This window comes from Pelodiscus sinensis, chromosome 9, assembly GCF_049634645.1.
Source record: "Pelodiscus sinensis isolate JC-2024 chromosome 9, ASM4963464v1, whole genome shotgun sequence".
Classification (NCBI taxonomy): Eukaryota; Metazoa; Chordata; order Testudines; family Trionychidae; genus Pelodiscus; species Pelodiscus sinensis.
The window spans coordinates 45,860,001-46,118,415 of record NC_134719.1 but is presented as its reverse complement, the minus strand read 5'-3'; the positions used below and the strand labels follow the sequence as shown (position 1 = coordinate 46,118,415).

General features: G+C 45.8%; 2 protein-coding genes and 2 long non-coding RNA genes across 15 annotated transcripts in view; 2 read left to right on the top strand and 2 right to left on the bottom strand.

Annotated features, from left to right (window-relative positions):
* Nucleotides 1-26,707: 26,707 nt before the first annotated feature.
* LOC142830602 (uncharacterized) lies at nt 26,708-65,313 on the bottom strand. The gene is made up of 3 exons (XR_012905988.1): nt 63,976-65,313; nt 62,421-62,600; nt 26,708-27,579 (listed from the first exon to the last, which is right to left on the bottom strand). It is a non-coding gene; the product is annotated as an uncharacterized LOC142830602 (long non-coding RNA).
* On the top strand, nt 60,090-80,356 carry LHX9 (LIM homeobox 9). 5 transcript variants are annotated; one of them, XM_006124650.4, is made up of 6 exons: nt 60,090-60,253; nt 65,543-65,826; nt 67,510-67,712; nt 68,621-68,976; nt 74,247-74,449; nt 75,661-78,523. In XM_006124650.4, the coding sequence occupies exons 2-6, from the start codon at nt 65,653-65,655 to the stop codon at nt 75,916-75,918; spliced, it is 1,194 nt and encodes a 397-aa protein (XP_006124712.1). In that variant the 5' UTR covers nt 60,090-60,253; nt 65,543-65,652; the 3' UTR covers nt 75,919-78,523. The 5 variants fall into 5 exon arrangements, with proteins under 5 accessions (XP_006124712.1, XP_006124714.1, XP_006124710.1 ...); XM_006124652.4 differs by lacking the exon at nt 60,090-60,253 and having other exon boundaries at nt 65,307-65,826; nt 68,624-68,976; nt 75,661-78,528; XM_006124648.4 differs by lacking the exon at nt 60,090-60,253 and having other exon boundaries at nt 65,315-65,826.
* On the bottom strand, nt 80,268-187,592 carry LOC112544212 (uncharacterized). 3 transcript variants are annotated; one of them, XR_012905987.1, is made up of 5 exons: nt 177,082-177,268; nt 171,297-171,383; nt 168,211-168,378; nt 101,487-101,603; nt 80,268-80,396 (listed from the first exon to the last, which is right to left on the bottom strand). It is a non-coding gene; the product is annotated as an uncharacterized LOC112544212 (long non-coding RNA). The 3 variants fall into 3 exon arrangements; XR_012905986.1 differs by lacking the exons at nt 80,268-80,396; nt 101,487-101,603; nt 177,082-177,268 and adding exons at nt 144,215-144,719; nt 187,544-187,592; XR_012905985.1 differs by lacking the exons at nt 80,268-80,396; nt 101,487-101,603 and adding an exon at nt 144,215-144,719.
* A 28,372-nt stretch (nt 187,593-215,964) lies between these two features.
* NEK7 (NIMA related kinase 7) overlaps nt 215,965-258,415 on the top strand; it is a 127,284-nt gene continuing 84,833 nt past the window's right edge. The window contains exons 1-3 of one of the 6 annotated variants that reach the window (XM_075936687.1): nt 216,518-216,737; nt 217,126-217,160; nt 257,825-257,906. In XM_075936687.1, the coding sequence (XP_075792802.1) occupies nt 257,850-257,906 (57 nt within the window). In that variant the 5' untranslated portion in view covers nt 216,518-216,737; nt 217,126-217,160; nt 257,825-257,849. Of the gene's footprint in view, nt 216,318-216,517; nt 216,738-217,125; nt 217,161-218,179; nt 219,113-223,319; nt 224,653-257,824; nt 257,907-258,415 lie in introns of those variants that run through there. The other 5 variants (XM_075936690.1, XM_075936685.1, XM_075936686.1 and 2 more) reach the window with 5 other exon arrangements.

Below are 258,415 nucleotides of genomic sequence, written 5' to 3'. Positions count from 1 at the left end.
CCCCTCCCCCTACTGGGCAAGACCATCCTTTCAACAAGCTGAATGACTCTAGCTTATTGTTATACTTAGTATCATTTTGCACGTATTAATGCAACAGGTTGGTCATGGCTTCAGAGTCCTGCACATCTGGGACCATCACTAAGAACATAAGAATGGCCGTACTGGGTCGGACCAAAGGTCCATCTAGCCCAGTATCCTGTCTACCAACAGTGGCCAGCACCAGGTGCCCCAGAGAGGGTGGACCGAAGACAATGATCAAGCGATTTGTCTCCTGCAATCCCTCTCCAGCCTCTGACAAACAGAGGCCAAGGACACCATTTTATCCCCTGGCTAATAGCCTTTTATGGACCTAACCTCCATGAATTTATCCAGCTTCTCTTTAAACTCTATTATAGTCCTAGCCTTCACAGCATCCTCTGGCAAGGAGTTCCACAGGTTGACTACACACTGTGTGAAGAAGAACTTTCTTTTATTAGTTTTAAACCTGCTACCCATTAATTTCATTTGGTGTCCTCTAGTTCTTCTATTATGGGAACTAATAAATAACTTTTCTTTATCAGCCCTCTCCACACCACTCATGATTTTATAGACCTCTATCATATCCCCCCACTAGAGTAAGTTTTTAAAGTTAGCCTATTGAGTGGCCACACACAAGAGTTTGCAGAGCAGTGTAAGCAAGCAGTGTTCTGTGCAATTTTAACTGGTGGGAGTGGCAAGCTATACATTTGATGCTAAAGGTCCCAGGTTCAATCCCCATTGACAACTCAGGGTGGTGGGTCATTACCAGATAGTGGCCACTTTAGGGATGTGAGTTCCTGTGGAGCATCAGAAGCTGGAGGTACCATGATTTTCAAATGAAAGACAACAAAGCTAGAGTAGACATGATAACGAGGGATACGAGGGGTACTGCAGCATCTCCTGGTTTCCGGTCCCATGGCCATGGACCCAGCTGCCACCCTGCACTCTGGGGACTCTTCTGCTGACTCTACATCCAAGATCCTGTCCCCTGTCCCATGTGCTTGGAGCTCTGCTGTCAGCCCTGCATACCGAGCAGGCTCTGCTTTGGCCTCACGCCCTGAGGGCTCAGCTCCTAGCTCCGTGCCGTGGGTCCTGGCTGCTGGGCCCACATGCCAGGGCTTTGCTCCTGGCCTCAGCTGAAGGGAGGAGGGAAAGTACAGGGATATGGGGGTGTCAGTGGCCCCACTTTTAAAAATGTTCCCGCACCACTGAAGAATAGTAAAGAAATACATTTTATTTTTAAACTTTCAAGAAAGAGTTACAAACAAAAAGTACCTTAGAACAAACAGACATCCACTTGAGCAGGGGCATTATGGGTTAAGGGCAGCTGTCCACCTCAACTTGGTTTGCCCCTCCCAACTTTTCATCCATCAATGCTCTTCATCATATTTCACACTTTGTGCCTCCCATACTGACAAGTTTCAGGGATATTATATAATGAAACATAGTCTCATATATATTTTAGAACATGTCAGTCTGCAAGTCCATTTGTTCAAGAACTCCTCCTAAACGGCAAGAGCAAGGGCCACCCTATTTGGTAGGCAGCTTCCTCATCTCCTAACTTAAAGCAAAGTCAGGGTTTGGTTGTGCCAGGACAACTGGAAGCCCTGGGAAAAGGACTGATTTCCATAACTTGCAAAGGGCAGGGGTGTTGTTCAGAAGGATGAGCTATGAGAGTGGCCACTGGGGACAGTGAGCCTGCAGGAGAGTGCTGTATTGCAAGTGCCCACTAGGGGCAGCCAAACCACCAAGGGAAGTGGCCAGCAGGGCAAATGTGGACTGTGTACCTCTGTAGTATAATGATGAGACAAAAGTGTATTTTCCTTGTATGCCATTCTATCTATGCTCCTTGTACTGAACTTTCTGTGGCCTTATATCGATATATATTGATTCATCACCCCTAGAGCCCCACCTCAGGATTACTATCTGCAATGTTTAGATGTGCTAAATTATCAGTACTTTAAAGTCCTTATTACAAACTCTTTATAATAAAACTTTCTCTAAGATCTTTTCCAAGAGGGTGACACAAAGTATTTTTTCTTGAAGCTTTTTGTCTTCTTTGATTTTAATATTATGTTGCGTCAAAAGAATAAAACCAAAAATGTACATGAGTCAGGAACATGAACATGAAATTTTTGTAGTTAACCACTCCACACAAAAACACACTAATACAAAGTGAGTTTGATAAGATAACGAGCCTTGTGGATAAGGGAGAAGCGGTGGATGTCATATACCTAGACTTTAGTAAGGCATTTGATACGGTCTCGCATGATATTCTTATTGATAAACTAGGCAAATATAACTTGGATAGGGCCACGATAAGGTGGGTGCATAATTGGCTGGATAACCGTAGTCAGAGAGTTGTTGTTAACGGTTCTAAATCCTGCTGGAAAGGGATAACAAGTGGAGTTCCTCAAGGGTCTGTTTTGGGACCCGTACTGTTCAATATCTTCATCAATGATGTAGATATTGGGATAGAGAGTACGCTTATTAAGTTTGCAGATGATACCAAACTGGGTGGGGTTGCGACTTCTTTGGAGGAGAGGGACATAATTCAAAATGACCTTAGCAAGTTAGAGAAATGGTCAGAGGTAAACAGGATGAGGTTTAATAAAGAGAAATGCAAAGTGCTCCACTTAGGAAGGAACAATCAGTTCCATACATACAAGATGGGAAGCGACTGTCTAGGAAGGAGCATGGCGGAAAGGGATCTAGGGGTCATAGTGGACCACAAGTTGAATATGAGTCAACAGTGTGATGCTGTTGCAAAAAAAGCAAATATGATTTTAGGTTGTATCAACAGGTGTGTTGTAAGCAAAACTCGTGAAGTCATTCTGCCGCTCTACTCTGCACTAGTTAGGCCTCAGCTGGAGTACTGTGTCCAGTTCTGGGTGCCACATTTCAAGAAAGATGTGGAGAAATTGGAAAGGGTACAGAGAAGAGCGACAAGAATGATTAAAGGTTTAGAGAACATGACCTATGAAGCCAGGCTTCATGAACTGGGCTTGTTTAGTTTGGAAAAAAGAAGATTAAGGGGGGACATGATAGCGGTTTTCAAATATCTAAAAGGGTGTCACAAGGAGGAAGGAGAAAATTTGTTCCTCTTGGTTTCTGAGGACAGGACAAGGAGTAATGGGCTTAAAGTGCAGCAGGGGAGGTTTAGATTGGACATTAGGAAAAAATTCCTAACTGTCAGGGTGGTCAAATATTGGAATAAATTGCCAAGGGAGGTGGTGGAATCTCCCTCTCTGGAGATATTTAAGAACAGGTTAGATAGACATCTGTCAGGGATGGTGTAGGTGGAGCTTGGTCCTGCCTTGAGGGCGGGGGGCTGGACTCGATGACCTCTCGAGGTCCCTTCCAGTCCTATTATTCTATGATTCTATGATTTTATGAGTTAGCTGGACAAAGAATTGTAAAAGGGCCTGCTGACTCACAGGTTACAAGTTTTCAATTACAGGAGAAGTTCATATTTCAAAATATAAAATATTGGTACAACTGAATACTCTGATAGAAAACCAAACTGAAATCAAAATACTGGACTCCTGTATCACCAAGCAGAGATAGATGGGTGCTTGTATTTCATTTATCTAGTACAAATCTCAACTTGCGATTTGGTCATAGGCTAAGGGCCAGATCCTAAAAATACTTTAGCAGGTGCAAAACTGTACTCACTGAGTAAAGTAAGTTACACGTGTGTTCGTAGGACTGGAGCTTAGGTGGGACTGGTCAGCACGTGGCTAGAAAGCCTAAAATCATAGCAAAAGAAAGAAACCTGAAGTGCTTCAGAAAGCAAATCCCAGTCTTCCCAGAGTTTGTCATAGAACTAATGCCTCCAGTGTGCTGGTGGGAAAAGAACAGCTTTTTATCATCTAGGCTCTGAGGCATTTCCAGTCATAGTGGTACTTACAAGATTATGACTTTATCTTGGGCACCTTCACCACACTCCAGTTTGGGTAATTGTGTCTTGTTTCTCAACAGTTCCACTGCCAGTTGCAATAAGGAGAGGACAAATTCTCTCCTGATAGAAGTGCACTGAAGTCAGTGCGTTACACCAACAGAGACTCTGGCCCAATAACCTTCTTGTCATAAACTATTATTTCACTTCAGAAGTGGCTGAAATGATTATGTAAGGAATTAAAAAAGAGGAGTGGGCAAAATCTGGTCAGAATGTCATTAGGATAATTCAGAGAAAGGTTTACTTTCAAATGCAATTATTTCCAAATATGAATGAACTCTCTTTTAGATTTTTTTGGTAAATATATAGCTTTAGAACATAACTGGGACATAAGATTATTTATTGATTGAGTTTCTGTCCTCATATATTTTAATGTTTGATGTTCTGATCTTTACAATTTATTTTTAATTTAGCCTCTAAAAACAGCTCTATATATTTTAATGTTTCTTATGCTAAGAATGATAATTTAGTTTGTGTTTACTGACAATATGTATAATTCATGTTTCTTGATCCAAAGTGTTTTTCTCCTTTGACAACAGCTTTGCATTGACAGTAGTATTTCTCCATGTCCCTTCCCCCCAGTTTTATCATATTATCAGCATCATTATTTCTAAAGCAAATAATAAAACCCTCAAAACTTCAGATACAGCGTACTCAAGATTTTAATTCTAACAGGGAGTCTTACTTGAAGACTTAAATCCATATCTTTTATCCATACATTTTCTAACACATGAAAATCTCCCCTATGTGTATCTCACTCCCCCTCTCCTCCCCCCAATATGTGTGTTCTGTGGTCAGGTAAATTAAATTGGTGGTTGGTTCTGCTAAAAATCCTTCCAATAACCTTTGTTACCAGAGTATCTAGCTATAAAACCAGTTTTAGCTCCCATAATTGCAGTAGGCTCACAGATATTAAGTTTGAAGTATTTGAAGATTCCCTGCAATTATCAGCCTCTTTTTAATCGTGCAATATATAATGGAAATGCTCGTGAATGAGTGTCACGCTGGTGTATTCAGCTTACCTGCAGCTACAGGAATGAGTGCCTTCAAGTGTATAATGAATGCTGAGGCTGTGCTTAGTTTTGCCCAAGGCTTATTTTCCCTTAAAATTCTGGGTTTTTTGGGGGTGGGGAAGGTTGTTTGTTTCAGGGGAAACTGCTATTGTACCTCTAAAGGGTTTAGCAATAGTCCCTGGAGAATTTTGGAGTTAGAGTTCCACATTTCTATATTTTCAATACTGATTGGTGAAAGTAAGCACTATATTTTTTTGTGTAGCTGATCTTTTACATGCTTGTTGAAAGATTGTCCTTGGAGGAAAACCTCTACTGCTATAGCAGTATACCCAAGACTATAAGGCTATGTCTACACTACAGAATTTTTGCGGAAAAACAGACGTTTTTCTGCAAAAACTTATGCAGCATCCACACCTGAAGCGCATGTTTGCACAAAAAAATAAAAAGAAGAGAGCGGTTTTTGCACGATAGTTACTCCTCTTTCTACAAGGAATAACTCCTTTTTGCACAAGAGCTCTTGCACAAAAAGGTATATGTGGACAGGGAACTGCCTCTTTTTGTGCAAAAAAACCCCCATCGAAAAAAGCACAGGTGCCCTGGTGGCCATTCTGGGGATAGCTATCAGCTCTTTCTTTCGAGAGAGCGTCCATACAGTCTGGGCGCTCTCTTGCTCAAAAGCACATCGCTATTCTGATGCGCTTTTGCAGTGTGGATGCTCTCTTGTGCAAGAAGCTTTTGCAGAAGATCTCTTCCGCAAAAAGCTTCTTGTGCAAGAAGCCTGCAATCTAGATGTAGCCTTACTGTGCAGAGAGGCAGTCTACTCTGTGTTCTACCAGGACATTCAAAAGGAGGAGCTGGGAAGTCCACAGCCTACCGCTAATAGAAATGAGACTATTAAAGAGGCCACAGGAAACCAATGAATATTTGGTAAACAAGAACAGTTTACCTGTAGGAGAGTGACTATGTCTGAACAAGTAAATACCTATTTCTGTTTTAATGGTCCAGTCCTGAGATAAGAACCATGCACAGAAAGGGTTTGAAGAGGGCCAGGAGTCACTATGTAGATCCAAGATCTCCACATTCACGACCCTGTCCTCCAGTGGTTCCCCTGAGACACACCGGTTCTGCCAGCCAGCCCCTCTATTATTTCTGCAGGGAAGCAGAGAACAATTCCTAATTCAAACCCAAGAAAAGATTCCAGTAATAGCGAAGTATGAACTCACAGCACTTCCTCTACCAGACTTAGCACTAAATGAGCTTGGTCAGATTAAAGTTGGGTCCATAGTCCTCCTGTTACAACATAGGTTTTGTAAGTTTCAGAGGGGAAGTCGAGTTAAGTCTGTAAAAGGAAAAACTTAAAAAACAACAAATAGTCTGGTAGCACTTTAAAGACTAACAAAACATGTAAATGGTAGTTTGTTGTCTGTTATAGCACTAAGCACCCTTTCAGCATCTTTTATCCAAAAATCTGAAAGCGGTTTACCAGTATTAGTTCACCCTCCCAAAACTCCTATTTCTTTCATGTATTATTTAACAGAGGGACAAACTGAGACAAAGAGAACTGACAATATTGGTCACACACAGGAGCTTTTGGAGTAACCAGGAATGGTATCTAGGAATCTTGGCTCACAGTTTCATGCTCAAACCGCTAAACCACACTGCTACCGTAATTAATGAGCTAAGCAGAGGACTGAACTTTTCACAGTGCCTTGCATGCATTCCCTTCTCTCCTTGTGACAATTTTATGTTGAAGTAAAATGACTGGATCTAAACAGTATTTTTTCTTCTTTTTTTATTTCTATGGTACAAAATCCACTTATAGACCTATTTTTCTTGCGTTGGCAATATAACCTGGTAAAAATATTTTCTACATTTATGTCAAAATCTTAGACAAATTATTCCATTATAAAGTGAAAAATATATATTTTCTGACATGCCTTTTGGCCATTTAAAATGTTCCTATTCTTATGGGATTCAACAACTGTCCCTTAAAGCATGCCAGGGGCGTGCGGATGATAATGCAGTCCTAAGCCACAGTCTGAAAAGACCCACATACAAATATTTTCTTGGATTTCCAGCAACTTTAAAAAACAAGATTTGGCAACTGCAAGCAAAACTCTTGTAGCCTTGTGCTGTTAACCCATTTGACATGAACAGCCAAGCCCTGTAACAGCTCTGCCTTTATGATTGCTCTTGCAACTTTGGGCCATCAGAATTACCTGCAGTTTAAGTATCACTCATAAATTGTGTAATGACATTTTCATCTCCGTTATTTTTTAAAATGGCTCATTCGTATATGCATCCTGGTCCGTGGAGAACGTGGCAAGTTCAGCACACGCAAAGCCAAATCCTACATACTTGGGAGTGAATACTAGGGTTTTTTTGCAGGACTGAGTCCAGACTGTCCTTCCAGATTCAGGAGGTAAAATGGATTACTGATGGTCCCAGTCAGCTCACTTATTTTGCTGGGTCTGCCACTGGCAGCAGTACTGTCACCCAAGAATGACTGAAACATCAAAATGCCTAAAGAGGGAGAAAACATCCTAGCTTGCCAAGAACCATCTTAAAAATAAGAAAGCAGCAGCAAGAGATAAGGCATGGGAATAGGTAAAAGGGTTAGGGGACAAGGTGAATATGACCCAACATTTTTGAAAGATTTCAATATATGAAAGAATTTACCAATTGCTCCCTTCTCAGCAGCCCCTACTGTACTCAGCCAGTTAACTAACTTCATGTGTATTCTACACGAGGAGGGTATGTTTTCTGTTCCACTGTAGTGCCTGGTTCACATATAGGATAAATCCTACTCCTATTATGAGCCAGTAGAGTTACTACTTCAGCTCAAGTGTCCTAGGTGCACACCTCAGTGATGGCCCAAGTGTAGGTATCCCTCCTACCTCCTTCTCTCCTTATATGTGTATATTGTAATAGGCTTTTCCTCTTGCAGGTGTGCGTGCTTTGAGGGAGGGACTCAGATGGCTGGAAGGGGAGTAAGGTGCTGGTGAGGACTTTGGTAACATTTTAATTTTGTTGGATGATTTTAGACAATTTGATCTTGCCTCGTTCTTCTGGACAACCCTAATGCTACAATATCCATTGTACTCGAATATCGTCACCTGTCTGTGGGTGGTGGCTATCACTGGGCCATTTGCTTGCAGCCAAGCCATGCCAAGGGCCACATGTCTGTTGTCATGTTAATGGGAGAAGCTTTGTTGAAGTGAATGACATGCCACCAATTTACATGAAGGGTGAAATTTGCACAGTGTTCACAGAGCTGGGACTTCATGGTCTCCTGGAAATGGATCCCATGAGGGATGGCAACGACTATTAGTCATACTTCTTCCAGAGCAGGCAGAATGATGACAGGGACACACAGCTCACCGAGGTAGGTCCTGACGAGTAGCAAAATTCCCGGTTGAGGAAATCATATGACCAAAACACAGATCCCAAATTCATTCAGCCCTTGCATCAGCCTCTCTTTGAAGTAACTGTGAATGGCAACTGTCGTTAAACCTCTCAAAGCCCTTGCAGGGGTCTTGTGAGAGGATCACATTTGCAGCAAGACAAACAAGCTGCCAAACTAGTTCCCTTCGAGCAGCTTAACACTGCTTTTGGAGTGTTCTCTGTGGCTGAAGACAGATCTCTCCATAGATCCAGAGTCTGACTTCTGCACAAAAGCCACCAAGCAGTTGCTGCTGTTCTAATTTCACATGAATGAATGAAGAACCAAATGGACTAACAGAGTCAGGGGGGATTTGTAAGTGGAACACATATTTACCAGAATCACAGAAAGAGCTGATCATGTCCTGTATTTCTTAAGAATGGCCGTACTGGGTCAGACCAAAGGTCCATCCAGCCCAGTACCCTGTCTCCCAACAGTGGCCAATGCCAGGTGCCCCAGAAGGAGTGAACAGAACAGAGAATCTTCACGTGATCCCTCTCCTGTCATCCATTTCCAGCACCTGACAGAGGTGAGGGACACCATTCTACCCATTCTGGCTAATAAGTATTGATGGGCCTAACCTCCATGAATTTATCTAGTTCTTTTTTGAACCCTGTTAAACTCCTGGTCTTCATTTCTTTGTTACCCTAGTTTTCCGACTCCCCTCTGGACCTCAGTAGCTGCAGACATGCATTTGCTCACCAAATGCAATGGGACAGATTTACATTTTGGCAAAAACTTGAAGGCAGTTGAATTTTCACCTTCATCTGCTGTGACTACAAAAAAAAATAATTGCACATATAATTTGCATATGCAAATTAACGCCTGGATTTAGTTAATCTGTTACTGAAAATGCTGCCAAGGAGGTTGGAGGTCTGTCAAAGGAAAGATACTAAAGGATAAATTAATAATACAATTTTTCTACTTATTAAAATAAAGAGTACGAAGCCAAAGCAACCACTATGCACCATTACCAGATGAAATACAGTCTAATCACATTAGCAGATTATACTATATTTTCATATGAATCAACAAATGTTTAATGGGTTTTATTTCTCTGAGGCAGAAAGAATCATATTACAAGGGATTAAAACTATGTACAAATATCTAGATTAAAATCACATCACTTAGGAATAAAGAACATGATGGGTTATGGGTAGATGACCCAGTTATAAAAATGTGGTGATTTAAATACAAAAATTCAACATGATGTGTTTTTAAATCTCACATCATTTAAAAGGCTTTGACTATACTTCAACAAAGGAGCCCTCTGTTATGCAAAGAAGTTGTACATCTTGGCACAGAAAGAAACATGGATTTGATTTTAATTGAAAGAAACCTTGACATCATCTCACCTAAGAAGAGGGTTTATTTTTATTTCACAATGAAGCTATCATTCAATGTTCCCTCCTAGCTATATGGGTTTATAATCCAGGAGTGAGCAAAGATGCTCTGGGCATGATCAAGAAAGTAAATTGCATTAACACATCTTAGCCAAAGTCCCCTGATCTTTGTCCCACACAGATGAACAACCGGTGCAGTCACTAGCAGGAATAGTTTTGGGAAAGTAAAAGATGAGCCACTGAAAGAGAAAGAGTGTGTAGCAGCCACTCCATATTTAAGATGGAAACTGGCTTCCCATTATAAGCCTGCCAACCTAACTTCCGTCCCACAAACACACAAGAAAACAATCCCCATCACTGAAATTTTTCATGCCGTTTCTCACTCCACAGTAGGAGTTTTGGAAAGTTGGAACAAGCCAGACAAAGAATTTTAAAATTATATTGTCTGAATATTTTTTTCTTCTGAAGTTTCGAAAAGTATCTTGATTTTCTGGCTCATCCTCTCTCCAAAATGGCTCAAACTTATTGGAAGGAATATTCTACCTCTTCATTGCTCCTGTTTAGTCATCACTTACAAGCTTTCCTTAAATGTATAAGCCATCACTTTATTAAAAGACATGGAGTACAAGATCTTACTTTTTATGTTGGGATTCTGCAGTAATTTATTAACCGCTTTGAAATACACTATCTTGAGCTTCATCAGAAGAAGTGGGTTGTGCCCACGAAAGCTCATGATACCTTCTACATGTTTTGTTAGTCTTTAAGGTGCTACTAGACTATTTGTTGTTTTTTACTATCTTGAGGATTTATCCTGCCTTTTGAACCTGATTACTCTACAGTCCTTTGTTCATTAAGGAATACATATGATCTATATATATTAAATAATGAAACAACCCATATCTGAATCATGTATTTGTGACACAAACTGAGGAAGTCTGGAAGTTCAGATTTCCACCATGTAATTTTTTACTAACAATATCAGGCAAATAGGTGCTCAAGGCTGTTTCTCCCATAAATGCTCCCACTTCCATGTGTGGAAATCTATCTCTGCACTACCCGTTAGACCACTACCCTTCTCAAGATCCACTTCCACTATGACATCAACGGAAATCAGCCAGCTGGTGTAACTAGCCTACCTCATCCCAAAGGAATCTTCTTTGCAGAAAATTAGATTCCTTAAAATCTGAATTGTTAGCTTTATCCAAGAGAAAGAAAAGTGCTTTCCTGGAAATACAATTTTGTGTTTTCATCCCCTGGCCCACTTCCTGGTTGTCTCTCGGCAGGAGAACAGTGCTCCAATGACAACGTGGGAGGGGTCAGAAAACACAGCCCCTCACTTTCCTTTTGGCCTTGTTCGTACTAGGAAATGGTATCATGTTGCTTTAAAACATGTTCCCTAACATTTTAAACTAACAAGATTTAAAACAGGGCTTGTATACAAATAAATAATTATCATGTAGACCAGTAGGACACATTTAGAAAAAGGAGGGCTGACCATGTTCAGCCAGCATGTTTTTAGCAAAACATGTCCTGTCCTGTTAGCCGTCACATTTTAAAACACCACCTATATTTCAACCTAGACATGACTGTACAAGAATGAGAAAGCCACAGCCATTATTCATTTCTATAGAGACATCACTCTGAGAGCACTCACTGCACTTGACTATAAAAATAGCTCCGTGTTAGGGGCCCAATCATGGTCCCACTGACGTCAATAGAAGGTTTACCATGAATTCTGATGAATCCAAAACTGGGCCCTAATTTTGTAGTTACCTCATCAGGGGATAGAAATAAAACTTTCTCTCTTAGGCAGTACATTGTGGGCGCTCCCCATGTGCAGTTCTACAGAGGAGCATTTTACAGCCCAAGTCTGATCTCATCCTTCAGAGACCAAAGGGAGGGCCATCTCTTTTCCCAAGCTCCTGATGCTCAGAGTTGAGTGAGAGCTATACATGCCGTTCATGGGGCAAGTCAAGGAAGTTTTTACCAAAACCTTTCACAGGGAGAAAAATTGGTCTCTTTCCTTTTCCCCTCGATTATTTTTTTAAAGCTCATTTTAACCTGTTAAGTTTTAATAATCTAAAGGAAAAAATAAATTGGTTATATTTAAGGTGTGGGGGTTGTTGCATTATGCACTTGCTTAGTTCAAAGTCAGTCATTGGCTGCCGCTAAGCTCTTTGGTCTGAGAGACTCTGTCCCCTGGACAGTTCCTTCCCTGAATATGGATTTTCACAACAAAATGTTTTTGCTAACAACATGATTCCATTCAAATCGCAGAATCAACTGTTAATAATGTAAGCAGGGGCTGAACTGCTGCTTGCTGTCAGCCAGCTAAAAGGAGGGGTGGGTGTGCCCACTACAGTTGTTTAGCTCTGCAAGGTAATTAACTGTTAACTATTGACATGTAAATACTGCTCAGAAGAGAATCCGAGGTGTGGCTATGTAAAAATCCCATTCAGCCAGGGCTGATGAAAGGTCAGTGTTGGAATGGAATGTGGCGAATTGTATATAATTTGAGACTGTTGTGGTGTAACTAATCATGCTACCCCTAAATGTGGGAACTGTAAAACATGCCACCAGTGCTTGCAGGAGAGACACCACCATCATGGTAAGAGGTCTTGGAAGAACAAGCCTCCCTCCTTCCAGAGTTGAGTGAACAGAGTAGGGGGGGGGGAGGGGGAAGGGTTTAAGGATTTGAGTCGGCCTGCTTCACACCTGCCAGGTGTGAGCTATAAGACTGGCCCAGCCTGCACCTTTCCCCCTTTGTTTTAAGGACAGACCTAATGCAGACTCCCTAAGGAGTCTTTTCTTTTGCTAGTCCAGTGAAAGCTGGATTCATTTGGCAGCCCAGCTGGTGGCTAAAGCATTGAAATCACTGGATTGGCTGAGAGCCAGACCTATTGCAGCCAGTGAAGTGGCGGTGACCAGCGGCGTGGCGTGAAGTGGCATCAGGCGAGGAGTGGCCACCAGTGGCGTGGCGTGGAGCGGCGGCAGGCGAGGAGCAGCCACCAGTGGCGTGGCATGGAGCGGCGGCAGGCGAGGAGCGGTGACCAGCAGCATGGTGTGGAGTGGTGGCTGGTGAGAAGCGGCGACCAGTGGCGGCAGCAGACGAGGAACGGCGGCAGGTGCCCAGCAGAGCGTCCAGAGGCGTGGGACAAGACAGCTGGTGGAGCATGGCGGAGTTTCGTATAAGGTGCCCCCTATCTATCCCCCCACCCCCATTTCTACCCAGGTTGGGAGGTGAAACCCTGCGGGTGAACTTTGGGACTCTGGGTGGCATGGACCAGGGACAGAGACTTTTGGGGTGTTGGACTCTTTGGACTTCGGGCAATTCTTGGCTGGAGTGGGGGCTTGGCTCATGTTTGGGTTATGAACTCTGTGTTTTCCCCAAGTTAATGCCGTATGAATTCTCTCTCTGTTTCATTAAATGTTTCTTTCCTACACTCAGACTCAGTGCTTGTGAGTGGGGAAGCATTGCCTCTCAGAGGTGCCCAAGGGTGCGTGAATGTCCCAGATTACTGGGTGGGGGCTCGAGCCAGTTCTTTGTGAGATTGACCCCAAGATATTGAACCCAGCCCTGGTTACTGCCAGGCCTACCCGGCAGAAGGGTTACAATAAAATCAAGAGTAATTGTTCTTTTCTGTTCCCATCCCTATCTCACCAGAAAAACAAAATTTTAGACATTACATATTAACTTGTGTCCACAAATTATAAGATAATTAGCCTTTAACTGCTTAATTAACTCCCTCTGCAAAGCACATATCTAATGCCATTTTTTTTTATAACAAAGTGATGTCCTGGTCAAATTTCATCTAAAATATTATTAATTACAATTTTTCTACTTACAGCTCCTTGGGAACTATAACTTGTATAAGGTAGGATTCCTATTCTGCTCTGAACTATTTTTTGTACCATTTGTCAAAATAATTGTTGCTTCTCTCCAAAGACAGCTGTGATTCAAGGATGGGTGGAATGGTGCCTACATAAAGAGCATTTTAATTTGTCATGTTTTAAGTGTTTTGAAACTCAAGGTACTTTACTAACATAAGAATATTAGGAGGGAACGTCTAAACTCTGTCCAAAGTTGGGTATGAGTCAATCCCTTGTGTAGCGGAGTTACCATGGTAGTTTCTGATGCAGAATTTCTTGTGCCAAAAAATTGGTGTTTAAATCTGGAGGGAAACTTTTGCTCATTGCACGGGGGAAAACATTGTGCTGATGACTTAGGCCATATCTATGCTACAGACTGTACAGCAGCACAGCTATGCTGCTGCAGCTGCACTACTGTACGGTTTTCTGTCTAGCTACTCTGTCGGTGGGAGAGAATTCTTCCACCAGTATAATTTATCCACCCCTAATGAGTAGCGGTAGCTACACTGATGAGAAGAGAATCTCCTGCTACATAGCACTGTCCATGTTGGTGCTTTTGGCAGTGAAACTTACATCACTCAGGGAAAATGAAGGAATGGCCAGGACCTGGAGATGTCATCTAGTCCAGTTGCCTGCACAGAGACAGGAATAAATAGTATTTAGATCATTTCTGATAGGTGTTTGTCAAACCAGTTCTTAAAAACCTCCAAAAATAGGAACTTCACAATCTCCCTTAGTAATTTTTACAGTGTTTAATTACACTGACAGGAAGTTTTTCCTAATGTCTAACCTAAATCTCTTGTCCTGCAATTTAAGCCCATTGTTTCTACTCCTGTCCTCAGTGGATAAAGCAAACCATTTATCACCTCCTCTTTGTAACAACCTTTCATGTACTTGAAGACTGTTATGTCAGTCTTGTCTTCAATCTTCTCTTTGCCTAATTAAACAAACTTTTTTCAATCTTCCCTCCTTGGTCATGTTCTCCACACCAGTATTTCCCAATTTTATTTGGCCATGGAACCTTTTTAAACTTGAAAGAATTTTGCAGAACCCCTAATAACAGTCTTTGGCTATGTCTAGACTACATGGCTCCGTCAACGGGAAGCCTTTGTTGACCGCTCTGGTACGAGGCATACCGGAGTGGTCGACAAAGGCTTCCCTTGTCGACCGCACCATGTCTAGACTGCTGCGCTGTGCCGGATCAGCTGATCTTCAGCACAGCACAGCGGCCATTTTTATTTTATTGAAGCGGGGTTTATTTAAATCCCCACTTCTTTGACTATACCAATAAGCTATTTTACATGGTTCCGTTGACGGAGCCATGTAGTCTAGACATAGCCTTGTATATGGAGCTCAAAAAGTAGACCACAAATAAGTCAAAATAATAATAAACAAATGCTAAACAAGGTCATAAGACCAACACAAATTAAAATTGTTTTCAATAAAATTTATAAATGCTTAAATATTATTATTTTTAAAATCATAAAATGTTATTGCAATGGAATTTTCTTGTGGAACCCTTATTTTCACTTCACAGAACCCCGGGGAACCCATTTGGGAAACACTTTTCTACACTATTAATCATTTTTGTTACTCTCCTCTGGATTTTCTCCAATTTGTCCACATCTTTCCTGAAGTATGGTTCCCAGAACTAGACACAGTACTCCTGCTGAGCCTTAGCAGTGCTGAGTTCAGTCGAAGAATTATTTCTCATGTCTTGGTTACACAATCCTACTAATACATCCTAGAAAAATGATGTTCACTTTATTTGCACCTGTGTTACAGTGTTGCCTCATATTTAGGTTGTGGTTACCTAAAACCTCCAGATCCTTTTCTGCAGTGCTCTTTCCTACGTAGCCATTTTCATTTTGTATTTTTTCAATTTATTATTACCTCTAATTTATGTAGAAATGAGGTAGTTAATTAAAAACCCTGTTTCTCCCAGAACGGTCGCACATTTAAGGACCTTGGAGAATTGGTTATTGAAATGATCAGCCAACTCCCTGCACCAACCTCAGCACATCTGAATTGCCAGAAAACCCCCACCCCCTCTCACATTTCCTGCCATACTTCACTGTGGGAATGCTAGAAATCTCACATGAAAACTTGTTCAATGGGACTGAGTCCAACTTTAAGATGCAAAAGGCTTGGATAGCTGGAATATACATCAGAAGAACATCTAAATTCTTAAGATTCTCCCATGCCTGATCTCATATTCTCTTGACCGTGGAAAAGTCATGTTCACACCAGAAATGTTTCACTGGACAGTATTCTACCCTGGTGGTGTGTCACCAAAGAATAGCAAGAGAGAGAAAGGCAACGGGGAGCAGAAGTGAAGCCAATTAAAAGTTTAAGTATGTAGCAAACATTTCAGTGGGTGTGTGGGCAGCTAACTAAATTCCATCAATTGTCATCTTCTAAGCAGGAAACATTCATGATGGCAAAGAAGACAGTGAGGGTGTTCACAGACTGATCATTTATCTATGATTTTAACAGCTTCTGGAGTGCAGCTCAAACAGACCGTGGGTGTGAAAGCACTGCACTAACACACACATGAGAGAGCGCGAGCGGTTCTCTTCCAGAGAGACAGTTTATAAAGCAGACTTACTATGCATTGTGTGGGTCCTTCAAGGCAAGGGACTGGCAGCTGGGGGGTGTGACAGGATTCATGACAGGGCCATGAGGATGGGGGAGGGAGTGCAGGAGGCTGAGGACTAGGGATACCAACATGCAGATGACTACACGATTAACTGATAAGTCTGTATCAGAGGCAGCTGGGAGGGGAGAGGGCAGGAACTGGTGCTTGTGGGGAGCCAGAGGCAGCAGCATGGAAGGGGCAGGGGAGGCTGCTACAAAGCAGCCTCTGTCTGCAGTAGCTGCCCCTGTCCATAGGGGGTCTGAGCTCCCCCCTGCAGATGGGGGCTGCTGCTGTGGAGCAAACTCTGTCCGCAGGGAGCTTGGACCCTTCATGGACAGGCGCTGCTGCTGTTGCCTTTGATACAGAGGCAGCAGCAGCATGGGACAGCAAGCAGGAGCTGGTCTGCATGGAGACCAGCTCTCCTTGCAGTCTGGTTCCTGCCTGCCGACCCCACCTCCAGGGACTATCAAATAGTCATTGATGCAGTTACATGACTATTCAATTACATGCTATCTAACATCCCTACTAGGGATAGGGTGGTCCAAGTGTGAGGGTTGGGGGGGTGAGGGGCTTAGGGTGGGAGGGACTTTTCTCTCCCCTCCAAACCCCTCCCTGGTCACCAGGGGCCTATTTCTCTCCTCACAACTCCCCCAGCTGCGAGGGGCCCTGTTCTCTCTAGGGATGTCTGAGTGTAAACAACCAACCATTTAGCTAATAAGCAGATTCTTATTGGTTAATGGTGTCAGTTGAACACAGCGAAGCTACCTTCCCAGGAACTGGGTTGTCAGGGACTGGGGAGCCCTGCTCCCGGGGGGCTTCACTGCAGGCTCTTTAGTATAAAGCTTTATACTGCAGAGCCCACATGTGTGACCAAGTAATCGCTGAGATTTTCAACAGTTCTTTATTAAACTGAGTTTAAACTAGTTAAACTAGTTCTCTCTTCCTCCAGGCCTGCAGCCCATCTGGTACCAGCCCCCAGCCCTGCTGGCTACTCCCTTGATGTCCCCAGTGGCCAATCTGTCATATAGTTTTCCCCTGTGGGCTCACTACCCGCAGTGGCCACTCTTATATTTTGTCCCTCTAAACAGCAGCCCCTCCCATTGCACATTATGGAAAACAGCCTTTTTCTGGGGCTTCCAGTTCTCCTGGCACCACCAAACCCCAACCTTGCTTTAAGTTAGGAGAAGAGGAAGCTGCCTACGAAATTTGGTGGCCCTATCTCCTACCATTTAGGAGGAGTTCTTGAACAAACAGACTGGCAGACTGACACACTCTAATATATAGCTGCACATTCACATCAGCCAACAGCTTTATGGGTACAAGCACCACAATGGATTCCCAACAACTAGCGGGCTAGACTCAAGATTATTCCTACCCAATTATGGTGTATTTTCCCTCTTGTATTTCTTTGCAAATATGTGGTAATTTGTTGTCTTTAAAAGCTCAATTCTTCTTCATGAATATTCTATATACACAAAAATAGCCCAGGAACAATTCTGTAATATCAACGGCGTGAACATATCTAACAAGACTTAACAACAAAGACGCAAACTCCATCAATAGATCTGAACAACTTTAACTTATTTTCCCTACGTATCCATGAGGTTGATACAGTAGCACTATTCCTATCATGCAGATAAGGAAGCTGAGTCAAGAACTAAAAACGTGACTCACCCAAAGCCAGAAAAGGCTTCACACAGCACATAGTCAACCTGTAGAACTCTTTGCCAGAGGATGTTGTGGAAGTCAGGACTTTAATAGGGTTCAAAAAAGAACTAGATACATTCATGGAGATGGAGTCCATCAATGGCTATTACCCGAATGGGCAGGAATGGTGTCCCTTGCCTCTGTTTGTCAAGAAGCTTGGAATGGGTGACAGGGTATGGATTAGTTGGCGATTACCTGTTCTGTTCACTCCCTCTGGAGCACCTGGAATTGGCCACTGTCAGAAGACAGGATAGTAGGTTAGATTAACCTTTGGGCCATTCTTATGACTGTGCCCAAGCTGCCCCACTCAGTTGTGGCTACATCGCATCTGTAGCTGTAGCTACAACACAGAAGTCTTCAGCAGAATAGGGACTAGAACCCAGGTGTCCTGACTCAGTTGTGGGTCTTAACTATCAGGCTTTCTTCCTCACAAAATAACTGATCCAAAGTCCACCAAAGTCAATGGGAATCTTGCAACTGACTTTAATGGACTCTAGATTAGGTTTAATAATGGGAAATTAACAAAATGGATGTAAGGGAACAAATGTGAGCATTATACTTCTGACCCAACAGGGGAAAAGACAAGCACACAGTAAGTGACAATTAAAAAACTCCTTGGTAGCATATTTTTATGGCTACAGAATTACAAATGTGACTAATAATTCCAACTAAGTAGTATCTTTTTCTCTAAGTTATGAATGAAGGCAGCACAAAAATCCCAAATTTGTGCCTAGTTATCAAACCCTAAATGAAACACTGTTCCTTGTTCACTATCTGATCCGTACAATGGAATTTAAGTGGTTACCTCATTTTAAAGGGCTTTGTCTAATAGGTACAAAGATGGATCTAACAATGGGCATAAAGAGAAGAGGAGGGGACAAAAAGAAGACATTAAATCTTTTGTGCTTCTTGGGAAAACAGGACATGGATTTTGCATTAAACACAGGCTATTTTCTTCTTAAGCTCAGTGACAAACATTCTGGGCTGCTCTTTATCAGACACAGTTAGGGATCTGATGCTGTGCAGGGATTTAGTCAGGAAAATCCATTAAAATTAATTGGAGATGTGTGACTAAATCCCTGTGCACTACACCAAACTAATCCTCCCAGGAACAAGCAGGAAAAAGATCCTGTATCAGGTGGGCAGTGTTCACTTGAAACGCCTCACGCTACTAGCAAGTGTTGGTCTACTGAGAAAGAGTTAAGTGAATTCCACTGATTGGCTAAAGCAGGTGACTTGTTATCCCACTTGGATATGGAGGAGGTGGAAGTGACTCTCTGAAGACAGAGGATCTAGAATATGAGCTGAGCAATTTAGAAGGATTGTGGAAGCATCCAAGCCAGGAGAAGAATGCTGAGATTGAAACTTGTTATCTTAATTTTAATTTTGAATTAATAAAGCCAAGCCCCAGAAAAGGGGTGAGTTTTTAATTCTACCATCTACTAAATGTGCACAAGAACAGGCTGGAAAAGGCAACCAGCAGCACTACTAAAGAAGCAGGAAGGAGGAATCGAACCAGCATGCTTCTGACTGAGGCTAAGCTACCCTTCACTCTAACACATGACTTCAAGGAAAGGCCCAAATAAACCTTCAGTATTCTCTTCTCAGTCTGAGGTGCTTAAGAGCATATTTGAATCAAACACAACTCTTCCCTTCTTCAGCTTCACCCAGTATCCCTCAGTGCAGGCAATCGGACACTTAATTAGTCAATTTGTCCAATTTGTTGGCATTTTTCATCCTAATTAATCAATTATTTCAGGTCCCATGGATGAGTAATTGTTTACAATACAGTATCACAGACATTGCAAACTAATACAAGAAGGGAACTGTGCACCCCCAATGTGCAATATATACAGGAGCATTTGATTGTCCTCTGATGCGGGTAGAATACCAAAAAAAGCTATGATAGAAATGCTGTCCTTACCTGAGTAACCCAGGGTATGTCTACACTACAAAGTTAGTTCGAACTAACGGATGTTAGTTCGAACTAACTTTCATAGGCGCTACACTAGCGCTCCGTTAGTTCGAATTTAATTCGAACTAACGGAGTGCTTAGTTCGAACTAGGTAATCCTCATTCCACGAGGATTGAGCCTAGTTCAAACTTACTAGTTCGAATTAAGGGCTGTGTAGACCCTTAATTCGAACTAGTGGGAGGCTAAGGCTTCCCAGGTTTCCCTGGTGGCCACTCTGGCCAACACCAGGGAAACTCTACTGCCCCCCTCCCGGCCCCGGAGCCCTTAAAGGGCCACGGGCTGGCTACACAGTTTGTGCCAGTTGCAAGGCTGCCAGCACCCGTGCCAGCACACCCTGCAGCTGACACCCCATGAGCCAGCCACCCGATGCCCCCCAGCCCTCCCCCTCTTCCCGGGACCAGCCTGGCGGCTCCCAGGACCCTGCCCGGGGCCGTAAGAGGCGGGCGCCCGCGTGGTCTAGTGCGGAGATCGTGGACCTCATCGAGGTTTTGGGGGAAGCCTCCAATGTCTACGATCTCCACACTAGCCACAGGAACGCGGCAGTCTACGGCTGCATGGCTGCCAGCCTGGCCGCCAGGGGCCACCAGCGCAGCGGGAGCAGGTGCGCTGGAAAATCAAGGACCTGCGGCAGTCCTACTCCCGGGCCTGCCTGCCAGGGGCCGACCCAGAGGCGTGCCCCCACTTCCAGGCTCTGGACCGCCTCCTGGGGGCTCATGCCGTCCCTGCCCCCCGGGACATGATAGACCCCGGGGCAGAGGGACCGCTCCCAGAGAAGGAGGAGGAGGAGGAGGGCTCTGAGAGCCAGGAGCCTGCCGGCAGCCTGCCCAGGACCCAGGACCCCCGAGGCATCCCACAGAGCCACTCGCCTGTGTCGTCCGAGGCCGGGGAGGCGTCCACATGTGAGTACCATCGTGCTCCCCTTATGTGTACAGGGGGCTGGGGCGAGAGGGAGCCCAGGGACCGTGCGCCTGGGCCTTGCCCACCACGGAGCAGCAGCTGGGGATCCTGCAGGGGCCCTGGCCTTGCAGAGGGTAGCTGGGTTTCACACACCTGGGCCCCTGGGGTAATTGACCGCTGGTCTTGTTTCACCACAGCTGCAGCACCTGGGCCTGCAGGGCGCACCACCCCGCCTGCAGCAGCCGCCCGCGCCCAGGCCAGCAGGAGAGCCAGGAACCAGGAGGAGTACCAGCGGCGGCACCTCCGGTTCCTGGAGCAACAGCTCCGCATCCAGGAAGACTGGGTCCAGAAGGACCTGAGGCTGCGCCGGAGGAGCTTGGAGGCACTGGAGGAGCAGGGCCGTGCCCTGCGAGGCTACCTCCAGAGCCTGCTTGACCGCTTCCCAATTCCTCCTGTTCCCCCTGCTCCTGCTCCCCCTGCTCCCCTCCTGATCCCCCTGCTCCCGCTCCTGCTCCCGCTCCTGCTTCTTCCACACCCCCCTGTCCCTCCTGCCCCACCCTCCACAACCATTCCCCACTGACACCCCCGGACCCGCAGTGTTGCAAGACAGGAGAGGCAGCCGGACTCCCACCCCTGAGCTTTGCTTTCCCTTCCTCCCTTCCCTCCCCTTCCAGCTCCCTCGTCACCCAGGTTTCCCTCTCCCCTCTCCCACCCTCCTTCCTCCCTCCCCCCACCCCACTTATGTTAAATAAAAAGACGTTTTTGTTTGAAAAACAGGTGTCTTTATTTGACAGTAGGTAGGGAGGGGAAAGGGTGGAAGAAGGCCCCAGTGGGGCATGCAAGGGAGAGGTCAGTCCTCCTCCTCCACCAGGAAGCTCTCCCGCAGGGCTTCCCGGATCCGGACAGCCCCCCGCTGGGCTTTCCGGACGGCGGCGGTGCGGGGCTGACCGTAGTGGCCAGCCATGCACTCAGCCTCAGTCATACAGGCTGGCAGGAAAGCCTCCCCCTTTCTCTCACATAAATTGTGGAGCACACAACATGCTGCCACCACGGGAGAGATGTTGTGCTCGGCCAGGTCCAGACGGATGAGGAGGCATCGAAAGCGGGCTTTCAGTCACCCAAAGGCCCCCTCCACCATGATGCAGGCCCTGGTCAGCCTGGCATTGAAGCCCTGGCGGGAGGGATTGAGGTGCCCCGTGCAGGGCTTCATCAGCCGCGGCATCCCCCACCAGGCACACGGTCATGTCCACGTCCCCAATCCTGATGTGGCGGTCAGGGAAGAAGGTCCCGTCCTACAGCCACTGGAACACGGAGGAGTTGCAGTACACCCGGGATTCGTGTGCTTTGCCGGACCAGCCCACATTAATGTCCGTGAACTGGCCCCGGTGGTCACACACGGCCTGCAGGAGGATGGAGAAGTACCCCCTGCGGTTCACGTAACGGGACGCCTGGTGTTCCGGGGCACGGATGGGGATGTGCATCCCGTCGATGGCCCCCCCGCAGGTGGGGAAGCCGAGGGCGCCGAATCCCCGGATGACGGCGTCCGGGTCGGCGAGGCGGACCACCCTGCGGAGCAGCACCCGGTTGATGGCCTTGACCACCTGCGGAGAGAGACACAGCAAAGCGCCAATCAGCGGGGCGCCCGGGTGGCTGGGAGCATTCGTGCCCTGGCAGTGCCCCGCGCCCCACTCCCGGAAGCAACCCCCCTGGTGGCGTGTAGTACGGCCGGGACAGACCGACCCCTCCGGTGCAGAGCGCTTTCGCCTCCTCCCTCCCCCCCTTTGTCCCTGGGGCGGCCCATCCCCTCCTTGCAGCCCCCTTCATCCCCCGGCGCAGTGGCCGGTGAGTGCCATACCTGCATGAGCACCGCTCCGACGGTAGATCTCCCCACGTCGAACTGGTTCCCGATGGATCGGTAGCTGTCCGGCGTGGAGAGCTTCCAGAGGGCGATGGCCACCCGTTTTTGGAGGGGGATGGCGGGCCTCATGCGAGTGTCCCTTCTGCGCAGAGCAGGGGCGAGCCACTCGCAGAGCTCCAGAAAGGTGTCCTTCTTCATCCTCAAGTTCTGGGTCCACTGTCGGTCTTCCCAGCGCTCCAGGACGATGCGGTCCCACCAGTCGCTGCTGGTGTCCAGACGCCAGATGCAGCGGGGCACGCCGATGCCGGGGCACCGCCGCGGCTCCTCCATGGCCCCCAGGGTGGCCAGGTGGAGAGGCAGGGGGCTGACGTACACCAGGAGGTGCCAGGCAGCCTCGAGCCATTGCTGGCAGGCTTGCAGCAGCAAGTCCAGAAAGTGCACCAGAAGGTGCAGGGCGAGCTCTGGCTCCATGTTGCCACTTGCGGCGGCGGCCCCGAAGGGAAGCACCGACACACACGGGCGCAGAGACCGACGCTTTGCTGTCCCTCGGCGAGGTTGGCAAGCAAGCAGGAAAAGCTGAGAACCGGCTGTCCAGGGGGGTCCCTTCAAGCTCGAGCCTCAGATAGCCTCAGACAGCAGCCACACAAAGCAACTACTGACCTGATGCCCTGCCAGAACCGGTTTCAGCCGCCCTTAAATGCGCCCCTGCGTCCAATCAGTGTGGATGCGCTAGTTCGAATTAGCAAAACGCTAATTCGAACTAGTTTTTAGTTCTAGATGCGTTAGTTCGAATTAGCTTAGTTCGAATTAACTAATTCGAACTAAGTTAGTTGAAATTAGCGCTGTAGTGTAGTACCACCAGGGAGCAAAAAGGGTTTACACCTGCATTTCTAAAGCTTTGACGGTAATGTTCTCCTTGACCATTATGCGAATGGATTAGATCACGACACCAAGCCTTCAAACTGGGGCAGGTTGTGCTATATTAGCAACCCAGCACTTTTCTTTAGGATGCCATCCTGTTCTCCAGGAGCTAATTTCCTTTTTAAAAAAGTCTCTAGCCCTTACCTGATGGTGGGAAACTCAGATGTCCAATGGTGATTTAAATGTTAACATTTTAAATTCTCTCCTCGCCATCAAAGCTTGGAATTAAAGAGCAGAAGGACTGCAGGTACGCACAAGGCACAGGCATTGCGGGCAGGGTATTTGTCAGGCCTTCAGATCGATAGTCTTGCCCCACAGCGGCAGAAGGATTAAAGGGGCCTTGGGGAGAGTGCTTATGGTGCTTATGGAAGTGCTTGGAAGACAGCTTATGGAGACAGCCATTAGGAAAAAGAACAGCCAATGTTTATTACAACAGACAATGAGGGCCAGGGTGGCCCATATCAGGACGACTGAGCTGAGCAGAGCAGAGGCAGTCTCTCACTGGAGATCAAGGGAAGAGAACTGGCTATCCTGTAGAGACAGTGCCATGGACAGAGCAGTGCTAAGCAGAGTCAGGGGGGCTGCAGGCTGATGGCTGCCCGACTGAGGCCCTTATACAATGGCTGAGGAGGTACTTGGGCTCTGGGGAAATGTACCCCTTGCGGTTGATATACTGGGAGGCCTGGTGTTCCGGGGCACGGATGGGGATGTGCGTCCTGTCGATGGCCCCCCGGCAGTTGGGGAAGCCGAGGGCGCTGAACCCCCGGATGACCGTGTCCGGGTCGGCAAGGTAGACCACCCTGCGGAGCAGCACCCGGTTGATGGCCTTGACCACCTGCAGAGAGACACAGCAAATTGTGAATCACTGGGGCGCCCGGGTGGCTGGGAGTGTTCGTTCCCTGGCACTGCCCCGCACCCCACTCCCAGAAGCAACCCCCACGGGCGGCATGTAGTACAGCTGCAACAGACTGAACCCTCCGGTGTGGGGCACTTTCACCTCCTCCTCCCCCCCCTTTTTCCCTGGGATGGCCCATCCTCTCCTTGCAGCTTTCCTCCTCCCTGGCCCAGTGGCCGGTGGGTACCGTACCTGCATGAGCACTGCTCCAACGGTGGACCTCCCCATGCCAAACTGGTTTCCGATGGATCGGTAGCTGTGCGACGTGGAGAGCTTCAACAGGGCGATGGCCACACGCTTCTGGAGGGGGATGGCGGGCCTCATGCGAGTGTCCCGTTGCTGCAGAGCAAGAGCGAGCCACTTGCAGAGCTCCAGGAAGGTGTCCTTCTTCATCCTGAAGTTCTGGGTCCACTGTTGGTCTCCCCAGTACTCCAGGATGATGCGGTCCCACCAGTCTCTGCTGGTGTCCAGACGCCAGATGAGGCAGGGCACACTGGCGTCCGGGCACTGCTGCCGCTCCTCCATGACCCCCAGGGAGGCCAGGGGGAGACGCAGAGGGCTGATGGTGCAAGGCAGCCTTCACCCATTGCTGGCAAGCTTGCAGCAGCAAGTCCTGTCAGAGAAAAGAAACTGCCCCCCCCCCCCCAGTAAAAAAGTTTGGCCAGGCCGCTCTTGTTCTGCAGTACTCCTTGAGAGAAACCGGCCGCACCCTTCCTGCATACCATTGCCTTTAGAAAAAGGAAAGGTGTGAAAAGGGGAAAATAGCCTCAGACTCTCCCACCCGTCGCCTTGGCGTGAGAACTGCGGGGCTTACCTGGTCGCATGAAACCTGCACAGTTTCGGCCCAACCTCTGGGACACAGACCCCCCACTTGGTGACCATTGGGCCATATATGGTAATATGCAAGCGCGGGAAAGCGATGTGCAGATTTGGGATAAATACCCATGGCACAGTTTGCTCTAGGAGGTCTTCGCAACACACGTACCACCGCGTGTGTGCCTTCTCGTATACTTCAAAGCGCTGCCGGCCTGATCAACCGACCAGACACCTCCCCCGACTCTCAGGTGTAACCAAGGCCTTTGCAACCGAACCGATAGCTGTGAAATGTTCCGTGTGCTGTGTAAGTTGGTATGTATGATTTGATTTTTTCTTGTTGTATAAGCTTAGTGTTGTAGTTGTTTGTGGGTAGTACATAAGAGTTTGTAGTTATCACTGTTATTTTATTACTGTAGCTGGATATTTTAAGATTAGAGACTATTCCCCTTGCCATTCCCATCCCTATATCTATGACACGTTTTACTAGAAACCATAGAATAAATATAATAAATACTGTAAATTCATTATTAACACGGTCTATTAAAATCTTAGAATAAATACTATAAATTCACCACTGTCATAAATAAATATTTTTTATTTGATAAAACTGTCCACCTGGTTCTGTCCTTCCCCCCTTAGGTATTCATTATCGGACCTGTGATTCTCGCGACAAGTCCAAAAACTAGATCAGCATGCCCAGGGTGATCTCTGGCTCCATGGTGCCAACTGCAGTGGCATCCCCAATGGGAAGCACCGACACAGACAGGCGGAGAGAAAAACGCTTTGCTGTCCCTCAGTGTGGTAGGCAAGCATGCGGAAAAGCTGAGAACCAGCTGTCCAGGTGGGTCCCTTTAAGCACGAGCCTCAGATAGCCTCAGACAGCAGCCACACAAAGCAACTACTGACCTGATGCCCTGCTAGAACTGGTTTCAGCTGTCCTTAAATGCAACCCAGCGTCCAATCAGTGTGGATGCGCTAATTCAAATTAGTTTTTAAGTCTAGATGCACTCATTCGAATTAGCTTAGTTCGAATTAAGTTAGTTCGAATTAGTGCTGTAGTGTAAACATACCCTTATTTCGAAATAACGCGTCTACACACAAAATGCATTTCAAAATACCATTTTGTTATTTCAAAATAGCGTGTCCACACTGAGTGGACTCTGCATCACATTTAAGGCTGGCCAGAACCAGTTCCAGCTGGGCACCAGATCAGGACTTACTGTGTGGGGCTGCTGCCTGAGGCTATCTGAGGTCTGTACATAAAGGGACCCCCCCTGGACATCCAGTTCTCAGGTTTCCCTGCTTGCTTATCTACCTTGATGAGGGACAGCAAAGCATTTTGTCTCTGTATGCTCTGGTTGCCCTCACTCGGGATACCACAGCACTCTGCAACATGGAGCCAGAGCTGCTCCTGGGCACTCTGGTGCTTCTCTTGGACACGTTGCTGTGAGCCTGGCTGCACTTTCTGCAGGCTGCCATCCAGGAGGTCCATCAGGGGGCTGTCAGTATCTAGGAGGCCCTATGGGAGAGCTTCTACCCTGAGGATCACTAAGAGCCTCCCTGGTCTGCCCCACTGGGGGCTTGTGCCTCATTCCTCCCTCACGTCCTTCCACTTACCCTTCCCTAGCCCCCCTTCTTGATGTCAAATAAAATACACGTATTTTCAAAAATATAAACTCTGTTTATTTAACAAAACTGGAGGGGTATGAAACTCTGGGGAGACGGGGGAAAGGAGGCAGGAGAGGGGAGGAGAGAAGAGGTGAGAGCGGAGGGGGAAAACTGGGAAGAGGGAGCTAAAAGGGGGAAGCAAGGGAAAGGGAGAGGGGAAGCTCAGGACTCAGGGTCTCGCCGGGGCAACTGTCTCCCAGCACGGTGTGTGCAGGAGCCTTGGCATCCCCGGGGGGATGGAGAGGAAGGTGTGGAAGTTGAGGAGGGAGAGGTGGGCGGGAGGAGGAGTGGGAGCTGGGGAGGCAGCAGGTGCTAGAACAGCATGAGGCAGCACGCTCTGCACCAAGGTCTGCAGATGGGCACAGATGGCATGACTCTCGGCAAGCAGCTCCCACTGGAACTCCAGTTCATCTTGTACCCACTGCTCCATGGTGCGGTGCAGGGCTCGCAGGGCCCCCATGTGCTGGTCTCAGTACCCCTGCAGCATCGCGGTAGACCTGCTTGGGTGCAGGAGGATGTCTCAGGCGGGGTGGTGCACCCTGCACACGCAGCTGGTGCAGCTGTGGAGAAAGAAGAGAAGTGTTCAGTTCTCTGCGAGGTGAAGATGACCATGCCCTGCACCGTCAGAGCTGCTGTGCTTGCACAGAGGCCATGGTCGGAATGTCCAGCTATCCCCGGGAGTGGGAGCTGTCCCGAAACTGCACCCATGCTCCTCTGCTGTATATAGTGCGGCCGAGGTGGGGGGGAGATGTCCCCTGCCTCTGTGTAGAGGGGGCTTGTGAAGGGAGGGTGTCCTGCTGTGTCCTGCCCCGGGGTCAGGAGCATGTCAGGTCTCTTCACAAAGGCGTATGGCTATAAGGCCACGGCCCCTGTGTGTCACACAGCTGGAGCCACCTGCCCAGGAGTGGCATGGCACGTGCTTGCACATGCACAGGTTGCTGCGTGATCCATGGTAAGCAAGGCCCACGCACGCGGTCCCTGGTCTCCCTCCCCATCATTCCCCCGGGATGGCACTTACACAGTGTGGCCTCCCTGGACAATCCTGGTGACTCTGCTGTTAGGACAGCTCGGGGGTCCGGCCCTCCGTAGCGGCTCCTCCTCTGAGCCCTGTTCAGGGCCCTCTGGTCCCAGATCGCTGCCCCCTGGGATGGCATGAACCGTCCCACCCCCCATGATGCGGTCCAGGGCGTCGAAATAGGGGCAGGTGTCTGCCCCTCCTGAGGAGCTGCCCTGAGTGGCCCTGGCGTACGCCTGCCGCAGCTCCTTGGAATTCATGTGCACCTGTTCTTGTGTGTGCATGTGGCCTTTGGTGGCCATGGTGCCAGCTATGCATCCGTAGATGGTGGCGTTCCTCCATCTAGTGCGGAGATAATGGACATTGGAGGCCTCCTCCCAAACCTCAGTGAGGTCCATGATCTCTGCACTAGTCCAGGAGGGCGCCTGCCGTCTCCGGCACCTGGCTGGCTCCTGGGAGCTGGGGGACTGGGCAGGGGACAGCTGGCTGGCACTGGCTGCCCGGCTCATTCAGGTGTTTAAGTCTTGGCTTGACAAAGCCCTCGCCAGGTTGATTTAGTTGGGATGAGTCCTGCCTAGAGCAGGGGGCTGGACTTGATGACCATCTGAGGTCTCGTCGAGCTCTATGGTTCTATGATTCTATGATTCTCTGGCCACTGGGTGAGGAACAGCGACTGCTGGCAGGCCTGGCTCAGGCATACTGTGTGGCCAGAGTCTACCCCTTTAAGGGCTCTGGGCCTGGGGGAGAGGAGAAGAGTTTTCTTGGTTTGTCCCAGAGTGGCCACCAGGGGAAACAGGGAAGGGCAGGAGGCTCCCTATTTTGGAATAAGCGTCTACACAGTGCTTATTTCGAATTAGCTATTTCAAATTTAGCGTTATTCCTCGTAGAATGAGGTTTACCAAATTTGAAATAAGTGCCCCGCTATTTCGATTTTATTTTGAAATAGCGGTTTGCCTGTGTAGGAAAGTTAATTTGAAATAATGGCTGTTATTTCAAATTAACTTTGATGCGTAGACATACCCTATGACTCTTCCACTTTTGTATTAACATTGCTGCACTGGACCATGTTACCATATTAGCAGAGGGCTTGTGTTCTAAAACAATCAATCATTCTCTTCTGGGGATAGAGAAACCAGTTCTTGTATGTAAATATTTGGAACACGGCACAAAGCTACCCACATTTGTCTGCATCTGTCATGGCTCCTTCCCCACTCTGGCATGATAAATGCAGAAGTGGGGGCCAGCAAGTGTACCCCAAAGCCTTATCTACCAGGCTTTGGCATAAAACTTCCCCCCAAGATCTTAAAACCCTAGATCTTGGGAATAAAACTTCCGCTGCCACCACCCAAATGTTGCTAAAGAAACCAGGGGAAAGATCATTTGGGAAATCTCACCCCTAAAATAAAAATCAGGACACACTATTAACCACTGCCAGGTTAATAAAAGAAAAGAAAGAACTTTTTATTATTACAACAATATTCCTGTTGCAACATAATGACTAGATAGGGAGGTAACAAAATATACTCATGGAGAAACTCCATGGGCCTAGAACTTAGTTGCAAAGAAAAGCCAAAACATCTTGTAAGCAGTGCCAGATCTCAGATCCCATACCCAATCCCTAAAACAATAAAACCTAACGAGACTACCTAAACTTTACCCTACTTACAGAAAATGAAGAATTGTGTCTTGGAGAGAGAGAGACATGCTTGTCCCTCTCTGTAGCTGCAGAGAGCTCTCTCAGAGAGACAAAAGGGAGAAAAGAGAGAAACCCAAATTCCTTTGTCCCAGTTTGAAAAATCCCACCTACATTCCTATTGGTCACTCCACCTGGCTAGGTATAGTTAACCCCTTAATCCCCAGGCTGCTGGCTAACCCTCATAATCATGACAGCATCATTTAGACTTCTAGGCTGTGTCTACATTGGCATCCCTTTCCGGAAAAGGGATGCTAATGAGACACATCACAATTGCAAATCTGCGGGGGATTTAAATATCTCCCGCGGCATTTGCATTTACATGGCTGCCGCTTTTTTCCGGCTTGCAGATAAGCCAGAGAAAAGCACCAGACTAGACATGATTCTCCGGAAAATAAACCCTTTTCCGGAGGATCTCTTATTCCTACTTGAAAGTAGGAATAAGAGATCCTCCGGAAAAGGGTTTATTTTCCGGAGAATCACGTCTAGACTGGCGCTTTTCTCCGGCTTATCCCCAAGCCGGAAAAAAGCAGCAGCCATGTAAATGCAAATGCCGCGGGGGATATGTAAATCCCCCGCAGATTTGCAATTGCAATGTGTCTCATTAGCATCCCTTTTCCGGAAAGGGATGCCAATGTAGACACAGCCCTAATGTATTTGATGTTGCTTTATATGTTCTCAAGTGATAAAAAATAGTTTAGATTTCATTGCCATGCACTAGTGTTTTACTTTACTATCCCTGATGTGACTAATCTCTGTCTATTCCTTAGAGATATGTATTTTAACTGTATATTTGGCTAATAAAATATTTTTAAACTTCTCACAGAAAAGGAAAGATTGCTGTTTCACCTGGGCTGCGCTCTTTCATCTTCTCTGCACTACAGAATTGCACCTTTGCAACTTGCATTTCAAACAAACCCATTTCAAACCCATTACATTTTAAACAATTCTGGTGCATTATAGGTACCTATCTCACAGTTTTCAACTCAAGTTCTTGAAGGCATATTTGTAGAAATGGCAATTCACAGTTGAGAGATGCTGAACCTACATTTCTTTTAAATATGAACTCAATAAATTAAGACCAGGAAACCTAGAATTCCAAAAATAATTACCGTATATTCCGGCGTACAAGACGACCTCTGATGTTAAAAAACATCCCCCAAAAATCGGGGGTCGTCTTGTACGCCGGATGCCCCGCCACCGGAGCCCCTCCGCGGCTTTGAAAGCCTCGGGGGAAGCCGGCGGGGGGGCATCCCAGGCGCGCATGGGCTGCCCCCCCGCCGGAGCCCCTCCGCGGCTTTGAAAGCCTCCGGGGAAGCTGGCGGGGGGGCACCCCAGGCGCGCATGGGCTGCGCCCCCGCCGGAGCCCCTCCGCGGCTTTGAAAGCCTCGGGGGAAGCCGGCGGGGGGGCAGCCCATGCGCGCCTGGGATGCCCCCCCCGCCGGCTTCCCCCGAGGCTTTCAAAGCCGCGGAGGGGCTCCGGCGGGGGGGGGGGGCAGCCCAGGCGCTCCTGGCGGCTTTGCTCCCGGTGCCTCTGGTCTGCTGGGGACCATCTCCAGCAGACCAGGGACACCGGGAGCAAAGGAGGCGGAGGGGCGCTGGGGTATAAGATGAAACCCTATCTTTTAATTAAAAAGATAGGGGGTCGTCTTATACACCCAGTCGCCCTATACGCCGGAAAATACGGTATACAAAATGATTCTTTGAGGGACACGATAGCAAAGATCTTTGCTCTGAGAAAATGTAGTTGCATTATGGGCTAGGAGTCTAAAGCCACAGCCCAAGGCCCCTCTGTGTTAAGTGTTGTTCAGGCAGAACAAACAATTTGCAGTTCAGGAGAAGAGAAAAGAGAGGACTACAGCCACTCTCCGAGTTACGAACAAGTTACGGACCAACACTTGGTCCGTAACTAGGACCCCATTGAGTTACACGCGACCGTGCTGTTCGTAAGCACGGGTCGCGTTCGTAACTCGGGGACCACTTTTACGACTGCTCCATGGGAGCTTTGGTCGTAAGTGCGAACGGTCGTAGCTCAACCGTTCGCAACTCAGGGAGCGGCTGTACTTGCCATCTGGTATACAGGAATCTTCTTATTCTGACCACTCTTTCATGTCACAGATTAGAGCTACATCTATACTGCAGAGTTTTTGCGCAAAAACTCGCGGAGCATCCACACGAAAAGCGCGTTTTTGTGCAAGAAAAAATACAGTAGATCGTCAGAAGACAGGGCTTTTTGTGCAAGAATTATTCATCTTTCTATGAGGAATAAGCTTATTTGCGCAACAGCTATTGTGCAAAAAGGTGTGTGTGGACAGAAAACAGGGATTTCTTGCACAAGAAACCCATATCAGAAAAAGCAGAGGTGCTCTGATGGTCATTCTGTAAATGACCATCAGAGCTTTCTTGCGCAAGAGTGTCCATGGCAGTGTGCACAAGCACTTTTTGCGGAAGATCTGCAATATAGATGTAGCCTAGGAAATTACTCATAGTTCATTTAGAGACTGGGCAGTATTTTTGTAACAATGTAAAGGAAAAAAAAAACTTCCAAGACCATAGTCAGACTCCAATTTGAAGCAAACAGAACAATTATGCAAGCGATCTCTGCTCATCTTAACTCTTAGCAAACATTACTAAATGCATGTAATAATGCTTTTATTTCCCTTATTGAAAATGAAGCATCATGATAACTCTACTAAGTTTACAAATGTTTGCATGCATTGCAGTTAACTTGTAAAGCTCTCCTTACTTTCTGTTTTCTCTCATTGTAATTCTTAAATACTTTTAATATCTTATAACCTGACTTGAATTCAACTGTTCTACCTGGGACACACAATTCATGGTGCTACCCTGCAAAAGGAAGATAATGCATGCCTTTCCATGAAGAAGTTTTCCTAAAGAGCACAAGCAAAAGAAGGCAGAGCACAGGACCAAGCGGAAACAGCTAGGTTTGTATATGCTAGAGATGGAATAATGGATCAGAAAACCAGCCCCATAAAAATGGTCCAGGTATCGGGCGAGAGGGAGCTGAAACAATTTGTAAAGTGCAGGTGCGGAGAGTCATTGAACCAAACTGCACAAACTGCAAACCCTGTATATGACGGAACCCACTTCAAGACTGGGGGGGCAGGAGCACATCCAACATCCCTACTTCCACACCTACATCCACATACAGCCTTGGCAAATGCTGGGCACTCACAGCTACACTGCCATTTTTGTGTGGAAGAGGATATGCAAATCGCGCTCGTATTTGCATATCTTCTTCTGATTCTTTTTGTGGAAAAGGTTTTGCCAATAAAAAGTGCCGTGTAGATAGGGCCATTTGTTGGGGAAAAAAAACCCTCTTTTGCAAGCTCTCCTATAAAACTCAATTTTTGAGGAATAAGGGATCTAGTAAAAAGAATCAGAAGACGATATGCAAATGAAAGCATAATTTGTATATTATCATCTGGAAAAAAATGGCAGTGTAGCAGTAGGGGATGGGGCACTAGCAGGCTACTCCTCCCACACCAAGTACTTACTATAGCACTGCAGTTAGTCCATGTCACTAACTTGACAACAGAATAATACCACAGGTGATCTCACCTGCAGTAACAGCAATCACCACCTATCAAATCGGTGTTCCCTGCTCATTAGTTACCCACTAATCATAATGGGACCTTTCCTATTAACAGGACACGGGCACAAAATTTCATATTAGCGTAAAGCGCAGAGCAGAGGAGCTTACATAAGATGTGCAAGGGAAGGGAAGGGAAAAGGGATAACAGTAAGGAATAACATATTTAGTATTTGTCTCCCTATTCTGCTCATGCCTTCTCCTTGATCTACCTCTGTAACAAGCACACTGGATCGCATCCCTAATGAGATTCTGAGCATTACAGCAATTCTTAGGATCTCCCCAGAGACCATCCTGACTCTGATCAGTTCCTCAAAGAGCCTCCATTTCCTAATCTACTTTAAAAAAAATCCAGTAGATGAAAACATTTCCAGGCTCTCCCCCTGCTTTTTTTAGACACTAGATGTCCCATCTGTTACTTAAAAGAAAGATGTTTAACTCTCTACACTGTTCTCTGGAAGAATGCCAGATACGACATTCAAGGTCTGATTCTCCTGTACACTCAAGGTGTGGCTATGCTGCGAATTGGACAGCATATGTGAGTGTACCCAAGCCAGCACAGTTGGTTAGAAATTGCAGTGTCCCCACAGCAATGGACAGGTGGTGCAATGGACATGGGGCCCAAATATGTACCGTGGCTGGACTGTACTTGGCCCACTAGCCTAGGAGGTGGGCAGGGTAGAAATTTCCTTTGCACGCACAAGCGCACAGCTTAGAGAGAACTATGGCGCCTGGCACATGGCCCCACAGTGTCACTTTCTAGCCTGGGTGCCGGATGTTCCGAGCCCCACTGGAAGGGGAAGCACAAGAGCAGCTTGTTGTTGCGGCTGCCCAAGCTCACCAGGATGGCTGACGGGGCTGGTGCTCTCACCCATCCTCCACTCTTCACCTGTAGGCACCACCCCGCCCCTTTGCCTCACAGCTCCTCGCACAAGCTGCAGGTACGGGCCATAGAGACACCTCAGCGTAGGTGCCTAGAAGGGACCCTAAGAAGCAAAGACTGGCAGACTTCCTGTTCCACACGTGCTCTATGACTGAATAGGGCTGCTGCTCCAGATCTCCTGGAGCCGCCTGTGCTGTGGTTGGGTGGCGCCTTCCCCAGGACTGCAAGGCATGAGATACGCCCCCCACCCCAGCAATTCCCTATGCCCCTTGTTTTTCGCACCTGCATGGGGCCAAGACTGCGGGGCGTGGCCTGGCCTGACAGCATGCTGCGGCCTGGCAAGCAGTAGTTCGCGGCCCACTGACAGTCCATGGACCAGCAATTGAGAACCGCTGCACTAGCCCATGCCTCAGCAGCTACCCATCTCTTTGTTGGCAAGCTAGCCTAATCAAAACTAGCATGGATATGGCTTAAACATGCTGCAGTCGTGTCCCCCAAGTGTAGCGCAGACATGTGCTAAAGTCTGCTTTGCATTCCTCCACCAGAGTGGAATAAAGCAACCATAGTATAAATGAGAATCAGGCACCTGTATTCTGCAAAGTACCTGAATTTCACTTTGGAAATCATAGAATCATAGATCACTAGAACTGGAAGGGACCTCGAGAGGTCATCAAGTCCAGTCTCCTGCCCTCACAGCAGGACCCAGAACTGTCTAGACCATCCCTGATAGATGTCTATCCAACCTGCTCTTAAATATCTCCAGAGATGGTGATTCCACAACCTCCCTAGGCAACTTATTCCAGTGTTTAACCACCCTGACAGTTAGGAAGTTTTTCCTAATGTCCAACCTAAATCTCCCTTGCTGCAGTTTAAGCCCATTGCTTCTTGTCCTATCATCAGAGGCCAAGGAAAACAATATTTTCTCTCCTCCTTGTAAAACCCTTTTAGACACTTGAAAACCACTATCACGTTCTCTCCATCTTTTCCTTTCTAAACTAAACAAGCCCAATTCTTTCAGTCTTCCCTCATAACTCTCTAGACCCTTTAATCATTCGTGTTGTTCTTCTCTGGACCTTTTCCAATTTCTCCACATCTTTCTTGAAATGTGGTGCCCAGAACTGGACACAATACTCCAACTGAGACCTAATCAGTGCAGAGTAGAGCAGAAGAATGACTTCTCGTGACTTGCTCACAACACTCCTGTTAATGCGTCCCAGGATCATGTGTCACACTGTTGACTCACATTTAGCTTGTGGTCCACTATGATCCCTACATCCTTTTTCTACAGTACTCCTTCCTAGACAGTCACTTCCATTCTGTATATGTGAATCAAATTGTTCCCTCCTAAGTAGAGCACTTTGCATTTGTCTTTACTAAACATCATCTTATTTACCTCATTTCTCCAGTTTGTCCAGATCATTTTGAATTATGATCCTATCCTGCAAAGCACTTGCAACCCCTCCCAAACTGGTATCATCTGCAAACTTAATAAGCGTACTTTCTATGCCAATATCTAAATAGTTGATGAAGATATTGAACAGGATCGGTCCCAAAACAGACCCCTGTGGAATCCCACTTGTTATGCCCTTCCAGCAGGATTGTGAACTATTGATAACTACTCTCTGAGAATGGATATACAGCCAGTTATGCACCCACCTTATAGTAGCCCCATCTAAGTTGTATTTGCCTAGTTTATTGATAAGAAGATCATGCAAGACCATATCAAATGCCTTACTAAAGTCTAGGTATACTACGTCCACTGCTTCTCCCTTATCCACAAGACTTATTATACTATCAAAGAAAGCTATCAGATTGGTTTGACATCATGCACAGAGAACTGAAGTTCAAATTATAATAAGGCTTCAGTGTAAAGACGTAAAAACAGTTTGGAGCTTAAGTAATGTTGAGACCCAGCACAACCTGGATGTGTCTACACTGCACACGGAGCTCAAAATAAGCTACACAATTTGAGCTACGCAAATTGCATAGCTTATTTCAAGTCAATTTCGAAATAGCTTATTTCAAAATTTGCTGCTGTCTACACAGCACTTATTTTGAAATAAACCGCTATTCCAAAACTTCCCCTACTCCTCGTGGAATGAAGTTTACAGGGATGTTGGAATAGCGAGCCCATTATATTTCAAAATAACAGGCATGCTCAAAAGACGTGGAACATTCAGTATCCCAAAATAGCACTTCAGCGTAGACGTAGCCCCCATGTTTTATTACACTTAGACCTCATTACTCCAGGTGTCCCTACTCTGGGAACATCCATAGTGTGGAGGAAGAAATGGCTCAGTGCACTGCCACTCCCCTTCTTTGCCAGCTGGGAGAACGGCAACATGCAGAGCTGCTTTACGGTGGTGGGGCGGTGCCTGGGAGCAGCGGGGAGCATGGAGCCATGTGTGCCCCCGGGAGCAGAGTGGCAGGAAACTGCCCTATTCCCAATCCCTCATGCCAAGAGCCTGCAGTGCCCTCCCTGGCACAGAAAAATCTTTAATCCAGCATACTCTGTTTCCCAGAATTGTTGGATTAAAGAGGTTCAAGTGTACTATTGAGAGTAATGCATTTATTTGGGAGCAGTGCTCAATAGTGTTAATCTGCCCATTGTACTACGCAAATGCATCGATACAATAACTAAATCCAAAAAGCTTAAAGTGGGATGAACTGCTGGCAGTAAAATAAATCAATGAAAAGGATCCATGAGTAGAGCACAATTGCAGTTGTTGCAGCAGAACTTGACGTTTAACTAACAGAATCATTAGAGACGGTGGGGGGAGAGGAAATCATTTGCTGACACCAGGAGTATATACAAAAACACTAGAACTAGATATAATCCATTTAGCATCCTTACATGACCTGGCTATATACCAACCAATAGCAACTGAAAAGCTGTCTTCATTTCTGGATTCACAAATGTGTGGTATTTCTACACTCCCATTTGATTGTGCTATGAAGCTTAGAGAGCTGAAAATATAAAAGAGCTCATTGAACAGCAATTTAGATTTTTCATCTTCTTGCTCACAGAAAGGTTCGCTTGTACCAAAACAGGAGAGTCTGCAAAAAGACACACTCACTAGGATACACAGTTTCATTTCCAAATGTCCCACACAGATGGCTCTCTGTCTGGAAGTGTGATTTTGAGGATATTGTTCACTATTCCTCAGAACACTGGAAGAAATACCAAGTAAAATTAGTGCCACCCATTTAAAGAGAACAATCTACTTCTCTGCTAGATGTGTAGTAAATCCACAAGAAGAGCTTCTGTTACTCAGAGCTAAAATGCTCGAACAACCTGGGGAGGAGAGAGCTGATCTGTGTGAAACATGTACACATATATGAACCGCTGTGCTGGTAAGAGATCCTGAACAAAGAACAAGCAATTGTGCCAGCAGTTCTACAAGAAAGTAGAACTTTGTACCACTTATTACAGCTTACAAGTTTCAAGCAAGGCAATGCTATAAACAGTGTGAAATACTTAGTAAAACTACCAAGTTCGGTGACTGTATATGTACTCAGTACCCTACACAATTACAGCAGATCTACAAGTTCAGCAAAGTACTACTGATTTGCCAGACTGCTTCTGCCTTTTGTTCATGTGCAGAGACATCACTTCACAAATCGGAGAGGTGAGTGTCCCTTTTCTTACAACACTGGAAAGTGCATACCTAAGACACTGCGTCCAGCCTGGGTACCTACATCGAAACAGTCCTATGGCATCAGTGACCTCTTCAGTGTCACTGAGCCCTGGTCTACACTAAGGAGTTATTTTGAAATAACCCCCCTTATTTGGAAATAATAAGCAGAGCATCCACACTACTATAATGGGGCTGGCTATTTCAAAATTTATACTCCTGCTTTCCTTGGGGAATAAGCTTATTTCAAAAGTTATTTTGGGAGTTATTATTTCAAATGTAGTTATTTTGAAATAATTTCCTAGTGTAGGCATGCCCTAAGAGCCCACACATTTGAATCAACCAAAACTTAACCACATGTGTCCAAAGACTCCAGAGATCTCTTCCTCCCTCCTCCCCCTCACCCCCAACATACACCTCAGGGATTTCCACAGACTGCAATTTAAAGAAGTCTGTGGCTCAGGTGACCTGCTTCTGGGCATAAAAATGATCAATAGGAGTTCTGTATGTGAGCTGAGGGGCCTGGTTCTCATTGCCCTGAGCCACATGGAGTCATTTACACAGTACGAAGCCAAGTGCAAAACGCTATCCCAAATCAGAACAGTAGCATTTCATATTCACTTTACATTGGCACGGGTTGCACCGCTATAAACCAGAACTTTCTGGTCTGGTGTCTGGAAGGACCAACAATGCTTCAGGACCAGAGAGAGTCAGTGCACCTTCCCACAACTGTTTGTGACTGGACTGTAGGTGTTGTGATGCTCCCCTGGCATGTCTGTGCTCCTGCTGGAAAGTGCCCACTGCCTAGGCAACAGATGGCCTTGCTTTAAGCATATCATCATCATCTGAACTGAGACCTTCAACGTCAGCTCAGTGATTAGAGCTAGGCTTCATACACAGTGTCTCCTGGGATGACTGCCCTTGTCACTTGTCCTCACAGCTGAGCCAGCTACGAGCTTGGTGTGTCCGCCACCTCCCACGCCTTCCACCTGACTCCAAGAGATCTGCAGGTAGAAGAGAACCACCTCATGCATGAGCAGACAGCCTGCCTACAGTCCCTTGTCTGGGAGCTCAAGGAGGAGCACCAGGAGCAGGTTGCTGATCGGGAACAGGCAAAGGCCGCCTGGGACCAGCTGGCATGCCAGCACAAAGCCATGTGCTCCTCCCTCACCTTGGTAATGGAGCGCACGGCTTCATGCATGGAGTGGGCCACCAACAAACTCCTCACCACCACCCATGGCTTCCCCTCCTAGCTCCCCAAGGGCTACTGGAGTCCCAGAACACATGGCAGTGGGACCTTGAGGGCAGCTGAAGCCTCCCAACCAACCAGAGGCAGGCACCACTCCCAGCCCTATCCCTGAGCCCCTTTCCCTTCTCCCCCCCCCCCCCATTTCAGGTTCTTTCCCCAGTCCCTCCCTTGTTGTAGATCCCCCAATAAACAGTCCTGTTATTTCAAAAAAGAAGGCTTTATTATTTGCTTTGCAGTGGAGAGGGAGGGGGGGAGAGAGGGCAGGGGAAGGGAGAGGTGTGGGAGGAAAGGCGCACAGAGGGAATGCAGAGGCCCCTTGTGGAGAGGCACAGTCTCACAGCTGACCGTGGATGAGCACAGCCCCTTGATGTGCTCTCCATATGGTACTTGTGTCCAGCTGCTCATATGCCCTGGCCAGCCATTCAGTCTCTGAAAAGTCTCCCCCTTGCTTTCACACAGCAGGCTGCCACCACAAAGGGGATGTTGTGCTTGCTGAGGTACAGATGGGTGAGGAGACTCCTGAACCTCCCCTTTAAACAGCAAACACACACTCCACCACCATGCGGCACCTGCTCAGCCTGGCATTGAAGTGCTCCTTGCTGGGGTCCAGGCTGCCCGTGTAAGGCTTCATGAGCCAGGGGAGCAAGAGGTAGCTGTGTCGCCCAGGATCAGTATAGGCATGACCACCTAACTGACTGTGATGATACAGTCAGGGGAAAAAAGTGCTGATGTGCATCTTTTGGAACAGGCAGGAGTTCCGGAAGAGGCGGGTGTCATGCACCTTCCCTGACCATCCCACACTGATGTCGTTGAAGCATCCCTTGTGATTCACAAGGGCCTGCAGTGCCATGGAGAAGTACTTCTTCCTGTTGATGTAGTCCAAGGCACAGTGGTCAGGATCCAGGATGGGTGTGTGTGTGCCATTTATGGCTCCTCGCATTGGGGAAGCCCATGGCAGCAAAGCCACTGATGATGGTGTCCACGTTGCCCAGAGTGACGACCCTCCGTAGCAGCATGTGGTTGGTTGGCTACCTGCATGAGCATGGCCCCGACTGTGGGTTTCCCCACACCAAACTGGTTCCCAATGGAGCGGTAGCTGTCCGGCATGGCAAGCTTCCACAGGGCAATGGCCACATGCTTCTGCATGGGGATGGTGGGTCTGAGTCAGGTGTCCTGTCGCCTGAGGGCAGAGGCAAGACACTTGCAGAGATCGAGGAAGGCAGCCTTACACATACAGAAGTTCTGCAGCTGCTGCTGGTCATCCCATAGCTGCAGGACGGTATGATCCCACCAGCCTGAACTGGTCTCCCACCGCTAGAAGCGGCATTCCACTGGGCCCAGGGGATTGAGGGGCATATGCAGCAACAGGAGCCCTGGGTGATCAGGACCTGTAGATCGGGCTGGCCCTCATCTGGATGAGCAGCATGTGGGCAGTTTGGAAGTACTGTGCCATGGGGCACAGCATGAGGCCCGTGACCCTGGCACTGCTCCAGCTCTATGCTGTGAGTTCTGTGGCATCTGCAAGGGCAACCAGAGCACACTTTGTCCATTTGGTGTCCCGTGAGGGGGAGAAGCAGTGGAGGAGTGGTGTGTGAGATGCAGCCATAGAGAGGAGCCCCTGAAAGCATCGCAGCTTTCCCGACCAAGCAGCCACAGGAAGTGTCCGCTCTCCTGGCGCCCTCCCCAGAGTACTTCTGGGGGCTCTAAGTTCAAGGCAGGCTCCAATCAGGGTGGATGTGCTATTTTGAAATAATTCTGACAATTTTGATGCTTCCCCGTAATGGGGACACGCTATTTCAATTTTGTTAACTCGGGAGTTACTATTTTGAATTTTACTAATTTTAATTGTACATTACAGTACAATTGCATGATGGACACATTTCCACCACGTTATACCGGAAATCTACCGACCATTACACTTATCTTCATGCCTCTAGCTTCCATCCAAGACACATTTCTCAATCTATTGCTTACAGCCAAGCCCTAAAATACAACCAGATTTGCTCCAATCCCACAGACAGGGACAAACACCTACAGAATCTATATAAAGCATTCTAAAATCTGAAACACTCACCCGGAGAAGTGCAAAAAGAGATTGACAGTGCAAGAAGAGTACCCAGACATCAGCTACTTCAAGACAGGCCCCCCCAAAAAACAACAGGACACCACTTGTCATCACCTACAGCCCCCAACTTAAACCCCTCCAATGTATTGTCAACAATCTACAACCTATCCTGGAAAATGACCCCTCACTTTCACAGGCCTTGGAGGACAAGCTAATGCTTGCTACAGATAACCCCTAACCTCAAACAAATTCTTTCCACTAACCACGCAGCACACCTCCATCATAATGATACAGGAACCCACCTCTCCAATCAGCCCCGGTGCCAACTCTGTCCACATATCTACACAAGCAATATCATCACAGGATCTAACTACATAAACCACCACAACAGAGACTCATATAACTGCACATCCATTAATGTGGTACAGATATGCCATCAAGTGCCAGCAATGCCTCGCTGCCATGTATATTGGCCAAACTAGACAGTCTCTACGACAAAGGATTAATGGACACAAATCATATATCCAAAAAGGCAACACACAGACCAGTTGGGGAACATTTTAACTTGCCCGGACACTCATTAATGGATCTCACAGTCACCATATTGTTTCAGGCCAATTCCACAAGCCAACTCCACAGGGAAGCCTTAGAACTTAATGTAATTTACAAATTTGATTCCTATAACAGCGGTATGAATAAGCACATTGGCTGGATAGCCCAGTACATTCCACATCCTAATAACATAAAAAACTAAATGATGGGTACTTAAGAACAATTAGTACCTTCTCTGTCAGTTTCATGTAGCATGGACACTAATTGACTATTTCTTTCCCCTTTTTGCTTTTTTTCCTTCTTTTTCCTTCCCTCCCCCCTCCCTATTTATTTAGAAACTGAATTTTAAAAACTCCATTCATCTGTAGAAGTGGGTTGAGCCCACGAAAGCTCATGATACCATCTACATGTTTTGTTAGGCTTTAAGATGCCGCAAGACTATTTGTTGTTTTTTAAGTTTTTCCAGTTACAGACTAACTCAGCTACCCCCTGAATATTTTGAAATTTAGTTATTTTGAAATAATTTCCTAGTGTAGACGTGTCCTATGAGAAAAGGAAAACCCAAGAATATCCTATGGGAAGCGGCAGAACCCCCATTGCTTGAGTAATTTAAAACTGAAAGGAAGGTTGAATATACTAGCTGGGACAACACTCTTGGCAGATGATAGCCTAGATGTCAGAACTGGTTGCTCTATAGGGCCAAATAACAGGCACAGCTATTATTGTATCAGTCAGAACAGATCAGCAACACATATTTTAGGCTTTAACATGCTTGCGTTGACTTCAGTGAGGTCTTGCAGGACCGTATGCTTCTAATATATCTTGACCTTTAATCAACAAAATTCACTCTGGTGTGAAATCACTGAAACCAGCAGTTAGATGGTTATGCTTATATTCCACAACGTGTGCCTGTGACTGGGTTTCTCACTGCACAAACAGGATTTTCAGGAGATAAACTGGAAGGTGTTACACCAAATGATCTGCAAAATCCTCACTAAAAAGGCTAAAGATACACGTGTTGGCTGATTCTGGCTGTGCCCAGGATTTCATACCAGAAGTTCATAAGGAATTTATTCTGTCAAAATTTCAAAGAGAAATGTCCAAACTCCCACTGATATTACATCTAAAGAGAAATGCAGGAGAGGGCCCAACATCTGCAAAAATTAACATACTTGACTGCATTAAATTTACTCGTATTTACAAGAAATGAACTTTTTAAATAGAATATTCAGCTAAGGCCTTAATTTTGGGAAGCTGTAGAATATTTAAGGTGACCAGACTTCCAATTTTTAAGGGGACAGTCCTGTATTTAAGCCCTCCTGAAGGTGTCCTCATTTTTTCTTATAGACAGGCATATTGTCCTATATTTTGGGTCTCCCACCATCAGTACTGCTGAGTCCTGTTGTTGGCTGGATTCCTGCTTGCTGGCCACCTGCCCACCAACAATGAGGAGCAGATGCAGGGGCAAATGATGGGGGTAGCTGTGCAAGGCTGGCGAGGCAAAGCTACAATGTGCAAGATCCACTGTTCCCCCTGCTGGTTGGTTGGTATATGCCCCCCCTGCAGAGGCTAGCTCCCTGATCACAGTTCCAGCTGTCACTGGCTGCCTGCTGCACTGGCTAAGGAATGCAGGCAGGCGCCAGCTGGTTGCAGGTCACCTCTGCTGCTCATCCACCAACCTTTACTGTGCTCCCTCTCTCACTGTCTGTTCCCTGCTTTGCCCCTTCACCCAACCCACCCCAAGCCCTGTTGAACCTACATATCTCCCCACCCCCTAAGAAGGCACATCCTGCTCCTGGCACTGTGCAGAGAACCAGCCCCTGGTTGGAGCGCTCAGCTCACCAACAGCCTGGGAGGCAGGTCCCTTCTGTCCCCCTCTGGCTGGGCTGGCACTTTGGGAAAGCTCAAGATACCCCAGCACTGGAGCCCTGCATATGCCAAAGCCAGTTACAGCGCTGGCAGGGGAAGACTCTCTGCCCCGCAGCTAAACTCTGGAGTGGTGGGGGGTGGGAGAGCGATTTCCAGCCTGTCATGCCCTGACCCTGCAGACTTCATAGCAGACCCACAGCTTAGCACCTTCTTCCCTCCACCCCTCTAGGCCTGCCCTCAGGGAGAACAGGGCTGCTCTGTCCCCGGGCATCCTCCACCGCTGAGCCACCACTCTAGCCAGAGTCACTGATGCCTGGGTAGTCAAATTCCCTGGCCCTAGTGCACAATGCAGCCTTAGGGCTTAACCCCTTCCTGTCCACGCTGTAGCCAGGGACAGGACATGGCTGGGTTACGTCAGTGGCCAGCAGCAGCCTGGAATGGGCAGTTGCCTGTCAATGCTGGGCAGGCAGGCAGGGATACGTTGCTTCTAGCTACTGGGGAAATGAGGGAGGAGACGTGATGAGCTCTGCAACAAGGAGCCAGGTCAACCCTTTCCGCACCGTTCCCTGGGACTGGAAGCAGCTGGGGAGAGAGGCCTGTGACCCTGCCTTCCCCCCCATCCCCCCATGCTGCCTCGGAAAGACATGGCACCAGGTACAGAAGGGGGGGGTCAGTCCCAGGGAACCATCATGACATGGAGGGCAGAGAGCACTGGGCAGGGAAGGGAGGGTCAGTCAGTCACCCCTTCTATGTGAAAGAGACATAGGGGAGAGAGAGAGAGAGAGAGAGAGAGAGAGGGAGCGCGTGCAACTCCTCCGTGTAAATGCTAAAGCCTTAAAGATAAGAAGATAAATTTTCAAAAGACTCCAACTACGCGGCATTTGTCTTTAATGGGGCTCAGTCAAGTTGGTGTTAATTTGAATGTTTGTACCGCATAGTGTCGATTGATTGCTAACCTGCTTGAATACAAGCAATTTTGGTAGTGTCCCATATTCAGCATTGGGAGATAGGATCGCCCTAAGAATATGATTGTATATGCATTGTGGTGGCACGTCGGGGTCCACCCCATCCTGCAGCCCCACAGCAGCAAGAACAGACTCCGCCAACAAGTAGAACAGAGAGGGTTTATTGCTTCTCCAGGATACAGCACAGCACAGACATGATGTGGCTACAGGAGTCAAGGCCAGGATGCCTCAGTCACCTGAGGTTAAGAGGTCCATCGAACCCCCCCCCCCTTAGACATTCAGTCCTCCGGTTAGGTTGTTCCGTTCATGTTTTCATCTGCCCCTTCCCCTGACCACTCACTTCCTTAGTCCCCTCACTGCCCTCAACCGGTCTGACCGATTGGGTCTTAGTCTACGTGATTTAGGCAGCCCACCTGCTGGGCAGTGCTCACAGCAGAGGCCAGTAGGGGTCATCCACAGCCCAAGTACAGCAACCAGCAAGGTAGTGACACTACATCACAACGTATGGATGAGTCAGTGGGACTCACACATCACAGCGCAGGGGGGCATCGGGTTACAGAGCAGACAGCACCCCCACTACGTCACATCTCACATCCCTCCTCCCCGAGAGCGAACTGAGGAAGTTCAGGCCCCCTGCCTGGCAAAGCTGCAGCGGTGCCATTGGCGCTCCCCTTGGCTTGGGCCAGCCATGGCGCTGCCCTGCAGAAGCCGGCTCCCCCCGTCTGGTTGTTGCACAGCTTTGAGGGGGCTGGCACAGGCCAATTCTTTGTGGCCATACCAGCCCTTCCACTGCCCTTGCGCTCTGGCCAGGGTCTCTCTGGCTGGGCCCATGAGCTCAGCGAGCTTTTCCCAGAAAGCCAGGACATCCTCCACCCGACGCTCCATCCAGGGAGGTCTCCCCCTCCCATAACTCTCTCAGCAAGCCCAAGAGGTCCTCCCCACTCTGCACCCTGGCTCTGTTGGGGAGAACCTGGCACACCCTCTGGGTGTCTCCCCAAGTGCAAACACCAGGTGGGGCAGGTACTTGTCCCAGTCCTGCAGATGCCGGTGCATGAAGGCTTCCAGCATCTGCTTTAGGGTCCCCTGGAACCTCCTTATCAGCCCGCTGGACCGGGAGCCATACACTGGGGCCCAGGTGAGCCTGGCCTCATGCTTCTCCCACAAGCACCAGAGTGGAGCCAATATGAAGTTGGATCCCTGGTCCATGAGGAACTCCTGGGGGAACCGCACCCTTCTGAAAAGGGCCAGCAGTGCATCTGCCACCATGTCTGCCTCGATAGAGGGCATAACCATGGCCTCGGGGCAATGGGTAACCAAATCCACTGCTACCAGGATGTATTTGTTCCCCATCCAGGTCACCTGGCCGATAGGCCCACTATCTCTATTGGTGCCTTCCGGAATCATTCCTCTGTACGGGGTAGGGGCCTCTAAACAGTTTTCCTCCCATCTTTGGCCTTCCCCACTCTTTGGCAGGAGTTGCAGGACCAGCGATACTGCTGCATGGCCACAAATATCCCCGGGCAGTAGAAGTTTTGGAGCAGCCTCAGCCGGGTGAGCAGGATACCCCAGTGTCCCGCAAATGGGACGTCATGGGCCAGATACAACAGCCTGCAGCGATACTTTTGGGGTACTACCAGCTGCCGCTGGACCCTCCATACCCCCATCTTCCCCGGGGGAAGCCATTGCCGGTACAGGAATCCCCGCTCCCACAGGAATCTCTCCTGGCCGCCTCTCCTCAGGGGCTGAGCTGTGGTGAGATCAGTCCAGTCCCTCAGCATCTGTAAGGAAGGATCTGCCTGCACCTCAGCCTGGAATTCCACAGCTGGGGTAGGGATCGGGACCTGTTCCCCCACCTTCCCTGGGTCTGGAGCTCTAGCCCTGCTGGGCCCCATGTCTGCTGCGATGGGGCCCTGAGTGCCTTGCAGGGAGTCCTTCCCTGGGTCCGGGTTACCAGCCCCTCGCTGGCTCTGGCTGCAGGTGATGACCAGGGCCCTGTGGGGTCCGTCTGGCCACTCCTCTAGGTCATTCCCCATAGCACCTCGTGGGCAAGTGCTGGTGCACCCCCACTTCCTTGGGGCCCTCCTTGGCCTCCCATTTCAGATGTACCCGGGCTACGGGCACCTTAAACAGGGTCCCATCTATGCCCCTCAGGGTCAGGTACCATGTGGTCTGGGGCTACTACCTCGGGTCGGGCCAGCATCACCTCTGCACTCGTGTCCCAGTAGCCCGTCACCTCCCTGCCATCCACTTTCAGGGGCACGAGGCACTTGCTCCATGGGAGCTGCCCTGCCCCCACCCGGTACACTGAGAAATCTGCCTCCACAGGGTCAGATCTCCCCAGGGAGGTGCACTGAGCGTCCTTTCCCCCCCTCTGAGCTGAGGTTGGTCTGCTGGTCCCTGCCTCTGGGCCGGCCTGCCCTTCCCCCAGCTCCAGCCAGTTCTCCCTGGAAAGTCTCAGGTTGTGGGACCTGTCCTGGTGCCTGGTGCACTGAGCCCTCTTGTGGCTGCTTTGCCCACAGTGATGGCAAGAGAAGACCTGCAAGCCTTTTTGGGCTGGCTCCGCCCGGGCCCTGACTGGTTCTCTGGGGCACAGATGGATGGTCCTTGTCTCGTGGGCTCTCCTCGTAGGTGACTCTCTCTGTTGTTCCACCAAGAACCGGTCTCTGCATGATTCCCTTTCTCTCCGGAACTCCCATTCACACCCGGACCGGCTCTCTGTGAAGTCATCCGCCAGCTTCCTGGCCTTCGGGGGGTCCTCTGGCCTCTAGGCTTGAGCCAGAGCCTCAGGCTGGGCAGGCACGCTTCATAAAACTGTTTCAGAATCATCAGCTTAAGCAGGTCCTCTGCGATCTGGGCTCCAACCCCAAACACCCACTTGTAGCTGTACTGCGCCAGGTGGGAAGCCATATCTACACAGGTCTCTCTTGGCTCCTTCTGTATGCCCCGGAATTTCTTCCTGTACAGTTCCGGGGTTAGCCCAAATTTGTGCAGCAGGGCCTTTTTGACCCGTTCGTAGTCACCCGGCTGCAAATTCTCCAGTTCGTTGAGCACCCCTGTGGCCTCCTGATCCAGCAAGGGGGTGAGCTGTTGCAGCCAATCCGCTGGGGTGATCTGGTGCAGTTCACAGGCCGGCTCAAGGAGCTAAGGAACCCGTCCATGTCCCCCATGTTTTTACATTCGGCCAACAAGAGCTTCTCCAAGCGTTTGGCTGTCCGGGCTTCCTGGGGTCCACCCCACTCATCGCAGCCAGGGCCTCTCGGTTTCTCTGCTCCACCATGGCCAGCTCATGCTGCCACTGCCTCTCTCGATCCTGGCATTCCTTCTCTCAGTCCTGTACTTCCAATTCCTTCATCCACATCTTGATCTCCAGCCGCCGCAGCTCTGCCAGGATGGACCTCGCACTGGATGAACCGCTGCCAGTATAGCGTGGCCTGCTGGGTACCACATCTCTCTGGTTGGCTCGAGCCCTCCGTCCAGTCTGAGAGCCTGAGACGCTCCCAGGGGTGTCTGGCTGCTCCCTGCTGCGACAGGATCCAGGCCCCTGGACAGTTCATTCTCTTCCAGCCAGGCTATCAACTGGGCCTTGGTTGCTATCCCCATGGTCAGGCCTCTCTCTCTGCACAGCCCCACAAGATCTGCCTTCAGGAGTCAGGTGTAGGTCATCTCCCCGCCAATCCCCAGGGTATAGACTCACCGACCGAGTGCTGCCACACTCACGACTCCCAGGAATCGCTTCGCTCTGTCTCCAGCACATCTGGCTCTTGCAAGCCCCTTCCTTCTACTGTTCCTTGTCACTCGCTGCTGGAAGCTCCATCCATGGGGTGCAGTGCATCCCACTTCTGACACCACTGTGGTGGCACGTCAGGGTCCCCCTGATCCTGCAGCCCCATAGCAGCAAGAACAGACTCCGCCAGCCAGTAGAGAGGCTTTATTGCTTCTCCAGGATACAGCACAATATAGACATGATGTGGTTACAGGAGTCAAGGCCAGGATGCCTCCGACCCCTGAGGTTAGGGGGTCCATCATCCCACCTCCTTAGACCTTCAGTCCTCCAGTTAGATTGTTCCGTTCATGTTTTCCAGCCAGTAATAGCCCCTTCCCCTGAACACTCACTTCCTTAGTTCCCTCGCTACCCTCAATCAGTCTGACAGATTGGGTCTTAGTCTACGTGATTTAGGCAGCCCACCTGCTGGGCAGTGCTCCCAGGCAAAGGCCAGTAGGGGTCATCCACAGCCCAAGTACAGCAACCAGCAAGGTAGTGACACTACATCACAACGTATGGATGAGTCAGTGGGAATCACACATCACAGCACAGGGGGGCATCGGGTTACAGAGCAGACAGCACCCCCACTACATCACATGTATAAATCATGAATCCAAACTGTAACAAGCAAGTAAGTAGTTATGTCATTAAATGCTCCTCTTACCAGTTCCCTATCTCAACCACCACTACTTCCTTCCACCATCCACTCTAATCTTAACTCCAGTGTCACACTTTGTCACATACAAATAACATGCTATAGATTTCACCAGGATACATAGGGAATATATCTTAATATAGCTAAAAGGTCAGAGATCAAGCCGTATGTGTGTGTTACAGATTGAGAGGGATCCCTTACTCCCTTTGGGGCTGTATTCCGCAATTGAAAAGGACTTTGTTATGGAACTGTATCTGTAGGGCTGAATCCCCTCTCACTTGTACTGGCATAAATCAGGAGCATATTACTGGAGCCAATGAAGTTACTCATGTGCAAAACTGGTGTTAGTGAGAAGAAATCAAGTCCAGTGGGGTGAATATCATGGGGTGTGCACAGTAAAGCCTATGAATTGAGCTTGTTTATTCTCTAACTGGTGATTTCCTTGATTTTATTGATCACCTTAATAGGAAATGAACTCAACTAGTTATAAGTTAGTTACAGGGTTATTTATGTGAGCTACGACTATTATATAATCAATAAAGACTGCTGTATTCATTTAATTAAAGAATGCTATAGGAAAAAAACAAACTAAATTTTTCAGAGTACAGTAGAGTCTGGATTATCGGACCTTCGCTAATCCAACATTCTGCTTTATCCGACATAGCTGGTTCCTGAAAGCAAAACTAAAACCCCGCACTGCTGCCTGCCATGTGACCTGGCCCGTTTCTCCTTCCCCAGCTGCTGACGTCCCTGCTGCTGCTCCTGCCGGTGCTGCTCAGTCCCCATTCCTGCCTGGCCCCTTCCCTCGCTGCAGCCCCCAGGCGTGGGCAGGGAGAATGGCCCAGCTTGCTGCCCCGTCGCTCCGGGCACTGCTGCTGCTGCTCCTGCCAGCGCCTCTTGGTCCCCATTCCTGCCTGGCCCCTTCCCTCCCTGCAGCGCCCAGAGCGACAGGGCAGCGAGCGGGCCATTCTCCAGGCAGGAATGGGGACCAAACTCACATAAATAACCCTGTAACTAACTTGTAGCTAGTTGAGTTCATTTCCTATTAAGGTGATCAATAAAACCAAGGAAATCACCAGTTAGATAATAAACAAGCTCAATTCACAAGCTTTACTGTGCACGCCCCATGATATTCAAACGCACTGGACTGGATTTCTTCTCACTAACACCAGTTTTGCACATGAGTAACTTCATTGGCTCCAGTAATATGCTCCTGATTTATGCCAGTGCAAGTGAGAGGGGATTCAGCCCTACAGATACAGCTCCATAACGAAGTCCTCTTCAATTGCAGCACACAACCCCAAACAAAGTACCAGATTGAACAAAGTTGTGACCATTTGAAAGTAGTTCATCCTGAACAGAGAACAATGTTATGTTGCTGCCTGAGATTCTTCAGTGAAAAGTAAGATACTTTGTCTGCCTACTTACCGAGTCCTGATCGGGATATTCACTTCCTTGCCCAGACAAGAAATTCAGGTATTAAAAAGTGAGAAAATAGAGAATAAAAACAGACATATTTAGAGTTCTCCTTTTAAAGCCCTTATTCTGCAAACACATATACACTTCAGCAAGATCTGGCTGGGATCTACCGAAAACTACTTTGCAGAAATATGCAGGAATTAAATATTTTCTGTAAACTCCCTTGTCTATGTAGAATGGGTGGGTCACTTCTAATACAATTGCAGTGGCCAGGACATTATCATCTCGCACTAATTCCAAAGGCTTTCCTCGGATGGGGGCTTGGTTGGGCTAGGGGCTGTCCGCCCAAGAGAAAAGGATCAAGGCCTGATCCGAAGCTCTGGGGAGTTCTGCCGTTGCCTTCGGTGGTCTTTGAAGCAAAGGCAGGCGCGTGACAAGCAGGTGGGAAGCGGAGCTGGGAGACAGGTGACAGCACAAGGAGCAAACCTCTGCTCGTTTGTGTTCGTCCCCCAGCCGGGCGAACGCCGCCCAGCAGCGAACCCCCGGGAGACCAGCCTGGGGCTGTTCAGGGCTTGTGGCCCAGGGAAGTGCCAGCAACTGGGCCCTGCGGCAGGCTGGGGCTCTCTGGCGGCTGCAGAGCCGCGACTCCGGGCCGTAGCCCAGGGCAGAGGCGGCGCTGGGCTTGGCCCTGCGCGGGGTGCTTCACGGCGCGGAGAAGCAGGTCCTGGCGCCGTACCTGGAGGCCTGCGCGGTGAGTCCTCCTGGCTTCCGGCTCGGGCCCGCGGTTCGCCGCCGGCGTGTGCAGCGCTCCCGCCTCAGGCAAGCGGCTGCTGCAGCAGGCGGTCCCTGCGGCTACGGGGCAGCAGGGCAGCCCGGGGTGCTCCCTGGCGCGCTCCCGCCGGCCGGCCCCGTGCAGGTGCAGCGAGAGGCCGGCAACAGGTTGGCTTCTTGCTCCCGGGCAGGCTGAGCGGCTCGGCCCCGCAGCGCCTGCCGAGCAGGGCGGGGGCGGGGCAGGCGGAGGAGCGCGGGAAGCAGCCCCCACCCCCGGGGAGGCGAGTGCCCAGCTCAGACGGGGGTCCCGGCGGTCCCCTCGCCACGTGAGCCTTAGTGCCTGGCCTGCCCTTCGGCGGCCCCGGGGCCTGGCCTGCGGGCTTCCCAGCCGAGCTGCGCGGCACAGGGGCTTGGACGTGCCGGTGCGAACGCGGGACTAAGCGCTGGCTGCTCCAGCGGGCGCGGCCGGGAACCGCGTCCCGGAGCCAGAGCAGCCTCGCGCGCGCCAGTCCGGAGCTGGGGCCAGCCACAGAAGGCCTGGGACACAGAACAAGCCAGACACCCGGGCGGCAGGGGCGCGGTGCCGAGCCAGGAAGGTCGCCCCGCGCCGTTCCCGGACACTGGGGAGGCACCGTCAGTGACCCGCGCACAGGAGCGGAGCCACTGGCTCTGTGGGGCTCTCTAACCACCTGGGAATACCGTGCCACTCCGGCGCGCCGCCTACATTGCTGCGAGGTCCGCCTCCGCCTGCACCAGCTCGCCTGTATTGCACGCCCTGCACGAGCGTGTTGCACGAAGGGAACCATACCCCGATAGCCGCCTGCGGGCAGATAGGGGCCGACTCCCCTTCCAGCTCCAGCCACTGCACTGACAGGAGTAATATCCCCTGGGCGCGCGGAGAGGGGCCGAGCTGCTGCCTCCGCTCCCACGCCGGTGGGCGGAGGAGAGCGGGATAGAGCAGCAGGCGGTAGCCAGCAGCCCCGGCCCGAGCACAGCAGCAAACACTGTATTAGTACGTGGCGCCTCCTCTCCCCCTGCGCCACACAACGCCCCCCGCTTGCACCGCCAGGAGCGACGGACCCTGGCCCCTCCTCCCGCGGATGTGCAGCTCCGAGCACGTGGGGCTGGGTTATTCAGAGCCCCTCCGCAGCGACCTCTTCCACCGCCCGGCGAGCCATTGGGCCGATTCTGTGCCGGGGGCGGAGTTCTGCCATTGGCTCCCGCGAGATGGGGCCCACCAGCCCTGGAAGCGGAGAACCCCCCGTGCATGGCTGCAGGAAATGACTTCCACGGGGGCCCCTAGATCTCCACCTGCCTTCTCTCCCGCGGGCTGCAGGCTCGCCGCCTCTGGCCTTAGTGTGGGCTCGGTGTAGCTTAGCAGGTTTTCTGGAACAATTTTAAAATCGCCTTTGGACGCCTTGGTCATAGTCCGCCCGCGGAGTCAGGGGGCGCAGCCGGCAAACGCCAGGGAACCTGTGGCCGAGCGGATGCACGTGCTGAGCAGCACAGGGAAGCGAAGGAGCTGGGTCTCTTTGAAACGTGTAGCTCCGGCTTCGCTCGCGACGCGTCCCCTTTGCTCTCCGAAGCGTAGGAGTGACACGTGGAACCCTTTCAAGCTCTGTCCAGAGCGGCCTAGCTAAGAGCCGCACCTCGGGCCCCCTATCACTTCCACGGGCCCTGGCACTCTTACAAAGTCACAATCCAAAAGTAACCTACATATTACAAAGCTCTGCTTTGCTACCACACCGCCTTGTCCGGCACCAGAGTCGGATGCCAGCCATGTGTTTACCTTCCCTCTTATATAAAACACTTCAACAGTTGCGCCATGTTTGCAAATTGCAGTGATACTTTTTAGCGTCAAAGCTGGCGTGATGAACGTTGCTTTTGATCGAGCAGCACTTGAAAGCAGCAGAAGGCGTCAATATTTTATAAGCATTTTAAAAAGAATTTACAATATAATAAAAAGCTCGAGAATATTTGGAAAGGGAATAGATGGTGTTGTAAAAAAGTCCAAAAGTGTAGAATGTCCAAAGTGAACAGGAAGAGTGTGAATGTCACAGTCTCTCTCCACGAGCAGCTGCTTCTTTGAATAGACCCTTTCCTGAAAGCATCAGTTCAGCATTATATATTTACATTATATATTTAAATTTAGACGTTCTTATAACTCGAAGTGCAACCTGGGAATGCAAGTCCACTTTCTTCTAGAAAGCTTTAAATAGTTTTGATACTACAAGATATATCTAAGGGACAAATGGCGAAGGCTGTATCTATGACTAAATATGCATTGTAGCTGTTCTGTTATTTCCCCTGATCTCCTTATTTGTTAATTCATACAGTATGAAGGTCCGATTATAATAGTGGTATGAATGCATTTAATCATGAATCACCAGCTGATCCGGTTTCAGTTAAGCAGCAGGATTTTAAGAAGATAATGTCAACGAGCTTCCCGTTTGAAATCACCAAGAGATGAAGAATATATGACATTGAAACTGACTCCGGGTACTTGTTTGTGTGTTAGTTTTTCAGGACAGCCTTAAAAAACAAAAAAATGTGGATCCAGCTACTGGCTTTTTAGTGTTCACCAAAGTTGCTCGCTTGCAGAGAGGTAAATGCTGTGGTCTTACATGCAAACACGTGAGTATGAAATCCTTGCTTTGCAGCATTAAAGTAACTTTGACAATAATTTAAATGCTGATATTAAGAAAAGCTAGCAAGCTATCTGGCATGTTCACCGTGAAATTTAGACTAACCAAGGACAATAAGTCGAGGAAAGGTCACCGAGGGATTTTCTTAACGTGAAACTAGAACGTTGCAACATTTCAGGTTAACATTATCTCTTTGAGCTGCTAGGAGAAATTCACAGGAGTTTATAGTCTGTTGTTTTATATAAGTTATGTTCCTGTTGACATGAGCAAACTAAACTGCCTATCAAAAGAACCAACATGTCAGAAAGTCTATTTCGAGTAAACCACCTCCTTTTAAAGAAATGAACTAACATAAGCAAGACATTTTGAAACGTAATTTAGTTTTCTAGAATGATGTTTAAGGATGTAGTCTGACTGAGAAGTATCGAATGTTGTCGGATATAGTGGAATATTGTGTGATTTAAAAAAAATGATAGGAAAATACCAACACTAAGTCCTAATACATTTTAGAAATCGAAGGTATGCAGTGAGAGGCGGAATTTTACATTTTGCACACAGAGCACAATCCCGTTTCCATTGAAGCAAATAGCAAAAGTCCCCTAGCTCTCAATGACTGATAAGATCAGGCCCATCTGTTGATCAAATTCACCTTACTTGGGCGAGTAGTGCTTTACGCCTTAAAGGGACAACATATATTTTCCTTAGTAAATGTAATTGGTAGAACATGCTTTAAGGAACATCTCAGGAAAAGGGAGGAAAAGAGAAAACAACCAGGTAATTTCAGTTCACTTGTAGTTCCCCTTTAACTTTTTAGTTGTTTTAGTTAGAAAAGTTTTCTTATACCACTGTTGCTTTGTGAAATTCGTGCCACAGAGTCACTGTTTGCTAAAAACTCATTGAGTACTTTTATAAAGAGATAGGCACTTGAAAAGACATTTGAAAACAAGTATAAAATTATCAGGAAATGTTTACACTGACTTTTTTAAACAGGGAACATTGAAAGGCTAGAATATTATTATACTGTCTGCTCCCTTTTCATTGCTAGAAGCTCTGTTATGCACCAAATTTTGTAATGATGCACTAAATAAAAGAAGTTTAAGAGGAGGGAAAGATTGCTTTGCTCACTCAAATTCTTCGAGTTGGAAGGACATATTTAGGAAGTGGTTCTTGGGCACTAATTAGGACCATTTGCTTCGGGTTGCCATTTTTTTCCTGTTAGTCTGGAGGACACAATAATCAAATGATTTATATAATATCATTAACAATTCTTCTTTAACCATAGAAGGGTTGAGCTTTTTCTTACTGATTGCTAAGTAGTGCAATAATGACTGTTTTATTTCTTCTGCAGTGTCCGTATGATCAAACAAATGTAAAAGACACGTCCAAAAAGAAACACTTCAATTTATTTTTATATTTAACGATCAGTGCATATTTGCCATCTACGATGGAGACTACAGAAACCTAAGTCGGGCTTGGACTGCAAAAATGTTGGTATTCCTTTTGCTGATGCTGGGTTATTTGAATACCTTTCAATTGTAATAAAAACCAAGCTAAACCGCGTGTGCCTGAGTGTTTCAGATGCCATAACATTAGTGATGTTCCTTCTCTTAGTTATAAATCACACGTTACAAACTGAGACCAGGATTAATTTCGCTGTAAAATCAAGAATAGGGGTGCGGGTAGTACTCAGATTACCTTCGCTTTACTTAACACTGCTACTGCATACACCATAAATCACTTCAAGGGATGTTGTTGATGTTGGTTGTTAATCGGGGACTTCCAATGATTTTTGTATTTACATCAGTGGATGCAATGTGTAACCTACAAGAATGCCCAAGGAGTGTACTCCATTGCAATAGGGCAGGGCTGGGGAGCCTCAGGCCCGGGGGCCGGATGCGGCCCCTAGCTTGCCAGGATCCGGCCCCGAGGCTCAGACTCTTCCCCTCCAGCATCCGGTAGCCCGCGCTGGCGCTCCAGCCCCCCTGCTGCCCCAGCACAAGGCTGGAGCATACAGACTCTACTGGGATGAGCCCCCATAGGCTTTGGTGTGCGAGCGGAATGGGGGGAGTGTCTTTCTCCTCGCTAAGGGGCCACCGTCAGGGAGGGGGGTTGGTTGTTTTTTTGTTTGTTTTCTTCTTACGTGTGTGCGACCAGCGACTGATTTTTCTGTGGGCCAGTGGCCCCCGACACAAAAAAGGTTCCCTGCCCGTGCAATGGGGCTTTATTCTAGCAGTAAGAAATTAAAAGACCATATATTTGTATTGTGTGACTCATAGCCTTCTTTGGAACATGGCCCGTACTGGTTTATCGCATCGTGCTGATGTGCGGATAAGCCATTAAGAAAAATGGCTCTGAACTGAAGAATCACTGATACCCAGAGTTCCATAAAATCTAAATCAAGCCGCAACATCAAGCTTTCACCTCCGCCACGCTGGTCCAAGGAGAAGGAAGGAGACCAGTGTCCATCTGCCGTTCCCTGCAGCATCGCAGTGTCTGGGGAGGCAAGGCACACACAGAACCAACCACCGATCTTTCCAGCCCTATGGAAAGGGGTAGTTGTTGCCATCACCTTGAGGTAAAAATCAAAGTTGGTTTGCTGACTCGCTCATTACTAGGTAAAGTCTGTGAAACTGAAAGGAGGGGCAGTGGGAGTCCCACAGATCCGTCTGAGTTGCTGAATAATTTAACTTTTGTGTATGGGGTTGTACATCGATCTGTTTGGTATCCAGATTAGCAAGTGCTTTTGAAAAAGACGAGATAACTATGTTTGCAAACATATAATGCAATGTAAAATAGCCTGGAAATATTCATGAGCACCCAAGAGTTACTTAACTGTTGTATGATAGAAGACCCCTTACTAAGACGTGCTGCATCTCAGCTTTATTTTTTATTTTTTTTCAAGTCTTGTTCTGTTTTCTGTGAACATTGTTAGTGTTTCGACTATTATATTTTTGTCTCTTTTTTTCATTAAGAATAAATAGCCCCCAAATATGGCTGTTTCGGGTTTTCATTGATCACTGTGTTTCCAACAAACAACTCCCCATCAAGCACCTGACAAGTATGTTTAGGATCGAGATGGCCACCCCCTCCCTCCCTCGCGATGTGCGAGCCGTGTTATTTGCAGGAAGTGATTGGACAAGATGTTACCCGGGAATTCCAGGCTGGACTTTCCATCCTAGGAAAAGGACAGGAGGGGTAGGAGATTGCCTTTCGCTGTTGTAAGAAACAAAAAGATTCTCTCCTGCGCCGCCCCCATTTGTGGATTGTGCAGCCCCCGCCTCTTCCTAACTGGGAACTATTGTCAGTTGCTTTATGTCCCCACTTTGCTCTACTTTCAGCTTTGGTTGACCGAAATGGCTTGAAACCTCTTCCAGAAAGCTGCCTGTGCAGCCTCTTGTGGTGCTACGATCTAGATCGTTTGAACGTCAGCGCTGCCTTCTGGTAACGTTACACATCCAACCGAATTTCGTTTGTGCACTAATGTCACTCCTTATGCATTCGGATGGGCGAGCGCTGGTTCGAAGCTACATTCTCCTTGCCTCATTTTAGTAATTGGATCGAAATGAACATTCACATCTGGCAAGTAAATAGACTGTAGCCATATTAAGCAGAACGTGCACAAACCTCTGAAACTCCTTGGGGTCGCCTTACTAGCGAATAGTGAATGAACGTTTATGGGGTAGTGCGGTGTTTAGATAGCCCTATGTATGCATGCAAATGCATAGAGGGGGATTTTTATTGCAGGGAAACGTCAAAACCCTAAATGAACCGATCTGCTGCAATTAGAAGTATCCAAAGGTGGAATCTCATCGGGTTTGTGGCTCGGGGAATCAAATACCTTTTAATTTAAACACCCACAAGCAACCGGTCCCCCTTGTTGTCAAAATAGGGGTATCCATCGCTCTTGGTTATCTTAACAGCAGGGGAATTTCCAATGGAAGGTCTAGTTATGTCATCTCCACTACAATAACAACAGTGAAATAAAGCATGGCATTCTTAAGGCATGACGCAGCAGGTATCTTGTTAGAAGTCTTACATAGTCTCTGCCTCTCGCTCCCATTAGGGCGTTAGTAATGGGAAGAAGATATTTTATATATAATATGTTTTCTATAGGAAATCATTAGATTAGGAGAAATGCGTCGAAGGATCATTTCGATGCGTTTTGCAAATACAATCCGTCCATAAAAATGCTGGCGCTGATGCTAGCATGGAATCGCTCTCTGCCCCTTTCTGTTTTGTGAGAGGAACAATGCTCCTCCCCAGTAAACAGAAAAGACACGGAAAGTGCTGGCGTCCCAAGCAGATTCAAAATAAAGCAAGCCACTAAGTCTATTGATCTGTCCGTGCACAGGTCAATTGCAAGGCAGATGCAGATGCTGCGATTAAAGCTCTCCAGTCTCAAGGACTGTTCTTGCCATTGACAGGGCTGGCTGTAAACTCCCGGGTTGTAAGTGGATTCGATGACAAACTTTTAAAAAGTCTCACCTCTGAGCATATTATGGAAATAAAATGGACCTCGTGTCATTAACGAAACGTTGTGTAATTATTTTTATCACCCACCCTCAAACACCTATCCTGCAAAAAGACGGTAATGCTTTCAGTATCATAACCCTTTAATTACTTTCCCTCCTTGACACCTGCTTCATCAGTCACTACAGATGAGTTGTTGTAACATGAGACCGCGGTACAGACTGCAGATCCAAGTTAAAATACGGTGGGAACTGCAAGTTAACAAGCCTCCCCGAATGCAGCCTCGGAAACCATAATTTCAGGCGTTTCACGCATTACGGTGCAAGCCATCGAGCTGTTTTAAGGACCGGGGAGAGATCTGTAGCCAATACAACACGAGCCGAGCCTTCGCCAGCCATGATATGACTGACGAGATTCCCATTTGAAAGAACCCGACGGGCACCGTGGCGCGGGGAGGGACACGTCAGACACACCATACTCCTGTTTTGTCTGCAGCGTGAACTCCGTTCGCCCCGGCAGCTGTTTGTTGACAACTACCACAACTGCGCGAGTCTGGGCAAAGTAGGGAGCGCGCGGAACTTGCCAACGCGCGCGTCAGACGCCCGAGCCTGTGCCAGGCGCGACACCTTCCCGCACGAGGGCTGGAGCGATTGCTCTTCGCCCTGGGGAGATGCTGAGACCCCCGCACCCCAAAGGCGCTCTCGGGCTTTGGGACTCATTGGCGTTCTCTGCTGCGCCGAGCAGAGACCCGTGCTGGCTCCAGGCACTGAACGGCCACGTTGCTTAGGAGAGAAGAGCTGATTGTTACATGAGGGGGCGGGGGGAGTCATCTAGTATTCCCGGTCCAGCACCCACTGTCCCCACCGCTGGGATTCTCACAGGAGCCCCAGCCCCCTGGAAACGCACTCTATGAATAACTGGTGAGAAAGAAGCGAGCGCTGCCCTCCCCTACGCGCGTGCTGGGAAACCCGCGGCTCCTGGCGCGTGCTAGGTGTTGGCCTGCCCCCGTAAGGAGAGGGGCTCTCCCTATTGTTCGCCACGGTTCCGAGCCCGGGAAGCAGTTGTCAGCCGTGCCCTCACCTAAGAACCGATCATCCCGATTCTTCTTGGCATCTGCTTTTATTCTAATGGGTTAAATTGGCTTCGGTTTCACAATTACCCGAGGTTTGGCTGCGCTGTAGTGTGTGACAACTCCCAGTTTCATCGGGTTTGGCAACGCGAGGCTATTCCGCACATCCGTACATCAGCTCCCATCAGATCAGGCTGCAGTTTGCTGGTTAGGCGCTGCATCTGAGAGGGGTTCTTTGTATCGGAGAGGGCAGGGCCAGGGCAGTGCGATTTTCAGAAAAAAGTGCAGCCATGGCCGCAGCTGAGTGAAGTTGCTGCTCTGTTGTGGATCGGCGCAAACCGAAATGCTGACGCGATGGGAGAATTATGCTCCGTGCCGTATTTCCACAGCCCTCCCGTCCCCGCTGCTGTTTTAAAAAACCCTAATATGTTATTTGCTTTACTAGTTTTCTTTACAACCAGCTCCCCATTAGCATCTCAGCTGATTAGAAAGGAGGCAGAGCTGTATCAGGAGAGATTACTGAGTTATAGCAGGAAAATCCAGCTAACCGGCTACCTTTGGGAGGTGCGTTTTCTTTTCTGTGCTTTTGGTGTTTATTTGTTTAGAAAAAACATTTTGAAGCGCAAACCCAAAAGTAACGGGCAGGTATAAGTGTCTGTGGCAAGAGGTCAGAGGTTAGAAATTCACGTCAATTCTGTGGTAGAGGCTGTGGCGTGGGACACGGAGAGGAAAAATATCTTTCCAGCAAGCAGCTTGTTGACTTTAATTAACACAGGGATTCTCGGCTAGGAACAAGGAACAACTCTCCATCTACTGGCTAGATGATTACGTCTCGTCTCCTTCCAAAACCCAATCCTCACTTAAGAAGGGCAGAGTTTTGAGGGAAGCTGCTAAGGTCTTAAGGTAAGAACCTGCCGGCGTGTTTGCTAAGAATACAGCTATTTAGACCTCACGAGTGTCATTCGCTTGTTTTTTTTTTGTAGCAGCACAGAATGGCGTTTCCCCAGGTGTATTCGCAGGCGACATTTGGTACATGTGAGTGTGTTTTAATCTGGAAATAGCAGCCTTCGAAGATTGAGCCATTCTTCTAAATAAAAGAGGCGGCGGGGGAGGGAAGATTATTCTGGGGATTTTTTTGAAGCTTCTTTATCAGATACACCAAAATATGACCAATTCCCCGGGAAGCGTCGGGACCTTGTTCTGATTACAACCAGCATGCAAATACAACTGGGTTCACAGAAAACCATTAACAAGCTAACCATGCTGAGCCTCTCCAGTCTGAACACCACAGTTCGGTGCTAGGTTATCATCTTGCTCTGCCTCTTTCTTTCGGACGTGTGATTATGAGCGTAGTGGTTACTCCCCGTTTGGCTCTGTGTTTAGCATTATTGTGCCGCATTACTTGTAATTAAAATAACCTCTCCTCCAGCCAATGGATTCGTACACATTTCCAGGTTACCGGGAGATACAGTCGCTTTGCTCTGCCAGGGCTTCCCCCCTCTAATTGTTCTATAAAGCTACTCGGTGTTGCTCAAAGACCTAGAGCCGGGGGGAGAGGGGCTGGTTTTGTGACTCTCCGAGGTAGCAGGGCACCAGCTTTCTCCGGGTCTGTCCGTTCGGGAATTGCCCGCAGAACACCGATGGGAATTCTTAGCAGACCGCAGCCGCTGGCAAAATGCGGGTACTAGCAGAGGTGATTTCGGACATCGAAGCGGCTCGGTCCCCAGCAATTGCGCGTTCTTAGAGCGCAGTTCATTTACAGCCCGCAAATAGCTATGTCCGAGCCCACTGCGGAAGGGCTGGGGGTGGAGAGACATTCAGATCCCCCCTGTGTGCCTCAGGTGCCTGCATTAGCCGCGGATTTTGTGGGAGGATTAGACTGATCGGTAAACGCCTTTCTCCCATCACTGCCTTCCAGAGCAGAAAACATTCAGGGCTGCAAATGTCACTGGAGCCGCCGCACTCCAAGGCCCGGCTATCAAAGGTGCTGCTGGTTGGGGGTGGGGAGCTGTTTGCTTATTTAATTACCCGGAATCGATTACATGGGAGATCGCTGGAAAAGGGCGGTCAGGTGAAAGAGGCGGTGTGCAGATTTGTCCTGTCTGTGGTCAGGTGGCCACCCCTCGATCCGGCTCGCCAAAGGAACACTAACACCCCCGCTAGCATCGCCATGGTGCGGTTTTCCCAAAATCAGCAAACGCCTGATTTCAGGCAGACTAAGGCAAAACGGCCTCTGCTTACAGCCCTCCTGCTGGAATGCCCCCCCCCCTTCTGATTAGCATTTGTTAGTTAAGAATGTCTAGGTAGAGCTTGTCCTAAATCCTCAGCACTCTGCACCAGATCCGCTCACGCCGTAAGATGCTGTAAGATGCTGTAGCCAGTAGCCAGTGGCAAGAAGAACACGGTCTCGATTACAAGACGGACACAAACGATCGCACGCCTGAAACCTGGTCGGGGCGCATGCTAATTACAAAGCTGGGAATGGCTTCTCCACTCGGAGGAGCAATTCAATGGGAGCGCCGAAGCGGAGGCACGGGCTGGGTTTTGTGATCGCTGCGACGCGTTCAGTGTCGCGACAGAGACAGAGCGACGTTTGGATGGTCTCGGAAACAATAGACTCCGTCTTCCCACTTTGGTCGGAGAGTCCCAGCCACGCCCTGCCTCTGTTTTTGTCACGACACATCGGAAATAGCACGGCACGCTGCGAAAATAGCCCCAGTGTTACCCCGCAATGTTGGACCCTTCCTAAAATGCCTCTGCGAGGGACAAGCGCGGGGGGGAGGGGAGGAGGGAGCCCTGTTAAATGAGAAACCAAATTTAGACTCAATTCGGCGCTCGTATGAATCGATTCCCAGGGGATAATCGTTCCATTGGAAGTGAAAGGTCCTGCCGGCTGGGTTTAAATGATGAATTCTCTCTCCCACCCACCCAACCGAACCCAGCCAGCAACCCCCCCCCCCCCCAGCCTCCTGCTATGATAGCTGTCTGCAGCCCACCAGCCTGCCCGAGAGCAGCAGCGCTTCAAGCTACAAAGAGACACGAAATCTTAAGAAGCCTGAAGCCGATTTACCTTGGTCTTCTACGGGCCTTTTGGGAATGGAGAAGTCACGTTTGATGCTACCCACAAACTTTTCGTGTCGCTCGAGGTCAGGAGCGGTGCCCACGTGAGGGTGTTAAGCAGAAGGCAGCTTTCAGACCCTCCTGGCCTGCTTTGCTGGAGCAGCAGCAGCCAGCGTCTCCTTAACCGTAGCTGATGGAGCAGAAAGGAAGGACTCTAATTAATTAAGTGGGCCCATTTGTAAGGGGGTTAGTCACTTCAGAGTTCGGTTATGGGATCGGCCCAATTACTCACAAGAGCGCAGTTGAGCCAAGCTCGTGATAGAAATGTATCAACCGGGGCGGGGGAGGGGGAGGGGGACGGGGTGTTGGTCTTTCTCAAACGCCCTGCCAGCTCGGAAGCGTCCCCTGGCCTGCACCTGCGGGCTGTTCACTGGGGCCGTTAGCAGACAGAGCGGGGAGGAAAGGGGAGTGCTCCAACTGTCCAAGAGCACTTCGCCTGGGCGCGCCCGGGGGCTGGTGCGGAAAACCCGCGGCCGGCGGGACGGGCAGGCCAGGAGAGGACAGAGGTCAAGAAGGGGCCCGGTGCCGGGAGGCCTGCGACGCAGGACACTCGTTCCCGGGCTCGGCGACCTGCCTTTATTTCCAGTCCGGTTCCAGGGGCGGGTTCACACTAGCCCACTCCTCCCGAAGCGCTGAGCTGCCTCGGGCTCAGCCTCCGGCAGCGCACAGCAGCGCGTATGCCCGGGCTGGAGGGACCCCGGCTGGGTTCTGGAGGAGAGAAAAAGCTCCCCCGCTAGCTGCCCACAGGAATATTTGGGAGGAGATCAAGAAAATGCTCAGGCCAGGCCACACTCGTTAGACGCGCAGCGGTAGCGGGGATGTTTATACACTCGCTCTGTTTGGAGTAATACTTCCCAGAAACGCTCTAGGAGCTACACGCCCCCCAGCGCACACACGCTTGGAGGGGTGTTTCCGGCCACACAGTCTTTCTGCAAACGGCTGGACTCCCCTCCGGCGGAGCGCGCCCTCCTCCCCTAAGCCCTTTGCCCTCTCATTGCAGTCTTCGGGAGGCAGCGAAGTCTTGGCTTGCGAGGCCTTTTGCTGAAGCTTCACCTTGGCACACTTGCTGGCAGTCCCGGCAAGTGTGTTTCCCCTCCGCGCCGTGTCTTCCTTGGTGGGAGGGGGGCAAGGGATCGCAGAGGCAACTTTTCCACCTCCTGACCTGGTCTGGGCATCCCGGCGATCAATAGGTTGAACATTTCGAAATTCCTCCGCAAACCGCGCCCGCGGCCCCGGGCTCCTTCCCCTAGTTTACCCTGTTCGTGTGGCTTGCGGGGCTAATTGACTTGTTTCCCCCAAGGAGAACCTGCTCCTGCGAACACCCCCCTCAGACAACGACTGCTTTTCAGGAGACTGTGGGGTGTGTGGAAGGGACAGTCCCTCACCCCTTTGTGTCTGGCGTATCGTTTTACAGCGATTACTCTCCCATTAGAACAACAACCAGAAAACCTACCACAAAACCAAAAAGTTGATTTCCATCCAAAAGGGCTAATTACATTACTTACAGTAAATAGCAGCCCTGCTGTCCAGGGTCTAGCGTGCCAACCGAGACAAAAATCCCGGCTTATTTCACTTGATTGGCTTCATCTTTGTGTGAAATTGTAGCTTAGGAGCCGCGTTCTGGCCCGGGGAGGAGCGCAGCCGCACAGTCGGCAAGTGCCCTCCATCTCCACCGCGGAGGGGGGAAGAAGGGAGGCTGTGCGGCTGCCTGGGCGGAGGGGACTCCGGGGGCTCCCCCTAGGAGGAGTGCGGAAGGAGAGGCGGGCTGGGGGGTGTTGTCACGAGCCAGGCTGAGGAAGGCCCCCAAGGGAGGCCGGGGAGCAGAGCTGCCGCCAGGAAGATCCTGCGGCAGGGATTGAGGTGTCAGGAAACAGCCTGCAGCTGTTGCGGAGAAGGGTGTGAAAAGTCCGCGGGGAGAGGAGATCGCAGGCCCCGCACCGGCTGCCCGGCCAAAGCCCCTGCAGGCGGCCCGCCGACAGGTCCCAGGGCGCCCTCCTTGCCCTGACACTGCCCCGCCAGCTTAAGCGTCCAGCCCGCGTAGCGCCCAGGCCGGGGGCTGCGCCCGGCAGGACCGAACACGCTGGGGAGTTTCAAGCCGCCCTGAGAGGGGCCAGGGCTGCTCAGGGTGACGGATCCCAGGGGCCGGGCCGGGGCAAGGGGAGCGGAGCCAGCCCGCGCTTGCTGATCTCTGCCCGCAGCCTCCCTCCGCCCGAAGCCAGGGGCCGTTTCGTCTTTCCCGGGCCACTGTAACTGCTGGGGCGCTATCTGAGCGCCTCGCGCTGAATAGCACTGCTGGCAGGTTCCAGCCGCTCCCCGCAATAGCAACTTCCCCCGCGCCCCCGGAGGGTCTCCTCATAGCCCTGCCGCCCCCAAGTGCCCGCGTGGGGGGAGCCTGAGATCTGCAAGCCGGCCGGCCCCACCAGCGGAGGCATAAACACTGCACGATCCTGCACTGCTGGGGGCAAAGGTTGCAGGGCCAAGGGGAGAGAGACACCAAAACAGCCCAGTCGCGCCGCCCGGCTCTCCAGCCCCGCACAGGATGCTCTGAGTTTCCTTGGTCTCTGTAACACCCTTTCCCGGGCAACTCCTGGGAGAGAGAAGGGGGGAGGGCGAGAGTTTGGGCTGGGATGGAGGGTGTAGACCCCCCCAATCGGCATGTTTGTCACTGCTTGCCCATCTCTAGGGGGCTGAGAGGAGTATGACAGGTCTTTGTTGTCTGAATAAAAATCAGTGGCAGCTCTAGGGAGAGAACTCCTCCTACTAAATTATCAAAAATGGGCTGGCTTTAGTCTCTTAACAAATTGGACAGAGCTCCGGAAAGCAGCAGTCCCAAATCCAACCTACAGGCACTGGGAACTTTAAAGCAACCAGGGACTGCTGAAAATAGCACTTCTTTTTGCTTTCTTTGTGTTCAAAACTAGTTCCTTTCCCGACCGGGTTGGCTGTCCCTCGTTCCAAGTCTCCAGGCAGGAGCCCCGCTCTCCAGCGCAGTCACAGAGTCTCCTGCTTGCGTTCGTTACTCTGATTCTATTTTTTTCATCTCCCCCTTGTTTGTTTTCTGCACATCTTCAGGAAGCCTTCGGTGCTCGTGAGAAGAGAAGCCACTATTGCAAACTCCCTCTGCCGTGCCGGGAGCCTTGGCGTGGACATTTTGGATGCCCTAAAAACTCTGGGGTCTGTATATGGAAATAGTGGGGTGCAGAGCAGAAGAAAATACTTGTCCTTTCCGTCCCCCAGCCATGCTTTTCCACGGGATCTCCGGAGGCCACATCCAAGGAATCATGGAGGAGATGGAGAGGAGATCCAAAACCGAGTCCCGCCTGGCCAAAGGCGGGCAGATGAACGGCCGGGAAACGGTAAGAAAGCAGCTAAGGTAGCCCTTTAAAGGGCACAAATGCAAGGCACTAACCTGCACCCTGATAGACAATCTGGGAGAAGAGAGAGACTCTGCTCCCTCCCTCCTCCAGTCCCTCGCGGCGCTTCGGTTCAGAAACATTTCGGCAGCTCCCATTTAAACTCCGGCCGCTCTCTAATGGAGGCTGTTTTGCTGAGAGGCTGAGCCGTGCCTCTGCCTAACATTTGTGTGTGTGTGTGTGTGTGTGCGCGCGCGCTCAGCTGACTCATAAGAGGGAAAATATTTTAAGTTTCATAAGAGGGACACGTTATAACTCATTACAGCGGAGCAGACTTCTGGCTCCTGGGAGCTTCGCTTTTTCGTTGACCCAGGGGTTTGGGCCGGGTTTGGGAAATGTGCCTTTCTCCCTTTGCAGCCCTGGCACTAAACTGGGATGCAGAAAATATTGGCAGCAAATTGGTTTGTTTTCTTCGAGGCAAGGGGCGGCGTGGACAGGGAGCAGCATCGCTGAACGTTGTTTCCTACGATAACTTGTCTGGAAACAATCTCTCTTTTCTTAGCAATGATAATCGGGAGAAACGGTCGCCCGGCTTCATGCAGTATCTTCTGCAAAGAGACTGGATTCCGCCTTACTCCTACTTCCAGGGCTTCCGTTGAGCACTGGGGACACAAAGTAACCGCTTGGGAAACGGCTCTACCGTTTTGGGCTGTGCTGGGATCCCCCTTTCCCCGATTAAATAAACTCCCGAGGATTTGGCAATGTTAATTCAATTCTAACCTCCCCTGTTGCAAAAAGAAAAAAAACCCATCCAACTGCGTTTGTATTTTCAGCTAAAAATAATTCGGTGATAAGAACAGATGGATTTTTTTAAAATAAAAACAAAACAAAAAGCGCCCAACAAACCCAAACGTGTTAAGTTTGTTTGGAGGTTTGTTTGTTATTTACAATACCCCATCCATCTCCGTTTCTTATTACTGGGATTTCTTGTGGAAAACAGGCCAACGGAAACTTGACCAAGTTCATTAACGAAAAGAAAAGGCAATAATGTTCAGGAAGAAAATCCTCCCTGGGCACCTTCTTTTCATGGGGATCCTGCTTTAACATTTCGATCGTTCTCGGGGACTTCTTCATAGACTCTTTTCCCATCATTTCTGCTTCATGTGGCCTATTTGCATTTAGAAGTGGGGTTTAAAATAATTTAAGCGGTGTTGAAATTTAACAGGAATTGTAATTGGGAATCGCTCCACGGTTGCACATTTCCAGTGCAGCAAGGGGATCTTTTCCTACTGGTAGCCTGGACTTCCTAGCACCAAAAGGTGCCATTTTAAAGCTAACGGGGAAACTACAGACAACTCTATATTTTCTCCAGTCAGGACTAGAAAGTAATCCGTTTCCGTTTCCTAGTGAGGCCTAATCACCGGGCTACAGGTACTGACGTGAAGTTGCATCGTCAGATAAGGTTTAATGGGCTAACACCCATTAAATCCTTCCCCAGGGGAGATGGTCTGTTCCCCTCAAAAGCCAGCGCAAATGCAGCCAGTTCGGTTTCCTTTCCAGCAGCTGGGAGGTCTGGTCCGCCTGTGAGCTCAGCCTACAGTTCCTGCGGATCCCAGATTCCAGCCTCCCCGCCCCCCGCTTGTCTGGATGTCCTCTCTCACCCACTTTTGTGCGGTTGTTTTGCAGAACATGCCCCCCATGAGTCCCGAGAAGCCTGCTCTGTGTGCTGGTTGTGGAGGGAAGATCTCAGACAGATATTACCTGCTGGCTGTTGACAAACAATGGCACCTCAGGTGTCTTAAATGCTGTGAATGTAAACTGGCCTTGGAGTCAGAACTCACCTGCTTTGCCAAGGACGGCAGTATTTACTGCAAGGAGGATTACTACAGGTACAGATTCAGGCCTTACCCGTGCAAACGCGCATCTTTGCTCAGAACAGCAGGGGCCGAGCCGCTCCTCTCTGGCGAGGTACAAATAGGCAGAGACGCGTCATTTATAGACCTGTGGCTTTAGGGCCACTGCATCTCACGTGCCCCCCTCTGGAAACGTCGCCCGTGGAACTTATTGACGGGGGATGCCGAGAGAGCCGAAGTGAAAGCACGTTACGGTGTAAACATCCCCGGGGGGCACAGGCGGTTCCCACTGGCGTAAGCGCTGGGAAGTCACTGCCCAAGTGCCACACAAAAGTGTCGCTTGTGTTTCTTTCCCGTTCCCGCAGGGCCGGGGAGGGGTTGGGCCAGGTCTCCCAGCTAACGGGGAACAGCTATTGTCAGATTTGGAGAATGCAGCGGAGAATAGCGGGGGCAGCTGTTAGCGGGGTAACACACCGAGCCCGTCCCTGGCAACTCAGGCCTGGGTTTGAATTCTCATCGGGCAGTGTCTCTGCGCGGGCGGAATTCCCAGCAGAGTGCAGCTTGGGGTGTTTTTGCTTTTCTGCCCCCCCCCATCCCGTGCCCAGTTCCCTCTGCCCCTCACTAGGGCTTAGCGTGGGAGGAGCGCAAGGGGAGTGAGAACAAGCCGGGAGGGGGTATATAAAGATCACTGTCCCGAGGAAATCAAAAGTGGGCGATTTCTGGTCCAGGCTCGTTTTCTCACTCGCAAAATTTCTACCGAGCCCAACGCGTTTGCATTAGCCGGAGAGCCTACGGGGAAGGCTGGGCTCCGCGGGGAACAGTTGCAAGACTTGGCGGGTAAATATTATTAGGCTCAGTTAGGAAGAGAAGGAGGCGTGAGCTAGGCAGTACCTGGCGCTTGCCCTGGCCTTTCTGGTTGATACCCACTTTTCTCTTTTCCTCAGAAGGTTCTCCGTGCAGAGATGTGCCCGCTGCCACCTTGGGATCTCAGCCTCCGAAATGGTCATGAGAGCCAGGGAGTCGGTTTATCACTTGAGCTGCTTCACCTGCACCACCTGCAACAAGACTCTGACCACGGGCGATCACTTTGGCATGAAGGACAACCTGGTTTACTGCAGGGCCCATTTCGAGACCCTTTTGCAAGGCGAATACCCCCCGCAGCTGAGCTACACCGAGCTGGCTGCCAAGAGCGGAGGGCTGGCGCTGCCTTACTTCAATGGCACCGGCACAGTCCAGAAAGGGAGGCCCAGGAAGAGAAAAAGCCCAGCCTTGGGAGTGGACATCGTCAGTTACAACTCAGGTGGGAACGGTGCCCTGAACCTTTTACTCACAGACAGGGGCCTTCTCAGACGTGCCCCGTCCATCCCCAGCCAGGCAGCGCGACTGTAACTCAGCCAGGCCAAATCTTGCTTAGCCATTGGAAAATCAAACAAACCGTCCTCTGAGGGCCGGAGCCCTCGCGGGAAACCGAACAGCAGCCCTTCTAAAAGGGCTGTCCGCCTCTATTAATGTCACTTCCCAGGGCAAACACAGCGCCCCGCGCCCAGCCCTAAGTCTCGGGCGATGCGGTTGTTTTGCCCGTTTGAAGTGAAAATCAAACCCTTAGCCACTCGGACCCCGATTCAGGGTCACCCACACTGAGCCACATACAAGAAACCCGGAGGGAGTAAGTCTGGTGTCCGCAGGCCTACACACAGGCCTTCATGTGACTCCGCAGCTGCTCAGCAGCGGTAACCCCCATTCCTGGGCCCAGTTTTGCTGGCACATTTCCCCCCAGCAGTTCTCTACAGCGGGACGGTCCCCACGAAATTCACAAGGAGCGAGGAAAGGAGGGGGGGGGCAGCACGGCTGTTTGAAAGGCTTCTCGCGCCAGGCGCTTTGCCATCAAGTGTCAGGGGCCCGAATGGAGCCGTCCCGACCAGTCCCCCGACAGGCGGGGCAGGGTTAGCCGAGCGCTCCCCAGCGAGTCTCGCGTGGCCCTGCCACTCGGCCGGCGCGGGGGTTGTGCAGCGAGCAGCTTGGCGCGCCCTCGGGTAGGCAGGCAGGCTTGGACCCCGGTGCGCGGGATGCGGAGTGGTGACCCGCAGCCTGACCGGGAAAGGCTCCTGGCGGCGTGTCCCTCGCCACTTGGCACCGCGCTGCGCTGGCCCCGCGGAGGGCACCCAGACAAGGGGACTGCTGAGCTCTGTGAAGCCGCCCCCGGCCGGCCTGGAGCCTGCTCGCAAGTCCAGCCTGTTGCCGCCGAAACAGAGCGCTCCCTCCCGCTCCCCGCCGCAGGCAGGCGCGCCTTTGGGGCTGTCGGTGGAGAGGGCCTGGCTGCGGAGCTGCTTAGCCGAGCGAGGCTATTTCAGCTCCTCTGATGCGTGGGCAGCGGAGCCAGGGCCAGCAGCGCATTAATTGTTCTGGTTAATTGGAGATGACATTGGAATCCCTGGCTGCTGAGCGGCCCCTCATCAGTTCCCGAAGCTGGACCCGGCAGTCCGGGCTCTAGCTGCCAGGGGCGGACTGCGGGCCAGGAGCGCAGCTCGGGCTCCCCTCCTCGCCCGCGCGCTCCCGGGACACCCCTCGTTTGTAGAGACAACTGGCTGCTGGCGTTGGGGCCGGGCGCTCGGGGAAAGGCGCGAACAGCGGCCACAGCGAACAGCGCTTGGGGCACGAAGCGGGGCGCGATGAGACGCGTTGGTGAAGGCAGCTGTGGGGCCTCCGCTGGGCTCCAGTCTGCTCGCTCTTTCGCCGCCTCCTCCCCACGAAGGGAGTCGAGGTGAGCGGGGCAGCTCCCTGCCAAGGGGAACGCGCCCCCCTGTCCCCCGGAACGCAGAGTTTACCCCGGGCAAAGTGCGAAGTAAACGGCGCGGCTCCTCCCCGGTTCTTTGAACTCGGTCAAGATGCGCCAACTTGTTACTGGGCGCAGGCAAATAGGGTTTGGTTCGGCGGCAGCGGCCCGGGGAGACGTGGAAAGGCCGGCGCGGGCACATGGCCTGGAGAAAGTACATTTTACAGCCAAACGAAAGACGAGTTAGTGGTGATAATTCCAACCCCGTGACCGATTTCCCTTTCGCATGCAGGCAAGCAACAGACGCCGGTGGGTCTAGGATGCCATGAACTAGACAGCATCGCCCCGTACCAGAAAAGAAAAGACACGTGCATTATGCAGCCACTTAAAATACATTTGCCCTCGTCTGCCTTTGGATTCAGGATGGAGAACGATTCTTTTCTGTAACTGTCTCCAAAGGGTAACGAATCTAACTAGAAGTAAATGTACAGGGCTAAAAACATGAACTTAAAGCAACTGGGACACGTACACGGGTCGGGGTTTAAAGATACATCCTTTCCCAGCGCGGAGCAGAGTCGAAAAGGCAGGATGCTAGGGTAACTTTCTTTCAGATATTAGCCAAAACACGTGCTGGCTTTATCTGGAATCCTGAATAGTGATTCTCTAGTGCAACACAACAGGATAGAAAGGACGAGCTGAAAGTCTTGTCAGGCGCGGTGCATTTGATTTTAAAAGGCCTCACTAAATAACCTCAGTCGGTAGCAAGGCAGCAAAAAGGCTTTTCCTCGTGGTGGTATTTCATTAAATTCTTCGAAAGAAAACCAGTAAGTTTTCCCACCTCTAAAATATTCTAATTCCAACAAGTCTATCCTTACTTTTCAAACTCCAACATGTTCGAAGTGCTAGATGAATGTGGCAGTGACCCCTAGTGGCATTTGAAGGCAGAACTCGTTAAAGAACTGCCTTGATCAGATCAGTACTAAAACCGAACATCTATTAGTCTTTAGATGTTTAACTGCAATCTGATACCATGGTGATTTCCTGAACATGGCCACTAGTGCTCAGTGATTGTTTTGTCGCTTAGCTCTAATTCACTGTGAAAAAATCTCTAAATTTAAGAAGTGAACCCTAGAACATAACTCAAACATTTCCATAATGCATTTGGGCTAAAATCTCAAGTCTTGAAGGCTGAACTGGACAGCTAGACAGAAGCGGATACTTGCATTAAAAGTTAGATTGTAACTGAGGATGTAACAGAATCTGAAGAGGGGCCAAAAACTAATCTTTTCAATAAATCAAGAAGCCTTCTGAATCAAAACACATCTTTCATCCTTTTCATATTGCAAGACATAGGTCATTATGGAAGCAACCCCAGTTTTAAAAATAGAATGAAATGTATTGCTAGCCCTGATTCAGCAAACATACAATGGAGAAAAAAAGATTCTCAAACAAGATTGTGTTAGGTTATGTGTGTACTGTTTATGGATGTGTGTGATTATATTTTATACATACACCCACACAAAGAGGAAGGAAAGTGTTGTGGCTAGAGACACTGGAATAGAGATCTAGCAGAACTGGGTTTTGTTCTTGGTTCTGACACAATCTTCTTTTGTGATTTTGGTTGAATCATTTAATCTCTTTGTTTTTCTGTTCCTCAACTTTAAACTGGAGACATAACAATGCTTCAGAGAGTTCTGAAGCTAATTTCATTAATATTTGTGAGGGGCTCAGTTATTACAGCAATAAGTGTCCTATAAATTCATTTATTTGATCCATATTAGCTGCTATATGTGAGAAATAATTTCTATTTTGAGAATAACCGCATTAAACAATTGTCCTAAGGATAGAAAGATAATCAAAACCAAAAAGCATAAATTATCTAAAAATGAAGGCCATTTTTCTTTCACTATGGCAAAGTTTTGCAGAGCTATTGCTCAAGGATTCACACTTTTATGGAGTGTAAATGTAATAGCTATGCAAAGTGTATTTGGTGAGCTCTTGGCAGTGGGAAAAGTATTGTACTGTCCATTTTAAAAAAAGATGGTGCAAAGATGCATGTAGTAATGTATTGTGTGAGTGTTAGCTAAAACTTAGGTTTTCAGGCAATGAGTGCTGTTTCAGCCATGTAGAAAATAGACAGGTGTAATTATTATATAAATTGGGATTTTCAAAGGTAGATATGAGCCTGTCTCCCATTGACTTAGGGATCTTTGAAAAGCCAAGCCATAATAAATAAATAACTGCTCAGAAACCATGGTGATGAATATCCTATAACAGTGTAGACAGATAGATAGAGAAATTGGCATTGTTGCTGCATAACTTGATTGCTTTAGTGAAAAATGGCCTGCAACTGGCTAAAATAACTTCTTGGAGAGCCAGATTCTGATACGCTGGTTCACCCTGAATATGATTTTACTATTCAGTCTCGCTGAAGGCAGTAGCACTGTATGTGGAATAAAGTATTACTGAGAAAGATAAAAAATATTGGAAACCTGGTCCTAACTTACTTCCAAGGTAATTTCTACTTCAAGATGGTTTCAGAGCTGTCACTTTATTTTCTTTGAAAGTACAGATATGACTTTAATTGCAGCTAGAATCTCTTCCATCCTGGGTGAGCTTTCACCTGAACCTTTGTTCATGTGTTTTCCAGCTAGCATATGTAACTGTTGATTTGTCTCTTAATTCAATAGGGAGCAAAGCTCTGAAAAGGCTTGTGTTTTTTATTTTTGGGGGAGTTGAAAGTTGTTTTTAGCACTGCAAGTCTCAGAGGCTCTATTGACTGATGCAATGCAAAGCATTAACTATGGGCTTTTCATATTTTGGGGGGGTGGGTGTGTAGGAGTTGGCTGTCTGGTCAATAAATCCAGCAGTAGGGAAGTAGACCAAAAAAATTCAAATTTATTAATGAAAACAGGGATAATTTACATGATACATTTGTAACTATTTTTATTATTTTTTTAATCCCTATTATTTTTACGTGACAATCAGGCTTGTCCCCTGTGAGATTGAGGTGGTTTTGTACGATATGAGCCTGACATTTATCAGATTGTTTTTCAGGCCAAACAGTAAAACATGGATGATTTTGTTATTTTCCTTGGCATCTGTGTCATTTCTGTCCCAAGAATAGGCAGTGACCCAGCACTATCCCTGGCTCGGTGTGCAACTCAGTAATCTGTAATTTATTTCTCAATCAAAGTCACAGTAGCAACCTTACATATCATTAAATCAAGGCAGAGCTTTAGCTTTGTTAGCTGGTGGTTGGTCATTCTGCAAAATGCTCTCTCTGAATGCATTTATTTTGAGTTTTATCAATTAACAGTTCAGTATTTATATTTATGAAAACAAGCCTTCCCATCCCTGCTGCTGATTTGGGAGGATTCAAAATGTTGGTTTGATATTTGCTCTTCTCTCAAGCTAAGGTGGTTTCAATGAGTGACATTTTAAATGACTCTTTGGCAATACAACAAAACCCTTCCTCACCAGAGGGACCTAAAATTTAATTCCAAAGAAGTGAAATTTAGCAGATTTGCCCTGTCCTCCATATACTGTTTCCTTACCAGGTGTCTACCCAGGAGCTATAATAAATGCTAAAAACAGGAAAGGGCCATCCTCCTGATCTTTATTTGTTGATCTAAATCCCACTTTCTGTCCATCCCAATACAATATTAGCTCAATCCTCTCTTTTCCAAAAAGAGCATGTGATTTTGGAAACTTGCCTTAGATTTATTTACACCAGTAAATAAATAGATTCATTTTCATCACCAACTTCTTGTTGTGTCATGTTGTTTACTGATCAGGTTGTAATGAGAATGAGGCAGATCACCTGGACAGAGACCAGCAGCCTTACCCCCCCTCTCAGAAGACTAAACGCATGCGCACCTCCTTCAAACACCACCAGCTCCGCACCATGAAGTCCTACTTTGCTATCAACCACAATCCAGATGCCAAGGATCTCAAGCAGCTTGCCCAGAAAACGGGCCTGACCAAGAGAGTTCTGCAGGTAAGAAGCCACCATCACCAGCTTTGACAAAACTCCCTTCCCTCTGCCAATACAATAGTATCTCCCTTATTTAGACTGTTATACGTATATCTCTTCTTAGTGGAATATTGCTGTGTCCCTAGGGAGTGTGCATAGAACTTACCGGGTAAAATACTGTATGGCAAAAGTGCCCAGTGTATAGCTCACTACCCAGATTCAGGCCACAGCATTTTACAATGTGGGTTATGATCAGCCTCATCCTTGATATGAAGGAACTCTCCAGAGTCTACAAGCCCCATGTCACTATGTGGTGACCTCTATAGGAAGGAGATAGAAGCAACTGGCTCCATTTTACCCAAATCAAGTGCAGTCTTTGGGTTCCCTTTAAGTTGCCGCTGTGGCCCTTGGTTGGGCAAAGTCTGGTTTTCCCTGGGATACAGCAAACAATCTTTGGCAGATATGATCCTCTGGGTCCAAATTGCTCCCTTTCTCCATGTCTATCACTAAGGACCTTCATAGTAAAATCAACAGTTAATCACTCCCCTGCCAAAGATACTCCTCCCCCTGCCAAAAAATCACAGTAAAACACCTGTAAATCTCTGCTCACTGTGTGCTAGTGAAGTTAAAGGGAGGTATCTAGTGCTGTGTGCAATGCACAGAGGGCAGGGATCAAGGCAGAGGGAGACTCTATTAGCATGATTTGCTTGCCTGTGTTACATGTCACCTAAAATATTTAAAATGAGCCCACGGCTATGTATGGTAGAGAAGAACTAGGAAACCCATATTAATAACTAGTGCTATAAGGGATGGCGTAATTTCCCCTTCTTAAGTGACCAGACTTTAAAAATGGTCACAAAAGTTTACCAGCTCAAGCACAAAATCCTTACCCATCCTTTACCATGATGACCTAGGTAATAGAAAAAACATCTCCTCACCCCCAAGGATATGTTACTTGCCCATTCAAAAAGTTACTCTCCTTGGATGAGTGGGTAAGAAGAATTCTGCAAGGCTGCTCTAAGAGATCATGGGCTTCAATATGCCATTAATCAGCACACACAGTGCAAGGCCTAGAGTACAGATGCCTTTGTATGATGGAAATGATACAAGCTAGCAGTAAACAAAGATGTAGAGTTACGTAGATGACTTGCCAAACAAAAACAAACATACAAATACATAAAAGCAAAAACGAAAAGCAAACATCGGTAAAGAAATCAATTGGGATTGGTTTGCAGGTTTGGTTCCAAAACGCAAGAGCCAAATTCAGAAGGAACCTTTTGCGGCAGGAGAATGGGGGTGTCGATAAAGCTGATGGCACGTCACTTCCGGCACCGCCCTCAGCAGACAGCAGCGCACTCACTCCACCCGGCACTGCGACCACTTTAACAGACCTGACCAATCCCACTATCACTGTAGTGACATCAGTGACCTCTAACTTGGACAGCCACGAATCCGGGAGCCCCTCACAAACTACCTTAACGAACCTTTTCTAACATTTGAGTTTTTTTATTATTATTCTTTATTATTATTTACAAGACTTTATTTTTTTTAAACAAACCCACAAAATATTTGGAAAAAACAAACAGCTTGGTGTGTAGCATCTGCAGCCACTTGGCAAATGAGTTTGCAGTAATATGTCTCCATTATAAATGAACATATTTTGTCTATAAATTGTATTTGGATTTTTTTTAATTCATCAGGAAAATTAAAGGAAGGTTATGAATCATTCTAATAAGTGCCTCTTAAAATTGTATATTACTTATTTCCAGAATCTTGGGGGGAGTCACAAGGGAAAAGAAAATTATGTTCCCATTCTGATAACCTGTTAAAAAGGCCTTTTACACTTCATTTAAAACTAATAGTTTGCTGCTCCAGGATTGTATGTGCATTTATGGAGTTTCAGAGTCCTAATTCTAACTTTATTTCCATAATACATGTTTAAGTTTCAAACTATGTATTTTTGACACCCACAAAACAAATCAAATTAGGAATTAGAATAGAGGCATTCCAAGTATCAATACTTTTTCTTCTTCTTTTTGTATAAATATTAGTTATGAACTTGACCCTGTATTCATTGAGCACCCAAAATTCCCATGCAGGTCAACAAACCCAACCCTGCAAGCCATTCATCCATGTAGAATGTCGATTGACATCAATGAGAGTAGGGCAAGGATGGAGGACTTGCAGAATTAGGCTCAGTGGGAGTGGAGTGTGGGTAAAGATTGCGAGATCAGGCCCTTGGTCTGTGAATTCTGCGTTATGCACACCCAGTACCCTGGATCCTGCAAACACTTATGCTCCAGAGTAACTTTGTGCATGTATGGAGTCTCACTGAAATAAACAACAGAGGAACTACTCAAATGAAAAATCCTACTGATTTTAATGGGTTTTCTTACATGAAAAAAGTTATTCTGGTGCATGACTGTTTGTGGACTTGGGCCTCAAGGCTGAATAATTCAATACAAGTATTAGCGTTGTATAGGCAAAATTTCATTTTTCCCTCTCTGCCGTAAATGCCACTGATTTCAATCTCAAAAATGAAAACAATCCACTCTACATGGCTGTGATCCTGCACCATTAAAGCCAATGGGAGATTTGCCATTAACTTTAGTGATTGTAGGAAGAAATTCTAAAAGTATACACGTGTTTTTTACTACGACAATTCTTGACAAATTAAATTTTTTCAGGGAAGATGGAAATAAGCAAAATATAATTTATTAAGATGTTTAAGGAAACTGATGTTAGTACATTTTACTCATGCTATTTTGAATTTACTTTAGATGTTTCATGAGATTGTATCAGACACTTTGTTTAATACATGAACTTAAATCTTTAGTACATTAATATTTCTAATATATACTTTAGTTTTTTAACTTTTGTATAAAGGAAAAATGCATTAGAAGAATTCTTATGAAATTTGGAATTGGCAGCGGATAGCTTTGAGGCAGATAAACTCAGAAGTCCTTGTGGATGCTGATCTAATTACATTTCCTAGTTTACAATAGCAATTTTTCTTTCTTTTTTTTATTTTAATTAAGCTAAAAGTCTGAATGGTCTGGGCAGTGGTGAATGTTCATTTGTTCCCTTTTATTGTAGTTAAAAACAATTAGACTGTGGAAAGTCTCAGAAACAACCAGTCAGTCAAGATCTACATCTTGCTTTTAGTGGATTGTTAAGAATAACTTTGCACATAGAATCCACTTTTTAGACCACATCAAATTTCTCTGTTGGTGGTGAAAGTGGCTATTTAATATATTTTAAAGGTGTCCTTTTTGGCTGTAGAAATGTGTGGTTATGTATTGACAGTTCACTGCCCACATTAAAGTGCATTATTGTAACTTTTGCTCAGGGTTTTTAGAAAATTAGCACAGAAAAGTAGCTTATTTTTTAAAAAAAGATGGAAGAGATGTTAACACTGTAATAGAAGAAAGGTGTGTTTGCCATTATATATTTAGCAAGTATGGTTATCATCTTCTATGGAGCTTAAATCTTGACTTTTCCAATTTCTATTACCTTATGGGCATTTACCACTAACCAGACCAAACAACCTTGGTAAGGCTGAGATCTTTATTAATACACTTTTACAGGTAAAATATTGATACTTATAAATTTTGTTCTTTGACAGAACAATATATGGTACTATAGATCTACTTTATTAAGTAGACTAATTATAACTCAGTTCTACTATGTGCCTTATGATATAACTTGGGAGTAAGTTTGTGAAAAATCAGGATATATGTGTTGTTTGTTAAATTAACTGTTTTAAGCCCTTTTGACACCTCACTAGTTTTGTACTGTTTTACCTCTTATTTCTGAAACTCTTTTTATGGTGTATCCTGTTAGAGGGGACAAACATGTCATAGAAAGCAGTTGTGCACTCTTTCAGATATAGTTGATAAATTCAATAATCTTATATATTGAGCTTCGTGTTTATAGTACAGTAAGTGGTCTAGCAAAATTGTCCATGTTTCTTTGTTAATTGATAAATGCATTGTATAGAAACTATTTCCCCTAAATATTTATGGACCAAACAATTGTGATATATCCTATTAAATTTGTGTGAATAAATCATTTTGGATCCAAGGAGTTTTATTGCCCATCAGTTTTTTTTAATTTAAAGTCTATCTGTACCAATGTGTCTCTGCATTTTCACTATGAATGAATGAATGAATGAATGAATGAATGAATGAATGAATGGTGTAAAAAATGGGAATGCAAGCTTATAAATGTGATTTCTTTTTAGGTTTTCACTTTCTCCATAGTAAATGTACTTTTTTGCACATGAAAAGTAATGCCCCATTGATTTGATATTGCAACCTTATTTTAGGCTTTTAAAACTCAATAACTAGCAGCTAAAGTAATTGCATGAAAAATATAACAAATAATTATGGTGAAGTGAATCAAGATTTAATGCTAGGTATATTGAACACAAACTAGAATTGCAGACCCCTAAAAGCCAGGTTGCTCTGTAGTTTAATAAATTGTCACTATGATTTCTTTCAGGGAGAACAAATCTTGGGGCATTACAGCCAAACATCCCGACGTTTGAAAATTCCCTAAAGTATTAAAAGAAGGGGAAAAGTTTGATCGGAAATCCACTGCAGTGAAGACAAAGACATTATTAGGTTATGATAATCATACATTTAAAAATATATTGAGCCAAAAATTAAAACATAAAATAAAAGACTCAAATGTCATTTCCTGAATGTTAACAAAACACATGTTATTTTATGGTGTTTAAATATCAGAACAAAAGGATTAAACAATTTGTATGGTATTAAAAACAAATTCAGAGAAACTGTGTATAAAAGCAGAGCAACCTGGCAGCAAATATACCCAGCCCATATTTGAAGACAATTCTTCTTTAAAAAAAATAAAAGTCACATTTGTCAAGCACAAGTACTTGTAAAATAAAATCCCAATGCATTCATTCCACCTGCTTGCTAATGTGTATTAGTCATATCTGTTAAATGGCATATTGTAAATTCAGAGAAAAAACTTTTCATTCATTTAAGATCATAGGGATCAAAACCCAGTAATTTTAGTACGATTGTTTCTGACTTCTTTTTTTAATAAGACAAAGAAATCTGCATGCACTTTTCCATCTGTCACCAATAGTGTACATTTCTGTATGATGAATTTTCTCTTTGATGTTTCTTGTATACTAAATAGCTTTCATTAATAAACATTTTATTTGATGCAAACATAGTTAACTTTATGTAAACACATATCTAACCATTGATATTAATTTTAATTCAGTTTTTGAAAAGAAACAGTATAGTACATTTCTATCATGTTATACATAGGAAACCAAAATAACGAAGTGGCAATATTATTGCAAAGTGTAAAATTATTTCTTTTAGTGTTTACATTTTTAATTTTCTTCTCTTCATTTGTTGTGTACAATTGACATATTTAAAACAAAATTAATAATAATTCCATCAGCCTCAACAACAAAAATAAACAATAAAATCAGCATAGGAAAGCATATGCAGTATAGGATGCAAAACCATCAATGACTTTTTAGAATACAGCGGTATAATTTATGGAATCCTGCAACGTTTACATCTTCACTATGCAACGAACACATTTGTTGAACTGTTAAGAACAGGCTGTCCTAAGAAAGAGCTGATCTTTGTCCATTCCAAATCACAGCTGAGTTTAACAAGACAACAAGCAAGTGTAAAAATAACAAATTCTTTAGTAATGAGGTTTTGTAATTGTTCAAAGTACTATTTGCAGAAAGTTTTTTTAAACTATATTGCTATTTAGCTGTATATCCAAAGCATATGTTAAACAAATTAACATATGCAAGACTTGCCAGAAAACCTTTTCATGAAGATGAAATTTTTATTATATAGAAATGAACCCTATGTAAACAATGTAACTTTTATGAATACTGACAGACATTAAATATTTCACTTACATGTACATCCTCAGCATTTTGAATGTTTTCTTAAACTCTGAGTTTCTGAATAAGAAAAAGAAAATCCAAACAACATCATGCATTATTAACAGCATAATACAAAATTGCACACAGATTACTTCAATAATCTTCTGAAAATCAGTAACTAGAATATGCAAGCTGTAGTTAGCTATAATTTACTAGTGGCAGTTATGTTTATATAACATTTTTACATTACGTGATTACATAATGTTGAAAAAAATTATCACCTAGGCCTTCAGCTTGAGAATTTTAAGTCTCGTTAAACTATGTTGTTGTATAAAACAATTAAATGACAGAAAGCAATAAGTCAAATCACGCCATACTATTCATTCCTTCTGCTGGGCTTAGACAAATAATGTAATTACAAACATTAAGAAATTGATCTAACCAGTAGGAGACATCATAGTGGTGGCTTGGGAGGCAGAAGGGAGGTGGGGCTGGAAAGTATCAATTCCCTGTAAATTCCTGTACTAATATATACGTTAGTGTTTATTATCACTACTAAATGGATTCACAACTCTTGTCCGTTAATTCTTGGAGCATACTTTCATTAAAACCTCTATCCTGTACACTGCCCATTTTCATCTGATTTAAAAGAGGGAGGGGAGATAAAATTGTTTTAGGTAAAAGCTCTAGGTGAAATCTTGACTCCATTAAAGACAGTGGCAAAACTCCCATTGACTTCAGTAAGGCCGACATTTCATCTCTCCCATCTAACTAGTGCTTTTGGGGCAGATTCTGCTAATTAATTCATACTCAGAACTACTATTGACTCCAATCAGAGTAATACACACGGTGCTATGGCTCATCTAGAGATTTAGACTAATTATATTTGTTCCAAGCAGGACCCTACTTGTTTAGCACAGGAAGAGGTGAGCAAGTTAAAATGATAGGGACTGAAACAGAAAATTAGGGTTGACAGGTGTCTGGTATTGGCCCGGACAGTCTGGTATTTGCAGCTTCTGTCCGGTAAAACCCCCCAGAAAATACTGGACATGTAAAATAGGACATTCATCCCGTGCCGCATCTGGTCGGGGCAGAGGGCGTGTGGGGATTTAAAGGCACAGTGACCCTTTTTTTGTGCAGCTGTTTTGTTTTGTTTTGCTCAACCAATTTTTTTCCCGCCATGTTCGGTATTTTTTGTGAAACTATCTGGCAACCTGACAGAAAATGAGGAACTATTTGTAAACAAGAAAAACAGATTAGTATTTGCAAAAGCATGGGATGTAGAAAATGAGAGGTTTTTTTGCGGAGGAAGTATTCATACTCCTGTTTGCAGTGGACAAATATTCACATCACAAGCACAAACATCTCTACGCATTCAGCACTACATGGCACCCTTTTTTCAACAGAGAGGCGAGTGGGACCATGCCTGCAAAATCTTGCTCCAAATTGCGTACTAGAGAAATGGTTTTGCAGGAGTTGGTCAAATGGTTGAGAGTCAGATCCATAACTTATTAAAGTTAAAGAAGACTCCTTCTGACTTGAGTGGGCTTTTGGATCAGGCTCTGAAGGAACATTGGAATCTGAATTACTTTCTTGCTCCTAATAACTTTCCCTTTCAGAACAAATTTGCAACAAATAGTACTGCAGTGGCCACTGAAATGCTGTTCTGGGATGAGGACTTCATTCTTCAGAGCTGCTAATCCAAGCAGCTTTCTTGAGCATTATACTGACTTGAGAAATAAGTTTTCCCTCCCTCCCCCACTCTGCAATATATGGCACAAATTCTATAACTGGAATTTCTAGCAGCTACTGCAATGCTGGAGAGTTATTCAGTTATTCTGCAATGTTGAACAATTCTTCTGGGCTTCTCACATGGCACAAGCCTACTGAGACACGTACTTATCTACATACTGCTAGTCTTGCCTTCAGACATTCAGGCACTTTCATAGGAATGTAAATTATTCAAACATAAAATAATACTCTTTACACATCTACACATTGTAACAATCGAGTTGATTTAATTTTCATGTTACAACTTTCCTTTATACTAATGCCTGTCTTCAGAATAGATTTTGTGTTAAGGATTGTATTGCTGTATGACTTTTCTTTTTATAACCAAAAATTAAAATATGCAATGTCTGAAAAGCATATATATAGACTACTTTGGCAGATGTTCTTTGTAATGTCTAGAACAGTGACTTTTTGTAGTCATTGAAGTGGGAACTTGCTTTTGACTATTCCACTAGTGAATTACCATTAAACAATTGCAAAGTCAGCTCAGTCCTAGCTTGTATTAAGGCAATTAGTATTAGAAATGATGGGCATGTCTTGGTGAATTCAGTTGTGTTTTGGGCCAAGTGTGCTTCTCTTATTTATGGGCTTGAGACTGCTAATAAAGCATCTTTTGTAAGACTTGACCATAACCACAAGACCAGGGTACCAGATTTAATGGATCAATGGGTCTGATTCAGTGTGGTAAATCCTGTGGTAAGTCCCCATGTCTATTTTGTAGTCTTTTTAAACTGCACTGTAATAGGGGAGAAAATATTTTAAATTATTCATTTTTTAAAACATATTGCTAGTAAATAAAGGTTAGCTGGTCTATCTTGCACTTCAGCTACATAGATCAGTAGGGATCTCTGTCTGGAAACATGCACAACATATTGAATCTTCAAGGCTTTTGTGTCTAGCTGTCCCTTGTCTTCAACCAAATAAACAATGGAGAAGGAACAGCATAAGAACAGGACTAGAGAATTCACATATGCCCACTGTTACCCTGGAACTAGTAATGTTTAATACATTTGGAATTTGGACTGCCTTTATGATGTTAAATGTTCCAGAAACCAGAAGTCAGATTCTCCAGCACACTGTATCTATCACCAGTGGCTTAGTCCCCAAATAAACACAGAGTTGGGTATGAATTTAACCAATCTATTAAAGCAATTTAAAGAATGTAACACCATATACAATAACAAAACCCCAAACACCAGAACATAACCAACCCACCCCCTCAAAACTATAAGTAACAACAGATAAGACAGTTCCCCTAGATATAAAGCAAAGGTAAATATATATATTACTGTATGCAATGTAAGAAGTGACTAAAGAGCTGTGACCTAGGACCTGCGACTGTTCAGCAGGGACTCTGCTGTTCAGGAGGAAAACTAGGTGATCCCTTGTTGTTACTCAGGGCTAACCACAGACTCCTTTGGATCACAGAGAGCTTTCACCACAAGGATCTGAATCCGGGATGAGTGGGAGGAACCAATGGACCTTGCTGAGTGTGCCCTAACACAAATCCCCACTCTTTGGTAGGGGATATGAAGGGAAGCATCCACAATGGTCCAGTGATTCCAATCACTCTGGTGACTTCTTTATTGTGGCTGGATCTGAGAACTCCACTCAGGGCCTTCGTCACGAAGAGAGCAGAACCACACACTTGTTGTCCAGGTGTAAGACGAAGAAGCCCCCAACCCACGAGGGGCAGTCCTTTTATCAGTTCACGGGCAGGAAAATGAAGTGGAGTGCTGAGTGCAATTGTCCCTGTGACGTGTACAAAAGTTCAGTGCCGTGTGCAGCGGAGTGCACATCTGAGGTAAATGAGGTTCTTGGCGAAAAGAGCCAGTTGTAGCTACTTCTTGTTTACCTCCACTAAGGTGCACAGTTCAAGATGGAGTCAGGGAAACTCAAAATGGAGTCCAGCACATTAATGATTCCTTCCTTACACCCTCCATGGGGACCCTACCACTCACTGCCTATATCATTAGCCCTATTATCATTACTGTGGGGGCAGCATACCAAATATGGGCAGATTAAGGCTTTGTGGTGCTCAAGGGAGTGGAAAAAGAACAAAGTTTACCACGCCACGTCTCAGCTGATTGTCGGCACAGCGCGGCAGCCATTTTTATTTTAACGAAGCAGGGATTTTTTTAAATCCCCGCTTCTTTGACTATGCCGAATAAACTATTTTACATGGCTCTGTCGACGGAGCCATGTAGTCTAGATGTAGCCTTGAAGTTGGACCTCTGCAGCAGCTGGTCTGCTTAACTCTTCCTGTAGGAATGTGGATTAGCTAAGAGTCTAGGAGTCAGTAGCCTGCTCTGGCTGCCTGACATCTGATCCTGTGGCAAAGAAGCTACATGGAACAATCTCTGGACAGAACTTTCGATGAATATTTATCCTCAAAAGGTAAAAGGAGTCCGGTAAAATATCTGAAACCAATAACAAAGTTACAGTAAAAAGATAAAAATACAACTGTAAATTTTAAAAACACCACATTAAGCGTTGGTGAGCTCTGTCCAGTTCATAGCAGGTAACTAGCCTTACCAGACTCTTACACCCCATAGCAGGCAGGCATCCTTGGGGGCAGTCTCAGCAGAAAGGACAAGAAGAAGTCTGGAGACTGAACTGATTTTGTAGTGAATAGGCAACTCTCTTTTTTCAGGCTGAAACCTGTGCCACCATTGCTTGTATTGTATTCCTTCAGCTGGTATGACAATTGTCCTCATCACCTAAGTCTGTTTGCTGGGCAAACCCCTACCCCCAGCAGTGGGGCTCAGGATCTCATTCCACCATGTTAAGGCTTCAGTCTTCCCCACATCAGGCCTCCACCAGTGTTCCTACTACTCTTCACGCCAGCACAGCTTCACAGGTGATTAATCCACCCGTTTCCTGACTGGAACCCTGAGCCTCTGAGTGGGCGGGGCTGATTAATCACCTGTGAGGCTGGGCTGCTAGAGGGAACGCTGCCCCCACCCATTCTTTTTAGTAAACATCACAGATAGGTTATCGGCTTCTGTGACTTTATTTATTGACTGTGACCTGTCCATGACCTCACTAAAAATCATTGTGACAAAATCTTAATCTGAATATTTTCATGCTCTGCAGTTAAGAATCCAATTATCTTGGGTTAGGGTCTGATGCACCAGGCAAACATAGTTATTCTCTTCTTTCCACATAGCTAGACTTTAGTTGTCTATCTGTATTCAACCAACCATAACTACCTCAGCAGATAAATTGCTCCACTCTTCCTCTGTCCAGTTCCTCAAAGAGTGACATGTTATGTTGTGTTGTAAGCAAAACTCGTGAAGTCATTCTGCCGCTCTACTCTGCACTAGTTAGGCCTCAGCTGGAGTACTGTGTCCAGTTCTGGGCGCCACATTTCAAGAAAGATGTGGAGAAATTGGAAAGGGTACAGAGAAGAGCGACAAGAATGATTAAAGGTTTAGAGAACATGACCTATGAAGCCAGGCTTCATGAACTGGGCTTGTTTAGTTTGGAAAAAAGAAGATTAAGGGGGGACATGATAGCGGCTTTCAAATATCTAAAAGGGTGTCACAAGGAGGAAGGAGAAAATTTGTTCCTCTTGGTTTCTGAGGACAGGACAAGGAGTAATGGGCTTAAAGTGCAGCAGGGGAGGTTTAGATTGGACATTAGGAAAAATTCCTAACTGTCAGGGTGGTCAAATATTGGAATAAATTGCCAAGGGAGGTGGTGGAATCTCCCTCTCTGGAGATATTTAAGAACAGGTTAGATAGACATCTGTCAGGGATGGTGTAGACGGAGCTTGATCCTGCCTTGAGGGCAGGGGGCTGGACTCGATGACCTCTCGAGGTCCCTTCCAGTCCTATGATTCTATGATTCTATGATTCTATGGACTTACAGTGGCTCATGCCCCAGTCTTTATTCAGGCTTTTGGAAGCCCTCCAGTTACTTACCAAGCCCTAAGCTGTTTTTCACAAGGACGAGCTCTAGAGTTGAAGTGCCAAAACGCAGACTGAACCTTCAGATGCCAGTACTCTGTTTCTCTCTGGCTACTGCACAGCAAGTCCCAATATGGGACATGGATCAGTGTTCATGTTGCACTTCTCGTCAGTACGCAGCCCAAGTTGGGGAAGTTAATGATCCCAACCAGTGGATCAGTCTCTCTGAATCTGTGTCCCTGTCTGAGGAGAGCAGCAAACGTTGTTAGAAACGTTGAGAGACTACATGTTCTCCTTCCTTGGTTGTCAGGCACTAAGGTTTCCATTATCTATGCAGGACCCTCCATTCACATGTGTTCATTCCATTTGGTTCTTGATAGGCCCATCTGAGACCGGTGTTTCTGACATCCACTGGGCGGTGAGCTGGTGTGTAAAGCAAATTTTGTATACCTCGCACCCGAATATATCCCATGGGGGAGGAAGCAGGATTTGTAAAAACAAATATAACGCGTGGGTTATATTCTCTAAATTACGGTAGAAGTGGAGTGCTGGTCTGGATATATTCGAAAGAATCAAGAAATGCTGAGTTCTAGTCCTGGCTGTGACTTGTCTGTAGCCTTAAACAAATGATTTATCCCTTCTGTCTCATTTTTCGCCATCTTTAAAATGGAAATAATACTTCCTGCACCTAGCTCAAAGGAGTTCTGTAAGGAATCATTAGATAACAGGTGAAATTCTGCATGCCTTATTCATAAGTAGCATTCAACACATCTTCTAATATGATGTATGTATATTTCATAAATGCTTATCCAGAGCCCCAAGTGCTATAGAAATATGATAACGCAGGCAGGATTCTCCACAATGTTTACAAAATGCTTTGAATGTGATAAGGATTACATAAAGGCTAAACATTTTTACCACCATAAGAAACCCGAGCTAGTTTTTTAAATGACTTTTTTTTGTGTGTTTTGGGAATTTAAAAGAAGCTCATTCATTACTGTGGAATAATTTTCTAGCCATTTGTGTGATGACCTAGCTCACTGAAACAAGGAAGGTGGTGATTTCCTCATACAATCCTGTGAAGGACACTGTCCTCAAGTTCCTCATCTCCCTCTGCAAAAGGCAGAGAAATGCTATATACTCGAGCCAGGAATCTGTGTCATATTCCGCCTCTCCATTCTGAGAATCCATGTGTAACCCTCCTTTTTCCTTCCTGGGTTACTCGGAAGCAAGTCACACTCACATGTATGCCTGGGCACCTGATGGTTTAACATAAAAGGAGTACCCCAGTGGGGATGTTGTTTAGTTGGGGATTCCCTATCCACCCCCTTGCTGCAGTCCCGTGCTCCTTGTGACGGGGCGAGCAGGCCCCGCACTGCAGGGCTGGGAGTAGCCCAGGCCCAGCTGGCTGAAAGGGCCCTGCCCTTCCAGCCCTGCTGGGCATGCTCCCAGCAGAGCCAGTATATAAAGACGGAGGGAGCATGCCAAGAGGGGAGGCAGCTGGAAAGTAGAAGGGCCCAGGCTGCAATCCTGGCGTTCCTGCAGCAGCTGAAGCAAGAGCAAGGGCCCGCATTGGCCCCCAGGAGGGAGGCCAACAACCGACCACACCTGAGGTACCGGAACGCCTGCCCCGCTAGCCCCAGCCCTGGTAAGGACTGCTGCCAAGGCAGACAGACTATAGGGGTGCCAGGGTGGTAGGAAGCAGCCCAGGGCAAGGGATTGCCATCCCAGCTTGGTGTGTATTGGCTGGATTCCCCACCGAGCAGGCAGGAGCAAGATTCCCTGCCTACAGGGCCCTGGGCTGGGACCTGGTGGAGAGGGAGGGCCCGGGTCCCGCTACCACCCGTTACTGCAACCTGGGCAAACACCCCGGCCAGGAGAGGCTTTTTCCGGAGCTAGGCTTCAGAGTACCGTATATGCCCGGATATATGCCTGGACTTTGTGCTAGTACTGGTAGTACCGTATATGCCCGGATAGAGGGGCCTGGACTTGGGAGAAAGACTGCTAATCCTGTATAGACCTTGAAAGGGAGAGGCCAGGATGAGGTCCCGGGACCTTGTAAGGGGGATGCACCCCACGTCAGTGGCGTACCCCTGACACTCCTAAAGAATTTACAATGGTGGTATCTCCATGTGGCTGGCCCTGTAAGCACTTATGGTGTGCCTTGGGAGCCTCCAGGAAATAAAATTATTCCAGTAATAACCTGAAACTAACTCCAAGATAACAATTATAAATAAGATATATCTAACTGATTACATTAGAATTAACACACCTTTACTTAACAACATAATGAAACAGGGTTGAACAGATTGAAAATGAACAAAATCAATTAAAAAGTACACAGAAAGAAAGGAAACTTCTCCATCTGGCATTTGCACTGCCATCATATATCCCACCCCAGAGTGTGCACTCCTCTGGAGTCAGAGTCCCAGAATCTTGCGTGGGAGCCCTTGAAGGTCTGTAGTTGGAGTGGAGACAGCACTGTGCAGGTTGTGTGTGTGTGTGTGTGTGTGTGTGTTAGTCCAAGCTGAGCAGCCAACTGAAAAATCCCTCTGCCATTGGAACAGGCCCCATCAAATGCCAGCAGCTCTGGTTCACTGGGCTGGTCAATCTGCTGCTCTTTGGACCCAAAGTCCATCTATTTTCTGTGTTCTGTCCCAGGCAGCACTTTCCCAAGAGCTGAGTTACTCACAGTTACCCTCTGTGCAGATTTATATAGTCCCCTCTCAGCCACAGCCACAGCCACAGCCACAGCCACAGCCAGAGTCTCCACCCTCTAGGAACAATCAACAGCCCCTGAAGCAGCCTGCTAGATCGAAACCCTGCAGGGTCTCAGTCCCAGGTTCTAGCTGCAACACAACAGCTCCTGGACAGGTCAGAGGCATTTTGGGACTATCTATAACAGTTATGGCATTCATTCAAGCATTTGATCTTACTAACCATAAGTTTTGGCTAGAACTGATCAGGTATCATACGAAGTCAATTCATACAAGTGATGAGTTTTTGTTGTTCATAGTATTATACTAATTATTATGAGTGTACTAAATGCTCACAAATGCAAAAAACCTTCAAATTATATTTTGTTCAACAATTGTGCAGATCATTTTTTGCTGCTTTCAAATTTCTAATTTAAAAACATTTCAGAAATTCAGCCAAGGAGCAGTAACAATACCATAGGTCTCAAACGATCAGTTACAGACTTTGAATAGTTAACGGCATAATTGAAGTAAACACACCAGCAAGAAATGCAGCCAAATAAAATCTGATGAATATTTGAAAACAACAAATAATTTGAAAAATTAAATAATTTGCAAACAGAAAAAGCAGCAATTAAAATTATTTGGAACAAATATTTTAACTGTCTTTTACCCCTGTTTTAGAGTTCTGATCCTCGTCCTCACAGGAAAATATTTTCAACTGACTTAGGAAGGACATTGACATCTTCTGTTGCTCACAGCTTTCTTTGCTGTGCTCACATTTCCTCTGCTGCATGCTGCAAGTATGTTTTCTCTAAAAGACGACTGACATGTTGTTTTCTGAATGTCAGTCAGGCGTAAGAGAGCCCAAGCCCAGAATATGTAACATATATTTAAAAAAAAGTTGAAATGCTATTAAGGTCCTAACCTTAACTGACAAAAGCAAGAAAATTCTGAGGTGAAGCTTTCCTTTTTATCCTTAATTCCTCCTGTTATGACTGAATAATGCAGTAGGGTGAAAAAAGAAGTTAATTCAAATACCAGCTCACTTTCTCTCTCTCACACACATAGGGTTGCCAACCATCCAGGGTTGGACTGGAGTCTCCAGGAATTAAAGGTTAACCTTTAATTAAGAGTATTTCTGGAATACATCCAATCAAAATTGGCAACACGAGGGCTATGTCTATACTACACTTCTTTCCCAGAAAAAGGTACACAAATTGCGCTTTGCGTACCTTTTTCCAATTCTTTTTTCAGAAGAGGCTTTTCTGAAATTTGACCCGTCTACATGGGGCCTAATTTCTAAAAAAACCTCCTCATTTGGAAGAGCCATAATTCCTCATAAAATGAGGAATACAGGGCTTCCGAAAGAGTGTCTGCTCTTCTGAAATTTTTTTGGAAGAGCAGATGTGTTCCCTGGATGCAGCGGAGTTCTGGTATCCCGGAAAAACTCCATAGTGTAAACATAGCCTTAATGGCATATGAAATTACTAAGACCCCGATCCTGCAAATGCTAATGTGCATGCTTAGCTTCACAGATGGTCCTACAGATGGTTTCAGTTAATTTCCTACTGTCAGTTGTGAAGGTAAGCATGTGTGTAAAGTCTTGCAGAATTGGGACCTAATTTGGTAGCTCTTTAATAGCTTTTCCATTCTAAAAAATGCCAAAACATTCCAGACACTATGGCTGCATCTAGACTGGCATGATTTTGTGGAAATACTTTTAATGGAAAAGTTTTTCCGTTAAAAGTATTTCCGCAAAAGCGCGTCTAGATTGGCAAGGATGCTTTTGCGCAAAGCTTTTGCACAAAACCATCCATGGCCAGTCTAGACGCGATTTTGCGCAAGAAAGTCCCGATTGCCATTTTAGCCATCGGGGCTTTTTTGCGCAAAACAGTTCTTCCCTGTCTACACTGGCCCTCTTGCACAAGTATTCTTGTGCAAGAGGGCTTTTTCCTGAGCAGGAGCGTGAAAGTATTTGCGCAAGAAGCACTGATTTTGTACATTACAAAGTCAGTGCTCTTAAGCAAATTCAAGCGGTCAGTGTCGACAGCTGGCAAGTTTTTGTCAGTCTAGATACACCCTATTCCTACTTTCAGGTAGGAATAAGAGATCCTTCGGAAAAGGGCTTTATTCCGGAGGATCGGGCCAGTCTAGATGCTTTTTTCCGGCTTTTCCCCAAGCCAGAAAAAAAGCGGCGGCCATGTTTATTTAAATCCCACGGGGGATATTTAAATCCCTTGCGGATTTCCCTATTCTGACTTTCAAAATTAGCATGCCCCTTCCGAAGAAGGGGCCAGTGTAGATGTAGCCTATTAGTATAGCACTGGTGAAACGTTTCTCTGACAGGTTGCGCTTTGTCGTCTTGTTTATTTCTTAAATGGCAGCTGTTCACTGAAGCTCTAAAGTTTGAAGTATTAGAATAAACCTGAGGGGCAAATGGATTAGTAGGCAAGTAGAATGAAAATGGTCAAGAAATGAAAAGCTAAATGGAATTTATTATATGGCTATCTCCGCCATAGGTGGTAAGCATTCTTTGTATATACACTGTTCTTTGGGAAGCTGGCACAGTACAGAAACATATACATCTGACATTTTAGATTATTACTAACATGGTGATTCCCCTAATCCTCCACATATGAGGGCTATAGATATGTAGCATTACAGTAAGTGAAAGTGAAATTGCTCATCATTAATATCTTTATACACCAAGGGGTTTGGATTTTAAGGTCTGATGTTCAAAGAAGGGTTAACTGTTTCTGAGCTGGTGGGAGAGGCAGCCTAGATGATTTTTAGACTAGGAGAGAGGAAAGTGTGGAAAATCGTATCGAAGTATCTGATTTTTAGACCTAGAGGCATACATTTGTTCGTGGCATAAGGTGAAAGTGGCTTCATGCTCCTTTCATTCACATAGTGATACACAGACAAACAAATGTTTCTAAAGGGAAGCAGAATCCCATAATCCACTCACAAGCGTGACGGTAACATTTAAAATAAACAATTCCACCCTTTTACAGGTCACCTCAGCAGGATAACAGTTTGCCCAGTGCGTAAATCCTCTGTTGTGGTGGTTGTCAATTGATTCCAGATATAAAATGCAGTAAGGATAATCACGCCGCTAGTACACATGCTGGTATCCGCATCACTGCTTTTCTGCTCAACCTTGATGCTGACATGTGTCAAAATGCAGGCTACCATTTCCTCTCTGGCTAATAGGAGTGTGTGTCCTGGGGTGGTTTTTCACCTGTAGTGCTAATGACAGTCCTGTTCAGAGAAAGCTGCTTCTTCAGATCCCCCAAAGGTTCTGTCACTTTGCCCACTTATTACAGAGTAAATCCACCTCTGGATTGCTGACCATTCCCTGATGTCAGAGGGCATCAGAATACCCGTATTGTTACAAATCTTGTGTCTTCATATTACTTTGTGTTTGTGTTCTTTATGGATGATATTCACTTCTGTGGGAAGGAACAGCACAACTTAAATCCCTTTCAGTAAGTGACATGTATGTCACGCATTTCTGCACAAGATAATTTGACCCTTTGTGATTAAATGTCATAGCAGACAAGAGCAACAGGGCTCCTGTCACAGGCCCTTGAAAGGAAGGGAGCAGTGTCCAATGCACTAGGGCTGCTTAGTTGCTGCATAACTGGGCATTAGGAAAGGCATCTAGGCCTTATTTTTTTTGTAAAAAGATGGAAAATGATTGAGAGATGTTTGTAGGGAGTATGGTGGTTCCTGTAGGATTCTGAGGTGAGGCAGGAAGTTAGTTGTTTGAGCAGCCTGAACTCCAGGCAAGAGGTTTTGGGGGAGCAAGAAAAAAAAGCCCTTCTGGGGTATCCAGCTTCTGACAGAAGCAACAGTGTTTGAACTCTGAAGGGAAGACAGATTGACTGGGAGGAGGGGATAGGCCCAGCTAAAATTGAGATGAAGTCTTTGAAGATTTGAGGTATTCTTTTGAAAGACTACTTGTTGGATATAACAACTTGGATTCCAGAAGGGGGAATATTTGCCTCTTTTTTGAGTCCAAGCTAAGGTGACTGAGGCAGGTCCCAGTGGAGCTATGCTTGGCTGGAAGAGGTGCCTTTGACATATGGTGACACTTGCACCATGGACACTCCCCTTTCCCCTCTACCAATCAAAGATGGAAGGGAGAACAGAAAGCTGCTGACATTGACTTTCCTGGGCAAGATAGCCACCCTCCCAAATTTGCAGGCAGAGCAGAACCAATGTCCTGCAAGTGCCAGTTGAGCTTGGTGCCATGGAGCCTGGCCACTCCCAACATTTGAAGGGATCCATTGACCAGAACAGATTAGCTGCCCAGAGGCAGAAAGAGAAAGCGGTGTGGGCCCCACCCAACTGTGTGGATGGATTGTGGGCAACAAGGATAGATAAGGTCTTTTTTCCCTCACTTCCCACATCCAGATTATGAGGTCTTGTCCAAGGCACAGGACCCTATGAAAGCTTGAGGAGGCCAGACAGTTAAAGACACTGTGCTAAAGGGTGATGGGGGGAGGGGGAGGGGCTGATTATTATGGGGTTGATATGAAGAACTGTGGAGACTTAGGGTACGTCTAGACTACCGCGTTTTGTCGACGGAAGTTTTGTCGACAGATACTGTCGACAAAACTTCCGATGACAAAGAGCGTCCAGACACATTGAGTTCTGTCGACAAAGCAAGCTGCTTTGTCGACAGAACTCCATAGCCTGGACGCAACGTTACAGGCAATAACACCTTCTGTCGACAGAATTCTGTCGACAGAAGGTGTTATGCTTCGTAAAATGAGGTATACCAGCGTCGACGAAACTGCTGAGTTCTGTCAACGTTATGTCAACAGAACTCAGCGGTAGCGTAGACGCTGGTATAGTTTTGTCGACAAAAGTCCACTTTTGTTGACAAAACTAGGTAGTCTAGACACACCCTTAGTCTGGATGGAGAAAAAACAAATGCCCTCCCCAGTGTATTTTGGCTATAGAGGAAAGTGTGAAAGTTCACAGTGGCTCTATGGCGTGGGGAGATATTACTCCCGTCACAATGTGGGTAGAAGAAGAACAGAAGTGGGTTCAGTTAAAGGAAATCCTAAAAGTCTCGGATGTAGACTTGTGACCCTGGAAACAGTAAGGGGAAGGTGGATGTTGTGTCTGACATTCTCAGTACTGAAGCAGTTGCACAGAGAAGGCATTTCCTCAGAGCTGTGAAATAGTTTTATACAAAGATAACCGGAGTCACAGCTTGACCTTGTAGGGCATTTTCAGGTAGCCCAAGGACTCTGATACAAATCATGGTATGTCAGGAACTGGGGGGGGGGGGGGGGGGGGTGTTAAATGAGCTACATAAAGTGCCATGGAGCTAATGTTGGCCTGGCTTTTGTCACAGTTTCTGAGTGGCAAAAAATAAGGTTACTGTTTTGACAAAGGTTTGCTGACCCTCTGGTGTCAGAGGAAGCAGCAGTGCTCCAGTCTCTGCAGAACTTGAACTTGATGGGCATCAAGGCTGCATTTGGGCATAGCAAGGCTCAGGGGGATGGGTGGGAAAGGTATGTCACATGATGTGGTGGAACCTGCTCCTTTTCTTTAAAGGACCAGTTACCCTTGAAACAAAATACACAGTTACCCTTGGATAGCCACAAACAAGGAAATAAGCTTCACATGTTCCCAAAAAGGAAATTCCATATGCAGAAGCACTGTAGAGACCCCCATCCCCTAGGGATTGATCCAAGATGATGGGAGCCCATGTGCACAGCTCTTAGAGCAGTGTATAATTCTCCTACTGTGGTGATGATCAACTTATTGCAGCTTGTGATCTCGCTCACACTGATGTTTCATTTGGCTGCAGTCAAGTGCCTCCATTGCACTTAGGTGAGCTTCAAGAAAATCAGGCTCACAGACTCAAAACTGAGATCTTTCTACCTATGGTCCTTACTTTTGTTTGTCCCCTGATGGCATGTTTGTGGGGAGGAAAGAATAGGCTCACAGAAGAGAGAAATCTGTATACTCTGGGAATGAATGGAATTAAATCAATATAGCTTGTTCAGCCCTCATGAGCCACGGCCTGTTAAAAGGGTTACAGCAGGCATTAACAGAACACCAATGTGTGTCCCTATAAAAGCAGGCAATGTCAGTGTGTTGCCAAGAAGCCTTTAAGGACCCTTCCCTACATGTAGCTATTGCTCTACTTTAGTCATAACATGTGTTAAGCACACATATGGCTTCTGTAAGGGTTGGAAGCTAGTATATAGCTACAGGGGCAGTGGGGATATTCATTTTTATTTTAAGAGGAGCAAACTTAATGCCCCCTAAATCCATTAATCAGTAAAAAAGGAAGTAGAATACTCGAGAGCTTATTGTTCCAAATGGTGGCATTTCTATGGATGTACTGTCATCTATTTATCTGACTCAAATATTCACTATGAATGTGCCTTATATGGAAGAAGGGTGGCAGGCTGACACAGAGGAAACTCCAGCCTGCCACAGTATCTGTGAATGCTATCCTTAAATTAGACCAGTTTGTCTGCCAAGGCTATGAAGTTTGCAGCCATCTTTGATACCTCCTCTCACAACTCCCTTGTTTGTTTGTACATCTTATCTATGGATGTGCTGGTAACGGTTAAAGCTTAGTCTTACTCACAAGACTGCTGTGTCTCCGTCCAAAGCTCCTACAAATTGTATGGCTACGTCTACACTGCAGGCTTCTTGCGCAAGAACTGTTTTGTGCAAGAGTTCTTGTGCAAAAGGTCTTCCACAAGAGCGAGTTCACACTGCCATGTGCTTTTGTGCAAGAGATGTGCTTTTGTGCAAGAGCGTCCATGGCAGTGTGGACTCTCTCTTGCGCAAGAAAGCTCTGATGGCCATTTTAGCCATAGGGCTTTTTTTCGCAAGAAATTCATGTTACCTGTCTACATTGCCTTCTTGTGGAAGAGCTCTTGCACAAGAGGGATTATTCCTCATGGGGAAAGGAATAACTCTTCTGGAAGAAGCCCTGATTTCTGATGCTGAACTGTAAATTTACTTGAGCAAGAATGCGCATGCAGTGTAGATGCTCTGAAAGTGTTTGCACAAGAATGGCTGTTTTTGCACAAAGCCTGCAGTGTAGACATGGGCTACGTCTAGACTGGCCCCTTCTCCGGAAGAGGCATGCAAAGCAGGCAAGTCAGAAAAGGGAAATCCGCGGGGGATTTAAATATCCCCCGCGGGATTTAAATAAACATGGCTGCCGCTTTTTTTCCGGCTTGGGGAAAAGCCGGAAAAGAGCGTCTAGACTGGCGCGATCCTCCGGAATAAAGCCCTTTTCCGGAGGATCTCTTATTCCTACTTGCAAGTATTTCCTTGCAAGTAGGAATAAGAGATCCTCCGGAAAAGGGCTTTATTCCGGAGGATCGCGCCAGTCTAGACGCTCTTTTCCGGCTTTTCCCCAAGCCGGAAAAAAAGCGGCGGCCATGTTTATTTAAATCCCACGGGGGATATTTAAATCCCCCGCGGATTTCCCTATTCTGACTTGCCTGCTTTGCATGCTTCTTCCGGAGAAGGGGCCAGTCTAGACGTAGCCATAGAGTATTTATTTATACTGTTTGTAAAGTGGGATTGCTTATAGTTAGGTTATCAAATGCTTGCCACTGTTCCAAGATCTACAGATGAACAAATATGTTAATGCAACATGTTCTTTTTAGGCATCTTTTAAAACCAGAAAGAGCAACTGAGACAGGCTCTATGCGTAGTGGGTTAGGCTCTAACTTGCAAGGTAAAGGAAGTGGGTTCAGTCTTTTAAGTCTGACACTTATTTGCTGTGAGTCTTTGAGAGCTGACATTCTCTGGCTATTGCATCTGTAAAATGGGGGTATGTAGGCTTATCTACCTCATTGGTGGCTAAAAGGATTAATAAGGAATGTTTGCATAGTCAACTGAAATGATTTGCCTCCTGCTTGGAACTGCAGTGAGATTTGGGTGGCAAAGAACACACAAGCCCCCCTGTCTGCTAGATCTTCCCTTCAGAGCCCAGTCAGGGAGTGACTCACAGACTAATTAAGTGGAAAAGGGAGTGGGATGGAGAAAAATTTAACCGAAACATCTTCCATAGACAAAAAAGATGATCTAAAAAAGTAAGAGAGAAGGTCCTCATGGGTGCAATGAAGCTTTTGAGCTCTGCTGGATGAGGTGGTCAGCTCTCTAAAAAGGCAGTTTGAAATGTATTTTTTCTGGAGCCACTGGTTTAAACTCAGATCTGCATTTGCAAGACAGGGACACATTGTTTCATGCCATTTACCATGTGACTTCTTCAGACCAATGTGTAGAACTGAAGCATCAACAGCTTCATTGACATTCAGAGGCTGGGTTGTATCTTGTAAAATGCTACTCTGTGACGGGTCAAAGCAATCCCGCACTGAAGGCACAGGGCCTAGCCAGGGCTGCCTGGCTGCAGAGGCCCCTCCCCCACAACCCTACTGGGCATGCCCAGGCTGCAGCAGCGGTATAAAAGCCTGGGGAAGGGCCCAGTTGGTGTGGATGGCTGGAGGAGAAGGGGCTGATTTGCAGTGACCAGCAGCTCTAGAAGAAGCCTGCAGAGGCCCTGAGATTAGGGGAGGCATGGGGGTGCATGCACATTGCAGAGTCTGCCTGCTGAGGTGATGTTGCCCTGGGAAGGCTGAGAACCTGGCAAGTATGAGGGAAGTGACCTCCCCCTGAACCAGGTAGGAAGTGGCCCAGGGCAGGAGTGGGAGCTGCCTCTCTCACCTTGGGAACCTTGGCATGTTTTGGTAGGACTTCCCTGCTGAGGGAGTGGCATGCTGTCCTGCCACTTAAAGGGTCCTGGGCTGGGCCTGGGTCTCCCCAGCAGGGGTACAGCCCTGCTGTACCTCTGATCTGTTGCTGCAGGCCTTGCCTTAAAGAGCCATCTTTAAACTGTTTAAGACTCTGCTTATGGACTCAGGCTGGGGGGCCTGACCTTAAGTGGCCAGTCTAAAACTGTTTATTTGTATGGGACTTATTCTCCCAGACTGGTGGGCCTCGTTCTGAAGGAATAGTCTGTGTGGGGATTTGTGGACTGGGGGGGGGGGGGGTGTCTTTCCTGGCCCATTGGAGGTGGCCAGAGAGGGACCCACCACATACTCTTACTAGTTTCCCCTCTCCTCACTTCTGCAATATGCTCTGTGAGAGCTGGGAGTGGTCAGTATTTCCCTGGGTTTGGCCTGGAGTCAAATGGACAATCTCAACAAAATTAAATATACAGCAGGTGTAAATGGTACAGAATGTGTAGCCTAATGGGCAATGTCTGGAGATATGAGAGAGAAGTGGAAGCCAGTTGTGCTAGGAGCTATACAAACAAAGGTGGATCAAGTTCCTTGTCTCCTAAGGTCCTTTAGACTTTGTCTCAAGATTGGCTTTTTTTTTTTAGAAGATTCTTAGAGAATTTACATGCAATTGTGTGAAAGAATAAATGTTATTACAGAAGGGAATTCCTACCTCTGTTTGGGCAACTTCAACATGATGATTTTGAGTGCTCAAAAGCCAGACCTTGGTTCTAACACTTTTCTACACAGAATTTTTTAAGTGAGCTAAATGTATTTCCCTAAAGGAGAAAATTAGCACCTAAACAATTCATTAGAATATTTCTACAGGATGATCTGAAAATAGCCATGCTGACTCATAGGGTATGTCTACACAACAACATTAATTTGAAATAACAGCCATTATTTCTAATTAACTTTAATAGCAAATATTTAATTTGAAGTAGTGGACTGCTTAATTTGAATTTGGTAAACCTCATTCTACAAGGAGTAATGCCAAATTCAAAATAGCTAATTTGAAATATGTGCTGTGTAGACACTTAATTGGAATTAGCTGGCCTCCAGCCCTTCCCAGTCTCCCCTTGTGGCTGTTCTGGGCCAAACCAGGAAAACTCCTCTCGGCTCCCCCAGCCCCAGAGCCCCTAAAGGGGTAGACTCGAGCCCGACTGCACATGCCAGATCCAGGCCTGCCAGCAGTCTCTGCCCCTGACCCAGTGGCCCCACCATGAGCTGGGCAGCCAGTGCCTGCCTGCCTGCCAGCCATCCCCCGCCCAGCAGCCAAGAGACAACCAGGGGTTGTAGAGGCCATGTTCCCTCCTGGACTAGTGAGGAGATCATGGACCTCATTGAGGTTTGGGGGCAGGCCCCCAATGTCCATGATCTCTGCACTAGACAGAGGAATGCAGCTGTCTACGGCAGCATAGCTGCCACCATGGCCCAGAGAGCCATGCACCCAGGAGCAGGTGTGCCTGAAAATTAAAGAGCTGTGGCAGGGGTACACCAGGGACACCCAGGGCAGCTCCTCAGCAGGGGAAGACACCTGCCCCTACTTTGAGGCACTGAACTGCATCCTGGGGGTCAGTGCCATCTGTGCCACCCTGGGGGGCAGCGAGCCACGACCAGAGGGCCCTGACAGGACACAGAGGAGGAGCTGCCACAGAGGGTGCCACACCGGCCAGACCCCTGGGCTGTCCCAGCAGTGGAATCACTGGGGTTGTCTGGGGAGGCTGCACCATGTAAGTGCCATCACTGTCTCCTTCCTGCGTGTGTGTGGGGAGACCAGAGACTGTGCGCATGGGCCTTGCTTACCACGGATCATGCAGCAACCTGTGCACGTAAACATGTGCCGTGCCACCCCTGGGCAGGTGGCTCCAGCTGCATGACACAGGGGCCGTGGCTTTCAGGCCATGGCCCATGCATGTATGTGAAGAGACCTGACATGCTCCTGACCCCAGTGTGGGACACAGCAGGAAGCCTTCCCTTCATAAGCTCCCTCTAACATCTCACCCAACCTCAGCCACACTAAACACAGCACAGGGGCATGGGTGCGGTCTCAGGGCAGCTCCCACTCCCGGGGATAGGCGGACATTCTGACCATGGCCTCTGTGCAAGCACAGTGGCTCTGACAGTGCAGGGCAAGATCACCTAGCAGAGGGGGGCTGGGCTTCACCCACTGTGTCCCCAGGGACAACTGACCACTTATCTTCTTTCTCCACAGCCTCACTAGCTGCACATGCAGGGCAGGGCGCACTGCACCACCCCACCCAGGACATGCTCCCTCACCCGAGGGCTCCACAGGACAACTGCAACATGGCAAGGGTACTGAGAGCAGCAGCTGGGGGCCCTACAAGCCCTGACCCACATCATGGAGCAGAGGGCACAAGAAGAATGGGAGTTCCAGAGGGAGCTGCTTGCCCAAGGCCATGCCATCTGTACCCATCTGCAGAGCGTGCTGCCTCGTGCCACTCCAGTGCCTGCTGCTCCCCCAGCTACCATTATTCCTCCCACTTCTTCTCCCTCCTCAATCTCCGCACCCCTCTCCACACCGTCCTCCCATGCTGAGGCCCCCCCCACCTGCCATGCTGAGATGTGGCCTGATGAGACCCCCATCCCTGAGTGCTGAGCTTCCCCTCCCCCTTCCTCCCCTTGCTTCCCCCTTCCAGCTCCCTCCTCTCAGATATCCCCCTCCACTCTCCCACCCTCTCTTCCTGTCCCCAGTCTCACCAGAGGTTCATTCCCTCCCCCCATTTTGTTCAATAAATCCAGTTTCTATTTTTGGAAAGTGTCTTATTTCCCATCAGTAATGGGGGCTAGGGTGGGGTAAGTGGAAGGATGTGAAGGAGGAATGGGGCACGAGCCCCGGGTGGGGAGGACTGGGGAGGCTCTGAGGGCTCCTCAAGGTGGACGCTCTCCCGCAGGGCCTCCTGGATCCTGACAGCCCCCTGATGGAGCCCCCCCGGGATGGCAGCCTGCAGCAAGTGCAGCTGGGCTGGTGGCAATGACCCCACAAGACTCACCAGCATGCTCAGGGCAGTTCTGGCTCCATGTAGCCAAATGCTGTGGTGTCCCGAGTGTGGGCACTCCAAGACAGGACTGCTTTGCTGTCCCTCATGGAGGTAGACAAGCAAGTGGGGAACCCTGAGAACTGTCTGCCCGGGGTGGGGGTAGGGTCCCTTTAAGCAGGGAGCTTAGTTAGTGTGTGGGGCTGCTGCCTGAGGCTAAGTCCTAACCTGATGCCCTGCTCACACTGGTTCCGGCCAGCCTTAACTTTGGTTCAGGGTCCATTTAGTGCGGATGTGCTATTTCAAAATAGTTTTTGTGTATAGATATGTTATTTTGAATTAACTTAATTCAAAATAGTTCACTCGAGTTACCTATATTTACTAGGACAGAAAATGTTCAGCGCACACAGAGTGGACAGTGCTCCAGGAGCAACTATTCAATATTTTGTTTTCTTCTCACTGCTTAAACAGGGGATCTAGTCCTTCTTTATGGCACACTGTTTAAACCTTGCCCTAAAGACAGAAAAGCATGTGACAAGATTAAACTATGGTGCTTGTCACTGTAAAATCTGAGTACTCCATGAAAGATATTATTTTCACAACACCCCAGGGAAAGGGGGGGCTATCCTTTCCATTTCAGAGGTGGAGAACTGAGGCACACAGAGATTAAAATCAAAAGTATCCACTGATTTTTGGATGCCTGTTTTTTTTTTTTGGGGGGGGGGGGGGAGTACTTAGCATTTTATAGCACTTTATATGTTCAAGGCACAACACCTGTTGACTTCATCGGCAAGTCTGTGTTCTTACGCAAATCTGATCACCGGTCTCAAGTTAAATAATCAGATAACAAGAAATGCCCTTCTAGAGATCATCTGTGAAATATTTGTTTTAAATGGCTTAATAGGAACTCTATAGGACAGGGAGGGAATCCCAGGCAGCATTCGACTGCCTTAACCATGCGACCATACTTTCTCTTCCTGCAATTCCCTACCTCATTCATGACACACCTTCCTTGCTTCATTTACTGGGGAAGTCAGGTCCTTCTTCACACAAAAATATCCTTGATTCTTCTCCAGGTCCATGTTGTGCACTGAAGGAAGGATTAATCCTGTGGGAAAAAATAGTATGTGATCATGCAATTAAAGACTGTCATAATACATAGTGGCTCCGTCTACACTGGCATGATTTTCTGGAAATGCTTTTAATGGAAAAGTTTTCCATTAAAAGCATTTTTGGAAAAGCGCATCTAGATTGGCAGGACACTTTTCCACAAGAACACTTTTTGCGGAAAAGCGTCCGTGGCCAATCTAGAGGCGCTTTTCCACAAAAAAGCCCCGATCGCCATTTTCGCGATCGGGGCTTTTTTGTGGAAAACAAATCTCTGCTGTCTACACTGGCCCTTTTATGCAAAAGTTTTTCGGAAAAAGACTTTTGCCCAAACGGGAGCAGCATAGTATTTCCGCAAAAGTGCTGACAATCTTACATGAGCTCGTCAGTGCTTTTGTGGAAATTCAAGCGGCGAGTGTAGACAGCTGGCAAGTTTTTCCGCAAAAGCAGATGATTTTGCGGAAAAACTTGCCAGTCTAGACACAGCCACTGTGACAGGGTGCAAAGACCCTGCCACTGAGGCTCTGCAGCCAGCTGCCCCCACCCCCGCACCACTGTGGCACATGGTCGAGCCATGTGCCAGGTGTTTTAAATACCAGCAGTGTGGAGAGCAGGGAGGAGGAATGAGGAGTTGGGCCGCCGACTGGGAGGACGCCGGCTTGCCCGATGGAGGACAGGAGTGTCCTGCCCTCACTAGCCGTGGCCGAGCAGGTCTGGGAAGACCCACAGATGCAACCAGCTGTGACCGGCTGGGGTGAGAACAGCCCAGAGAAGATGCCACATGCGGTGAGTCTGGTAGTAAGAGGCCCAGGGTGGGCCTGAAGCTGAGTGGTTGGTGGGTTTTGGGGATTGCCCCCGCCAACCAGGTTGTAGAGGCTGCCCCTACCTTTAGGGCCCTGGGCTGGGACCCCCTATCCCCACCCCGCCAGGCAGTGGGACAGAGCCTGTGGAGACAGGTGGATTTGTTAGCCACGGGACTGATTATTGCGCATGTACTGTGTATAGGGCTGAACTGAGGACCCTGAGGGTGGCCAGGGGGGCAAGGACTGTGGATAGTAGTAAATGGTGGACCCTGGAATTGGGCCTGGGGTCCGCCTGGGACCACTGAGCAAACCCTAATAGTGGGAAGTTCGCCCAGGGATGGGGAACGTGGGCAAGGGGGCACTGTCCCCACCGTCCCGACACCATCCCCACCCCAGGGCTAGAGTAAAGTGGGGAACTGACTCACGGCAGAGCCACCCCTTAATGGGGTGAGCCCCTGGGCCGCTTCCCAACAATATGTAAAAGGAGAATGAACTAAGTTACCACAGGTGACTTTAATTCTGGCATTTCCTAACTCTTGGGTGTTTGGCTTTACAAACTTAACATTCAATGTTGTTTGTGCATTTTCCTCATTGTTTAAAAGATCAACTTAACCCCCCCCCCCCCAAAAAAAGTCATCAAGTGATATCATATTGACACATGCATAGTTCATCTGCAGGGCTCTTAGATCCCCCTCAGAGATGACCTCTCACTCTTGAACTAATTGAGTAAACCCTTGATATTGCCTGGCAAATTTCAAGTCTATGAATCAGGACAGCAGATAGGCTATGTGGACCAACACTTGAGGGGGATGCATTATGACAGCTGGCATTACAGATATTTGCTGATAGAGGAAAGGTGAGATTCAGGATTCTAGGGATTTGTTCCATGCTCAGGAGAGGGCTGTGATCCACTGGACACAGATACTTTTGCCTGTTCCTCCCAGGCATGACTCTGTCTCTGGCCTTCAGTCTCTGGCCCAGCCAGTCATAGTTCCTCCCGACTCATCTGGGATCTTTCCCTTGACCCAACCAGTTGACCACCAGTTGCCACAATCACTAATCCATGTTCTCAACCCTCACTGGTTTCCATTCCCAGTCGTCACCCCCCACTCATCTTGTTATCTGTGTTGTCTCATGATCCTCTCTCCCAGTTTCTTCTTCTGGTCTCTTTGCCCACCCAGTCCCATTTTTTTATCTCATACTCCAGCTCCTTATTAGATGTCTCCCCTTCCCTTCCTTCCTCCCTCCAGCCTCATTTCACCCTGATCTGACTGGATCTCAGTCCCAGACTCCCATCAGTTTCTCTTCTGATCTCAGTCCCCATCTTTCCCACACTTATTGACTTCCAGCTCCCCTCATTTCTTTCTTCACCTTGCAATCTCTCTACCCAATCAGCTCTGCTCTCTCTCCCTACTCACAATCCCAGTTTACCTAGCCTATCACTAGTATCCAGTTCCAGTCTCCCCCCGCATTCCTTAGGTTTCTTGTCCAAATCTCTATTCTCCCTGCTCTCCCACCCACTGCAGGTCTAGTTCTTGTTCCAGTAGCATTTGAATCAGCCAGCTTCCTCTGTACCCAGCAAAGGGGGCATTGACAGCACAGAATATGCAGTTTTCTTGCTCTCAGTTCTGATGCCTGGACCTGCACTAAGCCCGGTGCAGATCTGTGGTTTCAGGGAACATTCTCCTTAGTCTGGGCTGGAGCATGCCCACTGCACATTCAAGGAAAGCCTTCAAGGAATTTATCTGCTTAAATCTAAGGTGTCAACTGAGCATATGGAAACTGCATTTCCCTCCTCCAGTCTTACAACTTGTCCACATCAGGATGGATTTTCATAAGAGTGGCAAATTCACTTTTGACAGAAAGGTTCTTGCTCCAAAGTATGGTGTGTGTATGTGTGTGTGCGTGTGTGCGTGTGCATGTGCGCGTGCGCTAGAACTCTTCAAAGTAAAGGCCAGAATTTCTAACAGATTAAAAGGGGGAGAACAGTGTGGGGTTTTTTTTCTTCATTGAAAAAATGGCTAATCACTTTGGTTGGAATTTTCCAGTAACATTCAACCTGAGATACACTTGGGCTGTGTCTAGACAGGCAAGTTTTTCCGCAAAAGCATTTGCTTTTGCGGAAAAACTTGACAGCTGTCTACACTGGCCACTTAAATTTGCGCAAGAACACTGATGATCTAATGTAAGATTGTCAGTATTCTTGCGCATATCCTATGATGCGCCCGCTCAGGGATAAGTCCTCTTGCGCAAATATATTTGCACAAGAGGGCCAGTGTAGACAGGGGAGGACTGTTTTGTGCAAAAAAACCCCGATGGCAAAAATGGCGATCGGGGCTTTCTTGCGCAAAACCGCGTGTAGATTGGCATGGACGCTTTTCCGCAAAAAGTGCTTTTGTGCAAAAGCGTCCATGCCAATCTAGACGCTCTTTTCCGCAAATGCTTTTAATGGAAAAACTTTTCCATTAAAAGCATTTGCAGAAAATCATGCCAGTCTAGACACAGCCTTGGGGTAAAATATTTCTGGCAGAAGTTTGGCAAAGTTATAAGCAACTAAAATAGGTTCTTATAATACAAAATGTGCAACCTTGGTAACAGTAGGTCATGTTACCTATGAAATATTAGCCATTGGTTATACTGCAAGATTTTTATAGCAAGAGATTCTAAAACACACAAATTCACATGACATGACATATTGGAACTCTTTTAAAGAGTTGCTGAACTTAGACACAGCATATGCCCCACTTACTGAATGGGTGATTATATTTATGGATTTTTTATAGTACAGTAACTAAATGTATGAAACCATATGGCTTGTGGGTGAGTTAATTACTGCTCCCCTTTGGATGTAGTACTTTATATATCCTTCTCTTAAGAAATTGTCGAAAGGCTGTGTTCTTTAACAGAAAAATTGTCAGCATTTGGAACTCTAATTTCTGGCTGACTATTCTTTCAGAATTCTGCATTCATTTGCTTACATGCAAAACAGTCTTGCACAGCTGTATATCTTATGTAGTAAGAGGTTAAGTCTTTTCTACTCTCAAAGTCTAACCTTGTTTCCACTAAAAGCAATGGAAAAACATAAATCAGGACTGGCCTTGTTCTGCCTAACGGGCCTAATCTGCAAAGTGCTGGACTCCTTTGGGTGACAGGTAAGGATAGTCAGCATCTTGTAGATTTGGGCCCAAAAGCAGTAGAGGAAATGTATGAAATGTAAGTGTCCTATTTCTATAATATTTGGAGATTTAGTTGATTAAGGCTTTTATTTTAAAGATCAAGGTTAGCAGATTTTGAAGAGGGTGTTCAGCATTGTTCAGTGCTTGGGTATTTGGGCACTACCACAATATTACTGCTACTAAAATCAGATGCCTTGCAGTTGTGGAGGAGGGGAACCTGGATTTTTACAACAGTCGTTGTAGCTATCTGTAGACTTATGACTTATTACCTTAGCACACTATTGCCCTTCATTAGCATCTTAACCACATGACTATTTTATACTATAAGCATTCTCTATTACATTGCTCTATTAAAAGCAATGCACCTGTGTTTAGAATGTGTATTGCTACAAATCAATACACCAAAATTAGTGTCTAGCTGCAAACATGCCAGCACAGCCTATTTGACTATAAAAACCACAAGCCTCTATCATTTCATTATCCATGAGAACTAAGCCTTCTCTGCCACTAGAGGGTGAAATAACTACAAAACAATAAACACTTGAGCACATACAGACTTCTGAGTCAGTCCCATGGAGAACATGTGTTTTGCCTGTACATTACTTGTGAATGAGTCAGCAGATCACCCATGATGCCACTCCCTCTTCCCTAAATACAAAGGGCTAATCAATATTGCAAGCATCTTCCATGTCCATTTGTCTCAAATGTCAGAAGCTGTAAGGAACTAAGGAACTGATATATGATGTTGCACTGCAGACAAACACAGCTCTACTGGAATGTAGACAGCTACTCAGTTTCACTTTCAGATATGAATTTGCCACCCCAGAGCTCTGTGGGAAGTAAAATAAAAATACAGCTCTGATTCCGATCTTGAATTTATATCAATCATCTGCTCTTGAAAACAATGAATTCTTTACCAATCACAGGAACCATCTAGGTTAAAGGGCTTGCCTGTACTACTCAGCACCTGATATGTGGATGATCATTATTCTCAGTGCTAGTGAGTCCACACGACTTTTCCTTAGCAGCTTGTTTAACTGCAAACTGTTCATGCAGCTATAACATTTTCTTAATATCGAACTAAAAATTCCCGGCTGCAGCTCACAATGTCCCTCTTGAAGACAAATGAAAACAGATCCTTCTTCCCTTACAAAGTCTCATTACATATTTGCAGAAGCTTATGTCTTAGGTCTTTCTGTAGAATGAATCAGCTCCATTCTCTTCACCTTTCCTCATTTCCCAGACCTTTTATTACTTCTGCTGAATATATTCAAACAGCTTTAGTGCGTTGTGAGATTTTGAAGCTATAGTGGAAACCCCTTTCATATGTATTAACATGTCATTATCCGTGTGGAATCCAGCTTGTCTTAGCTTTCTTGACTAAACACTTCTCAAATAAGTAATGTTTTGATGTTCAATGAAGGCTCTTAGAATATTTTTTCTCAAAAGATTTCCATAAACCACAAAGAAAATGCTATTCCCATTTTCAGTTGATAAAAGCTATACTTTACAAAACAGGGTTGGCAGAAAACAATTGGTGGTTTTTCCAAGAATTATGTTTTCTTGATTTAAAACAAATTAGATCCCCAAAGGTACTGTAAACATCAAGTAATTTCTTTTTGTTTCTTATTGGTAGGCCCTCTGAAGAATTCTATTCCTAAATAGGTTTTGACAATGATGGGCTGACTGCTATTGCATTGATACTTCAGCCTTCTGAAGGCCCAAGTAAGGCTTTCCCCTTTTATATTAAAACTTATACAGGTACTAATACTACAAGCGATGATTCCAGAGAGTCAACAGTAACTGAGGCAAAAGGATCACTCATAACAGTAATAAAAGTAGGTGCAAAGGAGCAGAAACAAATTATTTTCTTTCTATGGGCATGTCTACACTACAGAGTTATTTAGAAATAACTCACATTATTTTGAAATAAAAAAGGTGAGTGTCCACACAGCAAGTGCGTAATTTCGAAATTATGTGAAAATAACAGACTTCTTATTTTGAAATAATAAACTCTCATTTCATGAGGAATAATGCCTATTTCAAAATGCTGTTTCGAAATAGGGTGTGTGTGGACGGCACAGCTGTTCTTATTTTGAAATAATTGGCCTCCAGAGCTTCTCACAGTTGCCCTGGTGCCCGCTCCATTCACAGGCCTCAAAACTCTACAGCAGTGGTCTCCAACCTTTTTACACCCAAGATCACTTTTTAAATCTCAGAACAGGCAAAGATCTACTGCCCCGCCCATTCCTTGAAGCCCCACCCTCTCTATTCTCCTCCTATTAATCACTTGCTATCCCCAGCCCTTACTTACACACTCTGATATACAGTTTATTTTTAAATTATGCAATATATAAAATTAAAATCACGTGTTTATAGTTATGAAATAAATGGTCTGTTTTTTATTCATGATATTTAAATCTAAAATGAAGCATTTATAATTATTCATTTTGTGGGGACAGAGTTCTGCGGCTGGGGGCAGGGGAGAGGGAACAGGGTGCTGGGAGGGCAGAGGACAGGGTTCTGCAGCTGGGGACAGGGTGCCAGTGGGGACAGAGTTCGGGGAGTGGGGATGGAATAGGGACAGAATTCTGTAGCTGGGGACAGGAATGGGGACAGAGTTCTGTGGCTGGGGAGTGGGGGCTGGGGAGCGGGGTGCCAATGGAGGCAGAGAGTCCCCTGCATCTTCCTCCTCCCAGGATTCCCCCCCCCCGAGGGAAACCAGTGTGTGCCTGCCCCGGGGCCGACCCCCCTCTGGCACAGGGAAGCCCCACGCACGCTTGCCCCAGCGCCAACCCCCAGTGCAGGGAAGCCCCACGCGTGCCGGGAAACCCTGTGCGTGCCTCCCCCGGGGCTGACTCACCCCTCCTATGCAGTGCAGGGAGCCGATGTGGCACTAAGTTGCGGGACTTCTGTCCATTCCCGGGAAGCCGACACTACCTCCATTTTCACTTGAGGTAGGTAATGGGGCTTCTCGGGGGTGGGACGGAAATGGGGTGGGGCGGACAGGACGCCTTGCGATCGACTGGTCGAAGCCTCATGGTTGACCGGTCGATTGCGATCGACCTGTTGGTGACCATGGTGTCATGATTATGAGGGTTAGCCAGCAGCCTGGGGATTAAGGGGTTAACTACACCTAGCCAGGTGGAGTGACCAATAGGAATGTAGGTGGGACTTTTCAAACTGGGACAAAGGAATTTGGGTTTTTTTCCTTTCTCCTTTTGTCTCTCGGAGAGAGTTCTCTGCAGCTACAGAGAGGGACAAGCGTGTCTCTCTCTCTCCAAGACACCATTCTTCATTTTCTGTAAGTAGGGTAAAGTTTAGGTAGTTTCGTTAGGTTTTATTGTTTTATGGATTGGGTATGGGATCTGAGATCTGGCACTGTTTAAAAGATGTTTTGGCTTTTCTTTGTAACTAAGTTCTAGGCCCATGGAGTTTTTCCATTAGTATATTTTGTTACCTCCCTATCTAGTCATTATGTTTGCAACAGGAATATTGTTGTAATAATAAAAGTTCTTTCTTCTCTTTTATTAACCTGGCAGTGGTTAATTGTGTGCCTTGATTTTTATTTTAGGGGGGAGATTTCCCAAATGATCTTTCCCCTGGTTTCTTTAGCAACATTTGGGTGGTGGCAGCGGAAGTTTTATTCCCAAGATCTAGGTTTTTAAGATCTTGGGGGGAGTTTTATACCAAAGCCTGGTAGATAAGGCTTTGGGGTACACTTGCTGGCCCCCACTTCTGCATTTATCATGCCAGAGTGGGATGACACATGTCTCTACAGTTTCCCTTTCCCTGCATTCTTTAAAGCTGCAGGTAGAAGGGGAAGGGCTTGTGGCACGACACAGGCCCTGCTTGCACAGTCCCACATAGCAGGATCCTGAACAGCCTTCCCTGCTGCCATGGCAGATGCCAGTGCTCCCTCCGAGTAACCAATGGCTGCCAGCATCTTGGCAGACACCTTGGAAGTCCATGGCCAGGATGGAAGGGGGCCCCATCATGGACTTGTGTGGAGATCCTGAATGTCATAGAGATCTGGGGTGAACAGTCTAATCTCCAAGATCTCCGCACCAGGTGCAGGAATGCAGGTGTGTACAGCCGGATGGCTGCCAGCCTGGCCCAGAAGGGCCACACACACATGCTGGACCAGGTGCGCATGAAATATGAAGAACTGTGCCAGTCTTATACCAAGGCCAGGGAACAAAGTTCCCAATCTGGAGAGGCACCCCAGACCTGTCACTTCTACTCACATCTGGATGGAATCCTGGGAGAGAGGTCAGTTCCTTCCCCAGCCTTTGTTGTGGACTCTGACCTGGACATGCCTTTCCTCAGCCTCCAAGAGGGCAGGGCTGTGAACCATGATGAGAAGTAGTAGTAGTAGGAGGAGGAGGAGATGATGCCCGCCAGACAGGAGGTGCTCATCATCCTGGAGCTGGTTCTCCCACCCTCCCCCAGGATGCCTCCCAAGGCTCGGGCAAGGCCATGGAAGGAACATCAGGTGAGTTCTCTACCTTTCCCTATCTACATGTGGGGGCAGGTGGCAGACTGCTGTCCTCTCCTCACTTGGCCTTCTCATCCTGGAGATCACACAACAGCCTGTGCATGCGGGTGCACATGGAGTACCAGTCTGGAGCAGACAGCCCCATGAGGCTGCCACACAGGAACCCATCACTCCTTCTCACAAGGTTCATGAACAGGTCTACTTTACTCCAGACACTATGGTGGAACACCTTCCCACCACAAGCCACCACCAAGGAGGCTAGGGTCCTGAAAACACACAACAGTGCCATGGATGACAGACTCATGCCCGCACTCTCAGAGCAGCATCTGCCCTGGTGAAGTGCTTCTCCACCCTCCTGGGACAACAGCAAGAGAGTTAAACCTGCATTAGTATGGCATCGATGGTTGATTTCCCTATGCCAAACTCGTTCCTGACAGAGCAGTAGCTGTCCGGCATGGCGAGCTTCCAAATTGTGATGGTGTCTTGCTTCTGGAGGGAAATAGTGGGTCTCGTGGGTGTCCTATCACTGCAGAGCAGAGGTGAGTCACTCACAGAGCTCCAGGAAGATGTCCTTCCGCATGTACAAGTTCTGGAGCTGCTGCTGGTCATCCCAGCACTCCATGATGATCTGGTTCCACCAGTCAGTACAACTCTCCCGGCGCCAGAAGCTGCAGTGTACAGTATGCAGGGGATGTAGTGTATGAGGAGGAGCACCTGGGCCTGGTTGAGGAGATCCCCTATTCTGGAATGGTCATCATGCTGCTGCATCGTAAGCAGCCTGCATAATCTGCACCAGGAGTTGAAGCAGCAGATCTAAGAGTCAGTGAGTCCCGCTCCGTAGATGTGCTCTGGCATCCACAAGAGCGACCAGAGCACTCAGTGAGAGTTTACTGTCCCTCAAGGAGGTAGGCAATAGAGAAGGGTCTGAGACACGGCTGTAGAGGGGAGCCCCTTTAAGTATGAGCCTCAAGAAGCAGCTACAGGAAGAGACTGCTGTCCCAGTGCTCTGCCTGGAGTGCTTCTGGGGGGCTTTAAATTAATGTGGATATGCTATTCCGATATAGATATGCACTATTTCAATGGGGATGTGTAGTGTGGGTGTGCGATTTCAAAATAGTTATATTGAGAGTTATTTCTAAGTAACTTATTTTGAAATAGCCTGATGGTGTAGAAATAGCCTAAATGTCACAGCAGTCACTCCAGTCCTGGAAGAGTCAGGTAACTTATCAGTCACCTTTTAAAATAATGCATGAATGTGGGAAGAATTAGTGATACTTACTGAGCGCTATTGATAGGCAATGATTCTTCTGCATTTTGATCATTTCCTTTTCACACTGTCCAAGATCATAGTTAATTATATATGCCATTTTTTCGTGCTTTTTTGTAAACCGATGAAGCGAACTTTGGAAAAATGTACTAGTTCTCGACAGGGTACTGGATTTCATAACTCTCCTTCCTTGTAAGTGGGTCAATAAAGTACTTAGTCACAAGCTTAAAATTAAGCATATGAATAGTCTCATTAAGGTCAATAAGACTTAAGAGTATTATCCAGATCTGAGCCTTAATAAAGATCCACCCAGTTCTTATTGGTTTATAAATCCATTTATTTGTACACTTAGTACAGTATGTGTAAAAATTCAGTGAAACAATCTGTGAGCAATGGTTTCTGCATTTTAAAAAATAACTTTAGATTCGTTTCTCTTGTCCCTTACTCATTTGAGGCTTTCCATTTAAAAGAAACAAATGACATTCCCTTGTGCTGACACTAAAAATCGCCGACCCCTTTCTATGAGGTCTTTTCTGTAGTGTCCTAAATACCATAGGAACAATAAAGCATTTAGAGTTTGAGGCAATGCTTACAGCCCCTTTTTCATTAAAAGGCACGAGAGGGCCCTGACAATTATTCCTCATCCTGCCCCCCCCAAATGACCTAGGCCCTTCATTCATAATTTTCTCAATCTTTTTAAAATCACAGCTGCTGTGCACAGACTGAACAATGGTGAAATACTTTCCCATTTTGGATTTCATAAACACTGCTCAAAAAAAAATCCAATGTGCTTTTTTAAAATTTACTTTGGGACATACACAACTTTTTAGGGAGGAGAGGTCTAGGATTAAAAATAAATTAACTGTTAAAATATTTGTTTGAGTACACTAGTACCATGACTTAATTTGTTAATTTTATTAAAAATGAGATGAATGTCCCTTCGGTCCAAACTCAAGGATTTCTCTTATTAATGAAACCTTTAACTTTTTTGGGGGAGATAAGCCCTTTTGGGGAGGGGGATAAGCCCTTCCAAGCCTGCTTCTATCTATGCTCATGTATATCAGTGATGAGACCCACTGAATATCTCATTCTTCTACAATGTGCTCAGCATCTGAATCTCCCACTGACTTCTATGGAAACTAGGACAAGTTTCAGTATCAGGCCTTAAAGTAAAACTTTCCTTTATGGAAACAAAACAGTGCCTATGAAAAGGGAAATAACATCTGGCTTTCAAGTTTTAATTTTAGTTTTTCTCCTTCTAAATATAAATACTACAGATTTTAGCTCCCTATTGGCCCCTAAAGGACCTAATTCAAAACTCATAGAAGTCAATGGAAAGACTCATTGCGGTTGGATGAGGCCTTAAATGCTGCTTCAAAGACGAGCTCCTTGACATCAGTGGCTTGCCATTTCATGCAATCAAAATGATCAGTGATAGAAGTTACTTCCTGTCTTGAGTCCACTTGCTGGAAATGGATGTGGGTAAAGAAAAACATATCATCAATGTTTGTAATGTGTGTTCCTTTCTGGTGTCAGGACATGATCATGCCTGAGGTTTCTTTACCTCAGTTTCTTCCACTTTGTTACTTATTTCCCTCCTTGCTTTTGGGTGGTTGGAGGACTGTGCCCTTCAACTATAAATCGTCTTAGACTAAAATAAAGGGTCCAAATGCATAATATATGTTTAGTATTTCTGGCACCCTGCCTTCATCTTGTTGATGCAGAAGTGAGTAATGCTAATAGTGACTTGCCTCTCCAGGATAAACAGTTCAATAGTCCTTCCTCCCAGGATCTGCCCTGGTCTTCCCCCTGTAGCTGCAGGAGGTTTTCACCCTCCTTTTTCTGATAGCCTCAGGTATAAACGAGGAATGTTAGATACTGTGTCATTAAATACGCATGTAACCACGTGAAATCTTATTGGTTACACAACTATTCAATAGTCCCCGGGGGCGGGGCCAGCAACCAGTGCACAACCAATCCCACTCCCAGGGAGCCCCATGCCACCCTGTGCTACTGCTTCTGTCTCAGAGGCAGCAGAACAGGGTGGCAGATGGGAGCCAGTTTGCAAAGGAAGCCAATTTAAAAAACAGTTCCCCATGCAGACCAGCTGCCTGCTTCCCTGCACTGCTGCCTGATACTGAGGCACTAGCATGGAGTGACAGCAGACCCTGCCTGTGAGGGGGTCCAAGCTCCCTGTGGACAGAAGCTGGTCCACAGGGAGCTCAGACCCTCTGTGACGGGCTGTTGCCATGGATCAGCCTCTGTCTATGGTGAGCCTGGGCCATTGCAGGCAGAAGTTGCTTTGTGGCTGCCCTCTTTGCCCCTACTGCTGATAGAGGCAGCAGCGCGGGGGGAGAGGAGGCAGCACTGCGGAACTGGTGCTGTGGAGAACTAGCTTTTAAGCCAGCTACCCCCAGACTCTGTATGAGGCAGCAAGGAAGGGGGTAGGCGGGTCTGCGGAGCTGGCATTCCTGGGGAGCCTGCTTGAAAGCCAGCTCACCGTATGTATCGGCTACAGCCTGCTCCCCGCACCCTCCACGCTACTGCCTCTTGGATACAGAGGCAGCAAGGGGTGGGGTGGAGTGCATATAGTCAACAAAATTAACCAATAAACCCAGGCTTATCAATTAATCATGTAATCGACTACACCTTGACATCCCTAGTATAAGCCCTGGAACAGAAAGTGAGCAGTATTCTCATCCCAAGCTACTGTACTTCCTCTCTCCACAAATGCTTTCTCTAATTCTTCCCAGGGTCCTGCTGTATCCTGACTACTTATTGGGAAGGTAGATTATGTACAACCCCATTCCATGTCTTCTCTTCATAGAATCAGAGAACTGGAAGAGACCTCAGAAGGTCATCAAGTCCAGCGCCCTGCTCTAGGCAGGACCAATTCCTCTTTCTTCAGGCCTCTCTCCAATATGGAGAAAAGCTGCTCTTTATATTCCCATGTTATATTGCCCAAACCCACAAGCTCACACTCAGCACTGCTGTCTCCTTGTCTCCTGGGGGACAAGGAGTATGTGGCTTCACAGAGAAATGCTGTGCAGTCCAATAATGATTGGTACTTATACAGTAGCATAATTTGTGCAATGGCTAATAGGACCCTACATCTTGGCAGGGATTAGACTAGATGACCTTAGCGGTTCCTTCTAACCGCTGTGGTGCTATGGTTCTATGACCTGAGCCTTCTAACTTGTATATAAATAATGAGTAACTTCATTGAAGACAATGGGCCAGATCCCCAACAGCTGTGGATTGTTATAGCACTATTGGCTTCATAATCTTTAACATACATGTTCTCAGATGCCCCTGTGAAATAGGAAGTGCTATTAGTCCCATTTCACTGGTGGAGAACACTGAGTCCCAGAGTAAGTGATGTATTCAAGGTCACATTAGGAAGTGCAGGGTAGGAGGAAGCCTGAGACAGGAATGGAGCCCAGATCATAGTTCTAGACTTGTACTTTAAACACTAGGCCAGCCATATTCGTGTTGGCAGAGTGACTATTGAGCCATGATGCCTTTACAGCTGCCCTTACACACTACTTTTACAAAACATTATGCACTAGATACTCCCCAAAGGGAGCAGCAGAAGTCAAAGCCACTTCTTTGATTTCTGCTGGAGCTTCTGCAAGGTAGCCAGGGAACACTCCAAAGCACAGCAGCTCCCAGGCTCTGCTCTCCGTCTAGCTCAATGTGCCCCTTCACTGCTCATGAAATCTACTCCCAGCAACGCCAATGTACAAGTATTCCTCAGGCTCTCTGGCGGTGGAAGCAGCTTGGAAACAACAGATAAGCAACTAGTTCTGGACCTCTCTTACCCTTTTTATGTTCCTTTGCATCCTGCTGCTTGGCTTCCAGCTCTAGCTGATCTGACATCCATTTCCACTTAAACTTGAGTGGGATTGGCAGCTAGCAGGGCAGTGGTTAGATCTTTTGCCTAGTTTCAGATGTGGCTGTCAGATAAAAGCTAAAATGGCATTTTTCAAACAGCATCTCCAGACAGGCTATTATAAGACTAAGCAAACAACCAAAAAATACCCACCCTTTTTATCTAAGACTTTCAAAAGAGGTTAACAGTTTTATTCCAGATATAAATGTGCTTGATGATATGATATTTTCAGGTATGAACTACCCGTCATCGAAATAACCTGAGTTTATCCATTTTATGACACACTAGAAAGTACCCAACCTTCAAAATAAATTATTTGTTTTAAAGGTTGAACATGTCATACAGTAATAACATCTAGCCAGCAGCTAAGAAAAGTCTAAGAATCAGAGGCAATCAGAGGAAGCTGGGAAAACAGAAGATAATGATAAAGAACTGAAAGACACAAAGTTTAAATTTTTATCAGATACTAGAAGATTTACCTGGCATTGCTCATGTCTTTAACTCAAATAAGTTTTGTTTTTCTTTATTTAAATCATTGTCCTGAGATGGTGATGGAGATTAGGGGTTCAGTATGCAGGCTGCTCTGGGAAGAGAGGAAAACCGCATCCCTTTCTCACCACAGCATCTTGGGGCCAGATGAGAAGCGCCTCTCCATGACTGCTGCAGGCTCCAGTGAGGACAGCTGGGTAAGAGGTGCATATTCCACCATCTGAAATATATAGTAGATAGCTGTCCCTTTCTCCACGCCTGCTGCCCGAATGGGGTTATAGCTGTCCTGGTCCCCATCTCTTGCTGCTTCTTGTAGTCATTCTACAGCAGTGTTTCTCAAAGTGGGAAAGCTGCTAACAGGCTGCTCTAGTTTGTTTATTTAACTGTTCTGCAGCCACAGAGCCTCATGGCTCCTATTGGCTGAGGTTCGCCATTTGAAGTCCAGGGGAGCGGTGCCACTTCTCACAGTTCCCCTTGGCTGCAAACTGTGGAGCTGGAGCAGTGTGTTAGCAGCTTTATCAAAGTGGGCCCGGGGCCCACTTTGAGAAACATTCTTCTACAGTATAACTGTCCCTCCATCAGCCTCCTCCCTTTCCATTTTATGAGAAACAATCAAATTCCAAGGACATATCATTGTCCTGGCGCAACCAAACTCTGACCTTGCTTTAAGTTAGGATCAGAGGAAGCTGCATAACAAATGTGGTGGTCCTAGCTTTTACCATTTACGAGACGTTCTTGAACAAATGGACTCACAGACAGACAGACACACAGATAGATAGATAAAGTTTCTAAAACATGTAGTAGACACTGGGAAAAGGATACGTCACCTAGACAACGCCTTTTCTTTTGACTAAATCGGTAACAAGTATTTTCACTTAGGTTATACAGTCTTGGTTATCTCAGCAAGGTTGAAATGTTGTGAGATCAGAATGAGGCACACTTCATATATTTTAGGCTATGTCTACACAACCACTTATATCGATATGACTTGTATGTTGCTCACAGGTGTGAATAAGTCATCTTCCCCAGAGCGACATAAATTACACTGACCTAAGTGCCAGTGTGGACAGTGCTATGGTGTGGACAGCTACTGCTGCTCATTTGGGGTACATAAGTTGGTGGGAGAGCTTTCTTCCCTCAACTTAGAGTGACTACACTAAAAGTTTACTGTGGTATCACTTTAACCTGTCTAGTGTAGTCATTGGCTCATGAATGATGCAAAAGACGAAGCCCCAACAGACAACACTGCTTCTTTCTGCTGCTTTTCCATCTCCTTTCCCTTTCCACCGATCCAGATCCCAGCCCCATCCCTGTGTGGTTGGAATAAGAGAAAGCATTTTCATCTCCATGTCAACTTTGTCATTGTCGACAAATACCTTTGATGTCGACACCCGCGCATCCAGACTATCGCGCTGAGCCGACAAACAGCTGATCAGCTGTTTGTCGGCTCAGCGCGGCAGCCATGTAAATTTAAATGAAGCGGCGATTATTTAAATCGCTGCTTCATTTTACTGTGTCGGGTAGCCTAATCTACATGCCGCTGGCGACAGAGGCATGTAGTCTAGACGTACCCTAACTTATTAGCTCCCATGCCTTCATTTTACTATATATGTTACTAGTTAGCAGATACCAGGGAAAAAAAATCTAAATATTACCAGGGACAGCTTTATGAATACATAAGTACCAACTGTTTGAGACCAAAAGTACTTCTCACTCGTCTTCTATTACTTGCTACTGGAAGGGCTAAATGGGGTTTGAACTCACTGCTGTGGCACTTGTTAGTCACACTGGGAATTAGCTCAGTCCTCATCAGGGCAGCTCAGTCCTCACCCCCCTTCAGGACGGTGTCTTGCCCGTCATCGCTCTGCACTCTCTCCACACACAAGCACTGGACCCACATTGCTCCCAGGACCATGGCGTCCTCTTTGGGACACTGCTCAAAGACAGTGCTCCCCACTTCACTCACTCACCCCCCCTTCCGGGTGTATCAGCAGTCCTCAGTCTCACCCTCTCCCACCATGTCCAACTGCACCCCTAGTCAAGCCCCAAACCACAGGGGCAAGCCGCAGTCTATAAAGGCTACTCTTCAGCAAACTGCCTCCTGATTGGCTTCTTACAAGCCTCTAGCTTATTGGTCAGGGCTCTGCACAGGCTCTCTCCAGCCTTCTTTAATCCCTTCCAACCAGAGTGGGGCAGCCACCCCATTACAGAGCTGAATCTGAGTATTATAAACACTCAGTAAGTCTTTTTCCCTGTCCCCAAAGCCAACCATGGATTTTTAGGTGGCCATTATGATTTAACCTTTATTAAAAATTATTAGTCTTCATTGCATAGTTCTTGCGGAATAGAGGAAAATCTGAAGAATAATACATAGCAATGACACCACTGTCCATGCTCATGTAGCCATTAACTACTGAATGGGGAAAAATTAAACCTCACATCCTACCCCTCCATGATTCCTAATAAACTCGCTGGTATAAAGAATTATGGCCTTCTGTCTTTATTCATGTGATTAGTCCCATTGGCCACTCATTTGAATAAGGTTTTCTATCTCTAGCTCTATAATTGTTGGTTTTGTATGTTTTTTTGTTCATGTTAATATAGTGATCACACTATATGAACAACAGAATTTTATATTCTGAATTAGTTAACACTCACCATTTAAAAAAAAGTTTATGCTACTAGCCAACTTGAAAAATAGGGCAGTACTATTTTGACACAACTGTCTCATCAAGAAATCTAGGGATAGTAGTCTAGGGGATTTTGAACCGGTAAGACAACTCTTGCTTTCCTATTGTGTCAATATGACCATATTTTTCATCATCAAGTAATCAGCCAGTGTCCTCCTCCTCACTCACTGCAGCAAAGATAGTAAGGCCTGCAGTCTTGCAGGAGAGAACTTTAGTAGATGACATTTAGGCATGACATACTGTGAAGGAACATGATAGCAGGAGTCTGAGCTATGACAATGTTAGGGAAACAGAAACTAGATGTGTGAAGTTTGGGTCAGTATTATGCTGGGGAAACAGCAGTAGGTTTTGAAATAATTTTGTCTAGGACCCTAACCTGAAAGTAGTGTTAATGATGCAAGTGAAAGATGTGCATTTTAATAAGCTGAGAAGGGAGCATCTGAAGTTAAGTGAGGAAGAGGCCTTTTGTCCAGCAGCTTCATACAAAGCAGATACATGGAAGACTTACCAGTTCATATGTTTTTAGATGAAGAATATGAATTCTGCCATTCAGCTGAAGACTCTCTTTTGTGTAATTCAATAACACCCTCCTCAAGGGAGGAGGCAGTAAGTTGGCATGCAAATAATACACTGATTCACTGATGTAAGCAGGGGCTGAACTGCTGCTTGCTGTCAGCCAGCTAAAAGGAGGGGTGGGTGTGCCCACTACAGGCCTACGTCTAGACTGGCCCCTTCTCCGGAAGAGGCATGCAAAGCAGGCAAGTCAGAATAGGGAAATCCGCGGGGGATTTAAATATCCCCCACGGGATTTAAATAAACACGGCTGCCGCTTTTTTCCCGGCTTGGGGAAAAGCCGGAAAAGAGCGTCTAGACTGGCGCGATCCTCCGGAATAAAGCCCTTTTCCGGAGGATCTCTTATTCCTACTTGCAAATCCCCCGCGGATTTCCCTATTCTGACTTGCCTGCTTTGCATGCCTCTTCCCGAGAAGGGGCCAGTCTAGACGTAGCCCAGTTGTTTAGCTCTGCAAGGTAATTAAGTGTTAGCTGTTGACATGTAAATACTGCTCAGGAGAGAATCTGAGGTGTGGCTATGTAAATCCCATTCAGCCAGGGCTGATGGAAGGTCAGTGTTGGAATGGAATGTGGAGAATTGTATATAATTTGGGACTGTTGTGGGGTAACTAATCATGCTACCTCTAAATGTGGGAACTGTAAAACATGCCACCAGTGCTTGCAGGAGAGACACCACCATCATGGTAAGAGGCCTCGGAAGAACAAGCCTCCCCCCTTCCAGAGCTGAGTGAACAGAACTGGGGGAAAGGGTTAAAAGGTTTGTGTCAGCCTGCTTCACACCTGCCAGGTGTGAGCTGTAAGACTGGCCCAGCCTGTACCTTTCCCCCTTTGTTTTAAGGACAGACCTAAAGCAGACTCCCTGAGGAGGTTTTTCTTTTGCTAGTCCAGTGAAAGCTGGATTCATTTGCTAGTCCAGCTGGTGGCTAAAGAGTTGAAATCACTGAGAGCTGAAATCACTGGTTTGGCTCAGTGCTAGACCTATTGCAGCCAGGGAAGTGGCAGCAACCAGTGTCGTGGTATGGAGTGGCGGTAGGTGAGGAGCAGCGACCAGCGGCGTGGCGTGGAGCGGCGGCAGGCGAGGAGCGGCCATCAGTGATGTGGAGCGGCGGCAGGTGAGGAGCGGCCATCAGTGGCGTGGCGTGGAGCGGTGGCAGGTGAGGAGCGGCCATCAGCTGTGTGGCGTGGAGCGGTGGCAGGTGAGGAGCGGCCATCAGCGGCGTGGTGTGGAGCGGTGGCAGGTGCCCAGCGGAGTGTCCAGAGGTGTGGAACGAGACAGCTGGTGGGGCATGGCGGAGTTTCGTATAAGGTGCCCCCTATCTATCCCCCCACCCCCATTTCTACCCAGGTTGGGAGGTGAAACCCTGCGGGTAAACTTTGGGACTCTGGGTGGCATGGACCAGGGACAGAGACTTTTGGGGTGTCGGACTGTTTTGGACTTCAGGCGATTCTTGGCTGGGGTGGGGGCTTAGCTCATGTTTGGGTTATGAACTCTGTTTGTGATGTTTTCCCCAAGTTAATGCCGTATGACTTCTCTCTCTGTTTCATTAAATGTTTCTTTCCTACACTCAGACTCAGTGCTTCCAAGTGGGGAAGCATTGCCTCTCCGAGGGGCCCAGGGGTGTGTGAATTTCCCAGATTACTGGGTGGGGGCTCGAGCCAGTTCTTTGTGAGATGGACCCCAAGATATTGAACCCAGCCCTGGTTACTGCCAGGCCTACCCGGCAGAAGGGTTACACTAAGAACTACTTATTTGTGCAAATGAAGAGCAAAACATGCTGCTGCTTTTTGCTGTGTAAAGACTGACTGGAAATAAATAAATCAGTTTGCTTTTTATATTCAGAGTGTTCAATCTTCCCTTCCTTCCATTTGCTGTGGGGCTCAGTAGGTCAGTGGTCTCACAATAGGATAGGGATTCTGGTTCTTCAACTGATCCTGTGAGATACTGAGCATCTTCTGGGATGAGCACTGTGAATTCCCAGAAAGTATAAACTGTCTCCTTCTTGCTGGTCCAGGGAAGAGGCACGTTACAGGATAGTCCTCTGAGTGGGGATTCATTCTACTTTACCTATGTGTTACCTATGTGTTACCTTTAAAATTTTTGTTCATTAAATAGCTGATTTGTGGGGAGGAGGTACTATATTCCCCCCTCCCAACTATTAAAACATAGGGGAAAACTTAAAGTCAGTAGTGATAAAAATAACCACTCAGTCTACTTGTCTTGATTCATGAATAATTTATAGATTTATTTGTGTTAGTGAATAGGCTATCTTACAAAACTGGAAATCTCATAGGCTTAAGGAGAAATGGAAAGATTTGAGGCAAACTGGAGTTTTGAAGCTTCAGGGGGTAGCAGAGTTAGTTTTGAGTCAGGGTTGTGGGGTGCTGTGAAATGGTCTCCATGAGTACAAAGCATATATTTTTAAAAAAAACCCAGTGATAGTGAAATCACTTGTTTGGCTAGTAACTAAGGGCACATCTAGACTACTTTTTTTCGAAAGGAGATATGCAAATTTGGCATTAATTTGCATATAATCTTCCGATCACTGTTTCAAAAGTGGGTCTTTCTAAAGTGAAAGTAGTCTGGATATGGGTTTTTTTGAAAAACCCTTTTTTGAAGAACTGTGTAAACCTCCTTTTTTTTTTTTTTAAGAAGAGCAGTTTTTCAAAAGTTTTTTTCCCAAAAAATGCGTCCAGACTACTTTCACGTTCGAAAGACCCGTTTTCGAAAAAGTAATTGGAAGAAGAAATGCAAATTACAGGCAGTCCCCGACTTACGTGGATCCGACTTACGTCGGATCCCTAGATACGAACGGGGTGAGGCAACTCCCGCACATGCGCAGCAGCATTCCCGGGGCTCGCTCACCTGGGTCCTAGGATCCTCCTCCTCCTCGGGCCGGCTCCGACTGGGGTCCCGCAGAGCTGCCGGGCAGAGGAAAAGTGCCTCCCCATGCCCGCTGCCCCCCCCCCTGCCAGCAACAGGCTGCCCCCTCCCCTGAGCAACAGGCTGCCGAGCAGACAAAAGCAGCCTCTCTGCCTCTCCTCCCCTCTATACATGCCGGGCTCCCGGAGCGCAGCAGCGTCCCCCGGGGCTCGCTCACCTGGGTCCTAGAATCCACCTCCTCCTCCTCCTCTTCGGCCGGCTCCAACTGGCCTCTGCCTGCAGCAGCTGGCCACAGGGACAGGGATCCCGCAGAGCTGCCGGGCAGAGGAAAAGTGCCTCCCCACGCCCCCCCCCCCGCGGCCTCGCATCCTGCACGCCTCCCCCCTACCCCCCTGCCAGCAACAGGCTGCCCCCTCCCCTGAGCAACAGGCTGCCGAACAGCAGACAAAAGCAGCCTCTCCGCCCCTCCTCCCCCTATACATGCTGGGCTCCCTGGGCAAACAAAGACTCCACCAAAACAAAGTGCTGGCCTCATTGTGTTAGCAAAAAAAGGACCCTCCTCCTAGAACCCTGGGTGGTGTGTGGAAATAAAGCTATTAGCTCAAAGCATGGTGCAGAGCTGTTTGGTATTTGATGAGTTACTCCTTTAGTCCTGAGTTTGTCACAGGGACAGAAATAGATGTGAAATCTTCTGAACAGGGGAACAGACAGCAAAACAAACATTAGAGGGGAGTTAACCTTTCCCTATGCTATCCAAAACTAAAAAAAATGTTTGGCTAGAGTTTCCCCTACAATATGTACCAGTTCCGACTTACATACAAATTCAACTTAAGAACAAACCTACAGTCCCTATCTTGTACGTAACCCGGGGACTGCCTGTAGTGCCAAATTTGCATATCTCCTTTCAGAAAAGAAAGTAGTCTAGAGATGGAATGAAGATTGTGGGACTGCCCTACAGGTAAGGGATTGGGTAGAGGTAGGAAATATGGAGGTCTTAATTGACATGCAACGTTTTCCTTAATCTTTTTTTTATTGATATGTAAGGAGGCAAATGTACTGTTCACCATGGGTGTGTCTAGACTACATGCCTCCGTCGACGGAGGCATGTAGATTAGCCAGATCGGAAGAGGGAAATGAAGCCGCGATTAAAATAATCGCGGCTTCATTTAAATTTAAATGGCTGCCCCGATCTGCCGATCAGCTGTTTGTCGGCAGATCGGGGCAGTCTGGACGCGATGCGCCGACAAAGAAGCCTTTCTTGATCGACACAGGTATGCCTCGTGAAACCAGGTTTACCTGTGTCGATCAAGAAAGGCTTCTTTGTCGGCGCATCGCGTCCAGACTGCCCCGATCTGCCGACAAACAGCTGATCGGCAGATCGGGGCAGCCATTTAAATTTAAATGAAGCCGCGATTATTTTAATCGCGGCTTCATTTCCCTCTTCCGATCTGGCTAATCTACATGCCTCCGTCGACGGAGGCATGTAGTCTAGACACACCCTACGTGTTTAATCCAAAACCCACTGAATCATACATAGTCATACAACTGGATGGGATCTCGAGAGTTCAGTTAGTCCAGCCCCCTTCCCTCACAGAAGAACTAAGTATTATCTAGACTAAGTATTATCTGGAGACAAGAAAGCCTCCACGGGCTGGATCCAGCCTGCCAACCTGGTTGATCTTGCCCACAGCCGCCCTGCCGCTCCCCTTCCCCCAGGTCTACTGAGACCTGTGGACAGAGGAGCGTGCAAAGTCTCCTCCCCTTGCCAGGGGTATGCGGCACCAGAGAGAACTGCCTTATAGGGCAGAGGCAGGTGGTAAGAGACTTCATGTGCTCTCAGGCTCTCAAGCCCTGATGACTTGGGGTTGGGGGAGTGTGCAAAGTCTCCTCCCATTGCCATGGGCATGTGGCACCTAGAGGGAACTGCCAGCTGTTTTGAACAGCTGGCGGTTCTCTCTAGGCGTCGGGGGTTGGGGCAAAAATTTCACATGCCCCCCGACCCCCAGGCCAATCAGGAAGTGTCCTTGCTCTGCCCGTTCCGCCTGAGGCCCTGCCTCTTCCAGGGTGGCTTAGGGACATTACAAAAAAAAAATGTTGAAAAATTATTGCTCGCCCTAAGCTAGAGGATCCCTGATAAATGTTTCTCTAACCTATTCAAAATTTAACAATTTCCAATCATGGAGATTCCACAATCTCCCTAGGCAATTTATTTGTTCCCTGGGAAGCTTCTCTTTTATTTCAATGACCCTTGCATCAGACCCTATATTAACAGATAAATAAGTGATAGGAAAAATAATGGAACAAAGAAACACGTGGCACCTTATTTATTAGGTCGACCCCCACTTCTGCTAAAAAGGAGGGAAAATGGACAAAAGTGGGTTGGGAAAAAAACCCCAAAGAAGCAATAAAAGAGCAACTGAAAGTTTAGTAGATTTGCTATTTCATAGTGGGAAATAATAAGTTTTGGTTTGGACTGTTTTCCCATGCCAGGTGTCCTGGAATCCTTTTTAGAAAGTGTAGACAGAGAGGTCATGGAAGTCATAACTGCATAGAATAAACTGGGAAAGAATAGTAAAGGAGTAATCACCACTTTTAACGGCTGGAAGGTGTGCCCTGAATCTGTCAGCAAGATTTCTGTTTCTATTTTTCAAAAGAAACAGTACAGCAAAACAGATGAAGCCTAACTTCTTTTTTGTCTGGGTCGCCATCATTCCCCAGAGGAAGTGACAAGCTCATTTTTTGTGATTTTTATTGCCATCCTCACCTGAGTTCTGTTTTACTCATTAATTGCAATTCTCACAGCTTTTGTTCCAAACTACTTACATGGTATTATCAACTCTTCAATCTAAACTTTTCTATTGGTAACCTATACTTATCACTGCCCTTTTATAATGCTTGCTTTCATAACCTTCGGATCTGTTTTAGGACCTCACTAACTGTAGTTTATACTGCACCTCCACCATAATTATTTCTTCTGTATAAAATAATTCAATTTTGTTTTTCAAGCTCATGAAGACATTTAATTTATATATAAGTGCCAACACATTCATAGAGGATGCCATAAAATAGAAAATGAGCAGTCAGTTAAGTGTTGTCAAACCTACGGTGTTTTTATATAAAACTTTATAAGGCAAGTGGACTGGGAGAGTAGAAGACTTGGCTAATATTATAAGTAAATTGTTCTTTATTTTTTTAAGTTTAAGTTACAAAAAACACAAAAGAACCCAAATAAAAGAGAAGCCTAATTAATAGCTCTGATGCCAAGAATAATAAACGTAGAAGAATGTACAGAAAGATATTAAGCAGTTAGGAGCAAGCTCATGGGGAGCCTTAAAAGAAATAAAACCATGTTCTGCCTTCAGAGGGCTAGCTCATGACCACATATTATCAGCATGTCTCTCTTTGTAGCTGGCTTGCCTCTTGGTCAAATATTACGAGTTCGGCTCTCATATTAGACTCTTTTCCATGGCTGATGTGGAAGATAGGGGATGCTACTTCATAGAGTGCCATCCTGCAGCTAAGACCAGGTTTTCTATCTGCCTATGGTGTGAATTAAAGATACCATTTCAGTTTCAGTATGAGTAGGACACCAATGTTATGCCCCAATTGACATTCCTTCTCTAGTCCTAATGTCCTAGGTGTGTGTGACTTCTTACTAAGGATAAAATGGCTACTGTTTACCTATACTATCTACATCAAACTCATCCATTGCTTTACAGAAATGCCTTCAGATGGAAGGATTTTTTTTTCTACAACTTTTCAATCTCAAACTAAGACCAAAGTAGCAGCTTATCCCATTTTGGCTAATTTATGCCTCTCCCCAAAATTCTTAACAGGCTTTTCAGGTGTTGTACTGTGATTCTGGAAAACTGGGAACTTAATGAGACTTTCATTCACCCATTGTCTTTAAGATCCTCATGTCAGTTTGGGCCAACACAATGTAATATGACAGCAGTGTGATATAGTATGCTTAGACCTTCTAGTTTTGGCTGAAGACTTCATGACAGAGCTGCCTACACATTGACAGCAATGAATAAACAATGTTAGTGATAACTTGGTGTTTCACACTCTGGAATTCCTTTGTGCTCTATTTTCTCCTTCTTTTCCACCATATTTACCATTGATTTGGAAGGGAAACACAGCAACTGAACAAGAGCTTCTAGATATTTCAGAGAACTTCATGACTGAACTGTCATCATTAGAAGATTTTTTTGGTTGCACAGTCCAGGAGAAGAAGGCCAAAGGTGGCTTTAAGTCACTTCTTTTTCCCACCTCCAGATTCTGCCCCTAAGGCTGCCTACAGCTTGCAGTGCTGTTGTAACAAAATCCCCTCCTGTCATTTCACAGCAACCCTAAGAGTTAACGCAGACACAGTGACCTTTCATTTTGAATCCTGTCTAACAATAACTCATGGCATCCTGTATTGGTATTCAGATAAAGTCCTCCCATTTTACCTACAGAAACTTCATTTCTAGCAGATTTTAACAAGTACCTTTCTGTGGTAAAGCAAAAATGTAGGCACTTCAGAGCCTATAAACATCTGTTTAAACTTGTTAGGGGTTATCAGCACTTCTGTAACTCAGTCTTCTAGGGTTAAGATGCAAGCTAGATTGTAGTCCGAAGCAAGCATACTAATGTGGGGTAACCAAAATTGTGTGTGTGTGTGCATGTGCTTTTAGTAGCAGAATAAATATTAGTTGGATGTTAAAAGATTTGCATGCATGTACTCTATATGTTCATCTAGATCTAGACTGCCATAAAACCAAAGGTGTTTATTTGGCAAAGGTTTATGGTCCTAGACCTGCAAATCAGCATAGCAACAGTATTAGAAATTTAAAACCAGCACTGGGTCAAAGTTTCAGCCAAATTATGCTGTCAGGTGTGCACACAACTCTCACTGAAGATGATGGGAGGAATGGGTGGGTATATGTGTGTACGTCTACACTACAGCATTAATTCAAGTTAACTTAATTCAAAATAGTTAATTCAAAATAGTTGTTAGCATTTTGCTATTTCGAAATAACTCATCCACACTGAGTGGACCCTGAACCGAAGTTAAGGCTGGCTGGAACCAGTGCCAGCAGGGCATCAGGTTAGGACTTAGTATGTGGGGCTGCTGCCTGAGGCTAACTGAGCTCCCTGCTTAAAGGGACCCTACCCCCACCCTGGACGACAGTTCTCAGGGTTCCCCACTTGCTTGTCTACCTTGATGAGGGACAGCAAAGCAGTCCTGTCTTGGAGTGCCCTGAGTGCCCACACTCGGGACACCACAGCACTCGGCCACATGGAGCCAGATCTGCCCCTGGGCATGCTGATGTGTCTCGTGGGGTCATTGCCATCAGCCTGGCAGCGCTTGCTTCGGCTGCCATCCGGGGGATCCATCAGGGGGCTGTCAGGATTCAGGAGGCCCTGCAGGAGAGCGTCCACCCCGAAGAGCCCTCAGAGCCACTTCGGTCCTCCCTAACGGCGACTCGTGCCCCATTCCTCCCTCACATCCTTCCATTTAGCCCTCCCTAGTCCCCCTTCCTAATGTCAAACAAAAGACACATATGTTCAAAAATAGAAACTGGGTTTATTGAACAATACTGGAGGGGATGAACCTGTGGGGAGACTGGGAAAAGGGGGTAGGAGAAGGGAAGAGAGAGGGTGGGAGAGGGGAGGGGGAAACCTGAGAGGAGGAAGCTGGAAGGGGGAAGCAAGGAGTAGAAGGGGGAGGGGAAGCTCAGGGCTCAGGGTTGGGGGTCTTGCCAGACCAACTTGATTTTCATGCTAACCTGCTCCTGGGTTCGCATGTGGCCTTTGGTGGCCAGGCTGGCAGCTATTCTACCATAGACGGCCATGTTCCTCCATCTAGTGTGGAGATCATGGACATTGGGGGCATCCCCCCCAAACCTGAATAAGGTCCATGATCTCCACCCTGGACCAGGAGGGCACCCACCTTCTTCAGCCCCTGTCAGGCTCCTGGGAGCTGGCAGACTGCTCCTGGAGTGTGATGGAGGGCTGGCTGCCAGTGGCTTGCTGACTCATGTTTTGGGGCCACTGGGTCAGGGGCCTCAGGGGCCACTGCTGGCTCTGGGCTGGCAGGCTTAGAGCTGGCACAGGCACTGTGGACAGAGTCTAATCCTTTAATGGCTCCAGGGCTGGGGGAGAGGAGAGTAAGTTTTCCTGGTTGTGCCCAGAGTGGCCACCAGGACTCCCTGGGAAGGGCTGGAAGCCCCCTATTTTGAATTAAGTGGCTACACAGAACTTAATTCGAAATAGCTATTTTGAATTTGGCATTACTCCTTGTAGAATGAGGTTTACCAAATTTGAAGTAAGTGCTCCGCTGTTTTGAATTAATTTCGAAATAGTGGTTTGCATGTATAGATGCTATTAAAGTTAATTCGAAATGACGGCTGTGTCTGTACCCTGTGTCTGTACAGAACACCTTAACGCTCATTATAAACACAGTGCAGAATGGCACGACTTACATAATACCAGGGGCCATATTCCCTGATGCTTGGTGTGTTCAGTAGTGGTCATCTCAACTCCAACATGATAGATGAGATGAGAATTCAAAGACAAGCAACTAGAATGATTGGGACATAGAAAAGCTCTCATAGAAAGAATGAAAAGATTGTTTACTTCAGATATGAGTGAATAGGAGAACACATGCTAAAAGTATGCAAAATAATGGATGGCATACTACATAAAAAGTGGATTGGGAACTTCTATTCTCTATCTTGTAATACGCAAAGGAACATTCAAATTCAATAAGGCAGCATAAAGGGAAATTACTTTTTCATACAATGCCTTAGATGGGGGAACTCATTGTCATTCCTTACCATGATAGATGTAAAGAGCTCAGTCTATTTAAGCCTAACAAAGAAAAGGTTAAGAGGTGATTTGATTAGTCTGCAAGTACATACAAGGAGAACAAATATTTGATAATGGGCTCTTCAATTCAGTAGAGAAAGGTGTAACATGATCCAGGGACCTCAAAACTGAAGCTAGACTAATTCAGGCTGGAAATAGGTATACATTTTTAATAATGAAAGTTATTAAGCCTTGGAACAATTTACTAAGGGTCCTAATGAATTCACCATTACTTGCTATCTATAAGTAATTTTTTTAAAGATCTGCTCTAGGAAATTATTTGGAAGAAGTTCTATGGCCTATATTATGTAGGCGATCAGACTAGATTAGAATGTGCAATAAAATAGTGACGGTTCACCGAGGTTAGCGTCTGATGGGCTGCTGCCGCTATATTTACCTACACCTCTGCAGGTATGGATGATCGCAGCGCCAATTGGCTGGGAATGGTGATCTGTAGCTAGTGGGAACTGTGATCCCCTGTACCTGCAGAGGCTTAGGTAAATACATCCGTGTGGGGGTAGGCAGGGCCACCAGGTGCTAACTCTGGCAGAGATGATCTCGCCTGTGGGCCAGTATTTGCTCATCCCTGGATGAGATGATCACAATAGATCCTTCTGACCTCAATTTATGATTTTTCCCAATGATTCCTTCAAGCCAAGAACTTAGCGAATTTCAAAGTAGGATTGGACATTTTATGTGATAACTAGAATATCCAGACTTATAATTGTAAACACAAAAAAATAGCTTTTAGCAAGAATAAACCCCCATGCTTCAGACTTAACCTTATCTCTAGTAGGGGACAGGGCAAAACTTCCTTGGGGGGGGAAGGGGGGCAGTTTCTTACATCTGCCTCCAGTGGGATTTTGTGCCCCCTTTTTGGGGCATTCAATTATGAGCACTGTTGAAGCCAGGACATCCAACTAGAGAGATGTACCATGGGTCTGATCCAGTATGACTGCTCTGATGTAAATCAGTGTCAATCCAGTGCACACTCAAGCAGGAAAGACTCAAGTTCCACTGGAGTGAATGGAATGTGAATTCACAGGGGAGTTTTACCTCAAAGGATCATTATAAACATCTAGTTTGACCACCAGTAACACAATGTCAGTTTATACCATTTGAGAATCTCTTCCTTTTTTTAGAACTAGCAAATGTACCCAGCAGTGCTTTGGCTTTTCACTGAAATTTTTTTTTTGAAAATAAATGAAAAATGTTCATGATTTATTTAAATCAGTGTTTCTTAAATTGTGTTTAAGAACAGAATTCAAAATGGCCACCCTTAAAGGGGCAGGCGACCTTTTTTTTCTCAATAATTTTCTCCTGGCCCTTTTTTCTCGATAACCTTTCCCCCAACCCTTTCCCCCCCCAACCTTTTTTTTCCCTCAACAAAAAAATCCTTGGTGTTCCTCATTAAAAATTATTGTTTGGTGTTCTTCGGTCTGAAAAAGTTTAAGAAACACTGATTTAAATGACTGTATTTTTTGAAAATGAAGGCTGGAGTGAGGATTCAGGGGTAGGGAAAGGCAGAGGGTGGGAAGGCTCGCGGCAGGGAATGGTAGCCTCAGACTAGGGGAAGGAGGTGGGGGGCTCAGGTGGATGAAGCTGGAGGTGGAGAAGTCAAGTCAAGGCAGGGTAGGGGTCTCAAGGATACGGGTCTTACTTGGGGCTGCCCATGATGGTGAGGGTGGCGCTGCCTACTGAATTGGAGGCGAGGCTCTGGGGGCTGCCCCTGGCCTCCAGTGGCCCCCTTAGGGCCTGCAGGGTATGTGTGGGTAGGTGAGGTTCTGCAGTGACCGCACCTCAGCCTGCAGGCTGTCAGGGAGGTGAGGCTCCAGGGGCTGACCTGGCATGCAGTACCTCCCTCCCCCCACACACCAACCTGCAGGCTATCTGGGGAGGAGGCCAAGTTCTGGGGGTAGTCCCCATCTCCAGCTACCTCCCTCCAGTGATTGCCATGGCTGTCTGGGGGGAGGAGGGGCAGGTCCGGGGGCATTCTCTGGCCTCCTGCCCCCCTGCAAAGCTGTCTGGGGTGGAGGCAAGGCTCGGGGGAGGCTGTTCCCTCCTCCATGAGGTCCCCACCATGTTCTACAGGCTGTCTGGGGAGGGGCCAGGCTCCGGCAGCTAGTTGTTCTTTGCATCTCCCCTCCCTCCCCCCCGCCCCGAGCCTGGAGGCTGTCTGGGAGGAGGCAGGCTCTGGGGACTTTCCCTCTGCGGCTGCCCCACCTTCAGAGCCCCCCAAAACAGCCTTCAACTTGTCTGGAGGGGGGGACAGGCTCCAGGGGCTGCTCCCCTCTGCATTTGCCCCATCTCCAGTGGTCTGCCTGCAGGCTGTCTGGAGAGAAGCCAGGCTCTGGGAGCTGCTCCCTCATCCAATGGCACACTCCCCACCCCTGTAATCTGCAGGCTCTCCATTTGGGGGGGGCAGACTCTGGGGGGCAGCCCCCCTGTTCCAGTGCCCCCGTGGCCTGCAGGCTCTCCATGTGAGGGGGTGAGAAGCAGGCAGGCTCCAGTTTTGGGACAGGGGAGCTCCTAACTGGTGTGCTGGCAAGCAAGATGGTGGAGCACCAACCCACCTGGCCACTCTCTAGATGCTGCAGCTGTCCCAAGGCGCCATTCTCAGTATCACATCCCTCCTGTCTGATTTAAATGACTGTGCCCCTCCCTTTCACATTCCTTCTTTCTCCGCCCCCTCCCTTTGCCTGTTATCAGAAATAGTCCCATTCCTGACGCTTCCCATTTTTCTGCAACAACCAAAGCCTGACCTCGGTTTAAGTTAGGGTAAGAGGAAGCTGCATACCAAATTTGGTGGTCCTAGCTCTTACGGTTTAGGAGGAGCTCTTGAACAAGTGACTTAGGCTGCGTCTAGACTACAAAGTTCTATTGGAAAAAGATACGGAAATTGTGAACCGTAATTTACATATCTATTTCCGCTTTTCTTCCAAAAGAGGCTTTTTCTGACAATTGGCCCATCTACACTGGGCCAATTGTCAGAGAAAAGAAGCCTCTTTTGGAACATCTCTTCTTCCTCATAGAACGAGGTTTACAGACAGGGCTGGACAAAGGGATGGGCTAGCTGGGCAGCTGCCCAGGGCGCCAACCTACGGGGGGCACCCGTCTCCCAGCGGGCTGCAGCAGCCGCCCGGGGTGGGGGCCATGTTAACCCCCGCAGCACCAGCCAGCAGCACCCTTCCCCCCGCAGCTGCAGGGCCCTACACGGACAGGCACAGCCCGCCCCGTGCGCCATCGGCAGTGGCTGGGATGATTGGGCAGCACATGCGCCGTGCGTCCGCCCACGCACCCCGGGGGCGGGCCCGCACATGCGTCGTATGCCCGGAGGTGGGCCGCATGTTCTGGGTGCAGGCCCATGAACGCGTTGTGTGCCCGGAGGCGGGGCCGCGTGTCCTGGGGGCAGGCCCGTGCATGTGTCGTGTGCCCGGAGGCGGGGCCATGTGTCCTGGGGGTGGGCCCGCACATGCGCTGTGTGCCCGGAGGGAGGGCCGTGCACCCTGGGGGCAGCGCCGTGCGCCTGGGGCTCGGGGCGCCAAAATGGCTCAGGCCAACCCTGTTTACAGGGATGCCAAAAAAATGCATCTGCTTTTCCAAAAAATGTTTTCATGGTATCCTGGAAAAACTGCAGTCTAGACATACCCTTACAGATGCAGAGACAATTGGATTCTCAGACAGACAAACACCATATCTAATCTAATCTATCTATCAAGATATTTAATTAATAGCTAGTTTATCAATTCTTAAAGCTCTATCAATTCTTAAAAATTACAGTTTTCAACTTGCCAATCCCAGTATTCTATGGGAAAGTAGACACTGACTCTTATTGAGTATCCTCCTTTTTTGAGGCATAAGGATTTTGCGCAAAAGGATTTTTTTGTGCAAAACAGACCCATCTACACTTCTTGCTTTTGTGCAAAAACCTCTTGCACAAAAAGCATCAGCAGAGAATATGCAAATGACAGTGCAACAAATGCTAATGAGGATGAATTCAAACTGGAACAGGTACAAAGAAGGTCCACTAGGATGATCCGAGGAATGGAAAACCTGTCTTATGAAAAAGCGGCAAGGAATCCTGTGGCACCTTATAGACTAACTGCAGTGTAGGAGCCTAAGCTTTCATGGGCAAAGACCCACTTCATCAGATGCATGTAGTGGAAATTTCCAGAGGCAGGTATAAATATGCAGGCCAGAATCAGGCTGGAGATGACGAGGTGGATCCAATCAAGGAGGATGAGGCCCACTTCTAGTAGCTGATCTGGAGGTGTGAATTCTAAGAGAGGAGAAGCTGCTTTTGTAGTTAGCGAGCCATTCACAGTCTTTGTTTAATCCTGAGTTGATTGTGTCAAACTTGAAGATGAACTGTAGCTCAGCAGTTTCTCTTTGAAGTCGTGTCCTGAAGTTTTTTTGCTGCAGGATGGCTACCTTTAGATCTGCAATTGTGTGCCCAGGGAGATTGAAGTGTTCCCCTACAGGTTTTTGTATGTTGCCATTCCTAATATCAGATTTGTGTCCATTGATTCTTTTACGTAGGGACTGTCCAGTTTGGCCGATGTATATAGCAGTGGGGCATTGTTGGCACATGATGGCATATATTACGTTGGTGGATGTGCAGGAGAATGTACCAGTGACAGTATTGCTGATCTGGTTAGGTCCTGTGATGGTGTTGCTGGTGTATATATGTGGGCAGAGTTGGCACCGAGGTTTGTTGCAAGGATTGGTTCCTGAGTTCGAGTTATTATGGTGCGGTGTGTAGTTGCTGGTGAGAATATGCTTCAGGTTGGCGGGTTGTCTGTGGGCAAGGACCGGCCTACCTCCCAAGGCCTGTGAAAGTGAGGGATCATTGTCCAGGATGGGTTGTAGATCACTAATGATGTGTTGGAGAGGTTTTAACTGGGGACTGTACGTGATGGCCAGTGGTGTTCTGTTGGTTTCTTTCTTGGGCTTGTCCCGTAGCAGGAGGTTTCTGGGTACACGTCTGGCTCTGTCAATCTGTCTCCTCACTTCCTCGTGTGGGTATTGCAGTTTACAGAATGCTTGTTGAAGATCTTGTAGGTGTAGGTCTCTGTCTGAGGGTTTGGAGCATATGCGGTTGTACCTCAGTGCTTGGCTGTAAACAATGGATCGTGTGGTGTGTCCGGGATGGAAGCTGGAGGCATGCAGGTAAGTATAGCGGTCGGTAGGTTTTCGGTATAGGGTGGTATTGATGTGGCCATCACTTATTTGTACCGTGGTGTCCAGGAAATGGACCTCCCGTGTAGATTGGTCCATGCTGAGGTTGATGGTGGGGTGGAAGCTCTTGAAATCATGGTGAAATTCTTCCAGAGTCTCCTTCCCATGGGTCCAGATGATGAAGATGTCATCGATGTAGCATAGGTAGAGAAGGGGTGTAAGTGGACGAGAGCTGAGGAAGCGTTGTTCCAGGTCAGCCATAAAAATGTTGGTGTATTGTGGGGTCATGCGGGTGCCCATAGCAGTGCCACTGGTCTGGAGATATATGTTGTCACCAAATCTGAAATAGATGTGTGTGAGGATAAATTCACAGAGTTCAGCCACCAGTTGTGGTGTGGCATCATCAGGGATACTGTTCCTGACAGCTTGTACTCCATCTGCATGTGGGATGTTTGTGTAGAGAGCCTCTACATTCATGGTGGCTAGGATGGTGTTTTCTGGAAGATCACCTATGCATTGTAGTTTTCTCAGGAAATCCGTAGTGTCACGGAGGTAACTGGGAGTGCTGGTGGCGTAGGGTCTGAGCAGAGAGTCCACATAGCCAGACAGTCCTTCAGTGAGAGTGCCAATGCCCTAGATGATGGGGCGTCCGGGATTTCCAGGTTTGTGGATCTTGGGTAATAGATAGAACAACCCTGGTCGGGGCTCTAAGGGTGTGTCGATTTGTTCCTGTGCTTGTGTAGGGAGTGTCCTGAGCAGATGGTGCAGTTTCTTAGGGTATGTCTAGACTACCGCGTTTTGTCGACGGAAGTTTTGTCGACAGATACTGTCGACAAAACTTCCATCGACAAAGAGCATCCAGACACATTAAGTTCTGTCGACAAAGCAAGCTGCTTTGTTGACAGAACTCCGTAGTCTGGACGCAGTGTTACAGGCAATAACACCTTCTGTCGACAGAAGGTGTTATGCCTCGTAAAATGAGGTATACCAGCGTCGACAAAACTGCTGAGTTCTGTCGACGTTATGTCGACAGAACTCAGCGGTAGTGTAGATGCTGGTATAGTTTTGTCGACAAAAGTCCACTTTTGTCGACAAAACTAGGTAGTCTAGACACACCCTTAGTGTATTCCTTAGTGGGATCTGAGGAAAGAGGCCTGTAGAATTTGGTATTGGAGAGTTGTCTGGCAGCCTCCTTTAGGTAGTCAGGCCTGTTCATGATGACAACAGCACCTCCTTTGTCAGCCTCTTTGATTATAATGTCAGAGTTGTTCTGGAGCCTGTGGATGGCATTGCGTTCTGCACGACTGAGGTTACCAGGCAAGCGATGCTGTTTTTCCACAATTTCTGCCTGTGCACGTCGGTGGAAGCATTCTATGTAGAGGTCCAGACTGTCATTTTGGCCCTCAGAAGGAGTCCATGTGGAGTTCTTCTTCTTGTGCTGTTGGTGGGAAGGTATCTGTGTGTCAGTGCACTGTTCAGTGTTGTGTAGGAAGTATTCCTTGAGACGGAGACAGCGAAAGTAGGCTTCCAGATCACCGCAGAACTGTATCAGTGGGGGTGGCAGGGCAAAAAGAGCATCCCTGAGATAGAACAGATTCTTCTGCCGGGCTGAGTGTGTAGTTGGAGAGATTGACGATATTGCTGGGTGAGTTAGGGGTACCACTGTTGTGGCCCCATGTGGTAGGTAGGATTTTAGACAGCTTACAGTCCTTTTTCCTCTGTAGAGAAGTGAAGTGTGTAATGTAGATCTCCTGTCTTATTTTAGTAAAGTCCACTTGTGGTGAAGGTTGGTGTTTTATGAGAGACTCCAGATTGGAGAGCTCTTTTTTGATGTTTTCCTGTTTGTGTACAGGATGCTGATCAGGTGGTTCCTCAGTTTTTTGGATAGTATATGGCATAATCTCTCACTGTAGTAAAACAAAACTTCAGGACCAGCAGAAAAAAACTTCAGGACCAGACTTCAAAGAGAAACTCCCACCTCGGATGGGACCATGATGCTTCCTTCCATTCCCTCCTGTTACATTTTCAAAAAACATCTTTGTGCATTCTCCAGATACTGCTTCACATGCGTGGGAAGGATCCCCCTTATATCTCCACAGAATTACTGTTTCCTCCTTTCTTAAAACACTCCTATGCCATGAAGCCTACAATAAACTTGATAACAGCTTAGCCACTGGTGTACTACAATAACTTCCTACCGTCCTGGCCAATCACTAGTTCCTTGTGCCCCTTTGTGTGTGTGCATGTTTTGTCTCATCTGCTGTCTCATGCTTTGTACTTAAGGCTGTGTCTAGACTGGCATGATTTTCCGGAAATGCTTTTAACGGAAAAGTTTTCCGTTAAAAGCATTTTTGAAAAAGAGCATCTAGATTGGCATGGACGCTTTTCCGCAAAAGCACTTTTTGAGGAAAAGCGTCCGTGCCAATATAGACGCGCTTTTCCGCAAAAAAGCCCCAGTCACCATTTTCGCGATCGGGGCTTTTTTGCGGAAAACAAATCTGAGCTGTCTACACTGGCCCTTTTGCGCAAAAGTTTTGCACTAAAGGACTTTTGCCTGAACGGGAGCAGCATAGTATTTCCGCAAGAAGCACTGATTTCTTACAGTAGGAAGTCAGTGCTTTTGTGGAAATTCAAGCGGCCAGTGTAGACAGCTGGCAAATTTTTCCAGAAAAGTGGCTGATTTTCCAGAAAAACTGGCCAGTCTAGACACAGCCAAAATGTAAAGATGATCTGGCACAATGGAGTCCTGATCCACCTTGAGAGCTTCTAGATGTTGTGGTAATAGTAATAATACTGTAAGCTAAAAATATTGTCAAGAAAAATGGCCTGTTCTCTTTCTCTCTTACAGCATGTTCCATTTAAGGCAGTGACAGTGAAACCTAAGGATGAATTCCAGTTGGATGGCACATGATTCATGCTTTGGAAGGAATGGCAGAGACAGAAGTGGGTTTGTTGACATGAAGGGTCACGTTCTGAGGTCACAGAGAGAAGACTGTTGTGTAGCCTGCCAAGTATTGGTAGTGGGGCACCCTTCAAAAGAGGACCCAAAGCCAAAGAGACGGTCTAGAAAGAATGAATCCCCTTCTGTCAACAAGCATGTATTGATTCTTTTGCTTTTGTTTCAGAAGGGTGACCCCAGTAAACGGTTTAGGTGATCTTTTATCTGGCCTACTTGAGAATGTCATCCTGGAGGATTGCAACTGAGTCTGAAGTGCACATGTGCACTTTCATAATGTCTGTCTTTTGCATTGCTAAATTATCTCCAGAGAATATTTTCATAGGTTAGAGACATATATTTCCATATGTTATGGCACTGGGAGGAAGACTGTTCATAGAGAAGTGTTTGAAAATTATTGTAATGAGAGGGAGACAAATTATTCTGTGTATTTAAATTGGAATTCTAACAACAAAGGAAACTGTAAAACAAAACAGAGAAAGAATGTCTTATAATCATCAGCTATATGTCACCTTAAAGGATATATTTCAGTTGAAATATTAAAAGCATTGCCAGAAATGCTAACAGCAGATTAAGACCAAATTTATCAAAGCTTAGTCATTCAACAATTCTGAACTGTCCAGAAATTTGGCATCTGTCTCTTCTATGACTTCAGTTTTATTTATTCATTGCAAACTCCTCAGCTCCCCTGTGTTCTGATATACATGGTGGTGCTCTTCCACTTTGTAGAACAAGACTAGCCAGGCAAAGAGAAAAAGATCTTTATAGCCATCTGAATGAGTACTTCTATAATTATAAAATGACTTTTCTCCCTCTATTGAAGGATTTGGAGTATAGATTGATAACGTTTGGTTAAACCGATGAATCCTTTAACTATAACAAGGATCAAATTATTTTGTATATTTACAGTATCTCTCGTGTGTCTAAAAGCACATTACAGATATTATTATGCTACAGTAGAACCTAGAGGCACCAGCTGTGAGTAGCATTATTGTGCTAAACAGTTTACAATACATAGGATGGCCCATTGAAGTCAATGGGAGTTTTGCTATTGATTTCAGTGGAACCAGGATTTCACCAATAGTGAAGAAATCCCTGTCCCACTGGACGTATTCTCTCTAAATTGATAAGACCAAAAGAGTATGAATTGGACCAGAGATGAAGAGGCCCCATGGTCCTGAAGCAGCAGAGCAGAATTTGGGGAGACTGCATGCACTAGACAATCATCATGCCTCCAGAGACCCCCCAACTCAACCTCTTCCCCATGAAGCCCTGCCCATGTTCCAGCCCAGCTCCATTCCTGCCCTGAGGCCCTCCACCCCCTCCGTTCACACCTCTTCCCCCTCCCCAGCCATACGTCACTCAACAGCTGAGTCAGCCAACCGCGCACTGCTTGCACGTGTCTCTCTACCTTCTCCCATGGGGCCCCATGAAAGCAGAGTGGGGCTGGGAAGAGGCAGAGCCCTGGTGGAAAGAGGAGACAGTGAGGCCTCAGAGTGGAGTGCGAGCAGGGCCACATCCTTTAGGCAGCAGTGCACTCCAGAGGTGGCAAGTCAGCAGAGCAGGGGATTGAAACCCAGGGCCTCCGACACCAAGTCCGATACTCTGGGCACTAGATCCGGTTGTCTTTGTGACGCTAACTAGTGAGTCCTCATCTCCTCAGGAGGGAGGGAGACACAAAGCATTTATGTTCTACAGGAGAACATGAGTTAGAGAAGTAGTCGATTTGCCCACAATCACACAAGTCTGGGGTAGCGCTGCAGACACCCAGACCTTTCGGTTTTAAGTGAGCCTGCGCGTCCTGCCCCCAAGGGAATAGCTATTCCTGAGACTTGTCTCTTAACATCTGATTCTTTTGGGAAACCAACCAATCAAATTTGTATTAACCAGGAACATATTTTTAACAATATTTTATTGAATTCTTAAAAATCTAGATTAAGCTCTGCAACTGACCCCGGGTTGCCACTTTGCAATGCCGGGGGGAGCCTGGTGTTGGGCTCCACACCGCATTTCAAAGCGGCAGTGCCACACAGAGCTCAGGATCAGCGCTGCTGCTTTGAAATGCCACTGTGGTATTTCAAAGCGGCAGCACCACACAGAGCTTGGGGTCAGTGTGGGAATCCCCAGCTGATCCCGGGCTTCGGTGCTTTCACCTTTGGGCTGTGTCTACAGTGGCACCCTTTTCTGTAAAAGGGATGCTAATGAGACAAGTTGGAATTGCAAATGCCGCGGGGGATTTAAATATCCCCTGCGGCATTTGCATGAACATGGCTGCCGCTTTTTTCTGGCTCGGGGCTTTGCCGGAGAAAAGCGCCAGACTAGATGGGATCTTTCAGAAAATAAAGCCTTTTCCGGAAGATCCCTTATTCCTCTTAAAATCCGGAAAAGGGTGCCAATCTAGACACAGCCTTGAAGTGTAGCAACAGCCCTAGGGCCATTACTACAGTTCAAAGGCAGAGGCACCCTATCGACTAATCAAATAGTAGATCCAAAAATGCATTGACTATTCAATTGGTGAATTACCTGATCCTTAACATCCTTAGTCAGGGCCAGCACTGGGGAGAAGGCAGGAGGGTGGGATGCCCCCTGGGAAAAACTGGTAGGCTGCGAGGCCTCCCATGCCCTGGACCAGCCCCAGGGAGAAGCCAGCAGGTGCTCCACTCCCTGTCCTGAGCCCCCACCCCACGCCTCTCAACCCCATGCATTGACTCCTACACCCTCACACCCTTCCCTTAACTCTCTTCCTCACCCCTAGCCCTGACCCCTGCAATTCCTACAAACACTCAGCGACCCTGGTCTGAGTGGCTTCTCATCCCCAACCCTGAATCCTGCACTGCTTCACCTCCAGCCCTGAGCACCCCATATCCCCAGCCCCCTGCCCTGACTCCTATCTCCCACAGTCCCCTTCTCTGAAGGACCTGAGCAACACTGGGCAAGTCTATATGTAGAAATTATTTCTTTAAAGATTGGGTTCTTTCTAAAAATAAAAAATCAGAACAGGAAATAAAGCAGCAGACTGTAGAGTTAACACTTCTGTGATGGCCAACTATTACAGTGATGACCACCAGAGATATTCCTTATATAAATTTGTAACACTTTCCATGCAGGAATCTGTGTTTTACACTCAAAGTAAGGGGAAAACACAATGCAAGAAAGTAGTACAGCATGAGATCTAAAAATAGATTCTAAGTTCTGCCAAATTTGTCTTCACTGTCCTGAAATCTATAAATTCTTATCTCATAAGAAGCTGCTTCTGAAATTTTTATCAATTTCCTTTTCCTTAGAGTTCTCAGATTTTTATCATCTCAGACTTATTGCCTTGGCAACCAATAAACATATATTATGAGATTTTTATATTTGAGGTGTAATAAACAGACAAAATGTATGTTGGAAGAAGTGGGCCAAATTCATCTCTAATTTACTGCACTAACTTCTATCAGTGTTGATTTAGATTTTTAGAATCTCTAAGTGCTTTGGGTGCAGGCATAGGCTGTAGAAAATGATTCTATAAAGAAATTTGAGTATATGAGCTTTCAAAAACCTTCTCTTCCTCAAAATAGGTTCAATAATGACACTTCTGGGAAAGATGGGGAAGATAGAGTTGGACTATAATTTTTTTTTTCAAATTTTGTTCCTGTTATAGGAATTTATCAAAATGTTGTTTCTCTGAAAGTCTTTAAAATTCAGCATATGTTAAAGAAGTAAATTTACCACGTGCAAAATTAGCAAACTTTTGAGATACTCTTTTATTGTAATGCAATAGCAGCTGTTGAGGTTGTATTGCGGATTTCAATTTTAAGGGAAGGGAGATTTAAAATCTCATTGAAATAGCATCCAAAGCTTATAATCTGTGCCATTTACATTTTTTGTGGTGGTTTGATGAAAAATGAACTGATACAAAGAGAATAATGAGTTTAAAGATCACCTTTTAGCAGTTTTTCTCCTCACTGTGTTGTCTCACTTTGTGCAGGAAATCTGAAACTCTGATTCTACAACCACATTGTTGCTACTTGTGTATTAAATATACTTGTAATTTTGTCTCTAAAGTATCTGATAACTTTTTAGCTATAATGGAAAATATGTGCCAGTGGAAACACACTGAACTATAATTTAAAAACAAATCTGCCATGGTGTAAATGGAGGGACATTGCAGGGTGTCTGACCAAATTCCCCAGGAGCCTAGGGAAAAGTTCATTGAACGAGAAAAAAGAATGCCAGGAGTCTTAAATTCACCTTTCCTGAATGCTGCTTAAATTCCCACACAATTCACTACCACTTGCAGGAGTGGATGATAATTTTGCAGGGCCCAGGGCTGCGCCGCGGGGCCTGGGGAGGCACAATTTTGAGCATGCGCCTCGGCAGCAGCCGACCGGAAGTAGCGTTTTGCGCATGCACCTCGGCAGTAGCCAACCGGAAGTAGCATTTTGCGCATGTGTCTCGGCAGCAGCCGACCGGAAGTAGTGTGCGCAGGGTGCGTGCGTGGGGCCTATTGAAGTGCGGGGCCCGGATTAGCCGCCCCGCTAGCCGTGCCCTATATCCGCCGCTGACCACTTGTTATTGACTACTCCAGACATGAGACATGAACCCCAATCTAAAAGATAGACAAGAGAGAGCTGCTAAACATTCCCCTCCCCCCATCACTGCATTTTTAAAACTAAATCAGACAGGTGCAAGGTTGCTACAAGCCCAGAACAAAGCTCTCTAATAAAACATACCCCCCTGCACCACACTGCCTTTCAGAGCTACTTAACCCAATTTTGGTTACCCTATTGTAAGCCAACCTGCTCAGTCCTGGGGCTAAGGCCTATGTTTGGGCCAGCATCCACGCCGTTCCCAGTCTAAGTAAGCGCAGTCCCTGTGGCTGGGCCAGGGAAATAAACAAACACGCCGTGGCCCCTTTAAGCCCAGTACAGGGTGGGGCAGGCAAACTCAGTCCATGAGGTAGGCCCAAGCCCTGGGGCAGGATAGCCCCCCCCCCCCCCCCCCCAGTAACAGTTTTAAGTCTGGGCCTTAGTGCAGGGCAGGACACACAAACACAGTTCATAGTGCAATGGGGGAGACTGACACCCAGGGATTGGTGTGGCAGAGAGGATGCAGGCCCTCCCTATTCCATTGCTTCCTGACCCAGGCATCAACGCCTGACCCAGGCGTGGAAGGGCCAACTGCCACTGGGGTCTACAGGGATCTGTCCCACAACACACACTGACTTGCTATAACAATTAAATCAGTCTGACTCATAAGCTGCCCCTGAGCCTCTTCTAGACTCCCAACCTGTCCCACAGGCCCTGTGCATCTGCCGCTCCTGCTGCCACACATTCCCCTCAATCCCCTGGATATTGTGGAATGCCACTTCTGGTGGAGGGAGAGGAGCTTGGACTGGTGGGACCACATAATCCTGCAGTGGCTGCAGAACTTCCACATTCAGAAGGCCACTTGCCTGGATCTCTGTGAGTGACTTGCCCCTGCCCTCAGGCCATAGGACACCCACGTGACACCTGCCATCCCCGTTCAGAAGTACGCGGCCATTGCCCTCTGGAAGCTCACCATGCTCAGTCAGAAACCAATTGGGTAAGGGGAAATCCACAGTTGGGGCCATGCTCCTGCAGGTAACCAAGGCCATCAACCATATGCTGCTATGGAGGGTCTCACTCTGGGAAAAAGGGACACCATTGTCAATGGCTTTGCCACCACGGGTGTCTCCACCTGCAGGGGAGGGGCCATAAATGGCACCCACATCCCCATCCTGGCCCCCAACCACTGTGCTTCAGAGTTTATCTAAAGGAAAGGGTACTTCTCCATGGTGCTGCAAGCCCCTGTGGATCACAAGGGATACTTCACCAACATCAATGCTGGATGATTGGGAAAGGCACACGACACCCGCATCTTTTGGAACTCCTGCCTGTTCTGAAAGATGCAGGTTGGCATTTTTTCCCCTGACCTCACCATCAGAGTCAAGGAGGTGGACATGCCAATAGTGATCCTGGGCAACACAGCTACTCCTTAAACAGGCAGCCTGGACCCCAGCAAGGAGCACTTCAATGCCAGCCTGAGTAGGTGCTGCATGGTGGTGGAGTGTGCATTCGCCAGTTCAAGGGGGAGGTTCAGGAGTCTCCTCACTCGCCTAGACCTCAGCGAGCACAGCATCCCTTTTGTGGTGGTGGCCTTCTGTGTGCTCCACAACCTATGTGAGCTCAAGGGGAAGACTTTTCTGCCAGGGTGGGGGGGGAGAGGGGGCTGAGGCTGAACGTCTGTCCAGGGAACTTGAGCAGCCAATACCAGTGGGCTGTGTCTAGATTGGCCAGTTTTTCTGGAAAATCAGCTGCCTTTCCGGAAAAACTTGACAGCTGTCTACACTGGCCGCTTGAATTTCCGCAAAAGCATTGACTTCCTACTGTAAGAAATCAGTGCTTTCTGTGGAAAACTTTTGCACAAAAGGGCCAGTGTAGACAGCTGAGATTTGTTTTGTGCAAAAACGCATCTAGATTGGCCACGGACACTTTTACGCAAAAAGTGCTTTTGCAGAAAAGCATCCTTGCCAATCTAGACGGTCTTTTCCGAAAATGCTTTTAATGGAAAACTTTTCTGTTAAAAGCATTTCCGGAAAATCATGCCAGTCTAGATGTAGCCGTGCTGTTCAGTGAGCACACCAAGGGGCCATGCTCATGTGAGAGGCCTGGAGGGAGTTTTGTGCAAAGTCAGTTGTGCAAAGTCAGGGACTTGTGACAGGGCAGACAAGGCCCTGCCCCAGAAAGAGCCATAGACAAGTCCTCCAAGAGAGACTTTAGAAGAACTGACCAATCAGGAGCCAGGGAGGCCTACAAAACGAGCTACAAAGCTCAGCAGCAATCAGTGTGAGGCAGAGCTCAAGACTGAGGGGAAGCCCTGGAGATGTCACTCTGAGAGGAGAAAGACTGAGGGGAAACTGAGAGATAGGCATGGAGACACCAGCCGAGGACACCAGATTGGGCCCCTGTTAGGTCTGTACCCTGGAAGGAGTTTGAGTATCACACAGGAGTGTGACTCACCTGGAGGGCTGAGAAGCCAAAAAGCTTTTAAAGAGGCAGTGCAGGCAAATGCATTAGGCCAGACGAGGGGTGCTCATGGGAGGTGTGTCACCCCATTACAGGACCTTTGCGTTCCCTCTGTGTGTCTTTCCTCACCCATCCCTTCCCCTGTTCTCCCTTCCTACCTTCCCCCTTCCCCTGCAGGGCAAAATATTTGTTTGTTTGTTTGTTTAAAATATTTTTACCCTACCTATCTATTTAAAATATTCGAGGTTGCTTACAAATTTTTTTAAAACACAAATAATAAAGACATGCTTCTTGAAAAAACAGGGCTGTTTATTGGGGGAACATAGAACAGGGAAGGGACTGGGTAAAGAACCTGGAAGGGGGGAGGAATCAGAGATGGGACAGGAACTTGCACCAGCCTCCGGGTGGTCGGGAGTCTTCAGCTGCTCTAGAGCCCCCACCAGCCTGTGTTCTGGGACCTGGAGAGGCTTGGAGGGGAAGCCATGGGGTGGGCAGAGAGGTGGCTGGTGGCCCACACCATGCATGACACCATGAGCTCCATCACCGAGGTGAGGGTGGAGAATATGGCATCGGTCTGGTGTGTCAGCTCATCCCAGGTGGCCTTTCTCTGCTCCCAGTCAGCCTGGAATTCCTCTCTGTGGGCCCAGTGCTCCTCCTGGTTGGCGGCTGAGTCCTGGCACTTTTCCTTGAGTCCCTGGATGAGGCACTGCGGGCACGCCATCTGCTCTCTCATGCGCTCCTCCCAGGTGCATTTAAGCCTACAGATCCCGCTGAGTCGGGTAGATTGAGTGGGAGGCGGGGGACGCGCCAAGCTTGCAGCTGTCCTAGCTGTGAAAAAAAGTAAAAAAAGCAGTCATCCCAGGAGACACTGTGCATGAAGCCTAGCCCTAATCTCTGAGCTGACACTGAAGGTCTCAGTTCAGACAATGGTGATGTGCTTCGAGCAAGGCCATTTGTTGCTTAGGCCATTTGTTGCCTAAGTCCTTAGTTCGAATTAACATTTCACTGCCGCATGTAGCCGCGTGGCAGTGAGTTCGGGTTAGTGAAATTTCAAAATGGCGACTGGACGGGAATATGCAAATAAAGCCCGGGATATTTAAATCCCGGGCTTATTTGCAACTCCGGTCGCCTCATTTACCTACCTAACTCGCATTAACGAGCTAGTGTGGACATACCCTATCAGTGTTCTCTGCATCACTGCACTTGATCGGGAGTGGATGCTATCTGAGTGCAGGCAAGACCCTGTGCCACGTGCGGCACTGCTGTGTGTTTCCATGACCCCAGATTAATTAGTGGTTGTAGAGAATCAGCAAGTATAGTGCTTTGGCTGCGTGACAGGGCATCCCAAGGACGAAACCAAGCAAGAGTCCTGAGCCAACAATAACATCTGCCCGAGTCAACGACCTTCGAGAATGCTGTGTTGGGGCTGTGAAAAAGCACAGTTTGTGAAAAGCAGGATGTGGACTTTTGGGAAGTTGAGAGGGTATAAAGACAGTTGTAATCTTGCAATAAAATGATTTCATGCTTGCACCGGCCGGAGACCGTGCCTTCATACACCACAAGTGGTGGCTTGTCATGGGAACGTGTCCCACCACAGAGGCCGGGATAAGGCAGGCCTCTCCAGGAACCTTGTGAGAAGAATTGAGGGGTTCCTGTGTCAGAGCCTCAGGGAGCTGAGTTTTCCAGACTGGCACTCCATGTGCACACACATGAACAAGCTGTTATGTGACCCCCAGGCTGAGTAGGCCAAGAGAGGCATGTATAGCCCCTCACAGCCCATTGCGTGCCCCTGCTTGAAGATAGGGAAAGTTATAGAACTCACCTGAAGTGCCCTTCCCGGGTTTTCTCGGAAGCCTGGGAAACATCCTGGGGCTGGGGGAGTGGCTCTAAAGTGAAAAGCAGCTCCAGACTGGTGGGCATGGTCGCTTGGCTGGCCGTCTTCTCCTTATCGTCATCGTCATTCTCCTCCATGACCCCACCTCCTGCAGGCTGATGCTGGGCATGTCCTGGCCAGACTCAACGACAGAGGCGGGGGAGGTGACTGGTCCCCCTCTCAAGATGGCATCCAGCTGCTCAGAGTAGTGGCAAGTGTGCAGTGCCATCCCAGAGCGTCTGCTCTGCTCCCTGGCCTTGTGGTAGGCCTGCCCCAGCTCTTTTATTTTCATGTGGCACTGGTTAAAGGTCCTGGTGTGCCCTCTCTCGGCCAGGCTGGTCGCAATCCTGCCATAGATATTCATGTTCTTTTTCTTGTTGCCGAGATCCTGGAGGTTGGACTCTACCCCCCCCACACACACCTTGATGAGATCCTGGGATCTCCACACCAGTCCAGGCCAGAGCTCTCCTGTGTCACTGGGTAGGGGAGGCCGTGAGAGCAGCAGAAGTTCTGGAAGCCGTCAGAGGGTGTGAGGGAGCACTGGGGTCGCTCACCTTTGCCTTGGGTCCTGGTCTCTTGCACAGGGTTTGCACATTGGGGTCTCTCGCCTTTTCTTTGTCCCAGGATTTGAGAGCTCCACAGGAAAAGAAGAGCAGTGGATGCAGTTGGTGCAGTCAGAGCTGCAGCTGCAAGAGGCCTCCAGAGGCCAATTATTTTGAAATAGCGGCACCAGCGTGTCCACACTACCAGTATTTCAAATAACTATTTCAGAATTAGCTCTATTCCTGATGAAAAGCAGAAGTACAGATTTCTAGTTGTGGCCTGTTATTTTGCAATAACGGGGTTGGTAGTGTGAACGTTCCGCTTATAAATTCAACGTTGGGGGGGTTATTTCCAAATGAAGTCCTAGTGTACATCAGGGCTAAGGGTCAAGGAGTTCAAACCCTACTGCTGATGTGTGAAGGAATGGGGATTGTAGAGGTGCATGTCATATGCATGTAAAAACGCTGCTTTAAAAAAGACTTTGTACTTCAGTTTTGCTAGGCTCTAAATTATTGTGTGAATCATCAAAATTCACATTTCACTCATTTGTCTCACATTTTGCTTTTGTCACTCACTGGTCAGGGTGTGAGTTGGCCGAGATGGCTGCTGTCACACTTATGAGTAGAGGTCACAGGAACACTCGGGGTATGTCTACACTACCCCGCTAGTTCGAACTAGCGGGGTAATGTAGGCATACTGCACTTGCAAATGAAGCCCGGTATTTGAATTTCCCGGGCTTCATTTGCATAAACTGGGCGCCGCCATTTTTAAATCCCTGCTCGTTCGAACCCCGTGCCGCACGGCTACACGCGGCACGAACTAGGTAGTTCGGGCTAGGCTTCCTAGTCCGAACTACCTAGTTCATGCCGCGTGTAGCCGCGCGGCACAGGGTTCGAACGAGCAGGGATTTAAAAATGGCGGCGCCCAGTTTATGCAAATGAAGCCCGGGAAATTCAAATACCGGGCTTCATTTGCAAGTGCAGTATGCCTACATTACCCCGCTAGTTCGAACTAGCGGGGTAGTGTAGACATACCCATAAGGGTTACAAAGATCCCTTGGACCTGGCATCTAGCTACTAGTTTACCCAAGAATGTCATGGAAGGTTTTTACTGAAAGCCTGTAACACACTGGTCTTCATAAGAGTGAAATGTAAGTATGGTTAATATGTAAGGAGTTATGACTATATACTGAAAAGTGTTCTTAAGATCGTCCACTGAGTATTGAATGGCACCCATTTGCAGTCTGAGTGAAATGCTAACCGAGTAATTGCAAATTCTCCAGGAAAGGCCCTACATAGGGAAACACACACAACAGGGGCTGTCCTGTTTAAAAATGCAGGCAATGGATTTTTGTCTTATAACTGCAGAGTAAGACAAATTCTAGATCTTTCCATTGAGGTGGCAAGATGACAGCAAGTTCATTTCATGAACAATGTCACAGCCAAGCCTGTTTCATGGTATGTACAGAAGATTTTTGGGAGAGCTTCCATTCTTATGACATGACAATGTCTTATTAATTCTATCTAGGTTCTTGTGTGCATGCCATGATTTTATTTTTGATTAACCCATTATTTCCAATATTTCTGCTTGCGATCACTTGAATCTCTGATCTCTTACACTTGCTTTTCTCTATAAACATTGTGGCTACGTCTACACTGGCATGATTTTTTGGAAATGCTTTTAACGGAAAAGTTTTCCGTTAAAAGCATTTTCGGAAAAGCGCGTCTAGATTGGCAGGACGCTTTTCTGCAAAAGCACTTTTCCGCAAAAGCACTTAGACGCGCTTTTCCGCAAAAAAGCCCCGATTGCCATTTTCGCGATCGGGGCTTTTTGGCGGAAAACAAATCTCTGCCGTCTACACTGGCCCTTTTGTGCAAAAGTTTTTCGGAAAAAGACTTTTGCCCGAACGGGAGCAGCATAGTATTTCCGCAAAAGCACTGACAATCTTACATGAGATCGTCAGTGCTTTTGCGGAAATTCACGCGGCCAGTGTAGACAGCTGGCAAGTTTTTCCAGAAAAGCGGCTGCTTTTCCGGAAAAAGTGGCCAGTCTAGACACAGTGGCTGTGTCTACATTGGCACCCCTCTCCAGAAAAGGAATGCTAATGAGACCAGTCAGAATTGCAAATGCCACGAAGGATTTAAATATCCCCCGTGGCATTTGCATGAACATGGCTGCCGCTTTTTTCCGGCTCGGGGTTTTGCCGGAGAAAAGCGCCAGTCTAGACGGGATCTTGCGAAAAATAAGCCCTTTTCTGGAAGATCCCTTATTCCTACTTGAAAGCCCTTTTCCGCAAGATCCCGTCTAGACTGGCGCTTTTCTCTGGCAAAACCCCGAGCCGGAAAAAAGCGGCAGTCATGTTCATGCAAATGCCGCGGGGGATATTTAAATCCCCCGCGGCATTTGCAATTCCGAAGTGTCTCATTAGCATCCCTTTTCCGGAAAGGGGTGCCAATGTAGACACAGCCAGCCAGTGTGACAGGGTCAGGCCAGGGAGCTGCTGCAGAGAAGGGAAAAGGAAGCCCAAAAGGGGAAAAAAAAAACCTGTGAGAAGAAGCAGAGAACTATAGCCCAATTAGATGCAGCTGGGAGGGAGCTGACTCAGGCAAATTGGGGCCAGCTGACTTCTCTACTGTCTGTCTGAGGGCCTTTAAAAGCCTCAGCAATTGGAGGCTGGAGGGGAGAGTGAGAGGATGAAAGGAAGGTGGTGGAGAGACAGAGAGGAAGAACTCGGAGAGAACAATTTTGACCAGCACTAGGTAAAGACAGTTAGGGAGGGAGCCTCAGGGCACCTGGCTGGGCTCCCTACCATTGAGACCCGCTGCAAAACCCCAAATTTGGGGGCTAAGGGGAGTAGGCCTACCCAGTGGTGGCTTGGGGAAGAGGGGTCCTTGCCACAATAGCTAAGCACAATGAGTTAAACAGAGCTGTGTGCTGCTGTATAACCGGTAATCTGGGGTGTTCTGTTCCTTTGGGAGCAGGCTCTGAGAATTCCAGGACTGTGCTGTGAATCGAGAGTAGCTTGGACTGGGACAGGGTTTGCATGCCTATTGGTAACCTGCAAAGAGAGAGAGAGAGAGAGAGCAAGCAAGGCCTGAAAGGCAGTACACACCCCGTCTCTGGGAGCATAAGGGTACTGACCCTAAGAAGGCACAGACAAGGCTTCCTCAGGTTCAGGACTGCTTGAGGGAAGGTGCCTCATCACCCTCTGTCTTCCAGGGAAGCGCCACAGACTACTCTTAATCCTGTTAAATGAGGATGAAGTGCTGGTGATAAAATATTTACTGAGGCACCTTTTGGTCTCTCAACTTCTTCAGAAGGGCCAGCGTAGATGAGAGCATCTTCTGAAGCACAGTTTTTCTCTCTCTGGTTGCCAGACAGTTCAGCTTATAGGCTCATAGACTATAAGGTCAGAAGGTACCACCATTATCACCTATTGTGACCTCGTGCACAATGCAGGCCAGAAAACCTTTGCCAGCTGCCTTATCTTTGTCTCTGGGAAGCTATCCACTATATGAAACCATAGGAAGCGATAGAAATAGACAATGTGCCCCACTTTCTCAAACTTGCTCTCTAATACAAAACCTTAACAGTGACCTCAGGAGGCACAGGATGGAGGTGGAAGTAAAAGCCTTAAAGGGGAACTGAGTGTTACTGACAGCATTGTAGACAATATGCAACTGAAAAGGAATGCATAAGTCTTCCTCTTTACCTTTAAAAGTATTGAAGTAAGTTTTGTGGAGGGATGCTGTATGTTCTGATGCAGTTCTGCCTGTCACTAGACGTAGCTTTTGTTTGACAACACACCTATATCTCTATATAGGAAACTTTTTAAGTTGAGAATTTTCCCCAAATATATTAATCCGAGTGAGATCCAGCTTTTTTCTTCAATTGAAAAATCTGTATGGTACACTTTAAATAAATACTTATTGGCATTTTAAAAATAAGTTTAGTTTTTGAACTATTTAGAACTATTTTGAGCTATTTACCAACACAATATCTTTAAAGGCACAAAGAAAAAAAAACCCTTAACCCGCTTACTGCCATGAAACAGGGACTTAAGTGGTAGCGGGGGCCAAAACCAGACAGTGAAGTCGATAGTCACTTGATATACACTGCCATTTCTTCACTGGCTTTTGGAGGAACACAGGAAAAGCATGTAACCCTTCTGTCAGGTTGAGAGCCAGTTTTTTTTGTAATGATCATATAAAACAGAAACAGCTCAAGCCCCCACCCAGTAATCTAGGAAAACTTAAACACCACTCCTAGACACCCATAAGAGTCAATGCTCCCATATGTACCATATGAGCTTGTAACAGCGATCCCATGCACACAGGCCTCCGATGATCAGCACATATATTTGAATCTTGTAAACCCTTGCTCTGAAGGCATCATCCAGAAGCATATTTCTCCACTTTTGAGTCTGGTCATCACAGAAGAAGGAGTTCACACCTTCACCTCAGGTGGCGGGATGGCTTTACAAGGCAACCTGGAATAGTGTCGTAGTGCAGTTGCCAGGTTCTGGAATGGGGCTTGATGCTACACAAGACATGGGGTAGCATTTCACTGGTACAGCTGACCTTTACATATTGCTTGTCCTGATTTTCCATGGCAGATATTTCCCTTCAGCAAGATGAAATTGAGCTAGGCCCTGTAGATGAATCTCAAGGTAGAAAATCAGGTGAAATTGCTCCCATGAAGAAAGTGGTTGCTGGTATCTCACTTGCATGTCACCATGAAGGCCTGGCCCTGGTCCAGTTTCCACCTCAGGTTTTCCACATACTTCCATATACTCTTTCAGAATCCTCTCGAGCATCATTCGAGATCTCAGCATGATGATTGTGTGCTCTGTGTTCTTGCCCTGTGGTAGCATGACTCCCAATTCCTGACATTCCTCATGCCACGTCTATATCCTATCGAGTCCTAGAATTTGTTAATAAAAACCTCAGCTGTCTTATTAAACTAGCTCCCCAATCCCTGGAACTGCATACATTCCACAGCAAATCATAGAGTCTGACCCAGTCATCTTATTTATCTAATACTCTGAACCCACCAAAGCAAAGAGAGCTCTGTACAACACAGCAAACCAAACAGAATAATCTAAAATGGTAACAATAGCCATAGGCACACTCTGCTTAAGGAAGATGGATGAAAAGCCCTCTGCCACCAGGAAGCACTTTGCTTTGAGACAAAAGTTAATTCATACAAGTTAAACTGCTATAGAATGGCTTGATATTCTACAGGAACTGACTACTGATGAAGACTAGAGTCAGAATTCCATGCAATCATAGCTGCATGGACATATGGATTTGACTGTCTCCTTGGTTTCAGTAGAATCATGGAAAACTTCAGACACTTAAGTACTCCTGCCACCTATGGAATTAACTTTTAAAAATAACTAAAATACCGTATTACCATCTATTTTACTAAAGTACTAGTATCAAATTGTCAATATAAACAATAGCATTATGTCATATTGATCATATTGCTATTATTTATATTGACAATATGATAGCAGCACTATAGCAAAATAAATGATAATATGGTATTCTAGTTATGTATTATCCATCTTATTTATTAATCTTAACTTTACTATATAGTATTCAAGTTATTTTTAAAGTTGATATTAAGGAAATATTAATATTATGGAATGGCTCAATGTAATATCATAATATAATCTGCCTTCATTATAGTCTTGTGCAAAGGCGTTCTGTAGCACTCAGTGGAGTCTTTCTGTGAGGCCCCTTTTGTATTACACCTGTAGTTGTGTGTCATGTCATTTACATAATGGATCTGCTGTGGCCCAGAGGACTTTAAACTTGTTGGGCAAGCTGTATAAATACATACCTAGAATATCTGGTCTTTTTATTACTATGGAACATTCCTGATTTTCAAATCTCCAGCGATTTGCTCAGCCCTATGGCTAACTTACTATCCATTTACTCCTCTAGGGCTGTGTCTACATTGGCACCCTTTTCCGGAAAAGGGATGCGAATGAGACACTTCGGAATTGCAAATGCCGCGGGGGATTTAAATATCCCCCGCGGCATTTGCATGACCATGGCTGCCACTTTTTTCCGGCTCGGGGCTTTGCCGGAGAAAAGCGCCAGTCTAGACGGGATCTTTCGGAAAATAAAGCCTTTTCCAGAAGATCCCTTATTCCTGAATTTAAGAGGAATAAGGGATCTTCCGGAAAAGGCTTTATTTTCCGAAAGATCCCATCTAGACTGGCGCTTTTCTCCAGCAAAGCCCCGAGACTGAAAAAAGCGGCAGCCGTGTTCATGCAAATGCTGCGGGGGATATTTAAATCCCCCATGGCATTTGCAATTCCGAAGTGTCTCATTAGCATCCCTTTTCCGGAAAAGGGTGCCAATGTAGACACAGCCTAGCTGTTTCTTTCACCTTTCTAGCTGTAACCCTTCTTTCTGGTGTTGGAAGGAAAATCTAGTGCAAGGATCTGCAGCCTCTAGCTCTAGAGCCAAATATGGCTCAGTACAGAATCAAATATGGCTCTTTTGTCATCCCCAAAATACACACAACTTTTTAAATTAAAATGAAAAATTAATTCAAAATTTTAAAAACACATAATTACTCATGTCAAGATGTGGGTTTTTTGTCTATTTCACCTTTAACTGTTCATTTTAACAATCATCCATCCTCTTCATGCATTGGGGATCATGTATATTCTCCTTTGATTTGATTGGTCAAGAAAACTTTCCATCATCATATGTGATGGTGAACTCTGTTCCCCTCTAACAGTAAAAATGACGAAGAGAAAGAGAGATGATGAGTAATTAAATTTTCAAAAGGAGTGGACAGACTTGTATGCATTTATGGACAGGATCTCCACCCTATCTCAACCATAGTGAAGGACAGTTCACAAACAAACAAACCAACCAACAAAAAATTAATTTCATGACAAAACATGCAGCATTTGCTACAAAATACCCTGAGGGTGACGCTTGAAAAAAAAAAAGCCTGCGAGGAGCTGCAGCAAAAAATGAACACTGGACAAAATAGTTTGCTGGCATGGTCAAAAAAAGGTGGGAGTTTAAATTCCAGAAGTTTTGTGGGCTCATACAGCATTATTCGAGAATTAAGGCCCTTCACTGATGGGGATTATGTTAAGAAATGCATGCTAAAAATTGGTCATGAACTATTTGATGAGTTTCACAATGAGGACAAAAACATACAGAAAATTCAAGACATGCCATTATTGGCAAAAAAAGTTCATGACAGAGCTGTGAAAATGGCCCATCAAATCAACAAGGAACAAAAGCAAAAATTGAGTACAACGACTTATTTTTCATTTGCTCTGGACAAGACAACCGGCATATGTGACATTGTGTATTCTGGAATGATATCCTTGTGGAAATGCTGTGCATGAGGAAATTATTGAGATATTACCAATGAAAAATCGAACAAGGAGATAAGAAATCCTTAAAACTGCAATGAACTTAGTAAACCAGTGAGAAATACATCTGGATCATCTTCTGTCTGTGTGTACGGATGGTGAACTTTGCATGGTTGGCAAATACAGGGGATTCCTTACTCTTGGTCAAAACAGCTGACCTACCCACTTTTGAGCTTTCATTGCATTGTGCATCAGGAGGCACTTTGTGCTCAATCTTGTGGAACCGATCTCAGAAATGTAATGGGACTGGTCGTTCAGACTGTCAGTTGGATTCTTGCCTGAACTCTTAATCACTGTTAATTTCAGTCACTGCTCAAGCAAACAGATTCCAAATACCCCAATCTACTAATGTACAATATTCACTAGTTATCTCATAGCAAAGTTTTGTCTCATTTTGCCACCAGCTTTATTGAGATTAAGTAATTTTTTTAATATGAAGGGTGTTAAGCACAACGAGCTTTCAGACTGTAACTGGTTGCTCAAGTTTTACTATCTTGTCAACATTACCAGTCATTTGAATGAGTTGAACTTTAAGCTACAAGGGCAAGGAAATACAGTCCAGACTGCAGCAGGCAGTGTTTGCATTTGAGTCAAAATTGACTGTCTTCATCAAAGATATCGAGACAGACAGACTGGCACATTTTGAAAGATTATAAATGTTTCATGATTCGTATCAGAGAGAGAATCCGAATAACAGCCTTGATTTGCAACAGTTTGCCGGGTTTGTTTCTGAGCTCCTGATAGCATTTGAGTCTCGTTTTGTTGACTTTTGCAAACATAGTGCTCTGTATACGTTTATGATTCATACACATAAAATGTCCATTGAAGAACTGGATTTGACAGTCATTCCAGGTATCTCAGTCAGAGATCTGGAAATGGAAATAGCAGATTTCAAGGAGTCGGATATATGGGTGGAAAAATTTGTCAAGCTGAATTCTGATTTAGAATGCTTTGTTCAACAACGTGCAGAATTGGCAAAACTGCACAAATGAGCTAACATGAAGAAATTGGAGCACGATGATAATCTGATTCTGCAAACTAAGAAAAAATTTCCTGTCACATAGAATACCATGCAGAATGTCAGCTTGGCCTTACTTTCAATGTTTGGCTCCACCTATGTGTGTGTAAGCAAGCTTTCTCTGATTTGAATCACATCAAAGGTAATTTGCATTCAAAGGTCCATCTAGCCCAGTAGCCTGTCTGCCAACAGTGGCCAGTGCCAGGTGCCCCAGAGGGGGCGGACCGAAGACAATGATCAAGCAATTTGTCTCGTGCCAGCCATCTCCAGCCTCTGACAAACAGAGGCCAGGGACACCATTTCTATCCCCTGGCTAATAGCCTTCTATGGACCTAACCGCCATGAAATTATCTAGCTTTTCTTTAAACTCTGTTATAGTCCTAGCCTTCACAGCCTCCTCTGGCAAGGAGTTCTACAGGATGACTATGCGCTGTGTGAAGAAGAACTTTCTTTTATTAGTTTTAAACCTGCTACCCATTAATTTCATTTGGTGTCCTCTAGTTCTTCTATTATGGGATCTAATAAATAACTTTTCTTTATTCACCCTGTCCACACCACTCATGATTTTATATACCTTTATCATATCCCCCGTTAGTGTCCTCTTTTCCAAACTGAAAAGTCCCAGTCATTTTAGCCTCTTTTCATATGGGACCCGTTCCAAACCCCTAACAATTTTAATTGCCCTTTTCTGAATCCTTTCCACGGCCAAAATATCTTTTTTGAGGTGAGAAAACCACATCTGTACATGGTATTCAAGATGTGGGCATACCATAGTTTTATAAAGGGGCAGTAAGATATTCTGTGTCTTATTTTCTATCCCTTTCTTAATAATTCCTAACATCCTATTTGCCTTTTTGACCACCGCTGCACACTGTGTGGTAGTTTTCAGAGAACTATCCACTATAACTCCAAGATCTCTTTTCTGATTTTTAGTAGCCAAATTAGCCCCCATCATACTGTACGTATAGTTGGGGTTATTTTTTTCCAGTGTGCATTACTTTACACTTATCTGCATTTAATTTCATTTGCTATTTTGTTGCCCACTCACTCAGTTTGGTGAGATCTTTTTGAAGTTCTTCACAGTCTGCTTCTGTCTTGACTATCTTAAACAGTAAGGTACCATCTGCAAACTTTACCACCTCACTGCTTACCCCTTTCTCCAGATCATTTATGAATAAGTTGAACAGGATTGGCCCCAGGACTGACCCTTGGGGGACACCACTAGTTACCCCTCTCCATTCTGAAAATTTACCATTTATTCCTACCCTTTGTTTCCTGTCTTTTAACCAGTTCTCAGTCCATGAAAGGACCTTCCCTCTTATCTCATGACAATGTAATTTACACAAGAGCTTTTGGTGAGGGACCTTGTCAAAGGCTTTCTGAAAATCCAAGTATACTATATTTACTGGATCACCCTTGTCTGCATGTTTGTTAACCCCTTCAAAGAACTCTAAGGGTATGTCTACACTACCCCCTTAGTTCGAACTAGGGGGGTTAATGTAGTCATACGGAGTTGCAAATGAAGCCCAGGATTTGAATTTCCCGGGCTTCATTTGCATGATCCCGGCCGGCACCATTTTTAAATGCTGGCTAGTTCGGACTGCGTGCCGCGCGGCTACATGCGGCACGAACTAGCTAGTTCGGATTAGGCTTCGAACGAGAATTAGGTAGAACGAGGTGTACAGCTAGTTTGGATTAGGAAGCCTAATCTGAACTAGCTAGTTCGTGCCGTGTGTAGCCGCGCGGCACGCAGTCCGAACTAACCGGCATTTAAACATGGTGCCAGCCGGGATCATGCAAATGAAGCCCGGGAAATTCAAATCCCGGGCTTCATTTGCAATTCCATATGACTACATTAACCCCCCCTAGTTCGAACTAGGGGGGTAGTGTAGATATACCCTAATAAATTAGTAAGACATGATTTCCCTTTACAGAAACCACGTTGACTTTTGTCCAACAAATTATGTTCTTCTACATGCCTGACAATTTTATTCTTTACTATTGTTTCGACTAATTTCCCCGGTACTGAACTTAGACTTACCGATCTGTAATTGCCAGGATCGCCTCTAGAGCCCTTTTTAAATATTGCTATCACGTTAGCTATCTTCCACTCATTAGGTATAGAAACCGATTTAAAGGATAGATTACAAACCACAGATAATAGTTCAGCAGTTTCCCATTTGAGTTGTTTTAGAACCTTTGGATGAATGCCATCCGGTCCCGGTGATTTGTTAATGTTAAGTTTTTCTATTTGTTCCAAAATAGAAAAACAGAAGACAGACTGAATGCATGCATGAAGCTGAATTTGACCAGTTATGATGTAAACTTCAAAGAAATGTGTGAAAAGATGAAGCAGCAGAAGTCCCATTAAATAAAGTCCTTTAGTACAATGTTTCACTTATGCTAATATTAATCATGTCAGTTATTAGTAATACTAAGTTGTATATTTACAGTCATGAAAATGGGCATTCTTATACTGGCTCTTTGTTGACCACTTGTTCTGAATTTTGGTGTAGTTTGGCTCTTGGGTCTAAAAAGGTTGCCAACCACTCATCTAGTGGATAGGGCCTGTGATTCAAGAAAGCTGGGTCCAGTTACTGGTTCAGATTCTCTTAGTAACTGGACAAGTCACTTAGTCAACTATGCCTCAGTTTCCTAAGATGGAAATGGGGGATAATCCCACTTCCCTACCTCAAAAGAATACTATGAGGATAAAATCCTTTAATGATTGTGAAGCACTGAGATAATGGGGTTGTATAAGTGTCTAGATTTGTGTTTCATCACCACTGGGGTTCACTGACATCTTTGTTGGCCTAGCTCTCAGAAACACTCTCTTACCAGCAGGCACTTTATCTTTTCCATCCTTTCCTCAAAAGCTTTATTTTGGCTCTAGCAGTTTAACCCTTTAAGTGCCAAACAGTATATGAAACAAGGACTTAATAGGTTGACATTCAGTCCTACACAGAAGGTTAACAGAGGCATGGGATCCTGTACACCTCTAAAGTCTCACTTAAGCCTTCTAGAATGGTGTGATTTGAATTTAAATGTTGCTTAGGTCTTATGTGAGCTTTCTGTGCAGAACTGAATTTTATACATTATTCAAGTCAATATGGAACCCCCTGGGCTGAATATTCATAAGATATCAGTTGTCTAGACCCTAAAATAATTGAATCAAGTTATGTTTATTGATTTTAAGGAAAGCTTTATTGGTAGGATTATATCTTACTTCATGTTTCTTAACTCCTGGGTATGCCTGAATAAAAATAAGCCACTCTTCAGCTTTGATTTAACAATGACACATTAGAAATTGAAACATGTGAAACATGCCTGTGTTTTGCAAAAATAATTCTACTGGTTTTGCTCTGTGCTTATGCTGTCTTCAGTGCTATAAAATTATTTCTTCTTTTTCCATGTAAGTTATTTTCTTTTTTTCTGTGCATTTTGCACTCATTTTCATATGTTTGTCATCAGAGCATTAAAAAATCATTAAAAAAACCCTTTGTGCTATAAAAGTCTTGACAGCACAGTTTCAGCTTCCTTTATTTTTTTCCTTTCTCAGACAATTCACAGTCAATGTTTGGAAACATCAAAGTTTGTAGACTATGATTCATTTTTATCTAGATCTTTTATTTAGCATGAGTTTCTAAAAACTACCTGATAGCCAAAAAATAAACACAAAAGGTATCAAGTTCAATACGATGTTGACTTGTCTTCAAGGTTTCTCATAATCAGGAGATGGAAATGACTTACATCATTCTTGTACATCAGACTTGATTGATCATATAACTGCTAGTTAAAACTATATTGTGTACACAGAATAGGAAAGGAATTATACAGTGATGTGTTTTAATTGGTTAGCCAGTTTTGCTGACATTATTTGCATGATTACATTTAATGGCTGCAATTTACTTTCAGTAGCTCCAGAATGGTCTTGAATTCCCATTTTCAAGGTTACATTTATTAAGGTATATTTTCATGAGCCAAGTTAAGAATGGATATGCAGGTCCCCCAAATTAGTTTGCACAGATGCACCATGCAGAAGAATATTATTTCTGGGGAATTAAGTCCCTTCTTTCTCCTTCAAGTGTAATGCCGATCTCCTCAGCACCTGGACATCATGAACCTTTCCAGTATTTCCCACATTTGTATTCATGAATCTACTTTCTGTGGTCCACCTAGCCTTGCAGAATAAGTGCAAATAAACTTTACAGTTCACACACTCACATGCCTCCCTTCATGAACAAATGATTGGGATACAGGTGCCAGCACAGCCACTGCACAGTTTAGAATCCTACACTCTCAAATCTAGTTATTTCTGGAAGTTATGGGCAACTGTTACCCAGGGTTCTTTCAACCCAAACCTCTTGGTAACTTTTACCACCTCGCAGAGAGTATCAGGAGATAATTCAGGGGAGACACGGTCGTCCAACCGATAGCTGGATGGTACAAACAGGACAACACAAGAGTGCTTTCACTTAGTCTCAAGCACATACACACGTCCGCAACAGGTTAGTAAAACACGCCCACCCTCGATAATTACCGAAGTTGATTGTGGCTCTCGAGTGACACTGGGCAGGCTTCCAATGGCCAGTCTTCCGGAGGGGACGAAGATGTGTCCAGATGTGAAGAGTCCTCAAGGAGTCCTGGAGGCATCCCTCCAAGTGTTCCCCAAAATTGTCCCACTAACTCAAACTTTCCTTTCCTATTTATGCATTAGTATTACTGTAGGGGATTGACCCCCGGGGGGGGGGCTTAAGTCCGCCCCCTCAGTTACCAAAGTCGTCTGTCACGCCACGCGGCTCACTCTGTGCGTGCCCCACGGCGGTTGGGGGAAGGGGGTCCAGGCCCGCCCTCGCTCCGGACCCCAGCCCAGGGCCCTAAGGTCAGGGAAAGACTCCCCACCTAGCAGGGGGGGTCGAGCCCCCTAAACTCCCCTGCTCTCACAGTCCACGTCCCTGCCCTGGGCCACTTCTTCCCCCGGAACCAATCGGTTCACCTGGGTGCTCCCTCTGTCCCCACCCAGGGCCTCCAACACCCGCTTATGCTCTCCGGTCCTTGCGGGGGAAGCGTCTCCTCGGCGTCCCCCCCTCTTGCCTGGCTCACGGCCGCTTTTGAATGGCCCGCCGGTCGCAGGCAGATGACGTCCGTGCCTTCATCTGCCTGCGGCCCCTCCCCGGGCCGGGCGTCACCCCGCCATCACCCCGCCCCCGGCCTCTTCCGGCGCTATCTGCCGGCCCTGGCTCGTCACCCGGCCGGGGTGCCGGCCCCCCCGTGTTAGCCCCGTGCTCGGCGGTCTGTGCCGCGCCGGGGGGTGAGCCCCCCCGCCATGCTTGCGGCGTCCCGGCGGCTCCGCTCGCCCCCACCCGCCCCGGCTCGTTCCCCGGCCGGTGTGCTGGCTTCCCCGCGCTGAAGCCGCGGGCGGCGGGCTGTGCCGTCCCGGGGGGTGAGTCCTCCCACCCTTCCCGCGGCGTGCCGGCGGTTTTCGGGAGGGGCGGGGCTACCCCGCCACAATTACAATAACATGTCACTCAAAAACTCGTTAGGCAAGCACTTTTTAAAGGTTTTCTTCTGATCAGCATTTTCACCAGATGCATTTTTTCTTTTTCAGAGATTCCATGCCCAGGGCCCCTGATAGATATATGTCTTAGGTCATTTAGACAAACTTCCTGTTTTTCCTAATGTATAGCTCAATGATTTCACTAGAGATATAGGCCTCAGGAAGTACGCGGGGTCAAGATGCCCTCTCTGTGGCACTCAAACACCCTTTCTGTCCCTGACTGTGGTCCAAGTCTAATTTGGGCCTGTTAGCTTGGTTGCTAAAGTTTATGCAGTAAGCAATAGTGGTTCAGGCACATTACTGGATTTGCAGAAATTGCTCTGTACACACCCACCTGTGGTTAGATCAGTGTTAATTGCCCCACAAACCTGCTTGCCACAATTCTGACAGGATTTTCCAAGCAAAAGTGGCTTGCAATTGACTTATAGCAGTCCAGTGTTGCCAACTTCCACAGGGCAATAGCAACCTACTTCTGATCTGCTTTGGTTTCCCTGGATCGAGTGTTCTGTAACTCGATGTTTGATGCTGTGATGATGTTGGATTTTAATATGAACATGCAGATCAAGGTTTATCCATTGTTGTGTGTTTGTCCCAAATTCAATAGAGGTGTCTATTGAAAGATTATTCTTTGCTGAGTCTGTTTATTCTACTTATATGCCTGTATGATTTTTGTTTGTGATATTATGACTATTGGCTCTGTACTTGTGTTTTAAATGTTTGCTTCTGAGACAGCAACAGTTGCCACCCACCTATTGTGAGGGGTGGCTACTAAGTGAATAGCAGTACTCCTCTGACAGTGGGTCTTAAGTGTTGCCAATAAACATCTGAGGAAGTCTGCTGGAAACCTGCCGACCAGCAGGCAAGCCATGGCTGTTTGCCTAAAAAGGACATGGACAGCTGAGTTACTCATGTGGCAAACTCCATTTTGGGGAGTCCCTTCTCACAGGGACAACTACAGATTTTCCTCCTCATGGGCACAATAATAAAAGAGATCCTAGGGGTTCCTCCATTGTCTTCATTCATGCTCTTCACTTCAGAAGCATCTTTGCTATGAAAAAAGGGCCCGGAAGGATTGTTGACCCATCCTTACAAAGGATGTACTCCAGAGACTTTTAAGATAGCAGTTTGTTTCATCTCTGCAAGCCTTCACCAGGAACTTTGTGATTGGTGTATGTAATGTAATTTCTTTAACAATTCTACTCTCAACCTTTTCTTTCTTTTAATAATACACCTTTAGATTTTAGATTCTAAATGATTGGCCCAGCATGCTCCTTTGGGTAAGAACTGAGGTATAAATTGACCTGGGAAGCTGGCTCATCCTTTGGGATCAGTAGAACCTGTTCCGAGTTGGTGAGGTGCAGTGCAGTGCTGGTTGTGGCACAGGTAAAGGTGGAGAGTCTAAGGGGATTGCTTGTGTCATTTATTGCTGGCCAGAGTGGCAGCTGAAGTGTTCTTGGTGACTGGTTTGAATAGAAAACCATCCCCAGTCTTGGGCTGTAAGTAGCCCTGTTATAAGCAGTTTGCCCTGATTTGACTCTCAGTGGTGCCCCCAGGCCACTGTTATATTACAGGTGCAAGCTCCTCATGCAGCTACAATGTTCCATTTCCTCACTCTGAAGCCACTGCTTAAGAGCTAAGGCTTCCAAAAAGTTGAGATCTTACCACATTGTTGTGGTTATTCTGTACCAGAAGAGATGGTCTACCCATGGGCATACCACAGCAACATCAGCATTGACCATATCTGTATCCTATGATCTGAATGAGTTGTAATTGATGTTCAGGATCAGCGATGTTTGTTTGTCAGAAAATTCTGCCAAAGTTCCATCCAGCATCTTGTTGATTGCTTATTTCATTGGATAACTATCTGCTCATGCAATTGGGAGACAGAGCAAAACCAGATCCTCATCCCATTGCTCCATGTCTGCAGCCCAGTTTGTGAGAAGCAGTGTGATCAGGAACTGCCACTGGCAAACATGTGAAGATGAGGACAATACCAATCATGCACAGAAAAGAGTACCAGAATGCCACCCTGTTTATGCAGAACCTTGAGTTACTATCTCTGAAATGGTAGTACAGGTTGAACCTCCCAAATCCAGGACTCTTTGGTCCGGCAACATCTGGGCCATGGATGTTGCTGGACCAAACAACCCCAGAGGTAACATCAGGAGCCAACTGAGGGTATGTCTACACAGCACAGTTATTTTGACATAACAGCTGTTATTTCAAAATAAGTTTCCTAGCACAGCCAAACTACTATTTCGAAATAAATTCAAAATACCGGAGGGCTTATTTTGAATTTGGTAAACCTCATTCTATGAGGAATAACACCAAATTCAAAATAACTAATTTGAAATAAGTGCTGTGTAGATGCTTATTTTGAAATCGGGGGCCTCCAGTCCTTCCCAGTGTGCCCTGGTAGCCTCTCTGGGCCAAACCGGAAACACTCCTCTCCTCTTCCCCCAGCCCCTGGCCAAGGAACGCCTAGTATCAGCTGGGCCAGGTGGCCAGGGAATCCTGGCCCAACTGGGGACACCCCACCCTTGTGGCAGCAGGGCCAGCTGTGGCCGGGTGGCCCCAGCTTGGAACCCCCAGGATACCCCTGATGGCTGTGGGACTGTATTGGGCAGACTTAGCTGCAGGACCTGCAGCTGAAGCAGGGCTGGCAGGGGTGGGTGGCCTCAGCTGGAGACCCCAGGGAGTTTACAGTGGGCCAGCCCTAGCAGCAATGCAGTCTGGCCAGGCGATTCCAGGCATGGAACCCGGAGTGACGGTGGGAAATACCAAGTGGCAGAGTGGCCGGCAGGGGCCAGGCTGTCCTGGCTGGGAACTCTGGGAGACCTTGGAGCAGTGTGCGGGTATCAGGATGGGTAGCCTGTGCCAGGCCAGCATTAGTGGGGCCAATGGCAGGGCAGGAAGTCAAAGGGAGAGGAGCCCGGGAGTGGAGCAGCCAAGAAGGGAGCACTGACGTCCCCATGTCTGGCAAATTCCGTTTTGGGAAAGCTCAGGTCCTGAGGGTGCTGGGCCAGGGAGGTCCAATCTGTACTAATTTCAAATAACAGCACCAGTGTAGATATGGTACTTGCTAATACATAGCATTGTGCTCATGTTCTGCACAGCATGATATGGACACTCTGTGCAAGTGTGCGGAGCATGCACATAGTCCAATATTTGAGTACATGTATCAGTGAAGACATTCTTATAGAATATGCCCTTATCAAAGAAGTAGAATATTTATTAAACCCTGTTCATTGGGAAGCACGTTATGCTCCTCTGCAGTGTTACAGTATCCTGTAGTTATAATGGAGCACATAACAATAATACATTTTGTCTCCTCCCCCCACGCCATAGCTTTGGGGTGTTTGATATCTAATTCTGAACTTTGTGACGTAAGCCAACAAGGCTTATGACAAAAAAATTGTACCATGTGTCAGTAAAGTAACTTTTTAGGCTCAGAGAATAGATGAGAAATGCACTCACAAAAGTCCCTCGCAACTTCCATTTGTCTTCCATTATATTGCTAGGCATTACATCCCAGTTGTATGACATTTTGTCATCTGTAATTTATTATGGGCCAGATTTTGGATTGGACTGCATGCTGCTACAAGAGGATAATCACTCAAGAATTCTCATAGCCCTGCATAGCCTTCTTCTACCTTGAGTCGGGCAAGCAAAGAAGCACCCGCATCCCACCAATCAGGTGGGTAGGGAGAACATGAAACCATGACCTCCCTCCCAAAGAAAACAGGGAGGCCAGCATACACTGCATTTTACTGTTGATATGACCCAAGAACAACTTACTAGCCCCCTTGAGCAAGCAGGGTAGGGAAAGAATGTTACTGGCATATGTAGAATTTCATGATGGCATTCACTAAATGTTCCTAGTGACATCTAAAAGACAATGGTGACTCCCATGACAACCCTCCATTTGCCTTGGAACTGTTCCCATTAGGATCAAGGTAGCATCCGCTGGACGATATTATTCCCCAGACCTATAAGTCTTCCTAATGTAGCGTTGTTTGATGTGAATTGTGTGTTAGTAATGTTAATTATGCAGTGTTTTTGGAAAAATGTTTTCACTGTATGGTGGAAATGTCAGTCTCATTAACCATCATTATTTCTTGTCGGTAAACTGGAGAAACTGTGAATGAATGCTAATTTTTGCTCATAATCATGGAGAGGTATACATATGTTTCATAAATGTTTTGTTTGTAGTTTCTGAAGCACTAGAATGATCTTTCTTTTTCCTTTCCAAATTTTATTATCCTGGATCCAATCCACAAAAATAAAGATTGATGCTCTTATTGAGTGCCTTAAGTGGGTATAATGAAGCAGCATTCACCTCTCACAAGTGCTCCCTCTGGCTGAGTGTGTGTGCTCATACTCTCTGTAAGTCAGCTGAAAGCCTCTTTGGCAGCTCAGCCCTCCAACCGAATCAGAGCCTGTTGTCCTCTGCTAATGTTCCTCAGTCTGTTCTCTCAGTCTGTTCCCCACTCTGATGGAGAGTGGTGCCTGCAGGGCTTGCCTTCTTGGTGACAGTTTCCTCGCCCTTACCTTTAACTCAATATAGTCCAAAACAGCTCTCCTCATGGAGCTGTCCACAGTGCTGCTGTTTCCTCAGTCAGCCAGTCACCTGGTCTTCACCCAGTCTTCACAAATTGAGGGCTCAAGAAGAAATGCCTCTTGTCTGGTTACTCAGTTCCTTTTATCAACCTTCCTGGCCCCTGATTGACTGCTTCCCTTGCAGCCATCCTAGCCTGTCTGGAGGACCTCTCTATGGTTCTTTTCTGGGGTGGGGTGTGATAAGGCCACAAGCCTCCAGCAAGGGGCTTCAGGGCCTGCTCCATCCCATCACAGTTTGTTAAATGGATTCTCTACTTCCCACAAAATTGAATTATGTAAAAACTAGTCTATCAGCTGATTAATCTATGTCACAGAAAAGGAATCTTAAGGAAAATTAATACAGATATGCAAAGCTGCCTCAAGTGCATGCTACTGATGCTAGTCCTCAATTTCACCGATCAAAGTCCATCCGCAGGCCCTTATACCAGGGTTAATACAGCCCTGTGGCCAGAGTTTATCCCTCAGTCCCCTCTCACTAGAGGTCTTATGGCCCAAAGGCTCAAAGTCCATCTGCGGGGCCTTATGTCAGGGTTAATGCGGCCTTGAGGCCTTGTTCACAGTGTGTAGGCCCCTCAAGCCAGCTACGGACGGGGTAGGGGGACACGGGCTCTCCCACTCCACTGGGTACCAGACCAGGGCCCTGCAGGCAGTGGCTAAGGCCGCCACCAGGCTCAACAGGGAATCCTGCCACAACATGCTGAGTGCTCTGGGGTGACTCCCCAGCCTGGGCTACTTCCTTCCGGGGTCCCGGCGGATGTCTCCCCCGTCACCTCCCCACAATCCACTGGCCCTGCAGGTAGTATCTCTAGGCCTGACTGCTTCTGGAAGCTCTGGTCGCTCTTCCACTCTGGGGGTTATCCCAGCAACTCCTTCCCCATCAATGGTCCTTCCCGACTGAGCTGCCCTGGGGCTTTTTATAGTCCGGTTTCACCAGAAGCATTCCCAGCAGGGCTGTGGGGGAGGGGCTCTTTCAAGCAGTTGGGCAGAGCTCACCCCCTGCTTTCCACTGCGGGGTTGATATACCACGTCACATTCTTATAAAAAGGGAAACAGTAAGAGGTAATTTTTACTTCTACATATGGCACTGGTTAAACTGATGTTTGATACTGCACCCAGTTCTGGGATCCATATTTTAAGAATGCTGAAAAAGTAGAGAGGGTGCAGAGAAGAGCCAAAACAATACCTTACAGTAAAACAAAGAGCTCAGTCTGTTTGGGTTTGTTACACAGATTGGGCAACACAACCAATATTGTGCTGACAGCCTGTTCCTATCAGCTTGGCAGTGTTACTAATGAATGGGTGACTGGCCTTGGTTCAAGTAGCCAGAGCTGTATTCAAAACTCTGTCATTGACCTGTTGGATAGTGTTGGACCAGTCACTTCTAACCTCTGTGCCTCTTTTTTATTTTAGTGCAAAATAGGAATATTAACCTCCTTTGTAGCCATAAATGTTGTATTGTGCTAAAAAGTGCTCATGTGTGTATCATCAGCTGTGCAAACAAATACAGTCTGCTTTGCTCTAAGGCACTATAAGGGTACATCTACACAGCAACATTTTTTCAAAATAACTAGCATTATTTCAAAATAACTTAGTCTGCATCTACACATCAGGCAGTTATTTTGAAATAATGTCGAAATACTGTCAAGCTGGAGGACTTCTTACTCTGACTCCTGTAACCCTCATTGTACGAGGAGTTAGGGATGTCGGAGGAAGAGAGCTCTATTTTGCAATAAGTGCTGTGTAGATACTCCCTATTTCAAAATAAGCTATGAAATTGATGTAGCTCAATTTGCATAGTTTGTCAAGTTAAGCCCTGCTGTGTAGCCACCCTTAGAAGGCAGCTTCAAAACAGACAAATTGATCATAGCACCCCTCCCAACACCAGACCAAGAGCCCCTACTGCCTCTTCCCAGAAGCCTTTTCTCAGAGAATCCCTCTGCTGCTACTTACTCCTTCCTGCTGGCAAGTCTTTTCCATCACATGCCCTGGAACCATTGAGGGAGCCTCTGCTTCTCCCACCCTGATTCGTACTTTACCTTCCCTGCTGACAAGTCTTGTCCTCAGGGGATGGGTGCATCTTGCTGCTTGGCAAATCCCTGGCACTGACAGGAGCCACTGTAGTTTCTGGAGCCTGTAGATGAGGGCCTAGCATGCTGCACACATTCGGAGCAGGACCCCAATGCTGGCCAGGCCATGACATGCTCTCAGCCATAACATGGGTGACGCGTGGTTAAGATTGCATTGTGTGGCCACATGCACACAGGAGAACTCTTCGATAAAATACATCTCTTGACTGTCAAACTGCCCAACTGGTCAAAGACCAAATGGGTGGCAACTGTATGACTTTTTTCACAAACTGTATCCCAAAAATCTGTACACAGTTAACTGATACACTTACAGTTCTCCATGACATGCATCTAACGAAGTGGGTCTTTCCCACGAAAGCTTATGCTCCAATACATCTGTTAGTCCAGTGGTCCCCAACCTTTCGCGGCTGCCGGGTGTCCGGGGGCGGGGCCGCTCACGTGCCAGGCGTCCGGGGGTGGGGCCGCTCATGCGCTGCACGTCTGGGGGTGGGGCCACTCATGCGCCGTGCACCCGGGGGTGGGGACTGCCCACGCACCCTGAGCCCAGGGCTGGCACCGTGCATGTGCCGCGTACCCGGGGCAGGGGCCACCCACGCACCCTGGGCCCAGGGCCAGCACCACACACGTGCTGCGCGCCGGGGGCGGGGCCAGCTCAGATGTTTCTGTGGGCGCACATAAATGCCCCAGCGGGTGCCATGGCGCCCATGGGCACCACGTTGGGGACCACTGTGTTAGTCTATAAGGTGCCACAGGACTCCTTATCGCTTTTACAGTTCTCCAGTCATTCCTGTGAAGAAAAATCAACATGCCCTGTACTGCCACTAGGCTAAGTACTAAAAAAAAAAAAAATTTAACTAAGCCGTGTTGGCTGGTGAGACCGCCATATCTAGTAATGACTTTAAAACTGAAACATTCCCAATTAATACCTTATGGGTATTTTTAAAATGTAAGCACTTCTAAAATACTAAGGACATGTATAACTGTAACAGAAAAAAATAAAATAAAAGATGTGTTCCTGTGAACCACTAGCAGGAAATGTGAGGAACAGCTGGGGGAGCCAAACTAACCTTCTTTTTCTGTATCCTGATCAAACTGGAAATTCTATAAAAGGTTTGGATTTAATCAAAGCCTCCTGATGAGCGTCTTTATCAGCAACAGTCAGAACCTTGCCAGACATCAGAGATCCCTAACACAGAAAAATTCTTACCTCTTCATTTCTCTCATAGGGAGCACTCCTCAAAGATGAGTAAGCTGCAAACTGAAAATGAAGCTGATCCTCCCACTCTATTAATGATGCCCTTGAGTCGTCTGTCCATGTTAACTATGCCAAAGTTTGAGAATGGAAAATGCAGGAATCTTCACTATAACATAACACCTAAATAAAACATCAAAAAGCATAACTTCAATTCTGAGCAGGAATAAAGACACAATAAAGCTACTATAAGTCAGTTTGGCCATAAATAGATAATGGGTGGAAATTAAATTTTAAAAAATTCTCACAACAAAATTATATATTTCTGTGGGTAACATCAGACTGCCAGCAATGCTTTTGTCTAAGAAAAAAAATAAACAAAGAGAGTTTCTTTTTTTCCTGAGTTCATGGTTGGGAGTCCTCATGGATTAGAAATGATAGTATAGGTCAGATCCTCAGCTGAGGTAAATAGCATTGATTCACAGACGTTACTGGAACTACGCCATTCACGTCAGCCGAAGATCCAGCCACATGGGTTTAGGACATATATTTTATATTGTAGTGAGGGAGCGAGAAATTTGAGAACTTTTAAAAACATTATGTAACTGTGTTAGGCCTCTGTGAAATCACTTGGAATCACTGGTTACAGGACAGCAACACACTTGAACAGTAGTGTCATTAGTAAACACCAGGAGATATTCCATGTATCTGCGTATATTTCATTCTGCATATTGTGTATAATTAAAATGAATTTTCACCAGGCAAAAGGCAAATAAGTGGACCTAGGAATATGAAAGAATTAACACACACTTGTTTGTTTTGGTTACTGTGGTGCAAGAGTCCCATTAATTTAAGGGATTAAGGACACCAGCGCAGGAAACAGTTGGGTTCACAATCACAGAATAGTTTAGTTACACTGTCTCCTGTGAAGAATTGCCTGTGAGAGTGTAATAGTTTGTGGGGTAAAACTCACAAAGAGAAACCCATCTTAAGGAAACTTGTTTTTCTGTAATCTGAAGGGGAGTCAGAAGGAGATTTTCTCAGACTGAAAGCTGAAAAAATGAGGATATTTGGATGTAAAGTAATAAAAGTATTTGAGAAGATTTTTGATCTTGTTAATTCCTCTCTAATGATGGCAACATAATGTAAGCTAAATGATGCATTTTTGGAATTTAAATGGCAGTTATACAGACATTTAATATCAAAATGTATTTTACATATATTTTGTGAATTATAAAAATAATCAAGGCACTTAATTTTGAACAAAACTACAATTTAGAAGGTAATTAACAAAATTGCAAATATAATAGTATTATGCTACATTCAGTCTGTGATTAGAATAATTTAAAGAGGATGATTCTTTATCTTACCCAATCAATGTATCATTGTATGATGTATCACATAGACTATACTGTACTAGCAGACTTACCCGTCTTTTCCCGGGGCCTTCAGGGCAGGGGGCTGATGGTGTGGAGTGTACAGGAGTCAGGGCAGGGCCTTGGGGATGTGTGTGTGGGGGGAAGGGGGTAGTGCAGGAATCAGGAGCAAAGGGAGGTGAGAGAGTGTGGGTTGGGAGATGAGGAGGTGCTCAGGGTGGGGGATCCCATCCTGCACAGGCCTTTTCTTTTCCCCCATTTTCCCCGGCCACTAGAGGCATTTTCTTTCCCTCTAGCTGCCTCCCCAGCCACCAGTGTTGCTCCCCTTTCAGTCCCTCCAGCTCTTGCATCCAGCACTGTGGCCAAGGGCCAGGAGGCAGGGAAAGGATTTGGGGCAGGGGGCTACTTACTCCGTGTGCTGGCAGGCAAGATGGCAGAGCCCCAGCCCAGCTGGCCACTCACTTGGTGGTACCACTGCCCCCAGTGGACACTGAAGGATAGCTCTCCCCTGCAGGCTCACTGCCCCTATTGGTCGCTCTCAGTATCTCATCCCTCCAAACAGCAGCCCCTTTCTTTCCATGTTATGGAAAAGAGTCTCATTTTCCAGGGGCTTCTGGTTGTCCTGGCACAACCAACCTCTGACTTGGCTTTAAGTTAGGAGAAGAAGAAGGTGCATAGAAAATTTGGTGGCCCTATCTCCTACTGTTTAGGTGTAGGAGGAGTTCCTGAACAAATGGACTCGCAGACAAACTCACACACAGATTGCTGCACTTAGATAGATAAACAGATTATTGGTCTCTCTTCTTACTGCATGCTTCACAAAGCTAAGTTAACAGTATATCCACTTTTCCATTATTAAAATGCTCTTAAGTTGTTTTTTTCTACCTGGCTATAATTATAGATATTCTACCCACACTTTTAAATATCTTTACAATCTTGTTGAATAGAGCAGTGGTTCCCAATCTTTTTGATACTGGGGACCAGTAAACTCATTCACAAGCTTTTGGAGGACTGGTAACATTTATTTGCATATTTGCATATGCATTAAGCAAATGATGAATATGCAAATAAATTGTTTCTGGTCTTCCCAAAGCCCCCAGTGCCAACAGGAGCGGGCCCAGTCGACTACCCTGGGCAGTTTCCTGACCCCAACCCCAAGGTATCTACTTCACCCCCATTTGGGACTGGATCTGGGCCTATGTGCATGTCACTATACTTAAGAAAGTATCTTGGTTCAGTTTACCTTAGTTTCCTATACCTGATAGAAAATAGCTAACATATATGGCTACATTGTCACTGTACTACAGGTATTCCATAAAGTATACTGTAACATGCTGGAGTTTTGAATTCACATTTTTACTGGCTTTCTGCAATAAAATTGATAACAGTATGAGGCTTGGTGAGCTCAAGTTTCTAAACAAGGCATCCTACTATCCCCAGATCTTAGAGTCAGGTTGTCATTTTGGTGCCTAAAGTAAATAATTAGATTCCTTGGGTAGCCAAGTTTTAAAATTGAGCCCACAGTATGTAACTCTATCAGAGATATATGTATCAAACACCATAACATAAAGTAATACAAGCTTATATTTTCACAGTTCATAATGATGATAATGTGACCAGATTATGAGAATTATATAGTTGTCTCGTAAGAAGGTCTTCAAAAAAGGACTTTCAGGAAACTGGAATAAGATGTATTCAAAGGTTTCTCTAACAGAGACTCCTCACCTGTGTAAAGTTACTCTTGTATATTAGTGGTTGAAGGATTGGGGTCTGCAGTTCTTGGCAGATCAACAGATACAATCATTGCAATGTCTCAAATATGAAATAGAAGACAAAGATCCAGTTTAACAAGTTGTTTCTAACCAATAAAATAAAAAATAATAAAATATGTAGATGCTAACATTTTTCGGTAGCATAAAATCTCAATAAAATCATATACATTTCAAATATGAAAATGATTGACTGATGACAGATATCTCCTAAATGTCAAGTAAACAGATGCATGCTGCCTGCCACTAAACAATATGATAGGTAACCACAGGAGAATAACAATTAGAACAGCAGGTGGCATTGTGTTGAAGAAAATTAAAACATTGGGGGTGAAATCCTGGCCCTGTATAAGTCAGTGGCAAAATTTCCCCATTAAATTCAGCTGGTCCAAGATTGGTATTTGGGGTTATTTTAGATTAGTCCTGGACTATGATCACAGGGATTATATTATGGGAGATAAAAACTGAGAAGGGTATCTGACAAATATAACATGTGACCTTTTAATATTTGGGTAGCAAACTGATTATGGTTGAATGGGCCCATATTGCTCACATGCTTAAAATTAGGTAAAAGTACTTTCTTGAACTGGGGCCAAAGTCTTTCTAGCGACAGAACTAGATGTGTGTGCTGAAGTCTGTTTTTACCAAAGTAGCTCCAGATTTATAATGAGAACAGATGTTTGTCCCAACTTTCATTGTCTAGGATTTTAAGGACTTCATTTTATTTATAAAGGTGCACCATTTTTTAGTTGTATCTACTCATTGAAGGGTGTAAGTAAATCTGGGGTTGCCACTTATTGGCCGTCCCTGAAGTAAATGCACATGGTCAAGAAAATTTCACTTGCAGAGCTAAGAGCCTGCTTTTTAGTAATTTTTGTCAAAAATTACTACACAACAAAATTATACAGTTTGTCTTTTGAAGTTTTCCCTGATTAAAAAGAGTTGTGACCATAACTTGAAAGAAACCATAAACACTTTCCTTACTTTGGCCTTTTAACTAACCAATATAGGAAGGCTGTTCTCTTTTATAAGACAATAATGTGATTCTTACAGTAGGCTGATTGCCACCTACTGTTTTCATGGGTGCTTATTTTCATGGGTGCACTCCAGAAAATTGCTGAATCAAGTATCTTTTAAAGTTTGCTTCTCAGGAACTTTTTATACACTGGGAGAAGTATAAAGTGGGTGGCCGAAGAAAACCAAGCACTGAAAGTTTAAGGACAAGCTACGCAACTATAAAAAATCCATCTCCCATTCTTATTGATGTACATGCAACATCTCTGACTAGGCTCTGTTCTGTATGCATTGTAGACTCTGTCTTTAATGCCACAGCACTGGATGTGGGTTGTGTTTAGATGTATTGCTGCGGAAGAAACACCCAGAAAAATTGTACTTTTGAGAGGCAAAATTTCTGCTGGGGCTTCTTTCTGATCATGGAGTGAGGTACTACACCAGTCAAAGGAGGGATTGCTGTTGTCAGCACTTACCCAAATGAGAGGGGTGTTTTCTGCTTGCTTTTCTTGGTCAGTTGTGCAGGACCTGCTCACATGCTAGGCCATAATCTTACTCTCTCTCTATATATATACAAAAAATTCCTATGGGATGACAAAGTGACGTCATCATGTCACTCTGCATCCCACCGCCTGCCTCCACCCTCAGCGGCACAGCCTCCTCCCTTCCTTCCCCCTTCCCAGTGCTTCATGGTGTGGGAGCCAGAGCTTCCACTCTGTAGCTTCTGCCTTCCCCAGCAGTTGAGGGAAGAGCCAGGTCTGCTACAGCCTTGGCTCAGCCCTCTCTGATGGCCGCAGGGCTTGGAGCTGGGGCTGCCACACCACAGCCTCGTCCTTCCCCAGTGGCTGGGAGGGACAGCCATGGCCCAGCCCTCCCCAGTGGCTGGGGGGAGAGACAGGACTATGGTGGCCTTGGCACAGCCTCAGCTCGGCCCTTCCTGGCATCCAGGAAAGAGCTGGGTCTGCCTACCCCCAGAGAGAGGGGGGTTGGTAAGCATAGTAAGCAGGGGGTGCAGCCCTGGAGTATATTTTAGAAATGTCTGTCTGTCTGTCCATCTGTGAATCCATTTGTTCAGGAATTCCTCCTAAAGAGTAAGAGCTAGGGCCACCAAATTTGGTATGCAGTTTCCTCTTATTATAACTTAAAGCAAAGTCAGGGTTTGGTTGTGCCAGGGCAATGGGATGTGCCTGAAATGTGATTGTTTCTCATAAGATGGAAATAGAGGTATCTGGTAGAAGGGAGTTATATTGTAGAATGACCACAGGAGGGCAGCAAGGGGCCAGAGATGGGGACAGAGACACCTATAACCACATTGGGGCAGCAGGTAGAAGGGGTGGAGAAAGGAACAGCTATCTACTATATATTTGGGAGAGTTTGTCTGTTTGAATGTCTGTTTGTGTATCTATGGGTACATCTACACAGCAAGGCTAAAGCTGAAATAAGCTATGCAACCTGAGCTACATCAATTGTGTAGCTTAAGTTGAAATAGCTTGTTTCAGCTTTTGGCGCTGTCTACGCCACAGGAAGTCTGAGGAAGAGCACTCTTTCTTGGATTTCCTTTACTCCTTGTACATTGAGGGTTACAGGAGTCAGCATTAGATATCCTCCAGCTCGACATTATTTTGACATTGTGTAGAATAACTGCTTGTAGTGTAGATGCAGACTATGTTATTTTGGAATAATATCAGCTATTCAGAAATAACACTGCTGCGTAGACACAACCTCTCTGTCCTTCAGGTGGGGGACATGCACCCCTCCTCTGGCTGTGCCTGCTGCAGCCATAGACAGGTGCTTCTCACATCATCCCATGCTGCTGTGGTGACAGAGGGCTGAGGTTGCCTACTTTCCCTGGGGCAGCATGCATACTGAACCCCTCTTCCCCAGCCCCATCACAGAACAATGATTTGATTGAAGAAAAATAAAACTTATTTGACTTAAGGACCCAAGCAACACTTCTAGTGCAGTGTTTCTTAAACTTTTTGAGACCACGGAACACTAAACAATAATCTTTTTTTATGCAGAACACCTATGAAAATTTTCTTTAAAAAAATTATCAGACAAAAAAAGACAAAAACAAAGAAGAAGTCATGGCACAACCTGCGAGTTGTTCATGGAACACCAGTGTTCTGCGGAACATAGTTTAAGAAACACTGTTCTACTGTATACAGTATTTTAAATACACTCAACCAAGCTGCCACAATCAAAGTGCAAAAATGTGTTTTGTTTTGTTTTTTATTGAGGAAAAAATAGAATTTTAAGGTGCAGTTCCCAGAGTGTTTTAAGAGCTGGAAGACTTCAGAGGAAGTAAACCTAACATCACAGGATTGGTAGCATTGTGTGAACATTCAGAAAGTTACCCAAGGTTGTGGTCTATATAGACTGGAAATCTAATATCAGATTCATTGCAAATCAATTATTTTATATAAACGTTGTATTTTCTAGAATTAGGAGTATCTATTAAAAATAATGAGGTTTTGTAGGTACTCATCTTCCAGAGCTATTCCCAGGAGATACCAAGGATTTAGTAAATTTGACTTCAGAAATATTGCTGTAGGCAATAAAATCTACAAAAGCTAACAAAGCCCAGAAGGTAGGTTGCCTTCTGGCAGACTATTAGAAAACATTTTTTTTCAGCAACTTAATATATTCTTGAAAATAGTAATTATTTTGATTGGAGCTGTTTGTGTTTTTAAAAATGTCTCAGGGCCCACTTGTGCAAACATGTCCACAGAAGAGTAACTTCACCTGTGTGAGTCATCCCACTGAATTTGACTAGAACTACTCATACGTAAACATTAGGGGTGCATCTACACAGCAGGGCTTAACTAGAAATAAGCCATTCAAATTGAACTGCATCAAATGCGTAGCTTATTTCAAAATAGCTTTTTTCAAAATTGGGAGCATCTACACAGCACTTATTTTGAAATACAGCACTCTTCCTCCGACTTCCCTTACTCCTTGTACAATGAGGCTACGTCTAGACTGGCATGATTTTCCACAAATGCTTTTAACAGAAAAGTTTGTCCGTTAAAAGCATTTGCGGAAAAGAGCATCTAGATTGGCACGGATGCTTTTCCACAAAAGCACTTTTTGCGGAAAAGCATCCATGCCAATCTAGATGTGGTTTTGCGCAAGAAAGCCCCGATCGCCATTTTTGCGATCAGGGTTTTTTTGCACAAAACAATACCGCGTTTACACTGGCCCTCTTGCGCAAAAGCATTTGCACAAGAGGGCTTTTGCCCCAACGGGAGCAGCACAGTATTTCCACAAGAATACTGACAATCTTACATAAGATCGTCAGTGTTCTTGCGGAAATTCAAGCAGCCAGCGTAGACAGCTGGCAAGTTTTTCCACAAAAGCAGCTGCTTTTGCGGAAAAACTTGCCAGTCTAGACGCAACCTGAGGGTTACAGGAGTTGGAGTAAGAAGTCCTCCAACTTGACAGAATTTTGACATTATTTTGAAATAACTGCCTGCTGTGTAGATGATAAGTTATTTTGAAGTAATGCTAGTTATTCTGAAATAATGTTGCTGTGTAGACGTACCCTAGCAGAATTGGGATTTTTAACAGATGGATTATGCATATACCTGTGCTTTGCAAGAAAAGTTGTTCGGATGAGCTGTGGGAGAGTTGCTTACAGTTCCCTGGCTCTCCACTACCTAGACTCAATATAAATTTAAGCTCCAAGGAGATGGTTTTAGCTTATACTACTGACAAAAAATCTCTTGAAGAGCTTATAGAAGTAGAGAATAGGGTGTAGCAGAATTGTTCTCCAGCAGTTCCCTCCTCTGCTATGGCCCCAAATTCAGGGCTGGACAAACTTTTGGACTGAGGGCAATATCCAGGCATGGCTCTTGAGGGTGGAGCCATGGGAGACCGGGAGAGGTTTGGGCATGCTGCTCCGTGTGTGTGTGCTGCATAGAGGAAGAGTTTTGATCTTGGAAAGAGCACAGTGAAGTCGCACCTGTACAGACTGGCTCTGGTGCTTGGCAGAAGATACAGGAGGCCCCCGACTTGCAATGCAATTAGTTCCAGGGGTAGTGTCGCAATTTGGAGGCATCATAACTCGAACCCACATTTACGGGAGGCGCTGTGTGCCGTCGTAAATGTGGGCTGAGGACATAAGTCAGGGGTTTCAACCATTACAAAAATGGTTGAAAGTGAAGGGGGTTGGAACTCAGGTGGTTGCAATTTGGGGGCCTCCTGTAATGGAATTGTGAGTTGGGGGTTGGGGAGCGCTGAACAAACAGAGGGGGGCAAGCCCCCTACTGCACTCTGTAGTGGGAGCTTGAGAACTTAAAATATTCTACAGGGCCAGAGGCTGTAGTTTGCCCATCCTTGCCCCAGAATATGATTAACACACCTCACCCCTTCCCTCTGAAGGAGAGAGTTCCACTACAGGAAACATCATAGCTAATTCATGAAGTAGTGGAGCTGTCCTTGCTAACTTTGTGCTGCCAAAGAGTCTCTCAACAAAGAGGGGATGTTCTAGTAATCTGCTTAACTTAGGGTCACTTTGTACACCAGATAATGTGGCGCTGGAGGCTAATCCAGCAGAGAACATCTGCAAATAAGGAGTACAATGTTCAAAAGTGATTTATCACTTAAAAGCCTAAGGGTCATTACCATTCAATGAGACTTAGGACCCTAAGTTCTTCAGGTATTTTTGAAAAACATATCTTATATGTATCTCAGTTCATCCCCCCCATCCCCATCTAATAGCTGCTCACTCTGTAGGAGGCCAGTTTGCTGGATGACCCTGATATTTAAGGAATTTCACTGGCGCTCAGGAGTTAGGAGGTTGTCTTTCAAATCCTAGGGTAGATAACGTGGCTTATTACTGAGGGTGAGAAAAGAAGAAACATGGATATAAATGTGCTGCTGCATCACAATCATTTCTCAGCTTAACATGAAAGAAAGGGGAAACCTAAACTAATTTGTTCAGAAGAGATGATAAAATATGGACCAGTGACAACCTCTTGAGAAATGAACACTAAATGTGCTCTTAGGAAAGACCTAGTTGGTGAGCGGGATGCTCTATTTACTGCCTGCAGAGGCATCTGGGAAAGGCATTGGCAAGAGGCTAGCAGTAGTGTGCTAATGGGGCAGCTGCACTGAATTCTGACTGGCTAGCTGCAAGCCTTCTGGAAATCTCTAAGGTGTAAGTGCCAGTTAATTGCAGGCTAAAGGAAGGAGCTACTAGACTTCGTGCTCTGAATTGTTAGATCTGTGGAACTACAATCTTGACTCTAGTGAAAGCCCTGCTTGAAAAGCTACTAAAACTGGGCTCTCAAACTCCCGGTATATGGGACATTTACAGCTTGAGCCGTTCCACAATCTGCCCTGCATGCGACTGCTGGCATGTGAGTTCCTGTGGCCCTGAGGGTGCATGGGCCATATCCTTCCCCGAAGACCAGGCCCAGCTCTGCTCCTGACTTGCTCCTTCCTGTCCCTGCTCCACTCTCCAAACCATCCTCTACCCTGTACCCCTTCCTTCAAACCACCTCCCCCGAGGGATGCAGCCTCAGGGATGACTGGGGAGCCTGGCCCCCTCACATTCATCATGGCTGTGGGAGCTGAGGGGAATGGAGTGATGCAGCAGCCTCTGCTCCACTCCACCTCCATCTCCCAGGCCAGCCCAGATGCTCTGCTTCACTGTGGCAGCTGGAAGTGGAATGCCCCAGCCATCGCCTGTGTCAAGGATGGCAGCGGAGAGGAACAGAGGTTGCTATGTCACTCCACTTCCCCATGATTCTCCCTCCCCCATACTGTAGAGAGTAGGGGGACTTCACCCCAGCCTGCCCAGGGAGCCATGGGCCAACCTGAGGATGAGGGACCGTCCCATCCATAGGATGATTGGGGCAACCACTGCTGGGCCTCCCAAAGCCCAGGGCCTGGCCACTGTCCCGAACCATCCTATGAAAGGGATGGCTCTGCACACACATCCTCTGGGCCACAGGGACATGCAGGCAGCAGTGTGCAGCTAGCAGCCAGAAGTCGTTCTAGTCCGCTGCATTTTGTGTGGTGGTGGCGGGGTCCCCAGGGGTTTTTTAATCACCTGGGGCCAGCAGGAGGGGCTGGGAGACATGCAAGGGGAGGGCAGAGATCCCCCCGAACCCCTCCCAGAGGAAGGGTGCCCACTGGCCTGCTAGGAGGATTTGAGGACTGGTAAATTGAATTTGAGACCCATGTACTAAAAGAAGTTTGTGATAATGACTTCAAGTTGACTTGTACAAAGATTCTATGTGATTTGTACCTGTGTTGTTTGTCTTTATTGCATCAATAAACCATCTTAGTTTGTGAACTGAACATCTGATCTTTTGGACTCTATTCTTTTCCACCCTTTCTCCCCAGACCCACACAAGAACTATGAGCCTATCACTATCCAACTGCCTATTTCCAACATTCAAGAGACAGAACAAAGTGAAGAATATGTATCTGACAAGAAGCATAGAAGATGTACAGGCAAAATTAGGGTTTGCTCATGTATATTAAGAAATAGAATAAGGCAGGGAGCTTAACAGTACTTATATGCAATCGTACTAAGAAATTAGTTGGCATACTGTTAACTTCAGCCATTAAAATAACTATTTGACGTGATAGAAATTTATAACAATTATATCAAACACTAGATTAATCACAACTTTTTCACTTATAAATTTTGAAGAATAAAATAGAGAAATTTCTGAACTTGGAACACATCAGATAACTGCCGAAATTCAATTAAACCAGATATTTTTGTTACCTTTAGAGGGTTGATCACTGCAAGCATTTTTTATATCAGTTGTAAATGTAAAGTATTTTGAAGAACCTTTCATACTCTGGTCCTGCATTTCTTGGGTACCTAAACGGCTCCATAGAGAATGCAAAAACTTCAGGAGTGGCCTGTGGGTGGGTAGCCCTTTTATATGTCTACTTTGTAATAGCTTGTATAAAAAAATCAGTATTCTTTTAAATACAATGCCCTGTAAGCCTTATTTTTGAGGAAATTTTGTATTAAATAGCCAAAGTGCTGCACAGCATTTGAAACTATTGGAATTTGGCACTGAATCTTGTAGATCAGATATCTCTATGAAGTAATAATAAAAGAGTATACTGAAACTATGAATAACATCTCAGATATGAGACAAGCACTGCCTATTTATTTTAACTTCTGAACAAAGACCACAGAAACTGATAAATGATTTTCTAAGCCATGAAGTTTTGTGCATAGATGACATTTTGCTAATATCTCTCTATTCAATTTGCATTCATACTTTTCTGCTTTTTTTTAGGACACATTCCACCAAAAATAAATAATTAAACCACAGATGAACTGTCAAAAGGGAACATTCATATTTTAACGCAACATTAACATTTTGGTAATTAACATGGAAGTTAATGCTTTTAGCAGATGTAACAACATTAGACTTGTAAATTTTAATTAAAGTTAATGGTTCACGATAGCTGTAGGGATCAGGCATCCTCTCTGGATTCTGAATACATGTCTAATGTGATTAGAAATACTAATTGAAGAAAAAAGGTCTGCAATAGTAATTATTATTTCTTTATAATCTTGCTAAATCACTACAAACTGCCCGCATACAGTTCTCAATGTATTTTATAGGAGGAGAGTTTCCTTGAAGAAATTAAAGGGGGTCAACAGAACACTCAAGAGGCTTTCAATAAATTGAAAGGAGAAACATTAATTTGTATAACCCTTTCCTTCCTTATCAAAATCCCAAGAAATTCTATGAAGCTATTTGGTTACATTTCATATCACTTTTGGATTTAATTGGGAACTAATGTGTTAGCTTTAATTCCCTCAGAGGCTCTGAATTCAAATGGCAGGAAAGATGACTGGCACTGAGAACTATGACTCAAATGGATATTTCTAAGCTTCCACATAAGTTAAGAGATCAGTGGTGAGTTGTTTGGGGAGGCTGTTGGCACATGAAACATTTTTTAACAAGCATGGGGAAAAGATTGTTTTTGCTAACTGTGGCTGCATATTGTTAGCCATCTATAAAAAACACTCTAATTATATTAGGAAATGTGCACAGTATTTTTTCACATATTGTTACTGTACGATAATCTCTTGCAGGGCTGTATCCAGAGCCCATTGAAGTCAATGGAAAGATTGCCTATTCTTATTCAGACAAAACTGCCACTGAAATTTATATACTTCCACTAATATCAGGGTTGGAATCTTATTTTAGTTTTAGGAGGGTAACAGTTATTTTACTATGAGCACAATGGAAAATGACTAAGTACGGTGGAAAGGGATCTAAGGGTATGTCTATACTACCCCGCTAGTTTGAACTAGCGGGGGTAATGTAGTCATCCGCAGTTGCAAATGAAGCCCGGGATTTGAATTTCCCAGGCTTCATTTGCATGAAGCCGGCCAGCGCCATTTTTAAATGCTAGCTAGTTCGAACCCCGTGCTGCGCGGCTACACGCGGCACGGAGTAGCTAGTTCGGATTAGGCCTCGTGGAACGAGGAGTACAGCTAGTTTGGATTAGGAAGCCTAATCCGAACTAGCTACTCCGTGCCGCATGTAGCCGCGCAGCACGGGGTTCGAACTAGCTGGTATTTAAAAATGGCGCCGGCTGGCTTCATGCAAATGAAGCCCGGGAAATTCAAATCCCGGGCTTCATTTGCAACTGCGGATGACTACATTACCCCCGCTAGTTCGAACTAGCGGGGTAGTGTAGACATACCCGAAGGGTCAGAGTGGACCACAAGCTAAATATGAGTCAGTGTGACACCATTGCAAAAAAAGCAAACATCATTCTGGGATATATTAACAGGAGTGTTTTTAAGCAAGACACAAGAAGTAATTCTTTTGCTCTACTCTGCACTGATTAGGCCTCAACTGGAGTATTATGTCCAGTTCTAATGCCACATTTCAGAAAAGATGTGGACAAATTGGAAAAAGTCTAGGGAAGAGCAACAAAAATGATGAAAGATCTAGAAAACATGACCTATAAGGGAAGACTGAAAGGACTGGGTTTGTTTAGTCTGGAAAAGAGAAGACTCAGGGGGGATATGATAGCAGCTTTCAAGTATTTAAAATGTTTTTAGAAGGAGGAGGGAGAAAAATATTCTCCTTAACCTCTGAGGATAGGACAAGAAGCAATGGACTTAAATTACAGTAAGAGAGGTTTAGGTTGAACATTTGGAAAGATATCCTGTCAGAGTGGTTAAACGCTGGAATAAATTGCCTAGAGAGGCTTTGGAATCTCCATAATTGGAGATTTTTAAGAGCCAGGTAGACAAACACCTGCCAGGAATGGTCTGTATCGGCGGTTCCCAACCTTTTCCAGATGGGGACTCATTCTGACAATTCAGGAAGACTTGGTGACCCAAAGCAATTAAAAAATGGGGGGAGGAGGGGAGGCAGAGCCACCTGGGGAGACACTTAGCGACCCTTTTGAAATGTAATGGCGACCCATAGGTTGGGAAACCCTGGTCTAGATGGTGCTTGGTCTTGTGAGTGCAGGTAACTAGAACTGATGACCTCTCAAGGTTCCTTCCAATTCTAAGATTCTGTGATTTGCCATCTCCTTCCTAAGATCATAATGACTTCTTAATTATTTGTATTACAGGAGGAGTTGGGCCTTCCTTATGGTAGGTACAGAAACATAGCAGGAGACAAGTTTCAGAGAGTAAGCCGTGTTAGACTTTTTCAGCCAATACAATGGTCCTGTGGCACCTTAAAGAGTACCAGTGGGTTTGAACCCACTGTGTCAAATGCATGAAGTGGAAACTTCAATTTGGCAGGTATATAGATAGAATCATAGAATCATAGAACCATAGAACTGGAAGAGACCTCAGAAGGTCATCAAGTCCAGCCCCCTGCTCTAGGCAGGACCACTCCAAACTAAATCAACCCGGCCAGGGCTTTGTCAAGCCGAGACTTAAACACCTCTAGGGATGGAGATAGAAATGTAGCCGTGTTAGTCTGGGGTAGTTGAAGCAAAATGCAGGACAATGTAGCACTTTAAAGACTAACAAGATGGTTTATTAGATGATGAGCTTTCGTGGGCCAGACCCACTTCCTCAGACTCCACTACTTTCCTAGGTAACCCATTCCAGTGCTTCACCACCCTCCTAGTGAAATAGTTTTTCCTAATATCCAACCTGGACCTCTCCCACGAAAACTTGAGACCATTGCTCTTTGTTCTGCCATCTGTCACTACTGAGAACAGCCTCTCTCCATCCTCTTTGGAACCTCCCTTCAGGAAGTTGAAGGCTGCTATCAAATCCCCCCTTACTCTTCGCTTCTGCAGACTAAACAGACCCAACTCCCTCAGCCTCTCCTCATAAGTCATATGCTCCAGCCCCCTAATCATTTTGGTTGCCCTCCGCTGGACCCTCTCCAATGCATCCACATCCTTTTTGTAGTGAGGGGCCCAGAACTGGACACAATACTCCAGATGTGGCCTCACCAAAGCCGAAAAAAGGGGAATAATGACATCTCTGGATCTGCTGGCAATGCTCCTCTTAATGCAACCTAATATGCCATTAGCTTTCTTGGCTACAAGGGCACACTGTTGACTCATATCCAGCTTCTCATCCACTGTAACCCCCAGGTCCCTTTCTTCAGAACTACTACTTAACTGGTTGGTCCCCAGCTTGTAACTATGCTTCGGATTCTTCCGTCCCAAGTGCAGGACTCTACACTTGTCCTTGTTGAACCTAATCGGATTTCTTGTGGCCCAATCCTCCAATTTGTCTAAGTCATTCTGGACCCTCCCCTTAAGCATATCTACCTCTCCCCCCAGCTTAGTGTCCTCCGCAAACTTGCTGAGGGTGCAATCCATCCCCTCATCCAGGTCATTAATAAAGATATTGAACAAAACCGGTCCTAGAACCGAACCTTGGGGCACTCCACTAGAAACCGAGTGCCATCCTGACATCGAGCCGTTGATCACTACCCGCTGGGCCCGGCCTTTTAGCCATCTTTCTATCTATCTTACCGTCCATTTATCCAATCCACATTCCCTTAACTTGCTGGCAAGAATATTGTGGGAGACCGTATCAAAAGCCTTGCTAAAGTCAAGGTATATAACATCCACTGACTTTCCCATGTCCACCGAGCCAGTTACCTCATCATAGAAGCTAATCAGATTGGTCAGGCATGACTTGCCCTTTGTGAATCCATGCTGACTATTCCTAATCACTTTTCTCACATCCAAGTGCCTCAAAATGGATTCCTTAAGGATCCCCTCCATGATTTTTCCAGGAACCGAGGTAAGACTGACCGGCCTATAGTTCCCTGGATCATCCTTCTTCCCTTTTTTTGAAGATTGGCACTACATTTGCCTTTTTCCAGTCATCCGGGATTTCTCCCGATCTCCACAACTTTTCAAAGATAATAGCCAAAGGCTCCACAATGACATTTGCCAACTCCCTCAGTACCCTCGGATGCACTAAGTCAGGACCCATGGATTTATGTACGTTTAGCTTTTCTAAATAGTTCCTAACCTGTTCTTTACCCACCACGGGCTGTCCATCTTCATCCCATCTTGCGTCACTTGGCGCAGAAGTCCAGGAGCCGACCTTGTCCGTGAATACAGAGGCAAAGAAAGCATAGAGTACTTCAGCTTTCCCTACATCATCTGTCACTTGGTTACCTCCTTCATCCATTAGGGGCCGCACACCCTCTCTGATCACCTTCTTCTTGTTAATATGCCTGTAGAAACCTTTCTTGTTATCCTTCACATCCTTAGCCAGTCGCAATTCCATTTGCGCTTTCGCCTTCCTGATAACCCCCCGGCATTCTCGAGCTATACCTTTAAACTCCTCCCTGGTCATTTGTCCAAGTTTCCACTTTTTGTAAGCTTCCTTTTTGTGCTTAAGTTCACCAAGGATTTCCCCTGTAAGCCAATCCGGTCTCCTACCATGTTTGCCTCTCTTGCTACGCGTCGGGATGGTTTCTTTCTGTGCCTTCAATAAGGCTTCTTTAAAATACCGCCAGCTGTCCTGGATTCCTTTCCCCTTCATGTTAGCATCCCAGGGGATTCTGCCCATCAGATCTCTGAGAGAGTCAAAATCTGCTTTTTTGAAGTCCAAGGTGTGTACTTTACTACTCTCTTTTCTTCCTTTGGTCAGGATCCTGAAATCTACCATCTCATGATCACTGCTTCCCAGGTTGTCACCCACCTCCACTTCCCCTATTAGTTCCCCCCTGTTTGTGAGCAGAAGGTCAAGCTGCGAACGGCCCCTGGTCGGATCCTTCAGCACTTGTGTCAAGAAGTTATTCCCAACATTCTCCAAAAACTTCCTGGATTGCCTGTGTACTGCCGTATTGGTTTCCCAACAGATGTCAGGGTGATTAAAGTCCCCCACGAGAACCAGGACCTGCGATCTGGAAGCTTCGCTCAGTTGTCCGAAGAAAGCCTCATCTACCTCATCCACCTGATTCGGTGGCCTGTAGCAGACACCAGCCACAACATCACTGCTGTTGTTTACTCCTTTAAACTTAACCCATAGACTTTCAACAGGTTTTTCTCCCTCTTTATACTGGAGTTCAGAGCAATCGTAGTGCTCTCTTACATATAGTGCAACTCCTCCTCCTTTTCTCCCCTGTCTGTTGTTCCTGAACAGTCTATACCCATCCATGACAGCGCTCCAGTCATGCGAGCCATCCCACCAAGTCTCTGTTATCCCAATTAAATCATATTTCTTGATCTTGTTACACCTTGGTTCGGTGATGTGATGGGAGCCTCAAGGGTTAAAGCCGACTACCCAGTGAAAACTACTGGATGATGGTGAAACAAATGATATTTATTAAGTGGTCAAAACCAGCAATTAACAAGTAGGTGTTTAAACTAGCAATTGCTTAGTACTTTTACAGCGTAGAAAAGTTTGGGCACAATTATACCCAACTGATTACAATTCTTTGATTACAATTCACTTATATCAAATCACTATCCCTAATTCGCCTAAGACAACGTAGCATACAAATGAAAAATACAAAAAACAAAGCCAAAATAATGATAATAAAAGAACCACCCACAGCCAATCCCTCCAATGTCACTTTAGGACAGCTGGTGGAGTTAGTCATTGATTTTTTACTGTTACAAGTTGACAACTCAAAGATTTTTCTTCTAACACTAATACCTGGGCTAAAGCTTAACCCTTTCACATAGCACAAAATCACACTATCTATACAATACAATTAATATGACTTACTTATACTTCACAGGATTATAGGATATAATTAATACAGCTTAACTATTAACTAAACCATCAATTAATAAATTTAAGCAATACTTACAAATCCAGAAACGATAACAACATAAAGACACACTAGAACTCGGAGCATACTCAGGACTCGTGCACCCCTATGTTTGATTCGAAGGGTGGAGAGGCAGCCTCAGGGTGATCAATCCTTTAGCCGGGCAAAAAAAAGACACGTGCCCTCAATACACGGAACCTCCGTCGAACAAAGGGGTAGAGGGTCTTTTATACAAAAATTCGGTGTCTGTTGCCATGCTAGGGTCTGCATTTGGCAGGGCCTGATAGGCTAGTGATGAGGTAGTATGACAATACTGCCCTATAGAAATTTTCGTGATGTATGCGTGATCCCCTCGTGGACAGGACCAGATGGGGCATAGTTAGTGTTAGACAATTATGTTTTATTACCCTATGTTTACTTTTTCCCTTGCCCCTAAGACTGGTCAAGCAACGGTCAAATGAGGCTTATCTGTAAGCACTATCTAGTCATGCTCACCTCCCTATTTTTTTGGCGCCTGTGAGTCCCAGAATGCCTATGAGATTAAATTCCATTCACAAAACTGCATTGTGCTGCCCATGCTCCTCTGAGTATCTGGGTTTTGTGTGAGGGGCCTTGTGTGGCAGGATGGGCTATACGCGAAGGCTATGGACAGAAAAAGCCTGCTTTACAACAGATCTGGGCCAGGGCCTCCAGTTCTTTCTGTTTGTTGCCCAGGCTTCTTGCATTAGTGTACAAACACTTCAGGTAACCAGTCGATTGTCCTATCTTCTCCATTCGAAACAGGGGTCCTCCTTTCTTGCTCCTTCCTCTCTGAATTTCTTTCCGGTATCCGACTTTTCCACTCCCCTCAGGGTATTGGTCACTGTCCCCCGATGAACCTAGTTTAAAGCCCTCCTCACTAGGTTTGCAAGCCTGCCCGCGAAGATGCTCCTTCTTCTCTTCGTTAGGTGGATCCCATCTCTTCCTAACAATCCTTGTGCCCGGAACAGATTCCCATGGTCGAAGAAACCAAAGCCCTCTCTGCAACACCACCTGTGCAACCACGCATTTACATCCTCAATTCGACGATCGCTGCCCAGTCCTTTCCCTTCAACGGGGAGGATGGACGAGAATACCACTTGCGCTCCGAATTCTTGGATCCTTCTTTCCAGCGCTACATAATCCGCAGTAACCCACTCAAGGTCATTCTTGGCCGTATCATTAGTTCCCACGTGGAGAAGCAGGAAGGGGTAGCGATGTGAAGGTTTGATCAGTTTGGTAAGCCTCTCAGTGACATCCTGAATGCGAGCTCCCGGTAAGCAGCACACCTCTTGAGATTCCAGGTCCGGACGGCAGAGGGATGGCTCAGTCCCTCTTAGGAGTGAGTCCCCGACCACCACCACCCATCGTTTTCTTTTGGGGGTGGTGGCCATGGAACCCCTATCCTTAGGACTACGCATCCAATGCCTTCCAGTAGATGTTTCCTTCTGGTTTCTTCCTTGTGAGGTCCCTTCCAGAGCTTTCAGCACTGCAGAGCCTGTGGAGAGAGCTTGAAAGCGATTACTTACCTCTATAGCATTGGGGGATTCCCGTGTTGGCCTTTTTCCTCTTCTAGAAGTTACATGCTGCCAGTTCTCTTCTTGGGCACGTACTGCCCTCTCTGGCTCCTCTGCCTGCCGTGCTTGAAGGATTAAACGCTGCCTTCTATCGAGGAAGTCTTCATCCTCTCTGATTGAGCGTAGGGTCGACACTTGGGCCTCCAGTCCTCTAATTTTTTCTTCCAAAATGTCAACCAGCTTGCACTTCGTGCAGATGAAATCCATTCTTTCTTCCGAGAGGAAGACAAACATGGCACACGCTGTGCAGGTAACAACAACAGACCCATCGCCATCCATCGCTGCTGTCCTGGAGAAGGGATTTAAAAAGAAAGGCAAGAGAACCTCACGCCCTTCCCAACTCCCTCTCTAAACTCCCTGTTAGCACTCACCTGTTCGCAAGCTCCTTGGTCGCTTGCCCACTGCCTTATAAAGCCCTGGAGTGCCTGAAAGCCCCTCCCCCTACCAAGGATCAGCCAATCAGCAGAGGCTTCTAGAATTCAAACTTTAATTAGAAGTCAACAGTTTCCACCTGCCAATCACAGCACCTACCAATCATAGCCAGTCACAGCACAAACTCCATCAAGGGGAGGAGGAGGGCCAAGGGGAAGGGGGGGGAAACCCTCACTCACAGACATAGGGGAAACAAACAAAACAAAAACAAACAAACAAACAAAAAAAAGAACACACACCAACCCTCACTCACAAACACAAGCACAGCACACAGCAAGAAAGCCCCAAACACAACACACACTTCCCTCAAGAGTCCTGTATCTGCTTCTCCTCTACCTGGAGAACTCCCTCTCTAAAGCCTCACTCAAACAAAACAAAACAAACAAAAAACAAAAAACCACCACCACACACCAACAAACATAAGCTCAGCACACAGCAAGAAAGCCCCAAACACAACACACACTTTCCTCAAGAGTCCTGTATCTGCTTCTCCTTTACCTGGAGAACTCCCTCTCTAAACTCCCTGTTAGCACTCACGTGTTCACATACATATATGTGAAGATAGAGGTATTCCATCACCATGTGGAGGACCAGTCCCAAAGAGTCCTTAAAGATGTCAATCAATCAATCCACCCTGACTGAATTTATCTCATTAGCACTTGAGACTTCATCTAGTCCAGACCACTGCACTCATGTACCACTTTAGCTTCACATAAGCCATCAAAATAGGTAAATACTTAAACTGGTTACAAATAATGCAGGTGGGGGGCACTGGTCATGTTATCCCCCCCACAGGAATCCTCCCCATGCCACTGTGGGAGGAGAGGGATAACCACCCCTCCACTCCAGGAACCACCCCTGTCCTGCCTCTTTTCACCCTGTCCCCTCCTCTTTCCCCAAGCCCCTTCTCCTGAACGATGTAGCCTGGGGTGGGTTAGTGGGGAAGTGGGGAGCAAAGCAATTCAGCTCTGCTTCCCCCTGAGGTGTCGCAGGGTGCTTACGTGCTTGATCTCTCAAGAGTTCAGCCAGGGAGGGGAGCTGTAAGCTGGGGCTTCAGTGCATTCCTCAGATGTTTTAGCCATGCCCCTTCTGTGGATAGTCAATGGGACTCTGTACAGGAATACACATGAATAGATTCTGATACAGATTTGTGACTAAAGCAATTAATTTCATGTGGTTTTTAATAGCAACAATAACCCAGACATAAGGCAGTTTCTGGCAGCCATGATTTATTGGAGCAAAAAATCGATTCTGCCGAAAGATAATTGAGTTATCTTCTTACATTTTGAAAGGACTAGACTTACATCAGCAGAGATCCTTGGAAGTCAAAGGACCTATGCTGATTTATACTTCACTAGCATTCCCGGAGGTGGGGAGGCGTGGGCCAGCTCGGGCCACACAGCCTTCTCCCTTCCCACTGTTTCCACACATGTGTGTGTAGGTTTGGAGCTGTGTGGCCTCTTCCCTCATTTTTTCAGGAGTATGGGTTCTTTTGAAAAAGGTTTTTTTCTTGTTTTTAGACTGCAGTTTCACTTTCGAAATACTCTTTTTCGAAACAGCGATCAGACGCAAATATGCAAATGAAGCACGGGATATTTAAATCTGCACTTCATTTGCACTTTCGATCGAGCTCATTTACATCCCTCTTTTGACAGAGGGATGTAGTCAAGACATGCCCAGAGGTAATAGGGAGAGAAAACAATCATTCAGAAGAACTGATTATCCAGAAAAAATGAAACATTTGAATTAGATATTATAGAACAAGTTTGAAAAAGAACAAGCAGTAATTTTGAATGCACATAAACCCAGTGAAGGGCAGAGCTGGAAATGTCAAAGGCTAATCCTGGATTGAGTCTTTGAGTAAAATTCAGGAACATTTAGTATTCTAACAAGAATTACCTACCTCCTACTTCTGGTCAGATGAGAAATCCAGTAAGGAATCTTTTTCTGGCATTTGAATAATTCTGCCTGAATGCAAGCTGAAAACAGGAAGTACAGAGTCCTGTAAAAATGGAAAATTCAAAGAAAAGAAACAAACAGAAAAGTTCTTGATCCTTTTGGGTAGAGTTGGATCAATAATGAAAAATAAGTCTGCATGAGCTGTCAAGTGAATTCTGTGGCCATATTTGCACTATTGCAGTAATTATTTTCTACAAACAGTTGAGAGTGATCTAGTTCTTCTGCAACAAATGTTCACAGAATGTGAATTTTGAAGTCATTTTACATTAAGATATGGAAATGTTCAGCCCTGAGGTGTGAGAGAACATCCATCCATTCAGGAAACAGAAACAATATAATGATGTGACTTATCTGACCAATTGTAACTCATCAACACATTTCAAAGTTTAAATATCCATAGTCAATCCATCAAGTAAAAAATGGGATTCATATAACAATAAATGCTAGGAGAAAACCATTGTTAATACACATTCCATAAGGATGAAAAAAGCTGCTGAATTAAAATATATTTGTTTGCAAATGATTCATTTAGAAGTCAAGATTTGTGTCAATTCTTAGATTAACCAAATAGCTTGTTCATCCTTACAAAAGAAACTGCAGTAGTGGCACTATTATTGGAAGCATTTAGGATTATTATATAAAGACTATATGTAGGCCACTGGTGTGCTGAGAGCTCTGCCTATCATGCTCACCAATGTTGTTTCATTGTACTTCCCTTTCTATTCCATAGCCATCTTTTCTCTCTTCGGCTATATTTAGATTGCAAGCTCTTTGGGGCAGAAACCATCTCTTCTGTGTTTGTACAGCACGTAGCACAACAGGGTCATTGGGATATGCATATGCATGTGTGAGGGAGTGAGAGGAGGGCCTGGCAGTGCAGGGGCTAAAGAAGGCCTTTTTGCCCAATTAGCCCTGCCCCGTTTTGCCTGTCGCCAATGCCAGGCCTGGAGGGAGAATAAAAGGAGGGAAACTAGCTCAGTTGGGGCTGACCAGTAAAGAGGCAGGAGCTGGTTCTGCCATCTGCTGGACCTGAGTCAGAGGTATCTGCTGGGTTGGCTGCAGGAGGATGTAAGCCTCCAACCCTTCCCTCTAGCACAAAGGGGGAGAACCAGAAGGAAAACCCCACTGAGGAGGGGGAAATTGGACTCTTGGGGCCATGCCCCAAACTGAAGGAACAGACTCTGTTAAGCAGCCGGAAGTCCTACACCTTGGGCCCCCAACTAACACTGGGACCTAACCACTAGGCCACCCTGCTGCCCGGGAGACCCTGCCACAGCATCGTAGATGCACTGTTAATACAAATAAATAAATGCTCATAAAAAGCAGTGGTGAGAGTAGGATACAGGAGGTTTCAGCACATCACCATGGGGTGAGAGCAAAATCAATACTCAAGACTGGGTCTTGGTTTCAGTTATGACAATTTTGTAGGCGCAATGCATGCACAAGGGGGGTAAGCAGAGGCATGAGCTTTCCTGTAATTGGTAGGGGTACAGAGCTCCTCGGGCCCTGGGGCCACAGTGGGGCTATGTCTACACTGGCACGATCTTGCACCAGAAATATGCAAATGAGGCTAAGCGTGGAATATCACGGAGCCTCATTTGCATACCTAATGAGCCGCCATTTTTGCAGAAGAGGCTCTTACCTAAGAAGGAGCGTCTACACTGCCCCTTCTTGCCCAAGAAAAACCCTCTTGCACAATGCAGTTACGCTGATTATTTTCAGGAATAATGGCATTGCGCAAGAGGGTTTTTCTTGCGCAAGAAGGGGCAGTGTAGACTCTCCTTTTTGCGCAAGAGCCTCTTCCGCAAAATGGCGGCTCATTCGATATGCAAATGAGGCTCAGCGATATTCCACGCTTAGCCTCATTTGCATATTTCTGGCACAAGATCGTGCCAGTATAGACATAGCCTGGGAGAACACAAAGCATCCAAATGTTCTTCCTCTGCACACTCATTCTGCAGGCTGATTATCTTGTTTCAGTTGTGAAATATTAATAATAAAGGGGGTGCCCCAAGTCATTTGCCTTATTCTGTTGGATAATTAGGCTTAGCAATGGACCCGTCAGTCACTGAGGTCTCATTTGTACCTTTGTTCTTTGTCACTGTCCAGAAAAGTAAGGACCCCAAACTATTCTTTGCAGTCTTATAGACATCTCCCAGATTGTGACTCTGGGGCAGTGTGTGTCGGGAGAGGAGACCAGGAATGAGAGCTGTGCGCCTGATGCTCGCCTAATGCTGGTGATCAAGAAGTAGACGCATTAGCCAATTGTGCTGACTGGGCAAAGGGTAAACTGCTCTCCTCCTTCAAGCAAGGAAGAAGCAGGGGAGGAATTTGGATGCTCATTGTCCAAGGGCATGGCTACACTTTGGATACTAATGGCATCATTACTCTTGCATAGTTATGCCAGCCTAGCCTTGTAGCATAAATGCAATGGGTTCTTCAGTCTCTGCAGGAACACCATCTCCTCAAACTATGGTAGCTACAGCCAAAGCTGCATCTTCCTACGAGTAAGGTCAACACAGCTATAGTGATGTGTGGATTTTTTTTGCATCTCTTAACTGATGTGACTACGTTGATCTAAAATTTAAGCATAGAGCAAGTCCAAGTCTGTCAGAATTCCTTCCCAATGCTGTTGGGAGTGTGACACAGCATAAGTTGTCTCTTCTCCAGGGCAGAACCAAAAGCCTCAATCTGGCTCTCAGTGATTGAGATTGATGGGAATAGCCATTGAGACCTTATTTACTTGTGTTTTCCTTTAAGAACTTTGGTTTTGTTACTTAGTTTTTTAAAAATCTGGCATGCAGCAAAACTAGGCTAAGTTGATTAGATTCAAGTACGGAGTGGCTGGTTTGATTTAGTTGGGATTGGTCCTGCCTTGGGAAGGGGGCTGGACTTGATGACCTTCTGAGATCTCTTCCAGCTCTATGATTCTATAGCATATACTATCTTACCAAAGTTACATGCAAACCTCCATCATTTATATACTTACGATTATATTACATTCACTGTTCAGTGCATTTTATGTTTTGGAATTGGCTTGGTTACTTTGTCAGAACCAATTCCTGTACATCATGCTTTGTTCATACACTGTCCAGGTATGACTTACTTTTTACCTTATTATTTATTTTATCTATTGTTATCTTGCTCATTGTTATTGGCTCTCTGGCTATTTCCCTTTATCTGAACTAGTGCAGATGTTTTCAGCCTGCTAATTCGTTTACCTCTCTAATCCTGTTTCCCAAGAAATAAAACCTCACCCATTCCAATTACTCATGTCAAGCCAGGCCTATAGGACTGTGACTCAATTTGTGGTAGGAAGAAGTTAGCGTCCCCACATTTCTCATTGTGTTTTATTGACCAAGAGAAGTGTGCAAAAGTTTCATTATGAAGGCTGAAACCATGTGCAGTTTCAAACTCTAAACTCAGTCCAACTTTAAAGCTGGTAAGAATCAGCCTAATTTCCAGCTGATTTTGGATGATTTATGACTTAGTGTCAAACAAAGTGAAAGTTGTGGCTTCAGATAAATTAAACTGTGAACTGTAGATGTTTTGACGCTCAAAACTCAAGGAAAAATTCAGCAGTGCTAACCATCCTTCAGCCCTGATGGCATAGAACTGGGAAAAAAATCATTCAAAGACACAGTGTAACCATGTGAATCGACCCTTTTAAGATTCAGGAGGTCTGGGGTCAGCCAGCCCTGTTCAGTTATCAGACACCACTGAGAAGGGGTCAGGTGTTTTCTGCAAAAGGTTGAGAGAGTGAGGTCCTTGCAATTACATATTTCTTTTGGTACTCCTAAAGGCAAGTAGAAAAGCTTCTCGGAGCTGTAGTCCAGGGTTGGCAAAGGAACTGGTCTTATTTTTGATGTTTTCCTTAAGTTTTATGTTTGAAGATTAAATCTGTACCTGAACAGAGACTTTGTGGGGGCAATGAGTCCTGGCTGGGAGCTTTAACCTGAATGAGGGGAAACTGAGGCAATGGCTAGCCCGAAGCCAGACTGTTTAGGCAGCAGTGCTTCATACCTCTTCACAGAAACAACAACTAAATTCTTAGAATGTTGGCAGTATCATCCTGTGTATTATTCTCCAAACTGAAAGACGCAGAGTTAAAAGTAGATCTATAGTTTCAGGCTGCTAATCACATCATGAAAGTTACATGGTCAGCCAAGCGGATGGAATACATAGTGTCCACGTTGCTCCTGCTGCACATCTGCCATCTAATCAATAGAGCAAAACTGGCATTAGCTCCTTGGGAATTAAACTGCTGTATCTAAGGCTTGAAGTGTGAGGTCATAATAAGTTATCCTAGAAAGAGCAGTAGTTGGGAAAACAAAACTATATGCTGGAGTGTGGAGAAACTCCCTTGCTCTGATATCATTTAAAGACAGTTTGCAACAACTTTGAAGTTTCACTTTAGTATCCATTATCCTAAACCCCAAATTCAGTTGGTGAAATTCGCTCTCTCTCTGCCCTCTCTCTTTCTATATATAAAATGACAGAGGCTAATTTTAAAGCTAAACACAAAGGCTACGTCTACACCGCAGGCTTCTTGAGCAAGAACAGCTGTTCTTGCACAAAAACTTGCCAGGTATATACACTGCACGCGCATTCTTGCGCAAGTAAATTACAGTACAGCATCGGAAAACAGGGCTTCTTCCGGAAGAGTTATTCCTCTCCCCACGAAGAATAAGCCCTCTTGCGCAAGCTCTCTTCCAGAAGAAGGCAGTGTAGACAGGCCACATGATTTTCTTGTGCAAGAAACTCCTATGGCTAAAATGGCCATCACAGCTTTCTTGCACAAGAGAGCATCCACACTGCTGTGGACGCTCTTGTGCAAAAGCACATCTCTTCCACAAAAACACATGGCAGTGTGGACACGCTCTTGTGGAAGACCATTAGCACAAGAACTCTTGCGCAAAACTATTCTTGCGCAATAAGCCTGCAATGTAGATGTAGCCAAAAAGATTTTTTTCCCCTCATAACTGAATTGGTCTCTGTAAACTAGTTGGCAGATACAGGTCCCAAGAAGGTAGAATAAAGCCCCAATCCTCAGGGCTGCCTTTATGAGCAGAAAATAAAACCAAAGAAACCCAGAACCCTTGATCATAAGCAGCAGCAGCATTTATAACTTTCAGCAAACTGGGAGGAAGAGGATGCAATCTTCTCTCTGGATAGCCACACCTGCAACTGCTTTCCTGGGCTTTTATAGTTTAGCCCTAGATTATCTATATGCTAGGCCAGGAACTTCGCTTTAACCCATAAGGAGAGTCTTTATGCCTTGTCAGTTTCTTCTAACAAAAGGTGATAGGAGCAGGTCATATCTATCAACTTCTTCCGGTTTCCAGTTGTTCCATTGGTCAGCTGCTTCTGTAAGGGTATGTCTACACTACCACCCTAGTTCGAACTAGGGTGGTAATGTAGGCAACCAGAGTTGCAAATGAAGCCCGGGATTTGAATTTCCCAGGCTTCATTTGCATAAAGCCGGGCGCCGCCATTTTTAAATGTCTGCTAGTGCGGACTCCGTGCCGCGTGACTACACGCGGCATGGACTAAGTAGTTCGGACTAGGCTTCCTAGTCTGAAGTACCATTACTCCTCATTTCACGGAAGCCTAGTCCGAACTACCTAGTCCGTGCCGCGTGTAGCCGCAGGGCACGGAGTCCGCACTAGCAGACATTTAAAAATGGCGGCGCCCGGCTTTATGCAAATGAAGCCCGGGAAATTCAAATCCTGGGCTTCATTTGCAACTCCGGTTGCCTACATTACCACCCTAGTTTGTACTAGGGTGGTAGTGTAGACATACCCTAACAGAGCAGCAAGCTTCCAGTCTCTAACTTGGACTTCCCTTTTTTCTACTCTCTTTTGGCTGCTAGTAGTTACAAAGATCCAAGAGAGTGAAAAACTAGAAATCCAAGTTTTCTGAAACCCAGGTCTTGTATATGTGGTCCAGAAGCAGATGTTTCTGCTAACATCTTATATTAATTCCAGGGGATCCTGGGGTTGATGGAACTAAGAAGATATATTGGACTATGGCAGATCTATTAACTATTGTTATAAGGGAGGCTGACAAAAGTGTAGGAGGCAAGATGAAAGAAAGGTTGGAGCACTGCTAACTTGCTGACCACTGTCTTTTATCCTTCAGCACACACCTCTATCCTTACATGAGCTGATGTTTTAAAATATTTATTTCCCTTTATTTGCCACTGAGTTTGTTGTCTAGATCAGTAAAGGAGTGTGGACTAAAGAATGAACCTGAGTGAGGTCCTGGAGGAGCTGCATAGAACTTAGCAGTGGAGCTGGGAAGCCAGACTGGATGTAGGGTTAAGCAGTGGAGCCTCTTAGGGTGTGTCTAGACTACAGGGTTTTGTCGACAAAAGTGGACTTTTGTCGACAAAACTATACCTGCGTCCACACTACCGCTGAGTTCTGTCGACATAACGTCGACAGAACTCAGCAGTTTTGTCGACGCTGGTAAACCTCATTTTACAAGGCATAACGCCTTCTGTCGACAGAGTTTCTGTCGACAGAAGGTGTTATTGCATGTAAACTGTCCTTTGCATCTACACTACCAACTTGCAGCTTGCTTTGTCGACAGAACTCAATGTAGTCTAGACGCTCTTTGTCGACAGAAGTTTTGTTGACAGTATCTGTCGACAAAACTTCTGTCGACAGAAGCCTGTAGTCTAGACGTACCCTAACTTATATGACATCTAATTGTCCCAAGCCCTGGTGTGGAGTCCAGTTCCCTAGTCTCCATGAGTATTACTGTTCTTCAGTGCCATGCTAGCCCTCTTCTGCCCCTTCCTCCAAATCCTTACTCAAATAGAAAAATACTTTATTTTTATTATAATAATTGTGGCTTTAGGCATTCTTGAGGACTGACCGTAATTATGGGTTGTACATTCACAATTTTTACCCATCAATAAAGGCTTGATGTAGTTTTCATACTTGTTTTATACAGATGTGGGTGAGTAAGGTAGAGCAACAGATAGCTAAGAGTAGCAAGCTTTTTGTGTAATGTTTAGGAACATGTGTTTGCATGAGTGATCACTGTTAGTAACTGTGTCAGATGGGCTGTGTCTGCAAAAACAATGAGAAGTCCTGTGGCACCTTAGAGACTAAGGCTATGTCTACACTACAGCACTATTTTGAGGTACCAGAGTATCCTGAAATAGCTATCCCGTGTCTTCACAGCAAACCCATTATTTTGAAATATAACAGGCTCACTATTCCGATGTCCCTGTAAACCTCATTCCATTTAGTGCTGTCTAAAGTATGGAATAAACTATTTCAAAATAAGATACGCAATTTGCATAGCTCAAATTGCTTATCTTATTTCTAACTTCGGTGCAGTGTAGATGTACCTTAACAGATTTATGAGAGCATAAACTTTCGTGGGTAAAACAAGTGGGTTTTACCCATTAAAGCTTATGCCCTAAGGCTACGACTATACTAAGAGTTTTCTCGGCAAAAATATGCAAATGAAAAAAATCCCTTTTTCTGCAAGATTGGTATACCTCCTTTGTTGGGGCATAAGGATCTTGTGGGAAAAGGGCTTTTTGCACAAAAAGAAAATGTCCACACTGCTTGTTTTTGCACAAAAACCCCAGCGCAAAAACGAATCCGCAGAAAATATGGAAATGAGATCACGACTCATGCAAATGAGTCCCTCATTTGCATATTTTTTGCCAAGAAAACTCGTAGTGTAGACATAGACTAACAGATCTGTTAGTCTCTAAAGTGCCACTTATTGTTTTTACTGTTAGTAACTGTTATAAATTAGGTATTGATTGTAAAATTACAGAATTGAAATAACTAAAAGGCATAGATCTTCACAAAAGGAAGAGGAGTTATTTAGTGGGTGTGGTTAAATAGGGGTTATGGGATGAAATTTAGAAAGTGTAAATATAGGCTGAATACCAGGAACAACACTGACAATGAAACTTATTAGGCAGTGGAATAATCTCACAAGGGAAGTGATGGAAGATTTTAGATATGGGGCATTTTAAAATTAGTGGACAAAGCACTAGTAAATGTCCAATCATCTCTCTCTATATATTTTAGAGTGCACCTGTCTGTGTGTCTGTTCAAGAACTCCTCCTAAACTGTGAGAGCAAGGACCACCAAATTTGGCAAGCAGCTTCCTTTTACCCCAACTTAAACCAAGGTCAGGGTTTGGTTGTGCCTGGAAAATGGGAAGTACTAGAAATAGGACTATTTCCCATAACATAGAAGGGAGGGGGCAGAGAGAGGAGGAACACGAAAAGGAGAGGCACAGAAAGGGGAGGAACACGAAAAGGAGGGTCAGAGAAAGAGGAGGGATGTGATACTGAGAATGGCCACTGGGGGCAGCTGCAGCACCTAGACAGTGGCCAGCAGGGCTTGGACTCTGACACCTTGCCTGCCAGCAGACTGATAAGGAACCCCCCTATCCCAAACCTGGAGCCTGCCTCACACCCTGGGGAGAGCCTGCAGGGCATGGGGGATGCACTGGAGGAGGGGGCATCCCCCAGAGCCTAGCCCCTCCACTGACAGCCTGCATGTGCTAGAAGAGGGGCAGCTAGAGGTGGGAAAGCCCCTGGAGCCTAACTCTCCAAACAGCCTGCAGGCTGTGGGGGGCCAGCTGCAGAGGGGAGCCTGAATGCCATGGGGCTGGGGGAGCCTGCTGGGGGCTGGGGCAGTCCCCAGAGCTTCAGCACCCCTCCAATAGCATACAGGCAGCAGGGAAGGATTGTTGAGAGGGGTAGCCACTGGAACCTCTGCCTCCCCCCTCGACAGCATGCAGGCCACAGAGGGTTGCTGCAGGAGGGAGCATCCCCCAGAGACTTGCCTCCCCCAGATAACTTCAAGCTGCAGGGGGACCACTGGAGGGGGTGGCAACCTCCAGAGTCTGGTACCCCTAGACAGCCTGCAGGCTATGGCAGGGGGGCAGCTGGAGGGGGCCTGCTGGCAGGGGAGTGCTGCCCTGGCCCCATGGGAGGAGTCACTGCCGGAACAGCACCATCCTGGCCGCACGTGTGGCTCTGGTAAGCCCCCAGCACCTTCCAACCCCCTGTCCTGAATCCTGAACCTCCCACCTGCCTTGCTTTCAGCACCCCCTCCCCCTGCTCTGAGCCCCCCCACACCTCCCTACCCACTGCCCTTCCTCAGCCCTGAATTCTCACTCCAGCCTTCATTTTCTTTCATTTTTGAAAAATACAATAATTGAAATAACACATGTATATTTGTTATTTTTTTGACAAACAAACAAACAAACAAACTTCTTTCAGTTATAGACCCGAGCAATGCCGTGTACATCTGCTAGTAGGGTATTTTTTTTTCATAGGCAGGAAGATAGATGAGTAGATGTAAGTGGTCTCTTCCATCTCTAACTTCTATAATGTGCAAACAGAATGGCTACGTCTAGACTGCAAGGCTCTTTCTAAAGAGGCTTTTTCGAAAGGTACTTTCAAAAAAGCCTCTTTCGAAAAAGAGCGTCTAGACTGCAAGCAGTACTTTCGAAAAAGCAAGCCGCTTTTTCGAAACAGAGCACCCAGGCAGTCTGGATGCTCTCTTTCTAAAAAGCCCTGTTTGCATTCAAGAACGCCTTTTTTCGAAAGAGCACTTTCGAAAAAAGGCGTTCTTCCTCGTGAAATGAGGTTTTCCGCCATCGAAAGAAAAGCTGCATCTTTCGACGTAATTTTGAAAGGACGCGGCTGTAGTCTAGGCGCAGGTGAAGTTTTTTCGAAAAAAGGCTACTTTTTCCGAAAAAGCCCTCGAGTCTGGACACAGCCCAAGAGAGTGATGGTCCTTTAACAGGATGAGGAATGGAAAATTGGAGTTGGAAGGTTCCATGGCAGTTGGAAGTGACACTATGCCCTGGCCTACACAACTTTTTCGAAATAACAGGTGAAGTGTTCACGCTACCACGCCCATTATTTCGAAATAACAGGCTGGTTATTTCAAAATAATAACTCCTGCTTTCCATGAGGAATAATGCTTATTTCAAAATAGTTATTTCTAAATAGTAGTAGTGCGGATATACCAAGAGAGCTCAAAAGATAAAACCCACAGGGTCAGAGAAAAGGAAGAGGAAAGACAGGCAAAGGGAGAAAAACCATAAGAACTTCCTTATAACTTCCCTTGAGCTATGTCAGTTGTGTAGCTTAAGTTGAAATAGCTTATTTCAGCTTTTGGCACTGTCTATGAAGCAGGAAGACCAAGGAAGAGCACTCTTCCTTTGACTTCCCTTACTCCTTGTAAAATGAGGGTTACAGGAATCGGAGTAAGAAGTCCTCCAGCTCGACATTATTTTGACATTATGTCAAAATAACTGCTTGTAGTGTAGACACAGACTATGCTATTTTGGAATAACATCAGTTATTGTAGACATAACCTTTGAGAGTTTGAATTTGCTGCCTGACGTGACTCAGTTTCTCCTGATGGTTATATGAGCACTTTTATATCTGGGCATATGTATCAGTAATATGTATCAGTAGCTTCTGGAAATGATAGCCATCGTTGTTGCTTCTTAGGTGCAGACAACTGTTGTTTACATACTCAATGTCTCATGGTCACCAGTGGCCCAAATTGAGAGAAACTCCTCCTTTTTCCATCACAGGTACTACAGATACATGGCAGCTTGTCTGATGAAATTTCCAATTGTAGATTAGGTTTTTGATCAGTAGAAGGGAAAAACATTTCAGGAGAGATTATATTTCTTTTAAGTAACTTCTTGAAATTGTCTGTTGGATCTGTAATGTTGTCACTATATAATCTGTGGAAAAACTCAGATACTCTGCCCACGTAGGAAAAATTGGCAATAGACAACTTTTGGCCAATAAACTGTTTAGAGTAAAATTCATTTAATGAGACCTTATCTCTGAAAATAAAAAGCTAAAGGATCTTTCTTATGCATTCTTACCTATGGGGAGTTATACCCACTGCTTGCTGGGAAAGATGATCCTTAAAATGAAAAATTCTTCTCTTCCCATTTTGATGCAAAGATATTATTTGTAGGATATTTTAATCTTTCACCCTTGAAGGGCATTTTTACAGTTAGTGGATGTTATGCCTGACTTACAATTCCATGTCAGAATTGTCACCTTGCTGCTATGTTTAAGACTGTTTCTCTGACTGACAAAATCAAATTATATAATGCTGTATTGGATAGCAGATTTGCTGAATTATTAATAAATCTGACAACTCTGGAGAACTGAGACTGTTACAGCATAGATTTATTAATTTCCTCGGGGCCTTTGTTAGAGCTCTCACTACATATACTGCATAAAGAGTAGATCTCAAAGCTTAAGAGTTTGCCTCAGGTGAAGAAGATGGTATATTTTTGTGAGAAGAGATGCATGTATGAACTTCATTTAAACACCGAGAATTACCCAAAATTTCTTATTCACCTTGGAACAAACTTGTTTCAAGTCAAACCTTAACAGATAAAGGAAAAAATTCAATTACTTCTTCCAGTAAGTTGAAAAGAGACTTTGTTTTGGGGAAATAAAATTTCTGATTCAAGATTTGTAGTCAAAGGGTCAGAAAAACTTGATGGAAATTCTGGTTTAAGATACCTTTTAGAGCTGTCTCCTTAGTTAGCAGAAAGAGAGATTTCCTTTCTTCCTCCAAGCCAGATTTTTTTTAAACCCTCTCAATAGATGGAAATACATCTCTTTGGATAAGTTACCTGAATCCAACACAATTGATGGATTTGGAACTCTGATGAACATTAATCTAAAAATCATTCTATAAACATTCTCAAATTTTAATTATATACTTGTCTTTGTTCAGAAGAGCCATTTGAATGTTGGTTTAGAAAGTTTGTTTCTTACATGCAAATGAAAATATTTGATAAACAAATGTTTTTTACTAGTTGCATAATTACCTTTCCAAACTCATTTTAACTTTTCTTTCTGAGACTTTAGTCTCTAACAGCAAAATCGAGTTTCATTCTATTTTTTGGGATAAATGGTTCTCTTCACAGTTAAAGCAAACTCAGTAGTTTTCAGAATCTTCCAGTGCATTGTGAATTCAATATTTCACAGCTCAGTCCTGCAAATGCTGAGCTGTCTGGTCTCAATCTAGCAAAGCATTTAAACATGTTTAACTTAAAGTGTGTGAGTAGTTCTAGTGACTAAACATATGCATAAGTGCTTTGGTGGGCTGAGGTGAGATAGCTTAATGCCTTAAAAAATAAGAGTCCTTGGAATCCAATCCAATGTGTATGAAGTTATTTATAGGGAAATGAGAGTGAAATTCTATTTAAAGTGAGGTAAAATTGAATGACAAAAATTGTAAAAGAACAGCTTCATTGGTGCAGGTGTCATTATAGTAAAGCCATTTTACTGGGCAGAAATACCACCTGTTTTAGGTTATGTATATATTAGAATAAGAACAATAACAATTTAGTAGTTTATATATTACAGTGGAGTCCGGATTATCCGACTCCCGGTAATCCGACACTCTGCTTTATCCAACCCTGCAGCTCCCAGGGACTTTGTCCCTGGGAGCTGCAGGGTCGGATACAGCACAGGCGGGGACAACGGCCCCACTGGCTGCCCCGACGCTCTCTTGGAGCAGCTGCTGCCACTCCTGCCCGAGACAACGGAGCAGCGAGTGGGGCCGTTCTCCTGCCCCATGCTCTGGAGCCGCTAATGCGGCTCTTGCCGGGGCCGCTTCTTCCCCGGTGGCAGCAGCAGCAGCAGCTGCAGCTGTCCCTGTGCTCTCTGGGAGCAGCTGATGCGCTGCTGCTGGGGAAGAAGTGGCCCTGGCGGCAGCAGCTGTCCCTGTGCTCTCTAGGAGCAGCTGATGGGGCTCCTGCTGGGGCCGCTTCTTCCCCGGCAGCAGTCCCTATCATCCAACATATTCAGTAATCCGACCATGTGTCAGTCCCATTTAAGTCGGATGAGAGGAACTCTACTGTAGATGTATTGATGTATTTTAGGATTATGATTTGTTATACCCTTCCAACCACCCTTTCAGAAAGAAAAAAGGACTTTTATCTTACAACCAGCCACAATTTTGTATCTGAAGCTGAATCCAAAGCAGGAATAGATTCTTACGCTTTTTGCTTTGTTTTTAAATTAGTATTATGAAATAAGTAAAAGGGTTTTCTTTAAATTGTAATTTGATGTTCCTGCTTAAATATTCATATTGTGTCTGTATAACGAAAAAATCAATTTTGTTTTGTGTGAGTCAAAGGGGAATGTGTGTGAGAAGGTAATTTGTGTGAAGGCCATCACTGAACCAGATGTTCTAGGGAGAAGTCAAAGATAGACGGGAAAGTGCCAGGAGATTGCTGTATACCTCTGTTGAGATGTGGATGAAGGGCAGATTGACTACTAAAAGATAAGGCAAACACCTAACAACTAGGACAAGATAGCTGTGACATAAGAACAATTTAAGAAAACAAGCACTTGTGGAACAGCGATTAATTATAGCATGACAGTGCAAAATTTACTGAACCCAATGAAGGAAAAATGCTATAAAAGAGGCGGCTTTGCCATTTTTTGGGGGTATGTCTTGCCAAGATTCTGAAGCATCGGTCCAGACCAATAGAGTCCTGCTCCTCCCTATCCGAGATCAATGTGGTTGGCCACCAGAGAGATACGGACTGTAAATTGGTAAACTGGTAAATATAACATTGATTGGTGGTGGGAGGCGGGGGAAGGGAGAGAGAGTGTGTGTGTGTGTAAGCATATGCTAGCTGCTTTACTATAGTATTGCCTTTTCCCCTATAAAGATCCTGTTTACTTCTTATAAGCATAACACCATTTGCACCCATAAATGACACCGGCTATTAAACCACAGGTAAGTACATGGTGGCTTCATTATGGTGACCATATGGCCCCAAAAATCCAGGACTGTCCCGATTTTTAACGTTCTGTCCTGGGTGCCCCGCGAACCTCAGATCTGTCCCGGAAAAAAGCCCTAGCTGATTCTCCTCCCTCTCCCCTCCCCTCTTTGGGGAGGAGTTGGGGACGGTTCCAGGACTTCCCTGTGGCTCGGGGTCCAGCCAATAAAAGCGGCTGAGAGTGACCCGAGGCAGCTGGAGAGCAGGGGGTGGCCGGAGAGCGGCTGGGGTGGCCGGTGAGCCGGAGAGTGGCTACCCCCCAAGTCTGCTCCTGCATATTCCCCTTTGCCAGGTACCCTCTCCCCAATCCACTCTGCATCCACGGTTCCTCCTGCACCCTCCTTCCTGGCCAAACACTGAACCTTTCCTTGCTCTTGCTCCCTCCCCCTAGCCAGATACCCTACTCCCAGCCCGTTTCTGCATACTATCTGCCACCCAGACCTTGCAACCTCTCCCTTTTCTGCCCCTCACTTCCCTCCCAGATCCTGCACCCCATCCCCATCCTATTCTCTGGCAGCCGTCACACATACTGAACTCCTCATTTTGGTCCCCACCCCAGAACTTAAAGGGGCTCCATAAAATCTATGAGAAAAGTTGGGGCTGGAACACCAAAGGAATGAGGTGTCTCAGTTGGGGGCCACCTTGGTGAAGGTTGGGCATTTTGGGAGTTCTTTTGCTTCTCACTTGTGTGGTCTCCAACGGATTTTTCTGTGGATCAATGGCCCTTGATCCAAAATATGTTCCCCACCAATGCCATAAATAAGGAAAACATTGAAATGTTTTGTGTTGGACATACATTAATATTTTATTTTATTTAAAATGAAGTTTGATAAACTAACATGAGAAAGTTAAAATCCTTAATCTGTTTAATAATTTAAATTAAACCAGTCTCCCTAGCTGCAGCAGTAGAAAAATGGCTCAGGTATAATGATGTAATTAATGGTGAGTTTCCATTAGCAACTGGTGTGTCCATGGAAAGGTTCACATTGGCCTGTGAACCCTCTGGCTCAACCAGGTTGAGAATTTCTGAAATAGAGGGACCTCCCCAGGCTCCCTGTTGCTCCAGAAGAGCCCAGAGAAGGCGATTACCAAGGTGGTGAAATTATGGTGTCACTCCAGTGTGGATGATGGACAGACTTCCTGTGAGTTTTCCTCATCCAAGCAGTTAATGATTTAAACAATGTGTTAAGATGCCACGTGAAAACATTTGGTGCATCACAGAAAGGCAGGATGTATCGTCTCTCTCCAGAGAGGGTTGTGTCATGGTGAACAAGTCCTTTGTGAGCTCTGTGAAGCGGTGAGATGTTTTGATTTCCAGCTTCAAAGGAATTTATTTTGTCTTTGGGCTGCATGTTGCCTACACTTGAATGGAGTTAGCTGTGACAAAACATTTCTGAGTTATTCTTCCACAAAGTAAAACCTGTGCTAAAGACCCCATGTCCAGTGAGAGAAAGCACTGCTGTCAGAAGTAAATTCAAAGTTTCTCCAAATTTCTGCAAAGATTGTCTCTATCTGGCAGTGGGGCTTTGACTGAAAAAGGGCCAGTGTAGACAGCACAGTAGTCTTTTCCAGAAAAAAGCCCCGATCGCGAAAAGCCCCGATCGCGAAAAGGGCTTTTCCGGAAAAGCAGCATGCCAATGTAGATGCTCTTTTTCCGGAAATACTTATAACGAAAAACTGTTCCGTTTTAAGCATTTCCGGAAATTCGTGCCAGTGTAGACACAGCCAGCAGCTTTACATATAAAATAGTCCAGCCCCATTGATCTCCCTGGGAAATGTACCTTTCAAGCAGTGGTAGTAAGGATTAGTGACATGGTCTTCTCCACCTTGTGATTGTTATGGTTCAGTATCGTCATTCTGGCTTGTGGAAACGGATGACACTTGAGAATTTTTCAGTAATTTCAAAAAATGCTGTTGCAGTCCATCTCATTAGCGATGTAAATTCCCATTAATTAGTTAACTGGTTAATATTAGGTCACACTGGGGCTTCCGCCAGCTCCCAGACCCCTCCAGACCAGGCTTTGTCCACAGCAAGCAGGACTCCCCACGAAGAGAGGCTACTCTGGACACTGGTGCAGTCCCTGCCTGTGGGCCCCCAAGTTCTCCAGAGATGGGCTGATCTGGACAAGAGCAACCCCTGTCTGTAGCAGGCCCTCTGTGAGCCGGGATCAGCCCCCTTCCTGAAGCAGGTGAGGAGCTGCTCCAGCCTCCTCTGATTACCATTTAATTGGAACCAGTAAGCATCATCCATTAAGAGGACTATGGAAGTTGTCCCATGAAATTTGCTATAGTTCTGAATTATTCCCAGGCTGAGTCAAGTGGGGCTGCATCTACACTGCAAAGTAGTAGGTGTTAGATCCTGAATCTCATCTTGAATTGCGGTTGGACCCTTAGCACTGCACTGTCATGGGATCCTAGGTCTGAACCCTGGGTTAATGCAATTGTAGTATAGTTTTATGGGGTCCAAACCCATCACTATAGGTAGAAGATGGTGGGAGGAGGTCTTAGAGGGGGTCACATGACACCCTTTACTTCTGGTCATGTGTTCCTCTTGACCCCGGAAGTACTACCCTGGGGATGGGACTTCCTGTGGCAGCTGGGAGGAGTCTAAGGGGTCCGGGGCATGGCTAGTGGTTTCAGGGGGCATGGCCAAGTTGTCTCTATTTTTAGTTGAGAAAATACCGTTAAGAGTTCTGCTCCTCCCTATCCGAGGTCAATCTGGTTGGCCACCAGAGAGATATGGACTGTGAACTGTAAGTATAACATTGATTGGTGGGATAGTGTGTGTGTGTGTGTTTGTTTATGTAAGCATATGCTAGCTGCTTTACTATAGTATTGCCTTTTCCCCTATACAGATCCTGTTTACTTCTTATAAGCATAACACCATTTGCACCCATAAATGACACCAGCCATTAAACCACAGGTAGGAACATGGTGGCATTATGCCTCACTACTTGATCAGCTAATCAGAGGACCAAGCAAACTGACTTATACTAGCTTATTTTGTTATCACAAATTGTGTTTGGACTTTGTAAAAAATCATCCTTAAGTCTTAATATTTTTGAAAGTTACACTTTCAAGAGAATTTAAACACACACACACACACACACACACACACGACTTGCTTATAGTCTGAAAGGTTTATTTATATGTTAAGGTTTTTTCAGCTGACTTTGTAGCTTTGAAATATCAGGAAGGTTAAAATTCAGTGTTTTCTAGTATTTGTGATTAAACATTTGTTGTGATTTCTTAACACCTTAGTTGAAAAGTGAGGATGTTGAATCACTATGAGCAGTTTTATTGAAGTCAACAGGTCTAGTTACTTGGTGGCTACGTCTACACTGGCCCCTTTTTCGGAATAGCCATGCTAATTTAGAACTTTGGAATAGGGAAATGCGCGGGGGATTTAAATATCCCCTGCGGGATTTAAATAAACATGGCCGCCGCTCTTTTTCCGGCTTGGGGAAAAGCCGGAAAAGAGCATCCAGACTAGCGCGATCCTCCGGAATAAAGCCATATTCTGGAGGATCTCTTATTCCTACTTTCAAGAGATCCTCCGGAACAGGGCTTTATTCCGGAGGATCGCGCCAGTCTGGACGCTCTTTTCCGGCTTTTCCCCAAGCCGGAAAAAAAGCGGCGGCCATGTTTATTTAAATCCCGCGGGGATATTTAAATCCCCCGCGCATTTCCCTATTCCAAAGTTCTAAATTAGCATGGCTATTCCGAAGAAGGGACCAGTGTAGACACAGCCGGTGGGTTTAAGAATATATACAGGCAGTCCCCGAGTTATGCGGATCCGACTTATGTCGGATCTGCAGATACGAACGGGGATTTTCTTGCCCCGGAGGACTGGAGTGGCGGGACGCCTGGTCCCGCCACCCGCCTCCTCTGGGGCGAGAAAAGCTGCTCCCCGTCTCCCTGGTCTGCTGCGGGAGCCAGCAGACCAGGGAGACGGGGAGCAAAGCGGCGCAGGACCCGGGGCCGGACCCGCGGCCGCTTCCAGATCAGCTGATCTGGAAGCAGCCGCGGGTCTGGCCCCGGGTCCTGCGCGGCTTTGCTCAGCGTCTTCCTGGTCTGCAGACCAGGGAGACGCTGAGCAAAGCCGCGCAGGACCCGGCCGGACCCGGCGCTTCCAGCTGATCTGGAAGCGCCGCGGGTCCGCCCGGGTCCTCCGCCGCTTTGCTCCGCGTCTCTCTGGTCTGCTGCGGGGGACGCAGCTAGTGCCCCCCTCAGCAGACCAGGGAGATGTGGAGCAAAGCCCGGAGCCTGTGGTAGAGCAGGTGAGGCGCTGCCGGTTGGTTCCGCAGCACCGCTCCTTGGCGCTACTGGACCAACCCGGCAGCACCCCAGCTACTCTGCCCCAGGAGTCCTGATTCAGCCGCTGCTGATCAGTTTCAGCAGTGGCTGAATCAGGACGCCTGGGGCAGAGCAGCTGGGGTGCTGCTGGGTTGCTCCAGTAGCGCCGAGGAGCGGCCGCGCTACTGGACCAACCCAGCAGCACCCGAGCTGCTCTGCCCCAGGCGTCCCCAAGTTAGCCGCTGCTGAAACTGACCAGCGGCTGACTACAGGAAGCCCGAGGCAAAGTTGCTCTGCCCCGGGCTTCCTGGAATCAGCTGCTGATCAGTTTCAGCAGCAGCTGACTTGGGGACGCCTGGGGTTCTTAAGTTGAATCTGTATGTAAGTCAGAACTGGTGTCCAGATTCAGCGGCTGAATCTGGACGCCAGTTCCGACTTACATACAGATTCAACTTAAGAACAAACCTACAGTCCCTATCTTGTACGTAACCCGCGGACTGCCTGTATTTTGCAGTACCGGGGCCTTTAACAGCCTAATCCTTTCTCTTCACAGTTCTGCTTTCACTGAACTCTTACTGTCATTTTTTAAAACAAACCTTAAATATCTAATGAGCCTCCTTCCTTCCACACTCATTATTATTAGGATAAATTCATATTAGTATATTGTTGGCAAAGTGGCAAAAATCCACTCCCCCTGCCTTTGGAGTTCGCCTTTAAAGTAATGCAACATAAACATCTTAATGTTTCATTAAACTCTATTGCAGTTGTATTTCCATGGATGTAAAGGGGCATATAAGTTTAATCTAAGACTAGCCAATATAAGGGGCAAGAACAAGAAATGGTGGGAATGCACAGAAGGAAGACTCTGAAAATGCACCAAAGGTTTTGTGAATATAACTATCAAGTTCTGCTGTCAGCTCTTCTACTGCAGGTAATCTCTTTATATATTAAAAAAAACTTTTCCTGTGGGACAACAGGCCCTCCCTGTTGCTCCGGGAGGGGGGGGCTGAAGCCATGAGGCCTAGGAGCCATGCAGCTTTTTCCCTCGCCCCCAGTCCTCTCTCCCTCCCCAGTGCTGGGGGACAGAAGAAGCGGCAAGGCCTCTCCTCTCCTCCCCGAGGCTTCCTCCTCTCTGATGATCCAGGGGGGCAGGAGGTGCACCCCTTCCCTGCACCCCAGCCCCCTCATACACTCACTAGGTTGGGGCAAGAGGCAGACTAGCCTAACCCCAGCCCCCCTGCCTGGCAGTTGGGGGAAGGTAAGAGCCAGGGCCATTGAGAGGGGGGACAGAATCCAGGTTGGGGGGGGGGAGGGGAGGAAGAGAAGGGATGACAAGAGCAGGGGTGGCCTCAGGGCTGGGGTGGCCTCAGACCCTCCCTGGATTGGGAGAGCCTCGGCCGTGGCCCATCTCCTCCCCCCCCCCTCCCCATGGTCTGGGGAAGCAGGGAGGAGAGCTTCAGGGGAGGCCAGCGGTCGGGGGCAGAGAGGGTGGTTGATGAGCATAGCTAGCTGGAGGCACTACCCTCTAATAATTATCAGGAAAGATCATTTGGGTCGGTGTGCAGTTGCTAAAGAAACAATGGAGCTGAATATCTCTGTATTTCTTGTGGAAATTCTGTATTGCACCAGATCTTATCGAGCTGCCTACCCATTCCCCCCTCTCTGTGCTGCTGCCTGTGATAGAGAGGCAGCAATATGGAAGATAAGGGGGGCAAGCAGCAGCCAATACACATAGGAAGCTGGCTTTCAAGCCAGCTACCCGTGTTTATTGGCTCCCATGGAGCTGCCTACCCCCATGCTGATATCAGGCAGTCAGGAGCTGATATCCATGGGGAGCTGGCTTTGAAGAAGCACCTGCTCCTTTCACATGCATACCCCCAGTAATCGGGCTACGGAATATGCGACTTTAGGGCTTTCTCAAGGTTGCCTAATTAAATTTTTCCAGAATACTTCAAATTTCTTGAAGAATTTAAATATTTGGCCATAAATATAATTTAGTGATTAGGACGTGCCTTTGAGATTTGAATCCCTGTTCAAATCTGTTCTACAGTTCAAGAAAGGGAATGTGAATGAGGAATCTCTCATACTAGGTTAAGATTATGAAGGAAGTCCTTCTTCCCTAAACTCATAGCTATTTTGTGTGAACTAGTATAGGCTTCATCTGATCAGGCCTCTGCAATACTATCCCAGGTATCTGGCTGGTAGATCTCACCCACATGTTCAGGGTCTGATGGACTACCATATTTGGAGTTGGGAAGGAATCTTTTCCCAGTTCAGACTGGAAGAAATTTGGAGTGTTTTTTTTCTTGCCTTCCTGTGTAATGTGCGACATGGATCTCTTGTGGGTTTGAAATAAATTAAAAATGGATACTCTGTAACTTTTCAGTAACTCAGCCTACTACAGAAGTGAGGTTCTGCAACTTGCAATGTGTGGGTCAGACTGGATGATCATGATGGTCCTTTCTGATCTACATGTCTCATGCAGAAAACTTTGTGGTTTGTGAATTGTTCTGAGGTGGAAGCAGGACATAAGTGCCTGGACACTAGGGATGTAAAATCCCATTTAATTGGCTAACCAGTTAAACAATATAAAGGAAGAGTGAGCGGGGGACTGTGAACACACCACAGGTCATAAGAACATAAGAATGGTCATACTAGGTCAGACCAAAGGTCCATCCAGCCCAGTACCCTGTCTGCCGACAGTGGCCAATGCCAGGTGTCTCCAGAGGGAGTGAAGCGAACAGGTAATGATCAAGCCATCTCTCTCCTGCCATCAATCTCCACCCTGGGTGTGTCTAGACTACATGCCTCCTTCGACGGAGGCATGTAGATTAGCCAGATCGGAAGAGGGAAATGAAGCCGCGATTAAAATAATCGCGGCTTCATTTAAATTTAAATGGCTGCCCCGATCTGCCGATCAGCTGTTTGTCGGCAGATCGGGGCAGTCTGGACGCGACGCGCCGACAAAGAAGCCTTTCTTCATCGGCACAGGTAAGCCTCGTGAAACCAGGTTTACCTGTGCCGATGAAGAAAGGCTTCTTTGTCGGCGCGTCGCGTCCAGACTGCCCCGATCTGCCGACAAACAGCTGATCAGCAGATCGGGGCAGCCATTTAAATTTAAATGAAGCCGCGATTATTTTAATCGCAGCTTCATTTCCCTCTTCCGATCTGGCTAATCTACATGCCTCCGTCGAAGGAGGCATGTAGTCTAGACACACCCCCTCTGACAAACTGAGGCTAGGGACACCATTCCTTACCCATACTATCTAATAGCCATTTATGGACTTAACCTTCATGGATTTATCTAGTTCTCTTTTAAATCCTGTTATAGTCCTAGTCTTCACAACCTCCTCAGGCAAGGAGTTCCACAGATTGACTATGTGCTGTGTGAATAATTTCCTTTTATTTGTTTTAAACTTGCTGCCCATTAGTTTCATTTGGTAGCTCCTAGTTCTTATATTATGGGAACAAGTAAATAACTTTTCCTTATTCACTTTCTCCACACCGCTTTTGATTTTATATCTCTAACATATCCTCCCTTAGTCTCCTCTTTTCCAAGCTGAAAAGTCCCAGTCTCTTTAATCTCTCCTAATATGGGACATGTTCCAAACCCCTAATCATTTTAGTTGCCCTTCTCCGAACCTTTTCTAATGCCAGTATATCTTTTTTGAAAGGAGGAGGCCACATCTGTACGCTATTCAAGATGTGGGCGTACCATGGATATTCTTCCTCTTATTCTCTATCCCTTTTTTAATGATTCCTAACATTGTTTGTTTTGACTGCCGCTGCACACTGCGTGGACGTCTTCAGAGAACTATCCACGATGACTCCAAGATCTCTTTCCTGATTAGTTGTAGCTAAATTAGCCCCCCCTCATATTATATGTATAGTTGGGGTTATTTTTTCCAATGTGCAGGGCTTGACAAACCCCAGCGAGAGCCACTCGCCAGCCTCGTGCTGCACATGTGCCAGACCGGCACTGCGCATGCGCGATGCGCTGGTGAATGGGGCGCTCGGACAGACTGGCTGAAATTTACTTGCCCTGGGCGAGTAGATTCAGTGGTTTGTCAAGCCCTGCCAATGTGCATTACTTTACATTTATCCACATTAAATTTAATTTGCCATTTTGTTACCCAGTCAGTTTGGTGAGATCTTTTTGAAGTTCTGCATGGTCTGCTTTGGTCTTAACTAGCTTGAGCAGTTTAGTATCATCTGCAAACTTTGCCACCTCACTGTTTACCCATTTCTCCAGATCATTTATAAATAAGTTGAATAGAATTAGTCCTAGAACTGATTCTTGGGCAACACCACTAGTTATCCCTCTCCATTCTGAAAATTTACCATTTATTCCTACCCTTTGTTTCCTATCTTTAAACCAGCTCTTAGTCCATGAAAGGATCTTCCCTCTTATCCCATGACAACTTAATTTACATAAGAGCCTTTGGAGAGGGACCTTGTCAAAGGCTTTCTGGAAATCTAAGTACACTATATCTACTGGATCCCCTTTGTCCACATATTTGTTGACCCCTTCAAAGAACTCAAAGGCTATATCTACACTGGCGGGTTCTTGCGCCAGAAATATGCAAATGAGGCTAAGCGTGGAATATCGCCGAGCCTCATTTGCATACCTAATGAGCTGTCATTTTTGCGGAAGAGGCTCTTGTGCCAGAAGGAGCATCTACACTGTCCCTTCTTGCGCAAGAAAAACCCTCTTGCGCAATGCCGTTATTCCTGAAAATAATCAGTGTAGCAGCATTGCGCAACAGGGTTTTTCATGTGCAAGAAGGGGCAGTGTAGACAGCTCCTTCTGGTGCAAGAGCCTCTTCCGCAAAAATTAGGTATGCAAATGAGGCTCGGTGATATTCCACGCTTAGCCTCATTTGCATATTTCTGGTGCAAGAACTCACCAGTGTAGACATAGCCTAATAGATTAGTAAGACATGATTTCCCTTTACAGAAACCATGTTGACTTTTGCCCAACAAATTATGTTCTTCTATGTGTCTGACAATTGTATTCTTTACTATTTGTTTCAACTAATTTGCCCGGTACTGATGTTAGACTTACCAGTCTGTAATTGCTGGGATCGCCTCTAAAGCCTTTTTTAAATATTGGCATTACATTAGCTATCTTCCAGTCATTGGGTACAGAAGCTGATTTAAAGGATAGATTACAAACCAGAGTTAATAGTGCCGCAATTTCACTTTTGAGTTCTTTCAGAACTCTTGGGTGAATGCCATCTGGTCCCGGTGACTTGTTACTGTTAAGTTTATCAATTAATTCCAAAATCTCCTCTAATGACACTTCCATCTTTGACAAGTCTGCAGATTTGTCACCCACAAAGGACGGTTCAGGTTTGGGAATCTCCCTAACATCCTCACCCTTGAAGACTGAAGCAAAGAATTCATTTAGTTTCTTCACATTGACTTAAATAGTCGTTAAGTGATCCTTTTGTATCTAGACCATCCAGGGGCCCCACTGGTTGTTTAGCAGGCTTTCTGCTTCTGATGTACTTAAACATTCTGTTATTACTTTTTGAGTTTTTGGCTAGCTGTTCTTCAAACTACTTTTTGGCTTTTCTTATTCATTTTTACACTTCATTTGACAGTGTTTATGTTCCTTTCTATTTACCTCACTAGGATTTGACTTCCACTTTTTAAAAGATGTGTTTTTATCTCTCACTGCTTCTTTTTCATGGCTGTTCAGCCATGGTGGCTCTTTTTTAGTTCTTCTATGATTTTTTTTTTAATTTGGGGTATACATTTAAGTTGGGCCTCTATTTTGTTGTCTTTGAAAGCATCCATGCAGCTTACAGGGATTTTACTTTAGTCACAGTACCTTTTAATTTCTGTTTAACTAACCTCCTCATTTTTGCATAGTTCCCCTTTCTGAAATTAAAGCCACAGTGTTGGGCTGCTGAGATGTTCTTCCCACCACAGGAATGTTAAATGTTATTATATTATGGTCACTATTTCTAAGTGGTCCTATTATAGTTACCTCTTGGACCGGATCCTACGCACCATTCAGGACTAAATCGAGAATTGCCTCTCCCCTTGTTGGTTCCTGTACCAGCTGCTCCAAGAAGCAGCCATTGAAGATAAAGAAATTTTGTCTCTGCATTTTGTCTTGAGGTGACAAGCACCCAGTCAATACGGGGATAGTTAAAATCCCCCACTATTATTGAGTTCTTTATTTTGATAGCCTCTCTAATTTCCCTTAGCAGGAACCGCTACACCAGCTTGGCAATAGGCTAGGGCACCCCGCAGGCAAGGGATGCTTTGGCATCCCAGTCCCGTTAAAGGTGAAGCTTACTAGTTAATCCTTCACATCCCTATGGATACCTGTTGTGTGGCAGCAATGCACAGGCCTAGAAACAAAAACTTAGGTGCCATGAGTATAATCATCTGCAGGGTTAGATGGCAGCTGAGTGGAAGCTTTGTGGCTCACATTGGTTCTTAAAAATGGAACTCAGACACCTAGGTACCCTTGTGGATTGGACCCTCAGGCTGTTTGTTGAACTTTAGATTAAGAAATGATTTAAAGGATAAATATGCTAGTTTCTAATTCTTCTTCTAGAAGGAAAGCTAATAGGAGGGAGACAGAAGATTTCCACACAGAACTCTTTTCTTTCCCTATCAGGTGCTACTGCTGTTCAAGCTACCGGCAGAGAACACTGGCTATGTCTACACTGCAGTTAGCCACCTGTGGGTGGCCCATCAGCTGAATCCAGCTTGTAAGACTTAAGTTAAGGGGCTAATTAATTGCTGTGATTGTTGGAGCCCTAAAGCCTGGGCTCCAACCCAAGCCCCTAGGTTGAGTCAGCAGATTTTTAATTAAATTGTAGACACGCCCACTGAGAACTCCAAACTGTTTAGGCTAGCACCAGCTCTTCCACTTCAGTGTTTCATACCTCCTGAGTCCCCATTTCAGAATTCAGAAAGGATCAAGATCTCTTTGGGGAGAGCTTCTCCATCACTCCAGAAAAAGAAAAAGCTACTTTCCTATGTATTTTTAGAAGAGCTGTTTATTTTTAATTCCTAAGCACAGGTTTACATTCAGTCTTTTTCCAATAGGTTACTACCAGAAACAGGCAACATGTCAGCAGAAAGTCAGGATTATTTTGCATGCTGTTAGGAAGCTTTCATTTTTATTTCTAAGGGATTATGGTTCGTCCCCAAGGGAACTACTACCAGCAAACAAGTTTTTAAACACATTCTTACTCTAATGTAAGTCCTTATTTGTGTTTAAAAAACAAACATAAGAATGGCCACACTGGGTCAGACCAAAGGTCCATTTAGCCCAGTACCCTGTCTGCTGACAGGGGCCAATACCAGATGTCTCAGAGGAAGGGATCACAACAGGTAATCTTCACATGATCCCTCCCCTGTCACCCACTTCCAGAAGAACAGAGGCTAGGGACACCATTCCTACCCACACTGGCTAATAGCCATTGATGAACCTTACCTCCATGAATCTAGCTAGCTCTTTTTTGAACCCAGTTGAAGTTCTAGACTTCACCGCATCCTCTGGCAAGGAGTTTCAGAGGTTGATTGTGCACTGAGTGAAGAAATACTTCCTTTTGTTTGTTTTAAAGCTGCTGCCTATTAACAAACAAAGTTAGCTAAACATATCTCCTTTTTCCACACTATACAGGGAGAGTGTTAGATCAGGGTAGATGGCTTTTCTAATGAATGCTCCACACCTTCCCCTGGACACATTGTTTTTCAGAAATCCTAGGCTTTCTTTTTTCTTTCATGAGAGTTCAGAGTGCTGAGCCCCTCTTACTCTTGTCAAGGGAGCTGCTGTATAATTTATAGGGCCTAGGAGTGCTTCTCAGGGGTTTAGGGTCCTTGGGGCTAGAGAATGCAGAAACACATACAAATTCAGTTTCTGCCTGCGGTCGCAATTTCCACTACACAAAAGCCAAGAATATATTTGCTTGCGGTGGGACGCAGTCGCCATTTATTTGTATTAAGCGCACTGCTACCTCTCAGGAGGAACTAGGCTGCTAGGAAGTTGCAGTTCGGTAACACACCGGGAGCTGGAACCGACGCAGCCTCTGGGGTCCCACACATGGCTGCAGGTTTGGCCAAGGTGCTTCCCAGCGCACCAGCCAGTCTCCTGCCTCTTCGGAAGCAGCGCAGCACCGGGGCCCCTGGTTTCGGAAAGACACGGGCCTGACCCCAAGCCCGGGCGCTTCCCAGCGTGCAGGCCGGCCCCTCCCAGCCCATCCTTTACCGGGGCAGGCCAAACGTCTGCTGCCGCCGCCGTCAGTCCGGCCCTAGCCGTCGCGGGGACACGGCGGGCCAGCATACGCCGCGGCCGGGCCGCTGAGCGCCAGAAGGCGGCGGGGGCCCGCTCTGAGGAGGAGCCCGGCGCCGGCCCCGCCTCTCTCCCCTCGGGGATGCCGGGATGTTTACAGTCCTGGCGGCAGCGGCAGCGGCAGGAGGAGGCGGCGGCGGCTGGGCTGCTACCGCCGCGGCCTCACGGTTCGCGCACGGGGAGCCCCGCACCCGCCCGGAGCGTCCGGCCCCCACTCGGCGCCTGGGCGCGGCACTCTCCGCCGAGGCAGCGAGGCCGGTTCCGGCGGCCCGGCGCGAAGCGGGAGGGACGCGCGCGGTCTGGTGAGGCGCGGGGGGGAGAAGGGGCCGGGAGCTTGGGGCGCGCAGCCGGGGCTGTAACCAAGAAACTCCCTTGCAGGCAGCCAGCGACCTCACACGGGGCCGCCGCGGCGGGAGGACAGTCCCACCTCTCGCCGGGTCTCATTGGCCGCCGCCGCCAGTCACCCGGCCCCCATTGGCTGCAGCTGCCGCCGCTCCGCCCGTGGCCGGGGGCGGGGTGGGGAGAGCGTGTGTCTGTGAAGTGACTCCTGTGAAGTGAAACTCGGCGGGGGGCAGGGCGGCGGCGCGTGCCAAGCCCGGTCTCCTTTCCGGGCTCGGCCGCGCGGCTTTGCGCAGCCCCTGCCACATGCCGGGCGCCACCTGCCCGGGCCTTGGGCGGCGGCAGCGGTAGCGCGAGGAGGCCGGGTCCGGCGGGGCTTGTGTGTATGTAGCCCCGCGATTCGGGCTGGGCGTTATTTAAGGGGGGGGGGGTGTCGTCTTTTCCCGGCGCTCCGGGGTCTGCGGGCGGCTTTGCTGGCTCTTCGGCCAAGCTGAAAACAGCCCCCTGAGAATGGAGGCGGCGTGGGGGCCTCCAAAACTTTAACGCCAAGAAATGTCATTGGTTAGGCGGGGGCTCAGACCCGTCTCTCGAAGTTGGCCTGCTGGTGGTAGGACCTGTGCAGGGGAAGGGGCGGGGAATTCTGTCCCCCAACCGCAGAAAACGTGGCAGGAGATTTTTATTTTTAAAAAATTGGTAATACTGCTCATGAGATCGATGTGCCTCGCTTTACAGGTTGTCTTTTAGTCACCTTGTATGTACGTCTCTTCACAGGGTAGCACAACACAGCCCATCATGTAGGGGCCTTGGTAGGTTACACCAGCCTCCCCTTTTTCATTTCCTTTTTAAAGGTAAAGCGAAAACTGAAACTTCTTCCCCTTTAGCAAATGGCATTTTTGTGTTTTCATTTGTCTTTATTGCTGCTCTTTTTATGGCACGTCTGGTAAGTTTTTTCCATAACAAATGGATATTCCAGGCTTGTAGGTTAACCCTTTCCAGAAATTTTTACATGTCAAATGAAGTCACAGAGACAAGCTGCTAATGTGTTCGTTTAGCTGGGCTGGAGCTCAGTAGTAGTAGGAAATATTTGGTCAATATAGGGCTCAGTTTTGAAAAGACTTGTGTAGTAACATTGCCTATTGGCGAGTTAGTTATTTAGGGTAATCTCCATAGTGATATAAGGCACCTATTGTTTTAATATTAATATTGAAACTTATTGATAGTATATGTTATATGTGACTAAGTATTTTGACAGTGAAGCTTGTGTAGACGTTTTCCCCATGTGTTACTTCATAAGGCGTAATAAAATCTTTATCTTTCTATTTTGAGCATCTCTACTACCTTTTTTAACCAACATAATTTTGAATATGTGAGATTTGAGTACATTTTTTGCAATAAATGTACTCTTCAACAAAGTATACTTAAATATGAGGAATTCAAATTGTAGAACTAAATTTGAAAAGAAAAACAAGAGTCCAGTTGAATGCCAGGGTTATAATACTGATCTTAGGTTCTGTAGTTCTTAAAATGTTGAATCTGATGATTTTTTTGTGCCGTGTTGGTGTAGCTGTGTTAGATGCTGTGTATGAGAGAGATGAAGTGGGTGAAGTCAAATTTTTTATGGATCAACTTTTGTTAGCAAAAAAAGACAAACTTTGATACTCTACACGCATGGGTTCCCAAACTGGGGTGTGTGAAGAAATTCCAGGGGGTATGCGAGGCGACCCAGTCCCCCCTCCCCCAATCAAGTTTTGCTGCCCTGGTCAGTTCCTTCCCCCCCCCCCCCCCCGACAAGTTTTGCTATTTTGGGGTGGAGGGGCATGAGGGTTTTTCAAAAATCAAGAAGGGGGCGTGATGCTGAAAAGTTTGGGAACCACTGCGTGAAAGGGAGAAACTTTGGAGCACTGCATAATTGCAGTAAAAACTTCATTGTTATTCTTTATATAATTGTGATGCTTCAGAAAAAAAGAAAAACATTCAAATTAGGGATATAAATGAATAAAGATATTAACTCGGTGACTGATAACAATTCTATCCATTACATGGTTAACCATTCCCGGGGCTCAGGACTCTGTGGGGCTGGCAGTGCTCCGGGCTGGCAAGGCTCGTGGTCCCTTGCCTGTGTGTGTAGGGAGTCAGCTTTTAAGTTGGCTTTCTGCGCATAGGGGCTCCCGTGGAGCCACTTACCCACCACACGGGGTGGTGGTGATGTGATTCTCTGTGGGAGCTAGTGTGCGCTTCCACCTGTGCCCCACACACTACGGCTTCTGATACAGAGGCAGCAGGGGAGGGTGGGTTTGTGTGACTTTCACATCCCTGCTACCAATATTTTCACACTGTAAGGAGTGAAGCATCCATATATGAAATACTGTATTCACTGTTGCTGAATTAGAAATGCAGAAAGTAGAGTAGAAAGCAATGAGACTAGTTTTAAGGTTGAAGAAGAATTTAAATAGTTTCACTTTCTCTGTGATTCTCTAAAAAGGAAGAAATTCAGTGCCGACCTGCAAAGCACTTAAAATAGCTTGTGGCTTTTTTAATGATTTATATGGGAGGCCTGATTATTTTTTAATCTGTTTTTTGATTTTAGAAATATTGGGAATGTAAGGTTTTGCCAAAGGACATTTTATGGGATCTTGAAGTATGTGTTTTTGAAGATTTTACTACTTAACGGAAGGGGTGGAGATGTTGAATCTTTATCGGAGATATCCTTTAAACAACATTTTGGATGGTCACTGAAGTCAAATTGATATTAATAAAAGTAAGCAAGTCTGACTAAAAATTATTTCTCCCTTGTTAATTCTTGGCCTTGTGATTTTTATCACTTCACTTGGGGTTTCAAGTCATCAAAATATCTTTCCAGTGCTGCTGAGACCTAAACAGGTAGAACTCATCTCCACCAAAGAAATTATTTCAGGAAAGCAAAAACAAATCCATTTTTTGAAAAACAGATCACCTGTAAGAGTCAGGCATACATAGAAGGCTACAATACAGGCAGTCCCCGGGTTACGTACAAGATAGGGAGTGTAGGTTTGTTCTTAAGTTGAATTTGTACGTAAGTCGGAACTGGCATCCAGATTCAGCCGTTATTGAAACTGACCAGCAGCAGCTGACTCGGACACGCCTGGGGCAGAGCAGCTGGGGCACTGCCGGGTAGGTCCCCGCAGCACCACACGTCGGCGCTGCGGGGACCAACCCAGCAGCACCCCAGCTGCTCTACCCCAGGTGTCCCCAAGTCAGCTGCTGCTGAAACTGATCAGCGGCTGATTCCAGAGCAGCTGGGGTGCTGCTGGGTTGGTCCAGTAGCGCCGCACCTCGGCGAGGAAAGCCTGGTCTGCTGGTGGGGGGGGGGGGGGGCGCACTAGCTGCGCCTCCCCCCCCACCCCCCAGCAGACCAGGGAGATGCGGAGCGGCTTTTTTCGCCGCGGAGGACGCGGGCGGCAGGACCGCCCATACGCGCCGCGGGCGGTCCCGCCACCCGCGTCCTCTACGGCTTTGCTCCACGTCTCCCTGGTCTGCTGGGGCGGCCCCCCCAGCAGACCAGGGAGATGTGGAACAGCTTTTCTCGCCACAGGGGACGCGGGCGGCGGGACCGCCGTGGCGTGTCTCGGCGGTCTGCTGGGGGGAGGGAGGGTGCAGGTTCCCTCACCCCGTTCGTAAGTAGGGATCCGACATAAGTCGGATCCACGTAACCCGGGGACTGCCTGTAGTCTGTAACAAACTAAATTAAGAGACAATGCACAACTACTTTGACTACCTTTTTTCAAATAAACAAAGGGAGCTCAAAGTACAGTTCAAAACATTTGACAAAAAAAAAAGGATCTGGTGATAGGGATGTATTGTATGGTGTAATTGCTGAGTTTTTCCAACATGAGACACAGTGGGCTGTACTGTACTTTTCTGTATTTCTGATTTATGGGGGGCTAATCTGAACTACAATTGTGTTTATTGTACGTAGTGCAGTTATTTCACTTGAAACTAGTGTGCTCACAATTGGCATATAGACACACTTTGGCTGTGTCTATGCTGGGGATGTGAGTAGCCAGTGCTGGGGGGAGCCGGCTTAAAAGGTGCTTCCCTCGCACATCTGTCTCTGCGGTGCCATTTGTCCCCCCCTGCTGATGCTTCCATCTGAGGCAGCAGCTTGGCGGGGGGGCGGGGGGAGAGGACAGGGGAGGCTGCCCTGGTGGGGCAGGCAGCTCAGCTCACCCGAGTCCGGGACTTACCCAGTGTGATATAGTGTCAGAACCTTGCTGGTTGCTATGCTTGGGCTGTGGGCTGTGGATGACCCCTACTGGCCTCTTGTCTGTAAGCACTGCCCTGTGGGGGGGTGACTTGAGGGCCCCCATGACAGTGACTGAACTGGTTCTACCGTTTAAGAGAAGGGACGGAACAAAGGAAGTGAGTGTTGGGGGAAGGGGAGTCTTGGGCTGGAACCATGAAGGAGACAGACTAAGGAGGGGGCTGCGAGTCTGGGGCCCAGGCACCCCATCTCAAGGGGTCTGAGGCATCCTGGCCCTGACTCCTTTAGTCACATCACGTCTTTACTGTGCTGTATCCTGGAGAAGCAATAAACTTTCTCTAGTCTACTGGCTGGCAGAGCCTATTCTTGCTGCTACAGGGCTGCAGGATTCAGGGGGGGAACCCCGACACACTGTCACACCCAGACTGCGGCTCTGCAGTTGAAATGTACTAAGAGATGGGCTGCCTGCATGCCTGCCTCTTAGTATGTTTAAATTGCAGAGCCACAGCAGAGGTAGGTCCCGGACACGGTGGAAGCCTGGGCTGAGCTGCGCTTGCTCAGTTCCGACTTGCGCTGGTTCCAGGACCTATTCCTGCTGTGGCTCTGCATTTTAAATGGAGTAGAAACTGGGCTGCCTGTATGTCCGGCTCCTGTTACATTTAAATTACAGAGCTGCTACAGGGGTAGCTCCTGGACCCAGCCCGAGCAGAGACTGAGCGCCTTCCCTTATTGACTAATTGTGTAGCTGATAAAAACTCTATCTACTACATGATTAGCCAGTTACCCGCCTCTTAACATCCTTAGTCTATGCTACAGCCTATGTTAACATAATTTATGTTGCTCAAGATTGTGAATAAGCCACTCTTCTGAGTGGCATAAGCTCTCCCACAAACATCTCAGACACTTCGCCAAAGGATTAATGCCCACAAAACAGATATCAGACAAGATCACAAAGAGAAAATAGTTTCTTGCCATTTTAACCAGAAAGGACACTCTCTCAATGACTTAACCACCTGCATTCTGCTACAAAGACCTTTTACATCTGCACTTGAAAGGGAATCCTCTGAACTGTCATTCATGTTAAAATTCGACACTTTCCAACAAGGACTTAACAAACATTTGAACTATCTCACCCATTACCAAGATAGTTTCCCCAGTTATCACCTCTAATACCATTAACTCACAAACATCCCACTCTCCCTACCTCTAATGTCATCAATTCACAGACACTTACCTTCCTTCCTTCCCCCCCCCCCGCCCCGCATCCCCCTCCTGTTCTGCAATGTGATTTGTCCTTTTCATATTTGTTCATTTTTTTTAATTGTATCCTTTGGTATATATGGTTGTGACTACTTTCTTCCACTATTGGATCTGAGGAAGTGGGTCTGGCCCACGAAAGCTCATCATCTAATAAACCATCTTGTTAGTCTTTAAAGTGCTACATTGTCCTGCATTTTGCTTCAACTACCCCAGACTAACACGGCTACATTTCTATCACTCTCCCACTAAGATACACTCTTCTGCAAACATAGCTTTTGCCATTTGCATTGGTTTTATTACGACAATGGTAGAACTCATGTCGATTGGATAAGAGCAACTTCACTAGATGTGCTGCAGCAACGCAACTGAATCAGGACAGCTATGCCTGTGTACATGTAGACATGCCTATAGTCGAGTTGCTACAACATCCTGCAGTCCATCCATACTAGCTCTATACTCAGTCATGTCAACAGTTAGGCTTTGTGATTATGCATTCCAGAGTTTGATACTGCTTCAAGCAGCTGTGCATTGTGTATTCTTTCTTAGAGCTGTCAGGGATCTTGTGGTGATTCAGCTAACTGTGGGAAGAAACTATTATAACTTCTGCCATTCCCCTAGGGAAAATCCCATGATTATTTGCGGCTTATCCCCAAATCCCTGCAGGAACTGGAACTAGTTAAGAACTGTTTCTTGAGTATGGAATCTGTTATACAGTAATTCCTCACTTAACACGTTTTTGCGATAACATGACTTTTTTTTTTTAGGGAACATTTTTCAAACAACATGACCCCATCCCCGCAATAACATAATTTCCCCTAGGGCTGGCCGGTGGCCGGCAGCTTCACGAGGCTTCCCCTATCTCCCTGCAAAGTGGCAGAGGTTTGCCTCTTGCCGCACCGTTCCCCGGTGACGACTCCTGGCCGGATTCAAGTCATCTGGCCAGAGGGGGTCACCGAGGAACTGCGTGGCTAGGGCAAACCGCTGCCGCTTTGTAAGGAGGCAGAGAAAGCCCCGGGCAGCTGCGTGAGGCTTCCCCTGCAAAGCGGCGGAGGTTTGCTGCTCGCAGCACCTTTCCCCGGTGACCCCCTTTGGCTAGCTGCGAGCCCCCTCCCCTGTCCTTCCCTTCCCTTCTCCAGAGCCAAACACCTCCCCTCCCTGCTATAACTCAGTCCCCTTTTTCCCCCAACCTTATGTCCCCTTCCCAGCTGCTAACAAGTGCAGGTTGGAGCTGCGAGCGCTTGAGCCGCAACCCCCACCTTTTCCATTATTTTCAATGGGAAAATTGACCCCATATAACACGCTTTCACTTAGCACGAACATTTTCTGAAACGTATCTACCGTGTTAAATGAGGAATGACTGTATTTTAGAAACTTAGTGGCTGTGTCCACATTGGCATGATTTTGCGCAAAAGCATGCCGCCTGTCTACACTGGCAGGGAGTTCTTGCACAAGAACACTGACATTCTAAAGTATGAAATCAGTGCTTCTTGCACAAGAATTATGATGCTCCCACTCAGGGATAAGCAGTCTTGCACAACTGTTCTTGCGCAGAGGCCAGTGTAGACAGGCAATGTTAATTTCTTGCGCAAGAAAGCCCGATGGCTAAAATGGCAATCGGAGCTTTCTTGCGCAAGAGAGCGTCTACACTGGCACTGATGCTTCTGCGCAAAAGCACATACCAGTGTAGATGCTCGCTTGTACAAATACTTTAACGCAAAAACTCTTACATTTAAAGTGTTTGCTCAAAATCTTGCCAATGTAGACGTAGCCAGTGTGTCTGTCATCCATCCATGAGTCCGTTTTTTCAAGTAGGCCTCCTAAATAGTAACTAGGATCATCAAATTTGGTATGCAGCTTTTTCTTATCATAACTTAATGCAAGATAAGTGTTTGGTTGTGCTGGACAATGGGATGTGCCTGGAATTCAGTTGTTTCTTAGAAAATGGAAAGGGAGGGGTCTGGTAGGAGGGACAGTTATACTGTGGAATGACCATAGAGGAGGCAGCAAGGAGCCAGAGATGGAGACTGGAACAGCTATAATCCCATTGGGCCAACAGGAGTGATGAGAGATAGCTGTCTACTATATATTTCAGTTTGTGTGTCTGTCTGTCTGTCCATCTGTCTCCCAACCAAGGGACATGCACCACATGCGGTAGCCACTTCTCACCTGGCCCCACACTGCTGTGGTGACAGAGGCCTGGGGTTGTCCTTTCCCCCCAGGGAACCCTGCATACTGAACCTAGCCTCACCCCAAAATAATGATTTAAATGAAGAAAAACAAAATTTAAACGGCTACCTCTCTAAAATTTATTTGAGTTAAGGACCCCAGCAACTCTGGGTAAATCTTCTAGTTAGCTCATATAGATCAGTGATATGGAGATATATATGGGTCAGTAATCACTTTGTGGATCAGTTGAAAAAAAAAAAAAGTTGGTGACTGTGGAAGTAGTATGCAGTCCAGTATGTGCTGGAAAGTGTGTAGGAGTAGCTTGCTTCTGGACGGGTGGATCCTTGGCCGGCTAGTGGAGATTAGATGGCTGAAGAGGCCGCTCTTTCAGGGCTGGGGAATTTGGGCAGTCTTTGGAGGACTGATTTGCCACTTCTGTTGTAACATGATGACACTAACCACATATGGGCAGCAGAATGATTCAGCTGACGCGATTCCTGTTCAGTTCAGTTGAGCTTAACTTTAGAGGTAAGTATAAAGATAGTCAGTATGAGTCATAGCACAGCTAAGACACTGGTTATTGCTTTTTTGGCTTAAGGTGTTTTCAATTCTGAGGAAGAGATCTGTCTGTGGTTAGACATGTATTATTTCTTTAGTAACAATACGCTTTCTTTGATACATGTTAAATGTGAGACATAACTCTGATTTCTTGATTTTGTAATCATGATTTTGTAATTTAAAATTATTTTAAGTGCCTTTATCTAGCACTGTTTAAATGGTACATGTATAGTTATGTAAGGGAAAGTAACAATACTTTGTTCATAATTCAGAAGGTAAATACTGTGATAACCTCTGAGATACTAAGGGACTAGATTTACTTAATTTTGTTAGATCAGCAGCTTTTACTTCTAACAGAGCATGAAAGGGAGTTGGTATTCAGGAGCTTGCACTTAAATATGGTGGTGACGCTATTTGTATTTAAATATCAGAGTCTTAACATTAATAGTGTGAATTGTTTTAGATACGAGATCTAACGTGCATACATTTGACTGTCATTGATATGCTTGTGATAAGCTCTCAATTGCTTTCCTTGAGGGATGTATGTATCTTTTGGTGCTTGGCAGTTGCAATTGGATGCTTCAGAAAATGTTGATTCTTTGGTAGCAAAAAGTTTTTAAGTTCAGGTAATAAGTTTTCAAACTACAGTTTCCAGTTTTTCCAAAATAGTTTATTCCTCATAAAATAGCTGGTTTTTATGAAGAACGTGAGAGTTTTATTTATTGGTTTCTGTACAAATAACTGTAGTGGCTAATTATACCAGAAGCTGAAATTCATGCAAAAATGAGGAAAGCAAAGTAGTAAGAAAATGTATTGGATTCTGTTACGTTCAGATTCTAATTCTGCAGGTTTTTATTGGGGATCTGAGTACCTTCCAGAAATTCAGTAAAAGATCTGGTTTGTCACCTGAGGTTTCTTTTTCTTCCTCCTTTTATTTCTTGAGGAAGATTTTGAATTCTTTTATCTGCTTGTTTGTGTTTGCTATGTGTTATATTTATTGAAGGTAAAGTTGTGGGTATGCACCACATTTAGAAAATGGCCCAAAATTTGAAGTGGTAAGGTGCAGGAATGGGTGAAAGAATAAGTTAAAGTACATGATTTTAAATAACGTTTTGTGGGAATTGTTTCTCTGGTGGCTGTCTTCTACATATATGTTCTGGTAATTGTATTTGGAAAAAGCCCATCAATATTATGCTGTGGAGTTGCAATTAGCTCTTTACACTCAGAAGTGTAGACAAAGCCTTATTGAAAGCATTGCTGTCGGAGTGCTCTAAAAGGCAGCGTGGTCATGGCACCAGCTTTGGGAGAGCCTGAGGTAAAACACCTCCATGCTCCCAGTAGTATGAGTCTGTTTATACTGGTGCTTTACAGCGCTGTAACTTGTTGTGCTCCAGGTGCGTGTGTGTGTTTTCACATAACATATCTGCGGAAGTTACAGTTCAATACATTGGTAGTGTAGACAAGTCCATAGTCTTGTTCCACCAGATTTTAAAATTAGAGGTTGGCTTTGGTGTATCTAACAGTAACATGGGATGTCTAAGGGTAGTTTCCACTTTTTTGAATGATCACTTGCCTCTTGTTAGCTCATTGGTAAAATTTAGCTGATTCAGTTAAATGTGTGATTGGTGCAGCATCTCTTTTTGAGGGCTTGTCTTCACTACTAGCTAAATTGGTGCTGCTGTATTCAGGGCAGTGGGCAGAACCATAGGACGGTTTGGAACAATGGACCTGGGTCCTGTGCTTTGGGGATCCCCATGCTTCAGGAGGAATGTAGAAGCAAACGACCAAGGGTTTGCTGGGGAAATTAGTGGGGGGATTGGTGCTGACAGTGGAGTTGCCCCCCCTGCACTAACTGGTGGTATCAGGAAATGAAACAACCCAGTCTGTTCCATTCCACCAGCTCCTAGCATGGTTTGGGGAGGGAGCTTGGAGGAAGGGGTACCCTTGAATGGTTATGGAGAAGGGGCAGAGCAGGGTGGGAAAAGGCAGTGCGGAGTAGGCGTGGGAGTTTGGGGAAAGGGGTAGAATGGGGGCGGGGCAGGTGGGGGTGTCTCGGGCACCACACATCCATAGGGACAGCCCTGGCAGTGGACATTGATTTGGCAGGTCTAATAAAGAGGTGATAAGTTATTGGGAAAATGTTAGTCTGCCAACTTCAGTACTTCACCTTCCCGAGAAGAGGAAGCTGTGATGATGGGAGAGCATCTGTTGTAGACGTAAAGCGGTATGGATGCTGCCGTAAATCGATCTAAACTGCGTTGAATTAAGTTATATATCTTGCGTAATTTTAGTGTGACTTAGATCAACTTGCCTCCTTAGTGTAAATCAGGCCTGAGTAACTTATTTCATTTTACATATGTAAAAATTGAATAAGCTTTATATTATTTTTGTGAATAAGGATTTTCTCCTTATAGTCTTCAACAGAAACAACAACGTTTTCTAATATTACTATCCCCTGGCTCGCTTCATATTGCAGTTTGCCACTCTGATCCAGTTTCCCCACTCCTCCCTCCCTTTCAGTTTCACTTGCGCTACAATGTTTTCTTGGTGTGGTTCTTGGGTTTGCAGAGAACAACTTAATTTTTCCCCCTCCACGCATAGCTGATTTTTGCCTTCTTGTTCAAACCTCTATTTCTAGTGTTGATGCCTTCATAGGTGTCTTAATACAGTGGTAGTGGGAGAGTATAGAAAAGGAACAGCTCTGTACTTCTAGGTGATGGATTGTAGGCAACAGTTTTTCCAGGAGATTGGGTAAGCTTGCTACCTTCAAATCCAACTGTCTCCCCCTGCCCTCTATCAGACTGGGCAGAAGTGGTCAAGTTGTGCCTGAACGATGAGCAATAGTAGGTCCGAAGTCACTTTAGAACACTTCATTGGTTCTTTGTTTTCTCCACCTGCTGGCTTTTCTGAATATGGAGAGCTGAAGTGCTGGTTCCTCTCTATATTTTTGGGTAACTGTGTAGAAGGTAAATGGAAATGGAGAAAAGTCCCCCTCCTTAGCAAATACTGAGGATTTTCCCACTAGTGGGGCTCTCAGGAATTGTAGGGAACAGTTTTTCGTTTTTTTTAATATGTGAGATTGCCATGACTCTACTTACTATAAAGTTCTCTAAAGGAATAGTTTTGCAAATAGTTTGAACTTCTGTTACACATGTATTCTGAATAGGTGTGTTTAACTATTGGCTCGGATGACTTGTTTTAAGAAGTTACCATTTTTAATGCAAGTAAATGTTCATAAGTCTACATTCAAGGCTAGGCAAGTCAGTACATGCATAACCATTGAGGAATAATTCTTTGAAGGATAAACAGGTCATACTTGAAGGACATTTGTCTAAACTTGAGGGAGACCCAAGTAGAAAGATACAATAGAAACCAGAAGTAAAGACATCAGAGAAGTAAAGAAAATAAAGTAATTTTTTTTATTAGTGAGTTGAGAGGAGGAGTTGTGAGTGGACTGGATGAATTTTCAGTGTCAGGCCGCCAAACAGCTAAGGGAGAATGATCCTGCATTGTAACAGGATGGTGACAATATTTTTTGCTATGCAACTGGAGTTGAAAGTTCCTAGAATTGGGAAGTAAAATCTGAGAAAGTCCTGGACAAATGAGGACTGGAGGATGATACTTTTAAAAAAAATATATGTAAACATAAAACTTTACATGTTGTGGTAGGAGTGGGAAACCTTTTTTGGGTTTGGGGCTGCCGATCACAGAAAAATCAATTGGAGCCGCACACAAGTGAGAAGAAATCCCCCCTCAATGACATGGACCCTTACTGGGAAGGAGAAAGATACTCCCCACATTCTCCTCCCACACCAGAACTTAGGGGAGCCCAGCTTAGTAGATTTTGTGTGCTGGAGCACCATCGTGGGCTCCCCAGTGCTGGAGAGGGCCTGAGCCTCAGGGGCAGGATCAAGGCAAGACAGGGGCTGTATTGGAAACCCCAGGCCTGAGGTTCCCTATTCCTGTATTAAGGAATGTATCCTTTCAGATACTGATCTTATTTGATACTATATATGTTTTGTTAGTCTTTGAGGCTGCGTCTCGGTGGCAGGCTTCTTTAGGAAGAAGCTTTTCCGGAAGAGATCTTCCCAAAAACTTCTTCCAAAAGGGAGCGTCCACACAGCAAAAGTGCATCGAAAAAGCGATCTGCTTTTTCAAAAGCTAGTGTCCACGCTGAATGGATGCTGTTTCTCGTTTAAGCTGTGATTACTATGCATGGAGTGGCCATCAGGGCACCTGTGCCTTTTACTCTTTCCTCTTCTTTCGAAAGAACTCCCTCTTCCCCATCCCCACACACCTTTTTCTGAAAGAGCTCTTTCGGAGAAAGGCTTCTTCCTCGTAAAAAGAGATTTACCTATGTCAGAAAGAACCTTCAGTTTTTTTTTCAATTTTTTGTCAAAAGAATGTGATTGCAATATGCATGTAAGTGAAGTTTTTCCGGAAAAACAGCCGTTTTTCAAAAAAAACCTGATGTATAGACATAGCCTGAGATGCCACAGAATTACTTGTTTTTAAAGTTATAGACTAACATGGCTACCCCTCTCTGACCTTATTTATGTGTAATTGTTCCCCCTCAATTTATTCAAAATCTCTTAACTCAGGTTTTACCTTCATGAAAAAAAAATTCTAACTCTACACGTGCGAAGAAAACTTTTTGGAATGTGAACTGACGATAAAGAGAAATGCTAGTTAAACATGGGGTACTCTGAGGTGGTAATTGAAAAGATTTGTTCGGAGTAGTTGGTCTTCATGTTGCCTGTCTGAACTAGGGAGACTGGATAATAAGGGTGAAAAATTGGGATGGGGGGTGGGGGATAATAGGTGCCTATTTAAGACAAAGTCTCAAATATTGGGACGAAAGGTAACAAAATGATAGCAAGAAGAAGAGGGAGGGTGGGTAATATAAACCTTGGTTACTTAGTGAAAACTACTTTGTAGAATGATAGAACAACTTCTTTCAGTAAATTAACTTCTTTGTCCACTCAGTAAGTAAAGAAGACTTTTGTAGGTATAACAACATACAGGACTATGTAGCACTTTAAAGACTAACAAGATGGTTTATTAGATGATGAGCTTTCGTGGGCCAGACCCACTTTCTCAGATCAAATAGTGGAAGAAAATAGTCACAACCATATATACCAAAGGATACAATTAAAAAAAAAAGGAACACACATGAAAAGGACAAATCAAATTTCAGAACAGAAGGGGGATGCGGGGGGGGGGGGGGGGAGGTAAATGTCTGTGAGCTAATGGTATTAGAGGTGATAATTGGGGAAGCTATCTTTGTAATGGGTAAGATAGCTAGGGTCTTTGTTCAGACCCACGCGTAGAGTGTCGAATTTTAGCACGAATGACAAAGGATATATAGCAAAGGATAATTGTATCCTTTGGTATATATGGTTGTGACTATTTTCTTCCACTATTTGATCTGAGGAAGTGGGTCTGGCCCACGAAAGCTCATCATCTAATAAACCATCTTGTTAGTCTTTAAAGTGCTCCATAGTCCTGTATTTTGCTTCAGCTACACCAGACAAACACGGCTACATTTCTATCACTTTTGTAGGTATAGATTGTCTGGAGAGTAATTTGGTTTGTCAGCTATCCAGTTCAAATTTGTATACCATCTGTTGGCCTGTTTGAGCTCTGCAAGCCCTCTTAATTGAAAGTGATGCTGTCTTGAATTCTGCACCTTATTTTAGAGAAGCCTTGCTGCTTTCTTATAAACAAATACACAGTCATACCTTCTTCTACGTATATTAATGTGCCTTTGGAAACAGTTTGAGAGAGGTGTAGTGATTTTCTCCCCCGCAACCCTATTGACAAATGTTAGATCAACGCAGGAAGAAATATAAAAGGCCAATAGCACCTCTTTTCTAGCTATCCAGTAATAAAACTCAGGTAAGTTGATTAGGTATGTCCTAGAGATTATTAATTTTACAGTGTGTATGCTGAAAACAATGGTCCAATTAAAGGGAACTGCCCTACTTCTAGCAGGACAATTGGAAAGATGAAAGAACCCACTAGTACGCTATTTTCAGTTTTCTATGCTCATGCACTGGAGTCATTTACATGGGCTACGTGGCCCTGTGCAAAAAGCAAGAGAATGATCGATCAATTGCTGGGGACCGTGGTGGAAAAAGTACCCCCGAAAGTAACTTGAGTAAAAGTACTGTTACTTTGAAAAAAAAAATGTAACTAAGTAAAAGTTAAAGTATCCTTCTACATGAGTAAAAGTACAAAAGTATTGCGTCTTAATTGTACTTAAGTGTCCAGAAGTAAAAAGTAGCCATCCTATGGAAATATATGGCTAACCACCCGAGTAAGTTATTGTAGGCACCATTATATATATGTTTATATTATCTATATGCATATACTATACATTTGGATGCTGTATAAGAACATTAGAATAGTTTTACTGGGTCAGACCAATGGTCTATCTAGCCCAGTATTCTGTCTTCCAACAATGGCCAATGCCAGGTGCTTCAAAAGGCATCAATAGAAGAGGCAATTATCATGATCCATCCCCTGTCCACTCCCAAATCCTGGCAAACAGAGGTTAGAAACACTATTCCTGCCCATTCTGGCTAGTAGCCATTGATAGACCTATTGTTCATGAACTTATTTTCTTCTTTTTGGAACCCTGTTAGTTTGTGCCTTTCCACCATCTCCTGGTAAAGAGTTCCACAGGTTGACTGTGAAGAAATAATTTGATGTAAATCTGTTTATAAATTTAATTTTTTGTTGTGTGTCAGAGGGGTAGCCATGTTAGTCTGAATCTGCAAAAACAACGAGAAGTCCTGTGGCACCTTATAGACTAACAGATTTATTGGAGCATAAGCTTTCGTGGGCGAAGACCCACTTCGTCAGATGCAAGATGCATCTGACGAAGTGGCTCTTTGCCCATGAAAGCTTGTGCTCCAATAAATCTGTTAGTCTATAAGGTGCCACAGGACTTCTCGTTGTTCTTGTGTTATGTTAGTGAAAGAGTAAATAACATTTCCTTACTCTATTTTTCCACATTTCTAGATTTCTAACATATCTCCCCATCCTTCAGTCATTTCTTTTCCAAGCTGAAGAGTCCCACTCTTGTTAATCCTCATATGGAAACTGTTCCTTACCCCTAATAATTTTTGTTGCCCTTTCTGTACCTTTTCCAAATCCAATACATCTTTTTTAGATGGGGTGACCATATCTGCATACAGTATTCAAGATGTAGGTGTACCATTACCTTATATAGAGGCAATGTAATATTTTCTGTCTGATCTATTTCTTTCCTAATGATTCCCAATAGTCTCTTAGCTTTTTAGTTTTTAGACTGCCCCTGCACATTGAGCAGATGTTTTCAGAGAAACTATCCACACTGATTCCAAGGTCTCTCTCTTGAATTGTAATAGCTATTTTGATCCCATCATTTTTGTATGTGTAATTGGAATTTTATTTTTCTGTGTGCAGTACTTTGCACTTGTCAACACTGAATTCTATCTGCTATTGTGTTGCCCAGTTACCTAGTTTTGTGAGATCTCTTTGTAACTCTTGTGCAGTCAACTTCGGACTTAACTATTTTGAGTAATTTTGTAGTATCGGCAATTTTTGCCATCTCTCTATTTATTTGAACTGTATTGTTCAAATGCAAATCCCAGCAGCATAACACTCATTGCTACTCCTCGCCCCTCCCTCCAGCTTTTAAGTACCTGGCAATGTTTTCATGATGATCTTAAGGATCCCTTAATTACTTGAATGACCAGTCTTTTGTTGTTCTTAATCACCTGCCTCCCTTTTTTAAATAACAAACTCCCTGCCCCAAAGGCAAGGCTGCAAGCCCTCAAACTATATTGCATTTAAGAGCTGCCTTTGAAGCCAGGGCATGCAGCTTTACTCAGACAACAAGTATGAAATCCCGGGGTTCAAACTTGGTACCTAGCCACTCTTAAATGTCATCCATGTGGCTGTGTTTTAGCAAATCAGAATGATGGCTTGTGCAACTGTCAGTGGGTGATGAAAGATGTGAGTAACTAAGTGCTTCCAGAAATTGTAGTGGAGTAAAAAGTACAATATTTTCTTAAAAAACCTACTTGAATAAAGTCAAAGTATCACAAAAATAAATTATTTGAGTAAAGTACAAATACTGAAAAAATGTACTTCAGTAGTGTAACAAAGTATTTCTACTTAGTTACTTTCCACCTCTGGCTGGGGACTAATGTGTCTGCAAGGTGTGGCACTTATTAACGTGCTTTTCTCCTCTTGAACTGCTCTGTACTTTGTTCATCTCTTAGTTCTCCCCTTCCTATTTTATTTCAGTGTAGCTGGTTGTCCAGTTGACCTGGGTTAATTTTGCCTCTTGCATGCTCAGTGCTGGTCTACACTAAAAATTTACATCCGCATATTCACATCACTGAGAGATGTAATTATGTTGACCCAACCCCTGGTGTAGCCAGTGCTAGGACTATGGAGGAATTCTTCTCTTGACCTAGCTATTGTTTCTCAGGGAAATGGATTAACTACTGTGACTGGAGAACCTTGTGTCCCATTCTGCCACTTATTTGAACCCAAAGCATTGCCAGTTACAGTCTGATCCTTCTTATTTAATGGAATGTCAATAATTGCTTGACAATTATAAATACTTCAGGAATGTCACTCTATTTCATCATCAGTTCTAATTCTGTTTTAATGATAAAATGATTGTGCTGATAATATGCATGTGTAAGTATGAGTATATGTGTGTTTAAGCAGACTTGATTCAGCGTGATCCATTTTAAACCCCCCATGTGAACAAACCCTTAATTTTAATAATCTAGGTTAGTCCAAATAAATGCTTTTAAAGAAGTTACTGAAAAGATGCATTCTATAACCTTTTGCTGCTATTACGATTAGTTGAAAAGTTATTTTTTAAGTTAGGTTATTGCCACTAATGTGAAATGTACCCGTTAAGCACCAGGAAATCCTGAATTCCAGTGCTGTAAAGGTAAATTACTGAGTTAGTTGAAATATGTCTTGGTAATTAAATTGCAATCCAGATGAATATCATCAGTCTAGCAAAACTTAGGGTCCCTTTAGACCAGGCATGTCAAACAGGCCTCTGGAGGGCCGCATGTGGCACGATCAAAATTTTTTGCGGCCCGCCACTACATTTTTATAAAAGAATAAAGTGCGGCCTGCTGGCCACTTGGAGCACACGACTGAGTGCAGAACACAGCCTGATGGACAGCCACTCTGCGCATGGCACCTCAGTGACTGCTTATGGCCAGCTGGGCCACTCAGCACTCTAGTGACTGCTCAAGGCCAGCCAAGCTGCTCTGTGCTCATCGCTCCAGCAACTGCTCATGGCCGGCTGGGCTGCTCTGCCCACAGCACCCAGCACGTGCTCATGGCCAGCCGGGCCACTTTGCGCTGGGCACTCCAGCACGTGCTTATGGATGGACGGGCCTCTCTGCACAGGCATCAAGCACCTGCTCACAGCTGGCCGCTGTGCTCACACTGCCCCAGTGCCTGAGGAAGAAGTGTGTTGCAGCGGCAGCGGTGACATAGCAGTGGTGGCTCTGAGACCTAGGCATTAGGTTGGGGTGCCTGGCTCTGGGGGAGTGGGAACATTGGCTTAGTGGGGCCTGGGGGTTGCCTGGCTATAGGGGAGGGAGGATGCATTAGGTTGGGGGTGCCTGGCCCTGGGGGAGCGAGGGTGCATTAGGTTGGGGTGGTCTGGCTCTGGGGGAGGGGGGAAGGCATTGGGTTGGGGAGGGGAGGTGCCTGGCTCTGGGGGAGGGATTAGGCATTGGGTTGGGGCGGGGGGAAGGATTTGGTTGGAATGGGATATGGGAGTGTCTGGCTTGGGGGGAGAGGCAGAGGATATTTTGTTGTTTGTTTATTTATTCCCAAATAAAATCACAAAATGTATGTTAATTTTATATCAATAAATATGTCAATTTTTTGCAATTGCATGAGTAATTATATGTTTATGCAAAATCTCAAACTTACAAAGTATCTGAAAATTTCACAGAAGCCTGTTCTATTGATTAACCACAGCCCATACTTGTTTTTATTTCAACAAAACAAGTCAAGTATCATAAAAAATTAAAAAGTACCTTACATTTATATTTAAATTAAAAATTAATGTATATGAGCAAATAACAATTTTACACATCATATTATTGTATTATACTAAAACAAGACCCGAAAAAATATAAAATATAATCTATAATAACAAATAATTACGACTTTCCAATAGAAGTACATTTTCTTTGTTGGCCCTGAAAGCTATCAGTTTTCGTTTGTCGGCCCTCAATGGGCTTCAAGTTTGACATGCCTGCTTTAGACAGCGAGGCTATTTCAGGATACCAGCGGTATCCCGAAATTGCTACCCCACATCTTTTAAATGCACCCGTTATTTTGAATTTTTTTTCTAAATAACTGGTGTGCTGTTTCGGCATCCCTATATCCCTCATTCTGCAAGGATTAAGGGATGTCTCGAAATAGTGCATTATTTTGAAATTTGGCACTGTAGACACTCCAAATTTTGAAATAAGCTGTTTTGAAATACAAACGAAATAAGATACGCAATTTGCATAGCACAAATTACGCATCTTATTTCAAGTTTAGGGTGCTGTGTAGATGCACCCTTCGAAAAACAGTTGTTAGAACAGTAGTAGAACTTCGAAGTAAACTGTAGTAGTGATGCAGAAGCCCTTGCAAAATGCTTAGAGAGTTACAGATGTAAAGTGCTACAAAAAATAAAATGTTGGTGTTTTATGGAATTTCAAGACTTTGTCTTATAAGTATCATTTTAAATGAATAGCTGTATTTGTCATTCTGAAGTCTCTACACAAAGTTTACTTTCAGTTTTGCACTGCAAATCTTTGTCAGCCACTGAACTGAACTCGCTATTAAGTTAATATGCATGGCCTGTGTAATAGTCTCTGAAAATACAGGCAGTCCCCGGGTTACGTACAAGATAGGGACTGTAGGTTTGTTCTTAAGTTGAATCTGTATGTAAGTCGGAACTGGCGTCCAGATTCAGACACTGCTGAAACTGACCGCCAGTTCTGACTTACATTCAGAATCAACTTAAGAACCCCAGGCGTCCCCAAGTCAGCTGCTGCTGAAACTGATCAGCAGCTGATTCCAGGAAGCCCGGGCAGAGCAACTCTGTCTGGGGCTTCCTGTAGTCAGCGCTGGTCAGTTTCAGCAGAAGCTGACTTGGGGACGCCTGGGGCAGAGCAGCTGGGGTGCTGCTGGGTTGCTCCAGTAGCGCCGCTCCTGGGTGCTACTGGACCAACCTAGCAGCACCCCATCTGCTCTGCCCCAGGCGTCCTGATTCAGCCACTGCTGAAACTGACCAGCAGCGGCTGAATCAGGACCTGGGGCAGAGCAGCTGGGGTGCTGCCGGGTTGGTCCAGTAGTGCCCAGAGCGGGCGCTACAGGACCAATCGGCAGCGCCCCAGCTGCTCTGCCCCAGAGTCCAAAACAAAAGCCTGGTCTGCTGGGGGGGGGGGCACTCTAGCTGCCCCCCCCCCCTCCCCAGCAGACCAGGGACACGGGGAGCAGAGCCTCTGAGGCTTTGCTCTGGCAAAGCCTCAGAGGCGAGGGACCCCGCCGCGGCTGCGGCTTCAGTCCGGGAGCCTGTGGTACGGTCCCCAGCAGACCACAGGCTCCCGGACTGAAGCCGCAGCCGCGGGGGGGTCCCGCGCCTCTGAGGCTTTGCCAGAGCAAAGCCTCAGAGGCGCGGGGAACCGCCGCTGCTGCCGCTTCAATCTGGGTGCCTGTGGTCTGCTGGGGACCGTCCCCAGCAGACCACAGGCTCCCGGACTGAAGCCGCAGCTGCGGGGGGGTCCCGCGCCTCTGAGGCTTTGCTCTGGCAAAGCCTCAGAAGCGCGGGAACCCGCCCGGTGCCCCTGGTCTGCTGGAGACGGTCTCCAGCAGACCAGGGCCACCGGAGCAGCTTACGAACGGGGCTTTCTCGCCCCGACTTCCGGGGCGAGAAAGCCCCGTTCGTAAGTGCGGATCCGCCATAAGTCGGATCCGCGTAAGTCGGGGACTGCCTGTACTGTATTACTGGAGCAAGGGTCGGCAACCTTTTCAAACCAAAGAGCCAAACTACATCAAAATTCAGAACAAGTGGTCAACAAAGAGCCAGCATAAGAATGCCAATTTGAATGACTATAAATATACAACTTAATTATATTGATAATTGACATGATGATTAATAAAAGCATAAATGAAACTTATTCAAGGACTTTAATTGGACTTCTGCTGTTGCATCTTTTCTGCACATTTATTTGAAGTATATATCATAACTGGTCAAATTCAGCTTCATGCATGCATTCAATCTGTCAGTCTTGAGCACAGATTACCATTGGTGTGATTCAAATGAGAGAGAGCCTGGTCTCTCTCACAGGTGGAGCCAAACATTGAAAATAAAGCCAAGCTGACTTTCTGCATTGCGTTGCATGTGACAGGAAGTTCTTTCCAAGTTTGTAGATTCACATTATTGTGCTTCAACTTCTTCATGTCAGCCCATTTGTGCAGTTTTGCCAATTCTGCACGTTGTTGAGCAAAACATTCTAAATCAGAATTCAGCTTGATGAATTTTTCCACACAGATATCCGACTCCTTGAAATCTGCTATTTCCATTTCCAAATTGCTGGCGGAGGTGCCTCGAATGACTGTCAAATCTAGTTCTTCAATGGATGCTTTATGTGGATGAATCATAAACGTAAACCGAGCACTGTGTTCGCAAAAGTCAATAAAAGGAGACTTGAATGCCTTCAGGAGCACAGAAACAAACCCGGCAAGCTGCTGCAAATCAAGGCTGTTACTTAGATTCTCTCTCTGATACGAATCGTGAAACATTCGTAATTTTTCAAAATGTGCCAGTCTGCCTGTCTCACTATCTTTGATGAAGACAGTCAGTTTTGACTCAAATCCAAACACTTCCTGCCGCAGAGTCAGGACTTTATATCCTTGCCCTTGTAGCTTAAGTTTCAACTCATTAAAATCACCGGTAATGTCAATAAAATAGTAAAACTTGACTAACAAGTCACAGTCTGAAACCTTGGTGTGTTTGACACCCTTCATATACGAAAATGACTTAATTTTGTTAATGCAGGCAGCAAAACAAGACAAAACTTTGCCATAAGAGAACAAGCGAATATTGCTGTGCATTAGTGTATTGGGGCATTTAGAGTTTACTTCCTTGAGCAGTGAGTAAGGGCTTGGACAAAAATGGAATTGATAATGAGAACTACCAGTCCCCTTCCACTTCTGAGTTTGGATCCAGAAGATTGCATGCAAAGTGTCTTCTCATGCACTGTCAAGGCTGATTCCCCACTCTGGCATGATTAATGCAGAAGTGGGGGCCTTCAAAAGTACCCAAAAACCTTATTTTTCCAGGCTTCAGTATAAAACTCTCCCCCATCCTAAAAACCTAGGTTTTAGGGATAAAAATCCACTGCCACCATCAAATGCTTTTGAACTCACAAACGGGTGGACACTTGAAACCAATCCCAGGGCACCCCAAGCTCTCCTCTCCAAAGAGCTTGAACAATAAAGAGAAAATATAAACTGCAGTCTGTGGTTGCTGCCCTTTAGTCAGAGGCATGCAGATATCCACAGACAGATTTTCCAGGACACAGAACTGAACCAATACCAGGTTAATAAAAAGAAAAGAACTTGTATTATCCGAACAATACTCCTGTTACAAGCATGGTTGGATTGGCTAGATGGTAAGAGCCACCAATTAATAAATTCATGGGGAATTTTCCCATAGGCTCAAAACTTAGTTACAAAAGGGAGGAAACCCCCATTTCTAACAGCACAGACATCAGATCCCAAGTCCCACAACAGAAAACAATAAAACCTAATGGATTTATCTGAACTTTACCCTACTTACACATTTTGAAGAGTCTTTTTCTTGGATACAGACATGTCGTCTGTCTCCCTAAGTATCTAGAGTGCTAACTGGCTCAGAGACAAAGGAGGGAAAACCCCAAAATTCCTTTGTCTTAGTTTGAAATCCCTATCTGCATTTCTTTTGGCTGACTGCTACCTGCCTAGATACAGTTAACCCTTTAGTCCCTAGGGCAGTGGTCTCCAACCTTTTTACACCCAGAACAGACAAAGATCAGAACAGGCAAAGATCTACCGCCCCATCCCTTCCTTGAAGCCCTGCCCACTCTATTCTCCTTCTGTCCATCACTTGCTATCCCCAGCCCTTACTTACACATTCTGATATACAGTTTATTTTTAAATTATGCGATATATAAAATTAAAATCACGTGTTTATAGTTACAAAATAAATGGTCTGTTTTGTATTCATGCTATTTAAATCTAAAATGAAGCATTTATAATTATTCATTTTGTGGGGACAGAGTTCTGCGGCTGGGGGCAGGGGAGAGGGAACAGGGTGCTGGGAGGGCAGAGGACAGGATTCTGCAGCAGGGGACAGAGTGCCAGTGGGGATAGGTTTCTGCAGCTGAGGACAGAGTGCCAGTGGGGCAGAGTTCGGTGAGTGGGAATAGGGACAGAGTTTGGGGAGTGGGGACGGGAGTGGGGACAGAGTTCTGTGACTGGAGAGTGGGGCCTGGGGAGTAGGGTGCGAGTGGAGGCAGAGTCCCCTGCATCTGCCTCCTCCCAGGATTCCCACCCCAGAGGGAAACCAGTGCGTGCCTGCCCTGGGGCTGACCACCCTCCCCCTGTGCAGGGAAGCCCTGCACATGCTTGCCCCGGTGCCAACCCCTGCGGAGGGAAGCCCCGCACGCATGCCTGCCCCAGGGCCGACCCCCCCTCCCCCCGGGCGTGCCGGAAAACCCCCTGCGCACCTCCCCCGGGGCTGACTCACCCCTCCTGTGCAGTGCAGGGAGCCGATGCTCCCTCCCGCAGTACACCCGGCAGAGCAGCTAGCGCACTTCCGGAATCGCTGGGAGTGGCACTAAACTGCGGGACTTCTGTCCATCCCTGGGAAGATGTTTGTAAACTTTGTTTACAAAGTTCATCACAGTTTTAAGGATGTCTTCCCCCATTCTATGATTTTTTTCATTGGTAATATTGCGATCATTTCTTTGAGCACAGCATTTCCACAAATATATTGTGCAAGAATACACAACTGGTTAATGTCACATTTGTTGTCTCATCCAAAGCAAACGAAAAATAAGTATCTGTACTCAAATTTTGTGTTTGTTGCTTGTCGATTTGCTGGGCCATTTTACAGCTTTGTCATGAACTGTTATTTACGATAATGGCATGTCGTGAATTTTCTGTAAAATGTTGTCCTTGTTGTGAAGCTCATCAAATAATTCATGACCAATTTTTAGCGTGCATCTCTTCACATAATACCCGTCAGTGAATAATACTCTCCTTCCTGGAGAGCCCCTGTCTGTGGCAGGCTCCTGGAAGGGCTGGAGCAGCACCCCTCCTTTGGCAGCCAGGGAGCTGCTTCAGCCCCACCAGTTAACCATAACTGGTTAAAAATTCAGATCCCTTGAGGGGAGCCAGGATTATGTTGGCTGACAGTGGCCTTCCTGGCTCCTCCCGGCGAGGGGTGGGGGGAGCTGGGGTCTGCACTGGCTGGCCTCAGTGGTGCTCCTGGGAGGGCTACAGCAGTGAGGCCACTAGCCAGTGCAGCTATCCCCCTCCCCTCCGGCACTGTGGCTGAGGGCTGTGAGGGGAGGAGTGTGTGGCAGGGTGCTACTTAACTATGGCCAGCAGTATGGAGAACCCTTGTCCCAGCTGTCCACTCTTCCTGAACACCCCTTCCCTTCCTTGACCCCCCCCCCCCATTTGTTGACTGCAGTGTCATTGTGGAGCATAACTGGCCATGCTTTCAGACCCCTCCCTTTCCATATTCTAGAAAAAAATCCTATTCAAGGCTCTTTCCATTTTTGTGGCACAACCAAATCTTTTCCTTGCTTTAAATTATGATAAGAGGAAACTGATTATAGACTCATAGACTTTAAGGTCAGAAGGGACCATCATGATCATCTAGTCTGACCCCCTGCACAGTGCAGGCCACAGAATCTCACCCACCCCTTCCAGAATCCCTCCCCTATATCTCAGATATTGAAGCCTTCAAATACTTTGAAGACCCCAAGATGCAGAGAATCCTCTAGCTGTGATCTGTACCCCATGCTACAGAGGAAGGTGAAAAACCTCCAGGGCCTCTGCCAATCTACCCTGGAGGAAAATTCCTTCCAGACCCCAAATATGGCGATCAGCTGAACCCTGAGCATGTGGGCAAGACTCATCAGCCAGACACCCAGAAAGTTCTTTAGTAATTCCTATCATCCCTCCATTGACCTATTTCCCACTGATAATGAATGGTCAATTAGTTACCAAGATCATGTTATCTCATCTCATCAAACCATCCCCTTCATAAACCCATCTAATTTAATCTTGAGGCCAGATAGATCTTTTGCCCCCACTACTTCCCTTGGAAGGCTGTTCCAGAACCTCACTCCTCTAATGGTTAGAAACCTTCATCTAATCTCAAGTCTAAACTTCCTACTAGCCAGCTTATATCCATTTGTTCTTGTGTCCACATTGGTATTAAACTTAAATAATTCCTCTCCCTCCCTGGTATTTATGCCTCTAATATATTTAAAAAGTGTAATCATGCCCCCCCTCAGCCTTCTTTTGGTTAAAGTAAACAAGCCAAGCTCCTTGAGTCTCCTTTCATAAGACAGGTTTTCCATTCCTCGGATCATCCTAGTGGCCCTTCTTTGTACCTGTTCCAGTTTGAATTCATCCTTCTTAAACATGGGAGACCAGAACTGCACACAGTATTCCAAATGGGGTCTCACCAATGCCTTGTATAATGGCACTAACACCTCCTTATCCCTACTGGAAATACCTTGCCTAATACATCCCAAGATTGTATTAGCCTTTTTCACAGCCATGTCACAGTGGCGGCTCATAGACATTCTATAATCAACCAGGACTCCGTGGTCCTTCTCCTCCTCCGTTACTTCCAATTGATGTGTCCCCATCTTATAACTAAAATTCTTGTTATTAATCCCTAAATGCATAGCCTTACACTTCTCACTATTAAATTTCATCCTATTGCTATCACTCCAATTTACAAGATCATCCAGATTTTCCTGCATGATATCCCGATCCTTTTCTGAATTGGCAATAGCTCCCAACTTTGTGTCATCCGCAAATTTTATTAGGACACTTCCACTTTTGGTGCCAAGATCAGCAATAAAAAGATTATATAAAATTGGCCCCAAAACTGATCCTTGAGGAACTCCGCTAGTAACCTTCCTCCAACCTGACAGTTCATCTTTCAATATGACCCGCTGTAGTTTCCCCTTTAACCAGTTGCTTATCCACCTCTCAACTTTCATATTGATCCCTATCATTTCCAATTTAACCAATAATTCCCCATGAGGTACTGTATCAAATGCCTTACTAAAGTCGAGGTAGATTAGATCCACTGCATTTCCTTTATCTAAAAAATCTGTTACTTTCTCAAAAAAGGAGATCAGGTTGGTTCTCCTAGCTCTTATAATTTAGGAGGTGTTCTTGAGCAAATGGACTGGTAGACGATAAACTCCGGGACAGACAGGCATGTACATAGTCTCTATGATATGTATAGATAAATTGTACATAAATACCTGCTTAACTGTCTTTTAAGGATCACATCAGAAAAATATAAATGTATTTAAATAAACTAATAAAAATACAGTTAGGTTAGTTTTTGCTACATTAGTTTCTGCTTTGTTGAACACAATTTTTTGGCTTGCCACTTAAACAATATGTGTAATTTAACATACGACAGTGTTGAAGGGTTAACCTCATTCCCTTCTCAATATATCTTTTTCTGGTTTGAGTATCTGTACTCATCTATTTGTTCATTTGTGTAGGGGGAGATTGTGTTGAAAGAAATTCGCAAGATCAAGTCTAGGGAGAATTGAGTGGGAGCAAAGCTGGATTCTCATCAGTACTGTAGAACCATGCTCACATACTCTCCATAATTCACAGATGAAGTCCACACTCTTTTGGTACTTTTTCAATAAAGTAATGGCAGGATTCTATAGTCAGGTTTCACATTACTTAAATATTGTTTTCTAAAACCGATTTATATCATAGAACATTTATTAGTATGAAATATAGTAATTATAGTTATCAGGTTTTATATAGTTTATTTTAAACCTGAGCATGTTGGGTATGGAAATTGGGAGATAAACATGAAATCCATGATTTTTTTTTCTTCTTTTCTAATGTATGTGATGAGCATTCTGGATACTTTTCTCATTTTCAAAAGTGGACAAATACTAGATTTTGAGTGTATGTAAATCATTTAAGACAAAAAAAGTTTGTAAGGGTTATTGTAAGGTAGACCACCTTTGGCGCACATATTCTAGACTGAAATGGCACTTTGACACTTACCTTTAAGATTCTACACTAAATTTTGGTTGTATATAGCAGGATGTGTGTGAAGGAGAGGTATTAAATAAATCACTTTTTTTTCTTGCCCCACATGATTCTGCTGAGCTAGTTCATTATTAAAATACTTAAGTAATATTTGCCTTGAGAGAACAATATTCTAAGTACAGTATCTTTAGATAAGAGATCTGAATTAAGATAAATTACTTTGTCCGTAGTTACAGCATGGATGTGTGTTGCACATGCTTGATAGCTACTTGATAGGATAGACTATGAAGACATTGAGAACTGTTATGGTCTACGGGTCAAATAATTAGCATTTGTAAAAACCATGATGGGTATTTACATAGTAGATTTCAGGTGACTTCTTCAGGTTATAGACCCAACAGGTGGTAATATGAAGTCACTCTGACCTATTTTCTGTCTTGGCAGGACACTGAATAAGGCATTTAATGAAAAACAGTTTGGATCCAGAAAATGGTTTTTAGTGTCATTCAGGTTGAGATATGAGTATTCATTTATCAGAATTTAAATTTGAATCTCTTGAGGGTGAACATTAATGAACTCTGTGGTTTAAACAAATGTATATGAAATATTTCCATCGTTTTGTACTGACACAAAGAATATAACTCTCCTCCTGCCCCTATTTAATTGGTTAACTGGTTAAACATAATGTTTAACCAGTTAACTAATTAAACGGGGTTTTACATCCCTAATAGCTATAGTTAAAACTGATTAAAAACCTGGGCTAAACAAAAATATGTATATGGAAGTAAGAATAATACATCGTGTCCTTACTATAAAAAGCAGTTTCAGTTCTGCCTGTGATTCTTCCAGCACATTATGAACAGCATAACTTTACATTTGTGTAAACTGATGAGCTCAGTAGCAATGTAATGACTTTACATGGGAATGGTTAATATGTACAATTAGGACCTTTTAAAGCTTATAATTGTCCTTGACATGCCAGCCACTCAGGGAAGCAATATATATCCTTGTGGTTATTTTGTAAAAGCCCTTGAGAAGATATTTAAATCTTGTCCTTTGGTGGCAGCAGCACTTAAAGAAATCCTCATTTGTAGTTCAAAAATGGAAATCAGTAGTATAATGCTATGTGGCTGATTCTAACTTTATGCTGAAGAGATTACTAGTAATGACTGTGAGAGCTGGATCTACACGTAGTTTGTGGGGTTTTACCCTTTCCAAAACCCTTCCCTACCAGCAAACATGGGTGCTTTGGTGTTTTTTCCCTGTAATTTGTGTGAATCAATAAAGGCAAACTGTTTTTTAACAGTGCAACAATTTTATTTTCTGTTCCAAAAACCATAGCAATCACTTAGGTTCCAAGTATTGCCTGTTCAAGCATTTTCTTGTATGGTGGTGTGTTACATGATATGTTAAATGGGATGAAGCAAGGAAACAACTGCAAATGAGGTAATTTCAGTGCCTCAGTCCTCCATCCTGAGCAAACATTTTACCCTTAGTCACAGAGATTATTCAAACTGCAACACGTTGCTATGATTATGAATGCAGAAATGTATAAAAATAGTAACCCTCTAAACCAGTGTTTCCCAATTTTTTTTGACCACAGAACCCTTTCAAACTCAGAAAAATTTCAAGGAACCCCCTAGCCAGGGATTAAGTTTGTCGAGCAAAAAAAACCACACCCAAACACACACAGACTGCCAGTACGCCACAATTGGTAGTAATAAGGTGCTAAATACGGTCATGAGATCACCATTCATTTAAATTCAACATATTGAATATAACACCATTCATTTATATTCAACAAAAATCATATTAAATATGTACAAAAAATAAAACTATCAAATAATATTAATTATATTAATAGTTTTCAATGCGAAGAGTGGTTTTTCTTCTTTTCTTGGCAAATTCTTTTTATATTTGGTTTAAGCCTAGAAAGTTGGATTCGCATATCTGGCGCAGCATTCAGTCGATTTCTGTATTTCGTTTTCATTGCTGCATAGTTCAAGAACCCAGTTTTGCACAAGTATGTACTGGCAAAGGGTAACAGCTGACGAATTGTGCATCTTGATAAAGATGAATATTCTTGACTTTGACATAAGTCACTCCAAAATGTAATCAGAGAAACTTCTTTAAATTTTTGTATTAATTGGCCATCTAAAGCGATTTCAATTAGGTTTTCATAATCTTGTGTAGAAAAACGGACTGGCTTTTCTGTTAAACTTAATGGATTTCGAATCCAGTTATTGTTGTCATTGATGTTTGGAAAATACTTAATGATCATGTATAAATCGCGGAGATGATCTGCAATGTCGCTGCGAATATCTTCATCAAGTTTGTATCCATTTTCTTCAAGGAAATCATTCAGCGTTGGTAAACAATCCAAATCATTTCGTCCTACAGATGAGATCCAAAACTGTAGCTTCCGTGACAATGACAAAATTTTGTCTTTCGCATTAAAAATATTTACATTCTTTCCTTGCAGCGACAGATTTACTTCATTTAGTTTTGTAAAGATGTCTGCAAGATACGCAACTCTAGATAACCATAAAAAGTCTGTTAAACGATCAGACAGTTGGAATTTGTGATCCATCAGATTTGCGGAGAGCTCATGACACAATTCAAATAATCTAACCAACACTTTTCCTCGTGATAGCCACCTGACTTCTGTATGTAGAAGCAGGGCTGTGTGCCGACTACCCATATCTTCACATATAATTTTGAACAGTCTTGATTGTAATGGTCGAGTTTTTATATAATTAATAATCTGTACTGCTTTGTCCAACACATTTTTAAGAGAGGGAGAAATATTCTTAACTATCAGAGCGTGTCTGTGGAGAATGCAGTGACTGCTGGTGCAGTTTGGTGCTACATTTTTTATTTGTGTTACAGCGCCAGCCACTCTTCCTACCATTGCTTTGGCACCATCACTGCACACATCAACACATTTTTCCCAGCTTATTTGATGTGTTTTCATAAAGTTATTGATACAATTGAATATATTCTCACCAGTTGTATTGGTTTGCAAAAATTCACATAAAAGTAAGTCTTCTTCAATAGAGCTATTAAAATCATAATGGACAAATACAAGCAGAACTGCAAGACCTGCAACGTCAGTGGACTCGTCTAATTGTTATGCATATGCATCACATAAATGCAGCCGAAAAATAAGCTCCTTCTCGATGTTAGCAGCAAGATTGTGAATACGACGTGTGGCAGTATTGTTTGATAGTGGCACAGCCTCAACTTTTTTACTAGATTCCTGATCCAACATACACATCACAATATCTTTTGCACATGGTTTTATGAGTGATTCCTCAATAGTGTGTGCTTCTTCGGCGAGCGATATACGATAGCTTACTTTGTAAGATGCCTCTGTTGCATTTTCATTATCAGATTTGGCAATTTTTGACATGAAGAGTTTACTTTTTTCAAGAGATTCAAGCTTTTGCTTTAAAAAACTAATGTCTTTATCTTTGTATTCTGGATGATTTGTTTCAAAATGTCTTCACAATTTAGCAGGTGCTAAACAACTATTAGATAATATTTTGTTGCACACTACTCACTGGGCACCTGGAGCATCTTCATTTCCATTGCTTGTGAATCCAAATGCCAAATAGTCCTCACAATACTTGCGTTTCTTATTAGTCAGCTGAAATTTTTCATAATTAACTTGAGCTGCCTCAGTATTTTCCTTGCTGGTTTCAGTAAAAATATTGGAGTTTGAAGTACTCACTTTTCTCTTTAAAGTTCCTTCTTTTAACCAATGATCCATGGGGAATTTTGATATTAGATTGAATTCTTAAACTTAAAGTCACACACAGGAACCACGTGTCCTCACAGTGTGTATGGGGATTTGTTCCGATCCTCACAGTGAGTAGGAGTTCCTGTGTTCCACTCACTGATAGTACTCCCCCCTCCCCCCCTCCACACACACACATGCTGCCTTTACCAAGGGACCTAGCAGCAGAAACAGCTGCTTGTCCCGCTTCTGCCCGATCAACCCAAGATCCCTGTCCCGCATCCCCCGCTGCCACTCTGCTTTTTCTGGGGCAGCGGGGAATGCGGGAGAGGGATCTTGGGTTGATCGGGCAGAAGCGGGACAAACAGCTGTTGCTGCTGCTAGGTCCGGTGGTAAAAGCAGAGCGGCAGCAGGGGACGCGGGAGATGTCTGAAAGGGGGCGGGGAAGGATAGAGAGTATCCCTTGTATAGATGGAGAAATTGGGGCACAAATAGGTGAAGTGTCTTGCACAGCTATGCATATAAGTGGCATATTATAAAAGGGTCGTGAAAGAGCCTTCCACTCATTTTCCTGTTTTTTTCCTCCTATCTCCCACCCTCAAGGGTGTAATAAGTTTAATTACAATTTGTGGTGTTAGCATGTTACAATTAGAATTGTTAAAATGCATTTAATTAAGTAACCATGCAATCACTGAAAATTTCAGAGGTTACTTGATTGCATGCGGGGTGACAGTCAGCTCCCGCCTCCCCACTCTCCTGCACTGCTGCCTCCGATACAGAGGCAGCAGGATGAATATGTAGGGGTGGGTGGGAGAGGAAGCAGTTCTTGGGAGCAATTACACTTCAGCTCTTTGCACATACAGGTTGGATCTCCCTGGTCTGGCACCAAGTCCTGGATGAGGGATTTTGCTGGACCAGGGAGGTCATTCCTGGCCCCCCTGCCACCAGCTCCCTCCAGCCTTGGCTCCACTACTGGTCTTCCAGCTACCTCCCCACTCTTGCTGGTCCCCGCTGGCCTGACAGCCCTGGCTGACCTACTGGCCAGCTCTGCCGCCTCTGCTCGTTGGGCTCTTGCTGCAGTGCCCAGCAGCCCTGCCACCTCCATGCACACCTGGCTTTTGCTGCAGCGCCCAGCAGCTCCGCCAGCACCATGCACACTGGGCTCTTGGTTATGTGCTGGGCTGTTGCTGCAGTGCCCAGCTTCTGCTGTCGTGCAAGACAGCCTCTGCGTGTCTGACTCCAAATGCCCTGTTTATTAATAATAAACAAATCCAGGTCAGAGCCTGAGCTAACTCGTCAGTGAGGACATACATGTATTTGTCAATATAAAGCAACCTCAAAGACGGTACTTTCAATGGCTGCTCTTCATTTTGATTCACCATTTTTGCAGCATGATTGAAGCTATTCTGATCTTTCAACAAGATGATCAGCTATTTTGGAAAAGATGTCTGAATGAAGTATTAAGAGCTTAAAAAAATATCGAACCCTTTCTGCTCTGCACACTATCTTCATTTTTTTAAGAGTCAGACTAGTGAATAGAACTATTTATGAGCGATAAGATTACTTAGAGTATAAATATTGTAGCTTTATATATATATATATATATATATATATATATATATATATATATATAAATAAAAGAGAGAGAGAGAGAAATTCATTATTTACACAGTGGTTGTTTCTTGGCTTATAAAATAAATTGAAGCCTTAGTACAGGAAAACTCAGGGGTGGAGAAGTTGAATAACCTACTTAAGATCACAAAGGTAGTCAGTGACAGATCCAGAAATAAAACCCTGGTTTTCTTGAAACCTAGAAGGAAAACTGCAGAAGTTTTCTTTCTTCAATGTTTCCAAATAATAATCTTGTTCCACAGTCATTGGAATTGGCTGTACAATATAATTATACTTAATCAACACTATTTACTTTATTCCATGGAAACAACAGAGTTTCTGTATCAAAGTAGATGTTTTGAGCCTGCATGTCAGTACATTCTTAAGAGCATAAGTATGTGGTTATATCCCTGTACATTCATTGGTCTCAGGTATTTAAGGCTCTGCCAGGCATAGCCCTACCTGCTGTAGGTGTTCTGGGGGCAGAGTGTTGCTGCCCCCAGCGCCCGTCCTTTGGTGCTTCCGGGCTGGGGAGGAGAAACCAGGTTGGCCACATGGCGCACCCTCCTCCCTACACTGCTGCTCTGGGCCTGAAGATGATGGGCTGGGCCAGGCTGCGTGGCGTAGCACACCTGTTTCCTCCCTCTCATGACGGGCTGGGTTCTGCTAGTTCATGCGGCACGGTGCGTCTTCCACTGGGGTGGGGGAGACTGCAGCAAGCGCGTGTGTGCCTGCTCCCCTTCCCTCCCTCCACTTGTGGTGGAAAGGGGGAGCATACGTGTGACATGCCACCCTGCCTCCTGGGAGGTGGAGAAAGGGTGGGGCTTAGCAGAAGGAGGATGGCTGGAGGTGAGGCTGGGGGTTTGCCTCCCCCAGCCCTGCCTTTACCAACTGCCCATGCCTGCATATATCTGTTTGAAGTTTTTACATTATTTAATAATCAAATCCAGTCACTAAAGCCAAAATTGTAAAGAATGCTAAAGAAAAAGATAGTTGGAGCAAAGTAAGAGAACATTTTCATGTCACTGTTGGAGAAAATGATTGGAACAGTAGATCTAGCAGGTTATCAAAGGTTCTGTTTTTGAAAATGGTGTCATGATTGCCATCTGTCACATTGTTAAAGAGATTCCTGGATCTATTACTGTGAATAAAAACTGTTCAAATAAAGAACTAACCAAAAATAGTCTTAAAACACAGTCTGAGAATTAGGTTATCCATGTGATATACCTTATTGAAAGACAACTATGGTGTTAGAGACAGATAGATTTAATCAGGATATTTGAGTGTTCTTAATGGACAATGATCTAATTTTTCAGTGGAAGTTACTAAGGATGTTAGATATCATTTCATTGAATGAGCATGTTACCACACCAAATCTTAGCGGTGACATGATTATTCGATGGTCCCCGGGAGCGGGGCCAGCAGCCAGCTTATCCTGGCCCCACTCCTTGGTAGCTCCCTGACACCCTGTGCTGCTGCCTCTGATGCAGAGACAGTAGTGCAGGGGTGACTCTTCAAAGCCAGTGCTTGTGGAGAACCAGCTTTTAAAATGGATCTCCCCCGCCCCAAACACTGGTTCCTATGGGAGGAAGCAAGAGGGGGGGAGGGAGTCAGTATGCATGGAGAGCTGACTTAAGAGCTGGTTTCCCATGCATATCGGCTCCAGCCTGCCCCCCTTTCCTCCACATTGCTGCCTTTGATACAGAAGCAGTGGTGAGGGGGCAGGCAGTTCTGCGGGATCTGGTGCTCGAGGACAGCTGGCTTTAAAAGCCAGCTCCACATAGACACTGGCTTCCACCTCTCCCCTTTGCTGTCTCTAACATAGAGGCAGCAAAGGGTGGTGGTGTGTGTAGTCGCTAGGATTAACCAATAAGACCAGGCTTATTGGATAATCATTTACACAAATATATGTTAACATCCCTACAAGCTATTACTGTACACTGACTTGTCTAGACCATTGCAAAATACAAATTAAAGATGTTACATATCCTGCAAGGAATTGCCAGTATTGGCCTTGTCAGGTTTTTTAAATAACAGGGTCTGACTGCCAAGTGTTTTGGAACAAACAGCAGCTGCCAGCAATTTTCCAGTTTTATCACCATCTTAATTCTAATATTTTTAAAAATCTTAACAATTTCTCAGTGTCTTCTCCTGGCAGGGGGCCAGGGCTATCATGAAATTTTGCAGAGGATTAGTAAAGACACACTCATTAACAGACTGAGCAATTCCTCTACCAGTTTTTTTCCCTTCTGTGTCGTTTTTTACTCCTGTGTCCTTGTAAGGATTAGTTTCACCCCTCTGCAAGTACTTTTGAGATGTATCTTCAGATCTCATTTATCCTACATGAATTACAGCTAATATTTCAAAAATTGTGCGCTAGGGAATGTGGAATTGTAACCATGTACACGGTTACACGCAGATTTCTGGTATGCGCGGGGAGCCGGCTTAAAAGCCCTCTTCCCTCCCCCACCCACTGCTGCGGAGCTGACTGCTGACCCACATTTTTCAGTGGTTACACGTTTACTTAGATAAACACAGTTTTACATTCCCACTGTGCGCTAGTTACACCGAAATGCTAAGGATAGGGAGAAAAGAGGTTGAGTCCCAAAAGTTCGTTCAGTTTGGAACAGCCATAGAGAGATGGTGTTAGTATAATTAGATGCCACTATTGAGAGTATATTGGCTGACTTCTTCAAATAATGGAGAGAAGATGTGGGGCCAATGTTTAATCCTGCTTTTGGGATTTCAGGCTTTGTCTGTTACCATTAATCTCTAGGGTTTCTATTTTCCTCCAATTACTATAAGATTCTGTTATATATAATAGTAGAGCTAGCAACTCCTGTTCAGTTAACTGTTGACATTGCTATCAGGTTGAAGTTGTAGTCTCCATTTTATTACTTTGCCCAGTGATAATTTTTTTAGGCACAGAAATTGTACTACTTCCAAGTGATTGCTCATGTCCATCCAGTTTGTGTGTGTGTGTGCTCACCACGTGTATTGGTACCAGAAGATTTTTTCTCAGCAGTATCTCTAGGAAAGTGGCCCTCAGCATCCTCTGGAGTGGCATATGCATGCTGCTGTATATAGGGTGTTACCAGGCCCCTCTCCTTCTTGCTGCCAGTGAGGGTGTTTGGAACTGTGCTGCAGTGTTCATTGTGTACTCCTTTCTATTACATTGTAAGTAGTTGGTGAAAAGAGTTTTAAATGTTATCAGTTGTTAGTAAGGATGCTAAATTGCGGTTATCTGGCTAATTGTGTAGTTCAGTGGTCTCCAACCTTTTTACACCCAAGATCACTTTTTAAGTCTCAGAACAGGCGAAGATCTGCTGCCCCACCCCTTCCTTGAAGCCCCGCCTACATTACATGAGGAAATGTAATGTAAATGTACTGCGCAGGTGCGCAGTTCAGAGAGGGCTCAAGAGCTACTCTTAGAGCACCTGAGATCTACCGGTAGATCGCGATCTACTGGTTGGTGACCACGGGTGTAGTTGATACAATTTGTATTGACTACACGATTAGCCTATAAGGACCTCTCTGCAGAGCTACATTGGGGGTAGCTTCAGGAGCTGGCTAGAGTTGAGACTGAGCAGTCCCAGCTCGGGCTGGCTCCGGGAGCCACCCGTGCTCCACTGGGCTCTTACTGCCTTTAAAATGCAGAGGTGTGGCATCTTAGACCGGTGCGACCTGGGACTGTTCACTCCCAGCTTGCGCTGAGTCCAGCAGCGATGAATAGTCTTGTCCGCTGCGAACAGGGCTACTGAAGGCTGCTGCTGGAACAGCCTCTGTTCATGGCGGCCAGGACTGGCTGTGGCCAGGGGCTGCAGCAGCCCCCTGCGCTGGGCCAGCCTGGGCCGCTGCAAACAGGGACTGTTTGTCGGCATCAGTCCCTGTCTGCAGGGGCCCCAGCTCACTGTTAGGACACCTGCAAAAAGGGACTGCTTCACAGCACCTTCCCTATCCCCGTTTCTCCCACTGCCTCTTTTAAGCCAGCTCCTCAGCACTGGCTCCTGGTTCCCCTCCCCTCTCCCGGCTGTCTCATAGAAGTGGCAAGGGTGGGGGCAAAAGCAAGTAATCTCCATTCTGCTACCTAATAAGCTTATGCTTATTGGGTAGTCGACTACTCGGTAGCATTCCTAGTTGTTAATTTGTAGATAGTCTCATGTTGGAACTCTACCTGGGGACAGGGCATGGTCTAGTCCCCCATGTTTAAACCGTGTGCCAACTGTTGCAGGCCTATGCCAGTTAGTGACCCTGCATTCACTGTCTGGGTGAGGGCCACATCAGTGAAAGGTGTCATATCTATTGTTCCTTCCATCCAAGGACCTTAAAGGACAGAGACAATAAGGCACGCTGATGGAGTTAGCTCTGGTTTCCTGTGACAGGATGTCCATACCCTGCACTGGGCCTGGAAGGCTTAATGCCCCATGGGCTGAGGAAGACCTGCCCTCCCTTCCCAGTCACACTGAGCACACTCTGCATGCTGGATTAGTATAAAAGGGAGCAGCTCAGCTTTGTCTGGGCTGGACTTCGGAAAGAGCCCTGGCACAGGTGGGAAGCCCTTTCTGGTGCCTTGGTCACGATGCTCCCTCTCTCATGCAAGATCTATCAGGAAAGCCATCCACAGCCCTGCTGCAAGTTTGGTTGTTGGACCGCTACTGGAGCTCCAGAGGTGGACAGGCCTGAAACCTAGATGACAGGAGCCAGAGACCCAGGACACTGTATCAAGCCTCCAGAGCTGGTGGAGCCTCAGGGGGAGACTGGTGCTGTGGATCTAAGAATCCTGAAGCCACACAGGTTGCCCCAATGCCAGAATTGATGCAGGGAAGGTGCACGAGTGGTATCTCCCACCCGAGTGAGCTCAGCATACTGTGGTGGGATTCAATTAGAGTAGGGTGGGCTTAGACCCCCTTACTGCCCCAGCTCCTTTGACTCAAGCCATTAGGCTATATTGCCTTAATCCCAAGGGCTACTTAGACTCTGCCATTAGACCATATTGTTCCTTGACTCAAGGAATAATATATAGACTGTGGCCATTAGGCCATGCTGCATCTGGTCAAGGCATGCTTACAGTGAGACACATCACAAAAATCAGTGGTCAGACTCTGCTGCCTTGGTGCTGTCGACAAGTTGGCACTGGAAGTTGGGCAAGACAAGTCCCCTGGTCCGCATAAAGGAAAGTCCAAGCTGGTGTTGGACAAGGAAAAAGTGACAGACAAAGCCCCTCATTTGGATTGGGACAACTCTTTGAATTCCCCACCATCATCTCCGGACATATAGATCCCCTCCACACAGGAGGAGTTTCAAGAGGCACAGGATATCATCTCCTTGCAGTTTCTGCTGACGCAAACAGTGCCAGGGCCCTGGCACAGGTGGGCAGCCCTTTCTGGTGCTTTGGTCACGATGCTCCCTCTCTCATGCAAGATCTATCAGGAAAGCCACCCACAGCCCTGCAAGTTTGGTTGTTAGACTTGTTAAAACAGAACTAGCAGAATCTTATTAGGAAGATAAGGCAATATGCCACATTGATTGTGAAGGAAGAATTCATTTACTATTCCTAGCTACTAAAATTATCCACCACACGCAGCTCTACAGATGGAATATAATTACGAGCTACAATTGCTCATGCTGTTCTATTGGCCAGGCAGTCTAGACATGAGGAGGGGAGCGGAGTCATTTAAGTGTGCACTGGTGCTCCTGGAGAATGACTGTGGAACTGAAAGACCTGATTTTATAGTTTTGTACCTATGGGTATGTCTACACTACAAAGTTAATTCGAACTAACAGACGTTAGTTCGAATTAACTTTCATAGGTGCTACACATACAAACAACTAGTTCGAACTTAATTTGAACTGGCGGTGTGCTTAATTCGAACTAGATAAACCTCATTCTACGAGGACTAACGCCTAGTTTAGAATTAAGTAGTTGGAATTAAGGGCTGTGTAGCCACTTAATTCGAACTAGTGGGAGACTAGTCCTTCCTGGCTTGCCCTGGTGGCCACTCTGGGCCAAAGCAGGGAAACTCTTCTGCCACCCTCCCGGCCCCAGAGCCCTTAGAGGCACGGTCTGGCTACGGTGTTTGTGTCAGGTGCAAGCCTGCCAGCACCGAGCCAGCAGACCCAGCACCTGGCACGGCATAAGCCAGCCACCCGCTGCCACCCAGCCCTTCTACTCTTCCTGGGACCAGGCTGGTGGCTCCCAGGAGCCTGCCCGGGGCCGCAAGAGGTGGGCGCCCGCCTGGTCTAGTGTGGAGATTGTGAACCTCATCGAGGTTAGGGGGAAGGCCTCCAACGTCCACGACCTCCGCACTAGGCACAGGAAAGTGGCCATCTAGGGCAGGATAGCTGCCAGCCTGGCCACCAAAGGCCACATGCAAACCCAGGAGCAGGTTTGCATGAAAATTAAGGTGGTCCACTGAGACCCCCGACCCTGAGCTTAGAATATAAGAACGGCCGTACTAGGTCAGACCAAAGGTCCATCTAGCCCAGTAGCCTGTCTGTCAACAGCAGCCAACACCAGCTACCCCGGAGGAGATGGACCGAAGACAATGACCAAGTTATTTGTCTCGTGTCATCCATCTCCAGCCTTCCACAAACAGAGGCCAGGGACACCGTTCCTACCCCCTGGCTAATAGCACTCTATGGACCCAACCTCCATGACTTTATCTATTGCGTTAAGGTCAGATATTTGCTATGTGGTAGAGTTCTGGCTCTTTTGAGTTAGAAGTAGCAAGTACTAAGTGTGATGCTAGTTGTTTTGTAGGATGGAAACCTTATTTGCAAGCTCTTTGAAACCTGCATCTTTCTACAAACCCTGAAGACGTGTTAACTTGTTCTGGAGCTTTTACTCTTTGGGTTGCTGACACACACAAGGTGAAAGTTTTAAACCAGGAAAACTTACATCTGTTTTTATAGCATGGATCCTAAACATTCCCAAGAGAAACTGTATAAGCTTTAGTAAATGCCTTTTACTCTCCTTTCTAGTATCAGTAATTATTGTATTAATCATGCTTTCCTTGCAAATACTATTTCTATTTGACTCATAGATTTGTTTAGCATCTTAAAGCTGAGCTATGTGTGGAAAATATGCATTTTGGTGTGTTTATTAGCTTGAGCTGTTAGAAAGAATGATGATACACGTACTCCAAGGGTAGTGTTAATTTTCTTTTTAATTTAATATTAAATATCGTAAAAAAAAGACAGTTGTTTCCGTAACTAGGGTTCTTTGAGATATTGCTCATTCCATTCAACACCCTCCCACTTCCCTTTTTCCTCTGTCAGAGATTCTGGCAATAAGGAACTGGAGAGGGCGGGACCCAGTGGTGCCCCATTTAGTGCGCATATGTGCACTGCTCCAGGAGATGCTGAAGGCCAGTCCTCTAGAAATACTGCTGAGGGAAAATCTTCTAGCACCATTCCATGTGGGAAGTACACACATCTAAGTTGAATGGAAATGAGCAAAGCATCTCGAAGAACACCTGTGTTGCCAGCAAGTGTAAGTCTCAGGTCCGAGGAGTAACGGTAGTTCGGAATAGGAAGCCTAATCCAAAGTACCTAGTTCGTGCCACGTGTAGCCGTGGGCACGGAGTCTGAACTAGCGGACATTTAAAAATGGCGGCGCCCGGCAACATGCAAATGAAGCCTGGGAAATTCAAATCCCGGGCTTCATTTGCAACTCCGGTTGCCTACATTAACCACCCTAGTTCGAACTAGGGTGGTAGTGTAGACATACCCTCATTGATTAAAACAACCATTGAAACACAGATTATAAATAACTTCATTAGTTATTACTTTAATCCTGTTTATATTGTACTTTGCACAGAGGTTATCATTTTCAGACACAGGGCCCTTACTTCTGTTGTAGTCAAATTTTTTAAAACATTAAGATATTAAAATGACCAATATATGATGTAAAACTTGTTCAGGGTGTGTGGGGGAGGGGGAGAGGAAATGGAATTTGAGACACACAGTTGGCTTCAGTGTCTAAAGATGAAGTTACAACATGAAATCTTTGAGTGTGCTTACACAAAGACTACTTCACTGCAATTGTCTTGTCTTATTGAAAACTGATATATGCAATATAATATAGGCATTGTCTTTGGCTAATACTACCTTTCTGTTTCTATTGTAAGCCTTTTGTTTTCTGTTGCCTTAGCTTCAGCCATTTTGGATTGAAAGTTTCCATTCTTGTTTTCTGCCTTGGTTTCAATTTTTTTTGAAAGGTTTGCACAAGAATGGCTGAGTTGGTTTTCCAGAATTATGTTAGATGGGGTACAAACAGGTAGATTTCCTGATGTTAAAACACACTCTAGATCATTTATTATAAAATAGCATTAATGCGTCTGTGGTTAGCACTTGATATTTGTCAAAGAAATGATTGTAAACTGAAAGAGAGGTGACTTGCTGTTCCTTGCCAAATCTGGAAGAATTTTCATAAGTTGCAAGCATCTAAAAATCACGTTCTATTCATGTGCATTAGAACATGTTCACCTTCTCTCTTGAAGTTATATAAATGTTCCAGCTACATTGTATATACTCCCAGGCTCTAATTGAACCTTCTACATCATACCCATACAATATGTACAGAGAGAGCTCTACAACGCATATAAGCAATACAGATGCTTGAGGTGCTTTCCTTTTAATAAAATACCAAGGCAAAATGGTAAGGGTGCATTGGACTGGGAACCAGGGCACCTCAGATTTTAAAATAGACTCTTTCCTATCCTTCATTTTTAACAGTTGCGTCTTACTGCACTCTTCACAGTAATCAAGGTCTCTTGCCCTTATCTTAGGATGCAGGCAAGCATTTTTTGCATTTTACAGATGTGGTAACACGATATAAGAGGTGGTTGCAAAACTGAGAATAAAATTCAGACCTCTAATAAGGCAAATCTGAGTCTCATATTCAAAATAGAGAATGTACATGTTTGACTGGGGTGTCTCTAAAATGGGGCTACCTTCAGGAAATTCAGAAATGAGTGAAAATTACGTAAACAACAAATAGCATTCAGAAATCCTAACTCTGTCCCCTTTTAACAACTCTATCATATGCATGTTCCACAGGGTATTCTATCCCATAAGTACTTGTGCAGTCACCTGGCAAAGTATGTGTCATGTCTACTTTTTAGTTGCTGGTGCATATACAGAACGACTGGCTGTTATTGCCCTAGTCTAATGGACTCACTTAGTTAGATCAAGTCATAGAGATTTCTAGTGTGGATCAGACAGTTCAAGGTTCTAACCCTGTTGATAACTTACTGGACTGGTGTAGGGAATACATGATGGAATTTCTTCCTATTTTTCATTTTAAATGGTACTTTAAAACAAAAACTAGGACATCTCCTCTTGCTCTCAGGAAAAAGTGCTAAAATATTTTGATTGCAAAGTCAAACATACACATTAGAAAATTCTAAGAATGAATTAATTGTGTACTGAAGTTCAATAATCAAATTGCATTATAACTGAAGCACAGTAGTCAATGGAAGTGTACATAAACATTAAACTGCTATTTAATGAATATATTTATATTATTTTTGCAGAACATAAAAAGCCCTGTTTGATGCAATGGATGAACAGTCACAAGGCGTGCAAGGGCCTCCTGTTCCACAGTTTCAGCCACAGGTATTTTATGTTAATAGACATCAAGAGTAGAAACAAAATAGATTTAGTAAATGGAAGAACATGTTAAAATTAACAAACAGAACAAATTCCAAAAGGTTGTTAATATTATTCAATGCCATTGCCAGAGGGAAGGGTTTCACTGCATTAAATGTGTTTAGCAGGTATTGAGGGCAATAGTTGATTATTTTAATTTAGTTAATTATATGGAATCACATAGATAATCATCTGTGTTGAAGAAATCAGATGAAATGTTCTGAGTCCAGGCATAGGTGTGTATAGCACGTTTCATTAGGGTGTGCACCCAAATAATTTTTTAAAAATGTTCTTTGACCCCCCCCCCCATTAATCACACCCTTGACCACTGTTAACCATGCCCCTGACCCCCATTGGCCACACCTCTGGAGGTAACACTCTCTGGGCAAGATGGACACATGACCAGAAGTAAAAGGTGTCACGTGACCCCCCCCTCTAAGATTTTTCCCACTATCCTCCTACCAATAGGGATTCGT

Excerpts from the sequence above, each read along its gene's own strand:
- LHX9 (XM_006124650.4), top strand. The coding sequence starts at position 65,653 with ATGGAAATAGTGGGGTGCAGAGCAGAAGAAAATACTTGTCCTTTCCGT. Across the intron at positions 65,827-67,509 it reads AGATGAACGGCCGGGAAACG|AACATGCCCCCCATGAGTCC; the intron begins GTAAGAAAGCAG and ends GTTGTTTTGCAG. Across the intron at positions 74,450-75,660 it reads TGACCAAGAGAGTTCTGCAG|GTTTGGTTCCAAAACGCAAG; the intron begins GTAAGAAGCCAC and ends ATTGGTTTGCAG.